This window comes from Heteronotia binoei, chromosome 9, assembly GCF_032191835.1.
Source record: "Heteronotia binoei isolate CCM8104 ecotype False Entrance Well chromosome 9, APGP_CSIRO_Hbin_v1, whole genome shotgun sequence".
NCBI classification, from domain to species: domain Eukaryota; kingdom Metazoa; phylum Chordata; class Lepidosauria; order Squamata; family Gekkonidae; genus Heteronotia; species Heteronotia binoei.
This window is the reverse complement of record NC_083231.1, coordinates 8,024,383-8,268,175: the sequence shown is the minus strand read 5'-3', so window position 1 is coordinate 8,268,175 and position 243,793 is coordinate 8,024,383. Positions and strand designations below refer to the sequence as shown.

The 243,793-nt window shown below is 45.8% G+C and overlaps 1 protein-coding gene and 1 non-coding gene across 2 annotated transcripts; one reads left to right on the top strand and one right to left on the bottom strand.

Moving 5' to 3' along the window:
* The first annotated feature begins 4,225 nt into the window (after positions 1–4,225).
* On the top strand, positions 4,226–129,409 carry STIM2 (stromal interaction molecule 2). Its single transcript, XM_060247279.1, has 12 exons — positions 4,226–4,742; positions 60,960–61,090; positions 88,837–88,951; positions 106,122–106,233; positions 110,964–111,079; positions 112,321–112,498; positions 113,870–114,047; positions 114,968–115,135; positions 117,293–117,393; positions 119,060–119,298; positions 124,346–124,580; positions 127,936–129,409. The coding sequence occupies exons 1-12, from the start codon at positions 4,226–4,228 to the stop codon at positions 128,414–128,416; spliced, it is 2,571 nt and encodes an 856-aa protein (XP_060103262.1). The 3' UTR covers positions 128,417–129,409.
* On the bottom strand, positions 5,229–5,303 carry TRNAI-GAU (transfer RNA isoleucine (anticodon GAU)). The gene has a single exon. It is a non-coding gene; the product is annotated as a tRNA-Ile (tRNA).
* Positions 129,410–243,793: the final 114,384 nt, after the last annotated feature.

Below are 243,793 nucleotides of genomic sequence, written 5' to 3'. Positions count from 1 at the left end.
CATATGAAGCAGCGCTGAGATCAACGTACCAAGTGGTCCTTTTTCTGCTTTATTGGGATATCAAGCTTTTCTTTGTTGGCAGGACATTAGCTTTAAGTGGAGGCTTTCTGCTTACCTCTTGCTTTGGGGAAGTTTTTCTCTGAGGGGCAATTTCTTTTCATAAGAACATAAGAGAAGCCATGTTGGATCAGGCCAACGGCCCATCCAGTCCAACACTCTGTGTCACATAAGAACATAAGAGAAGCCATGTTGGATCAGGCCAATGGTCCATCCAGTCCAACGCTCTGTGTCACATAAGAACATAAGAGAAGCCATCTTGGATCAAGCCAATGGCCCATCCAGTCCAACACTCTGTGTCACATAAGAACATAAGAGAAGCCCTGTTGGATCAGGCCAATGGCCCATCCAGTCCAACACTCTGTATCACATAAGAACATAAGAGAAGCCCTGTTGGATCAGGCCAATGGTCCATCCAGTCCAACGCTCTATGTCACATAAGAACATAAGAGAAGCCATGTTGGATCAGGCCAATGGCCCATCCAGTCCAACACTCTGTGTCACATAGTGCCCCCCCCAAAAAAAAACCTCAAGTGCCATCAGGAGGTTCACAAGTGGGGCTAGAAGCCCTTCCACTTCCCCCCACCCCCGCCAAGCACCAAGAATACAGAGCATCACTGCCACACACAGTTCCAATAATATGCTGTCGCTAATAGCCACTGGTGGACCTCTGCTCCATATATTTATCCAATCCCCTCTTGAAGCTGGCTATGCTTGTAGCCGCCGCCACCTCCTGTGGCAGTGAATTCCACATGTTAATCACCCTTTGGGTGAAGAAGGACTTCCTTTTATCCGCTCTAACCCGACTGCTCAGCAATTTCATTGAATGCCCACAAGTTCTTGTATTGTGAGATAGGGAGCAAAGAACTTCTTTCTCTACTTTCTCCATCCCTTGCATAATCTTGTAAACCTCTTATCATGTCATCCCGCAGTCGACGTTTCTCCAAACTAAAGAGCCCCAAGCGTTTTAACCTTTCTTCATAGGGAAAGTGTTCCAAACTTTTAATCATTCCAGTTGCCCGTTTCTGCACTTTCTCCAATGCTATAATATCCTTTTTGAGGTGTGGTGACCAGAATTGTACACATTATTCCAAATGAGGCCGCACCATCGATTTATACAGGGGCATTATGATACTGGCTGCTTTGTTTTCAATTCCCTTCCTATATTCTGATTTGCCACAAGAAGAGCAAAATAACTTTCCTCTGTTATTTATATTCTGAATTAAAATCTATGGCAACAGAAAATAGATATTACACCATCCAGCCCAAAGAAATAGACATCATCTGGTCCACCTCGAATACTCCACATTGTGACCTGGGATTTTCAGCTTAATATGCTAAGTTACATCGACTGAATTGGCATTATTACCCGCCATTATTAATACAATCTACTGAAAGATCAAATAGCATCTACCATTGTTGTATGATACTGCTTTATATGTTTTTACCTATGATGTATTTTATAGTTTTATGTTACGGTTTATGAATACTGGTTTTTTATGACCTTTCAATGTGAGCTGCCCTGAGCCTGTTTTGGCGGGGAGGGTGGGATAGAAGTTGAATCAATCAGTATTCAGCGCCATTTGACCAGACTCTGATCTCTTTTTTTTTCCCACAAACAATTTTTATTTATATTTATACAAGAAATATCCAAAGATATACTTAAGGAACAGTGCGATAGTCACAATAACCAATACATGAAATTCACTACACTCGCCCACACACATTATTTGTAATCAATAAATAATGATTAGGGAGGAGACAAGTCAAGAGAGGATAATTTTCTTATGGATTACCCGCTGATTGAGGAAGAAAGAGTGCTGTCAACATCTATCTTATCCAAAATTGGGTACCACTTGGCATAAAAATTCTGAGCTGCCTTTACCGGATCTAAAATGTCAATATCAGCAGTGATTTTTTCCATCGTGATGAAATCCCAAATTTTAAGGATCCGACTGTCTACAGACAAATTAAGTGAAGATTTTCATTTCTGAGCAATTATAGTTTTGGCAGCTGTTATGAGCGAAATAATAACTTGGAACCCGATGCCTTAACAGATTACTGAGAATTTTGACATCAGATTGACGTGGAATAGTAATACCAGATATGATTTCCACTTGGGCTATAACTTTTTGCCAAAAAAGTTAACTATTGGGTATTCCCACCAACAATGGACTGGAGAGGCCGTCAGGCCACAGTTTCGCCAACAGAGAGGGGAGGTACACGAGTCTATGCGGGCAAAGTGAGCAGGAGTGCGATACTATCTTGACATTGTTTTGTAATTTGGTTGAAACGCGGCTATAGATTTAGTTCTACAAGCTTCGGATTCCCATACAGCCTCCCATTGTGCGACTGTGAGTGCGACCTTACATTCTCGGTGCCATTTGTCACAATAAGAGGGCAAAGAAATACAAAATTGCCGTAAGAGAATACGATAGATTTTAGAGATGAGACCCTTGGGTTTTAAAGAGGAATGGGAAATTAAGTATTCGAAATCAGCTTTAGGTCTCGAGGCTGTCTTGCGGAAAAGGGGGCTATTAAGAAAATGACATATTTATAGTTACTCAAACCATGAGATCTTGATGGATGCCGCATTTTCAAGCTGTACTTTAGTCTTAATTTTATTATTCCTGAATAGTTGGAAAAGAAAGACCAATGAAGCAGACTCCCACGTGTAAAAAGAAGATAAATGGAGAGCTGGAGGAAACCAAGGCTGTTTTAAGGAGGAGGATAAAATAGATAGATCTGGGGCCAAAACCATCCAGACCTGGCCCAGATATTACGGTAATTAGAGCCTGACTGAATGGGTTGATTATAATCCAGCAAGCCTTGTTCCGAGTAAAGGTGTTGTTTCATTTAGTGCATTTTTAACCTGCCTTTCGATCATTCATAGCGGTCAAACTGCTTTATTCACACCGGAAGCTGCCTTATACTGAGCGTGACGACTAGTCTGCCAAGGTCAGTATGGTCTACCTGTATTAGCAGAGGTTCTCCAGGGTAGCTTTCCCATCATCTCTTCCCTAATCTAGGGGTTCCCCAGCCTTTTTGAGACTGTGGACACATCTGGAAGCCTGACATGACATGGTAGGCACACAGCAACAGAATGGCTGCTGAAGGAGGTGGAGAGGGCCACAAAACAATTGCCACAGCTTAACTTCAGTTACACAGGGTTCCAGCCTCCAGGTAGGGCCTGGAGATTTCCCGCTTTTATGACTGATCTCCAGCTGTAGGGGGCATGGTGTTTTAATGTTCTAAGTCACCCTGAGACCCTTTAGGTGCAACGTTTCCTCTAAGCTGCAGAGTCTTGTGAGCAAAAATTCTACTTTGTGAGCTACTGGCATTAAAGTTGTGAGCTACTGCGGAAATTAGCTTGCTCTGGGACCATTTTTCCTGAGCTAAGACAAAAATGTGTGAGCCGGAGGCTAAAAAACCATGAGCTCACACTCAGCTTAGAGGGAACAGTGTTTGGATGAAGGTTGATCTTTTAAAAGAAAATATAAATACAAGTCCAGCCCTAAACTTACCTTCTGCTCCCCACCCCACCCCCACCACTGAGAATATCACAGTCACATGGGGGGGGCACCCAGTTTGGCATCTCCAAAAAAGGGTCCAGGCAAATAGGTGTGAAAAACCTCAACTTGAGACCCTGGAGAGCCGCTGCCAGTCTGAAAAGACAATAGTGACTTTGATGGACCGAGGAGCTGATTCAGCATAAGGCAGCTTCATATGTTCAAGGTCCCAGGTTCAATCCCTGGCATCTCCAAAAGAGGGTCCAGGCAAATAGGTGTGAAAAACCTCAGCCTGAGACCCTGGAGAGCCGCTGCCAGTCTGAGAAGACAATACTGACTTTGATGGACCAAAGGTCTGATTCAGTAGAAGGCAGCTTCATATGGTGCCCTCAGAAGACCAGCACCCTAGGCGATCACCTAGGTTGCCTATTGGCAGGACCAGCCCTGAATAAATAAGTAAATATAAACTATTGTCTCACCTTGATCGATGCAAACCTCCCTCCTCCCCAATAAAACTCGCTAACAATTTGCGCAGCAGAACTACGGGGAGCACTGCCGCCCCTCCAACCCTCTCGCCTTCCACGTGGCAAGAAAGGGCAAGAGAAGGAAGGCCGGCCGGCCCGCCCGCCAGTCCGCAGCTTCAGCGGCGCGCGCAGCGCATGCTCCCTAGAAGACACCTGACCCGCCCCCCCCACCCCCCGCTCTTCTCCCTTCGCCGAGCGAAGGCAACAGCGGCGTCGACCGCCCAGACGGCGCATGCTCCGCCCGCGGGCCGCGCAGGCGCCGTGGCGCCTAGCAGCATCCTCCGCATCCGCCGTCACGAGCGCGTGGGGGGCGGGGGGCGGGGCCGGAGCCGGCTGAGGCGACGCGCTGGAGCGGGAGACGCGGGGACGACGACGGGCCGCCTCGCACGGACCTCGCCCGCCTTCCCCATGAGCCCCGGCTGCGGGAGGACCACGGCGGCGGCGGCGCCCACGAGGGGGAGAGGGAGAGGGAGGCCGGCGGGGCTCCTCTTCCTGCTCCTGCTGCTCTTCCTGCCGCTGCCCGAGGCCGCCAAACCGCCGCCGCCTCCCTCCGCCCCGGCCGGCCGCTGCGAGCTGCAGGAGGGAGACGGGAGGGCGGCAGCAGCAGCAGCAGGCCCCTCGCCCGCCGAGAGCCCCCCGCCTCTGGGGACAGGTAAGGGGAGGGAGGGAGGGAGGGGTTCCGAGCACCGTTGGCCTCGCCGCGCCTGCCTTCCTGCCTGCATCGCACCGGCTGGATTAGGAACACATGAAGCTGCCTTCTACTGAATCAGACCCTCCTGGGTCCATCGAAGTCAGTATTGTCTGCTCAGACTGGCAGCGGCTCTCCAGGGTCTCAAGCGGAGGTTTTTCACGCCTATTTGCCTGGACCTTTTTGGAGATGCCGGGGATTGAACCTGGGACCTTCTGCTTCCCAAGCAGATGCTCTACCACTGAGCCACAGCCCCATTCATGGCTCTCCAGGGTCTCAAGCAGAGGTTTTTCACGCCTATTTGCCTGGACCTTTTTGGAGATGCCGGGGATTGAACCTGGGACCTTCTGCTTCCCAAGCAGATGCTCTACCACTGAGCCACAGCCCCATTCATGGCTCTCCAGGGTCTCAAGCGGAGGTTTTTCACGCCTATTTGCCTGGACCCTTTTTTGGAGATACCAGGGATTGAACCTGGGACCTTCTGCTTATCAAGCAGATGCTCTACCACTGAGCCACCGTTCCTCCCCTGCTCTCCAGGGTCTCCAGCTGAGGTTTTTCACGCCTACTTGCCTGGACCCTTCTTAGTTGGAGATGCCAGGGATTGAAGCTGGGACCTTCTGCTTACCAAGCAGATGCTCTACCACTGAGCCACCATCACTCCCCTTTCGCGGCTCTCCAGGGTCTCAGGGGAAGGTTTTTCACGCCTATTTGCCTGGACCCTTTTTAGTTGGAGATGCCGGGGATTGAACCTGGGAGCTTCTGCTTCCCAAGCAGATGCTCTACCACTGAGCCACCATCACTCCCCTTTAGCGGCTCTCCAGGGTCTCAGGCGAAGGTTTTTCACGCCTATTTGTCTGGACCCTTTTTAGTTGGAGATGCCGGGGATTGAACCTGGGACCTTCTGCTTCCCAAGCAGATGCTCTACCACTGAGCCACCATCACTCCCCTTTAGTGGCTCTCCAGGGTCTCAGGGGAACATTTTTCACGCCTATTTGCCTGGACCCTTTTTAGTTGGAGATGCCGGGGATTGAACCTGGGGCCTTCTGCTTCCCAAGCAGATGCTCTACCAATTTGCCTGGTCCCTTTTTAGTTGGAGATGCCGGGGATTGAACCTGGGACCTTTTGCTTCCCAAGCAGATGCTCTACCAATTTGCCTGGACCCTTTTTAGTTGGAGATGCCAGGGATTGAACCTGGGAACCTTCTGCTTCCCAAGCAGATGCTCTACCACTGAGCCACCGTCCCTCCCCTTAAAAGGGCAGCTGCTGTAAGAGCTCTCTCAGCCTCACCCACCTCACAGGGTGTCCGTTGAGGGGGAGGAAGATAAAGGAGAGGGATTTGCCTGGAGTCGTTCTGAGCAAGGGCTGAGAGAGAGAGAGAGACACGAGTCAGGCCCCTTCATCCCCACGTTCCTGCACACACGCAATAAAAAGAAACTGCCATGCATGACATGAGCGCGATCAGAGAGCTTCCATTTGCTTCCCTTCCTCCGCGCGTAGATCTCAGCAATGAGGGGGGGGGGGAAGCAACAACAACAAAAAGTCCTTTCAAGCTAATAAACTCTATTCCCACAACCAAATTCCTAACACCCAAACTGGAGAGAGTAGTGGTGAAGTGTGCGGACTCTTATCTGGGAGAACCAGGTTCGATTCCCCACTCCTCCACTTGCACCTGCTGGAATGGCCTTGGGTCAGCCAGAGCTCTCTTATCTGGGAGAATCGGGTTTGCTTCCCCACTCTTCCACTTGCACCTGCTGGAATGGCCTTGGGTCAGCCAGAGCTCTCTTATCTGGGAGAATCGGGTTTGCTTCCCCACTCTTCCACTTGCACCTGCTGGAATGGCCTTGGATCAGCCAGAGCTCTGGCAGGAGTTGTCCTTGAAAGGGCAGCTTCTGGGAGAGCCCTCTCAGCCCCACCCACCTCACAGGGTGTCTGTTGTGGGGGAGGAAGATGAAGAAGATTGTGAGCTGCTCTGAGACTCTTTGGAGTGGAGGGCGGGATATAAATCTAATATCTTCTTCTGCACCGCTCAGTCTTGCCATTCCTTGTCTCCGTAAGCTCCACCTTGTAGCCATTGACTTGATTTGCCTGGAGTCGTTCTGAGCAAGGGCTAAGAGAGAGAGAGAGACACGAGTCCAAACCCCTTCATCCCCACATTCCTCCACACACACCAGGAACTGCCCCCCCCTTTGCAGGAGGATCCCTTTTGTCGCCCACACCCACCAGCTCTTTGCACAGCAGCAACCCCCACAGGTGGTTCAGATGCGCGCCTGCTTCCCAGACACTCGTGGGCCGCATCCCGACGTTCTGTCTGCTCCAGAAGCGAGCCTGAGGGAGGGTTGCTGATGTGCAAAGAGCCAGCGGGTGTGAGCGACAAGGGGTCATCCTCAAAGGGGGGGGGCGTTCCTGGCAAACCTGCATGTGTGCAGAATGTGGGAAAGAAGGGGTTTGGATTTGTCTCTCTCTCTCTGGTGGCACAGCCCTGCTGAGAATGACTCCGGGCAAATCAAGCTGGTGGGTACAAGGTGGAGCTGACGGAGACAAGGGATGGCAAGACTAACCGGTGGAGGGTGTTAGGAATTAGCTTGTGGGAATGAAAGGAAAGGAACGTGTATTGGCTTGAAAGGACTTTTTTTTTTTTTGGCTTCCCCCCTCAGTGCTGAGATCTATGCGAGGCGGAAGGGATAACAGTAAATGGAAGCTTTTTGATCCCTTTTGATCATTGCGCTGAAGAATCAGTTTTTGCTGAAGCAGAAGATGGAAGTGAGGAGAGAGGCTGTGGTGTTTGCCGCTGAATGCTGCAAGCTGATGGGGATTTTGACATGGGTTAGTTTCTCCTTGTTCCCTCCGCTGAAAGGTAGGGTGGTACCTTGTTCGGCGCGTCTTTGCGTGAGACTGCCTGGAAGATTCTAGTCTACATTTAGGGACTGTTGGAGAATTTCGTACTAGAAGTCTTTTTTGGCATCTGGGCCCATGTCCTAAGTTAACAACAATTTAGGAGAGGGAAGGGGTGTCGAAGCAGTGGCTGTGTACCAGCTCTCCCTGCAGGAGAGCCAGAGAGGTCTGTAGGTGGTTGGGGCTGTGTGTGGTTTTTGAATTACTAGTCCAAAAGACCAGCAGCAATGCGGAATTGAGGCTGATGTGTGAAGTCTCCCTAGCGCTCGAAGGCTTCCAATTCATTTAACCCCCACAGGAAGTTCCTATAAAAGTGCTCGAGAGGAATTCTTGTTTTTCCTCTTAAAAGAATCCTAAGTAGGGGATAATACTGAACGTTTGTAGTGCTTTTGGCTGCGTGTGTGCGAGTTGTGTTAGGCCTGCTGGATTCTGAGCTTCCTTTGGGAATGTAACAACTGTCTTATCCATCCGTCTCGTCTCTGGGGTTTGTGCTGGGCAGAATACGGCAGTTAGCGCATCCCTGGAATCTTAAGCGGACTGAGGGAAGCTAGAATAAAATAAGCAATCCTATGAAGGGTGGATAATATATTATTAACCGGAAGACTCTCGGGGAAGCTGTTGAATTCATTCCCAGGAAACAGACTCACCGTTCTTGTGTGGCGGATGAGGAGATGAATTGTGGGTTGTTTTGGTGGAAGGTTCGTGAACGTGATTCTGCTGAAGCTGTAGAATCTCTTGAAGTGTATTGATCTTCCCTGTGCATTTTCAGTGAAAACACCAGTAATGAAACGATTCCTTGGGAGTGAATTAGGGGTCTGAGAGAGACACTTTTTTTAAATTTAGAAAGGGACTGAAGTTGAATTGAGTCCTTTTGTACTGTAAAGATGCCTACTGTAGCATATGCTTTGGTGTGTTTGAGCCGACTTTTTCAGATGCAGAGAAGTACGGTAAATTCCCTGTCAGCAAGAGAGGGGGAAGAAATCAGTCATTGCCCACAATTTGTTTAAAAAGCCTGCTGTGTGTGGTATGTCTATGCAAAACTATATCTGTGTAGATCTATATCTATGCACAGAGAGAGAGAGAGAGAAACATAGTGATCTTTTGCTTTGCCACACTTGTAGTGAGTGGCAACTTAGGTTATTTAATGTGACTAACTCTATTGTAGCTTAGAAAATGGTCACAGGTTGGCCAAGTCAACGTTATTAATCACATTGGTGAAAGCTACTCTTGCTAGTTCCCACTGGAGTCTCCCTTTGAAGTACTTTTGTTTGTTGTTGCATGCTGACTTTCAGGTTAGCAACTAAGTGCCCAGGAAAGCTACAATGTTCTTTATAGGTTTTTGCATGATGCTGCTGTTTATATAAAAACGCTCGTGTCCCTTTATTCTTTTTTGTAGTGATTGACACGTTTGACATGTGCCACCCTGTGTGGTGCAGTGCTAAGCAAGTGAAAACCTGCGTTCAAATAATTTTTCTGCTATAAAGTTCAACATGTAACCTTGGGCCAGTTATTCTGACAGGGTGGTTATCCCATCCTTCTGAGATCCTTAGCAGAGTCAGCTACAGATGGCTAAATAAACCATAGATTACTGTGAAAATCATATTGAGGGGCAGCTAATCCATCAAAATTTGCATCTTTGTTCAGTGTGCAAAGAATCTCATTGCTGCTGGGTTCTATGACGGATGTAAGCAAGGTGAAAAAATGGCAAATATGCTGCTACAAATGGGGGACCCACAAGACCCCCACTTGCTGAGCCTGGCACAGCTCCAAGCCCCACCACTAGGGGTGTGCACAAAAATTCGGTATTTTTGCAGTTTATATATCCTGATATTCCTGAACCACAATATCGGTATGATGTTGGGAAATGTTTGGGATTGCCAATTTTTTCCAGCTTTGTTATCCTCAATAGGGTCCATTATACTCAATGGTTCCCATAGGCTATAATGGAGAAATGAGCCAGAGGTATCTGGGGCTCTGTGTGGGATGATGGTGCCTCTGCTCAAACCCCCCCCCCCCCAAGTTTGTAAAGGATTGGACCAAGGGGTACAATTATATGGACCAAGAAGAAGATGCTCCCATCCTCCATTGTTTCCAGTGGAGGGAGGAAAGGCATTTAATCGGACATGGTCCCTTTAAATGCCACACTGCAGTGAGTTAACTCAGAAGGCACTTAAAGGGGCTGCAGTTTGAAATGCTTGAGATTTCACTCACCGCCGCATACAAACCTGGCTGTGGGGGCTTCTTCTGCCTGGCAACTTAAACTCTGGACTGGGAGAAGCTGCCCTCAGGATCTGTGTGCCGTGGGGAGTCCCTCAAGTTTGTAGGAAAAACTGTTTAGCTTCAGTGTGGCCCCCCTCTATGGATTTAGGTGTCTGTAGATGGGAGCTGCATCTTGCTGTTAGATGCATCGATGGAAAGGTTTGGTATCTGGGTTAGAAATCTAAGGAATGTGAATACAGTATGGAAGAAAAAAAAATTAATACACCACGAAAGAGTCATATTTAAAAAAGAAACTGAACTGTTATTAAAATTATAGTGAAAGTTTATTTTATTGCTGCCGCACCCTTCTTCTAAGGTGATCTATGTAGTGTAGAGTGGGAGGTGAAGGCAGCATATCGTATTCTTTCAACAAACCTATGAGGTAATTTAGGCTGGGAGTGTTACTTACCAAGAAAGTTTTATGACTGAAAAAACAATTTAAACTGACATATTCCTCACTAGTATACGTCAGTGACTCTGCATACAACATAAGTTAATATTCTGCATGTGTTCTCTCTTGTGGTACTGCAAGTAGCTAGGTGCATAAAATTTATTTGAAACTGTTTCTTTGGCTTGTTAAAGGTCAACCCAATTATTTTTGCATGTGGTTGTTCGAGGGTTACCCCATTCTGGCACTTCTGAATGCGGGGTGTGTGTGTGTGGATGTATAGATGAATGCCATTCATTAGTGCAGCTTTCTGAATTAGTAACTATCTAGCATCATGACGGGACCTTTGTGAACATCATTTGTTTATTTTTGACAGGTTGGAATTGCATGCAATTTCTTCTCTGGTTCTTTTTATTCTGGGGCGCAGGGAAGGAATTTCATGGGTAGTAACTATTGTTCTACGTCTCGGAAGGGGTCCCTGGATGAATGTCTAATACAAACTCCAGGAGGGTTGGGCTGTTTTTGTATGTGTGTGTGAGAGAGACAAGTATTAATAAATACATATATTTACTTTCCTAATCTGAGGCTAAACCTGACTTCTCACCTCTCTCAGCTGTGCATCTCAGAATACTGAGTTTGTTGATTTTTTTTGCAACAAGCACATATATGTGCTTTTCAGAATTGTATGACGGGACAATCTAGATTCTGGGGAAATAAGTTTATTCCATTTTTGGAGCTGTTAACTGACAGCATGGAGCACTGTTATTAGTTCCTATAGCGTTCATTCCCAACCTTTTAGGTATGAAGACCCAGAAGTTCAAATATACTTGGAAGAGCAGCCCATTGATTTATTGCCACATGAATTTTGGACCATAGGTTTTTGATAGCCACTGCGTTCATGTATTTTAACTACAAGTTTGCTTACTTTATAACATATGTCTATTTTATAACCATTGTTGTTGTTCAGTCGCACAGTCGAGTCTGATTCTTTGCGACCCCATGGACAAAGTCACCCCAGGCCCTCTTGTCTTCCACCATCCTCTGAAGTCTGCTCAAATTCATGTTTGTTACATCAGTAACTCTGTCCAGCCATCTCATCTTTTGCCGGCCCCTTCTTCTTTTTCCTTCTGTCTTTCCTAGCGTCAGAATCTTCTCCAGGGAGTGCTCCCTTCTCATTTGGTGGCCAAAGTGTTTGAGCTTCAGCTTCAACATCTGACCTTCCAGGGAACAGTCTGAGTTGATTTCCCTTAGGACTGACTGATTGGATCTTCTTGCAGTCCAAGGGACTCTCAAGAATCTTCTCCAGCACCACAGCTCAAAAGCATCTATTCTGCACTCATCTTTTGCCCTCCCCTTCTTCTTTTGCATTCTGTCTTTCTCAGCATCAGGGTCTTCTCCAGCAAGTGCTCCCTTCTCATTGGGTGGCCAAAGTATTTCAGCTTCAGCATCTGACCTTCCAGGGAACAGTCTGGGTTGATTTCCCTTAGGACTGACTGATTGGATCTTCTTGCAGTCCAAGGGACTCTCAAGGGCCTTCTCCAGCACCACAGCTCAAAAGTATCTATTCTTCTGAGCTTGGCCTTCCTTATGGTCAAGCTCTCACAGCCATACATGACTACTGGGAATACCATCGCTTTGACTATACGAACTTTTGTTTGCAGGGTGATATGTCTACTTTTTATTATACTGCCCAGGTTCGCCATAGCTGTCCTCCCAAGGAGCAAACGTCTTTTAATTTCATGGCTACGGTCACCATCTGCAGTGATCTTGGATCCCAGAAATGTGAAGTCTGTCACGACTTCCATGTCTTCCCCCTCTATTTGCCAAGGTGTGTTGGGGCCAGATGCCATGACCTTAGTTTTTATAACCATTACTTAAGCTTAAATTATCCAAGCAAAAATGTACTTAACACACCTATTAATGTGGAATTTGTTGAGATATTCATTGTGCTTACGTAAGTTATTCAGTTTTTTTAAATGCAGCTCTAAGAACACAGCTATCTGATTGCCTGTTATATTGCCCATGAGCTATAAAAATTATGGACACAGCAAATGGATCCTGTTGAACCTTTGAAGGCTACCGGGTCTTATTTATTTTCCGGCTAATTAAAATTTAATTTTTTAAAAAAGCACCAAGAATTAATATGTCTCTTCCATGCCCTTTTCAGAAGGCAACAATCTTATGCATATTTACTCAGAAGTAAGTGTCTGTATTCAAAAGGGTTTACTCCCAGGCAAATGGGCATATGATTGCTTTGTAAGAATGCCCCTTTGAATTAAGAAAACAGAGAATCAGGGTGGATGTCACCCTTCCTGGGCACACCATTTGCCTCTTCTCTAAAGTAGAGACTGAGAAAGCAAAAAACATGCAAAAGCAGTTGGTGTCTGTTTCGGTTGCTCCCCATTTAGTGGAAATCTTCCGATTTTAAACCTCAAGCTCCCTGTTATAATACTGTTTTGGAAGGAACTTTTCAGTGGAGCATTTCTACTTTCGGGAATTCCATCTGTTTCTGGACAATAAGCACCTTCTGTTTTCCTTTGGTCATCAGCTCAGACCAGTACATCCTATTTGGAGTCCTCACATTCTGTCTCTGTCAAAGTCTGGTGAGAGGGAGGGATCGAAGGTGGCATTTGAAACGTGTGACGTATAGACTTGGGGAGCACATCGATAACATCGACTCAAATGAGAAGAAGGTAGAAGAGGGTGATTCTGTTTCTCCATCAGTGCTGCCACGCTGATGATAAACTTCACCCAGCAAACTGGCACCTTTAAAAAGCTAGCATCACTTGTCAGCAGCTCATGACTCAGCAGAGCAACCATACTTAACTATCTTTAAAACTGAAATGGGGTGATAGCATCATGACTAATAGGCGCTGTGCTTCTCCTGTAGCCCCCAGTCTTCATTGGCTCTTCCTTTGCAGAAGATTGAAGCGATGGGGCCAACGGATGTATACGAACTGCGGCTTCCGCAGCAATCGATGACAGCTAGTTAAGGATAGCTTGGTTTCTCACCCGTGGGTATAATAATCTCCGCACTTCTGTCCACGAGGCCTGACCTGGGGAGCCCAGGCTCACTTGATCTTGCCAGACCTTGGGAGCTAAGCAGGGTTGGCCCTGTCTGGGATCTGGATGGGAGATCTCCTTGGAATACCAGGGCATGAAGTGAAGAAGATGATATTGGATTTATATCCCGCCCTCCACTCCGAAGAGTCTCAGAGTGGCTCACAATCTCCTTTCTCTTCCTCCCCCACAACAGACACCCTGTGAGGTAGATGAAGATATTGGATTTATATCCCGCCCTCCACTCCGAAGAGTCTCAGAGCAGCTCACAATTTCCTTTCCCTTCCTTCTCCACAACAGACACCCTGTGAGGTAGATGAAGATATTGGATTTATATCCCGCACTCCACTCCGAAGAGTCTCAGAGCGGCTCACAATCTCCTTTCCCTTCCTCCCCCACAACAGACACCCTGTGAGGTAGATGAAGATATTGGATTTATATCCCGCACTCCACTCCAAAGAGTCTCAGAGCGGCTCACAATCTCCTTTCCCTCCGTCCCCCACAACAGACACCCTGTGAGGTAGATGAAGATATTGGATTTATATCCTGCCCTCCACTCTGAAGAGTCTCAGAGCGGCTCACAATCTCCTTTCCCTTCCTCCCCCACAACAGACACCCTGTGAGGTAGATGAAGATATTGGATTTATATCCCGCCCTCCACTCTGAAGAGTCTCAGAGCGGCTCACAATCTCCTTTCCCTTCCTCCCCCACAACAGACACCCTGTGAGGTAGATGAAGATATTGGATTTATATCCCGCCCTCCACTCCGAAGAATCTCAGAGCGGCTCACAATCTCCTTTCCCTTCCTCCCCCACAACAGACACCCTGTGAGGTAGATGAAGATATTGGATTTCTATCCCGCCCTCCACTCCGAAGAGTCTCAGAGCGGCTCACAATCTCCTTTCCCTTCCTCCCCCACAACAGACACCCTGTGAGGTAGATGAAGATATTGGATTTCTATCCCGCCCTCCACTCCGAAGAGTCTCAGAGCGGCTCACAATCTCCTTTCCCTTCCTCCCCCACAACAGACAACCTGTGAGGTAGATGAAGATACTGGATTTATATCCCGCCCTCCACTCCGAAGAATCTCAGAGCGGCTTACAATCTCTTTTACCTTCCTCCCCCACAACAGACGCCCTGTGAGGTAGATGAAGATATTGGATTTATATCCCACCCTCCACTCCGAAGAGTCTCAGAGTGGCTCACAATCTCCTTTATCTTCCTCCCCCACAACAGACACCCTGTGAGGTAGATGAAGATATTGGATTTATATCCCGCCCTCCACTCCGAAGAGTCTCAGAGCGACTCACAATCTCTTTTACCTTCCTCCCCCACAACAGACACCCTGTGAGGTAGATGAAGATACTGGATTTATATCCCGCCCTCCACTCCGAAGAGTCTCAGAACGGCTCACAATCTCCTTTCCCTTCTTCCCCCACAACAGACACCCTGTGAGGTAGATGAAGATATTGGATTTATATCCCGCCCTCCACTCCGAAGAGTCTCAGAGCGGCTCACAATCTCCTTTCCCTTCCTCCCCCACAACAGACGCCCTGTGAGGTAGATGAAGATATTGGATTTATATCCCGCCCTCCACTCTGAAGAGTCTCAGAGCGGCTCACAATCTCCTTTCCCTTCCTCCCCCACAACAGACGCCCTGTGAGGTGGGTGGGGCTGGAGAGGGCTCTCACAGCAGCTGCCCTTTCAAGGACAACCTCTGCCAGAGCTATGGCTAACCCAAGGCCACTCCAGCAGATGCAAGTGGAGGAGTGGGGAATCAAACCCGGTTCTCCCAGATAAGAGTCCACACACTACACCAAACTGAAGGCAGGCAATGGCACACCACCTCTGCTTTGAAGGGGACTGTGACCAAAGGGGGAAATGAGTGGGATGAGGGAGCCGGCTGCTGTGCTGGGCTGCTGCTTTCCTGGGTGCATCTGGTGCTTCAGCTTTGCTCACCGTGGCTGGCTGGCTGGCTTGCTGTACCTCAGCTCCTCCAGCTCAGAGATTCAGTGTGAGTTTGGCCAGGCCAAAGACATGGAGGGGAAGGGAGGAGCAGCCATAAACCCACAAAAGCTTGTGACCCACTTCTGCGGACTTCGCATCCCACCTGTAGGTCTTGACCCACAGGTTGGGAAGTGCTTTCGTATAGTCTGTATCGTTCCCGCTACCTCAGACTCTCCAAAGTGGTGGAGCCCTGAGATTGCTGGGCCCTGCTCCTTTTTTTGTTACGTTTACACGGTTGTGGGCCTGGCTTTTTTGTAGCAGGAGCTCCTTTACATATTAGGCCACACACCTCTGATGTAGCCAATCCTCCAAGAGCTTACAGGGCTCTTAGTACAGGGCCTACCATAAGCTTTTGGAGGATTGGCTGTATTAGGGGTGTGTGGCCTAATATGCAAAGGAGTTCCTGCTACAAAGAAAGTCCTGGTTGTGGGTAAAAGGAGCAGCTTCAACAGTGTTTGGCTAGAGTGCCAGTTTGGTGTAGTGGTGAAGTGTGTGGACTCTTATCTGGGAGAACCGGGTTTGATTCCCCACTCCTTCACATGCAACTGCTGGAGTGCTCTTGGGTCACTCCTAACTCTCTCAGAGCTGTGCCTCTCAAGAGCAGTTTCTGTCAGAGCTCTCTCAGCCCCGCCTATGTCACAGGGTGTCTGTTGTGAGGAGGGGAAGGGAAAAGGAGATTGTAAACTGCTCTGAGGCTCCTTCAGGTAGTGAAGCGCAGGGTATAAATCCAATCTCTTCTAAGATTCATAAGCTGCTGACGTTCAAGAGATTGAGATGCTGTTAGCTCTTAGGCTTCCTGTTTATGATTAAGACAAGAATGGTGTTGCTGGTTGGAGTGTAGCCGCAGGACCTGATGGCACTTGGAGACCAGGGATAACTACTTTTGTGTGGGTGGGCGCTATAATGGGGACTAGATTGAGTGGCTTTGATTAATACATTTTACCTTTTATTATATGGGCCCATTTCTTTGTTTCCCGTAGAAAGTCCCCCCCCCCCAAAGTAGCTTACTCACTTGTAGTCTTCCTGGAATGAGACCATTTTAAAAGTTCCTTTAATGCAAGGAGCTCAATTTACTGGTTCTAGTTTTTCGGTGGGGTGGAGACCTCAGAGGTTTTGTTTGCCTTGTTTTATTCACGCTTCCTGCTCTTGTGCTAAAACTGTCTTTCAAGTCTCTTTTTCTCTTTGTGAGTTGGAAGTCTTTTTGGCTGATGGCTCTTCCCCCTCTTTGGGATTTTCTCTGATGCCAGTTAATTGTGTTTCCTCAGGATATGCTGAGTTTTGTTTAAACTGTTCTCTCTAGAAAAACACTGCCAGATTTTCCTGTCATGTGCTGGACAAATTAATTAATTGTGGTTTGAGCCTCCAGTTTTAATGACATATATGTTAATTTGTTCCCCTTTAATGAGGAAGTCTCTGATTTTACAGGTTCTTGTCATTTTGCTAATAACAGTATAGACATGCTTGTGATAGTTTACTTATATCAGAGGTTCCTAACCTTTAGCCCTTTACCATTTTTTAATCCAGAACCACTCCCTAAGTACACAACATTGTCATTAAATATCTCCCAGTTTATTTATTTATTGAAATACTTACGTATTTCCTCTCCCGCCAATCACAGTGGCTCAAAATGGCTTACAAAAAGCCTGATCTGAAGGTAACAGGCAATTAGATGTGCTATTATAGGGTTTTGTCTGGGGGGGGGATTTAAAGGGTTAAGATTTGGTGAATAATTGACTGCACTTGTATAGCATTGTTTTTTTAAAAGTTTAATTTACAAAAGAATTTTAAAAAATGGGGAATAGAAAAGACATAACGGTGCAACTTTCCCTCCAAACAATACCCTCCTAAAGAAATAGACTGCTAAATATCCACCTACAAAGAATGGCTTTGAACATATGAACATATGAAGCTGCCTTATACTGAATCAGACCTTTGGTCCATCGAAGTCAGTATTGTCTGCTCAGACTGGCAGCGGCTTTCCAGGGTCTCAAGCTGAGGTTTTTCACACCTATTTGCCTGGACCCTTTTTTTGAGATGCCAGGGATTGATCCTGGGACCTTCTGCTTCCCCAGCAGATGCTCTACCACTGAGCCACCGTCCCTCCCCGAATGTCTTCTGGAAGGCAGATAGCCCTACGTGGCTCTTCAGGAAAGGCATTCCATAACACTGGGGCTACTAGCAGGGAAAAATCAGTGCTGCACGGTGGCCAGAGAGAAAGCTTGAAAGAAGGGCTCATTCAAGAGGTGGCTCTGGGAGGATGTGAGGTGGTGAACAAGCTCATAACAAGTGAAAAAATTCAGATGTAAAAATGGTGCTCCATGCAGGGCACTTAGTTAGCTATACTTACAATCAGCGTTCCCTCTAAGATGAGTTAGCATGAGCCTTAGCTCACAGATTTTTAGCCTCCAGCTCACACATATTTGTCTTAGCTCAGGAAGGATGACCCCAGAGCACACTAATTCGTGCAGTAGCTCACAACTTTAATGCCAGCAGCTCACAAAGTAGAATATTTGTTCACAAGACTCTGCAGCTTAGAGGGAACATTGCTTCCAATCCCTGCATATCTCATTACGCATGCTAAACCCACTCTCGGTGAGTATAGCTGTACACCCGCAGCATTCCTATGTATTTCTCTTTAATAATAACGTTTTGTATTGACATTCAGAATAATGTTTTGTGTTGACATTCTCAAATAAGGGATATTGGCTGTTTATGTCATTAATCCATTTTCATTTTATGTATTCTTTTTTTTTCTAATGGCAAACTAGAAGGAGGTTTATAATGTATAGAATGATGTTGAGAAGTGCCGTAAATGAGGTGGACATGAACAAGGAAATACATGTCCTCTTGTTTTACCTAGACTTGCAGCAACTTTTTACCTAGACTGGCAGGTAACTTTTATTACCTTTTATGGCTCTCCAGACCAAATGGCCTTCTAATTTGTTGAAACTGTTTCACCATGTGATTCCAGCTTTGTATCAGTTTGTGCTCTTAACCCACCAACGACATGCATCTCAGCCCACTGTACCCTATCCCTAGTCTGAAGCAGTATGCTTTCATAAGAAAGCTTACATTCTGGATAAAACTTTGTTGGTCTTAAAGGTGCAACTTGACTCCTACTTTGATCCCTGCGTAGAATGCACAGATTTCAGGTATACAGTGAAGAGACCCTTGTACCCATATATGAACATATGAAGCTGCCTTATACTGAATCAGACCCTGGGTCCGTCAAAGTCAGTATTGTCTACTCAGACTGGCAGCGGCTCTCCAGGGTCTCAAGCTGAGGTTTTTCACACCTATTTGCCTGGACCCCTTTTTTGGAGATGCTGGGGATTGAACCTGGGACCTTCTGCTTCCCAAGCAGATGCTCTACCACTGAGCCACCGTCCCTCCCCATAGCTGTCAGGAGCTTCTTGTCCTCTGCTTCTCTGCCTTGGTGGAGGGTGGGGTAGGTGTTGCCTTTTTCTTGCTTGGGGTTCAGTAGGCTATGAGCTACTTACAGTGACTCTCCTAGATAGCGCGTGGCTGATGTTTTTGCAGTGCAGCACTGCGCCAGTTTGGGCATTGGTTGACTTGCCTGCTTTCCAGGTCTCTGCCTTCTAGTTGTTTCATGCCCTTCGCAAGCTAGGTGTGCATATAACAGAAGTGGAACGCGGTGGTCTCTGTCACCTACCTGTGTCAAAAAGGTATCCTGGCTGAGATCTCTTAATAACAAGCTTCCCCAAACTGGAAGTTGGAGGTCGTAATGTCTTGCGCAGCAGGTGACATGACTCCAACAGTTACATAACAACCTGTCTTTCTTTCTCTTTTGATGCAGTTATCATTCTGGAGTGACGGTTGCTGTGGGAACCAAGCTGTGTGACACCCACAATAGTTAAAGGAGACGTAACAGCTGTACTCTTCATTTTATATTGCAGTAGTCTACATTTGTGTTAACCCCAGGCTTAAATTTACCCCAGGTTTTGTAAATTAATATGTAGAGCGATGTGAAACTTTAAAAAGTTGCCAGTATCACAAATGAGTTTGTTTCATACTATTGCATAAGAGCCTTTTGTACCCGGCGGTGAGTGATACAAGTAGGCATTATTTCCATAGCAACTGGAGCCTCTGAAAGGTAGCTGTGCAGAGTAGGACTCAAACTTCCAGCTTTGTGGACACATTTCTGTATTAGCAGTTTGCCAAAAACTCCTCCGGTTTTAATGAGCCCCCCCCACTCCCGTTTGTATCGTGCAGAGCACATCTGCAGCGTGTTGACCGTTTCTTTTATGCATCATGTGTATACGAAAGCATGCTGTAACTACTGCTGGAAGCCATAAAGTGGAAAAGAGTACTGTAAGACGACAGATGGGCACTTCGGCAAAAGAGATGTCCAACCAGATGTGTGTCGGCCATTTCTCTTATGCATTATGAGTATATGAAAACATGCTGTAGCTGTATTGTTGGAAGCCGTGACTGAATGAGAAATGTGGAAGTACATTGACTTTCCAGTATTGTTATTGAGATGCTACAGAAGAGGCATGGTCAATGTAAGATTGATGTGTTTTTTTGTGTATTGTTGGAGAGATTGTTGACAGGTCCTCTTATCCACAGGGGTTAGGGGTTTAATGCTTCTTTTCCTTTTCACTCTGCTCTTTCTTTACTCTCTGTTGTCTGCCATACTTCAGCTTTTAAAGTAATGTTGATTCCATCTTCTGTTTGGTTTTCTTTGGTTGGCATGCTTTCTGCAGGATTGGCTATGTATTTGGACTGTTAACAAGAATACCTGAGATGGAGTATAAATTCTGATATCCATAGCCCTCAGCCTTCATGTCCCTTTCTTTCAGAGGGTGAGCTTGAACAGGCAAATCAGTTGCTCGGAAGGACTTTATAGTTGGCCTGAGGAAGGGCTATATTGTTCCTCCAAACTGAGTTTCCCTAGATAAGCAAGGCAAACTTGTAATCCTCAGTAAAAGTCCTTTGTTTGCTTGAGTAAATTGCTTCCTGCTGCTGCAGATCTTCCCCTGTGCTAAGGCAGGGTTCCCTGGTGTCTCTCCGACCCCCAGTTGCTTTCTTCTGTGGTTATAATGAAGCTGCTGGATTGTGCTGACCGAAGCTATGGCTCTGTGAGGGGAGGACAGCTTAATGCATAAATGCATGGGCTACTTGTGGGTAAGTGGTGTGTGTGAAGTGCAGCCAAGAAGCAGCTTGCTCATGGCAACTCCGTGGGGGTTTTCTGGGGAAGAGACAAATAGAGGTCTCTTGTCTGCCTCTGCATAACGACCCTGGACTTTCTTGGTGGTCTCCAAATACTAACCAGGACTTAGTTTCTGAGATCAGATGAGATCAAGCTAGCCAGGGCTATCAGTGTCCGAATGGTAAATGGCAGAGCTGCCCAAAAGTCCTTCAAATCTATTGAATGCAGTCTAGCAGCCTGGCAGTCTAGCACCCAGAGATAGATAACTGTGATTGAAAGTTCAGATAGTCTATATCAGCGTTTCCTATTTGCAGGGTCGTGACCCGGTACCGGGCCACGGAAGCCTCAATACCGGGTCACCAGGGGCGGCCCAACAGCCCCTGCCCCCCATGCCGCCGCCTGTAGTGCTCAGAGAGCGCTACAGACACTGTATGCTAGCCAGAAGCCCTCCGGGGAAAGCTCCTGGCCAGCGCACAGTCTCAGTATCGCTCCCTGATCGTCCTCCGCCTGGAGGACGATCAGGGAGCGATACTGGGACTGTGCGCTGGCCAGAAGCCCTCCCCCATCCCTCTCTGATGTTCGGAAACATCAGAGAGGGCGGGGAAAGCTCCTGGCTGGTGTACAGTCTCTGTATAGCCCCTTGAGCATCCTCCGTCCAGGCCACGGGGAAACAATATGGCCACTGGAAGGGGGGCAGGAGTTTGGGAAACCCTGGTCTATATAAAGGATGTTTATGCTGCTATTTATTTTTGTTTTTTGCCGAAGTCAACTGACTCCTCGGTTGGGATGGATGTTACTTGCAATTCCAACCATGTTGTCCCCTCCCCCCCTCTCTCTCTCCCCCCCCCACTCTCTCCATGTATCCAATCTGCATATTGCTGTTGTTGCAGCTGCCTTTTGGTGACCCCTTGGGGTTCACAAGGCAAGAGGCATTCAGAGGTAGTTTGCCATTGCCCGCCTCTGCGTAGCGACCCAGGTTTTCCTTGGCAATCTCCCATCCAGAGACTAACCAGGGCTGACCCTGCTTAACTTCTGAGATCTGACGAGAGTCTGGAATAAGTGATCTTGCTGCGTTTCTTTGGACGTTTAATTCCGGCTGTCCACCTGTTCAGCACCTCTGTCTCAGGAAACAAAGTAAAGATTAAACTTTCCTTCATGTGTTTCTCTTTCCCGCAGCCTCTCGGAATGTACGGCCCAACTAGATGAGACATTTTGCGTAAGTTCCCAATGGGGACTTGCATCTGAGTCCCCATTGGCAACTCTATGTCAGAATCCTGCAGGGACCTGGTTTGGATTGGAACTCTGGCTCTCACCCCTCTGTGCCGTTTTCCGCAGTTGCAATGGCCGGGGGTGGGTCGGTGGGATTATTTGCCTCACTGACCAGCTGCGTGTACACTGAATGCTTGCATGCGCAGCTCTCCCACAGTGCAAAGAATCCCTTCCGGTGCCATTTTGGGTTGGAGAAATGGTGTGGGGGAAGGCAAGAGCCCCTCCTTCCTCCACGCTGTGATCCTGACCAGAATGAGGTCCCCGTAGCGCTCGTAAGCAAGAGTTCCCGTATCTTTGAATTTCCATGGTAACCGTATGACAAACATCAGGTCTTGTTTGGCCCTAAAGGAAGACCTGTTATTGAAGTCAGAGTGGAACATAAGTGAGTGGGCAGTTGCACTTGTCCTGAATTTCAGTGAGTGGTGGCCTCCAAAATCTGTGCCCACTTATATTGGGAGAGAGTTTTCTAAGCTCTTTCCCCTGCAGTTGATCCAGTTAGTCATTGTGCGTCATTTTTGATCACTTAGCTCTTTCAGAGAATCTAAATACTGTTTTTGGAGTGATGTGAGGAAGAAAAACTTGTAGTATGTCTTTCTTCATTTGCTGATCCCTCTACAAGTTGTTCTTTGAAGGTCACAGAAAGCTAAATCCTTGCTCTGTTTAAACTGTAACTTTTTATTTTTTGCTGAGCAGTTGTTGGGAACAGTTCTTGTAATAAAATCTTCCTTCATCCCCTGGTTTTCATAGGAACTCCATCTCCTGGGTGCTCATTTTTGCCTAGATGCATAGATAAGGCAGCATTTGAAGCTAACAGCATACCAGAAAAGGCCAAATTCTTCACCAAAAACATTTCTTTAAATTCCGTTATATGTGTTAACGTGGAAGCATGCAAACTTCATACAAATGCTTCTAATTACATATGTTTTTAATAACCTTGGCACTTCAGAGCCAGCCAAATGCAAAGGGATGTGTTCAGCACTGAGAGGACATGGCTAAATCTAGCCAAAGGCCTATCTAGTCTAACTGACTTAGCAGCCGCTGTAGACCTATCCTGTATAAATCTTCATTTTGTTGTTGTTCAGTTGCACAGTCGATTCCGACTCTTTGCGACCCCATGGACAAATTCACATTTGTTAAAGCCCTCTCAGTGAGTGTCCAGTACCATGTTTTGTGACAGCAAATTCTGTAATTAACTGGAAACCGGCAGCCAAATAATTGCCCAGTTAGTTTAAATAAAGACTTCATTTATTCAAAATGAAGACAACCCTTAATATAAGTCGTTCTCTTTAATAAATGTTGAATGCAAAAAAGGGTTTTTGTTGTTGGACCTAATTGCATCTTGTTTGTGAATCTGAGACAGCACCCTCTTCCTTCTTGTTGGCTTACCTAGAAAAACTAGCTTTGCATTTGAGTAAATACAGTATGTGAAATGTAGCACCCCACCACTTCACGACATATGCTGTTTCCTTAGGACTGTCAAAATACAATTCTGCTGTGATTATTGAATCATCCAGCTAGCGCCATTCTCCCTAAGATGCAGTTTTTAAATGCATATAAACATCTCAGGTTCTCTTTCAACCACACTAACCTTGAATTTTTAACCCACAGTCCTCAGGCTTTAGCCTTGTGTCTGCCTCTTGCTCCACCTTTCCTCATATTCCTCTATTGCACTGCATTGCCCCTTTCCCTGATTCTGGGCCTTCTTTTGAGTCAGCTTGCCAGTCCATAGTACACGGCATCTCTTTCCATGTGGATGCCTGGGTGAGGTTTTAATCCAAGCCAAACGGACTTCTCCCCTTTCTTCCAGAACATGGAAGGTAAACACGCTGCTGCTGACAGCTTAGCTCCTGAGGTAGCTGGAATGTTTGTTGACGTTCTGTAACATCACGTCAGCTCAGCTAATCAGTATTGTGGGTTTAACTTTCCCAAGCACAGTATGATATAGTTGAAGAATGTTCAGATGAAGGTATCTGAATAAATTACGCAGCTCAATATAAAATAGGTAAATCTGCCTGTGTTCTAATTTCATAGGTACTTCTGAGGTTTTTTAAAATTAATATGGACTGGAAAGACAAGTATCAAGTAAGGTGATACAGATAACAATGTGAATAAAACCCAAGGAGGTACATATGGAACATATGTGCACTGGATTATTTTACAAACCCTACTTGTATGTTTTTTCAAAGTGTGTTTGATAGCCATAAGGACTAGAAACTTGAACAGCCGTAGTACTTTTTGAATGACAGCTCTGGTTCTCAGGGTTCTGCTCTGAACTGTTATGCCGAATCCCATGCATTGGTAGAAAATTGAAGGTCTGATAATAACTCACAGGAAAAAGCACTCCCATTAGTGTATAAGTGAAATGGAAACAGCAAAGTGAAACGAGGAAATGAAGAACAAAAACAGTCACCAGTGAGTTGAGGAAGGAGCACGGAAAGGCTAGAATGCTATGGATGACGTGGAGCTATTCTAAAAATAATGTGCAGCAGTATGAGAGAGTCATTGTGATGTAAACAAAAAGCAATGATAGCTAGAAAAGTGAAACAAAGAGAAATGACAAGTTTGAATGTATTCTAGAATACCGCTTCCAATCAAAAATATACGAAACAGCAAAGAATGGAAGACAAGAAAGACACTAAAAATGGGATAACGTTTCTAAATAAGTAGTAAAAATGCTCGAACTCTTACCTGTGTTTCTGGCTCTGTTCTTGTTTAAACCTGTAAAGCTGCTGGAAGAAACATGCTGAGAATCATTGCTCTTTGAAATGTATTTCCCCTTCATACATCGATTGTGCCTGCTGTTCTTTTTAGAGTTTGTGTTTGCAATATCTGATGGTAACCTGTTGTATTTTGGAGTTATGGTAGGTGCTGCCCCCGATTCCCCCCCCTCCCCCGATCCAACGTAGGGTCTCTATGGACAGAAGCATGGGAGTAGATTTTTGCTGATTCCCCCCTCCATGCTGTTTGAGGAGGCCTTACGAATTGGCAGGGCAAATTGGGGTAGTTATGCTTTGCAGACAGAAGGGATTTACCTGTGGATATTAGCACTGAAGAAGCCACTGCAGAGTGAACACATGCATAAAGCTGCCTCATCCTGCATCACGCCGTTGATCTGTCAAGTTCAATATTGTGTATTTTTCATTAAAAGCAAAAATGGGCCTTCTCTTTGGAACTGGAGCTTTTCTCCTTTGACTCACATGCAGTCACAGAACGTGAAGATGCCTCACGTCTGCCTTTTGCTTCTGTCAAGTGAAAAACAGTGAAATGCTACACATGACGGGGGCTTGCCTAGAAATGAATGTTTCAGTCTTGTGGCAGAGTTTGATTTGGAAGTGAGTCCAGCGTGTAGATTATTCTGAGTTTCTGGTTAGTGTTTTTTTCTCGGATAGTTTGTAGGACAGCTGCACGGGAGAACAAAGATGGGTTCTCGGGGCTTGGTCCCTGCAAGCTTCACAGGCTCGTGCCCTGCAGGCATCTCCGCTGCCCGCGGCACAGTAGAGAAGAGGTGAGTTCTGCTTGTAGGCTACTGGGACTGGTGAGTAGCGGCTGCCAGTTGGAAGTTCGTGGTCTTGGCACCGTAGAGGCAAAGGGCTGGAGAATGGAGGTGTTTGGATCGAACTGGCTTTGTGGGAGTGAAGTGGAGAACTCTTTACCGGTAACCAGTTCTGATCAAATTGTGGATTGGGCTGTGCGGTTTAAGGATGAGCATGAGGTGAAGGGCCTTGACTGGGTGGCCTGAACTAGTCTGCTCTCATTAGGTCTGGGAAGCCCTGGTTAGTATTTGGATGGGAGGCCACCAGGGAAGCCCCGTGTTGCTATGCAGAGGCAGTCAATAGCCTCTTGCCTTGAAAACCCTGCACCTTTGCCATTAATCTGATGCAGCTTGGTGGCATATTCCACCTACATGGAGTGGAGCAGGCAGAGGAAAAATAGGCATTTTTCCAGCAACTGCAGGTCCATCTTCACTGCCGTTAGGGCTAGATAGACAGAGTCTTCAGCACCCATTTTTGGAAGGGGGAGAGAAGTATCAGATTGTCTCCAGTCTTTTCCCTACAAACGCCACTGTCTTGAACATGAACATATGACCACATGAAGCTGCCTTATACTGAATCAGACCCTGGGTCCATCAAAGTCATTATTGTCTTCTCTGACGGGCAGCGGCTCTCCAGGGACTCAAGCTGAGGTTTTTCACACCTGTTTGCCTGGACCCTTTTTTGGAGATGCCAGGGATTGAACCTGGGATCTTCTGCTTCCCAAGCAGATGCTCTGCCACTGAGCCACCGTCCCTCCCCACCGTCTTATCCCTTTCATAAATAAAGTCTCAAGAGTTATGAAAGAAAACTGAAATATGAATGCTTCCGCGATAAAGAAAATGAGATTTTAAAAAAAAAGATTGAAAGGGTGCTAACGTTTGATGTGCTGATTATCAGTAGCATACAAGGTCGGGTGGATTCTTCCAGGATTCCAGGGAGGGGAAGGGATGCTCTCTCAGCAGCCCCTCCTACTCTTACTTTGCCCAACTGGCACACCCTGGTACTGCCAGCGGTTCAGTCAACTGCCAGTTGGAGCAGGGTAAAATTGGAACCCCTTTTTTTAAGGCTGTTCCACTGCTTGTGCTAGTCCAACACCCATTAGCCTTCTGTCCTCCCTCCACTTTCCAGTTCATGCCTGAGATAATCGAGGAGATACTCAAAAGGATGGGTCCTGTTAAATTCAGATTTACATTTTGGCTCATTGGACTTCCATGATGTAGATCATGGGATTGACCTATCTGGCTCTCAGGAAGTCTCTAGTACACTCCATTTGCTACTCAGTGATGAGTAGTAGAGCAGGCTTCTAGCCTAAGCTGTTTCAGAAGAGAGATTTGAAGTAAACCTTTGGTTCAGGATCTTCCTGAAGAACCCATCGATTGCTGACACATCTAGATGAAGGGGCTGCTTCTGCCTCGGAGGCCATGTAACATGTAAGTTAGCACCCCCCCCCCCCCCCGAGGTGTTCTATTTATCAGTATTTGTGTGGCACCTTTTCAGGCAAACTCTGCTATCCAGGAATCTGCCTCAATTCCACTTGCCTTTACAAGAACATTGTAAAGGCAAGTGGAATTGCCTTTACAATGGGCCTGCTCTCTGGGTCCCTGACATGGACAATAAAATCTCAGACATGGCCAGATCTTTGCTTATTATCTCCCAATGGAATATTCCCCATGGGCTCACTAGGACGTTCAGTATAATCAGAATGGTTTTATTTGGTTAGCAAGGAAATGTCAAGTTCCAGTTAATTTTTTTGTTACTTCAGCATGTTACTTCAGGGCCAGGAAGCTCCTTCTTCCCATATTATATGCACTGCTGATGAAGGGGATGGGCTCAGTGGTAAAACACCTGGGCATAAGGCTCTGCCAGTCACCTGTGTCATGATCATCAAGATGTAAGTTGTTTTGAAGCTCACCTGGAGTTCCTGAAACTCTGACAGCAGCTTCCTTTCCCAGGGAAGATGATCACCATCTTCAAGTGCTTGAAGAGCTGTCATACGGATGATGGTGTGGACTGTGGAGTTGTGTTCTGTGGATGAGAACCAGCAGGTTGAAATTTAATCCAAAGAGTTTCTGGCTCAACATTAGGAAGAACTTCTTGACAGTTTGAGCAGTTCCTCAGTGGAAGAGGCTTCCTCGGGAGGTGGTGGGCTCTCCTTCTTTGGAGGTTTTTCAACAGAGGCTAGATGGCCATCTGACAGCAATGAGGATCCTGTGAATTTAGGGGGAGGTATTTGTGAGTTTCCTCAGTGGAAGAGGCTTCCTCGGGAAGTGGTGGGCTCTCCTTCTTTGGAGGTTTTTCTACAGAGGCTAGATGGCCATCTGACAGCAATGAGGATCCTGTGAATTTAGGGGGAGGTATTTGTGAGTTTCCTCAGTGGAAGAGGCTTCCTCGGAAGGTGGTGGACTCTCCTTCCTTGGGGGTTTTTCAACAGAGGCTAGATGGCCATCTGACAGCAATGAGGATCCTGTGAATTTAGGGGGAGGTATTTGTGAGTTTCCTCAGTGGAAGAGGCTTCCTCGGGAGGTGGTGGGCTCTCCTTCCTTGGAGGTTTTTCAACAGAGGCTAGATGGCCATCTGACAGCAATGAGGATCCTGTGAATTTAGGGGGAGGTATTTGTGAGTTTCCTCAGTGGAAGAGGCTTCCTCGGGAGGTGGTGGGCTCTCCTTCCGTGGAAGTTTTTCAACAGAGGCTAGATGGCCATCAGACAGCGATGAAGATCCTGTGAACACAGGCAGATCATGAGAAGAAGTGTGGGAAGAGTTGCCTCAGTATTTAGTTTGCATGTCCCTTCTTACATGCCCAGGGAAATGCTGACTGACACTTTGGGGGCAGGCAGCCATTTTTCTCCATGTCACTTTTGCCAGGGATCCTGGAAAACAGCTGCTGCTACTTCCTCCTTCTCTTCTTCCTTCTTTTGGTCTTGGAGCAGGGGTCACTGGGGGTAGGTGTAGGGGGGGAGGTACTTGTGAATTTCCTGCATTGTGCAGGGGGTTAGACTAGATGGCCCTGGAGATCCCTTCCAATTCAATGATTCTATGAATCATAAAATGCACAAATTGTCAGCAAGAGTGAAGCTGCATTCACATGAAAATATAGCAGTTTTCTCTGCCAGGAAGTCATTGTTAAAATATGAGCTAGGTATTGAGGTCCCTGGGATGTGAGCTCTTTAACGTTTAGGAGACAGGGTTTTCTCCCTAACTCTGGACCAGGTAAGGAACTTCCAGCCAGCTTAGGGCAGGAAGGGTTAAAAGATTGAACTGTCCAGTTAATTGGGGGTGGGTGGGTTCAAACACTAGGTATTGGTGACGCCTGCACGGAGCAAGTAGGTTGGGTTTATGACAGTCTCCTGTTAAGTTTAGGTAAGGAAGAATACTAGTATTTCAGTTCATTATGAGGTATCTTTATAATAAGTTTTATATAAACCAGCTCGCTGAGCAAACGTCTCATAGGTCATAGTGAAAGAATCTATTGAGGTGAGGACTTCAAGAGCACTTATTTGGGAAGCTTGGCCATATTCTCTGGTTTGATGTTCTGATAGCTGAAAAGAATCTTATCACCACACAAGAAAATAACATCTTGTACATTTGAGTTTGTTACAAGTTGCAGTTAATGGTGACTGATGCCCGCAGTTGCAATTAGGGTTAGATTTAATCACACATGATGATTGTATTCTGCACACATGCTCGACAGATTTGTGTAGATTTTACACCTTCATCGTCTCCAGTTCCTTTGGCATCATTAAAGATGTGGTCGAATAAAACAGAAGCATTTAAGTTTTTGCCAAAAGTATGATTTTATGTACTAGTTACAGTATAATGCATTTTACTTTGTTAAAAATGGCAAATGCAGAATAGGTTCCAAGAGGTTCTCCCCCACTTCTAAGACATGGCTTCAAGGAACTATGATTAAATGCTCTGGAGAGCTACAACCCCTACTGGTAATCTGGAGAACATCTGTAGCTACACAGGAAGATGTCGGAGGGGTAGAAAAATACCCCCGACCAACAAGAAAATGAACTATTGTTAAATGTTTTTATTAATGCACTTATTTCTCACCATATGCACAAGTGTGTTTTCAGGCTCTGGGTGTTTGGGGTATTAAAAAACACTTGTGGCTTGGATTGTTTGAACAAGTTCTGTATACGCTAGATGGTTTCTTGCTGCAGAAAACACTTCCTCTTACACTAAACCTAGCCTGATGCAAATTGAAGTGTTTGTGCATTCTGCAGCAAGGGACTAATGTATGCACACGGAACTTGTCTGTAGGATCCAAGCCAGTGTCTTCCGCTGACAGGGACACCTTTTATCATGGGACTTTTTTTTCTACCACAAGGTAGAGTGGGATTTGGGCTGGAAGAAACATACTGTATGATACAGTTCGTGTCAGTTTTTTCAGCATGTTGCCAGTGTTGAAGTCCTGGAGTTGGCTGCTTGAAAAGATACTATTGGTCCCTGGATGAAAATGTTAAGACTCTGTGAGCTAAAAGGCTGCTTTGATAAGAACTCTTCCCATATTCTCTGGCTTGATGTTCTGATAGCTGAAAAGAATTCTTATCACCACACAAGAAAATAACATCTTGTACATTTGAGTTCGTTACAAGTTGCAGCTAATGGTGACTGATGCCCGCAGTTGCAATTAGGGTTAGATTTAATCACACATGATGATTGTGTTCTGCACACATGCTCGACAGATTTGTGCAGTGTTGTAAAATCAACAGTGTCCGGGAGGTTGTAGTGACTCCCAGGTTCTTGATGCAAACTGGAGTAATGTAGATCAGGAGCAGAACTGATTTCTGTAGCAGCTGTTTGTGAAAAATTAAACACCTTCCCCCAGTTCCGTGCCTTTCTCAAAGTATAGCTTTTACCTAACCTCCTTAAAGAAGCAACAAGAGACCTTTTACTTCCTTCTGCTTGTTTATTAGTATTTCATATTCCGTCAACTCTAGATGTAATTGCTGCTTTGCAGCTGGACAAGATCAATGATGAACGGAGGAAGGCATTGAAACTTGAGGTTCAGTAGTCAGCTGCAACCCCACCCATCTTGAATCTGATTGCATGGTGTCAGAGCGGAGTAGATGTCATATTTACCATAAAGCAGGGGTGGCCAAACTTGCTTAATGTAAGAGCCACGTAGAATAAACGTCATATGTTTGAGAGCCACAAGACACAAGCGTTGGAAGGAAGGAAGGAAAATCGATAGGAGAGGGAGGTGGAGGTGAAAAGAAAGCAACTCTGACTTCAAATGCATTCTCCAGGCCACTGACTGGCTTGACTTGGAGAAGTGATTTAAAGAGACAAGCGCCTTCTCCAAGCTGGCCAATGGGGCAGTGGGCGGCTTCAGGAGCCACACAATATGTATGAAAGAGTCACGTGTGTCTCCTGTACCACAGTTTGGTCATCCCTACCATAAAGGAAGACAGCCCTAAATGTAACACCTTTCTCTCCCCCTTCCTCAAAGGCAGTGCACAGGGTTTTTAAAAATTTTATCATACTTTACAAATTTAAGTTAAGGTATTATTTTTCCTGGCAGCGTCCTGGAGAGGAAAAAGTAACGACGCTTCTCAGGGAAATACGGTATAAGGTTATAGTTGTTTGCAGAACAAAGTGGGAGCGAGTCCTACTCTTTCAGCAGTATGTAGTCAGTCGGCCAACAGGATGTGTGATGCAAAGCAGCCTAATGGTGTTTGCACTGCTAAAATCAAAAGACTGTGACTTGGAACTTTCTATAGGAGGATTTAGGCAAGAGGCTTAAACCTAATTCTTCAAAGCTGTCAGGTTAGCAAGTATTGTGATCTGCAGTATAGTTAATAACTGTCACTGGCTGCCAGTTACATACCGGGTTCGCTACAAAGTGCTGGTTATTACCTTTAAAGCCCTATATGGTCGAGGACCTGCCTACCTGAGGGACCGTCTTTCCCCATACGAGCCCCAGAGAGCACTGAGGTCAGCGGGGAAGAACAAGCTGACTATCCCTGGGCCAAAGGAGGCGAAATTACAGAACACTCGTGCACGGGCCTTCTCCGTTGCAGCTCCGTGCCTGTGGAACCAGCTCCCGGAAGAGGTGCGGGCCCTGCGGAGTCTTGACCAATCCCGCAGGGCCTGCAAGACCATCCTTTTTAGGTTGGCCTTTGCAGACTGCTGATTAAGGATCGCTGAACCGATGGATCCGCCTAAGTGACTTCTGCCTCAGTGACCTTCGCCATTATACTGACAGAATAGCACCAGGAATACCACTGTCACTGTTAAATTATGTTAAACGTGAATTAGAATGGTTTTAAGATAATGTTGGTTTAAAAAGTTTTTGTGTAACTATTGTATGGATATGTTGTTAGCCGCCCTGAGCCTGCCTAGGCAGGGAGGGCGGGATATAAATAAAATTTTATTATTATTATTAATGGCGGTGGAGAATCGCCATTCAACTGTACACGTGGGCAAGTACTTTTAGTTCTCTGGTGATCTGCAGATTTCTCTTCCCAGCCTGAATCTGACTTTGGAAGCTGCAACTGGTTCTCTTTTGAATTCGGTATACAGTGTGCCTCTTCTGTATGCTAAGGTAGCCATCACAAGTGCTTGAAGAATTCTGGACCTGTGTGCTCTCTTCATTCAGACTAATGACGTTTTTTCTGTAGTAACAATGAGGGATCTCTGGCCCTGTCTAGGTTTCATATATCTTTTGCACTGTTCTCAAGTGTGTGTTACCTTTTTATCAGCATGCTAGTAATCCAAAAGAGAAGATACAGCTGGTACAGTGAGTTTCTTAAAATATTTCTTTCTAAGGTCTGATTACGACAGATTCCGCCTCATTTTTTTAAACTGCAGTATAGTTAATAAAAGCAACATTAGCTTGCATTTCTAAATATGTCAGTACTTGTAATTTAGAAATCTGCAAGAGTTCAGAGACTCCCCCTCCCCTAGATTTAAGGTACAACTTACTCTATCAACGCTGCCTGAGCTTTTTTGGGTTTCATAATTCGAAATTTCTTGGATAGGGCTGCCCTCTGTGTTTCATGAGGCATTGCAGGTTTGATATTCTGTCCTTAGGCAATATGAGAAGCTTGTTGGCAGAGTAATTAACACAGCAACAGTGCACAGCCTGATTGAAGAGTGGATAAAGGCTTCTTTAGGAATTAACATACTTGATAGGAAAGAGAAAAGACATAGATAGGTTCCTAACTACATTTCTGGCTGAGAGAGGGGATACAACAGAGTGTGGCGCTTCCAAGAAAGAAGGGGGGGATTGCAATCTGGAACCAGACAAGGAATAACCCTTAACAGGAGAGAAGTTGGTGACCTCACTTTCGTGAGGTCTTCCTGCTGCCCCTTGCAGGGTCGTCTTCTTTGTACACGAGACATTGCGTTTTCCAACAAAACGTAGGTTGCTTTTGATTGATTTTTTTGTTTCTTCAGCGTATGTGTCTCTGTCTGACCGTCTGTTCTAAATAAAAAAAAACAGCCTGGAGAAATATTTTCTGCGAGGAACTATTTCTCTGAGAATTTCTTACTGGAATTTAGTCGTCTTTAAATCCTAAAGCTTATCTTGCCTTTTTGTACATCCAGTTGTATGGAACAGCATCAGAAGCGATCGTAGCGCGGGCCGTTCGGTTCCTTCTTAGGTCATCTCTGGTAGCACTTCAGCATCGCCGTTTGGAATGAAAATACAGCGGTCATGATAAAATACTCAAATGGGAAGATACTGACCAGGGCTGACCCTTCTTAGCTTCTGAGGTCTAATAAGGTTGGGCTATCCTCGTCAGGGTTGTCCACCCATTCAGGGAATGGCATTATTTGTACATAGGGTGTACACAGTGATACGACGTCACCCCAGAGTTGGAAACGACTGGTGCTTGCCCAGGGGACTACCTTTACCTTTTTATAAACTCTCAAAACAGGAAGCACAGAAATTCCTCTGCAAAGGAAAATTACAAGTAGACAGGATGTCATTGGGCAAGCCGGGTCTCTGGGGTAGCTGCTGCTGTCAGGTTTTTCTTCACCGGAAAGTCTGGTTCATGTCACGTACCAGTGCTTTGCTCGACTAAGCCAGGGAGGAAGTTTATCAATTGAATCTGCCATATTACTTTTGAAGCTGACTTGCTACAAGCCTGTGCTCCTTTTTCCATGTGACCACATTTCCAGAGGGCTTTGGAAGTTTAGAATATTCTGGTGATTTCGTGGAAAAAGTAATATCCTTTGTGGTGTTCTCCTTCAGGGGGATAGCTTGGAGAAGGAGAAATGTGTTTTAAAGTGTATAAATGGGTAGTATAGTGAGTATAAATGGGCAGTCTTCGCAGTGGAGGACGGTAAGCAGTGGGGTGCCGCAGGGCTCAGTACTGGGTCCCATGCTCTTTAACTTGTTCATAAATAATTTGGAGTTGGGAGTGAGCAATGAAGTGGCCAAGTTTGCAGATGACACTAAATTGTTCAGGGTTGTGAGAACCAGAGAGGATTGGGAGGCACTCCAAAGGGATCTGTTGAAGCTGGGTGAGTGGGCGTCAACATGGCAGATGCGGTTCAATAATAATAATAAGTTTTTATTTATACCCCGGCCTCCCCACCAAGGCAGGCTCAGGGCAGCTTACAAAGCATGATATAATATCACGATATAACAGTAAACAGATATCTGTGGCCAAGTGCAAAGTAATGCACAGTGGGGCCAAGAATCCCAGCTACAAATACAAGTTGATGGGTTGTGAACTGGCAGAGACTGACCAAGAGAGAGATCTTGGGGTTATGGTAGATAACTCACTGAAAATGTCAAGACAGTGTGCGATTGCAATAAAAAAGGCCAACGCTATGCTGGGAATTATTAGGAAGGGAACTGAAAACAAATCAGCCAGTATCATAATGCCCCTGTATAAATCGATGGTGCAGTCTCATTTGGAGTACTGTGTGCAATTCTGGTCACCGCACCTCAAAAAAGATATTATAGCATTGGAAAAAGTCCAGAAAAGGGCAACTAGAATGATTAAAAGTATGGAACATTTTTCCTATGAAGAAAGGTTAAAACGCTTGGGGCTCTTTAGCTTGGAGAAATGTCGACTGTGGGGTGACATGATAGAGGTTTACAGGATAATGCATGGGATGGAGAAAGTAGAGAAAGAAGTTTTTTTCTCCCTTTCTCACAATACAAGAACTTGTGGGCATTCGATGAAATTGCTGAACAGTCAGGTTAAAACGGATAAAAGGAAGTACTTCTTCACCCAAAGGGTGATTAACATGTGAAATTCACTGCCACAGGAGGTGGTGGCAGCTACAAGCATAGACAGCTTCAAGAGGGGGTTAGGTAAAAATATGGAGCAGAGGTCCATCAGTGGCTATTAGCCACAGTGTGTGTGTGTGTGTGTATATATATTTTTTGGGGGGCCACTGTGTGACACAGTGTGTTGGACTGGATGGGCCATTGGCCTGATCCAACATGGCTTCTCTTATGTTCTTATGTATGTTCAAAGCATCTAGAGAATAGTTTAAGGAATTTGTGTTTGGGAAAAAAAAAATCCCCAAATTTACACCTGTTTATATAGACAGATAGATAGTTGTCAATTCGAATGATAGAATCACAGAGTTGGAAGGGGCCATCTAATCCAACTCCCTGCTCACTGCAGGATCAGCCTAGACCAGTGGCCACCAACCTTTATGGCCCCGGGGCCGGCAGGGTGGGGGCACCCAATTCGTCCTTCCCCCGCACCCTATGCCACCTCCTCCCCATTTTCCTCCCCCCTGTTTCCTCCTCCCTCCTCCTGTGCAGCCTCGCCGCCCCCCCCCCGCCCCTGTTTAAGGCCTGGGAAGGGGCCATTAAGTGCCTTCAAGGCCAACACACACACCCCGCCCCCCCCCCCGGCTGATCAGGGGATCAGAAGGGAAAACGCAGCCGTGGCAAGTGACCCGCTGAAAAAGCGATGCTCCCAGCGCCGCTCTTTCGCTGCTGCTGCCATGTTTTCCCCACCGATCACCTGATCGGCTGGGGCGGGGGTCTGCCTGGGAGGCGCTTCACGGCCTCTTCCCTGGCCTTAAAATGGTGATGAGGCAGATGAGGCACGGGGCGGGGGGGCAGCGAGACTGCATGGGGGGGAGCGGCAAGGCTGCACGGCCCTTTGGAAACAGGCCGCAGCCCGGTACCAGTCCCAGGGATTGGGGACCCCTGGCTAGAGCGTCCCTGACAAGTCTTTGTCCAGCCGCTGTTTAAAGAATGCCACTGAGGGGGAACTCGACACCTCCCTAGGCAGCCTATTCCACTGTTGAACAACTCATACTGTACAAAAAGTTTTTCCTAATTTCCATCCAATACCTTCCCACCCTTAATCTAAACCCATTATTGTGAGTCCCGTCCTCTGCTGCCAACCGGAACAGTTCCCTGCCCTCCTCTGAGTGACAGCCCTTCAAATACTTCAAGAGAGCGTGTCTCCCTCGCAACCTCCTCTTCTCCAGACTGAACATCCCCAAGTCCCTCAGCCTTTCCTTACAGGGCTTGGTCTCCAGGCCCCCCATCATCCTCGTCACTCTTCTCTGCACCTGCTGCATGAAATCCTTGTATTGTGATATCCAGGGCTTTTTTTGAGCAGGAATGCACAGGAGCGGAGTTCTGGCTGGCTTTGTGTCAGGGGGTGTGGCCGAATATGCAGATGAGTTCCTGCTGGGCTTTTTTTTTTTACAAGAAAAGCCCTGATGATATCAAACTGTGTTCTGCATTTCTGATTTATGAATTGCTACTGAATTATGAATTGATGGTGCTGTTGATTATAGTTAATGGCTGTTATCCAGAAATGTCCTTCAGAATTTTGAGTCATCTGCATGTTGTAGAAGTGTCACTCGCAGGGTGTGGGTGTTTGGTCAGCACAGAAGGCAAAGTTGTTGAATTTGGGGGTTTTTACAAGTACAGTGGCACAAAAACATCACTCAATAGGAAGAGGCCTTAAATTATTACCACGAGCATTTTCAGGCTTTCCACTTTGTTATTGGACACATTTCAGTTTATGTTATAGATTAATGATTTCTTTTATTTAGTTACAAAACGTGTATCCTGCCTTTCTGCCCATACAAGAATCACCATGGTAGCTAACAAATTAAAGCATGCATAATAAAATCACATTTTAAAACTAGTCCCCGAGCAAAAAGCACACATAATTATAAAACAAAAAGTGCTAAAATGCATACAAAGACACAAAAACAAAACATTGGCGAGGAAGGAGGGATCACTGAGGGAATTCCAAATTCCTTTATCTACTGGCAGGAGAGCGCAGCCAGAGTGGTACTGCAGTCCAAGCTCTCTGCTCATGAACTGAGTTTGATCCTGGTGGAAGCTGGGTTCAGGTAGCTGGCTCAAGGTTAACTCAGCCTTCCATCCTTCCGAGGTCAGTAAAATGAGTACCTAGCTTGCTGTGGCTAAAGTGTAGATGACTGGGGAAGGCAATAGCAAACCACCCCGTAAAAAGTCTGCCGTGAAAACGTCATGATGCGACGTCACCCCAGAGTTGGAAACGATTGGTGTTTGCCCAGGGGACTACTTTTACCTTTACTGGCAGAAGACAGCAGCAGGTGGGGACTGGGGAGAGAGTTCCAGAGTTCTGATGCCACTACCGAGAAGGCCGTCTCCCAGGTTGCTGTCCACCTGAACTCAGTCTGTCTCACTCTTTGCCAGTCTTTTCAAAAAGCTGAAAGCCTTGATCTTACATGGCTTGTAAGTGGCAGTCTGTAGCAGCTTTTGACAGTCTCAGAAGGAATGCCTTCATGTTAATCTTGATGACTGTTAAGCATCAGCACATTAACCAATCTGCTAAGTTACCGCATGATTTAAATGTTGCTAGAGGGAGGTGGTAATTGCATGTGATATCCTGGGTGTCTTGTTTATATGTCGTCACTGCTGTGTACTCTACTGTGTTTTGGTAACGGGTTTGGCTTATTTGAAAGCCTAATGAATTAACGATATGAATATGAAAAATCTGATGCTGTAGGCTTGTGAGTGTCTAATTCCAGCACAGTGGCTGCTACTCATTCAGTGGGATGTTTTGTTTCTTTATGTTTTCCTGGAAAGGAGCACAGATGGCTACAAAGGCAGTAGTGGTATTTGTTTAGGATGGGGAACATACTGGTGCCTGCTGCCCCATTAACCAACTTCCCATTCAGCTACAGATGTTAACTGACTTTGAGATCTGATGTTTCAATAAATGCCACCCTGAATTTCATGGCTGCTTGATCTTGTTGTCCCCTCTCCCCTCATGCTTGTACGAAAGTGAGGACTGTGTATTGAGAAGTGGGTTTCCAAACCTTAAAACAGGGGTGTCAAACATGTGGCCTGGGGGCCGAATCAGGCCCCTGAAGGGCTCCTATCAGGCCTCCGAGCGACTGGCTTCCTTCTCCCTCTCTCTTGCTTCCTTCTGCATCTCAGCCTGCTTTGCAAGGCTTGCTCAATTCACAGGAGCTACAGAGCAAAACCTCGATTTTCTCCATTGGTTGAGGCTCCTCCCTTGGGGAGGCAGAGCTTCCTTTGCCCAGTTCCCTGGATCCCATGGGAGAAATACAAAGAAAGCACCTTGAAGACCAACGAGTGCTAATGTTTTAAATTTTTTTTTTTTAATCTTTAATTGCATTTGTCTGTGTCCTTTATATATCTCTGCTGTCTAATCTTATTTAGGTACACACATGGCCTGGCCCGACAAGGTCTCATTTACGTCAGATCCGGCCCTCATAACAAATGAGTTTGACACCCCTGCCTTAGAAGTTAATGCTGGGATGGAAACGTTCATTTTTAAGGTGTGGCGAGACTCTTGTTTTTTCCTGCAACGGACTAAAAGAGAACACGCCTGCTAATTTGCGTTTGTTCTTGGCGTACCCTCCTGAGCAGTTGCGAAGGATTCTCTCTTGCTGTGTCAAAACACTATTCCGTTTTGTGCGGCAGTGCTTTGAAAACACTTTAAAAAAAAAAAGAAATCATACTTTTTGTTTCAAGCTCTGTTATCTTTATAAGGAAGACGGAAAACTGTTTATGCTAGTGGGGAGTGTGTATTTGTGAACTATCAATAGTTGCATTTTAAAACAAGAAATAAAAACAGATCCAGAATAAATATATTTTGTATTGCAGCAGTTAAACTAGCTTGCTGCGCATGTAAACAAGCCAAGGCTGCTTGCATGGTAGAAAGGGTGAAGTGTTTTGCATTTTAACAAAAATAAATTGAAGCATGTTCCTGCAAAGGGACAGAAGTGATTAAAAGAACCTCTAGGCAAGGGGTGTCAACACGGCCCAGGGGCCGAATCAGGCCCTCAGAGGGCTCCAGCAGGCCCCCGAGCAACTGGCTGTCATCTGCTTCCTTCTCCCTCTCTCTTGCTTCCTTCTACATAGCAGCTTCCTCAATCGCACAGGAGCTACAGAGCAAAGCCTCTGTTTTCTCCATTGGCTGAGGCTCCTCCTTTGGGGAGGAAGGGGGGGGGGAGGAAGAGCTGGCTTTGCCAGGCTCCCTCAATCTCACAGCAAAGCTATCGAGCCGAGTCTCTCTTCCTTCTGTTGGCTGAGGCTCCTCCCCCTCCTGGTTCCCTGGGGAAGGAAGGAACTTCCTTTGCCCAGTTCCCTGGATCCCATGGGAGAAATACAAAGAAAGCACCTAAAAGACCAACAAGTGCTAATGTTTTAAGCATGTTTTATTTTATTTTTTAAATAAAAATTTTAAAAATGTGTTTGTGTCCTTTATAAAGTTTATATCTCTGCTACCTAATCTTAAATAGGTACATACATGGCCCAGCCCAACAAGGTCTCATTTATGTCAGATCTGGCCCTCATAACAAATGAGTTCGATGCCCCTGCTCTAGGCTTCCTTAACTGAGAACATAAGAACATAAGAGAAGCCATGTTGGATCAGGCCAATGGCCCATCCAGTCCAACACTCTGTGTCACACTGTGGCTAATAGCCACTGATGGACCTCTGCTCCATATTTTTATCTAAACCCCTCTTGAAGGTGGCTTTGCTTGTGGCCGCCACCACCTCCTGTGGCAGTGAATTCCACATGTTAATCACCCTTTGGGTGAAGAAGTACTTCCTTTTATCTGTTTTAACCTGGCTGCTCAGCAATTTCACTGAATGCTCACGAGTTCTTGTATTGTGAGAAAGGGAGAAAAGGACTTCTTTCTCTACTTTCTCCATCCCATGCATTATCTTGTAAACCTCTATCATGTCAAACCTTCATGTTAAGAGTGTTGCCCTTCCCTTTCATAACTTCCATAATAATAATTTGAGTGCTTGTATTGACAGAGACTGTGATATCAAAACCGTTCTTGCGTTTTGGTCCAGCTTTGCTTGATATCTGCGGGAATACAGATTCTGTCTGTTTGCTCAGTAAACGAACGTTGGCTCTTATGCCTCCCATAACAAAACAAAGCCATGGCATGCTTAGACTTTTCAGTGGTGATGAAATCCTGTGCTGGGGAACAGCAGTAATCATAGTTTTAAGGAGCTGTTGTACATTGCTGACCTTGCTGAATGTGAATAGGCAACTGATGATTGGTAAGTAAGGGTATGCACTGCTTCTGTGTGCATTTGCAGAAAGGGTAAACCAGGTTGATGGTTTGGAAGCTGAATTCTGATTCATGAAAATATCTTGGAAGCAGTGTTCCCTCTCAGCTGAGTTAGCATGAGCCAGCTCACACATTTTTGTCTTCGGTCCAGAAGGATGACCCCAGAACATACTAATTTATGCAGTAGCTCACAACTTTAATGCCAGTAGCTCACAACTTTAGTATCGGTAGCTCACAAAGTAGAATTTTTGCTCAGAAGACTGCAGCTTAGAGAGAACATTGCTTGTTTCTGAAAAGTTAGCTTCTGGTTCTTGGGCTGCAGTGACAAACTTACAAGGATGTGGACAATGTTATCTGAAGTCTCGGTAGCTGGAGAAATTTGTGAATTTGGTGGTTGGGAGCAGGATTTAAATGCCTCCACAGCTAGTTAGCAATCCTTCCAGTTTGCTCATTGTCCCTAATACATGCAGATTTGTTACCTTAGTTTTTCTTGGCATTCATTTGGACCTCATGAACACTAGATATTCCTGTCTGGTTTTCTGGATGTAGGGTATTACTCTCTGTTCTGAATGCTCAACTTCTTGAGGCAGCTTTTTGCTCAGTCTTGTAAAAAAATAAACTTCTGAGACCTGGCTGACACTTCGTAGCGAGGTTTCTGTTACTTTTTTGCGATGGTCCCCGATTATTTTTATGCCGATTGTTCTCTTAATTCTGTCATCATAGTTCCATTGTATTTTTCATTGGTTGTCTTTTGCTGTCTGATTGCATTGTTTATATCCAATAATGTGCTTTGCGCTTCAGTGAGAAAAGAGGACTGTAAAGTAAATAATTTTTTTCTTTTTCATCTTGTAAGTTACACATAATATCAGTAAGAGAAGCTGCAGAATGGTAGCAAGTGGTGCTGAATAACTTTCTTCCTCCTCACTAAACTACATGGTTTAAATCAAAAGTCCCCAGGTTTCTTTTTCTCCTCCCAAACCTCATCCTTCAACTCCCCCCTAGATTTGTAGACGGTATATTTAAGAGAAGGTAGAGGAAGAAGTATGTTTCTCTCCCTTTCTCATAATACAAGGGCACTCAGTGAAATCAGTCGGGTAAGAATGGATAAAAGCAGGGGTCATTTTGTAGAAAAATAGATGGCAGAGCTCATTAGCATAACTCATTAGCATGTACCGCCCCCTCCAGCCAAAAGCAGCCCAGTCAAGCAAGCCTCACTCACCTGGGGCTCTTTGGGGCTGCCCTCCCCCTTCCCCCCAGTCAAAAGGCCAGCAAGCTACCTACCAGCCAGAATCACATAAGAAGAGGAGGAAGGGTGGCGTGGGCTTCTCCAGGAGTTAATGAGGGCTGCTGGGGGTGTGGCAAAGCTCCTGGTGGCTGGCTGGCTGCCCGCTCTCCCAATCCAGGGATTGTTGTGCAGCTGCACCTACTATTCAAGGGACAAGATAGAGGAGGAGGAGGAGAGGGAACTGTCAGAAAGGTTCAGGAGCTGTGCTCCTGTGAGCTCCTTCTGAATCTGAGGCCTGGATAAAAGGAAGTACTTCTTCACTCAAAGGGGGGTTTGCACATGGAATTCACTGCCCTAGGAGGTGGTGGCAGCTGCAAGCATAGACAGCTTCAAGAGGGGATTGGATCAACATCTGGAGCAGAGGTCCATCAGTGGCTATTAGCCACAGGGTATTGATGGAACTCTCTGTCTGGGACAGTGATGCTCTGTATTCTTGGTGTTGGGGGGGGGCAACTGGGAGGGCTTCTAGTGTCCTGGCCCCACTGAGGGACCTCCTGATGGGCCATTGGCCTGACCCAACATGGCTTCTCTTATGTTCTTATGTGGCGGTGAGCTGTGTGGGATGTGAGAGTGGCAGTTCCCTTTTATTTTTTCAGGCGCATATTTTATATGTAAACTCCCAGGCACTTGCTTTTAAGTGTTATGTAGACGCCTTTAAAACTAAGATAAGGAGTAGAGGAATGTATACCTTGTGATGAATTCCCTTTTTGAACCAATAACTCTTAACTCTGGTTATACTCAATACCATGTCCAGTCGGATTGTGCCTTTAGAATACCATATATTCTTGACTTCTGGCCGCAATATTGTACCTCAGAGGCTTTCAAATTGAAATTTGATACTTTCTGCACTGCCCTATAGCTGAACCGTTAAAACTGAAAGAATAAATATGAAAGAGAGCTAATACTTCCGCTTCCAAGTTGTCAGGTAGGTGAAATCAGGTTGGAATGCCCTGGCACTGCTACTATTTATTTAATTAGTTATATTACAAGTATACAGGGCTCTTTTGATTATTTTACTCTTCGTGCTGTTAAAATTCTTCAAATTGATGAGTCGCTGCAAAGAATTTACACTGGTTTTAGTACGCTTTCGAGTGCAATGAGCCTATAATATTGCTTGCCTTCTCATCACATCATAGTCATCTTATTTTCATAAAAACTTGTAGATTTCTCTGGAAGTAAACCAGGAATTTCCATTTCAGATCCACTGCTGTAGACTTCAGTGTTTACAGAGTTTGGGACCGGCTGTTATTCTGGAGACCCAGCTACACACATGTAAAAAACCCTCCAAAACATGTGACAGTGCTATGTGGAGGTTAACTCACCTGTTTCAGCAATTCAGATGTTTTTCCAGTTATCTATATAAGCTATTAGTCATGGTGATTTGTTCATTTATATGCAACGCAGTTTGCTTTTTATATTGAAAAATATTGCCATGTTTCCAGGCCTCAGATTCAGCAGGAGCTCACGGGAGCAGGTGCAGCTGCATAACAATCCCTGGATTAGGCAAGCGGGCAGCCAGCCAGCCACCAGGGGCTTTGCCACACCCCCAGCAGCCCTCATTAACCCCAGGAGAAGCCCACACCACCCTTTCTCCACTTATTATGTGATTTTGGGTGGCAAGTGGCTTGCTGGCCTTTTGACTGGGGAGGGGGAACCCCAGGCGAGTGAGGCCTGCTTGGGCTGGCTGGATCTCTAGCCAGCCCAAGAATGCCTCGCTTACCTGGGGCTCTCCTTTCTTGCATCGGGCTGCTTTTGGCTGGCGGGGCGGCATATGCTAGTAAGTTATGCTTATGAGCTCCGCCACCTATTTTTCTACAAAACGACCCCTGCATGTTTCCATTCTGCCTGATTAAGTGGGTTTTGAGACTGAATAGCTTGTATATTCCCTCTTAGCTGCTTCAGTAATTGATTCCATTTTGCCTATTTTATTTCTGCATTTTTGGTTGGAATTTCGGAAAGGGGTCTTAGAAGGGAAATATGTTCTGGTCCACCTTCAACTTACGAGTTGAAAGGGAATCAAAAGATCAGGGCATGTGTTCTGGATTACACAAAGGAATTCAGAAGCCAGGGCTTTAAGTTTGATTTTTGAAGGGGCTTTTTTTTTCAGTTAGAAAGCATCTAGAGCATTTGAAATAAAACAAAGGCTTTTTGTACTTGAGAAATTTTGCCGGTAACATTGGATGGCTGCTGATTAAGTCCTGTGATTTACTGCAAGAAAGACATTTAAGGCTTATATTTGTTTTTGCATAACCATAGGAAAGTAGTAACCGATACAGTAAATATTATTTACCATATTTGCTCAAAAAAGAAAGACGATAAAGCTCTATTAGCTCAGAAATGGGAAAAGAACAGTGTTCCTACTATAGAGGAGTGGTGTGCGAAAGTTAGAGAGCTATTGGTGCAAGATAAACTTATCTGCACAACTTTTAATGATGGAATCACCAAATTACAAAAATAACTCCATAGAGAAATGGTTTCCTTATCTTGAATATGTAAACTCAATCGCCTCTGCAGAAGAAGTACTACCCCCAGAATTGTGAAACTTTATTGTTTTGTAGCTGATGGTTGGTTTGTTTCTGACCTTTCTTGAATAGCTACACCTCAGAAAGGCTTCTGTATAGGATTTGTTTAAGCTCTTGTTTGTTTTTATTTTTGTTGTAATGAAATTGCTAAAATTGAAAAAAAAAAAGAGTAAGATGATCCTTTATGGGTAATCCCCATAAAAGTTTTATATGCAAAAACCCCCCACCCTCATTACTGGACATAGCCATAACATGCACGTCTCTCCTACCTCTTTTTTATGGCATATCTTGGGAGGTGGGGGGCTCGTCTTGCCTTTGAATAAAGACTTTAAATAAAAGCATAATTGTAAATGTGATTAATCTTAACAATATCTTCTTAAGCAGGATTTAAGTGATTGTATTGTTTTATTCCTGTCAAATTAAGTTTCATTAGCAGCTCTGATGGTCTGATGCAGTAGAACAGAGTTTGAGTCCACTGGCACCTTTAAGACCAACAAAGTTTTAATCACGGTACAAACTTCCCTGCGTGTGCACGCTTCCTCAGATACATAGAAATGGAAGTTACCAGTCCATACATAGAGGTTGAACAGCAAATTAGCATGCAACATCATGAAGGTGTTTTAACAGGTGCAAACAGGAGTAACGAGCTACATTTATATGTTCACCATTTGTTTGAATTTAATTCCGGGAGAGGGGAGGGGGGGGATGAAGCAAATAACTATGTCAAAATTGGAGATAGATGTGCAAATGTATCTCTCTTAATTTTGGAGTGATAAGAGTAATTAACGGAGAGCCTGTCGCTGCGCTCCATCTGTCTCCTCTCAAAACCTTCATGCGTGAGAGGAGATGGATGGAGCATAAAGGTAGGCGAGGGAAGACCATATTCTCAAGTACTGCTGAGCTTATGATTCATAGGTGTTCCCTCTCTGCATTTTTGCTTATGCGCACACGCACATTCATTCTCTCTTTCTCTCATGCACACGCACATGCACGCACGCACACTGCTTTCTAGAGAGTCACCTGAAAAAGTTAATTTCTCCTTTGCTCTCTCACTTCCTTGGGATTGTTGTATCCCAGAAGTCTCATACTGTAAGCCGTTGAGTGTGCTTTTATGTTTGCTAGATTGAATTCTATATACCATCTCAAGTAACAAATGGTGGTTATAAGAAGGCACCCTATTCAGAGAGGCTGTGCTTATGTGCTACTGGGAAAATAGATAACATTTGAACATTGTTTACTGGAATGTCCGTTTTTATCACGCGTGAGACGTTTGTGGACTATTCCATTCCTAGGTGGAACTGTAGGTGCATCAGTTGAAGAAAAATTGGAGAGACTTTTGGCTGGGGTGGATTTAGAGGTAGCTTTGGCTCTTGTGATTTTTTAAAATATGTTACAGCAGGTAGAAATTGATTGTAAGATCCTTTAAACAGGGTCATTCAGCTGAGGTCTAGCCTGGTTTTTATGCATTCTAGTGTGGCACGACTCAAAAGCTGTCAGTTAAATGAGTAGTATCATTTAAATAACTCCCCGGTTTTACTAGTTTTTCATCCATTTGTTAGCCTACTAGTTAATGTTATGAAACTGTTTTTATAGAAATAAAAGACTTCCCACAGAAAAATATGCTAGTGCTACTGTTAGCACTGCTGTCTGTGTGGTGTTGGAATGGATGCATTGTTTGGTGAGCCAACCTTATCTGATAGACTCTCAGAGTCTGGCATAGATGTATTGCAAATTTCATAACATTATAATTTGGTAAAGCTAGTATTTAATTGATAAGAGCCCCGTGGTGCAGAGTGGTAAGCTGCACTACAAGCTTTGCTCACGACTTGAGTTCGATCCTGGTGGAAGGTTGACTCTGCCTTCCATCCTTCCGAGGGGTAAAATGAGTCCCCAGCTTGCTGGGGGGGAAGTGTAGATGACTGGGGAAGGCAATGGCAAACCACCCCGTAAAAAGTCTGCTGTGAAAATGTCATGGTGTGACGTCACCCCAGAGTCGGAAACAACTGATGCTTGCACAGGGGACTGCCTTTACCTTTTTCGTATTTGATCATAGAAGTTTGTACTACTGTGAAGCGGTTAAACTTTAGGGGTAGCATCTGTTTCTAGAATGCGAAAGCCATCTCTGAGCTTGTAAGCTTGTTTTAATGTGTGCAGCGCTGGCTGTTGTTGGTGACTGAAAGAACTCTCTGGTCTTCCTCTTCAGGAACCTGAGAATGAGAACTTAGCATAGGTTGGCAACAGGCCAGGTATAAACACGATCTGATACTTGTGGCGGAGTGAGGAAGGTATGTTGCTGGCTGCCCTTTTGTGGAAGAGGCTCTTAACCCAAATCTCCTAGGACTCGTCATTCATGGAAACAGATATTCAGAAGCATCAGGGATTCTATGACAGGTGCCTGCAGTCTCAGGTGCACTGTTCAGAAGAATGAAGGTGCTGAGTATTGTGAAGGCATCAGAAATCCATATTACGATTCCCAAAATGATCACATTTATACTTTAGCACCAGGTTTTCCCCTAACTATAAGTACAATTATATATATATATATATTTTAAATGCAGCATGTGTGAGAAAGAGATATGACTTCATAAATGTCCCTGCTCAGCAAATATACATGGCCGTCCTCCCTTGCCTAGCAGTGTGCATTACAGAGAACGGTCCACCCCAGGGCTCATTTTACACATTCCTGTGTCTTGATCATGACACAGCAGCACGGCTTGTATGTAACAACATGAGCCTCAGGAATCTTTTGTGTCGGTGTGCCCCCCTACCTCTCCCTCCTCCCCGTGCATTTGTTTATAAATTGAGTTCATTCACACCCCTCCTTTATCATCAATGGGGACCCAGAGCAGCTTACATCATTCTCCTCCCCTGTGTTTTCCCCTCACAACAGCTCTGAGAGGTAGGTTAGGTTGAGAATCTGTGAATGGTCCAGGATTGGCCAGCAAACTTCTATATTGCAGAGTGGAGATTTGAATTTGAGCATGGGGGTATGCATTCAGATCTGCCTGAGCCAAAAATATACCTGAAAAATAACTTATCAATATTTTCAGGTATATTTTGGTCTCCCAAATGTATCTGGGTTTTCTGGAGCACCCCTCCCCCCCACAAAAAAGAAGAATTCCTAGAAAACACCAGATATATCCTGGAATTACCAGTACATGTGAAAACAGTAGAGCTCTTTTTTGGGCTTCTACTACAGTCCCTTTAAAGGGTTTGTAGAAGACAGCCTGAGGATCATCTGCGCTGAGGGGAGCTGGCTTGGCTTGGGGCTGGCTTCTCTTGCAGCCCAGTTTAAGCCACACTGCAGGAGAAACCATTCCAGCAAGATCTGCATGCAACAAGGAGAGACCTGCTCATGGTACACAGAACCTAGGGGTTTTTTTTTACAGATATTTGTCTTCTCAAGTCTGTTGGAATACCATATCAGTACTTGGGATCCAGGTATTGGTATTTTTTGAAATACCAAAAAAAATTCAGGTCCAATAGACCTGAACTGAAAAATACCAATAATAAAAAAAATTCACACCTCTACTTGGGTGTCCTGAATCCTACTCAGACTCTACTCACTGGCAGGGGCTCAGAAATTAATCACTGCAGCTCTCATGGGAAATTGTTTGATTCTCAACCTATGGCGTATTCTCTTCCTTCCAAACTAGCATTCCAAAGGAGAGTAAAACAGAGTCCATTCCTTCACAATTGTAGTTCCAGGGAAACAAGCAGTTGGATTTGTTTTGGTGGTGTCGGTTCTGGTAATGTTGGTGTTGGAGGGGAACCAAACTCCCTGCAGCTGTTTGTTTTCTGAGCAGTGGTTGTGGAAGAGCTTGGCTTCCTCTAGTTAATAGTGAGTTCAGCTTCCCAGTGGCTTTTGGACTTCTTTGAGAGCAGAGGTCAGTGTCCTTCCCCTCACTTCCATAGTGAGTTAGGCTTCGTTTGGGCCTTTGTTTTTCGGAGATGTCAATTTTAGGAAAGGAAAGGTCCCCTGTGCAAGCACCAGTCGTTTCCAACTCTGGGGTGACTTTTTACAGGGTGGTTTGCCATTGCCTTCCCCAATCATCTACACTTCCCCCCCCTCCCCCAGCAAGCTGGGTACTCATTTGACCAACCTCGGAAGGATGGACGGCTGAGTCAACCTCAAGCTGGCTTGAGTCATATTTAACATATCCCTAAATTCTGTTTTTTGAATGAAAAGAATACGTTTGCTGCATTAAATCTCTATGCTTTATTTCTGCTAAACGGAGCATAATATGGAGTTCGTTGCTGATGGTGGATTTCTTATAACATAGTAGTCAGCAAGGGTGGTTTTTTTGTAATGATTTTAAAGTTGCAAAGGAATTTGGAAATTTCATGTTTGGGCATTATAATGTATGGATCTTCTTCTCAACTGTATATGGCTTTGTTCTTATAACAGTGAAGCTTCTGAGTCTGGCAAAACGCTGTTGTAATGGCTCTGAGATATTATATTCAGTTTGCAGTTCCGTTTTTGTGAGGCAGGCTGAATTAACCGGGGTGAAAATTTTTGCATTGTGGATGGCCGAGTACTGAGAAGAGATCCAGGGAGACGGATGCTTTCGGAAGGGTGCAGTGGGATGAGAGAAACCTGGAGAGTGAAGAACAAGGTTTAGAAAGGGGTAGGCAGAGCAGCAGGAAAATTGGGGAGAGAACAATTTGCTTATGGGTGGAGGGATTTGGAGGAAATCCATAGTGGCTTCAGGTAAGGTGTGGTTGTAGGCTGTGACTGGTCAGAAGAAAGACCACCTGGGAAATGGGTTGGAGTAAGCAGTGCTCTGACATGCAGCAAGTTGAGGTGGTGGAGGTGAAGAACAGAGGAACTGAGGAAGGAGTGGGACAAAAGCTGGACCAACTAGAAGCCTGGGCCACTTTTGATTCATCGATTGTACTGCCGTGTTTGGTTCAGCAGTCGTACTGATATGCTTTGATTTGCCAGTTGCTTTGATTTGCCAGTTGATTTGCTGTCCTGCTTTCAGTTTCAAGCAGGCAACAATAGCAGGAGAACTCTTGTCGTGTCTGCCTGGCTTTGCTGTGTTTGGCCCGGTGGGTTAGAAGTGGTGGAATCGTGGCTTAGCACATTTTGAAAGACTCAATAGCTTGTTCTTGGGTTATTGGTCTTTGAGAAAGGTCGAGTTGGGCCAGAATCCTTTAGTTCGTTGAGCAGCTTGAAGGGGGAAAGAGGCAGCGTTTTCATCCCGTTTGGCAGAAAAGGTTTCGCCAATGACAGTATTCAAACTCTAATGCAGGATTGTGTGATGACGCTCTCGGCCTCCACCCAGAATTTGACCAGGTCTTCCATTCATCACAGGAAGGGTAACCCTGTCGCAAAGGACTTGCTCAGGTGTCTTTGAAAGACCGGGTTTGGTTTCTTCAGCCCAGTAGTCCAGACAGCAATCAGCCTAGGTCTCCAAAGTGAGCGACCTTCATGTGGCTGGGCTGCTTTTTAAGAGTTGCCGTGCGGCTATTGGAGGAGACTACGCTGGCCAAGATAGCATTGATGGCCACACCAGTATACCAGGATAGCTTTGATCGCCCAGCAACCTCCCAACAGCACACCGTTTCTGGTGCATCTCTTGTGGGGAATGCATGAGTATTACATCTGCTTTAATTGCCTTTGCTTCCACTTGCCTTCGCTTGTTGTTTGCTTTTCACTTTCCTCTTGAAGGAGGACACGGCTGTGCAGCATGGGCCAGTTTGGGCCCATGTTTCCCTCAGGGTCATGCAGTTCCTTCTTCCTGTTGGTCCCACTGCCCCCCTCTCTCTCTCCTTGCTAGTGGGAGTGATTGCTGCCCTGTTGTCAACAGCTGCTGAGCTGGGTTATTGGTCTAACTTCTGAGTTGCTTGTGGCATTGTTCGGGAAAGCTATTTAACCCACTCCAACAGCTGTCTTCCTTTGGCTAGCCAATTTGAATTCCAGTGGAATGAGCATCATCCGTCCAGAGATCTAGCGTTTCTTTGCCAAAATGGCTTACGTCCTAAAACCATGTCAGAATGACCAAGTGGGATACAAGGATGCATTCTTGTATTTGTGACATTTGCAGTCCTGGAGCCTTTGCATGCACTTGCATTTTGCTGCAACCTTGTCTCCCCCTATTAGCTTCATCCCATTGACTTCACAGATCTTTTATGGGGTGGATTTTTAAAACGTTGCTTTGTATGCCAGTCCAAGACGCTGCCGTATTCTTCTCCCTGTCACCAGTATAAAGGAAGTGCTGTGAAGCTAAGAATGGGTTGGCTCCCGGTGTGCGTTTCCTGTGCTTGGCGACACAGCCATTTCCAGTTACTGTGATGAACGGTTACAGGGGAAGCTTTTCTGGCCCCTTCAGTTTCCCCCCTCCTGCTCAGGAGTCCCCTGAATGCTGATGGAAACTTTAGAACAATGTAGCCAAACTTCAATGAAGACTTATTGAATCATGTTGTCTTGCAGAATTTCAGTTTAGAAATATCTTCTTGAAGTCTTTGAGGGTTCAGATCAAACTTGCCAATGCGTCTAGTTATAATTTTTTTAGATTGTGTGTTTGATGACTTTTCACTTAGACCCCTGAGCTGGTTTGAACCACTTCAAGTGTATGGACCTGACAGAATTTCAGATTGTTCAAACAAGGTTTCCATGTAGGGCAGAGGTGTCAAACAAGCGGCCCAGGGGCTGAATTGGGCCCCCAGAGGGCTCCCATCAGGCCCCCGAGCAACTGGCTGTTGTCTGTTCCTTCTCCCTCTCTCTTGCTTCCTTCTGCTTAACAGCTTGCTTTGCCAGGCTTGCTCAATCGCACAGGAGTTACAAAGCAAAACCTCTATTTCCTCCACTGGCTGAGGCTCCTCCCTTGGGGAGGAAAGGAGGAGACAAAGCTTCCTTTGCCAGGCTCTCTCAATCACACAGGAGACCTACCTAGCCAAGCCTCTCTTCCTTAACCATGTTTTCCCTTGAATCTTACCACAATATATCCAATGGCTTGCTTTTCAAAGAAAGGAGGTTTTAGAAGCTGGTATAGGGAAAAGCTACTATAAGGAGCCCCGTGGCACAGAGTGGTAAAGCTGCAGTACTGCACTCCAAACTCTGCTCACGACCTGAGTTCAATCTGGAAGCTGGGTTCAAGTAGCCCTGTAAAAAGTCTGCCAAGAAAATGTTGTGAAGGCAGCGTCACCCCAGAGTTCGAAACGAGTCCTTGCACCTTGACCTTTTTATCTAATACGATGGGTGCTGTCTGCCATGATAATTCAGTAGTAATGATATTGTGTATAAGCTCAGTATAATGGATTAATTTCAGAAGTCTACAACTTCATCATGATCTGGTCAATTCTTGGTCTTCCCTAGTGATGAAATTCAGTGTCGTCTTTGTTGACTACCACTTTGAGCATCCAAAAAGCGGATACCCGTATTTGCCGGCGTATAAGACGACTGGGCGTATAAGACGACCCCCCAACATTTCCACTCAAAATATAGAGTTTGTTATATACTTCCCGTATAAGACTACCCCCTCTTCCGCACACCTTCCACACACCAAATAAAAGGTAAAAGAACATTACAGTACCTGTCATTGTCACCATTGTGCGGCTGCAGCGCCTCCGGCCCGCCCCTGCATCTCCCTGTGACCGGCACTAGTGCGCATGTGCGAGACAAGGGGCGGGCTGGAGCGCCACTGCTTCCCGCCGAGCAGAACGGGCCGGTCACGCCGAAAAGGCTGGCACCCCTGTCTCGCTGCTGATGCTCACCGCAGCCACGCTGATGACCCTCTGCGGCCGCGCTGGATGCCGCGCGATACTGGACGGTATGTAGAATGAGGTGGGCGGGCATCGGGAGGCCACTATGGGCACCGGGCGAGCATCGGAAGGCCACTATGGGCAGCTATGTCTATCCCAACTGAAGTGCACCCGGCGTATAAGACGACACCCCCCCCCCCCACTTGGAGGCATGTTTTTCAGGGCAAAAAAGTCGTCTTATACGCCAGCAAATACGGTATATTACTTTCCCATTCACTTTCTTTTTCTCTTCTGCTCCCTCCTCCTCAACGTCCTTCCCCTTTTTACCCTGTTCAGAGCCAGTTTGGTGTAGTGGTTAAGTGTGCGGACTCTTATCTGGGAGAACCGGGTTTGATTCCCCACTCCTCCACTTGCACTTGCTGGAATGGCCTTGGGTCAGCCATAGCTCTTGCAGGAGTTGTCCTTGAAAGAGCCAGTGTGGTGTAGTGGTTAAGTGTGCGGACTCTTATCTGGGAGAACCGGGTTTGATTCCCCACTCCTCCACTTGCACCTGCTGGCATGGCCTTGGGTCAGCCATAGCTCTGGCAGAAGTTGTCCTTGAAAGGGCAGCTGCTGTGAGAGCCCTCTCCAGCCCCACCCACCCCACAGGGTGTCTGTTGTGGGGGAGGAAGGGAAAGGAGATTGTGAGCCGCTCTGAGACTCTTCGGAGTGGAGGGCGGGATATAAATCCAATATCTTCTTCTTCTTCTTCAGGCAAATCTTTTGAAGAACACCAGCTTGTGCATGTTTACTCTGAAGATTTTATTGCACAGAAATTGAACAGAATTGCAGAATTTTATTGCATGGAGCCCATCTCCCCCCCCCCCCCCCCCAGCAGTTCATGAGAAGTTCGTACAGTTCCTCATTCAGAGATCACAATTAGGGTGAGAAGAGAGAAGCCACTTCCCTCACAATGCTGCCGTTCAACTCCGGCTGCACAAAACATGTTACTGCGCTGATTTACTAGCTTCCTTGTTGAATACCAAGGCAAATCCAAGGTATAAGTCATCTTGAAAGCCCTTAGTGTAACTGGCTTAGGTTACATGTAAGGACACACTCTCCTGTGTGAGCTTGACCTCCTTAAACAGCTGTGGTAAGCTAAAACAATGGAATGAGTGGCCGGGCGTGGAGTTTTATTTCAAAAAGCACTTTCTGAGCTGACAGTTTTAGAGGGAGAGAAGGCTTTGTGAAGCTTGACATCTTCAGTTTGACCTAACCTCCCCCCACTTTCTGGAGTCTTGATCCGTTTCCCCTGCTCACGGAGATAATAATATTAGTGTTCTGGCTCGCATGCAAGAAGGCAGACACTCCGCTTCCTTGGTTGTAACCTTAAAAGCTTTTTAAAATCCCATCCTCAATTTAATTATGGCATTCAGCATAGTGATGTACTGTTGTTTATGGGGGTGTTCTGGAACAGCGTCTTAAGATTTATAAGATGATCCTGACGCTTTTCTGTCTTGGACGGTAGCCAGTGTATTATGTGTATGGTGTTAACATTCATTCTTTTAGTGTGTCTTGTCTTTCTGCTACTTCACTGAAAGTGGCTATTTCATTGTGTTTTATTTTTTTACCCTTGTGCACTTGTGATTGTTTGACTTTTCGAAAGAAGTGTGCATTTAGGCCTAGATCCCCCTTGTGCTGTTGCATCCTTAAACGGCAGGTAAACCTTAAGTGCGTTAAGGACTTTGCGTGATCCAAAAGAGGATAGCTCCTGATGGAGCGAGTTTTTTGTGCACTCTGTTTGCAAATGGACAGTCACACAGGGTTGGAGCTGAAGCATTTTGCCTAATTTCATAATTCCATACTCCTTTCTACACCTGTCCAAAAATCTTCTTGCCTTTGTTGTAAGTGCATTCATGTTTTGATGCCATTCATGCTTTTCTGTAGAGAGCCGGTTTGGTGTAGTGGTTAAGTGTGCGGGCTCTTATCTGGGAGAGCCGGGTTTGATTCCCCACTCCGCCACTTGCAGCTGCTGGAATGGCCTTGGGTCAGCCATAGCTATTGCAGGAGCTGTCCTTGAAAAGGCAGCTTCTTGGGAGAGCTCTCTCAGCCCCACCCACCTCACAGGGTGTCTGTTGTGGGGGGAGAAGATATAGGAGATTGTAAGCCGCTCTGAGTCTCGGATTCAGAGAGAAGGGCGGGGTATAAATCTGCAGCCTCCTCCTCCTCCATCTTCATCTTCTTCTCCAAGCTGCTGCTGTTTAATGTTTTCCTTCCCATTTGCCCTCACTGCCATATATATATATATATATATATATATATATATATATATATATATATATATATATATATATATATATATATATATATATATATATATATATATATATATATATATATATATATATATATATATATATATATATATACTCCAGGGTCTCAAGCGGAGGTTTTTCACACCTATTTGCCTGGACCCTTTTTTGGAGAAGCCAGGGATTGAACCTGGGACCTTCTGCTTCCCAAGCAGATGCTCTACCACTGAGCCACCGTCCCATCCCCATGTGACCAGACTATGGTGGCCCATATGATGTAGTCACCGATGCAGTGCTTCATCCTTTACGATGGCTTTGTGGATACCTATAACTGAAATTGCTTGGGTTGATCAGCTTGTCAGAGCAGTGCAGGGGAAGAAGTAGTAATATTGCTATGAAGAAACATCTGCAAGCCAGGAAAACAAGAAGAAAATGTTTCAATAGGCAAATGCTGAAACTGGAAAATAGCTTGGGACTTGGGAAATGGCCACGCTGAAGATGCGCAATGCACTCTCGCTATTTTAATGTTTAAGATATTGTGTGGCATGGGCAGGTTCATGCTTTGGAGTTCCATAGACCAGCGTTTCTCAATCTGTGGGCTGGGAATTGGGACTCAAAAAGTGGGTCGCAGAGCCTTTGGAAGTAAGTTGCAGGCCAGCCCACCCTAATTGCAGTTTCTGCCCATTGCAACCTTACTTTTTTTTCTTCCTCATTAATTCACATTCTAATCTCTTTCCCCCCCTCCCCCTAGTAAGTTTACGGTAGTAGCTGAAAGGGGGGAGCAGAAGGTCGGAGTGTCAGGCGTGGGTTCATTGAAGTTCTCAAGAACGCAGACTTAGTAGTTTAAAACAAAGTTGCATGCATTGGATACTTCAGAATTACTCCAAGCAAGCAGGTAAATTGGAACTGATAGAGACTGTTTCAACCTATAGCTATTTATCCTCTACTTCAAAAGCATTTACATCTAACCCACAATTCCCAAAACAAAAGGTTACTTTTGCATGTGAAACATTCCCAGCATTTCCCCCCTTATCTCTTCCGTTGGTGGTTACATTGCCCAGAGGCGCTGGCCTTGGAGCCTCCGGAGAGGAGGCGAGAAGCTGGCACCTACTGGTGGCTTCAAAGACTTTTGGCAACCTTTGATGGTCCTGGGAACGGCTCTCTACTCTTCCCCCCTCCCTCCTAGTCGGCCCCGTTTCTGGTTAGTAAGGATTCCCCCCAGCATATTTGATTATGGTTAGTAGCAGTGATTAATAATGCAGTGAATGAACAGAGCCTGACACGGAGAGTAAGTGGAAGCTGTTTAGCATACCATGGCAAAACCAGAGAAGAATAGAAAGAGGTGTGTGTGGAGGGTCGCTGTTTTGGTATGCTCCTTCAGCAGCCCTCCCTCTTGTCCAGCCCCCTGCAGTGTCTTGCAGATCTCTGCACTGAGCTCCTTGCCACCAACCTCTTCGCCGCTGCTGTCTTCAAGTATCTCTTCAACCTAGCCCCCCCCCCCCCCAGCTCAATGGCAGCTCTGCCCCGGGTGGCAAAGGAGGAGGAGAAGAGGATGAACTCCCACTCCCATGGGTTCATACTGGGGGCAGTTGCAACCTTTGTATGATGCATCTTGGTTTCTCAAAAGCATCTGGTAGGTCACGATAGAAGACAGGATGCTGAAATCGACGGGTGCCAAGGTCATAGTTTGCCTAGGCCATTAAAAACAACCACCTTTGGGCCAGTCCTGGATGGATCGCTGTACAAATTACATTTGGACTTGTGAGTCGCCGTACCAAAAAGGTTGGGAACCACTGCTGCGACAACTGTTTTTCATTACTATAAGACAACCGATGATATGCCTTCATTTGCAAATTGTTCCGCATTTTACTAATTTATCTGTTGCGTTCAGGTAGTCAGCTCAAGGTTGACTCAGCCTTCCATCCTTCCGAGGTCGGTGCATTGAGTCCCCAGCTTGCTTTGGGGGGGGGGGGTGGAAGTGGAGATGACTGGGGAAGGCAATGGCAAACCACTCTGTAAAAAGTCTGCTGTGAAGACACCCGTGATGTGATGTCACCCCAGAGTCGGAAACGACTGGTGCTTGCACAGGGGACTGCCTTTACCTTTTTAATTTTTTTTTTAAAAAAAATTAAATGCCAAATCCAGCCCCCCGATGGAGTGGCCGTCCATGGTTGACAACTTCTGCGTTTATTGGCTTCTGAGGTAAAAAGCAAATGCTACTTTGAGCATGTGATCATCATACGGAGTCCAATATCAGTGCTCTTGATAACTATCACTTTCTTTAAATACCTGATCTCTAGTCACCTGCCTCTAAAAGAAGTCTGTAGTATATAGGCAGAATCCTGTTTCTGAGTTTACAAAAAGGAATAAGATTCGGAACTGATTTTTTTCCCCTCTTAATAAAACTGCTTATCTCCATTTCAGGCAGGTCAGTGTCTTTCTGATATGTCCCTCACTCTCAAAAGCCTCTGGGAACTTGATCTGTACTTCTCTGGGGCAGGTATCAAATGTTCTCTTGACTAGTCCTCAGGGGAACTGACTCGGTCTCCCCCGCCTGATTCATTTGCAGTTCGGATAATTAAAAGGGCTGTTTTAATTCAATATCGTGTATTCCTCAGATTATGAGCCCTCGTCAAAAGAAAACAGAGTGACTAGCAGTAATGCTTCTTAGCAGAGGGAATTATAATTTATAATGCGTCTCCAAGTCTTTGTGGCATGACATAGCTCTGCATTTGGCTTTCTTTTACGGATCATCTGAGCCAGCACAAGAGAATTTGCCTCCCAAACATGCTAAATTTCCTGAGCTCCAAAGATTTCTTAATTAGAGAAGAGAGGGGAAATTCAATTAGACTCGATTGTACTGATTTATCGACTAGTCCGCATCTTGTCTTTCTGCCTTATCTGTCACTTTTAGAAACATGAAATAATGCAAACATTTTGAAGGGGGTCTTTTTTTGGGCGGGGGGAGAGTAACTGATTTGGGAGTGAGAGTAGAAATTTTGAAAAGAATTAACACGCAGTGGCTGTATTCTTATCAAGTCAAACTCATTTTACCTCTTTAGCAACGTAACATGTATAATTCTGCTTATAGCATTGTGCTGTTTCACGTATTTATGAAATCTTGATAGATCAGTGCTGTGGTTTTCTGCAAGCAAAACTTGCAAGTATCCCACTGAGTCCTTTGCTTCTTTCACATATTTATGCTACTTTTGCCTCTCTCCCCAAGGCATGCCTGTAGCTAGGGAATTTTAAGTGGGTGTGGGGTAGTCCCCTGTGCAAGCACCGAGTCATTGCCAACCCATGGGGTACTGCGTGGGGGATACGCTTACGAGTATCAGTGTGTGAACAAGATCTTAAGGTACAGGGTACTCATTTTACCGACCTCGGAAGGACGTAAGGTTGAGTCAACCTTGAGCTGGCTACCTGAGCCTGCCTTCCGCTGGGATCGAACATCCAAATCGCGATTTGTCATTATTTATTTATTTATATTAAGATTTATACCCCGCCCTTCTCACCTAAGTGTCTCAGGGCGGCTTACAACATAATAATTCAAACACTTCAGTTTAAAACATTTAAAATACAGTTAAACCATAAATTAATAAAAACAAGATAGAATAAAACCGGCGGTCTATAGCTACATTTTGTTCCATCCAAGATATTTTTCATAGTCTGCAGAGTCAGTTAATGTCATAGGCCTGCCGGAAGAGGGCTGTCTTACAGGCCCTGCGGAATTGCCCTAGATCCCGCAGGGCCCGCACCTCTTCCGGCAGCTGGTTCCACCAATAAGGTGCCGTTATTGAGAAGGCCCGATCCCTGGTGGATTTTAGACGGGCCTAGTCGCACTGTACACTGTATTGATCCAGGCTGCACCTGGAGTCTTGTGTGCAGTTCTGGAGGTCTCTCTTCAAAAAGGATGTGGAGAGAATGGAGCAGGTGCAGAGGGAAGTGACGAGGATGACCGGGAGCCTGGAGACCGAGCCCTAGGAGGAAAGGCTGAGGGCCTTGGGGATGTTCAGTCTGGAGCAGAGGAGGTTGAGGGGGGTCATAATTGTTCTCCTGAAGTATTTGAAGGGCTGTCACTTAGAGGAGGGCAGGGAGCTGTTCCTGTTGGCAGCGGAGGAGAGGATTCACAATAATGGGTCTAAATGAAGCGTGGGAAGGTACTGGTTGGATATTAGGGAAGATATTTTTACAGTAAGAGCTGTTCATGGAGAGAGCCAGTTTGGTGTAGTGGTTAAGTGTGCAAACTCTTATCTGGGAGAACTGGGTTTGATGCCCCACTCCTCCACCTGCACCTGCTGGAATGGCCTTGGGTCAGCCATAGCTCTCACTAGAGTTGTCCTTGAAAGGGCAGCTGGTGTAAAAAGCTCTCTCAGCCCCACCCATTTCACAGGATGTCTGTTGGGGGAGAAGATATAAGACATTGTAAGCCTGTCTGAGTCTCTGATTCAGAGAGAAGGGCGGGGTATAAATCTGCAGTCTTCTCTCAGCTCTGTGATTCTTTGAATTACCTATGAGATGTCCAACACAAAAGGTAGGATCCAGTTTGGTGTAGCAGTTAAGAGTGGAGAACTGGGTTTGATTCCCACTTCTCATGCAGCCAGCTAGGTGATCTTGGGTCAGTCAGAGTTCTCTCAGAGCCCTTTCAGCCCCACCTACGTCACAGGGTGTCTGTTGTGGAGAGAGGAAGGGAAGGAGATTGTAAGCCGCTTGGAGATTCCAAGTGAAGGACAAGGTATAAACCTTCCTCTTCTTCTTAAAAGTTTGTAAAGAGATTAAATAATATTTGTTGCTTCGTGGGGCAGAACACATCGTATTGTCCTTTCTTTTTTTTATTGTTTACGTCATGGAGGATGGAAGGCTTCCTTAGATTTTTCTAACAGTGTGTTTGAAAGTGGATAGCGATTTGTGGAAACAAGTGGTGGGAACATCAACACTATTCTCCGTCTTTAAAAGATTTGGTGCTTTGTGGGTAAATTGCCCTCGTTATGTAATTGTTATTCACTGTTAGTTCATACAGTATGGTTTCTTTGCTGTTATACTTTAGTGCAGTGGTCCCCAACCTTTTTGGCACCAGGGACCGGTTTGGTGGAAGGTAATTTTTCCACAGACTGGGGTGGGGTGGGGTGATGGTTGCGGGATGATACAATTGTGCACTTTATTGTGGTTTGGCGGTTAAGTGGACGGACTCTTATCTGGGAGAACCAGTTTTGATTCCCCACTCCTCCACTTGCAGCTGCTGGGATGGCCTTGGGTCAGCCATAGCTTTCGTAGGAGTTTTCCTCGAAAGGGCAGCTTCTGGGAGAACTCTCTCAGTCCCAGCTACCTCACAGAGTGTCTGTTGTGCGGGAAGAAGATAAAGGAGATTGTGAGCTGCTCTGAGATTCAGAGTGGAAGGCAGGATATAAATCCAATGTCGCCGTCGTCTTCTTATTACTACATTGTGGTATATAATTAAATAATTATACCATTCCCGGCCTGGTTGCTAACAGGCCACGGACTGGGACCGGTCCACAGCCTGGGGGTTGGAGGCCCCTGCTTTAGGGCATACAGCGATGTATTATGGTAGGTGTAGATGAAATGCGTACTGCCTTCAAACCTCTGTTCTGATTCTGTATGGTGGATCTGAGAATCTTTCCTACGTGAGCTACTATTTAAAAAACGTTTCTAGCTGGTATTTTGGTCTGATTATCAGCGTTCTTCTGCAAAGATCACTGTTGACACATAAACAGGCATCTGCAAAACCTGAACTTTAGTGTTCTCTCATTAGCAGATTATACATGTGAACTATTTGCAAGCAAATCTCAAATGGCACAGTTAGTTCTCTGTTTAATGAAATGCCTCCTGACTTGCAAATAAATATGTTCAAGATGATAACGGTAAAGGTAGTCCCCTGTGCAAGCACCAGTCGTTTCCAACTCTGGGGTGATGTTGCTTTCACAGCGCTTTCACGGCAGACTTTTTATGGGACGGTTTGCCATTGCCTTCCCCAGTCATCTATACTTCCCCCCCAGCAAGCTGGGTACTTGCTTTACCAACCTCAGAAGGACGGAAGGCTGAGTCAACCTCAAGCCGTCTACCTGAACCCAGCTTCTGCCGGGATTGAACTCAGGTCGTGAGCAGAGAGTTCCGACTGCAGTACTGCAGCTTTACCACTCTGCGCCACGGGGCTCTTGTTTAAGATGATAAAACCCATCTAAAGAAGGTACTTCACATGTTATGCAGAGCCAAGCCTAAAACTGCCCTAGTATACCCAGCAGGGTTTTGTAACCAATCCAGTGTATACAATCCACATATTTACAAGCTCATTTTTCATGTATGTCGATCTCTATAATCTTCCGTGCCCACATACCTGCATATCTAGGCACACACATCTGCATGTACCTAAACAAGCATGTGAACCTCTGAGCCCCCCAACTCATCCATACACACCTAAATTTTGTGCCTGTAGTGTTTCTACATAAACAGCAGCATGGGGTTGTAACGCAGAGGAGCAGTTCTCATGCTTCATGAGGGTGTGGGAACTTCTTTCTCATGGTGTCTTATGCACAGAAGAATGGTGCAGCCTTTTTGAAGAAATTCTCCCAGCACAATGTCATGGCTTCTAGCAATTCCTGTTTCACCTGGATTGCAAAAATGTACAATTTTAAAGCCCCCCCCTCCCCCAACAAGGGCTCTTCAGTCAGTGTAGTTGAATGGTTTTTTTGGGGGGGGGGGATGGTTGAGAAGTTATTAACACTCCTCCCCCCACAGAGCGCCTTTTGCACATGCAGCATTTCAGCTTTTCCTCTCCTTTGCTCATAGATAAATCATGTATGTTGAAGTTCATTTAAGGCTCTTGGAAAGCTTAGTGTTTGAGGTCTTGGAAGCAGCTTGGAAACTACTTCTCCATGGGATGTTTCCTAAGTGGAGCCACCAATCACAAGGGTCTTTGCTACCTAATCAACATGTGGTTAGAAGAAAGAGCGTGGATTTGCAGTTCTTTCTTACACGTGACTCTAGTAAGTTTCCACATATACAGCACCATGGGACTGTCCCATGAACAAGCAATTCTCTTGTGTCCTGGGCAATGTTCCCTCTAAGCTGGAGGCTAAAAATGTGTGAGTTGGCTCATGCTAACTCAGCTTAGAGGGAAGAATGGTCCTGGGGCGTGTGAACTCTGTGATGCTGCGTGTTCCCTGTTCCTGGGTTGACATAAACGATGCTTTCAGGTCTGAAGTGGGTGGCTTTTGCTTGTTCCTTCATTTTCTGCTGAAAAGTCAAAAACTGAAATGTTTTGTTTCTGGTTTTGTTCCTAGATCCTTGTCATTTACTGACCCCACCGTGTTTTACTGAGGAGGACAGATACAGTCTTGAAGCGCTCCGCACAATTCACAAACAAGTGGATGACGACAAAGATGGTGGTATCGAAGTAGAGGAAAGTGATGAGGTAGGTGTAGAAAATACTTTTCTCACTATTGCTTGGAGCCTTATTCCAGTTCAGATCAGTGATTCCGAAGACCTGCCATCTCCTGTATAAACCTACTGCTAGTTGAGATGATTTCGGAGGTCCGGTTCTGTGTACCCTCATTGGCAGACATACGTTGGGTGTGCTTCAGAAATGGGCCTCTAATGCTTTGGCACCAAGACTTGGGAGTTTCTTCCTCACAAAGGCTTATCTGGTACTATGTTAAAATGTTGTTGCTTAGCAGAGCCCTGAAGACTTCAGTGGAATGCTTTTATTCCTGGACTGTTTTGTCTGCAGGAACTTTTTATTAACATTTTTAACAATCCGTTCTGATCTCTGTGTGTTACCTTGCTGTGTCTTTTATTTGCGGTACTTAATTATTATAACTGGTAATACTTATAGGCAATGTTCCCTCTAAGCTGCAGAGTCTTGTGAGCAAAAATTCTACTTTGTGAGCTACCGATATTAAAGTTCTGAGCTGCTGGCATTAAAGTTGTGAGCTGCTGCATACAATATTGTGCTCTGGGGTCATCCTTCCTGAGCTGTGTGAGCTGGAGACTCAAAATCTGTGCACTAGCTCACGCTAACTCAGCTTAGAGGGAACACTGCTTATAGGGAACACTGCTTATAGATCTTTGGGCTGATTTGTTGGGACCCAACATTTGTGTTGAAGTGATTTTTTTTCATCACCTTCTCTTTCCCCCCAACATCCTTCTGCACTTCTGAAATGCTGAGAATTGCTGGATCTTCCATGAGAGGATGTCACATGTATTGTACAATTTAAGTGATATCTGTTCTTGTATAAATATGAGAGACATGTGGACATAGGTTTCATCTGAGCATTGCTTTGTTTGGTTTTTGGGATGCCTTTGGAGTTTTTGTTCCATCTGGCTTTGAATATAGACCGTGTAGAAAGGACAACAGCAGGTGTTTCCTGTTTACTTTGAGGATGGGTGCAGGAAAGAGGTAATTTTAAAACTAATAATAATTTTATCAGATTTCTGATCTTGTAGATTTTTGACACGTCGTCATTAGCAGCCGTTAATGCTAATCCTGGATTAATTCAGAACCTGGATTTAAACCCTAGTTCTTTAAGGGAGGCCCCAATTAATTCTCAGCACTTGTTTTTGAATAAAACACTTTTGAACTGGAACCAGGGTGGTGGTGGTGCTTCTGGGTTTGAAGTTCTACTTTGGCTGTGTGGAAGGGTGAGATAATGTTACCTGAGACGCAGGAAGGCAGCTTGTGTTTAGCCTTCAGACATACACTCTTGTGGGTGAGAGATCTTTGAATTCGGTTTCACATGAGCAGTCTGCCAGAAGAAACTGGGTGGAAGGGGGCACTCAGAGACAGAAATGGGGTTCTCAGTCTTTCTTTGTCAGTTTTTTACGTTAAATGAAGGTGACGAAGGGGTCGGCAGATTGAAAAAACAATGCAAATACTGTGTTTGGAAAATCACCATGATATGTAACTGGATGGCATATAAAATCACACGGGCGTTTGGAGAATAATAAGCAACAGAAAGTAAATCACTATAAATGGGACTATCTGGACATAGCATCCCTCAGGCTAGTTGAAAGATGGAACCCAACTTTGCTGGTATTAGCATAGAGAATCATAGAGTTGGAAGGGACCTCCAGGGTCAAGAAACGTACAGATACCTCCCCCTAAATTCACAGGGTCTTCATTGCTGTCAGATGGCCATCTAGTCTCTGTTTAAAAACCTCCAAGGAAGGAGAGCCCACCACCTCCCAAGGAAGCCTGTTCCACTGAGGAACCGCTCTAACGGTCAGGAAGTTCTTCCTAATGTTGAGCTGGAAACTCTTTTGATTTAATTTCAACCCATTGGTTCTGGTCCTACCTTCTGGGGCCATAGAAAACAATTCCACACCATCCTCTATATGACAGCCCTTCAAGTACTTGAAGATGGTGATCATACCCCCTCTCAGCCGCCTCCTCTCCAGGCTAAACATGCCCAGCTCCTTCAACCTTTCTTCATAAGACTTGGTCTCCAGACCCCTCACCATCTTTGTCGCCCTCCTCTGGACCCGTTCCAGCTTGTGTATATCCTTCTTAAAATGTGGTGCCCAAAACAGAATGCAATACTCCAGGTGAGGTCTTACCAGAGCAGAATAAAGCGATACCATCACTTCACGTGGTCTGGACACTATTCTTCTGTTGACATTCTTAACACAGTTTTTATTTGTGCCTTTATCATTGAGGCCAAAAGTCATTGCTTGCATTTTTTTACTCCTCTTTAATATTTAGGATTCTTGTTGCTGTTGGTAAACTTTGGGCTGCCCTGGGGTTGGAGCAGTGTTAGAAACCAGCTTCCCATTGGCAGGAATATTCGCATCGGAGCTGTCATAGGAACAGCTGAGATGCTAATAGGGGATCTAGGTGAGGTAACTGGATCATCTGAGAGCCTTGTAGGTGCTCATGGGCCCAGAGACTAGCAGATAATCTTAATAAGGTGCTTCTTTTTGGAAAGAATGAGCCTGGGCATGGGTACAGGATGGGTGTATTTTTTGTGTGAAATCTGCATTGTAAGGTAGAGAGGTCAATGTTAATGATTTAGAAGACGGATTTCTGGAGGAAGCTGCATTGTTTGGTGAATCCCTGAATAGTTCGAAAAGATACATTGGTTGTTGTTTTTTTAAAAGTGTGTGTGTGTGTGTTTGCATCTGGAAGTCATGTAGACTTCTGGTGACAGACACCTACTGGAAGCCTGGAGGATATTCAGAGAGGTGGCTGAACAGAGCCTGCCCCTGTCCTCTCGACTGGGTATTTCAAGGAAGTCTCCCATCTACTGACCACAGTCGACCCTGCTTAGCTTTGACAAGATCAGGCTTGCCTGAGCTATCCTGGTCAGGGCCAAAAGGATACATTGTTGTTTGCAAACCCGACTGATTATCTGTAGCCAAAAGTTGTCAGACGTCTTGTTGCCCCCCCCCCCCTTCGCACCAAGTGAGCCTCTCTCAGCCTCTCAGAGCCATGGCAACTAAGAGCGGAGACAGCAACAGCTTCTTATCTGCAGAGGAGCTTGAAGTCCTCCTCGCTGGCATTCAGCGTGACATCAGAGGCAGCATGACCCTCAGTGGGCACGCTATGGCATGCCCAGTGGAACTGCATAAGAGTGTCAAAGACAAAAAAGGCACCCAAAAGAACCATTTATTGCAGTCAACCCCAAAGGCTGGAGTTCCTGCAGTTCCTCATATCACCAAACTATGCACCCAGTTGGGAATCGCAGTGAACCTTCTCCTGCCTAGAGATGTAACATTTCCGGAAATTTTGAATTCATAGCAACAGCTGAGATGCTAATAAGGGATTTAGGTGAGGTAACTGGATCATCTGAGAGTCTGGTAGGTGCTAATGGGCCCAGTGACTACCAGATAATGACTTTCAGATGCAAACACATACACACAATTTCAGGTTTTTCCCCGAAAAAAAGCAGAAATTTTCGGAAAAATTGAAAAAAAAATGTTACATTAGCACTTCTTTTTTCTTTTCCAGATTGAAAGTCATTCTGTTACTTTAGGCACATAAAATATGACTATAGACAAGTTTACTTGGCGTGAAATTATCACAACTAAGCATATTAAAAATATAGTGTATCCAAACAATTTTTACAAACAGAATTTACTTTTTAAAATAATATTTATTTGTAATTGTAACAAATGGAGCAACAATCTCCTGAACTGTTTACTAGTTTATGTGGAACAGACAAAAAACCCTCCACAAAACAATTTTTAAAAATCCTGAAGTAACAATTATTAATATTTCCTCTCCACAATATTAAATAAAATTTAAAAAAAAACCATTCATTGTGTAAAAATAAAACGTTCCATAATCATTTTTTTCCCTTTCCTTTCCTTTTTTCAATTTTTCCAATTTTTGGGGGGGAGGGGGTGGGGAAGACTTGGAGGAAAAAATGGCTTTCTCCCCAGATTTTTCCGGGGGTTTTTTCTGGGCCTTTACATCTCTACTCCTGCCTCTGTGGGGCTCTGGGAGGGCGTGGAACTTAGCAGAGCCAGGCAGTAACTTCCATTTGAGTAGGAGTCAGCCTTAGATCAGGAGTCCACAGCAAGTGGCTTCAGATACTTCCCCCTCCCCCCAGATTTTCTTCCCCTCATCAGAAAACAATGAGAGAGATTTATAATTTTTGCCAAATGGGAGGTTTTGATACAAGTAGAGCCCATCCCACTTCTTCCTCCTCACCCTCTCCACACAGACGGAGAGAAAGGGGGAAAAAACCCCATCGGCTCACCAAAGCAGCTCAGAAAGAGGGAAAGATCACATCAGTCGAGGGAAGAACTTCCTCAGATAGTCATCTAACTGAGAGGGAGGAGGGTGAATTCCTTTCTGATGAAGAAGAAGGGGAGATAGGTATCCCAGAGCCATCTACTAGTTTTTCAGTATTTATTGTCAAAAACTATGGCTGCATTGGCGCTCCAGGAGTCTTCCATAGCAGAAGAACAAACCCTCTGCGGCCCCTAGTTATGAAAATAGAGCCAAACGAAATTGAGTTCTTTCCCAAATCCGACACATCAGAAAAGGGTTTTCTCCTTTCTGGAATTTTTTGAGAAACAGATGAGGGCTGAATGGACAAAACCTGTGGCTACTAAGTAATATGTGGGGTTCATAAAGAAATTATATCACAGATGAATTCTTACAGGTCCCCCTGGTGGACACACCAGCCATGGCACTTCAGTCCTTTGGTTTATTCTCCAAAGGTAAGTATGGGTAGCATTAGAGACAGCCTAGGTCAGGGGTGGGGAACAGTGGCTCTCCAGATGTTTTTTGCCTACAACTCCCATCAGCCCCAGCCATTGGCCATGCTGGCTGGGGCTGATGGGAGTTGTAGGCAAAAAACATCTGGAGAGCCACTGTTCCCCACCCTGGCCTAGGTAAAAGAGCCAAGTTTGCCTTGAGGAAAGCCCATGAAGCTACCTCCATAGTAATTAGGGCAGCAGCAACAGCCTTAGTGATATCCAGGGCCAGCATAGTTTGGACAAGAAAAGTCATTCAACTTCTTCTGGGTAACAACCACCATTTAATAGAAGGAGCCAATGGAATTTTAAAAGTATCTTCATTCGCAGCAGATGCCACTCCAAATAATCCTGGTGGTCCCATTCTGGCCATGTCGCTCATGGTTTTCCAACTTAAGAGAAATGTCTACAGCTCCACCTCTGAACCTGCTTCTGTCTCCAGCATGCTACAGCAGGGACCCATTTGGCATCCCAATCCTGGTGGTTGAAACTAATCACATGGAGATTGAGAGGAACAAATTTCTTCAAGTAGGATATTCTGCAGAGGCCATTGACATGCTATTAGCCTCTAGGGGCCAATCAGAAGTCAGGATTTTTTAACACCACCTGGAAAGCCTTCATCAGATGGAGCAGAAGGAAAGGAGTGAACCCATTAAAACTGCACATTACTTCTATCTTATCCTTCCTTCAAGATAGATGAAAGGCACCCACATTGAGAAGGCAAATCACAGCATTACCTACAATATTACCCCATTTTCAAGGTCCAAGCACCCTCTCATCGGACGCTTCCTCAGAGGTGCGGTCTTAAAAGACCTCCCCACCAAGCCATGGATTTCCCACATGGAAACCGAATGGCATCCTTTCTGCCCTTGCCAAACCTTCCATTGAACCCCACCAAGGATATACCTTTAAAATGGTTGAGGCTGAAGGCTCTATTTCGCACAGCTATAACTTCAGTTAGAAGAGTATCAGAACTTGGAGCGCTGTCCATCAAGCCAGAATTATGTGTTTTTCATCAGGATAGGGTGGTTCTGAGAACTTACCCAAAAATCTGCTTAGCCTTTCATAGATCTCAAGAGATCAGTTTTCTCTCTTTCTGTCCCAATTCTGTCCACCCCAACGAAGAGGTGTGGCACACTTTGGACATCCAGAGTGCTCTCATGGCCTGTTTCTCCAGAACCAAACATTTTTTTAAAAATTGTTCACAAACATTTCCCCACCAAGTACTAGGAAGAAAATGTCCAGGTCTGTTATAAGCAGCAAAGTTAAAATGTGCATTGTAGAGGCATACAAGGCCAGCAAGCTAACCATCCCAAGTGGTATTACAGCACCCTGCATCAGGAGTAACATGGCATCAGCCAACTACACCTCTGTAGAAGAGGTATGTGGAGCTGCTACCTGATCTTCTATCACTACCTTCCCAAGGCACTACACAATAAATCTCTAGAACTCAGAAGAGGCATCCTTCGGCCAAAGGCTGCTCCAGCACGTTCTAGATGCAGGACAACTTCCCACCCCAAAACTAGGTCACTGCTCTGGGAGGTCCCAGCAAGATGTCCTCTGCCTCAGAGGGAGAATGCCATTGGACACTTCCTGTGAAGGGTCCTTCTCCTCTGAGGACAGGAGGACATCTTGGCCCTCCCAAAGTCATCATCCCATTAGAGTTATTGTTAGTTATTTCCTGTCTTTATTTCCTCTTTTTACTTGCCCGTTAATAGTTTATCTTCTTGGCACTGTTGGGTAGCATGTTGTTTAATAGAGGTAAAATTTCAGACCCCTGCTTTTGGAGTTACTAGGACTGGGACGGAAGGTGACTTCTACCTCAGAGACAAGAAGTTAGATGAATTTGATCCTGCCTCCCTGTTTGGATGATGGGAATCGCCCAGCAAGATGTTCTCCTGTTCTCAGAGGAGAAGAACTCTGCATGATAAGTGTCCAGTGGCCTTTCTGTTCTCTGTCAAAACTCAGCAAACTGGAAACAGCCTGGCTGGTTTTGCCCATTTCCTATCTTCAAATGAGGAGAACAATTACAGTTGGAGAAATTAATGTGATAAGGATTATAGCCCATGTAATCCACAATTTAGATCAATCTAACTTCCCTGTTGACCCTTTTGTTTCTTTCTTTCCCCCAGCTATTATGCTTTCCCTCTCCTTAACACTTAGCTTTCATTTTCAGCATCATCATACTGTATCTAGTTTAGTAGCTCTTAACAAGAGATGTGAAGGCCCAAAAAAACCTGGAAAAATTCAGGGGGGAAACGTGGGGTGTGTGTGTGTGTGTGTGTTTTTTTCCCCTGAAGCCTTTTTTGTTTTTTTCCGAAAAAATTGGAAAAATTGAAAAAAAGAAAAGAAAAAAATGATTATGGAACGGTTTATTTTAACATGATGAATAAAATATTTTAAGATAAGGTGTTCAAATATTTTCCAAACCATTTCTAAAAATTATGTATGGTATCAGATTATTCTAATTTCTGTGCACTGAGGACAAGCAAGTCCTAGCTCATGCCCATTCATTGAAACCTAGTCCTACACTCCCTTCTATACACTTCCTCCTCTTCAGTTCTTTTTATGAGAATGAGTTTTTTATTTTTAATACTGTGGAGAGGAAATATGAATAATTGTTACTTCTGGATTTTTAAAAATTGTTTTGTGGAGGTTTTTCTTGTCTGTTCCACATAAACTAGTAAACAGTTCAGGAGATTGTTGCTCCATTTGTTGAAATTACAAATACATATTATTTAAAAAGTAAATTATGTTTGTAATAATTGTTTGGATACACAATATTTTTAATATGCTAGTTGTGATAATTTCATGCCAAGTAAAATTGTCCAGTCATATTTTATGTTCTCAAAGTAACAGAATGACTTTCAATCTGGAAAAGAAAAAAGTGCTAATGTAGCATTTTTTTTTCAATTTTTCCGAAAATTTCCATTTTTTCTGGGGGAAAAAACGGGTTTTTTTTTTCTAAGCTTCAAAATTTCCAGAAATTTTACATCTCTACTCTTAACCCTTTATCTGCTGTGCCTGCTATTGAATATGCTGCATTATCAATATCTTCCCAGCTGCAAGTAGAACATTAGGACATTAAAAACAGCACTATAGATAAGGCCACTTTTTAAAGGTAGTATTTATATCTGTTTATAGTATGAATGTATCTTAGTGAGACTCTGGCCTGCAATGACCATCAGCCTGCCTCCTTAATATTAGGTGTGATTCCTGTTACGTCACTTTCCAAAAGGACCTTGGAAAGGAACACAGGATACCTTGAGTTAAACTGCTATTCATCTGCTGCTTATCAGAAGCCATAGTAGTGTAGATAGATCCAAATAGGCAGCCGTGTTGGTCTGAAGTAGTAGAACAATGCTAATGCAACCCAGATCAAAGGTTTTCTGAATTTGTTGATTTACTGTTCTGCTATTGGATTTTAACTCTGTACCACTTGGCATTCCAAACCCCACCAGCTATGTGTGGCTCTGCTTACTGTACCTCATTCCCCGTCTGAAGAAGTGTGCATGCACACGAAAGCTTACGTTCTGAATAAAAATAGTAGTGCAGAGTAAGAACTGCCTAAAATATTGGATCTCCCCCTCTTCTGGTTGTGAATGTTTCCTAGTATTTGAGATTCTGTTCCATAAGGCCAAATGGTAGGTGTTTGGAATTTCTTGTGTAGCTTTTGTGGAGAGAGCCCTTCAGGAGTGACCTTTATTCAGACTCATCTACTGTCCATCCTCAGTCTTTCATTTCCTCTCCCTGGCTCTGCCTGAAAGGTTTTATTGCCCTAGGTGAATTTACCTTCCCTGCCCGCAATTTGATTTTAAGTTGAACAGCAGAATATTAGTGCATTGAAAGGTCAAGAACTGACCATTTAATGTTTTCATTTTCATTGTGCCACTGTACTTTCTTCCAGGTACAGCTGTCTGTTCTGTGAGTGGTTGACAGAGAGTTCACCCAGTTGTCACCCAGCTAGCAGGCTGCTAAGCCGCCTCTCTGATTCCTCCCCCCCCCCCCCCCCCCACAATACAGGCAGCAAAGCATTCTCTTAGATACTTTACATGGATGAGACAAGTGCCTTGAATTTTCGCACAGCTTCATGGTTGGGGCAGCACTCCTGTATTCTTGCCTTCTGCCTCTGTGTCCAAATGAACCACTACACAGTACTTACACACACACAGAGGTTTTAAGTGGCATTATAGAGCTGTCATTGTCTCTAGGTCATTCATTTTTAGTCATATAGTAGTCTCTAGTCAACTAGTTCTGCTACGGCAGTGGTCCCCAACCTTTTTAGCACCAGGGACCAGTTTTGTGGAAGACAATTTTTCCATGGACCGGGGGGCAGGGCGCACAATGGTTTTGGGATGATACAATGGTGCACTTTGTTTCTAAAGTGTATGGTGTGGTGGTTAAGTGTGCGGACTCGTATCTGGGAGAACAGGGTTCGATTCTCCACTCCTCCACTTGCAGCTGCTGGAATGGCCTTGGGTCAGCCATAGCTCTGGTAGGAGTTCTCCTTGAAAGAGCAGCTTCTGGGAGATCTCTCTGAGCCCCACCCACCTCACAGGATGTCTGTTGTGGGGGAGGAAGGGAAAGGAGATTGTGAGCCACCCTGAGATTCAGAGTGGAGGGTGGGATATAAATCCAATGTCATCTTATTATTATTATTGCTACATTAATATATAATGAAATAATTATACAACTCACGGCCCTGTTGCTAACTGGGACCGCTCCACGGCCTGGGGGTTGGGGACCCCTGTGCTAGGGGATAGAATTAATTATCATATGGCATTGTGTGTGGTATAGCCTTAAGTGCTAGCTTTTGTTTTTTTTAGTGTTATGCATGACAAGCTAGACTTATTCTGAGGTGGCTGAGAGAGCTCTGAAAGAACTGGGACTGACCCAAGGTCACCCAGCTGGCTTCATGTGGAGAAGTGGGGATCGAACTCAGTTCTTCAGATTAGAGTCTGCCACGCTTAACCACTATACCATCCTCGCTCTCATAGGGGGTGAAGCAGAGCAACACGCTTGAATATCAGGCAACTCCCATTCACCGTGAATGCCAGATAACTAAGCTTTTATTGTACAGTCATTTATCTTCATATAAGATTATTTACTAAACTATATGCCACAGTTCCACTTACCAGGTGTCCAAGATGGCTTGCAGTTAATAAAACCTGTTACTAGTAAAAATTAAAGTCTCCCATTACCAATGAAAAATTAAAGTTGGCACCAAGGAATTATCCATTAAGTGAAATGAGTTTGATTTGATGTTTTAAAGACGACATCTTGGTTAGAAAGTGTTTTACAGAAAAAAAATTTTTTTGCTATGTAGAGGTTACTAGTGAAGCAGAAAAGGTGAAAATGGAGGGAATCTTCTCAGTATTTTTGCACCACCTTTGCCCTAGAGTCTAGCAGGGGTCCCCAACCCCCAGTCTGGGGACTTGTACTGGTCGTGGCCTGTTAGCAACCAGGCTGTGAGTTGTATAATTGTTTTATTATATATTACAATAATGTAGTAGTAGTAGTAGTAGTAAGGAGGAGGAGGAGAAGACAATGGCATTGGATTTATATCCTGCCCTTCACTCCGAATCTCAGAGTGGTTCACAATCTCCTTTATCTTCCTCCCCCACAACAGACACCCTGTGAGGTGGGTGGGGGTGAGAGAGCTCTCCCCAGTAGCTGCCCTTTCAAGGGCAACTCCTGCGAGAGCTATGCTAACCCAAGGCCATTCCAGCAGCTGCAAGTGGAGGAGTGGGAAATCAAACCCGGTTCTCCCAGAGAAGAGTCTGCACTTAACCACCACACCATAATAAAGTGCACAATTGTATCATCCCGGAACCATCTCCCCCTCCCCCCAAGTCCGTGGAAAACTTCCCTTCCACAAAACCACTGCCCTAGAGTATTCCCCCCCCCCTTTTTATTTGACTTTTTCAGACATATTACATCTAGCCATACCTTGAGAACAATCGATAGGGAATAATCAACAATCGTCAGGGAAGGAGTACAAGATAAGAGAACAAGAGTCCAGTGGCACCTTTAAGATCTATAACGTTTTATTCAAGGTATGATCTTTTATACACACGAAAGCTCATGTTTTGGATAAAACCTTGTTGGTCCTAAAGATGCCATTGGACTCTGACTTTGTTCTATTGCTTCAGACCAGCATGGCCACCCACCAAGTTAAGCAGCAGTCAGTGAGACAACTATACTACATGCGATCCAACAGTAAGTGTGAAAGTGATTGTCATACTGTTTTTCAGGTTTTGCGATAACTGCAGTTTAGAGGGAAGATATGCTATCCATTACGAATTGTATCGCAGGGAATCATGGAGCTTCAAATGCGTTTTTGTTGGAAATCAGTCCTGAAATGGCTGACTGACTCCATCTTAGTAATAGTAATGTTGTTTCTGCAATGTCATGCTGAGTCATGCTGCATCATGGCCCAGCTGTTTCTTGTTACTGAGGTAAGGTGGAATGACCTCACCTGTAATTAGGCTTTGTGCTGACTCACAGAGCTGATGCAACCTCTGGTGAGCTTGCATGATTGGTGTGTGTATTTAGGGAAGCTCAGTGAGCTTGCTCTGCCTGCCTGTAAGGATTGTGGGTACTGTGAGACTCACCGTCTGGGTGGCAGCGAACGCTGCTGGTGTTGATCCTGTGCTATTGTGCTTGGATCGTGCTGTGTATACTTACTGGTGTATACTGTTATCTACTGAAGTGTGTACTGATTACTGTGCATGACCTTGGCCTGGCAACGACTCTGAATATTGGATACTGTCCTGGTAAATATATTCCACTGTTGAATACAGTTGTCTCTCTTGTCTATTAATTCCTGTGTTTGCCTGTCCCTCTTCTTCAGTGTTTTCTGCTGCGTGCAAATTCTCTAACATTGGTTATGGGCCCAGAGTTCCCAGTGCTCCCAGTGATAGTTTCCTGATAGTTCCCACTGATAGTTTCCAGAGCCTAAATGCATCAAACCATCTTTCCCATAACAAATCGAGTTCATAAGTTTTCATATCGTATGTTCAGCGTTGGGCCTAACTTGGATTTCCATGTAGTGGCTATGCTCAGTCTTGCTCCAGCAAGTAAGATGGAAATCATTTCCTTTTTTTCTGTTTCAGTGGCGTCAAATCAGGCCACAGCTCCAACAAAACAAAGCTAGGTGTGAAAGGAATCTTTTTATTCTGTAATCTTGCTAATGATAATGCCCCAGCATAATTTTAATATAAGTTTTCAGAGTGATCCTGAATGGAGTTGCATTCTTCTGAGCCAGTTGACTTTAGCACACTCTTGAGGTTTTACCTAGACTTGCAGCAAAAGCAATTAACAGGCAACCTTCATTACCTTTTATTGCTTTGCAGACCAAATAGTCTTCCAATTTATTACACCATTATGCCATTTGATCCTAACTTTGTATCATTTTACACTCTTAACTCACCAGTTACATGTATTTCAGCCCACTGTACCCCATCCCCTCCTCTGAAGAAGTATGCATACATTTATTTATTACTTTAAATTCCTATTCCGCCCTCTCCGCAAGCAGACTCAGGGCAGCTAACAACATTCATTTTTACAGATTAAAACCAATAAAAATTACAATTTAAAATTATTTAAAACATTTCATTACATGGTGCTGTATCTCTACAATATAATATAATATAAGCGGTGATCAGATAGTGCTCTATAATTATGTAGGGTGGCAGCTCTCTCCCAGTTAGATCTCAAAGGCCTGTCGAAACAGTTCAGTCTTACAGGCCCTGCGGAAAGTATACAGATCCCACAGGGCCCTTATGGCCTCCGGGAGAGCATTCCACAACAGATTTCTCTGTATTCTTGAGATGTTTTAAGGATCAGTTCTACAAAGTATTTCTAGGAAACCTAGGATATTTTAAAAATGTTAGCACCATCTTTTAGTAACTATAATATTGCACATTAAAAAAAGGTAAAGGACGATGTTTTCACGGCAGACTTTTTACGGGGTAGTTTGCCATTGCCTTCCTCGGTCATTACACTTTCCCCCCAGCAAGCTGGGTGCTCATTTTACTGATCTCGGAAGGATGGAAGGCTGAGTCAAGCTGGAGCCAGCTACCTGAACCCAACTTCCACTGGGATCGAACTCAGGTCATGAGCAGAGAGCTCAGACTGCAGTACTGCAGCTTTACCACTCTGCGCCACAGGGCTCCTAATATTGCACATTAGAAGTTTAGCCATGCATTGGTAGATGGGTACCAATTTAGCACTTAAAGTGGTGAAATATTTGGCAGTTCTCTTTGTTAATAACTTAACGGCATTGTTGACAGGAACTTTTTCAGCTGGGAATACTGTTTTAAAAATTAGAGACTTTTAAGTAGTAGGATACATGCCTTGTTAAAAATAAAGTTAAGGAGCCATAACTTTTCTTTGAGGCGCAGAGGGGTAAAGCTGCAGTACTGCAGTCCAAGCACTGCTCATGACCTGAGTTCGATCCTGGCAGAAGCTGAGTTCAGGTAGCCGGCTCCAGGTTGGCTCAGTCTTCCATTCTTCCAAGGTCGGTCAAATGAGTCCCCAGCTTGCTGGGGGGAAAGTGTAGATGACTGGGGAAGGCAATGGCAAGCCACCCCGTAAAAAGTCTGCCGTGAAAACGTTGTGAAAGCAACGCCACCTCAGAGTCAGAAATGACTGGTGCTTACACAGGGGACTACCTTCACCTTTTTCACCATTCTTTAGGTGAAAAATTTATTATGATGTGGAAAACACAGCGCAGTGATTGTTGTCTGGCTCTATGGCACATGGTTAAATACATTTCAGCAGGGCTTTTTTTGAGCAGGAACACAGTTCTGGCTGGCTTGGCATCAGGGGGTGTGGCCTGATATGCAAATGAGCTCTTGCTGGGCTTTTTCTACAAAAAATGCCCTGCATTTCAGTAAAGTCAGATATGAAGTTGTAGATTTCAGAATACAGGAAAGCTGCAGAAGGCACAGACTCTCTCCCTTCAGTCTTTGAGTTAGTGAGCCTTGGACTCTCAATGCCGCAAGTCCCTGCGAAGCACCAGGAGGTGTGAATTGCTCAGCTGCTTCTCCTCCTCTTGATTTAAGGCTGCTTGAATAACAAGGTGGGAGCGGAGGGATCCTGGCGCCCCCCTCCCCGCCCAGGGAAAAGGCTTGGTGCTAAATCAGACAAAGCACTTGGGGAAGGGGGAGTTGGTTTCTGTCTGGTTTTGTCCCTTCATTAGGGACAGTAGAAGAGCCCTTTTGAGATACATGTTAATATTTTTTTTTGTAATTAGATTGGATTATAAATTATGCTTCCGTGAATGTTTAAGTAGTAGAAGAACAAAATAGGAGTCAATTGCACCTTTAAGACCAACTTAGTTTTATTCAGAACGTAAGCTTCCGTGTGCATGCACACTTCTTTAGACGAGGAATGAGGTACAATAAGCAGAGCCACACATAGCTGGTGGGGTTTGGAATAGCGGTACAAAGTTAAAATCCAATAGCAGAATAGTAAAATTAACAAATTCAAAAAACCTTTGATCTGGGTTGCATTAGCATGGAAAACCGTAAAACAGTAACATGTCAGAATGTGAGAATGCCTGTTGAACATATATATATGAACATATGATGCTGCCTTATACTGAATCAGACCCTTGGTCCATCAAAGTCAGTATTGTCTTCTCAGACTGGCAGCGGCTCTCCAGGGTCTCAAGCTGAGGTTTTTCACACCTATTTGCCTGGACCCTTTTTTGGAGATGCCAGGGATTGATCCTGGGACCTTCTGCTTCCCAAGCAGATGCTCTACCACTGAGCCACTGTCCCTCCCCTAATTATTATTATTCTATTAATTCTGTTAATTATTCTATTGCTAATAAACCTAGGTCAAAAAGAGGGCATTTCTTTCCCAGAGGTTTTTCCTGTCCAACTAATTTACCTTTTAACATGTAACATAAATATATACATCATTCTAGATTGCCATTAGGAAAAAATGCATTAAAATATAATGGAAGATGTATATGTAATGAGATAAACAGCCAATGTCCCTTGTTTGAGTATGTCAATACAAAAGCATTATTCTGATACACTATCCTAAAAGAGAAATACGTTGGAATATTGTGGATATATCGCCATACTTGGTGAAAGTAGGTTTAGCATATGTAATGACTTGTTACAAACTATTACAATAGTTACTATCCTCCCAGATAAGAGTCCGCACACTTAACCAGTGCACCAAACTGGGTCTCAAAATGTTTTTGGGGGCCAAACATCTGTCTCTGTCTGAGCCCCGGAAGAGCCTTGTTGACCCAAATGAAGAGCCAGACACCCAATACAGGAGACCCATGGGGAGTAATTGAGATAATAGCAAATGGTTCAGGAGGGAAGGATTTAATGCTTCTCTGGTGCTACTGGGACAGTCAGATTGATTTTATTTTTATTTATGGTTGCCTTTGTGCCTGGAACTCAAGGCACATTAGAAGTACGCTAAAGCTATTCCATTAATCAGTAAGCCAGTTACAAAATGGCAACATTTGAATCTAACATGGAGTGGAATGTGTCTGTGCAGCAAAACCACAGGCTTCACAGTGCTGTCGACGTAGCGCTTTGCCTGGTAACACCACCAAAAACATTTTTTTTTAATGAATCTGAAACAGGTTGGATGAATGCTGCAGACCATACGGATAGGTTTCAATGAAACATCTGCTCTGCCTCTGGAGCAGAGGATACCTTGGTGGGTGAGTTCCCTCAGCAGGGTGTGATGCCGCAGAGGTCACTCCCCAAAGCTCCAGGGGAACTGATCTTTGTCATCTGTCAGGGCTGGATCTAGGGGGGACAGAGGGGGGGGGTGCTTGCCCCCCGGGCACCGAAGGAGGGGGGGTGCCAAATTGGGTATGGAGTCCATTGTATTCTTTGGGACCATAAGATAGAATGGCCCATAAGGGGGCATCATTTTTTTATTCCCCCCTCCCCCTCAAAAAACATGTAGATCCGGTCCTGTCTTCTGGAGGTCAACTGCAATAGCGGGAAATCTCTAGGTGCCACCTAGAGATTGAGCAACCACAAAATAAACAACACTGTATCGTACTTAAATTAGGATGTTATGATTTGAAGAAGGGGGAGCCTCTTGAAACATGTCCAGTTTAAACTCGGGAGACATGTCATCTCTTATCCAAAGCCAACAGCTCAGAGGCACACTACTGGAAATTGACCAGAGTTTTGGAAACTGACTAGAGAATTCTACATGGACTTCTTTTTTTGCGTTCTAGACATGAATTATGGCTCTGGAAATGTAATTTCGTATTGTTGAGTGCATGAGCGTGTGAATAACAATTATAACACTGTAGTTTCGTGTTTTGCTAAGAAACCACCTGGAGATTGCCAGCCCTAGATAACTTGGTGATTTTTTTTATTAAAAGCCTCTTGTCTTAGTGACCTACAGAGAAAGACGTGAGAGCCTTTCAGTAAAAAAGAGGAAAGTAGTGGATCTTACATGTGTTTGGGCCCTTGCAACCACATTTTAATATTGCAATTTGATGCCTTTTTAAAAAAAAAAAGACAAATTAATGCACTTTGAAATCATACTTCATTTTTGACACTGAATGCAGAAACGGCTGTTGACCTTACTGATGGCGGTCCAGGAATGAAAAGACTCTTGGGGTCACGGCACATGTGGTGATGATGATGATATTGGATTTATAGCCTGCCCTTCTCTCTGAATCAGAGACTCAGAGTGGCTTACAATCTCCTATATCTTCTCCCCCCACAACAGACACCCTGCGAGGTGGGTGGGGCTGAGACAGCTCTCTGAGAACTGCTCTTGAGCAGAACAACTCTGAGAGGGAATTGAAAACAAATCAGCCAGTATCATAATGCCCCTGTATAAATCGATGGTGCGGTCTCATTTGGAGTACTGTGTGCAGCTCTGGTCTCCGCACCTCAAAAAGGATATTATAGCATTGGAGAAAGTCCAGAAAAGGGCAACTAGAATGATTAAAGGGCTGGAACACTTTCCCTATGAAGAAAGGTTGAAACGCCTAGGGCTCTTTAGCTTGGAGAAACGTCGACTGAGGGGTGACATGATAGAGGTTTACAAGATAATGCATGGGATGGAGAAAGTAGTACTTTTCTCCCTTTCTCACAATACAAGAACTCGTGGGCATTCGATGAAATTGCTGAGCGGACAGGTTAAAATGGATAAAAGGAAGTACTTCTTCACCCAAAGGGTGATTAACGTGTGGAATTCACTGCCACAGGAGGTGGTGGCGGCCACAAGTATAGCCACCTTCAAGAGGGGTTTAGATAAAAATATGGAGCACAGGTCCATCATTGGTATTAGCCACAGTGTGTGTGTATATATAAAATTTTTGTCACTATGTGACACAGAGTGTTGGACTGGATGGGCCATTGGGCTGATCCAACATGACTTCTCTTATGTTCTTATGACTGACCCAAGGTCACTCCAGCAGCTGCAAGTGAAGGAGTGGAGAATCAAACCCGGTTCTCCCAGATAAGAGCCCCACACACTTAACCACTACACCAAACTGTCTGTGATGTGTATGTGTATGCAAGCTTAGGCGTGCACGCTTAACAGAGAATAGTAACTTGTCACAGCTCTCTGAGAAATACAGTTGAAAAATGAATGATTGCAGATGCATTTTTTTCTATTCACACTACTTTCTTTAGCAACAGAGTCCTAAGTGTGTGAAGGAATAGACTTCAGCAAGATGCATAATTAGCAACAAACATTCTTTCGTTGCAAGAATCATCCAATATGCCAAAGCCATAAATTAAAATGCAGCATATGTGTTTCTTCTAAAATACAGACCTGGAGCAGTACAGGTTGCAGCAGCGATACTTCTTCAATAACTCAGAAGTCACAGACAGCACTTCTGAACACTGTTTCCCGATATGGCACCTGCCCCAAATTTCAGGAAAGCAGGCAAGTCCCTTTCCTAGGGGGCTTGTGGTTGACAGGTGATTCCTCACTTGAAAAACCTGCTGCTGGTGGAAAGGGTTGGCTGTGAGCCTCCCTGAGGTTCTGGCATGCGAGGAATGGAAATAAATGTGGCTTTTTTGGTTGACGGCCATTGTGAATGCGATGCTCTGGGAGCCACAGGGCGAGTACCACTGCGCTAAGGCATATCAGGATGGTGATTATAATGCAATGCATAATGTGTGAAGAAGATTCCATGAAAATAACTAAACTATCATGAATTAATTTACGTAGCTTTACACAGATCAGAGAGTCGCCATTTTCCCAGAGTTAAGCTGAAAGTGACGGTTCTCTGATCTGTGTCAAGCTGTTCTTTTTGCTGAAATGAATTCTGCCTCTAAGGAAGCAGGTGCTTAACAAATGGTGAAGCCGGCAAGTTCATGAAGGCTTAAAGCTGCGAGGCTGTGTCTAAAAGCTGTGTGGGCTGAAAGCTGAAAATTAAGACAGTGAAGCTGCAGTTTTGGAGACGGAAGGCTGCATAGGCTGAAGCCTGAGCATTAAGACACAGTAGGAATGAAGCTAGCATTCAGTATTCACAAATTAAAGGAACCTCAGGCTGGCGTCTTGTACAAATATTGTGTGCTTGAAATTTAAGAACAGGGACCTTTATGTTCCATTGTAAAGTGATCAAATGTTAAATTTTGTAATATGTTACATTGTTAAGTGACTTAATATGTTTTGTAATATGTTACATTGTTAAGTGACTTAATGTAAAAGTTTCTAAGGTGTATAGTATGGATAGAGTTCTCTATTAAGCACTTCAGCATTCTTTGTGGTAGCATTTTAGTGCTTTGTATAAGGCAGGGTTTCCCAAACTCCCCCCCCCCCATGGCCCAGTTATTTTTACACTTCTCCTTCGTGGCCCACTAAAATTTGGGGGTGGAGTCAGGAAATGATGTACAAACAAGCCTAAAACTCTTGCAATATTTTGTTTAGGAAAGGTAGGAGAATAGTGGGATTTCCAATGCAGTTGTAAAAATAAAACATTAAGAAAAAGTACAAGGGCCACACAGCAGTAAACTAAAAATATAAAATGCTCTCAGCCTGAGAAAACATGAAATGGCAGGGTGTTTAAAGCTTATCCCCCCCCCAGGTCTACTCAGATTAGCAATGGCAAGGAAGGAAGGAGGGAAAGAAGACCGGGAAAGAAAGAAAGAAAGAAAGAAAGAAAGAAAGAAAGAAAGAAAGAAAGAAAGAAAGAAAGAAAGAAAGAGGAAGGGAGGGGGGGAGTGTTGGAAACAAATATAGAAAAAATGAAAAAAAAGGAAAAGGGTGAAAGAAAAGAAAGAGTGAAAGAAAGGACACTCTTGCTGGGAAATCCAGCCTCAGAGCCCTCAATGCCGGTCCGTGGGGCTTCCAGTCCCCTGGCTGCCCCTCCCCCACCTTCCTCTGCATCGCGCCTCCCCCCCCCCCCCGGTCGTGTGCCTTTACGCCTCCTTCTCCCTCCCTTCCCCACCTCTGGCAGGTCAGTTTCATGCTGCACAAAGCCCTTCCTCCCCCCCCCCCCGCCCGACGGCCCGATTGCTCGGAAATCGGCACAAAGCTCATTCCACACTGGGCCAAGTCGGAAGCAGCTCAACAGACTGCAGCCTAAAAGGACGCGTGGCTCCTTCCTCCCTGGCATTTCCTGGATGGGAAGGAAGTGCCGGGGAGGGAGGAGCCAAGCACCCTTTTCGGCCGCGGTCTGTTTGAACTGCCACCAGCTTGGCCCGGTGTGGAATGAGCTCTGCTCCGATTTCCGAGCGATCGGGCAAGGTGCGCGATCCGGGGGAGAGAGGCACAATGCGGAGGAAGGCGGGGGGAGAGGCAGCCAGGAGACTGGAGGCCCCATGGACCGACATTGAGGGCTCTGCGGCCCGGTGCCGGGTCGCAACCCTGGCTTTGGGAAACACCGAAAGACATCGGTTTTAACAATAACATCATAAATTGATTCATAATAGTTGGTTTAGTTATTTTCTCGGGATTTTCTTTACACGTTTGCTTTATTATATGTGCTTCTCTGTTGCTTTTTGTAATCCACTTGTAGAGGCAGCGGACTTTGTTATTGCTGTTGTGGTTTGTTGATTGCTTCTTATGTCTTAAGCTTATTCCCAGCGGCTAGGAACCAAAAGTATGTTTTTGTTTTTGTGTTTTTCAAATTGGAAGCTTTTGAGGTCACCATTTCTTGCCCCTACCCTTTCCAGAAGAGAACTTGGCAAATGAGATGGAGCTTGACAAATTAGAAGTGAGAAAGTTTTAACTAAAAAAGAAATGCCCTTGATAGTTATGCTAAAAGTAGAGAGGTTTTCATTTCCGCTTGGGTCAAATACTTGGGGGGGGGGACTTGCAGTGGAACAATGAGGCATGTGTCCGTCGTGAAAGTCCGGCTACTTCTGCTGCGTGCAAATTAGGGCGAAGAAGGCACTTGGACTTCCTGATGAGAGCAGCTCTTTATGCCTGGAGAGTGCCCTCTTCGTAGCCCTGTAATAACAGCACAGTCCCTGCACCTTAAACATTTTGCAGCTTCGTTTGCTGTTGCAGATCTCTAGTCTCCTGACACCTTTTTTGCCCACTTAGACACTGGAAGATTGGCACAGGGTGTGCTGCAGGTGGCAGAAAGCTTCAGTGTTCCCTTTAAGCTGAGTTAGTGTGAGCTAGCTCACAATTTTTTAGCCTCCAGCTCACACATTTTTGTCTCAGCTCAGGAAAAAGGGCCCTAGAGCAAACTACCGTATTTTTCGGACCATAAGATGCACTTTTCCCCCTCCAAAAAAGTGGGGGGGAAAGTGCGGGTGTCTTATGGTCCGAATACTAAAAGATGAGGGGGGGAGGGGCCTGCAGCCCCCGGGAGAGAAGCGGCAAGATCGCTCCCTCCGCCCTCATCACCAACCCAGCACTTCGCAGGGAGCGATCTCGCCACTTCTCTCCCAGCCAGGCATGCTTTCCCCGTCCTTGCGTGCCTGGCTGGGAGAGAAGGGGCAGGATCTCTCCCTTCAGCGTGCTGGGGTGGGGGTGGAGGGAGCGATCTCGCTGCTTCTCTCCCAGCCAAGCACCCAAGCACGGGGAAAGAATGCCTGGCTGGGAGAGAAGGGGCAGGATCGCTCCCTTCAGCGTGCTGGGGTGGGGGTGGAGGGAGCAATCTCGCTGCTTCTCTCCCAGCCAAGCACCCAAGCATGGGGAAAGAATGCCTGGCTGGGAGAGAAGGGGCAGGATCGCTCCCAGGAGCTCACAAAGTAGAAGTTTTGCTCACAAGACTCCACAGTTTAGAGGGAACATTGGAAAAAGCTTACAGATGCGGGGGGTGGGGGGGAGGAGGCTGTATTAACTTCTGGGATTGCATAAAGGGACTAGGAAATTCTCTCAAATACTGGGATGTTTTCATGAAATTGTGATACCAGAATAAAGAGGAACAATGTCAAGCCAAGAAATAATTGTTCAAGCATAAGTCACCTTTTCTGGACAAAACTATTAAGGAGTGATGAAAGTAACACACGTACAGTAAATGGGATTTGTTGGCAGGATCAGTAATTAATGTATTTTCCTTTATTTAAGCACTGCAGTGCTGCTTTAAAATGCATACTCCATTGCACAGAGGTATGCTTATACAGAGGCTTAGCACATGCATTTAAGCCCTTAGGTGTAGATTTATAATACAAGTGAAAAGACTGGACTTCATTCTGTCTCTCTGAGAGTCAGTTTGGTGTAGTGGTTAAGTGCGCAGACTCTTATCTGGGAGAACTGGATTTGATTCCTCACTCCTCCACTTGCAGCTGCTGGAATGGAATGGTCAGCCATAGCTCTTGTAGGAGTTGTCCTTAAGAACATAAGAGAAGCCATGTTAGATCAGGCCAATGGCCCATCCAGTCCAACACTCTGTGTCACACAGTGGCAAAACTTCTTTATACACACACACACACACACACACTGTGGCTAAAAGCCACTGATGGACCTCTGCTCCATATTTTTATCTAAACCCCTCTTGAAGGTGGCTATGCTTGTGGCTGCCACCACCTCCTGTGGCAGTGAATTCCACATGTTAATCACCCTTTGTTCCAGCCCTTTAATCATTCTAGTTGCCCTTTTCTGGACTTTCTCCAATGCTATAATATCCTTTTTGAGGTGCGGCGACCAGAACTGCACACAGTACTCCAAATGAGACCGCACCATCGATTTATACAGGGGCATTATGATACTGGCTGATTTGTTTTCAATTCCCTTCCTAATAATTCCCAGCATGGCGTTGGCCTTTTTTATTGCAAACCCACACTGCCTTGACATTTTCAGTGAGTTATCTACCACGACCCCAAGATCTCTCTCTTGGTCAGTCTCTGCCAGTTCACACCCCATCAACTTGTATTTGTAGCTGGGATTCTTGGCCCCAATGTGCATTACTTTGCACTTGGCCACATTGAACCGCATCTGCCACGTTGACGCCCACTCACCCAGCCTCGACAGATCCCTTTGGAGTTCCTTGAAAGGGAAACTGCTGTGCTCTCAGCCCCACCCACCTCACAGGGTGTCTGTTGTGGGGGCGGGAAGGTAAAAGGAGATTGTGACTGCTCTGAGACTATTTCGGAGTATAGAGTAGGATCTAAATCCAATATCACCATCATCATCACCTTCTCTTCATACTGTTACTTTAAAACCAGGTCACGCAGTCTTGCGGGGGTGGGGGGGGGGCACAGCCTACAATTGGGACACAGCCGCTGACTGGGATGCTTGAGTGACTGCTGAACTCACACACAGAACTTGTTGGTTCTGCCACATACTTGGTTCTAGCACTGCTGGCAGCCACTCAAAGGCAGTGTGGTACGGTGTGATGTGTGCACATAAGTTGGCCATCACAGAAACATCTGGGCCTCTAGGAACGCGCTGTAATCTGAGTAGAACTCCTTGCAAAGAGCGACTGCTGCAGTGTGTGAGTGGGAAACGGCCCAGCAGACGTGTTTCTTGAAAAGGGCAGGTGCTGGAAACCTTTAAGATAATAAATAATAATCGAGAGAACATTTCTCCAAAAAAAAGAAACTTGATTCAAAACTGGAAAGGGTTAGGGCCAATTCCTTTCAAGAACCTTCGACATTATCCAAGGCCACTCTAAGAGTTGCTTGAATCAAATGTATCCCCCAAATTGATGAAGGGTGAAAACCCACCTGAAAGTATACCAGCCTATGGGGCCGAGGAAACTATAGACCAGAGCAGTGGCTCCCCCAGGGACCACTTTTTGGCACCAGGGACCAGTTTCATGTGTGTGTGTGGTGCTGGGGTTTTTGCTGCCCCCTGCTGCCCCACGCCCAGTCCCTGCCCTCCATGGGGGTCTTTGAATGGAGGGGGAGACTGGGGCTGCTTCTGCCACCTCCCCACTAGGCAGCTAGGCGGCAGAAGTGGCCAGTCTGCCTCCCCCTCCTATTTAGAGACCCCTGCCAATCAGCTGGTCCCGGGCAGGCGGAAGGAGGCAACGGGCCTGCTGTGCCTCGCTCCGAGGCTGTGCTGCTTCTTTTGCCTGCCCTGGTCCAGGTGGGCATAAGGGGTAGTGTGGCACCTCTGCCTTGTTCCGCGGCCCGGTTGCCAACAGGCCATGGACCAGTATCAGTCATTGGCTCCAGTTTGCATGTGGGGGGGCGGGACCTGATGGTTGGAGGCCTTCTGAAATTTCCTTTTGCCCGGATACTGGTCCATGCTGCCCAAGAAGAACATTGGCAAGGAGTGTGCACTCTGTACATGTTCACACTTTTCATTTTGCTGTTACCTGAAATTGTGTGAACATAAGAACATCAGAGAAGCCATGTTAGATCAGGCCAATGGCCCATCCAGTCCAACACTCTGTGTCACATAAGAACATAAGAGAAGCCATGTTGGATCAGGCCAGTGTCCCCTCCAGTCCAACACTCTGTGTCACATAAGAACATAAGAGAAGCCATGTTGGATCAGGCCAATGGCCCATCCAGTCCAACACTCTGTGTCACACAGTGGCAAATTTTTTGTGTGGCTAATAGCCACTGATGGACCTCTGCTCCATATTTTTATCTAAACCCCTCTTGAAGGTGGCTATGCTTGAGGCCACCACCATCTCCTGTGGCAGTGAATTCCACATGTTAATCACCCTTTAAGTACCATACTTCCTTTTATCCGTTTTAACCTGTCTGCTCAGCAATTTCATCAAATGCCCACGAGTTCTTGTATTGTGAGAAAGGGAGAAAAGTACTTCTTTCTCTACTTTCTCCATCCCATGCATTAACTTGTAAACCTCTATCATGTCACCCCGCAGTCGACGTTTCTCCAAGCTAAAGAGTCCCAAGCGTTTCAACCTTTCTTCATAGGGGACGTGTTCCAGCCCTTTAATCATTCTAGTTGCCCTTTTCTGGACTTTCTCCAATGCTATAATATCCTTTTTGAGGTGCGGCGACCAGAACTGCACACAGTACTCCAAATGATTTATACCATCGATTTATACAGGGGCATTATGATACTGGCTGATGTGTTTTCAATTCCCTTCCTAATAATTCCCAGCATGGCATTGGCCTTTTTTATTGCAATCGCACACTGTCTTGACATTTTCAGTGAGTTATCTACCACGACCCCAAGATCTCTCTCTTGGTCAGTCTCTGCCAGTTCACACCCCATCAACTTGTATTTGTGATACAATTTCAGTGGAGCAACTGACTAAATAATGCTTAGAAATAAAATTGAAAAAGACAGCCGAGTAGCACTTTCAGAACTACAGCAAATGTATTGCTATAGGATTTGAGGACTCTTTTGAGGGATGTACTAAAAGGAATGACAGGATTGCTCATTAGAAACAATGGGAGAGGCTGGAAGGCCCATTAGAGATAATAGGAGCCTGGAATGTCAATTAATTTGCATGGGCCCAATTGAAATACTTTAAAACACAAGAAAAGTTACAAATAAAATGTGGAATGGGTGTTCCATTAAGGTGTCGGGGCCCAGATAGATTACTCTGGAACTGGAATGACAGCACCCAGAGTAGAATGACGGCCTGTGGGGGTAGCAGGTGTGTTCTGGGACTGGGATGACAGGTTGGAGAGCGGAATGACAGCTTCTGCTATTCCCACAGGTTGTCATTCCACTCTGGGGCCTGTCATTCCGCTCTCCAAGGCATTCGCTACCCTCTGCCGTTCCATTCTGGAGGTTGTTATTCCATTCCCAGAACACGTCTGCTGCTCCCATCGACGTGTCATTTCACTTTGGGGCCTGTCATTCCTGTTCCAGATCACTTCTGCTATTCCAAGGGACTGTCATTCCAGTCCCAGAGCACTGAGCCTATTGCCAGGGCTGTCTGAATATCACTTGTTGAAGCCAAATGTGTTTTGCAGGTTGAACCTAAAGAGCATAAATCAGCCATGCATAGGAATGCAGTCCTTTCCCATAATTATGTGGTTTTTATTAATAATTTGTTCTGAATGTCTGGACTTTTAAGGTGGAGTTTCTAAGCCATGTTGTACGAAGGGCAAGGCCTATAAAATCTTAGGTGGCATCACTGTGTGTTTGAGGTCATGGCTACGGTCACTGTTCTGAATTGCCTCAAAATGTTCTTGTACTCACTTAGAATCATAGAATCACAGAGTTGGAAGAGGCCGTACAGGCCATCTAGTCCAACTCCATGCTCAATGCAGGATCAACCTAGAGCAGGGGTCCTCAAACTTTTTAAATAGGGGGCCAGTTCACTGTCCCGCAGACTGTTGGAGGGCCGGACTGCCGTTACTGTACAAGGCCGCGGGCCGTCAGTTCTCCGTCTTCTGCATCTCTCTCCCTTCCCCACACCACACACCCCGGCCTGGGAACTCACCTCACACTCTGTCTCCGCCGCCTCAGCCCAGTGCCGGAAGTGTGCGTTGCTAACGCGAGTTTAGGTCGAACGTCACTTCCGGTCTGATTTTGCCATACCCCGTCGGGCCGCATAAACGTCCTCAGTGGGCCGCATCTGGCCCGTGGGCCGTAGTTTGAGGACCCCTGACCTAGAGCATCCCTGCCTGACAAGTGCTTGTCCAGCCGCTGCCTAAAGGCTGCCGGTGAGTCCAACCCAATGGGACAGAGCCATTCATAAATGCCAGGCTTGCAAAAGTTGTAATGGTACTTAGCACAACAGCAGGGGGTTACAGCTTAACTCTTCTCAATGCTTGTTTTACTTTTCTTCTTGTAGAAAGGTATGTATATGTGGGGCGGGGGACAGAAAAATGGTAGTTCCTCTTTGCTGTTTGAGGGGATGCGTGCAGTTCCCTCTGCTTTCCCAGCATGTTCCCCATCGGCAGTCTTTGTTTTAGATTCAACACATGATTCTCACTGAACAGAGTACGACTGCAGGGTTATGCAACTTGGGCTCCAGTCAGAATGCTGGTGTCGTAGCCGGTTTTGTGACTCCTTGTGTACTTGAGTCTTTTAAAAACATGACTAGGGAAATAAGAGACGGGAACAAGGTGTGAAACCTGTTTATCTGTTAGGGGGCATGAGCGTTAACTGATAAGGCACAACAGTACCAAAACCTCGCTATATCTTTTCAAGTCCATTGTTGTTTTCATAAGATTTATTTGCAATATGGGATTTTATGCTAATTTCATTGCAAAGATTGACTTCTTCATAGATGCAAATAAATAATCCAGTTTTCCTTCTGAACCAAGAGCAGTATAATACCTCCAGCGTTCTTTTCTGATTTGAGGACACATCCAGCTGCTGCCTTTTTGCTTTGGGCAACCAGAGCACCATGTCGCTGCTTTGGTGTAAAATGCTATTAGACTTCCTTTAATGAACATAAGAACATAAGAGAAGCCATGTTAGATCAGGCCAATGGCCCTATCCAGTCCAACATTCTGTGTCACACAGTGGCCAAATACACACACACACACACACACACACTGTGGCTAATAGCCACTGATGGGCCTCTGCTCCATATTTTTATCTAAACCCCTCTTGAAGGTGGCCATGCTTGTGGCCGCCACCACCTCCCGTGGCAGTGAATTCCACATGTTGATCACCCTTTGGGTGAAGAAGTACTTCCTTTTATCCGTTTTAACCTGGCTGCTCAGCAATTTCATCGAATGCCCACGAGTTCTTGTATTGTGAGAAAGGGAGAAAAGTACTTCTTTCTCTACTTTCTCCATCCCATGCATTATCTTGTAAACCTCTATCATGTCACCCCGCAGTCGACGTTTCTCCAAGCTAAAGAGTCCCAAGCGTTTCAACCTTTCTTCATAGGGAAAGTGTTCCAGCCCTTTAATCATTCTAGTTGCCCTTTTCTGGACTTTCTCCAATGCTATAATATCCTTTTTGAGGTGCGGCGACCAGAACTGCACACAGTACTCCAAATGAATGCTCACCCAAGAATGAGGTGTGCATGTGCTGATTCATGAAATAGTGCACCCTGGACACATTTTAAAACTGTGGGGAAAATTGGGGTGCCTTTCTGGTACTTTTTGTCACCGTGCAGAAGTGTAATTTTGTTTGGTGTTTTTCCACTGAGAAAGATTAGTAAGCAGAATTTTGGGTTGGACTGACCAATTTCTCTTCAGAAAACTGTCAGAAGTGTCTCTCTTCATCCCTGGGTTGGGGGACTGGAAGTTTGCAACCGTTATGGACCAGGTGAAGCCCACTTTCTGGTCTTCTTCCCTGCCCTATTCTATCTCAATTCTGTTTTGGATCTTCCATCTCCCTTTTTTGTCTCTACGTGTTTATGTGGTCAAAGATGTTTATGTGTACATGTATTCATTTGCATGAGTCAGTCAGTTTCTTTTAAAATAAACGATGGGGACAGACTTGGACATAGAAATTTGGATGAAAGGATTACATGTCCACACATCTGAAGTCAGGGTTTAGTGCTGTTTTTTTTTTTTTTTTTTTAATGGCGATAAATTCCTTATGGCAGCTGAAGATCTGAAAATGGATATAAGAGATGGGTTAGTTGGGCAATTCTGAAGATGAGTCTTTTGAGCTCATCATTCCAGGGTTAGAAGGCATAACAGTAGGCCCTTTGTTTGCGAGAATCCTCTGACAGAACTGTCTTTACGTCCCTAGTTTATTAGAGAAGATATGAAGTACAAAGATGCTTCCAATAAACACAGCCACTTGCACAGAGAAGACAAACACATCACCATTGAAGATCTGTGGAAACGCTGGAAAACATCAGAAGGTAAGGCAGTTCTTCTCTCTTCCCATTCCAGAAGTTATGCTAGTGAGCATTAGGGGGGTGCGCTCAGTTTATACCAAGCTGAATAACTACCTGAAAAATAACTTATTGGTATTTTCCAGGTATTTATTCATCCAAACCAGATTCTCTAATCTGATGTTGCTACCAATATTTATGGAAAATGAAGAGTTAATAAAAAGAAAATGCAGAAAGAAAAAAAAGGATTACATATATCAAAAGATGATTGTATATAAAAATATATGAAATATAAAGTATTTCTCTCCAGCGGTTCAAATTTTAACTGATCTGTTTTTCAATTGGATTATTAATTTTGCCATTGCTGTCGCCTTGTATTTGAATACCTCTTCCAATTTTTTTGGCAAATTATTAAGCGATATACCCTTGTAGCATATTCCTGGCTTTCATGGGGAATCTAAACTTTAATTTATTTTGCATTTCTCCATGTATTCCTTTTCAGTATCTTTTTTGCTTTTTTACACGTACACCACATATGGAAGAAAGTTTCATCTGTTTTATTTGAGAAAGCAAGTAACACTACAAAAGACAATATTGGAAATGTCAAATCCAGAAGCACCTTAGAGACCAGCAAAATGTAATGACTGGAAACTGAATAATAGCACTTCAAATACCAACAGGGTTTATAATTTCTTTTTAATGTACCTGATTTTATTGATTTTAATGTATGTATTTTATTCGTATGTTGTACATCACCCAGAGCCTGGCATGGTCAGGATGGGGGATTTATTAAGTTAAAAATAATAATAATAATAATAATAATAATAATAATAATAATAATAATAATAATAATAATAATAATAGTATAAGCAGAGTCAAATCTCTCTTTGTCAGATTTATTAGGATCAGACAAAATGTCACCCCCCCCCCAAAAAAAAAAACAGTGTCTGGGCACTCAAATTCACCAGAACTCTTTAGGCTAGATATTTTAAAAAGGAGGTGGAGAGAGAAAGATGCTTCAGGCTGTAATCCTAAGGAGTCTTACCCCTGATCTAGAAAAGGAGGAGGTAATTCTTGTGCCGAATTTCAAAGTGATAGGAAAATCAAAGGTGCTAACAATTGGTAATTAATTTTTGTATACTCCAAATGGTATGTTTCTCACGTAGTGGGGATGTAACCATGAATGTGGACTCAGTACTGTATAAACATCTAATAAGAATTTGGTTATCTATAAAAATAACAGCAAGGAATGCCTATTAGAAACAGCAAATGTAATGTCAATGGCAGTTTAGAAAAATTTATTTAAGAAAACAAGGCATAGCTGCAAGAAACTAGAGTTGTAACCAAGGATAAAATGTCAGACTGTACTACTCACAGAGCCAGTTTGGTGTAGTGTTTAAGTGTGCGGACTCTTATCTGGGAGAACCAGGTTTGATTCCCCACTCCTCCACTTGCACCTGCTGGCATGGCCTTGGGTCAGCCATAGCTCTGGCAGAGGTTGTCCTTGAAAGGGCAGCTGCTGTGAGAGCCCTTTCCAGCCCCACCCACCTCACAGGGTGTCTGTTGTGGGGGAGGAAGGGAAAGGAGATTGTGAGCCGCTCTGAGACTCTTCGGAGTGGAGGGCGGGATATAAATCCAATATCTTCATCTACCTCACAGGGTGTCTGTTGTGGGGGAGGAAGGGAAAGCAGATTGTGAGCCGCTCTGAGACTCTTTGGAGTGGAGGGCAGGATATAAATCCAATATCTTCATCTACCTCACAGGGGGTCTGTTGTGGGGGAGGAAGGGAAAGGAGATTGTGAGCTGCTCTGAGACTCTTCGGAGTGGAGGGCGGGATATAAATCCAATATCTTCTTCTTCTTCACATGGTGCTGAAGCTGAGGTGGCATCTGTTTCCAGCAATTTTTAGAATTTGAATGAAATTATAATAGCCCTAACTATTCTAGTGATTTTGTGTTAGGCTATGAAAAAAAGACACAATTTCCACATCTTTTTGCATGTGCTATGTCTCTTGGTCCCGATGATGCTATTGTGGAACTGAACGACAACAAAAATGGATCCGTGCCTAGTTCTTGATTTATCATTGGAAAAAAACACCACAATGTAAATGCAAACATTTTTTTTGTATGTCTTAATGAATATTGCACTGATTGCATTTCATAATGGAATGCTTTTTATTACTAAGAACTTTGTTTTATTTGCTTTTATTCCATACATGGGATGTTGTTGGAACAAATTTCATGAGCATTCCAAAGTCATTAGCGACCAGATGAACTTAATCAACCTGTAGTTTAACTTTCAGTAGTGTTCCCAGACCCCCATGGGTGGGGGATCACTCCAGGGCCCTTCTCATTGGCACCAATCAGCTGGCTATCCAGGGGACTTACTTGCAGCAAACTGAGTCCTAGGCTTCTGTCGCTGGAAACTTGCCAATGTCACTTCCAGTGTGCACCGGAAGTGATGTCATCGTGTTGCCGCACTGATATTTGGGCAAAAACTCCATGGTAAAAATGGCTTCTATACCTTAGGTTTTTTACACAATATCAGAGCATCCCCACATTGCCAGGATGTGATGACATCACTTCCAGTGCATGCCAAAAGTGACATGGCCAATGACAGAGGCTTGGGGACTTAGTTTGCTGCCAGTAAGTCCCACCCTCCACCCCGGTTGGCAGGGGTTAACTCTCTGGGACTAATCTGCAAACTGGGTCTGTAAACAAGGTTGCCTGAAGTGCTAAAAGTATTGTCAGTCTTCTGTTATATCATTGGACAGCTATATTTATATCAGTTCACTATTACCTTTACCATATAAGTCTACATTTTGCTTCAGGCTGTGGGAAAAAAGGATGGTGGTACAGAATGCACAATTTTCAAGTGCCACTTGGTATTGCAATGTGCATCTGTAATGCTATATTAATCTGGTTTAGAATCCCCCCCCCCCCCCCCCCAGCTATTTAATTAGTTGCAGTTTGTAAACCAGTTATTGGTGTGGAATTAAATGGATTTAAGACTCTGGTGTAAAGGATGGTATCAGTAACACCGACTTCCTTGAGCTTGCTTGAAAGGAATTTGCGTGCGAGGGTCACGAGCCATAAATAGTACTGATCGTGTCTGATTAAGAACCGAGTAAGCCGTACCCAGAAATACTGCTTCACGATGAGTCTGTTCTTTGATTAGCTTCTGTCAAGGCAGCAACTTGTGCTCTTTTTACTAATAAAGCTTAGAGAAGATTCTTGGAGTATTAATAACTGTCTGTGACAACATAGCAATATCTCAAACCCCTGGTATGGTGGGAATCTCACAAAGTGAATCATGCCTTGATCTCAGGTAGGTCACACTAGTGATGCCATTTTCATTTTTAAAAAAAGAACTGGGTAAGAGGGAATAGAGAGAGAGTCGACAGAAATGGTGGTGGGTGGTGGTGGGGAAGCATATGGAAGCTATGGAAAAGGAGGAAGTCCAGCAGGTGCATCCTCATCTCTGCACCTTCCAAAATTCCCTCTTCCTACAGCTATTAAACTATTAAAGGAGCTGCCCCGTGGTGCAGAGTGGTAAAGCTGCAGTGCAGTCCAAGCTCTGCTCACGACCTGAGTTTGATCCCGGCGGAAGCTGGGTTCAGGTAGTCGGCTCAAGGTTGACTCAGCCTTCCATCCTTCCGAGGTCGGTAAAATAAGTACCCTGCTTGCTGGGGGTAAAGTGTAAATGTCTGGGGAAGGCAATGGCAAACTACCCCGAAAAAAGTCTGCCATGAAAATATTGTGAAAGCAACGTCGCCCCAGAGTCAGAAATGACTGGTGCTTGCACAGGGGACTACCTTTACCTTTTTGCAACTATTAAGGGACAGAATCCCTGTGAGTTTGAAAAGTCTTGAAAATTACTGTCCTATGCAGTTTGAGTCCAGTGGCACCTTTAAGACGAACAGAGTTTTATTCAAGTTATAAGCTTTTACGCGCACGCACACCTAAGCCTGTCCTGTACAGCGTAAGAGACCTGACCTGGACAGCCCAGCCTCATAAGATCTTGGAAGCTAAGTCGGGTTGGCCCTGGCTAGTAAACGGATGGGAGACTTCCAAATAATACCAGGGTTATGACTCAGGAGCAGGCAATGGCAAGCCACCTCTATTAGTGGCTTGCCTTGAAAACTCTATTTCAGACTCTTTTGTTACGAGGGCTGGATCTGATGACATCATCATCGTCATCTAAACTTGATGAATCGCCTCATCTCAGCCAGTGCCAGGCTCTGTGCGATGTACAACTGTAAAATAAAATACATATATTAATATCAATAAAATCAGTGACATTAAAAAGACATCACAAACCCTGACGACGTCTCATTTAAAGTGCTATTATTAAGTCATTACATCAGGGTTGGGGGGGAGGAGGTGGGGAGAAGAAGGGGCCAGCATGGCAACCATCGCTGTCCTTTTGCAAAGGCTTGGCGGAACATCTCTGTCTTATAGTCCCTGCGGAACTGTAGAAGATCCCGCAGTGCCCCGATGTCTTCTGGCATAAATGTCAGGACGGGCCATGTGTCCCCTAAAATGTAATGCCTGGTAGTGGCGATACAAGCTTTATAAAGGACACAAAACACAATTCAAGATTTTTTTAAAAATTTAAAATATGCTTTAAAAATTAGAACTCTTGCAACATTTCATTTAACAGTTTCAGATAACTGAAACTTCTTGCTCTGAATTATTGCCTCAAACTCTGGAGACAATTTCTATGCTGTAGCAATCTTGAGTATGTTGTTCAGGTGTCTGTCTGTAAGTGGCAAGCCTACTTTTGATTTATTGACATTCATTTATTGAAATCAGTGCTTTGAGCCTAAGACCCAGGGGGAAACATGAAATGGCTGAGCGTTGTGAGCTTTTATACGTAGTTGCTTCATGTGCTGGTCAGCCAATGGAGAAAGTAGAGTATTTGCTCTGTATCTGCTGTGCGATTGAGCAAGCCTGGCAAAGCAAGCTGTGACACAGAAGGAAGCAAGAGAGAGGGGGGGGGAAGCAAATGACAGAGAGTTGCTCACAGACCTGATAGGAGCCCTCTGGGGGCCCGATCTGGCCCTCAGGCCACACATTTGACACCCCTGCTCTGTGGGGTAGCTGTGTGTTGACAACACTTTTCATCACCACAGAGTAAGAAGAGATTAGTAGGAGGCTGTTAGCAGGCTTCCCCTTTCTGGTTATCAGTTCATATTCACAATGTAATCATCCTGCTTTTGTAGTCTGCCCTTCATCCAGAAACACAGAACGGCACTGTAACTGTGCATGTTAAGTTAGAAAGAGAAATGTGCAGAAGATCATCCGCTAAGCTTCATACCTAAACGAAGGTTGCTGCTTTCTTTGCAGAAATTATTGGGCAAACTGGGTTATATGTTGAAGAGAAGCAAAGCTTGAGTAAAGTTTCGGCAGCTGGACCTCGCCATAGGTAGCAATAGATTAATCTCTCCCCCCCCCCGCCCCCTTCCAATAAAAATGTAAATTGCGTTCCAGTCTTGGAAATAAACCCAGTGTTACGCTTCCATTAGGAACGAATGGGCATCTTTTTGATAAAAGATTCACTGCTCTCCAATCTCACATGTCTTGATGCAAAGGCCCACTGTTTGTTTTTCTCCTTTTTTCTCTTACAGAATGAATTATTCTGTCTCTTGGCCATCATGTTATTTTAATGCTGGCTGATTTTCTGTGTTTAGAGAGTGCTGAAGCATGCACATAAGCAGGGCTGTCTTTGTAGAAAAAGCCCAGAAGGAATTATTTGCACATTAAGCCACAGCCCCTGACACCAAGCCAGCCAGAACTGCATTCCTGTGTGTTCCTGCTCAAAAAAGAGCCCCGCACATCACTACGGTTAATACCTGCGCAATGTTTGTAGTTCACATCTCTTTAAGTGAAACATGTCCTAAAGCCTTGGTCAAGAGGCGAGTGAAAGGTACCTCAGACACTCACCGTGTCCTTGTAACAGACAGGGTATCTTCCATTTTCCTTGAAAGAAAGAAGTGGGGCTGAACGAGTGAAATTAAATCCTGGCCAGTTGAAAAAGGGTGGCGAGATCAGGGAAAGCTTTGCACCTACCTTCCCACGTGACCCTAGCTGGGATGCTTAATTTCTTCAAAATGCAAGGAGAATCGAAGGGAAAAAAATAATTCAGAGACATCCTGAAATTTTGAACCAGGCACTGCTGGTGAATTCCGCTGCAAAAGATTTTAATATACATCCTGCGCTGTCCCAGTTGGCATTCGGTGTTGAGGCCTTTTCGTATAAAACAAGTCGCTTGGATCCAGCAGTGCACAAGTGGAAACGTAGATGGATTTAGCACAGTTCTACTTGTGCAAGATCTTCTGAAACACTCGCTTGTGTTTCTGTTTGTATAAGAGCTCTAGGATGTGGGAATTTTGTGCTGAGTCCAGCCCAACAAAACTAGTAATAACCTACAGACAATATCCTTTTGTTATTATTATTTGGGCAGACATCTCAGAAATCTTTCTAGTTTTGCTTTTCTTTGGCAGTGTAGGTTCATTCACACAGCGCTCCCTATCCACACAACCTTAGTCAGCCCTTAGTCATTCCGAACAAGTAGCGCTGTAATCCCATCCTGTACAAAATTATTCCAGTCATCGATTTTAATGGGTTTAGACTGAACTAACTCTTCATAGGATAGAACTGCATTGTAAAACTGCTTCATAGTCCTGCCGCACTACTTAACATCCTCTTTCCTGTTTGCGCTCCAGTGTACCTATTTTTGCACAGCCCGATGAAGTTTTGTATATACAAAAAAGACTGATCTGTCTTGCAGGGAATGAGTCAGGCCCTCCATCAGACTGGTCTGTTGTTGCGTACCCTAATTCACAACCAGCTTTCCAAGTTTTCTAGAAAAGAACATTGAGCTTTGGCACCAAAGAGCTTTGAAACTGGATATTCTCGTGACTCTGCCCAGAGCTTTCTGTATGCAAAGCATGCCCTCCGTCACAGAGTTCCGGTTTTCTGCCGGTGAGCTTGATATTCAGAATTTAAGAAAAAATGAACCTGATCGCAAACCTACAGAGAAGAAACCACATAAGTATGGGAAATGTGCAGAGGACAGCAACACTGGGTTTGGGGGTGGGGCAACACAGGCTGAAACACAAATGCAGCCCGTGGAGTGATGTTGGTGTTTTCAAAGGATAAATGTTTTCTGGTGGCTTGACCAGCTCAGCTCTGGCATTGCACAACAGCATCACATGCAAATTGGGAACAAACGGATCTAATTGCATTGCGTATTCTTCATGATTGGGAAGCTAGTTCAGGCTTTGCCTTTTCAGACAGTGGAAACAAACGCAGGCTGAGGGTGGATTCCGTAGCGTCCAGTTCTGTTTCAAATCAGAAAGCACAAGTTCCTTTTACTGAGTCAAAGAGCTCCTCCCTAGTACAGTTAAAATGCCGATTTTAAGAAACCATGGTAAAATAACGCTTCATAACTATGATCTTGTCACGTAGCAACTTGTCATCCACGTAAGGAGCTAACTGTAAATAGCATGCAAAGGTGCCCGTTTCTCTTTGCACAGCCGTTGAGTTCAGGTAGCGATGATAAACTTAACCGAGGTGGAGATGAAGGACTGCGTTTCCTCTGATCGTGTGCTGCTTGCTCTGTTTTGGATTCCACGGAAGAAGGGGTTTCAGCGTTAATGCAAGCAAACAAATACTGCTACAAACAGCACTGCTGAAAACAGCAATAATAATGTACACTCAATGCACAGCAGCCAAGAAGGTCAGAGCGCCTGCTCTGGCTGCAACGCCACTGAGGATGTTCTCCGCAGCTGAGAACGAAACGTCTGGAAGAAAAACTTTCTCCAGTAGAACGCGGCACTTGAGCCCGAAAGATTCTACAAACCCTAATGATGTTACCAGCCGTGAAAACCTGAAATCTTTGATAATAATGTATATGTTTAAAATCCTTATATAATTTAAACCAGTGTATGCAATGATCATCAGACCTTCCCTCCAAAGAAATTACAATTACAATTGCTTCCACAGTTTCCAGTAGAGGGATTAGTAGTCTTCAACGGTTCCTTCCTTCAATAAATAAAGTTCATAATACATTCCGTGAAAAGTTCTGAAATTCTTTCACGTGGGAAGGACCAGGTTCCCCTGTTGATTCTACTGTAAGCTATGAACCTTGAGTCTGTGTTAGAAGTCATTGAAATCAAGTTCCAGTTTGACAGCCTGATAACTAAAGAAGGCCAGTATTGAAACGTTTCGAAATCTAGAGGGGGACGGCTTTTGGAGGCTGTAAGGATTTCCTGGTCCTTCCCACTTGAAAGAATTTCAGAACGTTTTCATGGACTGTATTGTGAACTTGTATACACTGGTTTAAATTATACAAGGATTTAAGGCTGTTTTGGATTCCAGCTTCAGGAAAAGACTCTTTGAACTGTGATGCCCTACTACAGCTTACAGGCTGAGGGATAGTGCGGCTGTTGAAACAGATGTTTAAAAAGGCCAGTTGACTGGGATTTCATTCGCAGAAAGATGTAATTTAAATAAAGCATCAGCTCTCAGAAACTCCTTTTGTCGTGGCATGAAAGCATTGGGAAAGCCAGCCTTTTTGTCTACCTTGTCTGGATGCAGTCTCTTTTTGTCCCCTTTCTGAAGATCCCCTCTTCCCCTTAAGTCCGTCAGAGCCAAGAATTCCATAGATTTTCATCCTGGACTCACCTGGAATCCTTGAAGCCAAAACTGTGTAGACTCACCCTCTCCACTTGCACAGAGGTGGCCAGCTCTGCTTTTCTGTCTCTGGGAATTTGAACATTTGCTTGCTACACGGGAGCACCCCTGTGAGGGAGCCGGTCAGAGCCTGCTTGGGAGAGCGGCCATTTTAAATTTCTCCTCAGTTACACTCACAGAAATCCCGTCAGACTCCCAAAATAATAGGCAGCAGATGGTTTTAAAATTCAAAACTTCAAAAATATTTATTAGGTAACAAAAGGCAACAGAGAGGGATCAAAAATAATATTGATTATAACTAATCAATAACAAAGAATCAGTTGGCAGCAGGTGGGTGGCAGAATTATCAAATACTAAATACAGAGACTTGTCAGGCTGAGGTAAAATATAAAAAAATTATATCACTGGCAGAAGATCTATAAAACACTAACAAACAGGCAGGCTTCAGAATTCAACTGAATTCTACTTCAGGCAGGCTGTGCCTTCTGGGCACTCAGAGTGCTGTTACTTCAGTTGTTTAGCCCAAGGCTTCGGCTATGCCAAATCATAAAAATAACAAACCACAATCACTCCTCACACACACATAGAACTCCTGACTGGTGTCAGTATATTCTCCCTCACAGACCCTCTCACACTTGCTCCCAGTACTCGCACCTTGTGCGTCTCAGCCCTAACTAGTTTCCTGGTCTGAGTCTTGGGTAACCCTGCTGGCCACCAGAATCCAGTTCCCCCTTTACTGTGTCTTTTAGTGATCTTAGTTTGTACACAGAAGACTGCCTGATGTGCTGGCAGATCTCCCTCAGAGAGTTTCAAACTGCCTTAAAAGTCTCTCTTTCAGACAGAGACTACACAGCTGTGTCTCCCACAAGGAGCCCAGCCTCACTGGCTAATCTCAGCCTTTACAACTGACTGGCCTAAGCCCACAGTCTTCCCTTCAGACTCAAAGACTCCTCAATTTAGACTCAAATCCTGAGGTGTTTTACTGCTAGGCAAACCTCATGTTGTTACTTTTTCATTGCTAGGGCAACGTTCCAGCCAATAGCTGCAAGCCTGTTTCCCAGCTCTCAGGCTGAGTTCCTGAGTCCTTCACAACCACTCTACCATCTTACCTTGTTTGGGGGGTCTTTGGAAACTCTGTTTAAAGTCCCTTCTCCCAAACTGGATCATCGAAATAGGCAAGATACTGGAAGTTAAGGTGATTTTGGTATCCTGACACTTGCAGCTTTAGAGGGGAAAAAAATGGACGGTATGGAAATAGCCATTTTTTTTTGTCTCCTTGGGGAGGGACGGTGGCTCAGTGGTAGAGCATCTGCTTGGTAAGCAGAAGGTCCCAGGTTCAATCCCTGGCATTTCCAAAAAAGGGTCCAGGCAAATAGGTGTGAAAAACCTCAACTTGAGACCCTGGAGAGCCGCTGCCAGTCTGAGTAGACAATACTGACTTTGATGGACCAAGGGTCTGATTCAGTATAAGGCAGCTTCATATGTCCATATGTCCGTAGATGGGAGGAAAGGAGAGAAAGCTGGTTCACCAAATATATAGAAAGTGAGTCAGTTCTGTTCTCCGGGACCCCATTTCATCCAAACATATGCTCCCATGTTTTCAGGCCAGGATATCTGTGAAGCCAGAACTCACTCAGGATTCTGAGATGCATTTGGAAATTCATACTGAGTCTTCAGTATGCGAGTGGTGTATTTGCTCTAAAATTGGGGAGTGAAAAAGGTAAAGGTAGTCCCCGTGCCAGCATCAGTTGTTTCTGACTCTGGGGTGACGTCGCATCACGACGTTTTCACGGCAGACTTTTTACGGTATGCTTTGCCTTCCCCAGTCATCTACACTCCCCCGCCCCCCCCCCCCAGCAAGCTGGGTACTCATTTTACCAACCTCGGAAGGATGGAAGGCTGAGTCAACCTTGAGCTGGGGAGACCAGCGTTCAGATCCCCACTTAGCCATGAGGCACACTTATGTGACCTTATATGGCCGGTTACACGCTTTCAGCCTAAGTTGTGAGGAAAAGAGAGAGGAGGAGGAGATGCATCCTTTCATACACAAATGAAATATTTACTCAGATTGTGCGAGTGAGGGAGTGCATGACATCTTTCCTCTCCTCTTGCAAAGGCCTCTTTCTTTGACTGTGGTTTAGACTATTAAAGGTAAAGGTAGTCCCCTGTGCAAGTTTCCGACTCTGGGGTGACGTTGTTTTCACAACATTTTCACGGCAGCCTGCTTTACGGGGTGGTTCGCCATTGCCTTCCCCAGTCATTTACTATTAGGAGTGGGGAAAAATCATATTTTAAAACCAGAGAGAGAGAATCCCCAAAACTGAGAAGGCTCCTCATCTGATTTCTGGAGGATTTTTACAGTTTGCTGTCACTAGGACGTACTGTAGAATCCAGCCATACTTCAGTAGATGGAAGCCATGTGTCTAGTCTTACGCAATAAATGTGTGTGAAGGCCAAACACGATCAATAGTAGAGACTTTTGCTCTCAATTGCTTGGTCCCCTTTGAACTTTAAAGACTAGTCTGGAAAGGTTAAAAAGTAATACAAGCAAGTTATGTGTCAAGCGCCAATATTCCCCAATAACAGAGTCCTTTTGTTTTGAATCAAAAGATAGGTTTATTGTAAGAAACTCAGGAGCTTTTCGAAGGACATAAGCCGTGGGAGGGAGTAATGGGGTACCAACAGTTACACAGTTGCTATATAGGATATCATCAAAGGTTACATTACAGATGCATACTTGAGTCACGGGTTCAAAGGTTACTAAGCAACTATCTATCCATACTAAGACATCTTAGGCTATTGAAAACAGCAGAAACCTTCCCACACTTCTTTGTGAACAGATAAGGGCTGTCTGTGTGAAACCGGGGGAAGCCGCTTTGAGGCACCAACTGCCAGCCTATAACATAAACATCCCAGGGCCAGATGTTTTCGCTACGTGCCCGCTGGGTTGTAAATAATGGGGGGAGAGCTGGTGAAGTGCTCTCTACATAGTAAAATGTGGTCCAGAAACGAGCCCGCTTGACATTATGATTTGATTATCTACATAACCTGCAAAACACTCACCTCCCATCTTCGAAGTGGGGGGGCGGTTACCCGCAACATGGAGATTGTGACCATTCTGTACTGTAGGTTGGGTAGCTTCAGGAAATGCAGGCGGTAGGATTAAGTGTATGAACAGCATCAACATGTTAATCCTTGCAAAGTCTCCCAACGGATTCCACAGTAAATTAATTTTCTAATGAATAGAGCTTTCACTGTTTTAAGAAAATAATAACCTCTTGTATCACCACTTATTTGGTGACTTTTGCAAGGTTGCCTGCTATGGTTTTATTATTTTTTAAATTCTTTCTGGATTTTCATTAAACTCTGTGCACTTTTACTTGTCCCAGAAGTTTAATTGGAAATAATAAGATCGGGGAGGGGGGGAGAGAGAGAGAGAGTTGCAGGTTATCGAGATAATCAAATCATAACCTGCTTGTATCACTTTTTTAATTTTTGCAGAATAGTCTTTAAGTTCAAAAAGGCCGGTAGCGCAATTTGGAGTCCACACGTTTGAGGGGCACAGTGGCCGATGTGCATAATATCTATGAACGTGCAACTAACAGGAAGTTCTTTAGGAGCCTCCTTTCAAAATTTGAGTGGGAGGGGGCTAGGAAAATGGGCTTCCCCATTAGCTTGGGGGTTTCCCTCCTGTGCAGGCAGCTTCTTTACTGGCTGCGCTTGCAAGCGTTGAATATGTGCTAACAGCTTGTCTGCTGGGCCTCAACAGAATATTTGATTGTCTGACATGCGAGTTCACTGACCTTATTTGCTTGCACTATAATTATGAAAGAATTTTTAAAATAAAATACTGAATACTGGGGTACGTGTCACTCCCTTTTTGAGTTTTTCTTTTTAAATGTTTGCCTGTTGGTAGAACTGGCTACACGCAAAGGTGTGTAGCACAGCCCTGCTGGCCTCTTTTTTAAAAAATTGTGTTGGGGAAGTGGAGATCTGAAGAGTAATGAAGTTGGGGGACTGATTTAACCCACTCTCCATGTTCTGCTTTGCCCCTACAACTCATTCCAACACGGTCCTGCTCCTCCCCCTCTCCGAGGTTGGCCTGTGACGTTTATTTCAGCCTCTGTTGACAGACTTCACAACCTAGGCAGGCACAACATGGCCTCTGGCTGTATGAACCTTTGAGCATCTTTATTTAGTAGGATAAAATTCTGAAAATTCCAAATGTTTCAATACAGAGAAAAATACTCTCTTTTTTTTTGGCTTTTTTTGGCCGGTTTGGTGTAGTGGTTAAGTGTGCGGACTCTTATCTGGGAGAACCGGGTTTGATTCCCCACTCCTCCACTTGCACCTGCTGGAATGGCCTTGGGTCAGCCATAGCTCTCGCAGGAGTTGTCCTTGAAAGGGCAGCTGCAGTGAGAGCCCTCTCAGCCCCACCCACCTCACAGGGTGTCTTGTTGTGGGGGAGGAAGGGAAAGGAGATTGTGAGCCGCTCTGAGACTCTTCAGAGTGGAGGGTGGGGTATAAATCCAATATCTTCATCTACCTCACAGGGTGTCTGTTGCGGGGGAGGAAGGGAAAGGAGATTGTGAGCCGCTCTGAGACTCTTCAGAGTGGAGGGCGGGATATAAATCCAATATCTTCTATCTTCTTCTTCTAATTTCATAGAATCATAGAGTTTGAAGGGACCTCCAGGGTTATCTAGTCCAACCCCCTTCACAATGCAGGAAACTCACAAATACCTCCCCTAAATTCACAGGATCTTCATCGCCGTCAGATGGCCATCTAGCCTCTGTTTAAAAACCGCCAAGGAAAGAGAGCCCACCACCTCCCGAAGAAGCCTGTTCCACTGAGGAAACTCACAAATACCTCCCCCTAAATTCACAGGATCTTCATTGCCGTCAGATGGCCATCTAGCCTCTGTTTAAAAACCGCCAAGGAAAGAGAGCCCACCACCTCCCGAAGAAGCCTGTTCCACTGAGGAAACTCACAAATACCTCCCCCTAAATTCACAGGATCTTCATTGCTGTCAGATGGCCATCTAGCCTCTGTTTAAAAATCTCCAAGGAAGGAGAACCCACCACCTACCAAGGGAGTCTGTTCCACTGAGGAACCGCTCTAACGGTCAGGAAGTTCTTCCTAATGTTGAGACGGAAACTCTTTTGATTTAATTTCAACCCACTGGTTCTGGTCCTACCTTCCGGGGCCGCAGAAAACAATTCCACACCCTCTTCTATATGACAGCCCTTCAAGTACTTGAAGATGGTGATCATATCACCTCTCAGCCGCCTCCTCTCCAGGCTAAACATCCCCAACTCTCCTTCAGCCTTTCCTCATAGGACTTGGTCTCCAGACCCCTCACCATCTTCATTGCCCTCCTCTGGACCTGTTCCAGCTTGTCTATATCCTTCTTAAAATGTGGTGCCCAAAACTGAACACAATATTCCAGTTGAGGTCTCACCAGAGCAGAATAAAGTGACACCATCACTTCACGTGATCTGGACAGTATACTTCTGTTGATACAGCCCAAAATTGCATTTGCCTTTTTAGCCACTGCATCACACTGTTGACTCATGTTCATATATTTTTGCTATCCCTGAAACTGATCTAGTGCTGGGATATATTCATATGCTTTCAGCTCTGTGTAAAGGGAACAGATGGTTTCACACTAGTGGCAAAGAGAGCTGTATGGAAGAATTGGAACTCAGAACTATCGTCAAGTAAAGCAGTATGATCCAAAACCTCTTATTGCCTTTTCTTGTCAATGGTTTTTTTTTCCCCTCCATTGTTTTCGTTCTTTGTACAAGGAAGAATGAGGGGGTGGGGAAATGAGGGGGTGGGGAAATGCTGCTTTTATTAAAATGCACAGTTTTATTCTTTTTTCTTTGCAGACAGGCACCCTCATTGATGAAGGCATCACTTATTTAAATGCCCCCCAAAAGCCTCTGCATCTCAGTTACTGAAATTAATTATATGAGAGCAAGTTACCCTCCAGAAAATTTTCCCTTATAGAGTGAAGCTTAACAACTCCAGTGCAGTATAGCCTTTGCAGACGGGCAGGCCGAGGCCAACTAACTGAGATGCCTCAGGTGTAGCAGCTCAACCGCCCGAGAGACACAGTATTTGAAATGTACGAAAGGACGCATCAGCGAGAGCAAGCTTTTAGCTATACCTGTACAAACAGAATTTTTTTCAAAAAAAATGTTTTGGTCCTGTATTTTCTAAAATAAACCTTCCCACTATTGTTTATTCTTTAATAAAGTTGCTGTTGATCAGTAGTGCTGTAGATTTATGACTACTAAGCATGAAAAATCTAAACATGTTCAGGGTTACTGGTTGTGAGAGGCCCAGTTGTTAGACTGGAGAAGGGCCCGGAATTACTTTGTAAATAGGTCCAGAGAACCAGGGATCTGTAAAAGCCTGAGAGCCACATATCTTACTTTAAAGCTGTTCTATAAGTGCAGGCAGGAGTGGAATTCTAGCAGAAGCTCCTTTGCATATTAGGCCACACACCCCTGATGTAGCCAATCCTCCAAGAGCTTACAAAAAGGAGTCCTGTAAGCTCTTGGAGGATTGGCTCTCATAAGTATGAGAGCCAGTTTGGTGTAGTGGTTACGTGTGCGGACTCTTTTCTTGGAGAGCCGGGTTTGATTCCCCACTCCTCCACTTGCACCTGCTGGAATGGCCTTGGGTCAGCCATAGCTCTCGTAGGAGTTGTCCTTAAAAGGGCAGCTTCTGGGAGAGCCCTCTCAGCCCTACCCACCTCACAGGGTGTCTGTTGTGGGGAAGGAAGATAAAGGAGATTGTGAGCCGCTCTGAGATTCGGAGTGGAGGGTGGGATATAAATCCAATATCATCATCTTCTCCTTCTAGAATTTCACCCCTGGGTGCAGGGTGAACTTTGTTCTTCAACACATCTTGATTTTACGCCTTGTGCAACTAACCCATCTTTAGTAGTGATCATAGTGTGTTTAGATGATGAAAAACAATATTGTATGGGCATAACAGCAGACGCATGAATCTGCCTTCTACAGAATCAGCCAGTTGGTCCATCAAGGTCTGTGTAGTCTGCTCACACTGGTAGGGGCTCTCCAGGGGCTCCGGCTGAGGTCTTTCACATCACCTGCTACCTGATCCTTTTACCTGGGGATATCAGGGATTGAACCTGTGATTTTCTGCATGCCAAGCAAGTGCTCTGTCACTGAGACATGGATTACAGGTGGACCATAAGTTAAATATGAGCAGCCGCCGGTGTGATACAACAGCAAAAAAGGCAAATGCCATCTTGGGGTGTAGCAACAGAGGCATAACCTCCAGATCGCAAAAACTCTTTTTACAATAAGACTTGTTCAGTAGTGGAATCAGCTCCCTAGGTAGGTGGTGAGCTGCCCTTCACTGGCAGGCTTTAAGCAGTGGCTGGACCAATGTCAGGGATGCTCTTAGACTGATCCTGCATGGAACAGGGGGTTGGACTAGATGGCCTGTAGGGTCCCTTCCAACTCTGGGAATCTACGAATTACCCATGAGATGTCCAACAGAAAAGGTAGGATCCAGTTTGGTGTAGCGTTGTGGAGAAAGGATAGGAAAAGAGATTGTAAACCACTCTGAGACTCCTTCAGATAGTGAAGGGCGGGGTATAAATCCAGTCTCTTCTTCTTCTTTTGTCCATCCTGAATCCATTGCCCAAGGATACAACACCTGCTTGATTACGCACTGATTTCACCTTGTACATCTCTGCTTTTATAGAATGGTAGGAGGAAACCATCTAAGTTTATGAACAGTTCTAGTTTATAACAATATATAAATCTCTTAACATACTAATGTCTTTCCGGTAGGTAGGAATGATCCTTTTGTTATGCCATGACTAGCTCTTTTTATCCCAGTGAGAATGTTGCTGGTTTATAGCAGTAGTTTCATTTCACTCCTAAAACTGAGGTCAAAGGTGTATGATTTCTTCTGTATTTAAGATCTCTGGGCAGTGTGCTTCCTTGTTATCTGCGGGATATTCAGCGTAAAAAACTTTGTCCCATCAGAGCTGCCGATTTTCAGATTAATAGCCATTGCACATGCGTTTGAAATTAAACTTAACAGTTTGCTTGCGCACACACATGCGCACCCCCCCCACCCCCCGCCTAACCCTTGCTAGGGTTCCAAAGTAAACACATGGATTCTGTTAAATGTGAAACCAGCTCGATCATTACCTTAAATGGATAAAATACCTGCTTGCTTAGTTCTAGTACAGGGATAACAAGATCAAGAACTCAGAGTACAGTTTATTGGTCACAAGACCTTATTTTGCAATCATGCGGTGGAATTTTTAATAAAGGAATATTTTAAAGACTTATTTGTTTATAATCTCTGTAATCTTGACTCTGAGCACATGATGAAGACTGCAGACTTGCCAATAACTAGCTTTTGCTTTTTATTTGTTCTGTTGACTTTATTCTTGATAATCCGGTCAGTTGTAAGATAGTACTTTTTGTGTGTTGTTTTTGTAGTTCACAATTGGACGCAAGAAGAGACACTTCAGTGGCTCGTGGACTTCGTTGAACTTCCTCAGTACGAGAAAAACTTCAGAGAAAGTAATGTCAAAGGAACCACGTTGCCTAGGTAACTTTTCTAGCCCGATAGGTTCTGTACGTGCAGGACCTGTTTTATGGGAGGATGCGAAGCCCTGCTTTCCATGTTTCACACTTTCTCTTGACTGGCAAACGGTGACCTTTTACTGCTAGCAGTTAGTGCAGAAGGTGCTGCAAATTCAACATAAAAAGTAAGGGACATGTGTTTAACTATTTCTAACGCTCAGTCCTTCCAGAAAAAACATTGGCCCCTGTGCAAGCAGTGAAGATGTGTTTTCCTCCAGGTAAAGACGGTCCCGTCAATCATGGTACTAGTGCAGGAGCGGCCAACGGTAGCTCTCCAGATGTTTTTTTGCCTACAGCTCCTATCAGCCCCAGCCATTGGCCGTGCTGGCTGGGGCTGATGGGAGTTGTAGGCAAAAATCATCTGGAGAGCTACCGTTGGCCACCCCTGTACTAGTGTGGCAGTGAGTCAAAACCAATGTTCTCTCTAAGCTGTGGAATCTTGTGAGCAAAAATTCTACTTTGTGAGCTACTGGCATAAAGTTGTGAGCTGCGGCATCAATGATTGTGCTCTGGGGTCATCCTTCCTGAACTAAGACAAAAATGTGTGAGCTGGAGGCTAAAAATCCATGAGCTAGCTCACACTACCTCAGCTTAGAGGGAACACTGGTCAAAACTCCTCTTTGGGGCAAAAATAAAATTAAAAAATTGGAGAATTATTTTCTTTTCAGAACAATTAGAATAAGGTCACCTTATTCTGAGAATTATATGCTAAAACAGTGCTCCCTTTGGCAGCACATATACTAAATATGCTAAAACATTGTTGATCTCCATATCCTTCATTGTGACCGATTCCCCCCTAGCCTTGTCCCAGTCTCACTCTTCTCTTCTCCACTGGGCTTCCTTCCAATTTCGCACAAACTGCCCTGAAGCTGTGACTCACTCTGCCTCTTTCATGCGGCAAGCAAGATCCTCTAAAAACCGGTTTCTGCTTGCCACATAAAAGAGGCGGAGCGAGGGGCAGCTTGTGCAAAATCAGAAGGAAGCCCCTAGAACAGGGGTGTCAAACTCATGAGGGCCGGATCTGACATAAATGAGGCCTTGCCAGGGCAGGCTGTGTTGGGCCAGGCCACGTGTGTACCTATTTAAGATCAGGTAGCAGAGATATAAACTTTTTAAAGGACACAGACAAACACAACTAAAGATATTTTTTTTAAAAAACCCTTAAAGTAAAACACGCTTAAAACATTAGCACTTGGTCTTAAAGGTACTTTCTTTGTATTTCTCCCATGAGATCTGGGGAACTGGGCAAAGGAAGCTCTGACTCTTTCCCTCCCTCCCCAGGGGACCAGGAGGGGGAGGAGTCTCAACCAATGGAGAAGATCGAGGTTTTGCTCTGTAGCTCCTTTGCAATTGAGCCAGCCTTGTAAAGCAAGTTGAGATGCAGAAGGAAGCAAGAGAGGGAGAAGGAAGCAGACAAGAGACAGTTGCTTGGGGGTCTGATAGGAGCCCTCTGGGGGTCTGATTCGGTCTCTGGGCCACATGTTTGACACCCCTGCCCTAGGAGAAGAGGAGTGTGAGACCGGGACAAGGCTAGTGGGGAATCTATCTGTATGTTCCTGAGCTTACTTCTCCATGTAATGTGCCAGTCTGGCGTGGGATGTTGGGGCGGGGTTGGCGATTTGGCTGGTGTACCGACTGCCTAACACACCAGCTAGCGCCTTACCATCCCTGGTGGATGCCGCAACAGGCTGGGCATTGGAGTACCCGAGGCTTTTGATCCTGGGTGACTTCAATGTCCATGCTGATGACGCGACCTCCAGTCAGGCGATGGACCTAGTGTCATCCATGGCGACGCTAGGACTCTCCCAAATTGTTACAACGCCCACTCACCAGGCGGAGCACATGTTAGACTTCGTCTTCATGGCGGGAGTTTCAGTGGACAATATTACTGCTGAAGCAGTGCCATGGTCGGACCACTACGCCCTCAAGGTTCGTGTGGATGTCCCACCCCAAGCCCGTTTAGGCGGCGAGCGTATTTTAGCTCGCCCGTGGAGCCAGATGGATCCGGAACGGTTCCAGATGGCTCTACAGGATCCCTGGCCTCCTGGCGATTCCTTGGATGACCTGATGGAGTCTTGGAATGACAGACTCTCCAGAGCCATCAATGAGATCACACCTCGGCGCCCTCGCTCGAAGCTGGCACTTTGGTATAACCAGGAGTTGCGGCAGTTGAAGCGAGGACTCAGACAACTAGAGAGGCAATGGCGGCGTACTTGAGACGAAGCAACTAGAACATCTTATAGAGAGTTTATGAGGTCCTATGAGATGGCAGTCAAAGCCACAAAGAAAACATACTTTGCGGCCAAGATTGCGTCTGCAACTTCGCGTCCGGCACAATTGTTCAATACAATTCGGACTCTTACAATGCTGCCAAAAGGCAGACCAAATTCTAAGGAATTGGAGATTGGCTGTGAGACCTTTGCGAATTTCTTTGCAGATAAGATTGTGTCACTCCGCCACGACCTTTCCGCCACATTGGAGACAGTATGTGAAGTCGAGGCCCCGTACCTGTCTTCTGGTTTTGTTCTGGATTGCTTCAATACTCTCAGCCTAGAGGAAGTTGACAAGATCCTCTCTTCTGCATGCCCTACAACTTGTGATCTGGACCCTTGCCCCTCCTGGCTTATTAACGCTTGCCAGAGGGAGCTTAGATATCCTGTATGGGATATCATGAATAGATCCCTTATGGAAGGGCGCTTTCCAGCACCTCTTAAAGAGGCAGTGGTCCGCCCTCTCCTGAAAAAATTGACACTAGATCCAGCCGAATTGGCACATTACTGGCCGGTCTCGAATTTACCCTTTCTGGGTAAAATTATTGAGAGGGCAGTGGCGTTGCAGTTACAGAGCTTTCTGGAGGACGCTTCCGTTCTTGATCCCCATCAGTCTGGTTTTCTCCTGGGCCATGGGACGGAGACAGTGCTGGTCGCCCTAGTGGATGACCTCCAGTGGCACCTGGATCGAGGCGGCTCGGCGGTACTGATGCTGTTAGACCTATCGGCAGCGTTCGATACGGTCGACCATTGGTTGCTGACTTGCCGTCTCGCCGACGTGGAGATTCAGGGGTTGGCCCTACAATGGCTTTCCTCTTTCCTTGATGGTTGGGGACAAAGGGTGGCGATTTGGGGTGAACTGTCCCGGAGATACACGCTTGATTGCGGGGTGCCTCAGGGGGCGGTGCTTTCCCCGATGTTGTTCAACATCTATATGCGCCCCCTTGCCCAGATTGCCCGGAGGTATGGGTTGGGTTGTCACCAGTATGTTGATGACACCCAGCTCTATCTATTGATGGATGGCCGGCCTGACTGTGTCCCAGAAAATCTGGACCTGGCGCTGCAAGCCGTGGCTGGATGGCTCAGGCTGAGTAGATTGAAGCTAAATCCAGCGAAGACAAAGGTCCTTTGCTTGGGTCGGTGTGGTCCGGGAAGGGAAATTCCCCTACCGGACTTTGACGGTGCACCACTGACAATGGCGCACAGGGTCAGGAGCCTGGGGGTACTACTGGAGCCTTCCCTGACAATGGAGGCCCAGATAGCAGCCACTGCTAAGTCCGCATTTTTTCATCCTAGGCGGGCGAGGCAGTTGGCCCCTTTCCTGGAGCACGGCGACCTGGCAACAGTGATCCATGCAACGGTCACCTTGAGGTTGGACTTCATGTACTGCCCTCTACATGGGGCTGCCCCTGTGCTGAACCCGGAAGTTGCAGCTAGTGCAGAATGCCGCTGCCCGGCTGTTACTAAGGCTTCCTAGGTGGGAGCACATTCAGCCGGGGCTCCGGGGACTTCACTGACTGCCAATAATATACCGGGTTCGTTACAAGGTGCTGGTTATTACCTTTAAAGCCCTATATGGCCTAGGACCTACTTACCTTAGGGACCGTATCTCCCCACATGTTCCCCAGAGAGTACTCAGATCTGGTTCCCAAAATCTGCTAGTAATCCCCGGGCCGAAGGAGGCCCATCTGAAGTCAACTAGGGATAGGGCCTTTTCAATCACAGCCCCCTGCTGGTGGAACCAGCTACTGGAGGAGGTGAGGGCCTTGCGGAACCTTGGGCAGTTCCGCAAGGCCTGTAAGACGGTCCTCTTCCGGTTGGCATATAACTGACTGGTATTTAAAAACTGCGGAGGAAGGCTGTGAGAATAGCACTGAACTGTTAGACCGTTTCTTCTTGTTTTACTGTTTTAATTATTGTAAATTATTGAATATCTATTTTAATATTTATTAATCTTAATTGTTCTGGATTTTATGTTGTAAGCCGCCTTGAGCCCGCCTTGGCGGGGAGGGCGGGATATAAATCGAGTAAATAAATAAATAAAATGTACATGCTGAAGCGTTTTGCTGTATGTTATTGTTTTGATGTAAGTTCCACTGAGTTTCCCTCGCTACGTTTGCTTAGGATAGCAGCTGTGGATTTATAGTTACGTCGTTCAGTGTGGTGGTGTCACTGTGTATTAATTCTGCTTGCTCGTTTGTACTTCAAGGCCACGCACAACTACTCATCCAGTAGTAACACAATTCCTGCCGTTGAATAGATGTGCTTAGCTCATGTCCTTGCACAGGTGTGGCCACTCAAGTGGAAAGAACAGTGTGCTGATAACTTCTCTCTAGAGGAAGACCCAGATAAATAGTCTAAATTGTGTGAAATATGTGGTACTTTTGGGACGAGGAACCTAAAACCTTCACTTTGTTGCATGCAGGATAGCGGTTAATGAACCTGCATTTATGATCTCTCAGCTGAAAATCATCGATCGGAGCCACAGGCAAAAACTCCAACTGAAGGCCCTGGATGTTGTTTTGTTTGGACCTCTTACACGTCAGTATCATTTTTATTTATTCTCTTCTCCCCACCCACCCCCACCCCCCAGCCAGCCTTTTAGCTGACGGTAGAATGCATTCTGTATGGTGTTGCTTGTATTGGCCTTATATTCACTACCTATACTTGCCTGGTTCTTTTTTCATACAAGGGAGCTGGCTGGGCAGGAAAACTGCATCTTGGATCTTCCTTCTAGAACGGACATGTTGACTCGGCAGCCATGAAATGCTGATTTTTCTTTTTTCTCCTGGTCTTTTGCTATGAAATTATGCAGATGCACGTTCCTTCTGAAATCATTTAAGTGGATTTTTGAGGGGAGAAATTCCCTTCCCCTCCCAATACTCCCTCTGAGCTGTGGGGTCTTGGGAGCAAAAATTTTACTTCGTGAGCTCCTGGCATTAAAGTTGTGAGCTACTGCACACATTTGTTTGCTCTGGGGCCGTTTCTCCTAAGTTAGGACAAAAATATGTAAGCTGGAGGCTAAAAAACTGTGAGCTAGCTCACGCTAACTCAGCTTAGAGGAAACATGGTCCCCTCCCCAATAGCATAATTTTATCGAAGCTGAAGGAAATTGAAAGTAGACGATGAAATTCTGAAATGACGCTATGTAATGACAACCCCCGAGAGCAAACATGGCTTCCGCCGGGATTGAACGCAGGTTGTAAGCAGAGAGCTTCTGACTGCAGTACTGCAGCTTTACCACTCTGCGCCACAGGGCTCTTATGAATATTTTAGATGGTATCATATATTTTGTAAGGCTGCCCTAAGTGAGTCCTGCATTCGCCCAGTCAGAAGTTTGGCCTTGACTGGCAGTCCTCTGTGCCTTGTGACAAGCTCCTTCCCTTCTGCGTTTTTAAAAAAAATAGCTTCCCGTACTCTACAAGGAAACTCCTGCTTCCACAGTGCAAGCCCTCTTGGGTGCATATTTGGATCCTGGCCATAACGTGAAGCGATATTTCTTTGGCTAAGTCAGGAAATGCATGTTTGGAACTGTTCCGGTTCAGTGCTGAAGTGTGTTAACAGGAAGTGTGTGTTTTTGTATGCATACTGTAAAATTGAACTTCATAGCTTCATATTTATACCCTGCCTTTTGCTTATGGCTGGAAGTATCTTGCAGTTCCAGGAATGAAGTCCCAGTCCCTTGAACACCCCTCTTCTGGAGAAAAATTCCTGCAGCCGAAGTGCTAAGGGGAGGGGGTCTGATGGCTACACCTTTATCCTTTCGGGCATGCATTTTTCAGGGCCACCTCATAACTGGATGAAAGACTTCATACTCACCATTTCTATTGTGATTGGTGTGGGAGGCTGCTGGTTTGCATACACCCAGAACAAGACTTCGAAGGAGCACATCACAAAAATGATGAAAGATTTGGAAAGCCTTCAGACAGCCGAGCTGAGCCTGTGTGAATTGCAAGAGAGGTGGGTGAAAAAGGCTTAGCGTTCGCCTTGTGCTTCAGTGTGGGTATAGAGACATCTCAGTAAATAATCTCGCATCACAAGGTTGTCATTGGTTTGTTTATTATTATAGAAGTCCTTAGGACCAGTCATGCGAAAGGAAAGTACAAACACCGTTTCCAAGAATTTTGTCTAATATCTAGTAACTTGAGTACCACCGTCAAGGGTGGAATTCTAGCGGCAGCTCCTTTGCATATTAGGCCACACCCTCTTGATGTAGCCAATCTTCCAAGAGTTTATAAAAAGGAACCTTGTAAGCCCTTGGAGGATTGGCTACATCAGGGATGCGTGGCCTAATATGTAAAGGAGCTCCTGCTAGAATTCCCCCCCCGATCACCATACAAAAACTGCCTACTTGATAAGTAATCTTGGGGTATCTTTCCAATAGAAGGAACTCAAGTTTAGCTTTTTCTGGAAAGCCCAATTTTTTTTTTCAATCAATGGGGTAATAATCTCCTTATGTGCCACCTTATAATACAGGCATATGAGAAACATGTGCTCTGTAGTCTCAGCCTCCCTTAACGGGCAGGAACAGAGCCTTTCTATGAAAGGAATGTTCTTATATTTCTCTTCAAGTACTGCAGAAGGGAAGGCAGAACACCTTGCCAGGGCGAAACCCTTTTATTATTATTATTAATTATTAAAATTATTAAATACAAAATTATTAAATAGTTCGCCAGTTCAGCTGGGTTTTTGATGCTTGCCCTCATCGTAGTATTTTGTAAACTAGAGAGATTGGTATCCTCAATTCTCTGCTTAACTAATTGGGGGTCGGGGCTGGTCTTTTCCACAGGATAAGAGCACCGGGGAGGGTAGAACCAATTCTTAGCAGATAACTTTGAACAGATTTACCCCAGTTTGATTGGAAAATTGTCACAATATATCAGAGGGAGTAAACCTTGTGGGTTAAACATGTCCCTTTAGCCACCTTTAAATAGAACAGAAGCCCAGCCTTCAACTTTTAGACATCGTAGGTTGTCATTGTTGTACCCTCATTGCAGAGGTTGACGCTCAGCTTTTGTTGCTTATGCCACCTAGTGAAGTCCAGTCAAGATGGGATTTGAGCTAGGATATTGTAATCCATTCTCTCATGTAAAATCAGATTGCACAGGTCAGTTCTTCCCAGATCGAAGTTCTCTCCGTCCCCCTCCATTTATAACGAGGGGATACAGCTACACACACCACCTAATTTAGTGGTTATCAAGAGGTGGGCAACATAAAGTGTCACCAGGTGGTGATAACCCAGAGTACTGTAAATGCTTTCGGTCTGCTGAACTGAGAACAGACTGAGCTGGCTCTGTTAACTTGGGGACGGGGGGAATGTCTGTCTTGAAGGCTTGAGAAAGCCCAGGAGGAGAACCGGACTGTCGCTGTCGAAAAGCAAAATCTGGAGCGCAAGATGATGGATGAAATTAATGATGCAAAACGGGAAGCCTGTCGCCTGAAAGAGCTGAGAGAAGGAGCCGAATGCGAGCTCAGCAGGCTGAAGTATGCAGAAGAGGAGCTGGTTCAGGTATTTCTGACTTGCTCTTCACTTCTCCTGTTTGTGCTGCTGAATAACAGCCCTGGTGTGCGAACACCCCAAAGCAGCCCCGTCTTCCACTTAAAGTTATTCAGGTCCACGATATACAAGTTTTTTTTATTAAACCCGCATAAATGCGTACATGAATAAAAACAACAGTTTTGAATGGAAAGGTGTTTCTTTTGTTTGCTTTGGGTGATGGCCGTCATCTCGTCAGGCAGCCCGTGAGATTCGTGTCCTCTTCTGCACAAGTCGAGGAATTGCTGCTCTTCAAAGAGGGTGCAATTTTTAGATCTACTAATCAGAATAATCTTTGAGAAAGGTGTACAGCTCCCCTTTCCAGTTAATTGGTCACCTTTCAGAAATGATTTCAGTTGTTTAATATATCCGACTTGTCAACTAATTCCAGAAGCGAGCACAGAAGTGCCATGTTTCTGGAGAAGATTGTCTCCGACCAGGGGGGCCAGTTCCTTGTGAGATTCTGGAAGGAGTTCTATAACCTCACAGGCACCGAACAAGGGTTAAGTTCAGACGATTATCCCCAAACGGATGGGCAATCAGAAAGGGTTAATCAACACCTTGAACAATTCCTGAGATGTTTCATTAACTTCCAGCAGGACAACTGGGTCGATCTGCTGCTACCCTATACTGAGCATGGCTATAACAATTCAGTGCGCAGTTCTACTCAATCCAGCCCTGCAGTAACGTGGCAGGAGACAGTTCTCGACACAAAGAGCTTTCAAGGAAAATGAGAAGGGGAGTCTTCCTTGGAGGTCCCCCTTCCGAGTTCCATCTCTGCCTAGGTTATGAGATCTGAAGTGTTAGCAGACAAAAAAAAAAAAGGTTTCTAAAACGTCGATCTGACATTCAGTCTTCCTGACCCTGCGTTGTGTTCCTTGACTCTCCTTTAGGTCCGGATGGCTTTAAAAAAGGCCGAGAAAGAGTTTGAACTGAGAAGTAATTGGTCTGTCCCTGACGCACTGCAGAAGTGGCTCCAGTTGACGCACGAAGTGGAAGTCCAGTACTACAACATTAAGCGCCAGAATGCAGAAATGCAGCTGGCAATTGCCAAGGAGGAGGTATTGTGAATTCTTGAGCCAGGGCAGCCTAAAATAGCAAAAGCCTGTTGGTTTTGTTTCTCTGATGATCGAGTCCTAGGCTGTCTTGGCTGCAGAGGTGTAACTACTGAAGATCCCTGGTTTTGAACCGACTTCCATGGGTGTGTTAGCAAAAAGGATAATTCAGATCCTTGGGCTGTGTGCTTTAGTCTTCCTTGGCTCCTTCTGCAGAGGCCGTCCTTGTTGCCTTAGCTGGGTTTCCGCTGCGTTCAGCCTGCTTTCTAAGTAAAGGCAGATTTAGATTCTTTCCTATCCTGAAAGTTCACAAATGGGCAGCACCTATAGACTGCAGATACAAAAGCTGCGTTTAGACAGCAAATTTAACCACGAGCAAATTAAAAGGTGCACAAAGCCAGCTCGGTGCAACAGTTATTTCTCTCCCATTCCCATGGGGAAACTGACCAGTGAGCCTGTATTTGTACATTATATGTGGCCAGAGTTAGCATCTAACTCAGGGGTGGCCAAAGTTGCTTAACAAGAGCCACATAGAATAAATGTCAGATGTTTGAGAGCCACAAGACATGAACAAATATTGTACACATGACTTTATTAAAACTCTTAGTACTTACCCTGAGCCTGCTTCAGTGGGGAGCGCAGGATATAAATGCGAAAAATAAATAAATTACTTTGCAGAGATCGATAAAATATGTATGTGCACACTTTACAACATGGCCATGCTAGGAGGAGACTTTAAAAAACAAATGCTGGGAATAACAGTCTCCATAAAACCAGCATAGGGAAAGGTTAGGAAATTATTTTTGGCACCAAGGGAGAAGGAAAGTCACATGTACTTATATACATTATTGACCACTATTATGCATCATTATGCATCTCTCTTTGCCCTGACACCAAGGTTAGTAAATGCAGCTCCTATAAGAGCTGTGCCGCCTTCTGTCCCTCCTTCCAGTGGCTCCCTCGGCTCTTTCCCTGCTCTAGGTCTCCAGGCGACCTCTGTGGTGGAGGAGGAGAGCTTGCAAGCCTGCACATTTCTCCCTCTTTCCCTGCTTCACACACAGTGGAAATAGTTGCCCACCTATGGGTCAGTGCTCAGAGGCTAACTGAGATCCCAATGCTAAGCGTGCTTACTTGAGAGTAAGCATGCATTAAATTCCTCCTCGACCTCTGGGAGCCACACGATATGCATGAAAGAGTTGCACGTGGCTCCCGAGCCGCAGTTTGGCCACCCCCGTTCTAACTGGTCTTCCTTCACCGTGCTCCATGAAAGACGAGAGGGATAGGAGCGTGAGTCCCAGCTGTTGGTGCTCATTGTACCTTAGCCGTGGTGTTATGCTTGCTGTCAGGCCTCAGATTCAGCAGGAGCTCACAGGAGCACAGCTCCTGAACCTTTCTGAGGGTTCCCCCTCTTCCTCCCCACCTACCTTGTAGGTGCAGCTGCAGAACAATCCCTGGATTAGGAGAGGGGGCAGCCAGCCAGCCACGAGGAGCTTTTGCCACGCCCCCAGCAGCCCTCATTAACCCCTGGAGACACCCACCCCACCCTTTCTCCACTTTTTATGTGATTTTGGGCAGCGGGTGGCTTGCTGGTCTTTTGACTGTGGGGTGGGGGGTTGCCTAGAAGAGCCTCAGGCGAGCGAGGCCTGCTTGGGCTGGCTGAATCTGTAGCCAGCCCAATCAGGCCTCACTCGCCCGGGGCTCTCCTTTCTTGCATCGGGTTGCTTTTGGCTGAGGTGCTGGTGGCATATGCTAATGAGTTATGCTAATGAACTCCACCACCTATTTTTCTACAAAACGAACCCTGCTTGCTGTCGTAGTGCAGCCAAAATGTCTACTTATATCTTTATTAAACTGCTGGTTTGCCAAAGCAAAGTGTTTTTTTAAAGTCTCCAGCGGGAGGGAATTTCAGCACTGTGGAGTCGCTTTGTGGGTCAGGTACCTTCACAGCACACAGGGGAGGGGAGAACGTTTGGAGGGGAGCACGATGGGACTCTGCGTGGTGTATTTCAGAAGCTGTAGTGGAGCAGGTTAATCTCTTGAGTATGCTGTGACCAAGCCATTACGGTTTTTTAAATGTGCATATAACCGGCTGTCAAACAGGTTCTCTGTGCATTTACCAGCTGCGTGGTTTATATAAGCTGTGGCGCTTTTTTTGTCCCTCAGGCAGAAAAGATCAAAAAGAAGAGAAGTACCGTCTTTGGGACATTACACGTCGCGCACAGCTCTTCCCTTGACGAAGTGGACCACAAGATCCTGGAAGCAAAGTAAGCAAGTGCGGCCTGCATTTCTTGTGTGGATTGTGCTTCCCTTGAAGGAGCCAGTTCAAGGCTTGGCTGGCGCCTGCTAAACCAAACTTACCTTTTCACCCAGACTATTAAGTGGGGGTTTTACCTTATCAGCTTTATAGTGAGCTGCTTCTGTTTTATGCATAGCTTTTATGCTGTTCATGTCTAGCGGGCTGTTCTTAATGCCTTGTTCTTCTATTTGAAGAAGATGACTGCAGATTTATACCCCGCCCTTCTCTCTGAATTAGAGACTCAGAGCGGCTTACAATCTCCTATGTCTTCTCCCCCCACAACAGACACCCTGTGAGGCGGGTAGGGCTGAGAGAGCTCTCATAGCAGCTGCCCTTTCAAGGACAACTCCTACGAGAGCTATGGCTTACCCAAGGCCATTCCAGCAGGTGCAAGTGGAGGAGTGGGGAATCAAACCCAGTTCTCCCAGATAAGAGTCCATACACTTAACCACTACACCAAACTGGCTCTCTTGGGACATTATTTTAATTTGTTGTTGAAGGCTTTCAAGGCTGGAGTCCATTGGCTGTTGTAGATTATCTGGGCTATGTGACTGTGGTCCTGGCATTGTGAGACCTGATGTTTTGCCAGCAACTGTGACTGGTGTTCTCACTGGTGTAACCCAGAAAACTGGAGTTCTCTCTGAGTCAAAGCAAGAAGAAATTGGTAGGCGGGTCATTTATATCTACTCAAGGCAGGTGGGGTAGGGCTGAGTCATTATCTTGTAGGAGCTTCCTGGGCTGTGACATCCTAATGCAGGAACTTACCTAAGGGAGTTCTTTTGTATATGGATTGGCTATTGAAATTCTAATCTTATCTGTAGTGCTGTTGTAAGCTGTAGTGCATTTTGTGTTTTTCAATAGCCAATCCATATACAAAAGAACTCCCTTAGCTAAGCTCCTCTGTGTCACAGCCCAGGAAGCTCCCACAAGATAATGACTCACCCCTACCCCACCTGCCTGAGTAGATATAAATTACCTGCCTACCAACTTCTTCTCAATTTGACCCAGCGAGAACTCTAGTTTTCTGGGTTACACCTCTGAGGATGCCAGTCACAGTTGCTGGCGAAATGTCAGGTCTCACAATGCCTAGATCATGGCCACACAGCCCGGAAAAGATACAACAGCCAATTGTTTTAATTGTAAGCCACCTTGAGCAGGACTCTGAAGAGCTGGCATAAAAATAGCCTACCAGAGCAAGTGTGCTGTAGTGGTTGAGATGGGCAGATTCTAATCTAGAAAACCAGGTCTGGTTCCCCACTCCTCCTCCACATGAAGCCTGCTGGGTGACCTCGGGCCAGTCACAGTTCTCTCAGAGCTCTCTCAGCCTCCATCTGCCTCACAAGGTTCCTGTTGTAGGGAGGGGAATGGGATTCTAAGCCGCTTTGAGACTCTTTACGGTAGAGAAAACCGGGGTATAAAAATCTTCTCTTCTTCATCTAAACAAATGAACCAAGTTAGTCAGTCAGTTGTTCAGTACTATCCGCGCTGCATTTTTAAAATTAAAAATTATCAAGATTGAGTATGTGAATTTTAATTTGCTCCGGAAGATAAATGAGGTTCCTGAAATTTGCAGCTGTTAATATTGCAGATTTAGACTGCACGGCGAATGACATCTTAATTGCGTTCCTTCCCAGGAAAGCACTTTCTGAGTTGACCACCTGTTTGAGAGAGCGTCTCTACCGATGGCAGCAGATTGAGAAGATCTGTGGCTTCCAGATAGCCCACAACTCAGGATTACCAAGTCTGACTTCCTCCCTTTACTCCGATCACAGCTGGGTGGTCATGCCGCGAGTCTCCATTCCGCCGTATCCAATTGCAGGTGGCGTGGATGACCTGGATGAAGATACGCCTCCAATCGTCTCTCAGTTTCATGGTATGTGGGGGCTTACCGGAGCAAAGGCCAAACGGGGATACGCCAGAGACGGGCAAATGACGCGCCTGGGTTGGAGATGGGATACAAACACAAAGGGCAGGTTGAGCATCGTTTCCAAGAGAGCAGCTGCTTAAAGATGCTAACAGCACAGACATCAGAGAGCACACTGGCAGGCCGGGTGGTGGAAAGTGAAGGGGCTTTGAACTCTTAAAAAGCATTTATGGAAATGTAATCCGTCTGGAAGAAAAGTTCTTTCAGCTCTTTTGGAGAGCCAGTTTGGTGTAGTGGTTAAGTGTGCGGACTCTTATCTGGGAGAACCGGGTTTGATTCCCCACTCCTCCACTTGCACCTGCTAGCATGGCCTTGGGTCAGCCATAGCTCTGGCAGAGGTTGTCCTTGAAAGGGCAGCTGCTGTGAGAGCCCTCTCCAGCCCCACCCACCTCACAGGGTGTCTGTTGTGGGGGAGGAAGGTAAAGGAGATTGTGAGCCGCTCTGAGACTCTTTGGAGTGGAGGGCGGGATATAAATCCAATATCATCATCTTCTTCTCTTTTGGGGAATTGCGCTCTCTGCCTTCCTCTGCTCTTCTGTGTACTTGCTTGACTGTTTTCTCAACTTGAAACTGGGGGGTGTGTTTCAGCAGAATGGGTTAGGATAGTGACATTGGAGCGTTTGCGTTTTTTAACATAAAACATCGATGGCCAGCTACCGATCGCTGGCTTGACCAGAGTTGTAAATACCCTCTCACCTGATTACCATTATGAGAAATATTACATAAGTCAGAAAAACGTTCAGGTGAGCATTCTATCCGGAAACAGAGAAAGGAATGATCCCCTTCGTGGTGGGGTGGGGGCTATGTCCAGGAAGGGACCAGTGGAAGGCGTTGGTGTCTTTTTTCCTTCCTCTCTCCCTATCCAGGAAACAATCTGGAAGCAGAGGCCAGTTTCTTCCTTTCCAATAGGGAAAGGCAGCAGGCTTGGCTTGGAGGCAGCGCCTGAGAGAGGAAGAATACACTTCTGGGTCATCGGCTTCGTTTAAAAGGATGTGTACACTGTGGCATCCTCTGCCCTCTTCCCACCCGGCTTTGGTGCTGTGCTCTTTTTGCACGGTCCGGAGTTCTTCCTGTTATGTCCCAGGCAGCCTCCGAGAGGTATCCCTGGGCGGGTGGTGAAGAGGAGGTGCTCCGCTTTCGTCGCTTCATCGGATGAAAGACTCCCTTGGAGCCTTAACAAGAGCAGCATTCCGAAGGCTCCTTATGTGACTCTTGTCTCCAGTCACCCAGGGATGGCAGCTCTGAGAGAGAAAGAGGAAAGCCTTCTGTTGTGTTGTGTTGTGTGTGTTTGCTGCCCCTTCGTGGGGAGGGGAGGGGAGGGAGGGAAGGAAGGAAGGAAGGAAGGAAGGAAGGAAGGAAGGAAGGAAGGAAGGAAGGAAGGAAGGAAGGAAAGGAAGGAAAGGAAGGAAGGAAGGAAGGAAGGATCACACAGGCAAGCGAGACGAGAGGTGGGCAGTCACACACACATGCCCCCATTACATCTTGTTTACAAAGGAAACCTGGCCTCAGCAGATACACTTCTGTTCTTTGGGGCATCACATTTTCCCCAGTCCCTAAACAGTAATAAATGTGTAGCTGGAAAAACATTTATTTCCATCAGCTGTGCCCCTGCATGCGTTCCTGTTGTGATTGCAGCTGCTGTGTGGAGTCGTGTTTGTGAAACTGCTGCTGAGAAGCAACTGGATTCCTCTTTCCCGGCTTATGCTGTCATGCAAAGCTGTTGTTTTTGTGGCTGCGTATGCTGCCTCCACGCTCTGACGTAGCCTTATTCCCCAACCCTGGGTGCTATACTCAGCGCCTTTTTTGTTTGGTTGGTTTCTTCATTTGCCGTGGCATCTTCAGTCATTGCTGATGGAGTCGGGTTACCGTTTTCTGTAAAGAAATGTTATCCCAGCTGGCCCTGCCCCATTTAGTTTTAGAGATAAGTTCCAAACTTTGCATGACACATGCAGCGTGACTTCGTTCAGATACATCTGGGCTGGACTGGCATTTGGAAGTGCAGTGCTTCCTCGTGAGAAAGTCTGCCTTTTTTCCTAACGGCAGACTAGAATGATGTTTATAATGTATAGATTGAGGTTGAGAAGTAACTGAGGTGGACAAGGACAAGGAAATCCATGTCCTTTTGTAATTTATGAACTGGGGTGTGAACTGGCAGAGACTGACCAAGAGAGAGATCTTGGGGTCGTGGTAGACAACTCGCTGAAAATGTCAAGACAGTGTGCGTTTGCAATAAAAAAGGCCAACACCATGCTGGGAATTATTAGGAAGGGAACTGAAAACAAATCAGCCAGTATCATAATGCCCCTGTATAAATCGATGGTGCGGTCTCATTTGGAGTACTGTGTGCAGTTCTGGTCACCGCACCTCAAAAAGGATATTATAGCATTGGAGAAAGTGCAGAAAAGGGCAACTAGAATGATTAAAGGGCTGGAGCACTTTCCCTATGAAGAAAGGTTGAAATGCTTGGGACTCTTTAGCTTGGAGAAACGTCGACTGCGGGGTGACATGATAGAGGTTTACAAGATAATGCACGGGATGGAGAAAGTAGAGAAAGAAGTACTTTTCTCCCTTTCTCACAATACAAGAACTCGTGGGCATTCGTGGGCATGAAATTGCTGAGCAGACAGGTTAAAATGGATAAAAGGAAGTACTTCCTCACCCAAAGGGTGGTTAACATGTGGAATTCACTGCCACAGGAGGTGGTGGCGGCCACAAGCATGGCCACCTTCAAGAGGGGTTTGGATAAAGATATGGAGCAGAGGTCCATCAGTGGCTATTAGCCACAGTGTGTGTGTATATATAACATTTTTTGCCACTGTGTGACACAGAGTGTTGGACTGGATGGGCCGTTGGCCTGATCCAACATGGCTTCTCTTATGTTCTTATCTAGACTTGCAGCAACACCAATTGGCAGGCAACTTCTATTACCTTTTGCAGGGGTGGCCAACGGTAGCTCTCCAGATGTTTTTTGCCTACAACTCCCGGCAGCCCCGTTTTATGGCTATCCAGACCAAATGGCCTTCTAAATTGCCACACTGTTCCACCCTGTGATCCCAGCTCTGTATCAGTTTGCCCTCTTAACCCACCAATTGCATGTATCTCAGCCCATCGTGCCTGATCCCATCGTCTGAAGAAGTGTGCTTTTAGCACACGAAAGCTTACGTACTGAATAAAACTTTGTTGGTCTTAAAGGTGCAACTTGACTCCTGGCTTGCTTGAAGACTTATCACTGGTCAGGTCCAAGTCTTTCATTTTCTTGATGTTTTGATCCCCATGTCATGCAGAGAGTCCCACTGGTGGGATATCATTTCAGTCATCCAAGGTTACATTGAGGCAATTCCTTCCCATCTATATTCCCTGTTCCAGTTTTTGACTGCTCTTTAGGTTATTAGATACCAGCATACCCTTTAATAAGGTCCTGCATTTTTTAAATGAGGGTTTTAACTCTTGAATTTGTAGCAGCTGTTTTATAGGGTCAGTGTGCACAGAATGGCTCTTTTCTGATGGACTGCGATTATAAATTGAAACCCTGTTATTGGCAGATACGGATGCTGAAACAACCCACTCGGTGGCAAAATACCTGTCGATAGTGCTTTCCTTAAAATGTTCCCGAGACTGCCCTCATCAATATTATGCACTGTAAATTTATTTTAAAAATTAAATTCCAGGGGTGTTTACGAATTTAATAACATTGCTATGTTATTTTGATTTTAATTTGATTTTTAAACTGTTGTGGAATTTTGTTTCTGTAAATTTGTTTGCAGTTTTATTCAATGTTCCGTTTGTTATGCTGAGCTTAAGACCATTGGTCAAAGAAGCTAACAAGTGAAGGAAAGGATAATAAATGGAAAGCGCCGGAATGGACTCCTGTTAAATATTTGAGTCAGGTGTCGCTGCTAGCATCAGAAGTCTGGGATTTTCTCCTGAGACCTTAAAAATGGCAGCAAGCCCTGCTGTGAAATTCCACCATGTAGAGGTCACTTGTACACCTGCTTTGCCTCTCTCCATTTGGTGATTTGTTTGCAGGTTTTACACCAAACTAGTAATCAGAGAAGAAGCGTACACTTTTGTTTAAGGTTAACTGGAGTTCTCAAAGATTTCAGGTTTTCACGGCTGGTAACATCATTAGGGTTTGTAGAATCTTTCGGGCTCAAGTGCCGTGTTCTACTGGAGAAAGTTTTCCTTCCAGACGTTTCGTTCTCAGCTGCGGAGAACCTCCTCAGTGGCGTTGCAGCCGGAGCAGGCGCTCTGACCTTCATGACTGCTGTGCGTTGAGTGGGGCCAGGGCTGCTGGAGAGCTGCTATTTCTAGGCTGGAGGGGGTGTGATGAAAGGGCAATTGGTTTGCGGATATGCCCATTGTTTGGTGGGGCTTCCTGGAAGGATAGTGATAAGGAAACTGGCTGTTGAATGCGACCATTGTTCTGTGTTAATTGCTGGGAGGGTTGGAAGGGGCAATCAGCACAGTCAACAACCTTCTTCCTTATCTTCAAACCCCTTCCAACCCTCCCAGCAATTAACACAGAACAATGGTCGCATTCAACAGCCAGTTTCCTTATCACTACCCTTCCAGGAAGCCCCACCAAACAATGGGCATATCCACAAACCAATTGCCCTTTCATCACACCCCCTCCAGCCTAGAAATAGCAGCTCTCCAGCAGCCCTGGCCCCACTCAACGCACAGCAGCCAAGAAGGTCAGAGCGCCTGCTCCAGCTGCAACGCTACTGAGGAGGTTCTCCGCAGCTGAGAACAAAACGTCTGGAAGGAAAACTTTCTCCAGTAGAACACGGCATTTGAGCCCGAAAGATTCTACAAACCCTAATAACTGGAGTTCTGTCTGCGTCTTACCTTATAACTAAAACTCCGGGGCTATAGAGGTCTGCTTAGGTACAGTTTTCAAAACTATATTGTAAAAGGTACACTTATTCTTTGACCTGCATCCCTCAAGCAAATATTTCATGTCCTAATGTGAGCTGTGTTGTTTCATTGTTCTCAGGGGCCATTGTGAAACCCACCACCTTAGCAAGGAGCAGCAGCATGTGTCGCTCCAGGCGGAACGTCATGCCGTCCTCCCCGCAGGCGCAGCACCTGACGCAGACACCGCACACCCCTCTCACGCAAGCAACGTTGCCCTCTCCAGACCCCGACATCCTCTCCGTGTCAAGCTGCCCCGCTGCGTACCGCATAGAAGACGAGGAGGACGCCATTTATTTCATGGCTGACAAACAATGGTACGAGAACAGCACGTTGCGTCACGGCTCGTTTCGAAGGCCTCAGCTCTGCAGCTGCATGGAGTTCCCAGAGTGCGGAAGAGAAGAACAGGCGGATAGGAATAACTTGTGAGCTGGGACTGCCTCAGCCATCGGAGGGGAGGGGATAGGTGATCAGGAGCGGCCTGCTCTTGGGGCCTTTGCCCAGGAAACAGCCCACAAACTGGTCCTCTGTTCTTCTGGGAGGGGGTGTAGACCAGCGGTCCCCAACCTTTTTGGCAACAGGGACCGGTTTTGTGGAAGACAATTTTTCCATGGACCATGGGGAGGGGGGGAGGAATGGTTTCAGGATGATACAATTGTGCACTTTATTTCTGTTAGTTTGGTGTGGTCTGTTAAATAGTTGAATAGTTTGTCCGTGGCCTGTTAGCGACCGGGCTGTGAGCTGTATAGTTATTTCATTATATTTTACAATGTTGTAATAAAAATAATAAGATAACATTGGATTTATATCCTGCCTTCCAATCTGAATTTCAGAATCTCAGAGTGGCTCAGAGAGCCAGTTTGGTGTAGTGGTAAAGTGTGCAGACTCTTACCTGGGAGAACCGGGTTTGATTCCCCACTCTTCCACTTGCACCTGCTAGCATGGCCTTGGGTCAACCATAGCTCTCGCAGTGTTGTCCTTGAAAGGGCAGCTGCTGTGAGAGCCCTCTCAGCCCCACCCACCTCAAAGGGTGTCTGTTGTGGAGAGAAGGGAAGGAGACTGTAAGCTGCTCTGAGACTCCAAGCGAAGGGTGGGTATAAATCTAATTTCTTCTTCTGGAGAGCCAGTTTGGTGTAGTGGTTAAGTGCGCGGACTCTTATCTGGGAGAACCGGGTTTGATTCCCCACTCCTCCACTTGCAGCTGCTGGAATGGCCTTGGGTCAGCCATAGCTCTCGCAGGAGTTGTCATTGAAAGGGCAGCTGCTGTAAAAGCTCTCTCAGCCCCACCCACCTCACAGGGTGTCTGTTGTGGGGGGGGGGGGAAGATACAGGAGATTGTGAGAAGAAGATGATATTGGATTTATATCCCGCCCTCCACTCCGAAGAGTCTCAGAGCGGCTCACAATCTCCTTTACCTTCCTCCCCCACAACAGACACCCTGTGAGGTGGGTGGGGCTGGAGAGGGCTCTCACAGCAGCTGCCCTTTCAAGGACAACCTCTGCCAGAGCTATGGCTGACTCAAGGCCATGCTAGCAGGTGCAAGCAGAGGAGTGGGGAATCAAACCCGGTTCTCCCAGGTAAGAGTCTGCACACTTAACCACTACACCAAACTGGCTCTCTGAGCCACTCTGAGATTCTGAAATTCAGATTGGAAGGCAGGATATAAATCCAATGTTATCTTATTATTTTTATTACAACATTGTAAAATACAATATAATCCAATACAATATAATCCAATACAATATAATCCAATACAATATAATCCAATACAATATAAATCCAATGTTATCTTATTATTATTATTACTACATTGTAATATATAATGAAATGATTATACAGCTCACAGCCCGGTTGCTAACAGGCCACGGACCGGTCCCGGTTCATGGCCAGGGGGTTGAGGACCCCTGGTGTAGACAAAGCAGAAACACAATTCATGCCTGAAATCGGCTCTCTGGGCATAATCAATCTTAAGACGTCTGTGCCAAACCAATGCGTAGCTGAGAATGATGCTGAGAGTTGCATTCTGTGAAAGCTGTAGCGACTTCTCTCCGGTGTACTTCATGAGCATCTCGTGCTAGATATTTTAACAGTGGGAGGGGCAGAGGAGCCATCCCTGGATAAAGTCAAGATTTTGCCCAAGTTCAATCACGAGGCTCTTTAGTTCAAAAGAAGCTTTAATGATGAGGCTCGGAGCAAACATTACTGGCAGGCATTCGCAAGACCTGGTCTTGCCAGACGGAAGCGGACTGGCAGAGCCTTGGCACTTCTAGGTTACAACATAATGGCTCTCCTTTTTCCATACCCACCAAAAGTCTTTTGAATTAATATAGAGCTTTCTCAGCCCTCAGTGTTACCTCCAGTCAAGGTCACATTCCGCGTACTTTCCCCTATCAAGCGTTGCCCACGGAGACCAGATTAGAGTTGTCTCCCGGGGCTCCTCTTCCACCTGCAGGCCTGGACCACCCCACAGCACACAAAATACAAAATAGCTGAAGAAGTTAATGGGGGTTAGTATTCATGGATACTATCACAGTATGGGGTTAATACCGGCCTGTAGCTACGGGGAGGGGTGGGGGGGAAGCCATTCTATGTAAACCCCCCTTCCCTCTGTAGGGCCCCTCCATTCCCAGGCTATTCCCCCCCCCTCATGTGAGAGAGTACGGGGGAGAGAGAGAGAGAGAGTATCGGAGAGCAAGAGGAGGCAGCGACAAAAAGTGACAGAGAGAACGAGAGAGAGTGACAGCAAGTGAGAGAGCAAAAGTGACAGAGAGAACGAGAGAGAGTGACAGCAAGTGAGAGAGCAAAAGTGACAGAGAGAACGAGAGAGAGTGACAGCAAGTAAGAGAGCAAAAGTGACAGAGAGAACGAGAGAGAGTGACAGCAAGTGACAGAGCAACAGTGACAGAGAGAGACGGCGGCTCAGTTAGCGCCAGGCCCCTCTGTGTTGCTTCCCTGAACTTCCCTGGTGGCGGGAAGAGAGAGAGCATGCAAGAGAGAGAGCCGGGCGGCTGGCCGCTGGAAGGAACAGCCAAGCCCTCACGCCCCCGCCCCCCAATTTTATCCCCTGGGCCCCCCCCCACCCAAAAATTTCTAGCTACAGGACCGGGTTAATACATCATATAGATGCAAAGGCAACAACATGATACCAATGGATCATTAATCAGCAAGGATAATAAGACCAGCAAAACTAAGAGCAGGGTCATCTTAAGCTATAACTGTCAGGGACTTGTTCCTGAAAAATCCCGCCGTAACCATGCACATTTCGCTTATTAAGTAATAAGTTAAATCATTTGTTCACAAAGCAGCTTCAAAATCTACCTTTTAGCTGAGGAGCAGTATAAAAGTCCGTTAAAATAAATAGCCTTAGCTGCCTCGAGCAGGTCTCTGGAGCAACACTCCCTCTAAGCTGTGGAGTCTTTTGAGCAAAAATCCTACTTTGTGAGCTCCTGGCATTCAAATTGTGAGCTCCTGCATAAATGAGTTTGCTCTGGGCCATTTTTCTTGAGCAACGACAAAAATGTGTGAGCTGGAGGCCAAAAAAAACCTGTGAGCTAGCTCACACTACCTTAGAGGGAACACTGCTTTGGAGAGGTGGCATATTAGTCTTCAAATAAATAAACACATTATTTTTCTGCTTTCTTACAATGATCCCCCCCTTCATTTTGTTTTTAGGGAAGTGCAAGATACAGGCTCCGAATGTGACTCCATCACTTCCTCCGTGGGGAGGAAGCAGTCTCCTCCTTCGAGCCTTGAAATCTACCAACCCCTGTCGCCTCAAAAAATGTCACGGGAAGAACTCTCGCTGGAGGAGTCCTCCACTGGAGACTCCTCCTCCTTAACTGCTGACATTTCCAGGGGTTCTCCCGACTGTGTCGGCATGACGGAGACTAAAAGTATGATCTTCAGCCCCGCTAGCAAAGTCTACAACGGCATCCTGGAGAAGTCCTGCAGCATGAACCAGCTCTCCAGCAGCGCCCCTGTCCCCAAGCCTCGCCACACCTCGTGTTCCTCCACCAGCAGCGAAAGTAAAGCCGGCCACGAGGCCGCCGCCTCCCCCCGGATAAGCAGCCCCTCCCAGGACCTCTGCCAGAACGGCGAGCGAAACAAAAAGGCCTCTAAAATCAAAAGCCTTTTTAAGAAGAAGTCCAAGTGAGGCCACGACCGCAGAAAGCGCTCCAGCGAGCGGCACTGGGAGACTGTCGAGGACTTAACTTTTTTTTAAAAATTAAGAATGTAGTCCATCTAATGTTTTTCCAGGCCCGGATGCCCTGGCGGTAAAACCTCTTAGGTCAAAATCCTCTTCTGTTTCTAAACGACTATAAAAGTCAAAATGTGCCAGCTTATCAATGAGAGAGAGAGAGAAAAATTTCAAGACGGTTTACAGTCATTTGTCTATTTATTTCTGCTTTTTTTTTTTTTTTTAGTTTATATATAAAAACTTTTTTAAAAAACAAAAAACCACTTTAACATGAGCTTTAACGGACTAGGAAGCCCACAGGGGCTGGCCAAAGTTTCTTTGTTTCTTCTTGTTTACTGAAGCGTCTTCATATCTTTCCACAGAGCTATGGCATTTGCATACTTGGACTTAAAAAGAAACTCAATGAAGTAAAAACTTACTTAAATTGCACTACCGTTTTTCTCGACCGGAAAGTATCTCGTGCAAGTGGATACTTCTGACTTGTAAGATGACAAGAAAAGATGGGTTGGTTCAATATTTTTAGGTCATTTTTGTGTAAAACAAACAAACCACCTAGCATTTCTAACTGTCAGTTTCTGGAATGGGAGCCTCGTTTCTTCGACAGAATGCTTCTCCGACTGCATTGATTAATGTAAGTGATTTGGGTCCTGCTGTAAAGATCGTAATTGTCCAGGGTTTTCACTGTGATTCTACTGCATTGCACAGGCTATACGGTTAAAAAAGAGAGAGAGAGAGAGAGACTCTTGGTAAGAGGAAATGCTCCTGATTCCATATGCAAGCGATAAAAGGTTACACTTGATTTGAAGGACTTTTTAAAGACATTCGCATCCTTAAAAACTGGGAGAGGGACGACCGTGGGCACTTGTTTACATACTTTGACAGACAAAGGATGTTTGATTTGTGAATATTTGTACTGTGGCAAAGACAATAAATTGGAGATATTGTGCACTGGGTTGTTTTGATTTTAGCCACTCCTCTTTTCAGCCAAGCCTCCTGAAGTCTTGGTTTGCTGGATGTTACATGTTACCAGCACTTGCTCCATTTGTGGCTATTCTTGTAAGTACTCCTTTTGGAGTAGATCAGTAGCTCTTTTGCTGCTCGACCCGCAGCCCTGTTAACTGGACGCGCTATTATTTATGCACACTTACAGCAAAGCGTAAGCAGGCTTGCTTAGTAGCAGATCCCACTGCACGGGACAGAGCTGTATTCCAGGTGACCATGCAGGATTGCAGCCGCTAATGGTGTCAGTCATGAGAGCTTATAAATCCTGGTTAGATGTGCACTCATTAGTTCATAAGAACATAAGAGAAGCCATGTTGGATCAGGCCAGTGGCCCATCCAGTCCAACACTCTATGTCACATAAGAACATAAGAGAAGCCATGTTGGATCAGGCCAGTGGCCCATCCAGTCCAACACTCTGTGTCACATAAGAACATAAGAGAAGCCATGTTGGATCAGGCCAGTGGCCCCTCCAGTCCAACACTCTGTGTCACATAAGAACATAAGAGAAGCCATGTTGGATCAGGCCAGTGGCCCATCCAATCCAACACTCTATGTCACATAAGAACATTAGAGAAGCCGTGTTGGATCAGGCCAATGGCCCATCCAGTCCAACACTCTGTGTCACACAGTGGTCAAAAAATCCAGGTGCCGTCAGGAGATCCATCAGTGGAGCCAGGACACTAGAAGCCCTCCCACTGTTGCCCCTCCCAAGCACCAAGAATAAGAGCATCACATGCCCCAGACAGAGAGTTCCACCTACAGCTAATGGCCATTCATGGATCTTTTGCTCCATATGTTTATCCAATCCCCTCTTGAAGCCGTCTGTGCATGTAGCTTCCACCACCTCCTGTGGCAGTAAACTCCATGTGTCAATCACCCTTTGGGTGAAGAAGTATTACCTTTTATCCATTCTAACCCGACTGCTCAGCAATTTCATTGAGTGCCCGCAAGTTCTTGTATTGTGAGAAAGGGAGAAAAGGACTTCTTTCTCTTTCTTCTCTGTCCCATGCATGATCTTGTAAACCTCTGTCATGTCACCCCACAGTCGACATTTCTCCAAGCTAAAGAGCCCCAAGCGTTTTAACCTTTCTTCATAGGGAAAGTGTTCCAACCCTTTAATCGTTCTAGTTGCCCTTTTCTGGACTTTTTCCAATGCTATAGTATCTTCACACATACAAGTTTTCAATTGATACTGTACTCACATGATGAACATGCATCTGTAAATCAGACTTGTTACGTGTGACATTTTTCATGCCTTATTCACATATATACCACTTTTCCAATAAACCATCCAAAATGGCTAGCCAGTGATTCACTTAAAAATGCCAGGGAATCCGTTTCTTTTGACAGCAGAGCGATCATATTGTTGAAACACTTTGGACCCAGACTAATTTTTCAGTGTTTGGAATAGCATATTTTAATGACAATATTTAACATAAGAGAAGCCATGTTGGATCAGGCCAACGGTCCATCCAGTCCAACACTCTATGTCACACAGTGGCAAAAAATTTTATATATACACACACACTGTGGCTAATAGCCACTGATGGACCTGTGCTCCATATTTTTATCTAAACCCTTCTTGAAGGTGGCTATACTTGTGGCCGCCGCCACCTCCTGTGGCAGTGAATTCCACATGTTAATCACCCTTTGGGTGAAGAAGTACTTCCTTTTATCCGTTTTAACCTTTTATCCGTTTCTTACTGTTGATGCCAGAAACTTAATCATAACCTTATTTTTAGTTTTTATATCCTTTTGGCCCCAGTTAGGGAGAAAAGCAGCTTGCCACATTATTCTCCCCTCTGCCCTCTTAACCTCAGTACAACAACCACCTTGCGAGGTAGGTTAGGCCGAGAGATTGTAATGTGCCCAAGGTCATCAGGTCAGCTTTGAACCTGCTTGTCCCAGCTCCCAGGTTTTTGCAGCGTCTTGTAACTTCATTAAAGCTATGCCAGAAGGGTATGTCTAAATATAACAGCTCTGGTGGTCACAACAAGAAGATAACTTCTGATATTAGCCTAGGAAAAGGAAAGGTCCCCTGTGCACGAACCAGTCGTTTTCCACTCTGGGATGACGTTGCTTTCACAACGTTTTCATGGCAGACTTTTTACGGGGTGGTTTGCCATTGCCTTCCCCAGTCATCTACGCTTTCCCCCCAGTAAGCTGGGTACTCATTTTACCGACCTTGGAAGGACGTAAGGCTGAGTCAACTTCGAGCCAGCTACCTGAAAACCCAGCTTCCGCTGGGGATCGAACCCAGGTCATGAGCAGAGCTTAGGACTGCAGTACTGCAGCTTTAACACTCTTTGTCACGGGGCTCTTACCTCTCTTATTAGCCTAACTTCCACCCAATTTCTTATCATTCCATTGTTGCTTTAAATATCTGGGGGGAGGTGTTTGTGTTTGTGAGTTTCCTGCATTGTGCAGGGTGTTGGACTAGATGACCCTGGAGGTCCCTTCCAACTCATCTGGTTAAATATCAGAGCCAGTATAGAAAACAGTTGGTTAAGAAATTAGTTTATTGCCACCACTGAGTGGTGCAAAGTTAAAATTTATATTTGCACTGAGTGGTGCAAATTTTAAAATTTATAAACAAGCATTTATTTTTATGCACATTTATATACAAACAAGCATTTATTTAATGCACATTTATTTTTATGTCATGCAACAAAACATTCTGATGCAAAATGATAAATAAGATTTGATTGGAATCCAGCTGTCAAGTCGGCAGATTCAATAACGAGTCGTTGTTGATACAAAGAAACTACTTTATTGATACTGATACTTGAGGCTAAGCCAGCATTGAAAGACTAAAGAATAACCTGTAGATACATTGCATATATGGGACACTTCAAAGGGATTCCTAAGGGGGGAGGATTATGCAGGGCACATTCACACATTGATGTTACCAATTCGTTCTCAGGCTTGCATGGCCTTGATCGTAGCAGGCTCCTGACTCCCTTCTGAGAGCCAGGCCTGAGAAGGCACAGATAAGACTTTCACATCTTTCCATTTCAAAGCAAGGACACTCACTACAGGAAGGGAGGGGTAGGGAAGGTACGAGCTAGCAGCAATTGAATATAATTTGGTTCTACCCAGAATGCTCTCTGACTGAGCCAGAGTTACAGACAGACTTGACACCAGCCAGCTCACCTGCAACATGGCTTTTGTCCATGATCCCTGTGATCCCAAACATAGCCTTTTTTTCACTGGTGGTTGTAATCCCATACTTTGAGGATTGTTGAAAAATGCTACAAAAGAAAATACCCACATACACCTCACCTCTGGCAATAAAATATCTAGGCCCCATTGCAACCTGGCACCTGGGGGTTTTGAAGCCCTCTGTTAGAAGGACACAGTAGGCCCACTGTAGGGAAGGAAACTGAAATTGTAACAGGTGATGAAGAGTGGTAAGAACTGCTCAATTCCTATTTTCCTCAGTCTTCTCTTGTGAAGGAAAGGGTGCTCAACCTGGCAAAAATAGAACACATGATGAGGGAAGGGACTAGCAGCCTAGGATCGGCACAGAGGTAGTACATAAACACCTAGTTTCTTTAAATGAAACTAAGGTGTCTTTAAATGAAACGACATCCTTGGCGCCATATGCACTGCATCCAAGGGTACTAAAAGAACTCGCGGATTAATTAGGGAGCCTCTGGCCATTATTTTTGAGAATTCTTGGAGAATGGGTCAGGTGCCGAAAGATTGGAAGTGAGCAAATGTTCTCCCCACCTTCAAGAAGGGGAAAAGGAAGATCCGAGTAATTACTGACCTGTCAACGTCTATACCTAGAAATGTTTTATAAAAACTCAACAGTCAGTCCTTGAGCATTTAGAAAAGATGTCTGTGATTACTAAGAGGCAGCATGGGTTTCTCAAGAACAAGTCATGTCAGATTAAATTTATCTCTTTTTTGAGAAAGTTACTACCTTGCTGGATCAGTGGAATGGTGTAGGCATAGTTTATCTTGATTTCACTAAGACTCTTGATAAGGTTCCACATAATATTCTTGTTGACAAGTTGGTAAAATGTGGTTTGGATCCTATTACAGTTTTATGGATCTGTAACTGGCTGACAGATCGCACCCAAAGAGTGCTTGTTAAAGGTTCCTCATCTTCTTGGAGAGGAGTGACAAGTGGAGTGCCTCAGCTGGAACCTGTTTTGTTTAATATCTTTATAAATGATTTAAATGAAGGAATAGAGGGAATGATTAAATTTGCAGATGACACTACAGTTGGAGGGGTTGCAAAGACAGAGACAAGATACAGGATGATCTTGACAGGCTGCAAAACTGGTCTAAAACAGAATTAATTTTAATGGGGATAAATGTAAAGTTCTGCATTTAGGTAGGAAAAATCCAATGCATAATTATAGGTTGGAAGAGACTTGTCTTGGCAGAAGTATGTGCGAAAAGGATCTAGAGGTCTTGGTGGACCATACACTGAACATGAGTTAGCAGGTGTGATACAGTAACTAAAAAAGGCAAATGTGATTTTGGCCTGTATCAACAGAAGTATAGTGTCCAGATCATGTGGTGTGATGGAATCACTTTACTCTACTCTGGTTAGACCTCACCTAGTGTATTGTGTTCAGTTTGGGGCATCACAATTTAAGAAGGATGTAGAGGAGCTGGAACATGTCCAGAGGAGGACAACGAAGATGGTGAGGGGTCTGAAGACCAAGTCCTATGAGAAATGGTTGAAGGAGCTGGGTAGCCTGGAGAGGAGACGACTGAAAGGTGATATGATCACCATCTTCAAGTACTTGATGGGCTGTCATAAAGAGGATGGTACAGAGTTAAGAACATAAGAGAAGCCATGTTGGATCAGGCCAATGGCCCATCCAGTCCAACACTCTGTGTCACACAGTGGCCAAAAAACCCAGGTGTCATCAGGAGGTCCATCAGTGGGACCAGGAAACTCAAAGTTCTCACACTGTTGTCCCCAGAGCACCACTTGCCCCCGACAGAGAGTTCCAACAATATGCTGTGGCTAATAGCCATGGATGGACCTCTGCTCCATACGTTTATCCATAGCTGTTTTCTATGGCCCCAAAAGGTCGGACCAGAACCAGTGGATTGAAATTAAATAAAGAGTTTTCAACCAAACATTAGGAAGAATGTTTGTTTTTCAACCAAACATTAGTGGTTCCTCAGTAGGCTTCCTTGGGAGGTGGTGGGCTCTCTTTAGAGGTTTTAAAACAGACTAGATGGTCATCTAACACCAATGCTGATTCTGTGAACTTAGGCAGATAACAAGGAGGAGAGTAGGAAGGGTTGCATCAGTGCTTAGTTCTCGTGGCCCTTTCTTACACATCCAGGGAAATGCTGTTCACGCTTTGGGGTCAGTCAGCAATTTTTCTCCAGGCCAGTTTAGCAAGGGATCTTGGAGGGTGGGTTTCCCCCCCTCATCTTCTAGGCATGGAGCAGGTGCTATTGGGGAGTGGGGGGTTGGAGGTATTTGTGAGTTTGCTGCATTGTGCAGAGGATTGGACTAGATGACCCTGGAGGCCCCTTCCAACTCTTATGATTCTAAATCTCCACTCTGCCATGGACGTTTACTAGGTGACTGGGCTGCCAACCTCCAGGGGGTGGCTGGAGATCTCTCAATCACAGTTGATTTCCAGATTACAGAGATCAGTTTTCTGGAGCAAATGGCTGCTTTGGAAGGCAGGCTGTGCGGCACTATACCCTGCAGAGGCCCCTCCCTTTCCAACCCTGCCTTCTGGCTCCACCCCCAAATTTCCAGGAATTTCTCCAACCAGACCTGGCAATTCTCTGGGCCAACCTTGGGCCAGTCACACACTCTCTGATTAACCTACCTCCCAGGGGGGTTGTGAGGTGAGGAAGACAATGTCAGCCAGGGGTGTCAAACCAGTTTGATGTAGTAGAGAGCCAGTTTGGTGTGGTTAAGTGCGCGGACTCTTACCTGAGAGAACCGAGTTTGATTCCCCACTCCTCCACTTGCACCTGCTGGATTGGCCTTGGGTCAGCCATAGCTCTCACAAGAGTTGTCCTTGAAAGGGCAGCTGCTGTGAGAGCCCTCTCAGCCCCACCCACCTCACAAGGTGTCTGTTGTGGGGGAGGGAGATAAAGGAGATTGTGAGCCGCTCTGAGACTCTGAGACTCAGAGTGGAGGGCGGGATATAAATCCAATATCATCATCATCAGACTCATTTGTTATGAGGGCCAAATCTGACATAAATGAGACCTTGTTGGGCCAGGCCAAGCTGTGTCGGGCCAGCCCATGTGTGTACCTATTTAAGATTAGGTAGCAAAAATATAAACTTTTTAAAGGACACAGAAAAACACGATTAAAGATTTTTTAAAAAAAACCCTTAAAACATTAGTACTCATTGGTCTTAAAGTTGCTTTCTTTGTATTTCTCCCATGGGATCCAGGAAACTGGGCAAAGGAAGCCCTGGCTCTTTCCCTCCCTCCCCAGGGGTCTGGGAGGGGAAGGAGCCTCAGCCAATGGAGAAAATAGAGGCTTTGCTCTGTAGCTCCTGTGCGATTGAGCAAGCCTTGCAAAGCAAGCTGAGATGCAGAAGGAAGCAAGAGAGAGGGAGAAGGAAGCAGACAGAGCCAGTTGTTCAGGGGCCTGATAGGAGACCTCCGGGGGCCTGATTCGGCCCACAGGCTGCATGTTTGACACCCCTGATGTAAGCCATTTGAGGCCATTGTTGGTGAGACAGGTGAGGTACAGATGAAGTAAAGGAGTGCATACCTGGAGGGGAGTGAGAGAGGAATGAGGCAGCAGAATGCTGAAGAGGCAAAATGGACTGTACCACTTCACACTGCAGGGGAAGATTCTGGAGCATCACAAATGACAATTCTTTCCCCTACTTTACAAACTCCCAACATACAGAAAACCCCAATAGAGACCAGAGAACCTTTCTCCTAGTAGCCCTCATATTCTCTTTGCAGGTCTCCAAGCAAAGAAACATTCAAACCTGGAGCCCACCATTCTGAGTGGCTCCGTCCATTCTTCCACCTCAGGGCTCTGTTACCTCATTGTCCCTTCATTCTCCTGTCATGTGTGAACCTGGGCTGCCTCTCTTCCTTCAGACATCACCCTCAAAAACCAAAAACACCCTTTCTAAAACGCCATGCTTAACATCCACCCACAAACTTCATCCTCAATTATAAGGAAGTCTTGGTTGGCGTTGTCCGTGGTTACTCCCATTCACCATACCATTCTGTGAGTTTTAAGTGGTCCTGACATCTTAAGGTATTACTTGGGTGTTTTTTAAGATGATGATATTGGATTTATAGCCCGTCCTATACTCTGAATCTCAGAGTCTCCGAGCAGTCACAATCTCCTTCCTTCCCCACAACAAACACCCTGTGAGGTAGGTGGGGCTGAGAGAGCTCTCCCAGAAGCTGCCCGTTCAAGGACAACTCTGTGAGAGCTATGGCTGACCCAAGGCCATTCCAGCAGGTGCAAGTGGAGGAGTGGGGAATCAAACCCGGTTCTTCCAGATAAGAGTCCGCGCACTTAACAGCGTCACCAACCTGGCTCTCTTTTCATATCTTTTGCTCCTGTCCCTCCCAGCCACCAGCCATGATCTTTCCATATCCTCATCGTTAAACTGTAAGCTCCTTGAGGCAGAGACGTCATTTCCTTCTGCTACTGTGAGGGACGTGGTGGTGGAAAGGAAAGTGCCATCAAAACGCAGCTGACTTGAGGTGACCTTGGATGGCTTTGAAGGCAAGAGACATTCAGAAGAAGTTCGCCATTCCCTGCTTCTGCCAGGACATCCTTGGAGGTCTCCCATCCAAAGAACAGCCAGGGCCGACCCTGCTTAGCTGCTGAGATTGGCCAAGATTGGGCTAGCCTGGACTATCCAGTCAGGGACTGGGAACTTAGCATCTGGTAACTGTGGCTCAGTCTATCCTGCATCTTCAAAGAAATGGTAAGGTGTCATAAATGAGTGTACAACTTCCCACTACCCTTGCCTCGCTCTCGCTCTCCTCAGCGGGGCTCCCGTCGGATTCCGCACAAGCAGCCCTGAGGCTGCAACTCGCTCGGCCTCTTTCACGCAGCAAACAAGATCCTCTAAAAACCAAGTTTCTGTTTGCTGCCCCCAAAAGGTGAAGCTTGTTGCAGCCCCAGGTCAGATAGTGTGAAATCTGACAGAAGCCCCGCGGAGAAGAGGAGTGTGAGAGCGGCTTAAGGCTCCTGGGAAATTGGTCAGTGTCAATATCTCTTTGATGGATCTTTATTTTTGGAAGCTGGAGAGCCAGTTTGGTGTAGTGGTTAAGTGTGCGGACTCTTATCTGGGAGAACCGGGTTCGATTCCCCACTCCTCCACTTGCACCTGCTGGAATGGCCTTGGGTCAGCCAGAGCTCTGGCAGAGGTTGTCCTTGAAAGGGCAGCTGCTGTGAGAGCCCTCTCAGCCCCACCCACCTCACAGGGTGTCTGTTGTGAGGGAGGAAGGGAAAGGAGATTGTGAGCCGCTCTGAGACTCTTCGGAGTGGAGGGCGGGATATAAATCCAATATCTTCATCTACCTTACAGGGTGTCTGTTGTGCGGGGGCGGGGAAGGTAAAGGAGATTGTGAGCCGCTCTGAGACTCCAGAGTGGAGGGCGGGATATAAATCCAATATCTTCATCTACCTCACAGGGTGTTTGTTGTGGGGGAGGAAGGTAAAGGAGATTGTGAGCCGCTTTGAGATTCTTCGGAGTGGAGGGCGGGATATAAATCCAATATCTTCATCTACCTCACAGGGTGTCTGTTGTTGGGGGGGAGGAAGGTAAAGGAGTTTGTGAGCCGCTCTGAGACTCTTCGGAGTGGAGGGCGGGATATAAATCCAATATCTTCATCTACCTCACAGGGTTTCTGTTGTGGGGTGGGAAGGTAAAGGAGATTGTGAGCCGCTCTGAGACTCTTCGGAATATCTTCTTCTTCTTCTTCTTCTTCTTCTTCTTCTTCTTCTTCTTCTTCTTCTTCTTCTTCTTCTTCTTCTTCTTCTTCTTCTTCTTCTTCTTCTTCTTCTTCTTCTTCTTCTTCTTCTTCTTCTTCTTCTTCTTCTTCTTCAGGGCTTCTCATTGAAATGAAAGGGTGAGGAGGAGGTAAGTGTGTTTCTTTGCAAAACCAAAGTATAGCTTTGATGCTGGATGGGACTTTTCCAAATGAAACTTCCCCAGCCATATAGTATATTAACACGTTCAGGCTGCTTTCTTTCTGAAAAGACTGTAGTAAAGCAGGTTTGAGAAAGAGCTGGAGGGAAGTGGATTATTAGGGGATGGCATTGCATGGCTGCTCCTAGCTGTTCTACTTCTGTTCAAAAACGAAGCTGGAGAAACATTTTCTGGGCCTGCAGCCTTTTCAATGGTCCAAATATCAAATATCAAATTTATTAATCTTACAGCCCATAGTCAAAGAAGCACGATCTATATGTAATGCAAACAATTACATAAGATGCTAGACTAATTTAAAAAGAACTAACGTCAAGCCAACGTCAAAAGGATACAGAAGTCCTTTGCAACTCAAGAGCACTCTTTTAGATAATCTTTGAGGATTCTAGAAGCTGCGAGCAGAAATCTAGAACATGCAAGAGTGACTTGTGGATTGGAATCTGCTAGGAGTATATTCCTACTTTTGGATTTCGAGAGGCCCTTAATTTTTGCCAGTACGAATTGTAGGTATTTGAGGTGTATTTTGTTACAAAGGCTGTACACAAACAGATTATGTTTAATCGTTCCCACCTTACCCATGGGCAGACACACTCAGCCAGAGGCAGCTTTTTATATTGACCCTCAGTTACCTCAGATGGAAAGATGCTACATTGGGCCATAGAAAAGGCCCTTCCGTAGGACGGAATTGTCAACTCATCTGATAAGAGTACGGGGGCCACTATGTATCCCTATGTATTGGTGGAAGGGTATAAAATTTCGAAGCCTTCGTGATATCATTCTGTCTCTCTATGTCAAGCATTCTCTGCTTAACTATGGCCCTCGCTGTAGCTTTATAATGCTGTAGAGCAAGTAACTGGTTTTTTGTAAAGCCCTCACAAAGTTATCAAAGATTTCAGGTTTTCACAGCTGGTAACATCATTAGGGTTTGTAGAATCTTTCGGGCTCAAGTGCCGCGTTCTACTGGAGAAAAGTTTTTCTTCCAGCCGAGAACAAAACGTCTGGAAGAAAAACTTTCTCCAGTAGAACACGGCACCTGAGCCCGAAAGATTCTACAAACCCTCACAAAGTTGTCTAGTAGCACAACGAGGGGGAAAAATGCAAAGAGAAAGCTGGCAAATAGGGGGGAAATTCACAGAAAACAGCCATGAAAACCAGGGCCCCCCAATATGGCCATAATGCCAGGGCTTTTTGTTTTTAGCAAGAACGCACTGGAACGCCATTCCAGCTGGCTTGGCACCAGGGGGTGTGGCCTAATATGCAAATAGGTCCCTGCTGGGCTTTTTCTACCCCAAAAGCCCTGGTGCCCACCAAATGTTTTTTGAAAGTAAGGAGGGCCAGTTGAGGGTTTTGCCAAGCAAGGCTGCTGACTGACCACTGGAGATTTGACTGGGTGCACACAGGGCAGGGTAGAAATCCACAGTCGTCATCGTCTTCTTCCCAAAGCAGCAAAGTGAAGGGGGTTTGGGAAAGATCGCAGAAGAGGAAAGCCCAGGTGGTGCACAGAAGCAGCACAAGACCCTGAGGAAGTAGGAGAATAAAGCCCTCCTGCCCAGCACTATCGACCCTGGGGCAAACAGCCAAAAATAAATATTAGAAGAATGATAGTACTTTATCACAAACGATACAGCATTCACGGTAAGAAAGCTGGGGAAGCTTAAGTCAAATGAAAATCCCATTCAGTGGGTTTTATCCGGCAGGTCCAGAGCTGTTCCACCAGGCGTTCAACTGAGGCGGTGGACATTTTGTTATTCTGCGGCCTCCCTGCTGCAGAGACCCCGATGAAATAGCTCTGCTCTTTATCTTACACCAGCTGGGGGATGGATGGATGGAAGGAGTGGAGGCAACTGATATTACCAACTGCAGAACTGGAGTTTGTTTTTAGACTGTTCTATTGCTTTTCGATTGCAGCGTGTATATCCTCACACCATCTAATCGGCCTCCCTGCGCTGACTGCATCCTGTGTCTCAATCTGTGGATGATGTTTAAACCACTGACGCCGTCTTATTTCATTTGTAGTTAATGGTTTTAACTGTTTAATTTTTGTTTGATTGTGTGTGATTTTAACTGTTTATTGTGTTGTAATCCGCCCTGAGCCCATCTTGGGTAAAGGCGGACTATAAATTCGCTAAACAAATAAATTGTTTTGTTATAGCTATCTGATTTTAATCTTGTATTATTGACAGTTGTTACCCACCCACAGCCCATTTGGGAAAGGGCGGGCTGTAAATCGAAAATAATAAATAAAAAAATACACACACAGGGTTTCTGAGTCCAATTTAAGAAATATCTGGGGACTTTGGGGGTGGAGCCAGGAGACTTTAGGGGTGGAGCCAGAAGACATTAGGGGTGGAGCCAAGATCAAGGCTGTGACAAGCATAATTCAACTCCAAAGGGAGTTCTGGCCATCACATTTAAAGGGACGGCACACCTTTTCAATGCCTTCCTTTCATAGGAAATAATGAAGGATAGGGGCACCTTCTTTGGGGGCTCATAGAATTGGACCCCCTGGTCAAATCGTTTTGAAACTTGGGAGATATTTTGGGGAGAGGCACTAGATGCTGTACTGAAAATTTGGTGCCTCAACCTCAAAAAACAGCCCCCCCAGAGCCCCAGATACTCGCAGATCAATTCTCCATGATGTTCTATGGGAATAAATCTCCATAGGGAATAATAGAGTTCCCAGCAGACATTTCCCTCCCCTCCCCCCGCTTTCTGATGACCCTGAAGCCGGGGGAGGGTCTCCAAACCGGGTAGGCTTCCCAATCCCCAGGTCCCGGCGGGGGATCCCCTGGTTTTACAGGCTTCCCCCCTCCCCCAGCCAGCTGGCTGGCAGGAGAAGCCCCACCCCCACAGCCATTATGCACCTCCAGGAACGATTCCCATAGGGAATGATAGGGAATTGATCCGCGGGTGTCAGGGGCTCTGGGGGGGCTGTTTTTTGAGGTAGAGGTGCCAAATTTTCCATATAACATCTAGTGCCTCTCCCCAAAATACCTCATAAGTTTCAAAAGGATTGGACCAGGGGGTCCAATTCTATGAGCCCTGAAAGAAGGTGCCCCTATCCTTCATTATTTCCTATGGAAGAAAGGCATTCTAAAAGGTGCGCTGTCCCTTTAAATGTGATGGCCAGAACTCCCTTGGAGTTCAATTATGCTTGTCACACCCTTGCTCCTGGCTCCGCCCCCAAAGTCTCCTGGCTCCACCCCCAAAGTCCCCAGATATTTCTTGAATTGGACTTGGCAACCCTAAAACCGGGGGATTCCCTGCCCCCACCTGGGGATTGGCAGCCCTACACACACACTCCATCAAGTCCCAGCCAACTTATGACAAACCTGTACAGTTCTCAAGGTGAGGGCCATTCAGAGGTGGTCTGCCACGGCTCTGTGTAGGAACCCTGGACTTCCATGCTGGTCGCCCGTTCAAACATTGACCGGGGCCAAACCTGCTTCGCTTCACAAAATCTGACAAGATCAAGTTAGCCTGGTCAGATCTTATGCAGAGTTACCCATTAGAGCCAATGGGTTGGACCCAGCCAGGTTTTCTGCTGGATAACAAGGGAGCAGTATTCTCTTGGCTCACCCAAAACACTATACTGTGGAGATCCTGGGACCTTCCTGGACAACAGATTAGCTGCTGAACAACGAGACTGCAGAATGCAGATCACAAGCAGACTGGTCGGTACAGATAACATTTATTACAGGGGAAAAAAATATGTGATAGGAAAAACCTTGTGGCCTCTACTTCTGAGTAGACTCTACTTCTAAGTAATCTGAGATGAACAATATAAATGTGCACAAAAGGCACTTTAATATTCCAAAGCTTCTGCCTTTAGACTCTGAAATATGAAACAGCATGGTGCACGCAGGCACTCAGACATAGCCTCTTTTCCCAAACAGTCTGCACTAAAACGAATCCAAACAGTCTGCATAAAAATAAACCAGAGTGCACACAGGCACTTTTAAGAGTCCGCATGTGACTCATAAATCAAAATCATGAGAAAACGGTCTGTAATTAATTCTTTCATCCAGATTGCACCCAGGCACTTTAACACACAAATTATCCCGCTTCACAGTCTTGCACATGCAGTCTACTATTTTGGGGGAAAGAGGTTATGTTTAAAGGTAGAAGCACTCAGCTCTCCACAGTAAAGTTCGTGGCATTCTAGATAACTCAACAACTAAACTTCACTCAGTTTTTAACAAATCGAGAGCATAGGCAACAAGAAGTTTGTAATTCCATATATTAGCTCATTTCACAGCGAAAAGCACAGCAGTCTGAAGGAACGTTCTGACTAGATGAGGACTGCTCTTTCTACAGATGGAATCATGACTGCAGATTTTCGGTCCAACCCAATCCAAACAGTTTATGATGTGTCTTTAACGACATAATGTTTAATAGAAGCAACACTAAACCTTTACTATAGTTGATATATATATATATAAATATTTATAATGCGAGGGAGCTCAGTCACTCTCTTCCTCTTCCTCTTCCTCTTCCTCATCCCCCTCTCCCCCTTCTAGCCCTTCGCTTGAAGCCTCAGTTGTCGGAGGGTTCTCTGATTTCTCAGCAGCGCTCTCTTTGCCTTCCTCTTCATCCCCCACTGAAGATGCTGCTTTTGATTCGCCACCCTCAGAAGTTACCTCTGCTGCCTCTGAACTCTTTCTCTCACTGGGCGGTTCAGGAGGAGTAGGTGGTGATGGTTCTGGCGGAGGTTCTGGCGGAGGTTCCGGTGGTGGTTCTGGTGGAGGTTCTGGTGGTGGCTCTGGAGGAGGTTCCGGTGGTGGTTCTGGTGGTGGCTCTGGAGGAGGTTCTGGCAGTGGTTCTGGTGGTGGCTCTGGTGGTGGTTCTGGTGTTTCTGGCGTTGGTGGTGGAGAAGGAGGAGTGAGAGGACTCACTAATTCCAGCACTGGTGCAGGTAACTTTTTTTCAACCGTGGGTTCCTGTGAGGATGATCTTGGACTGCCCCAGCTGGCCATATCCATTGCCTCCAAGAATTCTTCATCGTGCAGTTTGTCCCTCATGTGGGCCCTCTGTATTTCATCCTGAATATAAAACATGTCTTTGAGCTGAAGAGGCTGATTATCCATCAACAGAGAGGAGGATGTTCCGGAAAGTTCTTCATCTGGCTCCTTCCCTCTGCCTGCAGCTTTAGCTGCTGAACGCCGAGACTGCAGAATGCAGATCACAAGCAGGCTGATGGCAGCAATGATAATCACGACGATGGCGGTCACTGAAATAGCCAAGAACTCTCTGTTTCCATACCCATACACTAGAACCCCCTGGCTTGCTATCCTGCCCGAAGACCCCTCCTGTGTGCTTGGGCTTGGTTCGGTCATAGCGGGTACCTCCACAGGGGGCAAGAAGTACGACGTCCATAGGGAGGCGGCCTCATCGTTGTCACTGAAGAGTTTCATGAGGAGGCCCGTTCTGGAGATGAGTTTCTCGCAAGCCATCTGGTGTGCGGGTGTCGTGCAGTCCGTTTTCAGGACGCGGATCATGTGAGCCATGAGTTTCCTCAGCGATGCATTTGGGATGACGGAAGCCAACTTCTTGTCCACCTCAGTTTCAAAGAGCTCGCCCTGAACCAAGTCGTCGTTTTGAAGCGCCGAGAGGTCCAGCGGGGGAGAAACAGGGGTCGTTTGATGTCCCCAGGAAGCCCCCCGGGACACCGTCATAGCGGGTGAGAGCTCGTTTGAAGGGGGTTCTGTGACACCTGCTGAGGTTTCAGGTGTGCCGCCTCCTGCAAGGTTGTCGCTGCTGTGTAGCCGTGGGTTCAGCAGCTCTTCTTTAGTCAATATCTGTGACCCAAGTACCTTCCTCAGTATCAACACAGAGTTTTCACGGCCGCTAGAAGAGCTACTCAAATCATTGTCGCCGTTGTCAACCGCAACGGAGGCTGTTGGTGCGAAAGCATTCCTCAGAGCGTCTGCAATGGAGCGTTTTCCAGAAGACTGACGTGCTTCTTGGTGAGACCTGAGAAAAGAAAGGGCATGCTGAGAGTCTAGGCCTTCCACTAGTTTCCTCAGGTGTTCATCATCGTTGCGCGACTCAGAGTTACTGGGCTGGGCTGCAGACTGCACAGCAGCTTTTGCAAAGTCTTGCCCATCCCTGTCAACCCTCAAAAGTGTGGCCTTTTGAAGACAGCTTTTTCTCATTACATCCCCCCCACACCCTTCCTTCTTGAGGGAAGTATCCACAGACTTTTTTGTGGCCTCATCTCTGGACTCCTCTAAACCTTGGGCAGGCAGCTCATTTTGGACAGCTGTCTCCGGGATGTGCTTGACAAGCTCCATGAGTTTTTCTTTGAGTGCCGCTTGCAGCAGACTGGCGAGAAGGTAAAGCTTTTTCAGCTCCCCTTTGTCAGCCCAGCTCATGTCCAAGGGCTCATCTGCCTTGACCGACTTTAAGAGGTTCAAATCGGCAGCTAAGCTGGAGTAGTTTTTGACCCAGTCCACCGTGTCATTGTCTAGTTTGGCTCTTTCCAGCGTGTCATTCTTGGGTCCAGATCTCTCTGGCAGGATGGTCAGCAGGCTGCTGCCGTTCCATTTCCTAATTTCTAATATTTTCATGACTTCTTCTTGCAACCTGTTCAGAGGCTCTTCTTTTTCACACCAAGTTGCGTTTATCTCACAAGACCCTGTGCACTCCAACCGGAGGGTCTCCTGTAGGACTTCAAGGTCCTCCTTCAGGTGGCAAAGGCAGCAGGACATCTTCTTGGGCAAGATGAGGGTTCGCAGCTTCAGGGAGGTCAGCAGCAGTTCTTCCAGTATCGCGGGCGTCACTTCGGTGGCCCCGAGGTCCAGGAGCTTCAGCGAGGGCAGCCTGAAGAAATAAGAGTCCTGGATGACCGCCAGGGGGTTGCGGCTGAGGTCCACCTGGAGCAAGAACTGCATGCCATGCCACGCCCGGAACGTCCCCTCCGTGATGTGTTCAATTAAATTGCCACTAAGGTTGATAATCTGGAGGAACGGGACGGCCTCGAAGGCCTCCGTTTCGATGGTTTGGATTTTATTGCAGGACACGTCCAGGTAGGTAAGAGACAGCAAGCCTTCCAGAGAAGAGTTCTGAAGCCTGGTCAGGTGGTTGTCCTTGAGGAACAAGTATTCCGTCCAAGGATAGGCATTCCACACTTCCTTCCCAATAGAGGAAATGGCGTTGCCAGTAAAGTCCAAGTACGTGAAAGGATGAGGGTGAGCTGCTGGCTGGGGAAGGGGCACTCGGTGGAATCCGGGAGGGTCGGTGATCCTGCTGCAGTTGAGGATTTCCAAGCTGCAGCGGCAGGAGGTGGGGCAAGGCTCCTGAGCTCCCCCCAGCCCCAGAAGAGGCACCAGTAGGATCCCAAAGAAGAGAGAAGAACAAGCCATGTCAGCAAGGTCCACCCCGCAGAGCAGACCTGTGCAGACTGCAGAGCAAGCCCTGTGGCCAAGCCTGAGGGGTTGTGACATCATTTAGCAGGACATCCAGCATTATAGCATGGCCATCCCCACGGCAACAAGGAAGGCCTTGGTTCAGAGGCCAGGACAGATGGCCTGGAGACACTGGAAGCAGCTGGGTCTCAGTTACACCAGTTTGGTCTAGTGGTTAAGTGTGCGGATGCTTGTCTGGGAGAACCGGGTTGGATTCCCCACTCCTCCACTTGCAGCTGCTGGAATGGCCTTGGGTCAGCCAGAGCTCTCTTATCTGGGAGAACTGGGTTTGTTTCCCCACTCCTCCACTTGCACCTGCTGGAATGGCCTTGGGTCAGCCAGAGCTCTCTTATCTGGGAGAACCGGGTTGGATTCCCCACTCCTCTACTTGCAGCTGCTGGAATGGTCTTGGGTCAGCCAGAGCTCTCTTATCTGGGAGAACTGGGTTTGATTCCCCACTCCTCCACTTGCAGCTGCTGGAATGGCCTTGGGTCAGCCATAGCTCTTGCAGAGGTTGTCTTTGAATGGGCAGCTGCTGTGAGAGCCCTCTCAGCCCCACCCACCTCACAGGGTGTCAGTTGTGGGGGGAGAAGATATAGGAGATTGTAAGGCACTCTGAATCTCTGATTCAGAGAGAAGGGCAGGGTATAAATCTGCAGTCTTCTTCTTCTGAAATGTCATAACAGTATCACACAAATATTGTTATAAATGTAATAATCTTACATTGTACATTGTACTATTGCACAAAATTTCTTCCTTCCTTACACATCTATGTTATGTGTACAATAAAAAAGATACCATTTCTGAACTAGTTATCCCGTGCAAGACATTTAACATCACAAGTTTGTCTATAAACTGTTTTCTCCATGTACATAATATGCTGTATCCAGGGGTCGTTTTGTAGAAAAATAGGTGGTGGAGCTCATCCAGGGATTGTTACGCAGCTGCGCCTACTAGTCAATGGAGAAGGGGGTGGAACTCTCAGAAGGAGGAGGTGGAACTCTCCGAAAGGTTCAGGAGCTGAGGTCCTGTGAGCTCCCACTGAATCTGAGGCCTGGCCATATTCCACAGAGCCATTCGTCCATACTTGGTAGCACCGCCTGTTTCCAATGCTGTGCTCCTCAAACTGTCGCCGCTCTTAGCAAATTTCTCATAGGCTCCTTATTGTTTCTAACATTTACAAGATATCCTAATAGAATTGTAACAGCGTTACGTGACAACTGAGGATGAATAATTTCTGTTAGAGTCTGACATATTTCTTGCCCAATATTTGGCCAAAACCACCGGAAAATGCCAACATGTTTTTTTACTTCTCCAGCACATGAAAGAGAATGTCACTATAACACTACCTATGCATCATCTGAGTGATATTTCATGAAGACTTTTTGAACATCTGTGTGTAACTTTAGCCAAATGTGTGTTTTTTTCTTATTGTCGTCTTTAAGCCAATTTAATCATTCTTTTCTTCTTTCTCTGTATCCACTAAAAGCACCGATATTGTGGTGGCCAGGCCTTTATGACACGATGGTCTGTAGGCAAAACAGTCCCATTTAAATGATGGATTTAAATATATTTCTTTGACATTGAAGAGAGAAAAGAATACTTTGACTGTATTGAAACATTATATCTGGTGGTCGTCCTGTTTGACCTGTGACCTGGAAGGGTTAAGAGGACAGAATGTTTAAAGTCTATATTTTAGCTGTTTTATATGGCGATTTAATTTTGTTTTTAATTGTTTAACCGTCCGATGGAACCCACCCTGAGCTTGCTTCGTGGAAAGGGCGGGATAGAAGTTGAACAAAATAAATACATAAATAAACCCTCATGTTTAAAATGGCATAATTATCCAGCCAAGTCTTAAAATGGGCCATATCAATCATCAGTAACACTAGTGTACATTCCGATTGGTCCATTTTCAATTTGTGGCTTGTATTTATCCCATACCTCTGTCGAGGCTTCTGGAACAAGATTGTCTTTTGCCTCGGAGCGGTGCTTTTTGTTTACACATCACCAAAACATTTTGACGATAGATGATGTTGAGATTTGAAAGGTTTATTTTAACTATAAGTAGGGTCTTTTTTGAGGAGGAGGAACGCACAGGAACGCAGTTCCATGTGGCTTGGTGTCAGGGTGTGTGGCCTAAAATGCAAATGAGTTCCTGCTGGGCTTTTTCTACAAAGAAGCCCTGTGTGAAACAATGGTGGCATCAGGGGGTGTGGCCTAATATGCAGATGAGTTCCTGCTGGGCTTCTTCTACCAAAAAAGCCCTGACTATAAGTCCAGGACTTTTTTTGTAGAAAAAGTTCAGCAGAAACTCATTTGCATATTAGGCCATGCTCCCTGATGTCCCCATTGTTTCACACAGGGCTTCTTTGTCGAAAAAGCCCAGCAGGAACTCATTTGCATATTAGGCTACGCCCCTGACCCCAAGCCACCTGGAACTGTGTTCCTGTGCATTCCTGTTCAGTAAAAGCCCTAACTATAACAGTTTAAAGATTAACAGCACGAAGCTTCTTTCAAATCTAAATATTAAAATACAAAATCCAGGTTCAGTGTTGAACAATGTCTGGGTCCAGGGGCACGCTGAAGACCGACAAAGTTTAATTCTGGGTAGGAGCTTTCGTGTGCAGGCACACTTCTTCAGACACATGGTTGTTGTTGTTGAGGCTATTTTCAGTTACTGTCTGTCTTATACCAGTACAATACTTTTAAAAATACCAACCCCAAATCAGACTTTTCCCTGCAGCCACTGTGGCCGGACCTGCCTGTCCCGCATTGGTCTTGTCAGCCACCAGCGAGCCTGCAGCAGACGTGGACTACTGCACCCTTCTTAAATCTTCGTTCGCGAAGCTAAGCCGAGAGAAACTTTTAAAAATATTTAAAAACTTATTTATATGACCTGTTTGCCTGCTTCCAAGGGGTCAAGATATGCAGGAACAGTTTCAAAATGTCGATAAGACCAACGAAATAAAAATAAAACCAATGCAATAAAATCAATGTCGATAAGACCAATGAAATAAAATACTTCATGGCAGCTCTGAAAGAGTATCCTTGTCAGTATAGAAATGATTTTACTGTTTATCAAAATTGTAGCCCTCTTTTCTGCCCTTACAAGGGTCACCAAGGCAACCAATCATTTAGAACATACATGATAAAATCCCCCTTTCAGACCATTAAAATCACCCCCACACATCCTTTAGACAATTAAAAGCAGAGTTAAAATACATACATAATATAAAAACAATTAAAACAAAAATATCACAGAAATCTGTATGTTGCCCAGACATCTATACGTCTGAAGACATCTTGAATGTTTTTCCAGAGGTTTCACCTCAGTAGCTGGGTCCAACGAAACAAAATTAGCATTGCTCTTTCTGGGTTGGGAAATTCCTGGAAGTTTGGGGCGGAGTCTAGGGAGGGGAGGGATCTTAGAGGTCACGTGATGCCCTAGAGCAGGGGTGGCCAAACTGTGGCTCAGGAGCCACATGTGGCTCTTTCACACATATCGCGTGACTGTCAAAGGCCTCGCCACCAATGTTCCCTCCAAGCTGTGGAGTCTTATGAGCAGAAATTCTACTTTGTGAGCTACTAGTATTAAAGTTGTGAACTACGAGCATTAAAGTTGTGAGCTCCTGCATAAATTAGTTTGCTCTGGGGTCATTTTTTGTAAGCTAAGCCAAAAATGTGTGAGCTGGAGGCTAAAAAAACTGTGAGCTAGCTCACACTGACTCAGCTTAGAGGGAACACTGCTCACCACCCTGTCGGCCAGTTTGGAGAAGGCATTTGTCTCTTTATATCCCTTCTCCAAGCCAAGCCAGTCAGCAGCATGGAGAATGCATTTAAAGTTGCTTTCTTTCCAACTCTCCCTCCCCATCTATTTGTGTTCCTGCCTGCCTGCCTTGCAGCTCTCAAACATCTGACATTCATTCTATGTGGCTCTTACGTTAAGCAAGTTTGGCCACCCCTGGTCTATAGAGTCTTCCAATGAGTCATTTCCTCCAGAGGAACTGATCTCTGTACTCCTGAGATAGCTTGCAATTCTGAGAGATCTGCGGAATATCTGTCCCCCAGTGGTCTGATTTTACTTTTTCTCCACTAGAGGGTACTGTTGCATTACGTATGGAAAGTATTTTTAGTACTTGTTCTTCAACTTTAACCACTTCATCAGCCAGTTAATCACTTTGAAGAGCAGGAAGAGAGAGGAAAAGCTATTGTTTTGTGCAACGTTTGCATTTATATTAGCTAATGAACAGCGGAAATAAATGAATTCAAAGATACGAAGAAACAAAATCCCCGTTCAGCATGTTCATAATGTTATGGATTTGAGCTCTGATCCCTGCGGATCAGTCGGTCTCACAAGGCAAAAAGAATGGTAGAGAATGTATCGTAATTTTATTTATTTATTTATTTATCTAAGATTTATATCCCGCCCTTCCCACTAGGTGGCTCAGGGCGGCTTACAACATATAAAACTAACATAAAATCTAAGATTAAGCATTAAAATTAACATTTCATAATTTACAGTTAAAAATCTAAACATTTGTTATATACATACACATTAAAATCAGACGGCGGTCCTACAGCTACACTCATCGGTTACAAGTTCAGTATTTGGTGTTCACTATTCGATGTTCAATACTCAGTACTCAGTGCTCAGTGCTGATTAGTTGTCCGCCAGCCGGAAGAGGGATGTCTTACAGGCCCTGCGGAATTGAGTAAGGTCCCACAGGGCCCTTACCTCTTCCGGCAGCTGGTTCCACCAAGATGGAGCCATTACGGAGAAGGCCCGGTCTCTTGTAACTTTCAAACGGGCTTCCTTTGGCCCAGGGACAACCAGGAGGTTTTGGGTTCCTGATCTTAGTGCTCGCTGGGGAACATGTGGGAAGAGACGGTCCCTCAGGTAGGCAGGTCCTAGGCCATATAGGGCTTTAAAGGTAATGACCAGCACCTTGTATCGAACTCGGTAAGATAAGGTAATTGTAGATATCCTGTTGTCAATGGGCCTTAAGTATCAGCAGATGGCTGGGCCCAAGTGCCCATCACTTGCTGAGAATAATTCCTAATAAACAAAGGAGAAGGAATCTCAGAGCAGGGAGGAGATGTGTTGGAAGCAGCTATTCTAGCATGTTTAGCCTGGAGAGGAGGCAGCTGAGAGGTGATAGGATCACCATCTTCAAGTCCTTGAAGGGCTCTCATCTAGAGGATGGGGTGGAATTGTTTTCTGTGGCCCCAGAAGGTAGGACCAGAACCAATGGGTTGAAATTGAATCAAAAGAGTTTCTGGCTCAACATTAGGAAGAACTTCCTAACCGTTAGAGCGGTTCCTCAGTGGAACAGGCTTCCTCGAGAGGTGGTGGGCTCTCCTTCCTTGGAGGTTTTTAAACAGAGGCTAGATGGCCATCTGACAGCAATGAAGATCCTGTGAATTTAGGGGGAGGTATTTATGAATTTCCTTCATTGTATAGGGGGTTGGACTAGATGACCCTGGAGGTCCCTTAGAACTCTATGATTCTATGATTATATGTCAGGGGGTGGAATGTAAGCCAAAGACTCTAATTTGTGTCATGGGTTCTTTGGTGTAGCCAGCTATAGTGGTTAAGAACAGTGGACTCTAATCTAGGAGAGCTGGGTTAGATTCCCCCCTCCTTCATATGCAGTCAGCTGCCTGACCTTGGGTCAATCACAGTTCTCTCAGAGTTGTTCCCTCAAGAGTAGGTCTCTCAGAACCCTCTCAACCCCACAAGGTGTCTGCTGTGGGGAGAGGAAGGGAAGGAGACTGCAAGCCACTTTGAGTGAAGGGCAGGATATAAATCCAATCTCCATCCCAAGCAGCCACCCCCACCCCCAACTGAGAGAGAGAGAGATTTGCTGGATGTAGGCTTCCCAATCCCCAGGTCCCAGCGGGGGATCCCCGGGTTTTACAGACTTCCCCGCCACCGTCCCCAGCCAGCTGGCTGGCAGGGGGAAGCCACGCCCCCACAGCCACCAGTACCTCTAGATCTCCTGCAGGTTAAGAAACCTGCAAACAGGTCCCGTTTTAAAATGTCTCTTTGCATGTGTGCCCCTTTAAAGTTGAGCAGGAAGCAGGAAGTACTTCATGGGGAAGGGTCAGAAGCAGAGCCTCCATTTGTTTTGCTTTCGTTTCACAGTAAGTAAGAGTGTGTGCCTGTGAGAGAGAGCCAGCAGCGTAGCCGCTGTAATTGTCAGATGTCGTTGTGGAGGAACCAGACCCAGTGAGAGAGAGAGAGAGAGAGAGTACTTTTCAGAAGCCTTTGTAGGGGAGGCTGTAATAGTGTGTGTGTGTGTGCTTGTTTTGCATTGTTTTCAGAGTCTTTGTATAGGAGCCTGTTTATGGGATAGAGGAAAACTCCACCTCTCTCTCTTTTGTTTGCCTGTGTTAGGCTGAAGAACAGCAGTTCCTGTGAGTAAAGCCCCAGTGAGATCACAAAAATGTGAGCATTTTGGCTGCTTTTTTTTGTGTTTACACTTTCATTTACTAGAATTGCAGCTGTTGGGGGATGAGGAAATGATTACTATTCAGGTGGATTGCACTGCTGTATTTTTATGCATTTATTTTGGAACTGGGAAAATCTGGCTCCGCCCCAACGTCTCCTGGCTCCACCCCCAAAGTCTCCTGGCTCCACCCCCAAAGTCCCCGGATATTTTCTGAATTACACTTGGCATCCCTAGCTGGATGTCACCAATGTGAAAAGCTTAGTTCAGATTACAGAGCAGAGGTTTTGTTGTGATTATATTTCGCTTCCCCCCCCTCCCCCAAATATAAAACAGAGCAGGAGAGACCACTTTTATTAGGACAGGAACGATATGAAAGAGTGCTGGAGTGTTCGTGAAGTTATGTGGACAGGAGAAAAAAACACATTTACATTGGGTGACGCAAGCAGATTTTTAAGGTAATGTAAAAGGATAAGGCAGGAGCCCCGTGGCATATGGTGGTAAAGCTGCAGTACTGCAGTCCTAAGCTCTGCTCACGACCTGAGTTCGATCTCAGCGGAAGCTGGTTTCAGGTAGCCGGCTCAGGTTGACTCAGCCTTCCATCCTTCCGAGGTCGGTAAAATGAATACCCTGCTTGCTGGGGGGAAAGTGTAAATGACTGGGGAAGGCAATGGCAAACCACCCCATAAAAAGTCTGCCGTGAAAACATTGTGAAAGCAACGTCAACCCAGAGTCGGAAACAACTGGTGCTTGCACAGGGGACCTTTCATTTCCTTGCCATTGCCTTCCCCAGTCATCTACACTTTCCCCCCCAGCAAGCTGGGTACTCATTTTCCAACCTCAGAAGAATGGAAGGCTGAATCAACCCTGAGCCGGCTACCTGAAACCAGCTTCCGCTGAGATCGAACTCAGGTCGTGAGCAGAGCTTGAGCTGGCTACCTGAACCCAGCTTCCGCCAGGATCGAACTCAGGTCGTGAGCAGAGAGCTCGGACTGCAGTACTGCAGCTTTACCACTCTGCAAAAGACCCCCTGGTGGAATAGTTGTTAGAATAGTTCACTGTGGCCTGATTTGAATGGGAAGAGAAAGGAATAACTGCAGGTGGGAAAGGAGGCCGAAACATTGTGTGATACTTTATCTCCTGACTCCTGTTATTGCTATTGCTGGCCCCTCCCTGCTGTGAATGAACAATCTTTTCTGTCAGTTGGAGAAGTAACTGCTGCCTTTTACCACACAGAATATGTTTTCTCTCTCAGATTAATATTTCCTTCACTGTAAATAGTCGATAAACAATGTTCGTTATTGCTAAAGCAAATAAGCGTGCCAAATGATATGATTTTACACTGGACTCATCTGTCATCTCTGCGCCTGGCAAGTGAAGGATTAATTGGCACATTTAAAGATTATATATATATACACACATCCCAAACAAATATAGCAGAGTCCGCCCAGTCAAGGAAGTGTGATACTGAGTACACTAAATGCATCTCCCAAGAAAGTATATTGCTAAGATAAAACTTACATTTATTCAAGTAAATCCAAGTTCATATTCAGCCTAATTTAAGGAGAGTTTTCTTTGTCACAAGTAGCCAGGCATCCCATATGTGAAGGGGTCATTTTGTAGAAAAAGAGGTGCTGCAGCTCATTAGCACAACTCATTTGCATAACTCGTTAGCATGTGACCACGCACCCCTGAAATCACCAGAAGGTGGATTAAATTATATCAGCTCAGCATCTACCTTAAAATGCTTCTGGAATTATAATGGTCATCATAAAACCTTACTCCCATCCAATGTTCCCTCTAAGCTGCAGAGTCTTGTGAGCAAAATTTTTACTTTGTGAGCTCCTGGCATTAAAGTTGTGAGCTCTTGCATGAATTATTGTGCCTCTGGGACCATTTTTCCTGAGCTAAGACAAAAATGTGTGAGCTGGAGGCTAAAAATCTGTGAGCTAGCTAACGCTAACTCAGTTTGCTCTGGGGCCATTTTTCCTGAGCTGAGACAAAAATGTGTGAGCCAGAGGCTAAAAAACTGTGAGCTTGCTCACACTAACTCAGCTTAGAGGGAATACTGCTCCCGTCATACTTTTAAAATGACTTCCTCCTATGTGGTCACGGTGGCATGAGGAAGATTTCCATCTGTCCACTTGATATGTTTTGGTTATTTTCCTAATTTTTTGGGGAGGTGGGGATGAGAAAGTTAGTCAAATCTTTAAGAGTTCAGCAAAATTCTCCCAGGGGGTTTGAACAGTGGAGCCCAGAAGCAAGCATTTGTGTGTGTGTGTGTGGGGGGGGGAGGTTTAAGGAAAAAAAGAGCACAATAAACTTTAGAGGTTCTGTGGCTCCGCTCCTGTGAGCTCCTGCCCAAAATGAGGCCGAGATATGTGGGCATATGAGGACACTGTTCCTACAGGACAGACCCGTAGAGATGTGTGTCCCAATGAAAAGCCATGCCGGTAACAGAGGAGAACAACAGACACACAGAGAGAGGAGGGGACAGAGGGCAGTCCAGGTTAAGACAAGGAAATAACACCCGTGCACACTTAGGGTGATGTATAGGGTTGCCGATCCCCCGGTTTGGAGGCCCTCCCCCCACTTCAGGTTCATCAGAAAGCGAGAGGGAGGGGGGAGGGAAATGTCTGCTGGGCACTCCATTATTCCCTATGGAGACCCATTTCCATAGGGTATAATGAAGAATTGATCAGCGGGTATCTGGGGCTCTGGGGGGGGGCTGTTTTTTGAGGTAGAGGACCACATTTTCAGCATAACATCCAGTGCCTCTCCTCAAAAGACCCTCCAAGTTTCAAAACGACTGGACCAGGGGGTCCAATTCTATGAGCCCCCAAAGAAGGTGCCCCTGTCCTTCATTATTTCCAACGGAGGGAAGGCATTTAAAAAGTGTGCAGTCCCTTTAAATGTGGTGGCCAGAACTCCCTTTGGAGTTCAATCATGCTTGTCGCAGCCTTGCTCCTGGCTCCACCCCCAAAGTCTCCTGGCTCCACCCCCCCAAAGTCTCCTGTCTCCACCCCCAAAGTCCCCAGATATTTCTTGAATTGGACTTGGCAACTCTTGTGATGTAGCACACTCTAATGTCCGGGCACGCTGAGTCACTCATTCCAACAAGCAGCATGTGTGGAAAACCCACTTCTAGCAACAACCCCCCACCCCTCTCTCGGGCAAAAGCTCAAGACCCCTTTCTTTCTGGTTCTTCTAGGAACCCCTCCAAGGCAGCCTCCCCGATCTCTCTCGTTTGTTTGTCCTTCCTCCACAGATGCCCTCGTTTTATCCCCACATCAGCCCCGGGTTGTAGGTTAAGGCCAGAAAATAAGACAGTCCCCAAAGGGTAACACACAGTGACCTTCCTAGTAGGAACTGAAATCATTCTACGGCTTTGTGTCTGGAATAGCCAGGCGAGATCCTTTGGCTGCCGAAGCCGTAGCTCTTTCTTGGCACCCATTAGGGGGTGAGCGATGCTTGTTTTTTTAAAGCTGAGAGCACTGTGACTTGCCTAGGCTTCCCAATCCCCAGGTCCCAGAGGGGGATCCCCCGGTTTTACAGGCTTCCCCCCTCCCCCAGCCAGCTGGCCGGCGGGGGAAGCCCCGCCCCCAGAGCCATCATGCACCTCCATGAACGATTCCCATAGAGAATGATGGGGAATTGATCCGCGGGTATCGGGGGCTCTAGGGGGGCTGTTTTTTGAGGTAGAGGCACCAAATTTTCAGTATAGCATCTAGTGCCTCTCCCCAAAATACCTCCCAAGTTTCAAAAAGTTTGGACCAGGGGGTCCAATTCTATGAGCCCCAAAAGAAGGTGCCCCTATCCTTCATTATTTCCTATGGAAGGAAGGCATTGAAAAGGTGTTCAGTCCCTTGAAATGGGATGGCAAGAACTCCCTTTGGAGTTCAATTGTGCTTGTCCCAACCTTGCTCCTGGCTCCACCCCCAAAGTCTTCTGGCTCCACCCCCAAAGTCCCCAGATATTTCTTGAATTGGATTTGGCAGCCCTAGGCTTGCCTACGGTCGCCCAGCTGGCTTCAAGAAGGGAAGCGGGGAACCGAACCTGGTTCTCCAGATTAGTGTCCTGCCGCTCTTAACCGCTGCACCACACTGGCTCCCCTTCCTCGTAGAGTGGGGATGTGGACCCAGGTGCCCGCTATATCACCACTAGTCGCTAACTGCTGACAAATGAACAGCTTTGCCTGGCCGCAATGAAACGGAAGCAAAAGATTCTGTACGATGTCTCATTTGACTCTTCGCTGCGGTGCAAGCAGGGGAAACTCACAAGAACTTAGGCCCAGAATAACGTATGTATTGGGCCCAGGACCTTTTTATTTGGTAGCTGGAGCTTCTTTGCATATTAGGCCACACACCCCTGATGCAGCCAATCCTCCTGGAGCTTCCAGCAGGCCCTGTACAAAGAGCCCTGTAAGGAATTCTAGCAGGACCTCCTTTGCATATCAGGCCACACACCCCTGATGTAGCTAATCCTCCTGGAGCTTACAGTAGGCCCTGTACGAAGAGCCCTGTAAGGAATTCTAGCAGGACCTCCTTTGCATATTAGGCCACACACCCCTGATGCAGCCAATCCTCCTGGAGCTTCCAGTAGGCCCTGTACTAAGAGCCCTGTAAGGAATTCTAGCAGGACCTCCTTTGCCTATTAGGCCACACCCCCCTGATGCAGCCAATCCTCCTGGAGCTTCCAGCAGGCCCTGTACGAAGAGCCCTGTAAGGAATTCTAGCAGGACCTCCTTTGCCTATTAGGCCACACACCCCTGATGCAGCCAATCCTCCTGGAGCTTCCAGCAGGCCCTGTACAAAGAGCCCTGTAAGGAATTCTAGCAGGACCTCCTTTGCATATTAGGCCACACACCCCTGATGTAGCCAATCCTGGAGCTTCCAGAAGGCCCTGTATGAAGAGCCCTGTACGGAATTCTAGCAGGACCTCCTTTGCATATTAGGCCACACCCCCTGATGTAGCCAATCCTGGAGCTTCCAGAAGGCCCTGTATGAAGAGCCCTGTAAGGAATTCTAGCAGGACCTCCTTTGCCTATTAGGCCACACCCCCTCATGCAGCCAATCCTCCTGGAGCTTCCAATAGGCCCTGTACTAAGAGCCCTGTAAGGAATTCTAGCAGGACCTCCTTTGCCTAATAGGCCACACACCCCTCATGAAGCCAATCCTCCTGGAGCTTACAGCAGGCCCTGTACGAAGAGCCCTGTAAGGAATTCTAGCAGGACCTCCTTTGCATATTAGGCCACACACCCCTGATGCAGCCAATCCTCCTGGAGCTTCCAGCAGGCCCTGGAAGAAGAGCCCTGTAAACTTTGGAAGATTGGCTACATCTGGGGGGGGGGGGAAGGGAGAAATTAGCCTAATATGCAAAGGAGTTCCTGCTACCAAAAAAAAGAAAAGAAAGAAAAAGCCCTGAGCCCAATACTCACGTTATTCTGGGCAGGACTTTTGTTGTGGGAAATGCCCAGCAGGAGCTCATTTGCATATTAGGCCACACCCCCTGATGCCAAGCCAACCGGAACTGTGTTCCTGTGCATTCCTGCTAAAAAAAAAACCTGATTCTGGTGATGTGATGTAGTATCATGCCTTCCTGTACCACTAGGTAAAGGAGAAAGGCCCCAAATTGATGCTCTGCTCCTGGATCCTATGTTGTGTGGGGCGTCTTGTATTCTTCCCCAGCTCTCACCCTGTATGTGTGTTGTGTGTGGGTGGGTGGGTGGGGGGAGTAATATGAATACATGACCTTTGTCTCACACTAAAGACTCTTTGCTGTGTGCAGTTAATTATCTGCCTGAAGATGCCTGACTGGAACCTTGAATTCTAATTTTTCACCTTTCCGCCGCACAATCGAGAACGTTGCCACCGTGTCCTATGACTTCCTTCCACTTCACTGTCTCTCTAAGTGTGTTTTTTTTAAATCTTCCCATCACACATTTCTATCTTCTTTCAAGATGCCTGAGTTGGTAAGATCTCCTGCGTTAACCTTACGAAGCACGAAACGTCCCTGAATGCATAATGAATCCTTTTACCTGTCAAACCGGCAATTTCAATGACAGGGACCCGGCGTTCCTCCCCCCTCCCTGCGCCGCACATTCCATTCTTCTGCAGTCCAGAAAGCAAAGACAACCGTGAAGTGTTTACCTGAAAGTAAAGAGGAAGACTTGTTTAAAAAGGCCTTGCGCAGCAATAGCAGAGTGGAGAGAATAGCTGGTTTCCATTCCTGCTTCTGGGCCGATGGAATTGTGGGTGCAGTTCTTCAGTCCCAATGAAGAAAGAAAGTGGGAGGCATTGTCTGGGCTGCTGGGAGGTCTGGGGGGTATAACCTATTGTCATCCCGAGGCCTGAGAGAACTGGGCCAGGTACCCAGGGCTTTTTTTGAGCAGAAACGTACCGAAACACAATTCCAGCTGGCTTGGTGTCAGAGGGTGTGGCCTAGTATGCAAATGAGTTCCTGATGGGCTTTTTCTACAAAAAAACCCCTGGTGTGACACAATGGTGATGTCAAGGGGTGTGGCCTTCTACGCAAATGAGTTCCTGCTGGGCTTTCCTACCAAAAAAACGCCCTGCAGACACCAATGGGAGTAATAGCTGTTGGAGTGAGCGATTCGGCATGCCTGTACACTGGGGGGGGGGGGGGGCGCTATAGCAAGCTAAGTGTGTATCAGTGTTATCTCCATGAATGAGGTGCTTCTCTTTGGCTTAACCTGGGTGCTGCCCTCTGACGCCTCTCTGCCTGTCTTTGCCTTCTCACTCTCTTCACACTCTCTTCACGTGGCCTTTCATGGAGACACAGATCGCTGCAGGTCTCTCCTGTAGAGACAAGGCCCTCATACGTCCCCACACGTGATGTTGGACAAGCTGGCTGCCATTTGCGATAGGGAAAGGACTCTTTTGATGAGGCTTCTTTCTCTTCCTTTTGACTGACTGTAATAATAATAATAATAATAATGATAAATTTTATTTATATGCTGCCCTCCCCGCCGAAGCAGGCTCAGGGTGGCTAACAACATGTCCATACCATTATACAAGGCTTTAAAATCACATTAATCTTAAAACATTCCAATTTAAAACAAAAGCATTTTAGGTGCTAATTCTGTTCATAAAAATAATGGTGGTAGAAGTCACCTAGCATCAGTCGCTCAGCCGGCAAAGGCCATCCTGAAAAGAGTGGTCTTGAAGGCCCTGTGGGACTGGTCAATGCTGTGAAACGGATCTACCTGAACAAATGTAATGTGACCTTTTTTGCAATGTACTTCTGGGTTTGTTTGTTTTTTACTGCACTCCGTATCACATCTCCTGTGTGTGTTTCTGAACATCGAGCGTCCAGAGGGAGGGGTCACAGGCTCTTGACATTTCTCATTATTGCCAGGGCTAATTTTTTAAAGAAAAAGCCCAGCAGGAACTCATTTGCATATTAGGCCACACCCCGATGCCACCATTGTTTCACACAGGGCTTTTTGTAGAAACCTCATCTGCATATTAGGCCACACACCCCTGATGTCACCATCGTTTCACACAGGGCTTTTTGTAGAAAAAGCCTGGCAGGAACTTATCTGCATGTTAGGCCAGACACCCCTGATGTCACCATCGTTTCATGCAGCAGGAACTCATCTGCATATTAGGCCACACCTCCTCATGCCACCATTGTTTCAGATAGGGCTTTTGTGGGAAAAGCCCAGCAGGAACTCATTTGCATATTAGGCCACACCCCCCTGGTGCCAAGCTAGCCAGAGTTCCTGTGCGTTCCTGCTAAAACAAAAAAACAAAAAAACACCTGGTTATTGTGATGTTAATAGTTCATTATTGGTTGATGTCTTTCTCAGTACCACAAAAACCAAAATAGAAAGGAGAAGAAAAAACATATTTTGTGATGCATTCTGCCATGTATGGCTTCCGGAATATGCACCACAGAACTATGATTCACTCTGACCTTGCTTACTGAGGTATTGTGAGAGATACTTCTTGTGTGAGCATTTTAAGGCTTAGGTTAGAAAGACCGTCGTATTTTGAATAATTTTCCTTTCCGGTGTGTCTTTTAAAAATTTGTACCGCTGAGGAAGGCCTTGTGGCCGAAACACATTTGATTTAATTAATTTTTTAAACTATGTTTTTAACATTAAAGATTTTTTGTTACTTTGATATACCATTAGTACTTATTCTGTTATTAGGCTTTTTGTCAACCTTCATGGTTACCTGGTTTCTCAGGGTGCTTCAGTTTGGGCATAATTTCTCCACAGTAACCACTACCATGTTGGAAATGTCACATCTGTCAGGGATTTGGCTCCCAACTTTTGTATTAGCAGAGCTTTTCTGTCGCAGGAGCTCCTTTGCCTATTAGGCCACACACCCCTGATGTAGCCAATCCTCCAAGAGCTTTCAGGGCTCTTCTTACAGGGCCCACTGTAAGCTCCGGGAGGATTGGCTACATCGGGGGCGGGGGGGGGTGCAGCCTAATAGGCAAAGGAGGTCCTGCTACAAAAAAATCCCTGTGTATTTCAATGGGTCTTTCATACAGCTGAGAGCTGGCTTGGTGTAGTGGTTAAGAGCAGCAGACTGTAATCTGGAAAACCAGGTTTGATTCCCCACTTCCCTACATGCAGCCTGCTGGGTGATCTTGGGTCAGTCACAGTTCTCTCAGAGCTCTCTCAGCCCCACCTACCTCACAAGCTGTCTGTTGTAGGGAGAGGAAGGGAAAGCGACTATAAGCCACTCCAAGACTCCTTTGGGTAGTGGGTGGGGTATAAAAATAAAACCAATTCTTCTTCTTCATTTGTGGGAGGGAAGGCAGCAGGGTGTAGCCCGGTCTCATCACATCCCAGAAGCTAATCAGGATCAGCACTTGGAAGGGAGACCACCAAGGAAGACCCTGCAGAGGTAGGACAGGGCAGACCATTGCCTCTGCTTCTCGCTCGCCTTGGAAGCCCCTGGCTGGAGTCACCATAAACCAGCTGCAAATTGACAGCAAAACACATGGGCTTGTCATATGAAAATAAGAACCTATGAAGAGATTTGCTGGGTTGGACCCAAGTCGGTTTCCAATAGATATTTCTATGAAGGCTATGAATCGAACTCACATCCCAGGCCAAAGGCCACTTTGCCAGCTTGAGATATCCCATTTAAAAGCAAGAGGGAGATTTCTCTCAGGAAACCATGAGCCTACCAGGAAAGGTCGGGTGATCGGGGAGAGTACACACACGCACGCACAAACCTCTCAGCTGCTGCCTGGAAGCTGCTGGATTTCCAGATCTGAAATGATTTGACAGATGAATAAGGAACTCCAAGGACCATTAAGCCGGAATGACTTCTTTCCCACTCCCATCTTTAACAATTACAATAAATGGGTGGCTAAGGCGGCTTGCTGTGACTAATAACGATGGCGACGGTTTAGTAACATCCGTCTATGTGACTGGAAAATAAGTCATTAATGTTTAAGAATCCCTATAATATCTCATTGATTTATGGAGCAATTTCAGCTTCAGACCACCGATGACAGATAATAATGCAACATCTTATATTTTTGCACAACATTGTATAAATGGTAGGGCCATTTCAAAGTGGCATTTCCTTGTTGGGTTTTGCCATCACTTGATCACTTCTTTCATGAACATGTGTTGCCTCCCTTTTATACTTTTAAACAAAGTTTTCTTTTTCATTTCTTTGATTCAGCTGTGGCAGGAGTGTCAAACATCTGGCCTGGGGGCAGAATCAGGTCCCCGGAGGGCTCCTATCAGGCTCCTGAGCAACTGCTTGCCATCTGCTTCCTTCTCCCTCTCTCTTGCTTTCTTCTGTGTAACAGCTTGCTTTGCAAGGCTTGCTCAATCACACAGGAGCTGCAGAGCAGAACCGCTGGTTCTGAGGCACCTCCCTTAGGAAGGAGGGGGGGGGAGGAAAAGCTTGCTTTGCCAGGCTATCACAATCACACAGCAGAGCTACTGAGCCAAGCCTTTCTTCCTTCTATTGACTGAGGCTCCTCCCCTTCGTGGTCCCTTGGGGAAGGCAGGAAAGAGTCAGAGTTTCCTTTTCCCAGTTTCCTGGATCCCATGGGAGAAATACAAAGAAAGCACCTTTTCAGATCAGTGAGTGCTAATGGGTTTAAAAAAAAAAAATCTTTAATTTTGTTTGTCTGTGTCCTTTATAAAGTTTATATCTCTGCTATCTAATGTTAAATAGGTACACATATGGCCCGGCCCAACACGGCCGGGCCCGACAAGGTCTCATTTATGTCTGATCCGGCACTCATAACAAATGAGTTCGACACCCCTGGGCTATAAAGTTATACATTTGTAGAAATAATTTCCCTTACTGTATGTCCCCAGTAGGGATGTGCATGAACTGGCTCGTGAACTAAAGTTCATGCTGAATTTTGGGTGATTTGTGGTTTGTGAAGACAGGTTCATGGCAGGTCAACTGGCATGAACTTTCCACAAACTTTCAAGCTATTCCTGGAGGTTTGTGAATGGATACATTTTCTAGACAGACTGTCTCTGCTCAATATAAATGCTTACCAAACATCAAAGCAATTGAGGGGGGGACAGAACTTAGAGGACCTGCAGAGGAGCGGGGGGGGGGGAGGTCCCTTGTGACTTTGATGTCTCTAGCTTGCACAGGGTCCATTCCCCTGAACCTCATGAACCTGTGCCTGTAAAAATGACCACCGTTATTTCCTGAGAAGCACTTTCCTGGGTGCACCTTATTTGGGGAACTATAACAGGGACCCCTGAAAATCCAATCCTCACCAAACTTGGAGGGCTGGGAGAGGAGAGTCAGCTGAGATCCCCTGCAAGTTTGGTGTCTCTAGCATGCTACTGCATTATGAACCTCAGAAACTTAACCAGTTTGGCAGCTAAAAGTCTGTGACAGTTGATAGTTTGCAAACTGGGCACACCATAAATTAAGCTGCATTTTCCCAGTTCATGCCCATTCCTAGTCCTCAGCCAAATAGGGAATTAGTCACACAAATGAATGCCATAGGCAGCTTCAAGAGGGGATTGGATCAACATCTGGAGCAGAGGTCCATCAGTGGCTCTTAGCCACAGTGTATTGTTGGAACTCTCTGTCTGGGGCAGTGATGCTCTGTATTCTTGGTGCTTGGGGGCAACAGTGGGGGGGCTTCTAGTGTCCTGGCCCCACTGGTGGATCTCTTGATGGCACCGGGTTTTTTTTGGCCACTGTGTGACAGAGTGTTGGACTGGAGGGGCCATTGGCCTGATCCAACATGGCTTCTCTTATGTTCTTATGTGACACAGAGTGTTGGACTGGATGGACCATTGGCCTGATCCAACATGGCTTCTCTTATGTGACAGAGTGTTGGACTGGATGGGCCATGGGCCTGATCCAACATGGCTTCTCTTATGTTCTTATGTGACACAGAGTGTTGGACTGGATGGGCCATTGGCCTGATCCAACATGGCTTCTCTTATTCTCTTATGTGACACAGAGTGTTGGACTGGATGGGCCATTGGCCTGATCCAACATGGCTTCTCTTATGTTCTTATGTGACACAGAGTGTTGGACTGGATGGGCCACTGGCCTGATCCAACATGGCTTCTCTTATGTGACACAGAGTGTTGGACTGGAGCGGCCATTGGCCTGATCCAACATGGCTTCTCTTATGTGACACAGAGTGTTGGACTGGATGGGCCATTGGCCTGATCCAACATGGCTTCTCTTATTCTCTTATGTGACACAGAGTGTTGGACTGGATGGGCCATTGGCCTGATCCAACATGGCTTCTCTTATGTTCTTATGCTGTGCTTGTGATTGCCTGAATTCCCAGTCTGATCTAGCAGCTGAGGCTTTGTGCGTGTCCAGCAATCCTAAAGACAATCCTAAAGACAATTTACACACTGTAAAGCCAATTGACTTCAGTGGCGCTAGAAAGGTATAACTCTGTTGAGGACCGCCCAGGTGGCCTGTTCGATCAGCTGGAATCTCATCGGGCAGAAACAGGGGAGAGGCTGGATCCGTTCCTTCCTCGGCACTCTTGTCATTCCACCAAACAGCAGCCCCCAGCCTCTTTTGCCAAGCCAACATGCAACCTGGGCTCCTGCCCACATCCTGTCGGATCAGAATCCACTGCTGAGCTATAGAAATAGGAACTATTCATAAAAATTACAATTAAGTGTCAGCCATACGCTGCTGTGATGCTTAACATCTGCTTCCCCAAACACGACTCACTGACTCTCAAGTTGAAAACTAATATCTTTCAGGTAAACCAGTGAGGTTTTAACCTTTTCCTCCCCTGCCAGTTCCCTGTTTCTGGGAAATCCAGAATCCCCTCTCAGGAGGTTTTACAGCTGCTGTGGGAGATGTGCAGGTGTCTGCTTTCCACACACACCCCAGCAGGGGCCAAAGAACTTCAGGGATGACTTTTTATAGCCAGGGATAGGCGGAGGAAGAATGAATTAAAGCTTCTGTCTCAGTCCCTCTCTCTCCACCCATGTCATTCTCCAGTCTGATGTAGTGGTTAAGTGCACGGACAGCTCCTTCGTTCTGTATGTACCATGACAACCGCCACCTTCACGCCCCTCCGTTCAGAATTTAAAACTCCCCGTTTCCATCAGCCAAAGTTGCTAAACGCCAACTTTACTGTTGATTATTATTTTATTTATTTATCAGATTTCTATCCCGCCCTCCCCCGACAGGCTCAGGGCAGCTGGCAACAGTTTAAAAACGTTAGCAATTTACAAACATATTAAAATTAAATATATATAAAAAACATTTCCATACATATGAAAAATCCAAGATGGCAAGCTTCCGATTTCCATTATATCAGTTCAGTGTGATTGTCGATGCTGAAGGTAATTTCCATTAGTAACTATTAAATTAATAATTAAAATAACCACATAATTAAAATAATGTTACTCATCAATATGCATTTTTTAGATTATCGTTCGGAGGGTATTAGTAGAGGAAACAAGTGGGGAACCACAATACTCATGGGGGGCGGGATCCTTACCTACATTGCTGCTGGTTCCCCACATAGCTCAGGAAGGGGAGACACACAGGGAGGTGTTGAAACAGAGGCTGGATGGCCATCTGACAGCAATGAAGATCCTGTGAACTTAGGGGGAGGGGTTTGTGAGTTTACAGCGGTTCCTCAGTGGAACAGACTTCCTCGGGAGGTGGTGGGCTCTCCTTCCTTGGAGGTTTTTCAACAGAGGCTAGACGGCCATCTGACAGCAGTGAGGATCCTGTGAATTTAGGGGGAGGGGTTTGTGCGTTTAGAGCGGTTCCTCAGTGGAACAGGCTTCCTCCTCAGGAGGTGGTGGGCTCTCCTTCCTTGGAGGTTTTTAAACAGAGGCTAGATGGCCATCTGACAGCAGTGAAGATCCTGTGAATTTAGGAGGAGGTGTTTGTGAGTTTAGAGCGGTTCCTCAGTGGAACAGGCTTCCTCAGGAGGTGGTGGGCTCTCCTTCCTTGGAGGTTTTTCAACAGAGGCCAGATGGCCATCTGACAGCAATGAAGATCCTGTGAATTTAGGGGGAGGGGTTTGTGAGTTTCCTGCATTGTGCAGGGGGTTGGACTAAATGACCCTGGAGGTCCCTTCCAACTCTAGGATTCTAGTCTAGCTGGAACTAAGTTTCTGTGCATTACTGCTTTTTTTTAAAGCCTTTTGTGTGTATGTGCACATATATAGAGTTTTTCTGCAAATTTGGGAAGTCCCCCAAGTATGCTGAAGAATCTGTTTAGCATCCATGTGGCCCCATCTGCATATTTAGCTATCCACAGATGGGAACTACATGTTGCTAATAGTATAAAAGGTAAAGGTGGTCCCCTGTGCAAGCACCAGTCATTTCTGACTCTGGGGTGATGTCACATGACAACGCTTTCATGGCAGACTTTTTACGAGGCGGTTTGCCACTGCCTTCCCCAGTCCATCTACACTCCCCCCCCCACTCCCCCACAGCAAGCTGGGTACTCATTTTATCGACCTCGGAAGGATGGAAGGCTGAGTCAATCTCGAGCAGATGAGTAAAACTTGGACTGTGACAAAAAAACCCACAAACAACCCTGCACAGTGACCCAACGAAGATTAGAATTCAAGACCAGTAAATAAAACCAGCGCAATACGAGATATTAATCACACAGGATGATAACAATGTAAGAACATAAGAACATAAGAGAAGCCATGTTAGATCAGGCCAATGGCCCATCCAGTCCAACACTCTGTGTCACATAAGAACATAAGAGAAGCCATGTTGGATCAAGCCAATGGCCCATCCAGTCCAACACTCTGTGTCACATAAGAACATAAGAGAAGCCATGTTGGATCAGGCCAATGGCCCATCCAGTCCAACACTCTGTGTCACATAAGAACAGAAGAGAAGCCATGTTGGATCAGGCCAATGGCCCCTCCAGTCCAACACTCTGTGTCACATAAGAACATAAGAGAAGCCATGTTGGATCAGGCCAATGGCCCCTCCAGTCCAACACTCTGTGTCACATAAGAACATAAGAGAAGCCATGTTGGATCAGGCCAATGGCCCATCCAGTCCAACACTCTGTGTCACACAGTGGCCCCAAAAAATTATATAATGGACCGTTGAAGAAATATGTCACCAATAAAATTAGGAAGTTAATTGAGCTTTGGACTTTATTAGATTATTATGCATTTATTAGATTATCGTTTGGAGGGTATTAGTAGAGGAAACAAATGGGGAACCGCAATACCCATGGGGGGCGGGATCCCTACCTACATTGCTGCTGGTTCCCCACATAGCTAAGGAAGGGGAGATACACAGGGAGGTTTTGAAACAGAGGCTGGATGGCCATCTGACAGCCATGAAGATCCTGTGAATTTAGGGGGAGGGGTTTGTGAGTTTCCTGCATTGTGCAGGGGGTTGGACTAGATGACCCTGGAGATCCCTTCCAACTCTAGGATTCTATTAGGAAGAACTTTCCTGACAGAGCAGTTCCTCAGTGGAACAGGCTTCCTCGGGAGGTGGTGGGTTTCCTGCATTGTCAGGGGGTTGGACCTTATCTAAGAGGAAACAGTTTCATTGATTGCATTTCTGTTCCACCCTCCCTCCAAAAGGCTGAGGGGATCGTAACGGATTCCATAGAAACCCTATTGCGTCCTCCCAACAACCCTGCAAGGTAGTTTGGGCGGAGAGATTGTGATTGGTCTATGGGAGTGATCCCCATTGTGATGTCCACTGATGCTTTCCTGTAGGTTGCCAATCCCCAGGTGGGCAAACAGGAAACCACAGTATAACGATTGGTATGGCAAAAACAGGAAAGCACTGTGTCATTTACAACGCAAGAATAAATGCAGCCACTCTTATTATGTTTTCAGTTCATTGAAACATCACAAACACAACTTTCAACCAAAAGACAGTGGTTCTTCATCTTGGAGAACCAAGCGTGCAGATGAGGCATGTAAGCTATACGAGAGCTGTTGCCTAAGCACGGGTTCCAGAAGAAATACAGGCGGCCAGTGGAAGTGACGTAGGAAACATGGAAGGGACCTTGGCCCCGTGTCGCCGTACCGGTGGGATTGAGGACTGCTCCCCTCACTGCACTTGAATAAATGGTGCACTTGCGTCTACCAAGAAACAGGACATTTGTAGACAGCAAGATACTGTACCTGTACAGCACAGCATATTGATCTGGAACGACTATGTATGTTGAGCTCAGTGAAGAGCCACTGCCTTTTGGTTGAAATTTGTGTTCGTGATGTTCCAATGAACTGAAAGCATAATAAGAGTGGGTGCATTCATTCTTGCGTTGTAAATGACACAGTGTTTTCCTATTTTTGCCATACATCCGCAGGCCCTCCCCCCACTTCAGGGTCATCAGAAAGCGGGGGGGGGGGGAAGGTAAATGTCTGCTGGGCACTCCATTATTCTCTGTGGAGACTGATTTCCATAGGTGATAATGGAGAATTGATGCGAGGGTATCTGGGGCTCGGGGGGGCCTGTTTTTTGAGGTAGAGACACCAAATTTTCGGCATAGCATCCAACACCTCTCCTTAAAAGACCCCCCAAATTTCAAAAGGTTTGGACCGAGGGATCCAATTCTATGAGCCCCAAAAGAAAGTGCCCCTATCCTTCATTATTTCCAACGTAGGGAAGGCATTTAAAAAGTGTGCAGTCCCTTGAAATGTGATGGCCAGAACTCCCTTTGGAGTTCAATGATGCTTGTCACACCCTTGTTCCTGGTTCCACCCCCCCCCCCAAAGTCCCCTGGCTCCACCCCCAAAGTCCCCAGATATTTCTTGAATTGGACTTGGCAACTCTACTTTCCTGGCACTCATTTGCTTCTTCCCCGAAGCAAGAATCTAGTCGGGCCTTCCTTCAAAATATTCTCCCTCACAGAAGCTGGGCTTTTGTTGTTTTTGTTTGTAACAGGAACTCCTTTGCATATTAGGCCACCCCCCCCCCGATGTAGCCAATCCTCCTGGAGCTTGCAGGAGGCCCTGTACTAAGAGCCCTTGTAAGTTCTTGGAGGATTAGCTACATCAGGGGGTGTGGCCTAATATGCAAAAGAGTTCCTGCTACAAAAAAAAACTTGCACAGAAGGATGTTTGGCTTTCAAACTGCCCAAAAATGCGTGACAGGACACAGGGCTTTGTGCTGCCCTCGCTCCTACAGCCGCCATTTTGTGGTGGCACCTACTCTCCATTCTCAGAATTCCAGAAATGCCCACAGCCTCAAGGAGATTGGGGACTTTTGTTCTACGACGCCCAGCAAATTCAGCTGAACTGGGCATCTTTTCTCCTCAACCCCAGGTGGTCACTCTAATTCCTACACCAGCCTGTCTCTCAATATTAGTGAGGAGCTACCGCAGGTATTTCTTACAGCCGAACGGGACCCGGAATCCTCACCTTGCCTCAGGGCCCAAGGGGGGCAAGGCAAAAGCACTAATTCCTCTCTCTGCCATCTGTTCAGAGGGCCGAAATCCTCTTAAATAGCATCAGCACAACTCCATGTAACACAAAAGTGTCCTGTCAAATTAGTAAGCCTAGATGTTCTAACAAATAATGAATGGTGAATGATTAGTCTAATAGAGGTTGCCGAGTCCAACTCAAGAAATATCTGGGGACTTTGGGGGAGGAGCCAGGAGCAAGGGTGTGACAAGCACAACTGAATGCCAAAAGGAGTTCTGGCCATCACATTTAAAGGGACCGCATGCCTTTTAAATGCCTTCCCTCCATTTGGAAATAATGAAGGATAGTTGCACCTTCTTCTGGGGCTCATAGAATTGGACCCCGTGGTCCAGTCTTTTTGAAACTTGGGATGTGTTTTGGGCACTGGATACTATGCTGAAATTTTGGCACTTCTACCTCAAAAAACAGCCCCTCTAGAGCTCCAGATAACCACGGATCAAATCTTCACTATACCCAATGGGAATCGGTCTCCATAGGGAATAATGGAGTGCCCAGAAAACATTCCCCCCCTCGCTTTCTGATGACCCTGAAGCGGGGGGGGGAGGGCCTCCAAACCAGGGCATCCCCCGACCCCCAACTGGGGATTGGCAACCCTAGGGATACTAGCCTCCAGGTGGGACTTGGGGATCCCTTGGAAGGACAGCTCTTCTCCAGACTACAGAGATCAGTTCCTCTGGGGAACATGGAGGCTTTGGGGGGTGAACTCTATGGTATCATACCCCACTGAGGTCTAGGGTTACCAGTTCCCAAGTGGGGCAGGGAATAAAGGTTACCACGAACCTCCACACAAACCAGCCTCGAAATTAATACCCCTTAAATATCACTCATAGTAATTATGTAAATCATCAAAATTTCATTGAATCAATCAAAAAGTTATAGAAGATATTAAGGAACAAGAGTCCACATCCACAGTCTCCTAAAAACAAATTGATGTCCGAGTAGTATAAATCATGGGGTGGAGACAGGAATTCAAATGGTAAAGTCTTCAGACCTGGAGTGCGGCTCCTTATGCATTCCAATCGTACTTCAAAAAGTCTTCCGCGGAGAACCACACTCTCCGTAAATTTTGTCCTCTGTACAGCCAGGCACAGGTGATGAACGCGACAGCAGTACTCAGTCCGCGTTTCGCTGATGCTTCTACGAGCTTTCTAGAAGAAATATTAGTACAGTCTCAATGCTATCACTTACAACAATGTCCATTTGGTAGCAGGCCACCCGCCACCCAGAATCACATAAGAAGTGGAGAAAGGGTGGTGTGGGCTTCTCCAGGAGTTAATGAGGGCTGCTGGGGGCATGGCAAAGCCGCTGGTGGCTTACTGGCTGCCCACTCTCCTAATCCAGGGATTGTTATGCAGCTGCACCTCTTATTCAATGGACAAGGTAGGTGGGGAGGAAGAGGGGGAACCTTCAGAAAGGTTCAGGAGCTGTGCTCTTGCAAGCTCCTGCTGAATTTGAGGCCTGGTTACAAATATCAGGAAATAAAGCTAGGTTTTATAGGTTATTCACAAGAGAATGGAAATAAAACAAGGAAGTCACGCCAAGACCCCAAATTTCTTTTAAAAATCATGTGCTCAGGTAACAAAAGAAAAGGGAGGGAGTAGAGATTCTCCTTCCTTATCTCCACACATGTTCTTCATCCTTATCTCCACACGGGAATGAAACCTTTCTTATTGTTATTTTTCTTCATGCGTTCACAAATATAAAATATAGGAATTATGCTATTAGTTTTGCATAACTGTGAGGTTTTCACCTAGGAGGTTAAGATCTTCTGGTGTGTGGGGGGGAAGCAGTTAGGATTCTGGGAGTGATCCCCCACAGCTCCTAGAATGTGTCATCAGGATGTCAGGTTTTGGGCCCGATCCTTGTAAACATCTTTGGTATCGTCTGCAAAGCATTTGCATTCAGTCAGTGTCACCCAGACCTCTTCAAGTGAAAGGAAGGAACATCGTAACTTAACTGAGAAATTGTGGGAAGACACAGCTGAGAAGTATTGATTTGTTACTTGATAAATGTCACAAAGACGACTCACTAATGAGTGGGTGCATATTTCTCCCTCCCCCTCTCCGTCCCTAACATGGCAGATTTAAACATTTCTTTTATTTGTTTCAAAAATTTACATGACGCCTCCTCAGAGAAACTGCAGTTTATGACATTGGGGGGGGGGGGGAATCACATTCACATTAAAAGAACCAACCCAAATAAAATTAACGCAGCCTCTATAAAAAAACCAACAGCACTTGGGCACAGGAGCAACAAAAAACAGCACGATATAGGGTTGCCAAGTCCAATTCAAGAAATATCTGGGGACTTTGGGGGTGGAGCCAGGAGACTTTGGGGGAGGAGCCAGGAGACATTAGGGGTGGAGCCAAGATCAAGGCTGTGACAAGCATAATTGAACTCCAAAGGGAGTTCTGATCCTCACATTGAAAGGGACGGCACACCTTTTCAATGCCTTCCTTCCACAGGAAATAATGGATAGGGGCACCTTCTTTTGGGGCTCATAGAATTGGACTCCCTGGTCCAATCGTTTTGAAACTTGGGGGGTATTTTGGGGAGAGGCACTAGAAGCTATACTGAAAATTTGGTGCCTCTACCCCAAAAACCAGCTCCCCCAGAGCCACAGTTACCCGCTGATCAATTCTCCATGATTTTCTATGGGAATAAATCTCCATAGGGAATAATAGAGTTTCCAGCAGACATTTCCCTCCCCTCTCCCCGCTTTCTGACGACCCTGAAGCGGGGGGAGGGCCTCCAAACCGGGGGATTCCCTGCCCCCACCTGGGGATTGGCAACCCTAGCACGATAGCAGATCAAAATCAGCCTAAAAGGTCAAAAAGGAGGCCATGAAATCCATAAAAGAGGCTAAAATAACCAACTACATGTGGGTTAAGACAATTACTAGCTTGGGAGAGTACCCAGAAGTAGCAGATTCTAATCTGGAGAGCCGGGTTTGATTCCTCCTCCTTCACATGAAGCCTGCTGTGGGACCTTGGGCCAGTCACAGAACTCTCTCAGCCCCACCTGCCTCACAAGGTGCCTGTGGTGGGGAGAAGAAAGAAGAGCCCTGTAAGCTCTTGAAGGATTGGCTACATAAGGGGTATGCGGCCTAATGTGCAAAGGAGGTCCTGCAAGAATCCCACTCCTGTTTATAGCCATTTCTGACCCCCAGAAAGACCCATCTGACCCATCTGGACCCATTTGGAGGAGAAGCTGTGGGAGAGATGAAGAGAGGAAGGACAAGGGAGTGACTTCCCTCCTCCTCCCCTATCCATTTGCACAACTCTGTTGAGGGAGTCAAAGCAATTTTATGCCCTAATCCATCTTCACTAGATCTAGGGTTGCCAACTCCAGCTTGTGAAATTCCTGAAGCTTTTGAGGTGGAGTCTGGGGAGGGCAGGGAGTTCAATGGATTATGCTTAGGGCTGAAGGAGCCACTGGAATGAGAAACAGGATTAGAGAGCTGCGCAGGGCTCCCCCTTAGTTTCACAGCTCTTGTAGGAGCTGTATTTACTAACTTTGGTGTCAAGGCAAAGAGAGATGCATAATGATGCAAACAGTGGTCAAGTGATTTATATGGTACATGTGTGTTTCCTCCTCCCACTGGTGCAAAAAAAAAAAAAATCCCTAACCTTTCCCTTTGCTGGTCTTATGGAGACTGTTATTCCCAGGTGATTTTTTTTAAAAGTCTCCTTCTAGCACAGTTGTGTTGTAAAGTGCATACATAAGTATTTTATCTTTCTGTGCAAATAAAGTATTAAGAGTTTTTTTAAAAAAAGAGTTTGAATAAAGATGTAAGTGTAATATTTGTCTTGAAGCTCCACATCTGATGTTTATTCTGCACGGCTCTTACATTAAACAAGTCTGGCGATCCCTGGGCTAGACAGCCATTTTTCCAGGAGAAGTGATTTCTGCAGACTGGAGATCAGTTTGATACTGGGAGAACTATGGACCCACCTGAAGGTTAGTAGTAATCCTAACTCAGGGGTGGCAAGTCTAATAGGCACTGAATAGGCAGCTTCCGGCAAGCAACTGGAAACTAACTTTTGAGAAAGTCAGGTGCTCCCCCATCCACCCACTGTGTCCTCTTCGCCTGACAGCAGCTGAGTTTGTAGCTGCAGCACCATCTAGTGGCCAGCTGCATGGGTGAACTGAAAACTCCCACTTATTGTGGTCTGTCGCAGTGGCACATCAGACAAAGCTTTGGGTGTGCCTTATTAGGTTGCAGAAGAACTCTATGAGAAAGCAGCTGACAATAAACAAAGCCATCAAAGCCAGCCAAGGCGCAGGGTTGCCAGTCTCCAGGTGGGGCCTTCAGATCTCCCAGAATCTCCAGACTACAAAGATACCTTGCCCTGGACAAAATGGCTCCTTTGGAGGGAGGTCCCATGGCCTTATATCCTACTGAGGTTTCCTGCAACATCCCTCCCCGGCTTCCATTCCCCCAAATGTCCAGGAATTTCCCAAGGTGTGGCCGGCAACATGAACAAGGGATGTTAACTGTCCTTAAAAGTGACTTCAAGCCAGTGCAGACATCTAAAAGCTAGAAAGAAAACATCTCTCTTTAAAGGCCTGGGGAGAGGGAGAGAGAGAGAGAGAGAGAGATGAGAGTTGGAAGGGACCTCCAGGGTCATCTAGTCCAACCCCCTGCACAATGCAGGAAATTCACAAATACCTCCCCCTAAATGCACAGGATCCTCATTGCTGTCAGATGGCCTCTGTTTAAAAACCTCCAAGAAAGGAGAGCTCACCACCTCCTGAGGAGCCTGTTCCACTGAGGAACTGCTCTAACAGTTAGGAAGTTTTTCCTAATGTTGAGACGGAAGCTCTTTTGATTTAATTTCAACCCGTTGGTTCTGGTCCTACATTTTGGGGCCACAGAAAACAATTCCGCACCATCCTCTACATCAAAAGCCTTACTGAAATCAAGATAAACTATGTCTACAGCATTCCCCTGATCCAGCAAGGTAGTAACTTTTTTTTTTAAAGAGAGATCAGGTTAGTCTGACATGACTTGTTCTTGAGAAACCCATGCTGGGTCTTAGTAATCACAGTCATCCTTCCTAAATGCTCCAGGACTGACTACTTGATGATTTGTTCTAAAACTTTACCAGGTATAGGTGTCAAGCTTGTCTTTCCTCCTGGTAGTTACCTGGATCCTCTTTTTTCCCCTTCTTGAAGATGGGAACAGTATTTGCCCACCTCCAGACTTCCAGCACCTCTCTTGTTGATTGATAGATAGATAGATAGATAGATAGATAGATAGATAGATAGATAGATAGATAGATAGATGATAGATAGATAGATAGATAGATAGATAGATAGATAGATAGATAGATAGATAGATAGATAGATAGGTGGGTGGGTGGGTGGGTGGATGGGTGGACGGACAGACAGACAGACAGACAGACAACTAAAATTCCATAAAGTTGACCCTGGGAAAGCCTTGAGAGATTATTTATTTGTATTTACTTTATAGCCCGCCTTTCACTTCACTGGGGGCCCAAAATGGCTTCCATCATTCTCCTGTCCTCCATTTTATTTTCACAACAACCCTGTGAGGTAGGTTAGGCTGAGAGTGTGTGACTGGCCCAAGGTCACCCAGTGAGCTTCCACAGCACAAATGGGGATTTGAACCTGGATTTCTCAGATCCTAGTCCAACACTTAGGAACTTTTTACACGTTGTGTGGGTGGGTGGGGGAGGGAGGCACATGCATGCGGTTGCACCAAGACAATGGTGGGGAAAAGAGAGCTTGGCTGGACTTTAGAGCCCTTCCGTTGTGTGTAGTGCTGTGTCCGTGCAAGGGATTGATTTTATTTACAAAGTTCTGAGGGGAAGGGATCTGGTCTTTACTCCAGGAAGACCCTAGACTTTCCGGCACGGCTAGGCAAGGCACCCTGCCTGAACTGATAATGCCACCAAGTCACATGGGGGCACCCAATTTGGTACCCCCAGAAGGCTGGCGCCCTAGGTGTTTGCCTAGCTTGCTTAGTGGCAGGGCCGGCCCTGGGAAGACCCTCTTTTTTTTTTAAACAGAGGTTGAAATGTGATAGATGAGACAGAATTGAAAGCAATATGTAGCAGGCTGCTGACTGCTGGAAATACCAGACTGCCAAGAGCATTCAGCGTGAAATAAGATCCTAACTAGTCAAGTCATTCAAAAACAAAATGAAAAATGCCACTGTGAACTTTACATCCATCATTAATGGGGAATAAATCTGTGACATTTCTGGGAAGGCTGAGCAAGGCCCTCTCCCAGCACTCTACCCACGTGATGCCAGCCTAGCATAGTGGTTAATAGTGCTGGCTTCTAATCTGGAGAACTGTGTTTTATTCCCTCCTCCTCCACATGAAGCCTGCTGGGTGACCTTCGGCCAGTCACAGTTCTCCTCTGAGAGCTGTTCTCTCAGCCCCACCTGCCTCACAGGTGTCTGTTGAGGCGAGAGGAAGGGAAGGAGATTGTAAGCTGCTCAGAGACGCCTCGTGGCAGAGAAAAGCAGGGTATGAAAACCTTCTTGCTTCCTGGTACATACGAATGCGTGACTTTGTATGTGAGGTTTTTGCATGTTTGGTGGGCAATCATTTGAGCTGCCAAGCATTGGGCCAGCGGGTGGAACCGCCCCCTACATCGCAGGTGCAATGACATCACCCGGAAGTGACCCGGCAATGTCGTGCCGTGGCCACTCTAGGTGTTTCCAGGAAAACTCTATGTTTTTCCTGGATGCTCTAACCATTTGAGAGGGGAAACTCTATGGTACAATAGGCACCATAGAGTTTTTTCTCCCAAATGGTTAGAACATCCTAGAGCAGCCGCACACGATGTCGCCGGCGCGATGATGTCACTTCTGGGTGACTTCCTTGCGTCACACACGTGCGAAAGTCTCCCGCTCCAGAACGCAGGGGACTTGCCAACCCTAGCAACCATGTTAACAAAACGTTGCGCAATTTTAAAAAGTGTGAATAAAATGTAGGATACAAAGAATTTATAGAAAACAGAACACAACAGTTTTAATTGACGGAGTTTTAGCAGATGAATTTAAAATTGAGAAAAGGACATGACAAGGGTGTCCCCTGTCATCACTTATTTATTCTCGCAGTGGAAATTTTTACCACCAAAATAAAACAAGATTCAAAAACCGAAGGCTTGAGAGGAGACAGACAGGAATTTAAACTGAAAAGCTATGGCAATTATGTCGTCCTGACAATTTCAGACCCACACAAGACGTCGCAGTATGTCATGGAACAAACGGAGAGATTTGCATCCTTCTCTGGCTTTAAAATTAATAGAAGGAAAACAAAAATAACCAGCTATTTTTTTTAACAAAGTATAAAGAGGAAACTGTTAAGAAAACAACAGGGTGTGAACTAGCGATAAATTCAGTTTAAGTATCTGTCTAGATAAAATGATACATTATTTAAAGATAACTATAATGTAGTTTGGAGGAAAATACTAAAGAACTGAGAACGATGGTCTAAGTTAAATTTGTCATGGTTGGGAAGAATTTCTGTGATAAAGATATAGCCAAAAATAAATATTCTGTTTTAGATGCTACTAATTAATATACAAGCGAAGACTCTGAAGGATTGGCAAGAACAAACCAAAGTATTTATATGGAATGGCAAAAAACCAAGAGTTAGATTTAAAGTTTTACAAGATTTTTTTTTAAAAAAAGAGTAGGCTTAGTGGTACCTAATATTAAGTTATATTATGAAGCAGCCGGCCTTGTTTGGATTATCATAGAATTGGAAGGGACCTCCAGGGTCATCTAGTCCACCCCTGCACAAACACCTCCCCCTAAATTCACAGGATCTTCATTGCTGTCCGATGGCCATCTAGCCTCTGTTTAAGAACCTCCAAGGAAGGAGAGCCCACCACCTCCCGAGGAAGCCTCTTCCACTGAGGAAACTCACAAATACCTCCCCCTAAATTCACAGGATCCTCATTGCTGTCCGATGGCCATCTAGCCTCTGTTTAAGAACCTCCAAGGAAGGAGAGCCCACCACCTCCCGAGGAAGCCTCTTCCACTGAGGAAACTCACAAATACCTCCCCCTAAATTCACAGGATCTTCATTGCTGTCCGATGGCCATCTAGCCTCTGTTTAAGAACCTCCAAGGAAGGAGAGCCCACCACCTCCCGAGGAAGCCTCTTCCACTGAGGAAACTCACAAATACCTCCCCCTAAATTCACAGGATCCTCATTGCTGTCAGATGGCCATCTAGCCTCTGTTGAAAAACCTCCAAAGAAGGAGAGCCCACCACCTCCCGAGGAAGCCTCTTCCACTGAGGAAACTCACAAATACCTCCCCCTAAATTCACAGGATGTTCATCGCTGTCAGATGGTCATCTAGCCTCTGTTTAAGAACCTCCAAGGAAGGAGAGCCCACCACCTCCCGAGGAAGCCTCTTCCACCGAGGAATTGCTCTAACGGTCAGGAAGTTCTTCCTAATGTTGAGCCGGAAACTCTTTTGATTTAATTTCAATTTTAAAAAGTTTTTATTAGTTTCTGGAAATTGGGGATGGGGGTAAGAAGGGATAAGAAATTAAAGTTACACGTCAATCTTGATCTGCATAGAAAATACTTTCATAAAATACAAGTCTGTATCTACTATACTTTCTTAAAATACATAAATTGTCACATGCTATTATCTCTTAGCCTTACATCATCAGCATTTTAATATTTTGTATTGTAGATCTTCTTGTTAAAATACCTGTTTAACTTGACATTTCCAATAAAAGCAATCTTATAGTACAAAGTACAGGAAAAAAGAGACATAAGTTCACACCAGAGAATCTTAAGAGTCTTGAGTATCTAACCAAGCATAAAATTTCAACCAATGTTTTCTTGCTTCTCCCTTAGATTTCCCAGCCAGCAGCTGGGATAAGTAGTCCAACTCTGCTGTTTCCAGAATTTTTCCCACCAAGTCCATTCTCGTGGGAATTTCCTGAAGTTTCCATCTCTGTGCCAGAAGAATCTCAGCTGCTGTGTTAATATGCACCAACAAATGTCTCATCTCTTTACAGTAGTCCTCAGGAAATATATTCAATAAAAATAGTTCTGGTTTGAATTGAATCTGTGTCTTCATAATCTTCTGTAGTAATTCATGAACCATTTTCCAATAGTCCTTCACAATCTCACATGTCCACCACATATGATAAAAAGAACCCACCTGTTTAGCACATTTCCAACATTTGTTAGACATATTAGTATTCATCTTACACAACTTCTGTAGAGACATGTACCATCTGTAAAACATCTTATACAAATTTTCTTTAAAGGTTACTGACCTAGTTAATTTAATATTGAATTTCCACAATATCTCCCATTTTCCTAACATAATATTATGACCCAAATTTTTTGCCCATTGGACCATACAATTTTTTACAACTTCATCTTGCATCTTCATCTGTAGTAGGTATGCATATAACTTGGAAATTAGCTTTTCTTGAGGGCCTAGAAAGATTTTATCAAATATATATTGCTCTGTGTTAAAGCCTATCATCTTGTCTTTGGCATACCTAGATTCAACTTGAATTCTCTACCACCAACTCATTTTAATGTCCATGCTTTCTAACTCTTCTCTGGTTTTCAGATGATTATCTTTTCCCAACAGTTCATCATATCTATAACTCTGGTTAGGTTTTAGAAGATTTGGATGAGTGAATGCTTCCACTGGAGAAACCCATCTTGGAGTTTTCTGGTATATTCTCTTTTTTAGCCATAACCACGTGTGATACAAAGGTTTTTGAAACCAATGATTCTTAAAATAGGAATGTCCTTCAGGTCTTTGATACCATAAGTATGCATGCCAGCCCAAATTAAGATCATGTCCCTCTAAGAGCAATTGTCTCTTATCATTCAATAATATCCAGTCTGTTACCCACAAGAGCACAGAAGCATTATAATACAATTGCCAATCTGGAAGGCCCATACCTGCTCTCAATTTGTAATCTTGCAGTATCTTCAGTTTAATTCTTGGTTTTTTTGCCTTGCCAAATATATTTAGAAACTATCTTATTCAATTCTTGAAAAAACCCACTATTTAAGAGTACTTGGATAGTTTGAAATAGAAACAATAGTCTTGGCAGGATATTCATCTTTATTGAGGCTATTCTTCCCATTAAAGATAAATTCAAATCGTGCCATTTTTCCAAGTCTTTTTTAATTTCTTTGAGTAGTTTATCATAATTGTCCATTTTTAAACTACTACATTTGTTTGAGATAAGTACACCTAAATATTTGATTCTTTTCTCCATAATTTCCACTAAGAGGATTCTTCCATCTTCAGAAGCGTACTGTAGTTGTGGGTTACATTTATCCTTAATATATATTGCCACTCCCCTTTTCTTTTTATTCATATCTGTTGCTGTAAATAAACTGCCAAGTTTCTTATTTTTTCCAAAGGTGTTGGTCTTTAGCTAAAATATGGGTTTCTTATAAACAAATTATATCCATTTCCAATTTTGTCAGTTATCTAAAGGTCTTCCTCCTTTTAACAGGAGAATTGAGTCCATTCACATTAATAGAAATTATTGATGCCATTATGGATTTTTCTTATCACTATCTTTTTTAGTCTGCAGTCTTGTCAGGTATTTCCGTGGTTCATTTGGATCCTCTTCACCAGAGCTTTCTTCTTCATCATCATCATCCTTTTCCTTCCCCTCTTTTTCCTTCACTCTGTCCAAAAAATTCTGAGCTTTAAAAATGGAGTTTATCCTACACCTATTATCTTCGTAAGTAAAAAGGCCTTCTGGCATTCGCCATGTATAGGGCATTTCTCTTTCTCTCAGGAAGCTTGTTATCTGTTCACTATACTTCTGTTGAGACACTATACTTCTGTTGCCGACTGGATTAAAAATCCAAATGAAAGATGAATGAAATTGGAAACTGCATACTTGGTTGAAGGTCTACATAGACCAACTTTGATATCTAAGCAATATTCCTGAAGAGTTCAAAGACCATGTAAATGCCAGATTCAGATTACTAAATTCACATGAACTTGAACCAGAAAAACCATAAATTGAAACCAGAGATGTTATCAAGGAACAACGTGCAAAGACTATTCCCGTGGCCAAAATAAATTAAAAGCCTTGATGGATGAAACTCTTTAAATGGCTAAAAACAGAAGAGAAGGTAAAGTAAAACATGACTGAAGTAGAATCAAAAGTCTAAATGGAGCATTCCAGAGACTTGAACATAAAGATGAAGACAATTATTATAGTGATCAGTGCAAAGATATAGAAGATAACAACAAACAAGGAAAAACAAGCAATCTATTCCATAACATTAAAAAAGCAGCACAGTTGGACATGCTAAAAGATTAACATGAAATACATTAACTGAACAGGACAAAATAAAGGAAAGATGGGAGCAATACACAGAAGAGATGGAAAGATGAAAGAAGATATAATGGTTAACAGATGTCTTCAAAGAAGAACCTTTTGAAGATGACCCTGCAGTTTTAGAAAATGAAATGGAAGCTGCTCTCAAAGCAATTGGGAGAAACAAATCACCAGGAGAATCCACAGAGATTTTTCAAGCCATAGGAAACAGAGTTTCTCAAAATCTTAATGAGAATATGACAACGAATATGGAAAACAAAACAATGACTGGAAATGCTCAATCTGCGCTTCAATTAAAAAAAGGAGACATCAAGGACTGCAGCAACTATCAGACCATTGCATTAAGTTCTCACATGAGTAAAGTGGTACTCAAAATCTTATGACAAAGACTCTCATATATATGGAACAATGTTAAAGGATGTATTTTACCTCCCTATACATCAGGCATGTCCAACTTCGAACAGGTCGTAATCTATTTTTTCAGGACAAAAGTGCTGGTGATCCACCACCATAAAAATTAAGTTTCAAATTAGTTTCGAATTAGATATTAACCCACCAAAGTTGGGTTCCACCACCCTCTCCCCCCAATTTACAATGCACCTTCTGTCATTTACTGGTAAGCAAATAAGCAAAAACAAAACAGAGAGACAAAGATCCAGAAAGAACTGCAAACAGTTTTTCTTAAATTTTTGTTATAACTTTCTTTAACTGTCTTAATAACTTTCCTTAACTTTTATTGAGTAATTTGTGTTAAATGTAGGTCAAGTATTGATCCAGGCTGATCTTGCACAATCTTTAAAACTTCACTCTTGCTAATTAGTGAGATGTCTGAGCCTGCATTTCATCCACCAGATTTTTGAAGTTCGGTGAATATTGCATGAGGGCCAGTCTCAGGGAATCCTGGAGATGTTCATCTGTCATGTTGGAACGCTGTGTACTCTTGGTCATTTTCAGATGGGAAAATGCAGATTCACACAAATAAGTTGAACCGAAACAGGAGTGTACAGCTTCACTGCATCTTCTCAAGCTGGGAAATTTGTCTCTAGGCACGAGCTTCCAAAACAATTCTTGCTCAGCACGGGTCTTGAGAAAAGTGTCATTTTTAAGGGTTACTATTTCGTTTTCAAGAGATGCCTTGTTCAATGAGTAATTTTTACTGATAGCAGCTGCAGTTTCCTTCATGTCCATATCTGCTTTGAATGGGTATGACAAGTACTCCACAACTTTTTCAATTCTTTGGAAGTCACAGAAGCTTTTTTCAAATTCCTGGATAGAGCAGATTTCTGTCACTTCTCGTTCTGAAAAACAAAATTTGGATATTGTCCCAGATGGTCCTGCGTATTAGGAAAATGATCAAAAGTGTTGTTTGCAAGGTCAGTCATCATTAGCTCAAATTTGCTCTTGTAGGATGAAACTGTACTCATCATCTCACCAATGCATTTGTTTTTACCTTGTAGTTCAATGTCATGTCACTTAGTTCGTCTGTAAAGTCAGCGAGAAATGCCAGATCACATAACCACTCCTGATCTTCCAGCTCTGCTTTGTCATCTCCCCTCTTCTTCAAAAACCTTCTTATTTCATTCAGCAAATCATGAAATCTTTGCAGAAATTTGTGTCTACTTAGCCACCTTACATCTGTGTGCAAAATTATTTCCGCTGCCCCTTCATCAAGAGTAAGATTAAAAAGCCGTCTTTGAAATGATCTTCCATGAACTGAATTTACAATTTTGAAAGTGATGTCCATGACAGTCTTTGTATTGAGTCTCTCGCTCGCCAAAACTTGCTGGTGAATGATGCAGTGGTAAGAAAGGAAATCTGGAAAGTTGTCACGCTGTCTACAGAGGCCTATGAAATCGTTAACCTCATCTGTCATCAGTAGTGATGGAAACAAGTTTATGCAATGGAAGATTACACTTTGTCACAAAAGAATGGAAAGAGCTGAATATTTCCTGACCGGTAGTTCTCCCTTTTAAAGAAATCATTCCAAGTAGTTCTTCTTTAACACTGAAGTCTTCATAAAACCATCCGGATAAAGACTAGTAACTGGGCTATGTCTCTTATGTCTGTAGATTCATCCAGTTGGAGTGAGAAAGCAACACAAACTGAAACATCCTCCAACAATTGTTCAGTTGTGTCACCACACATCTTTTCTATTCACCGCACAACGGTGTTTCTTGACAATTGTACATCTTGAACAGCAGCTATGATCTCTTTCTTATTCTTAAGTCCTTCGAAAGATTGTCTGCTGCTTCAAGAAAACAATCTTTTACAAATTCTCCTTCATTGAAAAGTTTGCATTTCTTTGCGATCAGGTCGCTGACCTTGAAGGATGCCACAGTTGCATTGACCGAATGTGACCTTGCCTTCGCCATCAACTGTTGCTGTGCAGCCAATTTAGATTTAAGTTCTTTGAGCTTCAGTTTACGAATTTCACTTTTGGGTGGAAAATCAGCATCAAACTCATTGCTATGCAGAGCCTTATAATGATGCTCCAGATTACCCTTTTTGGGAAAGGATACAGCAGCGTTACAAAGTAGACAACAACACTCGTCTTTCACCACGATGAAGAAGTAGTCCATTTCCCATTCATCATGAGAAGTGGTAGGTTTTGCTCTTCTTTGGAACACTCATCTTCGTTGTGCTGGGTAGCTGGGGTACTAAGTTAACACTGGCTGAATCTGGTCCAAAACTGTCACTGTCCCAAAGTATTAAAGATCAACAGGAACTGAAGACCTCTGGATGATGCCAAAACCACACATGCAGTTCTAAAAGTAAAAATAAGAATTCATCATACTGGCACCAATAATCAAATACCACCACACCAAACAATCATCAAAAAACCCCAAACACCTGTGCAACAAACCATGAGACCAAGTGGGGCTGGTGATCTACCTCTGACCCCTCCACAAGCTACTGGTAGATCGCGATCTACCTGTTGGACATACCTGCTATACATCATTAAAGAAACTTGGGTTAGATTTAGATGAAGGTGGAGTGAGTGAAGGCACATAAACAATCTGCAATATGCCGATGACTCCACATTAGTGACAGAAAGGAGTGAAGACTAGGGTTGGGCACGAGCTGAGGAAATGTTGGCTCATTTCATTTCGTGATTCATATGGTTGCATGAACCAGTCTGTGGATTTTTAGAAGGCATTTGTCTCTTTAAATCCCTTTTCCAAGCCAAGACAGCCAGCGGTTTGGAGAATGCATTTAAAGTTACAGTTGCTTTCTTTCCACCTCTCCCTCCTTTCTCCATCTATTTTCCTTCCTTCCTTCCTTCCTCCCTCCCTTCCATTTTGTGGCTCTCAAACATCTGATGTTCATGTCTTGGGGCTCTCAAGCACCTGACATTTATTCTATGTGGCTCTTACATTAAGCAAGTTTGGCCATCCCTGGTCTGTACCGTATGAGCTGAAGACTTGAAAACCATTCTACAAATGTGTGACACCTTTCGTTGGGTCACTTCGAGAATCCAGCTATTGTCAGAGGCCCAGAACTCCTCCAACCCTGTCTCTCCACGATGACAAGCTTTGGGGAACCTGTATTTGCTCCTTTAAAAATACTGAGTAGAGAAAAATGTGTTTTTAAGTAGTTGTAATATTCAATGATACATCGATCTGCTTCCCCCCCCCCCTTTCCCTCCAATCCTATCAACCTATGCTTGAAGGGATAGGAAATAATACAAGTAAAGCAGATAACTATATAGTGAGGCGGCGGAGTGGGGAGGTGTTGTGACCGCATAATTAAATGTTGCTTTTCACTTGTGCATTGAACGAGGAAAGTAGAGAGGCTACAGTGGCTCTGCTTTTAATTGTGGGGCTTTCTGACTTTTGGAGGCGGGCTGCACGGACGGCTCGCGTCAGGAAGAGTGAGGGCAGGGGGCCCTTCATCAACCCGAGTATTTATAGTTTGTGTCAGCAGAAGCAGCCTCTCCCTAATTGCCTTACTGTGACTTGTCATCAGGTGTTAAAGTAAAGACAGACTGATGAGGAGTAGAACCGCATCGCTGGCAATCCGAGGAGGCTGAAATCCTCCTTTCCTTTATCTCGATAATTCAGGAGCCAAAAAAGACTGTCTTTGCCAGACTGGTTGCTTTGGGCTTCACTGTGGAAACCTTGAAATGCTAAAAAAGGTAAAGCACCAGTCATTTATATGAACTTATGAAGCTGCCTTATACTGAATCAGACCCTGGGTCCATCAAAGTCTACTCAGATTGGCAGTGGTTCTCCAGGGTCTCAAGCTGAGGTTTTTTACGCCTACTTGCCTGGACCCTTTTTCGTTGGAGATGCTGGGGATTGAACCTGGGACCTTCTGCTCACCAAGCAGATGCTCTACCACTGAGCCGCCGTCCCTCCCTCTGGGGTGATGTGGCATCACGACATTTTCATGGCAGACTTTTTAACGGGGTGGTTTGCCATCGCCTTCCCCAGTCATCTACACTTTCCCCCCCAGCAAGCTGGGTACTCATTTTACCGACCTCGGAAGGATGGAAGGCTGAGTCAACCTGGAGCCGGCTACCTGAACCCAGCTTCCACCGGAATGGAATTCAAGTCATGAGCAGAGAATTCAGATTGCAGGACTGCAGCTTGACCACTCCGCGCCACGGGGCTTTTCTTGCAATGCTACCCAGATCCTTATCCTCTTTCCCCCTAAATGCCTGCCTTGTATTCGGTGGGGAGACTCTCTGGGTGGGTTACCAGTCCCCAGGTAGGCAAGAAACCAGTGGCGGAACAGTGAGGGCAGGACAGAAAAAACAGCTGCACCTGAAAACCAAAACTATTAAATCACTTACAATAATATTTCTATTAAATTTACACTCCAAATGCAAAAGACATATTACAAAATCCAAACAGATACTTCCAAAGCAACCTGAAGTTCTTTCTGTAGGACTCCTCAACATTTTCCTTCTTTAGTAAAAGTCACAAAAGGTCCAAAGTCCAATCCATAGAGAAGAGTCAATATCCTGAATTTGGCTCCGAAGGGTAATTTTCCTTCACACGGTTGCCGGCTAGAAGATCCCCGTTCCGCTATACAAAACTTTTTCACAAGCCGAATAACATTCTTGCTGTTTGCTCTCCAAGCATCACTTTTACACGCCCATTTCTTTAGAGAGCTTCTGTCAGAGCCCTCTCAGCCCCAACTCCCTCACAGGGTGTCTGTTGTGGGGGGAGAAGATATAGGCGATTGTAAGCTGCTCTGAGTCTCTGATTCAGGGAGAAGAGTGGGCTATAAATCTGCCCTCACCTCACAGGGTGTCTGTTGTGGGGGGAGAAGTTATAGGAGATTGTAAGCCGCTCTGAGTCTCTGATTCAGGGAGAAGGGCGGGCTATAAATCTGCCCCCACCTCACAGGGTGTCTATTGCGTGGGGAGAAGATATAGGCGATTGTAAGCCGCTCTGAGTCTCTGATTCAGGGAGAAGGGTGGGCTATAAATCTACCCCCACCTCACAGGGTGTCTGTTGTGGGGGGAGAAGATATAGGCGATTGTAAGCCGCTCTGAGTCTCTGATTCAGGGAGAAGGGCGGGCTATAAATCTGCCCCCACCTCACAGGGTGTCTGTTGTGGGGGGAGAAGATATAGGCGATTGTAAGCCGCTCTGAGTCTCTGATTCAGGGAGAAGGGCGGGCTATAAATCTACCCCCACCTCACAGGGTGTCTGTTGTGGGGGGAGAAGTTATAGGAGATTGTAAGCCGCTCTGAGTCTCTGATTCAGGGAGAAGGGCGGGCTATAAATCTGCCCCCAGCTCACACGGTGTCTGTTGTGGGGGGAGAAGATATAGGCGATTGTAAGCCGCTCTGAGTCTCTGATTCAGGGAGAAGGGCGGACTATAAATCTGCCCCCACCTCACAGGGTGTCTATTGCGTGGGGAGAAGATATAGGCGATTGTAAGCCACTCTGAGTCTCTGATTCAGGGAGAAGGGCAGGCTATAAATCTGCCCCCACCTCACAGGGTGTCTATTGCGTGGGGAGAAGATATAGGAGATTGTAAGCCGCTCTGAGTCTCTGATTCAGGGAGAAGGGCAGGCTATAAATCTGCCCCCACCTCACAGGGTGTCTGTTGTGGGGGGAGAAGATATAGGCGATTGTAAGCCGCTCTGAGTCTCTGATTCAGGGAGAAGGGCGGGCTATAAATCTGCCCCCACCTCACAGGGTGTCTATTGCGTGGGGAGAAGATATAGGCGATTGTAAGCCGCTCTGAGTCTCTGATTCAGGGAGAAGGGCGGGCTATAAATCTGCCCCCACCTCACAGGGTGTCTGTTGTGGGGGGAGAAGATATAGGCGATTGTAAGCCGCTCTGAGTCTCTGATTCAGGGAGAAGGGCGGGCTATAAATCTGCCCCCACCTCACAGGGTGTCTATTGCGTGGGGAGAAGATATAGGCGATTGTAAGCCGCTCTGAGTCTCTGATTCAGGGAGAAGGGCGGGCTATAAATCTACCCCCATCTCACAGGGTGTCTGTTGTGGGGGGAGAAGATATAGGCGATTGTAAGCCGCTCTGAGTCTCTGATTCAGGGAGAAGGGCGGGCTATAAATCTACCCCCACCTCACAGGGTGTCTGTTGTGGGGGGAGAAGATATAGGCGATTGTAAGCCGCTCTGAGTCTCTGATTCAGGGAGAAGGGCGGGCTATAAATCTGCCCCCAGCTCACAGGGTGTCTGTTGTGGGGGGAGAAGATATAGGGGGAGAATTTATAAGTCGCTCTAAGTCTCTGATTCAGAGAGAAAGGCGGGGTATAAATCTGCAGTCGTCTTCTTCTTCTGGCGCCCCCCACACACTGGTGCCCCCCCTGACAATAGGTTACCATACATCTCATGGCAAGAGTACTCTTGACCCTTGCGCTGATGATGTCACTGAGTCACATGGAGGCACCCAAATTGAAGGCTGGCGCCCTAGGCAATCGCCTAGTTTGCTTAGTGTCAGGGCCAGTCCTGTAAGGAGTAAAGCTAATCATACCAGCAAATAAGAAATAGTGCCAACCCAACTATACTTGTCAGGGACCTGTTCCTTACAGGAGCAAGCTGCATAAATAACTGAAGGGGTGGTGGCTTTAGAAGCTGTGACGGCTGGCATCTTCTGGTACCCATGAGTCAGGGTTTGATGTTCCAAGGACAGAAGCAGAAAACCGGGCCAAGCTGATCCTTCACTCTGGCATCATAATGGATGGGCACAAAGAAGAAGAACACTGCACATTTATACCCCGCCCTTCTCTCTGAATCAGAGACTCAGAGCGGCTTACAATCTCCTATATCTCCTTCCCACACAACAGACATCCTGTGAAGTCAGTGGGGTTGAGAGAGCTCTTACAGAAGCTGCCCTTTCAAGGACAACTCCTGGGAAAGCTATGGCTGACCCAAGGCCATTCCAGCAACCGCAAGTGGAGGAGTGGGGAAATCAAACCCAGTTCTCCCAGATAAGAGTCCGCGCACTTAACCACTACAGCAAACTGGCTCTCCCACCCTCCCTCCACTCTGAATCTCAGAGCAGCTCACAATCTTCTTTATCTTCCTCCCCCACAACAGACACCTTGTGAGGTGGGTAGGGCTGAGAGAGCTCTCCCAGAAGCTGCCCTTTCAAGGACAACTCCTGCGAGAGCTATGGCTGACCCAAGGCCATTCCAGCAGGTGCAAGTGGAGGAGTGGGGAATCAAACCCGGTTCTCCCAGATAAGAGTCTGCACACTTCACCACTACACCAAACTGGCTTGTATAGTTTAATGTGTCAGGTTAACACTTCTGCTTTGCTTCATTTCTGTTTTTTAGACTTTTGATTGGCTCTACCACCCAAATCCTATTTGTTTATTGACTGTCCCATCTTCTGACTGCATAGACTCCCTCTGGGTAGTCCACCTTTTGTCCCAGTGAGAAGGCAGACGATAAATAAATAAATATTATCAGAGAGCAAGGGTTGGCAACACCAAGAAGGAGAGGGCAGAGGGGGTTTAGAAGAAGAAGAATTGCAGATTTATACTCTGCCCTTCTCTCTGAATCAGAGACCCAGAGTGGCTTTCAATGTCCTATATCTTCTCCCCCCACAACAGACACCCTGTGAGGTGGATGGGGCTAAGAGAGCTCTTACAGCAGCTGCCCTTTCAAGGACAACTCCTAGGAGAGCTATGGCTGACCCAAGGCCATTCCAGCAGTTGCAAGTGGAGGAGTGGATAATCAAACCTGGTTCTCCAAGATAAGAGTCTGTGCACTTAACCACTACACCAGACTGGCTTTCCTCACTTAATGCAGTCCACTCTTCATCGAGGCGGGCTTCTGATTCCCCGCATTTCTATTGACTCATGTTAAGTGAGCAGAAATTAAATCATCCAGTGATTTTAATCCGGACGATTTATGACAAGCCTCAGCAGAGACTGGGAACGTCGAACGGGAGGAGATTCTCGCTGCAATGCGAAAGGCTGAAATTAATAGTGGAGCCAAATACCTTTTTGTGATCCAATTAAATAAGCAAATGTTCCTGCTAATTTAATCAGCTATTCAGGTTTTTTTTAAAAAAAATCTATATTTTATTTTAGAAACAGCTCCTGACGTTTAGCATCCTATAATTAATTCTTCTGATCTCTCTCTCTCTCTCTCTCTCTCAGCTTGACTTCGCGAACAAAGATTTAAGAAAGGTGCAGTAGTCCACGTCTGCTGCAGGCTCGCTGGTGGCTGACAAGACCAATGCGGGACAGGCAGGTCCGGCCACAGTGGCTGCAGGGAAAAGTCTGATTTGGGGCTGGTGCTGTAGCAGTACGATGCTAAATGCTGTTTAAATCACAAGGGGAGTCAGACACGAGTAAGGGTCACTCCCTTTCCCTCTCTGACTTTTACCCTACCCACTACGATTTGGGTAGGGATGAGTGGGGGGGAGGTGAGGAAGATCATGCCGGAAGAAAGCTAGCAGCAGCTGACTTCCAACTGGGTGAAGTTTCCCTTCTTCTTCCTGCGTGTATCTACAGCTTGGGTGGAGCCTGGGGCGCAAACCAAAAGTGACTCAGGGGGAGTCGACTGAAATTGAATCCAACGAAGACAGAGGTCCTGTATCTAAGTCGCGGCAGTCCAGAAATGGAGGTCCCTTTACTGACCTTCGATGGAGCGCCACTTATGTTGGTGCCTCAGGTTAAAAGCCTAGGGGTATTCCTGGACGCCTCTTTAACAATGGAGGCCCAGGTGGCAGCCACTGCCAAATCAGCCTTCCATCACCTTTGGCTGATAAGGCAGTTGGCCCCCTACCTTGAACTTGGCGACAGAGATCCATGCCACGGTCACCTCGAGACTCGATTCCTTTAATGCCCTCTACATGAGCCTGCTTTCGCGGGGAGGGCGGGATAGAAATTGAATAAAATAAATTGAAATAAACAAAAAATGGGGCTGCCCTTGTCTCAAACCCGGAAGCTTCAGCTAGTGCAGAATGCCGCAGGCAGACTGTTAATGGGTCTTCCCTTGTGGGAGCACATTCAGCCTGTGCTGCGAGCCCTGCAATCAGAAGGGAGGCGGGGCAAAACTAGCCGGCTGGCTGGGTTGCACGCCTTCACCTCCCCTTCCAGTTGCCCTCCCTGCCCTACTTCGCCATGCAAGCGGTGGGGCATGGCGCTGCAGGGTGGCACCGTGGAGAAGGGCAGCAGGGGGGCAGTGGGTCAAGAGTTATGTATTAAATACTGTGTAGGGTATTCCTTTTGCCATGGATTCTGTATTGTAACTATGGCTTTGCATATTTGCTTGGCTTGGCTCCCCCCCCCACACTTATCTGTGGAACTCATTACTCAAGCCGTTTCTGCCGGCCTTCAAGGTCAGACGGAAAAGTAAAGATTAGGCACCTGGACTCTAAGACTTTGGGGTAGGAGGGGGACCCATCAAAATAGTTTCCCGCTTTGCTTCCCCGCACTTATTTGCTTGAAATGTTACGGTTGGGGCGAGGGGTTAAAAGGAGAGACACCGGGCTAAGACGTGAGTCTTAGCAAAGATGGAGTCTTGCCTTAAGTTGCTTATGGAATAAACTGCTGAAATATCGGACTCGAGGTCTTGACACTGTATGGAAACTTGACCACTCCAGTTGGTTGAATGATTTTTAGTATGCCAGTTAGGTTCCTTGGTAATTCCTGTCTTCCTAGTGTACCAGGCTATAGGGAAGTACCTCTAGATTCTAACATACCTTTCCCAACAATACTCTCTGCATATCATAAAGCATGATATCTGCTAACAATAACAAGAGTCTCTGAAGTGCAAAGGAAGAACAAGATCAAAAGCTCTTCATTCTCCGGGAAGATTGCATTAACGGCGTAATGTTCTGCAAATACATTCGAACAGCAGAGTAGAAAAGAAGTGTCATTTAAGCAGCTGCGGAGGGGCAGGCATTATCCAGCTGACCTGGCTACCAGGACTCCCATTACTTAACTTTATTAAAAGCTCTGCTGTGTTGAAGGACAACTGAATCACCAGCTGAGAGGCAAAAGATTAATGCATCCTTTCAACACAACACGGGCTGCATTTGTGCAAACACTGCTCTCTGTACAAGGATGCCTTCCATTAGTTTAGGAAGGGCCAATTCGCACATCCCCTGTTTGCCCTGTCAACAGACATGTTCTAGGAGCTCTTTGCTCAGAAATTAGTTCTAGGCTTCCCAATCCCCAGGTCCCAGCGGGGGATCCCCCGGTTTTACAGGCTTCCCCCCTCCCCCAGCCAGCTGGCCGGCGGGGGAAGCCCCTCCCCCACAGCCATTATGCACCTCCATGAACAATTCCCATAGGGAATGATGGGGAATTGATCTGCGGGTATCAGGGGCTCTGGGGGGGGGCTGTTTTTTGAGGTAGAGGAGCCAAATTTTCAGTATAGCATCTAGTGCCTCTCCCCAAAATACCCCCCAAGTTTCAAAAGGATTGGACCAGGGGGTCCAATTCTACGAGCCCCAAAAGAAGGTGCCCCTATCCTTCATTATTTTCTATGGAAGGAAGGCATTTTAAAAAGTGTGCTGTCCCTTTAAATGTGATGGCCAGAACTCCCTTGGAGTTCAATTCTGCTTATCACATCCTTGCTCCTAGCTCCGCCTCAATGTCTCCTGGCTCCACCCCCAAAGTCTCCTGGCTCCACCCCCAAAGTCCCCAGATATTTCTTGAATTGGACTTGGCAACCCTAATTAGTTCCCAGAAGCCATGTGGATCCAATCTGGACTGGGCCATGGAGAAAGGGGTTTCACCCTTCCCCTGTGCTATTTCCCCAGCCTCAAACCGCCCCAGGAGCAATTGGCCCCATATCTGAGGACTGTCTCCTGCTATGTGTTCCTGAGTGCTTCCTACTGATTATCGCCCCCAGGGCTTTTATGCAGCAGGCACTCCTTGGCATATTAGGCTACACCCCCATGATATAGCCAATCCCCCAAGAGCTTACAGGGCTCTTAGTGCAGGGCCTACTGTAAGCTCCAGGAGGACTGGCTACACCAGGGGGGGGGGCATGGCCTAATATGCAAATGAGTTCCTGCTACAAAAAGGGCCTGATTGCCCCACTCTAGTGCTGCCAAGCCCCTGGTCCAGGCAGGGCTTCCCCTGCCTGGGAGGTTCCCAACTTGCAGGGAATCTCCCCCTACATCGCTGGCACAATGACATCACCCGGAAATGACATCATCACGCCAATGACGTCCCTGCATGGCTGCTCTAGGCGTTTCTGGGAAAACTCTATGGTTTTTCCAGACGCTATAGCCATTTGGGAGGGAGAACTCTGTGGTACAATAGGTACCATAGAGCTTTTCCCTCCCAAATGCCTAGAGCGGCCGTGGGGGGGGGGATTGCCGGTGCAATGACATCACTTCCGGGTGACGTCATTGCGCCAGCAACGTAGGGGAAGGTTCCCCCCTCCGGCCCAATGTCCCCCGCTACAGGAAGCAGCAGACGTGGCAACCCTATCCCATTCAGGGGCCCTTCCCTGTACCAACAAAAGCCTGAGCCATTCCTCTGTGGTTCCTACAGAGCCAGTTTGGTGTAATGGTTAAGTGTGCGGACTCTTATCTGGGAGAACCGGGTTTGATTCCCCACTCCTCCACTTGCACCTGCTAGCATGGCCTTGGGTCCGCCATAGCTCTGGCAGAGGTTGTCCTTGAAAGGGCAGCTGCTGTGAGAGCCTTCTCCAGCCCCACCCACCTCACAGGGTGTGTGTTGTGGGGGAGGAAAGGAAAGAAGATTGTAGGCCCCCCTCCCTGTCCCCTCCCTCTCTCTCTCTCTCTCTCACACACACACAAATACTTACCGTACTTGGTCTTCTTCCAGCAGAATTTGCTTGCTGTGAAAACGAAAGCAAGCTGCACAGGAAAAGAAAGGGAGGGGCCGTTCCTGTTTCCTGTGCAGCCTTAAAGGGACACATTTTAAAAATGGATCCCAAGCTGTAAAACAACATGATGCCTACAGGTATGTTCTCTCTCCCCCCGCCCCCAGATTTTTTAAGAGCGGGGGAGGAGGCTGAAAATTCGGGGGTCCCCCGGCAGGGCGGGAGGGTTGGGAAGCCTAGTGTCAGAACCCCCAAGGTACCCACAGAGTGTCTATGGCACAGACCCCCAAAGGTTGGAGACCCCTCCCCTTTCACCCCGGCATCACACGAGCTGCCGAATGTTTTGAGTTTGGACTGAGAGAGACTCATTTGCCTGAGGCCATCTTGTGTGAGTGTGGTGAATAGTGAGATGAAACCAGGCCGGGAGATTTTTTTTTTTTCAACTCAAGCATGACCGAGACGGCAGGAATCATTATTTCTCATGTTTAAGTTTGACGCAGAAATAGCGGCAGACTGCACTGGTTGCATTTTATAGCATTTTAATTCCACTCTTTACTTTTTTTTTCTTTATAATTGTCTGAAGGTGGGCTGCAGGGATCCATATGATCCTCCCCTTCTCCATGGCTGCATTTAAGACCACATATCATTTTGGAGTTCCATTCAGAGAACTCTAGCTTTATGCATACCTTAAACTTTATCACAATTTAGGCTTCCCGGTCCCAGCACAGGAACCCCCGTTTTCCAGGCTCCAGCCAGCCGGCCTGTGGGGCAAGCCCCGCCCCCACAGCCACCATGTGCCTTTAGATTTCCTGCAGGTTTAGAAACCTGCAAACACGTCACATTTTAAAATGTGTGTGTCAGAACTGGAACGAACTTCAGACGATTCCAATACTTGTTACAAAGTTAGGATCTTTATTGAAGAACTACAGTGCTAGAGCAACGAGATAACAGTAATGCCGAGTCCCGGCAGTTGGTTACATTTTATGCCATCAGTAAAGTACAATAAAGCTATCATTCACACGGGTTACAGACAAGTGTCTCTCTTCCAGGCTTCGTTATCAGAAGGGAGGATGCTTCCCTGTGGTGAAGGCCAAACGGCCTGTCTTCAAAAGGGCACCTGTGGATGTTGAACAGAGACTATCTGTCGCCCGTCCTGCAGCCCTAAATATTTGGAATAGCTATGAGGGCAGGGTTAATTGCTCGGGCTATGGACTCTGTGTTAGTGTTAAGTTACAGCATGGAGTCAGTTTGGCCAAGGCAGATAGAGGGAAAGTTACAAGTTCTGACAGTGTGTGTGTGTGCCTTTAAATTTGAGCAGGAAGTGAAAGCTGAATTGGGAGGGGCCAGCAGCAGAGCCACGTATGTGTGTGAGAGAGTGAAAGCCAAGTCCCTCTGCTTGCTTTCATATCAGATGTCTTTGTATAGAAACCAGAGCCAGTAAGTGTGTGTGAGAGAGAGCGAGAGAAAGCAAGAGAGAGAGAGGGAGGGGGGGAGAGAGAGAGCACACTCTCTGTGCTTGTTTTAGATTTCTTTCAGACATCGTTGGATAGAAACCTATTTATAGGATGGAGGAAAACTCCGCCTCTCTCTCTTTTCATTTGCCTGTGTTAGTCTGAAGAAGTTGGTTGGAAATACAACAGCTCCTGTGCATAACGCCCCAGTGAGATCACAAAGTGTGTGCTTGCAAACTCTGTTTATTTTTGCTGCTTTGTTAGTGTGTGTTCACTTTCATTTACTGGAATTGCTTGTGGGGGGGACAAGGAAATGAAGACTATCCAGGGGAATTGCACTGCTGTATTTTTATTTATTTTAGGGAATGGGAAAGTCTCCTGACTCCATCCCCAAAGTCCCCAGGTATTTTATGAGCCCCCCCCCCCAGGCTTTGAGATCATCCACATATCTTCTCATGACTCCTAGTCCTAAGAACGCCCGGTTAGCATCAATGAGGGCCGGGGCCTTTTCAATCTGAGCCCTACCTGGTGGAATGAGCTCCTGTTGGAGATCCAGTCCCTGTGGGACTTACCTAAGTTCCGCAGAGCCTGTAAGACGGAGCTCTTCCACCAGGCTTTTAATCTACCGGGTATCCTCTGAAACCTTCCCCCAGCACTTTACTATCTGTGTGCTTGAGCTGTGTCAAGGGATTGAGTTACAATCTTAAGTGGTGCCAATGTCCTGAAGCTGTGCTAAAGCGGTGTTAATTAGCTGAAGTTGTACCAACTGTTGTACTATGGCCTCAGGCTGTGCCATCGTTGGAGTTAGGATCTTCTTATTTTAATCTGTATGTATTATATTTATGAGATAGCTTAAATTCGATGTGCTTGATTTGGTATACTTTATTTATTGTTATTGTAATATTTTAATGTTGGAAGCCTACCTGGCCGCTCTAGGTGTTTCCTGGAAAACTCTATGGTTTTCCCAGATGCTCTAGCATTTGGGGAGGGGGAAACTCTATGGTGCCTATTGTACCATAGAGTTTTCCCTCCCAAAATGCTAGAGTGTCCAGAAAAACCATAGAGTTTTCCCAGAAACACCTAGAGCAGCCAGCTTGCAATGTCGCCGGTGCAATGACGTCACTTGTGGGTGACATCATTGTGACATCGGGGGAGGTTCCCCCCGCAGCCCAATGTGGGCCAGTGGGTTGGGAACCTCCCGGGCAGAAGAACCCCTTCCCGGCCCAGGGGCTTGCTGACGCTAAGGGTGGCCAAAGACCTAAGATTTGAAGAACAGCTTCCTGTTAAAGTAGACATCTCCCAGATATTACTGGGAACACTGTGCGTCCTTGTTGAGAGCCAATGTGGTCTGACAGGGCGTAACTTAGGGAGCTCATTCACAAAAGCAGAGCAGTGGCCAATCGGAAATGTTGTGTTTGAGCCTTCATTTATGATCGCTTTTGGGAGACCTGGGTTCTCTTCTTCCAAGGGCAGCTAGAAAATGGAAGGGGGCACTCTATCATACCAACCTGCTTGCTTCCGTCCCTTTCACCCCTTTCCACTGATACAATAAATATGCAAATTATATTGCCTGTAAACACTGTTAAATCATGTCAAGTGCAGGGGGACTCTGCCAAGTATACCGATAATTTAAAAACCCTCCACGCTAGCTTAAAAAGAAATCTAATTAACTTGTGGGCAACATATGGAACACTCCAGCGTGCACTGTAAGGATGCAACTCTCTCTCTCTCTCTCTCTCTCTTTCTCTCTCTCTTCATTTATAAAAGCTCTGGAAAGCGCTCTAGCCTACACAATCCCGTACAAAACCCTCCATTCATTCCGGCAACTTAACTTTCCGTGAAAGGCATCCTACTACGCAAGTTATGCCATTGTTTCAAGAGGGCAATTTAACTGAGTGGAGGGCTGCTCGAGGGAAGAAGAATGGCAGGAACAAGCTATCGGTATTTGTCACTCGGTCCTGACTTGAAACAAAGCAAAGAATGGTATTCCCGAAGAGCGCTGCAGCCAGAGGAAAGCTGTCGCCTCATTTCCTGGTTTCTTTGGGAATTGAGGCAAGCTTGGATTGCCACATCCTCGGTCCACCAGGCAGGGGAGGGCTGGTGGGGCTGCCAGCTCCGGTTTGGAAAGCTCCTGGAGATTTGGAGATGGACCCTGGGAAGGACTAGGACTGGAGTTGAGTACATTGCCATAGAGCAGGGGTGTCGAACTTGTTTGTTATGAGAGCTGGATCTGACATAAATGCAGCCTTGTCGGGCCAGGCCATGTGTGTCATGAAATGTAATGCCAGGTAGCAGAGATAGAAACTTTATAAAGCAAACAGACAAACACAGTTAAACAGACAACACACAGTTAAAGATCTTTTTTTTAAAAAAATCTTAAAATAAAACATACTTGAAAGATTAGCACTTCTGCAATATTTTGTTTAACAGTTTCTTATAACTGACACCTCTGATTCTTAATTATAGCCTCAAAAGCCAGAGACAATGTCCGTGCGGTAGCAATCTTAAGTATGCTGTTCAGGTGTATACCTGTAAGTTACAAACCTACTTTTGATTTATTGACATGACTTACAGAACTCTCATGGTCAATCCTTTGAGCCTAAGGGGAAAACATGAAATGGCTGGGCATGGTGAATTTTTGTACATCAGTTGCTTCATGTGCTGGTCAGCCAATGGAGAAAACTGAGGCTTTGCTCTGTAGCTCCTGTGCCATTGAGCAAGCCCAGCAAAGCAAGCTGTGATGCAGAAGGAAGCAAGAGAGAGAGAGAAGGAAGCAGATGACAGTGAGTTGATCGCGGGCCTGATAGGAGCCCTCTGGGGGCCTGATCCATCCCTTGGGCTGCACATTTGACACCCCTGCCATAGAGTCCACCCTCCACACAGCATCCATTTTCTCCAGGGGAACTGATCTCTGTAGTCCGGAGATGGCCTGTAGCTCATTTGGCCTGTAAACTGGCCTGGAGAAAAGTGGGGGAGCAGCTGATCTTTTTAGTGCTCTGCTGCTTTTTAGGATAATCTTGGAGCTTTTGCAGTCATTATTTTAGAACAAAGCTAACAACCTTTCAGGTCTAAGCCCATGGACTTCATAAATTGAGAAGAGTAGTTCTGTGTAGGGCTGATCTTTAAGGTATCTGAATTTTTTAATCTCTTTGCCATAGAAAAGGCTTGGCAGGGTGGCCAGACAGAATCCCCGAGGGCTGCCAAACTTCCACCGGCATGGAGCAGGCCACCCAACTAGCCAGCACAGAGCAGGCTGCCAGGGGAATCCCCACCCCAAAGGACCCTGTCATCACACAACATTCCCTGCATGATGATGTCACCTGGAAGTTATGTCACAGGCAGTCAGGGCCGACCCTAGGGCAAACAGCGCCCTAGGCAGGCGGGCCCCTCCTGGCACGGCTTCCCACCTGCTCCCCCCCGGTGCTCCGCTCGCCTGCCCGCCGCCATTAAAAGCAGCGGTGCTCCACTCGATCCCTTCCCCCTGCTCACCGCAGCTAAAAGGAAGCTCTGCTGGCTTTGCAGTCCGCGCGTTTTGAGGCGGGGGGCGGTGGCAGCAGCCCAGAGGGGGCTAGCAGTGGCCGCGGCAGTGGCAGGGGGAAGGGAGGCAAGCTAAGCGCTGGCCTGGGGCACCGGGGGGGGGGGGCGTGAGCCCAATTTGCCACCCCCTGCCTCTCAGCACCCTAGGCAACCGCCTAGTTTGCCTTGTGGGCGAGCCGGCCCTGCAGGCAGTGTTCCCTCTAAGCTGAGTCAGTGTGAGCTAGCTCGCAGTCTTTTAGCCTTGGGCTCCCACATTTTTGTCTTAGCTCAGGAAAAAAAATAATAATAATAATAATAATAACAATAACAATAACAATAACAATAATAATAATAATAATAATAATAATAATAATAATAATAATAATAATAATAATAATAAATTTATTCTTGTATCCCGCCCTCCCCCGCCAAAGGCGGGCTCAGGGCGGCTCACAGACATGGAATTCCATGATTCAAGTAAAACAATGTAAACAGTTTTAAATATAATCAATTACATAATAAATTATTTAAAATAGATAAAATAGGTGCTAAAATACTGTAATAATATCCACAGATGGCTAAATGGCTACACGTCAAATTAGTCAGGTTCTGTCTCAAAGGCAAGCTGAAAAAGAAATGTTTTGCAAGCCCTGCGGAATTGGTTCAGGTCCCGCAGGACTCGTACCATCTCTGGAAGATGATTCCACCATCGAGGGGCCATTACTGAGAAGGCTTGCTCCCTAGTAGCCTTCAATCTAGCCTCTCTTGGCCCAGGGATTGTTAGAAGGTTTTGAGAGCTAGATCTCAGTGCTCTCTGGGGAACATATAGGGAGAGGCGGTCCCTTAGGTAGGCCCCAGAGCAAACTAATGTATGCTGTAGCTCACAACTTTAATGCCAGGAGCTCCTAAAATGAAATTGTTGCTCCTAAGAGTTCACAGCTTAGAGGGAGCATTGTTCACAGGGTGTCTGCTGTGGGAAGGGGAAGGGGAAGGAGACTGTGGGTGTTTTTACACTGACAGTTTGTGACTCTCTACCTCTGCTTTGGGAATTCACCTTTTACACTATATAACGTTCTCACAATTGTTTTGCATTGTTGCTGCCCGAAGCATCGACATTTGTTTTGGTGAGATGGGATCCGAAGTTGCTGTTGTAACCTTTTCCTCAAAACTAGTTTTGCTCTGGACATTTCTCTACAGGCATTTCAAACTTGTATTGTAAAAGTTTTCAGGCATTTCAAAAGACTCCTCCAAAAGCCACAAGGTGCAGTAATTTGCCTGAGAACTGACAGCACTTGAAATTTTTACATATCATTGCTTGCCTCATTTTGTAATTTAAATTTGCATTGTTTTTGCAATGTTGACACGATTTCCAAGCAATCGTATACATTTAACTAAGCACTGATATTCCGTCTGCCCTCTGATCAGAGACCCCCCCCCCCACGAAATATAGAAATTTGGCTACGCAAAATGAGCACAGCAAATCCACCAATGTAAAAGGAAAATAATTAAAGCGGAATGGTGCCAGGCGATTTGAAGACTCTAAATGTGCAGATATTTAGCCAATGAACTTCTTTCGTCTTTTTTAATATCTACAGGAGGAGTTTAATTTTGGACCGGTATTTAGGCTTCTGTGGCCTGGTACCGGGTTGTGACCCCGCAAATGGGAAACGCTGGTATCGGGCTGTGCTCTAAGATTGACTACTGGGCCAACTATATACACACTCCAGTTTCCTTTACTAGCATGCTATTGGACCATTTAAACCAGCAGGGGGCTGATCGGAGCAGGGTAACAGGGATTTGGATCCTAATGCCCATTGTTCCCGAGTCCCCAAGCTCAGTCCTACAGGCTCCAGTGAGCCAGGCAAGAACACCATACATTTCACACATTTCAGGTCACATATTCAGCATCACATTTATTCAAGTAGATCCAGTTCACATTTAGGCTGCAGCCAAAGAAGAAGAAGAAGATATTGGATTTATATCCTGCCCTCCACTCCGAAGAGTCTCAGAGCGGTCACAGAAGGAAGAGAAAGAAGCCTAATCTAAAGAGTAGTTTCCCTATCGCAAATGGCCAGCTTGTCTGGGGTTGTGTGTGGGAGTATGAGAGCACTGCGTCTACAGGAAAGACCTGCAGTGACCTGTTGCTATGGAAGGCCATGTGCAGAATGTTAGAGGAGAGAGAGAGAAGATGTCAGAGGGCGGCTCCCAGGTTAAGCCAAAGAGGAGGAGGAGGAGAAGAAGAAGTTGATGATATTGGATTTGTATCCCGCCCTATACTCTGAATCTCAGAGTCTCAGAGCGGTCACAATCTCCTTTTCCTTCCTCCCCCACAACAGACACACTGTGAGGTAGATGAAGATATTGGATTTATATCCCGCCCTCCACTCCGAAGAGTCTCAGAGCGGCTCACAATCAACTTTCCCTTCCTCCCCCCAACAGACACCCTGTGAGGTAGATGAAGATATTGGATTTATATCCCGCCCTCCACTCGGAAGAGTCTCAGAGCGGCTCACAATCTCCTTTACCTTCCTCCCCCACAACAGACACCCTGTGACGTAGATGAAGATATTGGATTTATATCCCGCCCTCCACTCCGAAGAGTCTCAGAGTGGCTCACAATCTCCTTTCCCTTCCCCCCCGCCCACAACAAACACCCTGTGAGGATTGATGAAGATATTGGATTTATATGCCGCCCTCCACTCCGAAGAGTCTCAGAGTGGCTCACCATCTCCTTTCCCTTCCTCCCCCACAACAGACACCCTGTGAGGTAGGTGAAGATATTGGATTTATATCCCGCCCTCCACTCCAAAGAGTCTCAGAGTGGCTCACCATCTCCTTTACCTTCCTCCCCCACAACAGACACCCTGTGAGGTAGCTGAAGATATTGGATTTATATCCCGCCCTCCACTCCGAAGAGTCTCAGAGCGGTCACAATCTCCTATACCTTCCCCTCCCACGCACACACACAACAGACACCCTGTGAGGTAGGTGGGGCTGAGAGAGTTCTTGCAGCAGCTGCCCTTTCAAGGAAGCTCTGGCTAACCCAAGGCCATTCCAGCAGTTGCAAGTGGAGGAGTGGGGGATCAAACCCAGTTCTCCCAGATAAGAGTCCGCACACTTAACCACTACACCAAACTGGCATCTCATTCAAGGAGATAACACCCATACACAGAGTGATGTAGCACCCCCCAGTGTCCAGACATGCTGAATCGCTCGCTCCAATGGCTGTTACCCCTGTTGGCACCTGGCCCAGTTCCCTGAGCACTCAGGCCTTGGGATGACAACAGGTTATACCCCCCAGATCTCCCAGCAGCCCAGACAATGACTCCCACTTTCTTTCTTCATTGGGACTGAAGAACTGCACCCACAATTCCATTGGCCCAGAAGCAGGAATGAAGGACCCTCCAGAAGCAAGGAATGGAAACCAGCTATTCTCTCCACTCTGCTATTGCTGTGCAAGGCCTTTTTAAACAAGTCTTCCTCTTTACTTTCAGGTAAACACTTCATGGCTGTCTTTGCTTTCTGGACTGCAGAAGAATGGAATGTGCGGCGCAGGGAGGGGGGAGGAACGCCGGGTCCCTGTCATTGAAATTGCCGGTTTGACAGGTAAAAGGATTCATTATGCATTCAGGGACGTTTCGTGCTTCATAAGGTTAACGCAGGAGATCTTACCAATTCAGGTATCTTGAAAGAAGATAGAAGAAATGTGTGACGGGGGGGTAAAAAGGTAAACTTAACATTTATTCGAGTGGATTCAGTTCACATTCAGGTTGCAGTCAAAAGGAGAGAGGGAAGTCTCATCACAAATGATCAGCTTGTCTGGGAGTGTGTGTGCGTGAGCGTCCGAGGCCGTTACAGGAGAGACCTGCAGAGACACGTGTCTCCATTGAAGGCCATGTACAGTGAGGGAGAGGACAAAGAGGGAGAGAAGGGGGTTGGAGGGCAGCTCTCAGGTTAAGACAAAGAGATGAGAGCCCCGGGCGAGCGAGGCCTGCTTGGGCTGGCTAGAGATCCAGCCAGCTCAAGCAGGCCTCGATCACCTGGGGTTCTCCTGGGCCACCACCACCCCTGTCCAAAAGCCAGCAAGCTACCCACCGCCCAAAATCACATACAAAGTGGAGAAAGGCTGGTATGGGCTTCTCCAGGTTAATGGGGGCATGGCAGAGCCCCTGGTGGCTGACTGGCTGCCTGCTCTCCTAAGGCAGGGATTGTTCTGCAGCTGCCCCTACTACTCAATGGACAAGGTAGGTGGGGAGGAAGAGGGGGAGCCCCCAGAAAGGTTCAGGAGCTATGCTCCTGGGGGCTGCTGCTGAATCTGAGGCCTGCCTGTTCAGACGGAAACATCAGTATCCTGACACTCCCCCTACCCCCACCCCCGATTGCTGCCACTCCATTCTCACCCCTCTCTGAAGCAGATTTTTTTTTTGACACAAAGGAAAGTCCAGTCTTTACGGATGTCATTGCTTTCACCCTGCATTACTGCATGTCGGAACTCTGCTGTTGGAATCCCAAGCCAGGTGGGAAGTCTGAACCTTCCTTTCCGTTTTCACTTTTTCTTTTCTTTTTTGAAAACCCATTAGCATTGTATGCATAAGTGGATCTCTGCCTCCAGGTTGTGAGGCACCGCATGTGTGTTTATGCACCCCGATGTTTTGTTGGGATTGGCAGCCCACAGAGGGACAGTGGCTCAGTGGTAGAGCATCTGCTTGGTAAGCAGAAGGTCCCAGGTTCAATCCCCGGCATATCCAACTAAAAAGGGTCCAGGCAAATAGGCATGAAAAACCTTCCCCTGAGACCCTGGAGAGCCGCTAAAGGGGAGCGATGGTGGCTCAGTGGTAGAGCATCTGCTTGGTAAGCAGAAGGTCCCAGGTTCAATCCCCGGCATCTCCAACTAAAAAGGGTCCAGGCAAGTAGGCTTGAAAAACCTCCGCTTGAGACCCTGGAGAGCAGGGGAGGGATGGTGGCTCAGTAGTAGAGCATCTGCTTGGTAAGCAGAAGGTCCCAGGTTCAATCCCCGGCATCTCCAACAAAAAAGGGTCCAGGCAAGTAGGTGTGAAAAACCTCCGCTTGAGACCCTGGAGAGCAGGGGAGGGATGGTGGCTCAGTGGTAGAGCATCTGCTTGGTAAGCAGAAGGTCCCAGGTTCAATCCCCGGCATCTCCAACTAAAAAGGGTCCAGGCAAGTAGGTGTGAAAAACCTCAGTCTGAGACCCTGGAGAGCCGCTGCCAGTTCGACAATATTGACTTTGATGGACCCAGGGTCTGATTCAGTATAAGGCAGCTTCATATGTTCACACGTTCACGGAGGGGGGGAGTGTTTTTGAGCAACAAATTCAGCATAAAAAACCCCTTTCTGCAGTTTCTTGGGGCAGGACAGCAGTGGAAATAGTCTCCAGTTGGGCTTGCAGATCTGCAGCCAGAATTCCATCTCCCTTCCCCCAAATGCCCTACAGAACATATGAACATATGAAGCTGCCTTATACTGAATCAGACCCTTGGTCCATCAAAGTCAGTATTGTCTTCTCAGACTGGCAGCGGCTCTCCAGGGTCTCAGCTGAGGTTTTTCACACTTACTTGCCTGGACCCTTTTTTGGAGATGCCGGGGATTGAACCTGGGACCTTCTGCTTCCCAAGCAGATGCTCTACCACTGAGCCACTGTCCCTCCCCTGGAGAAAATGGCTGCTTTGGGAGGGGGGACTCTCTGGCCTTGACCCCACTGAGGTCCCTGTTCTCCCCACCCTCCATCCCCAAGTCTCCAACCTGGGTCTGACTACTCTCTCCCCAACTCTCACAAATTGGAACTTCCCCCGCGCAAACAGTGTTAGCCACAAAGGGGACTTCTGCCTCAGAGTTGCAGTTTGACAGCCTCCTGTGGCTGACACAGGGGTAAAGGTGCTGAAGCCAATGGGGCTACTCTCATGTCAATCTGCATGCCACGCTGCTCTACAGTTTCAGTGCTGAATCCAGACATCCACTTTAGAATGGCAATGTGAAAAGGGCCCTAAACATGAGAAGTCCAAAGGAATTCTCCTGAGGATGCATTTTTCGGATGCTGACCAATCTGGCAGGGGGAAAAAAAGGAGAGGTCCCCTGTGCATGCACCAGTCGTTTCCGACTGTGGGGTGATGTCACATCGGTTTTCACGGCAGACTTTTTATGAGGTGGTTTGCCATTGCCTTCCCCAGTCATCTACACTTTCCCCCCAGCAAGCTGGGTCCCCATTTTACCGACCTCGGAAGGATAGAAGGCTGAGTCAACCTCGAGCCGGCTACCTGAAAACCCAGCTTCCACCGGGGATTGAACTCTGGTCGTGAGCAGAGCTTAGGACTGCAATACTGAAGCTTTAACACTCTGCGCCATGGACAAAAGTCAAAAATCATCGGGAATGACAAATCGGGTGGGGAAGGAAGTGATTTCTGGCAGAGAAATAAAGTTTTATAGGAACCAATGAGCTCGCAGTACTTGGTGGAGGGATCGCTAAGCTGTCCAGAAGGAACAGTGGTTCAAGTAGGTGCCTATACATATGTGAGATCAAGAAGTTTTAGGAAGAAAAGGCATCTGGCCAACTGTTTTGGTCTGGACGGCCAACCACGAGGTGGTATTTTGTGGTGCATTAGGTAAACTACTTTGGCCACCCAATGAGAAGGGAGCACTCCCTGGAGAAGACCCTGATGCTGGGAAAGACAGAAGGCAAAAGAAGAAGGGGATGGCAAAAGATGAGATGGCTGGACAGCCTTACTGATGTAACAAACACGAATTTGAGCAGACTTCGGAGGATGGTGGAAGACAGGAGGGCCTGGCGTGACTTTAGAATCATAGAATCATAGAGTTGGAAGGGACCTCTAGGGTCATCTAGTCCAACCCCCTGCACAATGCAGGAAACTCACAAACACCTCCCCCTAAATTCACAGGATCTTCATTGCTGTCAGATGGCCATCTAGCCTCTGTTTAAAAACCTCCAAGGAAGGAGAGCCCACCACCTCTCGAGGAAGCTGTTCCACTAAGGAATCGCTCTAATGCAGGGGTGACCAACGGTAGCTCTCGAGATGTTTTTTGCCTACAACTCCAATCAGCCCCAGCCAGCATGGCCAACAGCTGGGGCTGATGGAAGTTGTAGGCAAAAAACCCCCTGCGAGTCTAATGGTTAGGAAGTTCTTCCTAATGTTGAGCCAGAAACTCTTTTGATTTAATTTCAACCTGTTGTTTCTGGTCCTACTTTCTGGGGCCAGAGAAAACAATTCTGCACCCTCCTCTAGATGACAGCCCTTCAAGTACTTGAAGATGGTGATCATATCACCATCAATCGCTCCTGTGCGATTGAGCGAGCCTTGCAAAGCAAGCTGTTACACAGAAGGAAGCAAGAGAGAAGGAGAAGGAAGCAGAAGACAGCCAGTTGCTCAGGAGCCTGGTAGGAGCCCTCCAAGGGCCTGATTTGGCCCCTGGGCCAGATGGGTAGCCCTGTTGATCTGCAGAAGAAGAGCTAGAACTGAGTCCACGAGCACCTCAGAGACCAGGAAGATTGGGGGGGAGGGGTGTGTGTGTGTGAAAGCTTTTGAGAGTCAAAGGTCTAAGAATCTTGGATTCTTGAAAACTTATACCATTCTCCCGCCCCTCCCCCCCCCAAAATATTTTGTTGGTCTCTAAGGTGGTCCTCAACTCAAAGCTAGCTGTCTTCAAGGTTCTTCATAGAAGTTGAACATCTATATATATTATTAAAGGTAAATGTAAAGGTAGTCCCCTGTGCAAGCACCAGATCATTACCGACCCATGGGGTGACATCGCATCATGACATTTTCACAGCAGACTTTTTATGCGGTGGCTTGCCCTTGCCTTCCCCGGTCATCTACACTTTACCCTCAGCAAGCTGGGGACTCATTTTACCAGAAGGATGGAAGGCTGAGTCAACCTGGAGCTGGCTACCTGAACCCAGCTTCCTTACGACAGATTAAATACTTGAGGAATTTTGATTGATGCATAATGCCACGGTTTGATAAACAGTTTCTAATTTTCATTAATCAAATTACTCCTTCATCCTGAGTTAGTTTGGCAAGACTTCTGTACCTCGTTTTCCCATTTGGCATTTGTAGAACTATTTCTTTATCTAGTAAGCGCATTTTAATCTCACCCTACATGCAAGAGGTGGAGCGGGGATGTTCTACCTTCTTGGTGCTTGGAGGGCAACAGTGTGTGTGTGTGTGGAGGGGTGGTTTTGGAGTTCTGTCCCCTCTGGTGGACCTCCTGATGGCACATAGGTTTTGGCTCCTGCGTGATACAGGGTGTTAGACTGAATGGGCAATGTTTTGTTTCATTGGTGGCTTATATAAAATCTGCTGCAAAGTACCAAAGGGCTGGCTGAAATCTTGTTTGACATCCTTGGAGGTAATTCCATTGAATCCATCTGCACCTAGAATGATTAAATTTGCCATAATTTTATATATGCTTGCAGTTGTTACGTACCAAGCTGTTTTCTGTTGAGTTTACATCTTCTGTTTTGTATATCCCTGATTCAATGTGAAATCTGTTTAAATTATTTAGTTGTGCTGTTGTTCTGTATACATTTAAATCATTAAGACAACGACCTCTTCCTTTTCCACATCTGTTTACCTCTGGCCCCAATCCTTATTGTGCCCTTTCCCCCCCTTCCCCAAGGGACCTGTTCTTCCTCAGTGATCCTGGATATTTTGTTTGCATGTTTTCCTTTTTCGGGAATAAGAGCGCGCTCAGTCTAAGTTACCATAGTTTCTTGTTTCCTTAGTAACTCTTTTGAGAGCACTTGTGTTTATGACTACAGGAAAATACGTACGCTGTTCTGAAATATGAATGAAGACCTTTCGAGCCTCATACGTACCTTCGACAATCGGAAGAGTCAGAAAGGGAAACGATAGCAAAAGTCATTTCAATATCTGCCCAAAATGGCTGAGGTTCGGGAAATGTAGTGTTTGACAATAAACATGCAAGAGAATGTGATGAATGTCTCGTCTGGTTTGGCTCTACATCCCCTGGGTTCATGCTCTGCAAATGGCACCTCAAGATCTACCACCACCTTCTTCTCTCTGGCCTTCCTTTATCACGTGGTGGTCCTCACACATCTACCCAGAACTGTACTGTCCAAACAATGCAAGTCTCTTGGGAGTCAGTTCCTAGTTCATGTGTTTTCATATCTATACGATGACTCCCCCTCCCCTCCCAGGTGGGGCGGGGATCCCCCAGTTCCATGGTCTCTGGCTGGCCACTGGCCAGCTGTATGGTTACCAATCCCCAGGTGGGGGCAGCATATTCCCTGGTTTGGAGGCCCTCCCCCCTCTTCAGGGTCATCTGAAAGCGAGGGGGAGGAAATGTCTGCTGGGCACTTCATTATTCCCTATGGAGACAGATTCCCATGGGGTATAATAGAAAATTGATCCTTGGGTATCTGAGGCTCTGGGGGGGATCCTGCTTTTTGAGGTAGAGGCACCAAATTTTCAGCATAGCATCCAGTGCCTCTCCTCAAATCACCCTCCAGGTTTCCAAAAGATTGAACCAGGGGGTCCAGTTCTAGGAGACCCAGAAGAAGGTGCTCCTATCCTTCATTATTTCCAGTGGAGGGAAGGCATTTAAAAGGTGTGCGGTCCCTTTAAATATGATGGCCAGAGCTCCCTTTAGAGTTCAGTCATGCTGGTCACAACCTCACTCCTGGCTCCACCCCCAAAGTCTCCTGGCTCCACCCCCAAAGTCCCCAGATATTTGGTGAATTGAACTTGGCAACCCTAGCCAGCTGGCTGGCAGGAGAAGCCCCACCCAGGGCTTTTTTTTGGAGCTCCTTTGCATATTAGGCCACACCCCCTGATGTAGCCAATCCTCCTGGAGCTTACAGTAGGCCCTGTGGGAAGAGCCCTGTAAGGAATTCTAGCAGGACCTCCTTTGCATATTAGGCCACACCCTCCTGAAGTAGCCAATCCTCCTGGAGCTTCCAGCAGGCCCTGTACGAAGAGCCCTGTAAGGAATTCTAGCAGGACCTCTTTTGCATATTAGGCCACACCCTCCTGATGTAGCCAATCCTCCTGGAGCTTACAGCAGGCCCTGCGGGAAGAGCCCTGTAAGGAATTCTAGCAGGACCTCTTTTGCATATTAGGCCACACCCTCCTGATGTAGCCAATCCTCCTGGAGCTTACAGTAGGCCCTGTGGGAAGAGCCCTGTAAGCTCTTGGAGGATTGGCTACATCAGGGGGTGTGGCCTAATATGCAAAGGAGTTCCTGATACAAAAAAAGCCCTCACCCCGCAAACAGCCATCCCTGCGCAACATCGGCGATGCACTGACATCACATCAGCAATGCTCTATTTTGGGGGCAAAATTCTACGGTTTGTAGCTGTTTTTACCATAGATTCGGAGCCCTCTGCTCACGACCTGAGTTCGATCCCGGCAGAAGCTGGTTCAGGTAGCCGGCTCATGTTGACTCGGCCTCCCATTCTTCCGAGGTCGGTAAAATGACTCTCCAGCTTGCTGGAGGAAAAGGGTAGATGACTGGGGAAGGCAATGGCAAACCACCCCGTAAGAAGTCTGTCGTGAAAACGTTGTGAAAGCAACGTCACTCCAGAGTCATAAACGACTGGTGCTTGCACAGGGGACCTTTCCCTTGTCCAAAAAGTAGAGTATCACCCCAGTGTCACCAACACGATGATGTCATGCCCAGAAGTGACATCAGCCCCTCGCGGACATCCCTATCCACCCCTAGATCACACACCCCGTAGAAGACACCTGGCAACTCTACCCGCCCCCCCCCCCCGGATGACTCTGCCAGCCAGCCAAGTGATTTGTTTCTTCACAATATATGATTAGGAAATAAAATATCGTGAAGAAACAAACCACTTGGCTGGCTGTTCCCCGTACATCTCTACTAATAAGGCAATCCATATGTCCGTCCATCTGTCCACTTGCGGCAAGCCTAGCTCCCCAGAAAATGAAACCGGGAATCTCATAACTAGCCGCCAACTTCGAGATGATAGTGGGAGTTCCAGGGTCCAAAATGAAAGGAATCAGAACTTCATGGCTTAGGCTATCTGTACCCCTTACCCCCCCCCCCCAGCTATTTGTAGTGGAAGCTAAATTCTAATTTCTGTTCCTTGTTTATTACCACTAAAACAGATTAACGTTCTGCTATCGTGCATGTAATGGGTGGAGGGGGGAGGGAGTATCCTTTTACTATTTCGTTAGATTACAGCGGAATATCAACTCCTCCTTCTGTTCGTGGTATCCATCAAGTCTTGGCAGCTCTGTCCCTTTCTTTGTCGTCATGCACAAACTCCGAGAAGCTCCCAGCTGGCATGCCTCAATCCATCATTCTACCATTCTCTCCTGATGAATCCCAGCCCAAAAGGGCTATTCCTGCAGTTTCACCTTCCTCCGTCATCTAAAGCAGTGGCTTCCAACCTTTTTGGCACCAGGGACCGGTTCCGTGGAGGACAATTTTTCCAAGGACCAGGGGGGTGGGGCAATGCTGGGGTTTTTGCTGCCCCAGGCTGCCCCCCACCAATGCCCCATTCGTGCCCCCCATGGGGGGTCTTTAAATGGGAGGGGAAAATGAGCTGTTTCTGCTGCCTCCCCGCTAGGTGGCCAGGTGGCTGAAGGCGAATCTGACTCCCCCTCCCATTTAAAGCAGTGCTGCCCCTTTCGCCGGCCTGGGACCCAAGCGGAGCAAGGCTGCGCTGCCTCTTCATCTGCTTGGGCCCCAGGCAGGCAGAAGGGGCAGCAGCCTGCTCTGCTTCGCTCCGCGTCCCGGTTGTTAGCAGGCCATGGCCTGGGACCGGTCCATGGCCCGGTGGTTGGGGACCCCTGATCTAAAGGTCTCTTGCTTCTGTAAAGGATTCTGTGCGTTCTCTCACATCGCCTATTACGCCTAGAACTCCCTCTGTTGAGGTTTGGGTAACCCAGATGCTGATTTAGCTGACGATGCAATAAAACAACAAGTGTGTCAGGTCCGGTTATAGATGATTGGTAGCCTGGCTTGAAAAACGGAGTACAACTGTAGAAGAAAACATAAGAACATAGAACATAAGAGAAGCTAAGTTGGATCAGGTCAATGGCCCATCCAGTTCAACACTCTGTGTCACACAGTGGCCAGAAAACCCACTGTTTTTTGGGTCTTGACAGGTGCCATCAGGAGGTCCATCAGTGGGGCCAGGACACTAGAAGCCCTCCCACTGTTGCCCCTCTCCAAGCACCAAGAATACAGAGCATCACTTGCCTCAGACAGATAGTTCCAACAATACACTGTGGCTAATAGCCACTGATGGATCTCTGCTCCATAAGAACATAAGAGAAGCCATGTTGAATCAGACCAGTGGCCCATCCAGTCCAACACTCTGTGTCACACAGTGGCCAAAAAACCCAGGTGCCATCAGGAGGTCCATCAGTGGGGCCAGGACACTAGAAGCCCTCCCACTGTTGCCCCTCCCAAGCACCAAGAATACAGAGCATCACTTGCCTCAGACAGATAGTTCCAACAATACACTGTGGCTAATAGCCACTGATGGACCTCTGCTTCATAAGAACATAAGAGAAGCCATGTTGAATCAGGCCAGTGGCCCATCCAGTCCAACACTCTGTGTCACACAGTGGCCAAAAAACCCAGGTGCCATCAGGAGGTCCACCAGTGGGGCCAGGACACTAGAAGTCCTCCCACTGTTGCCCCTCCCAAGCACCAAGAATACAGAGAATCACTGCCCCAGACAGAGAGTTCCAACAATACGCTGTGGCTAATAGTCACTGATGGACCTCTGCTCCATATGTTAAAGAGGCTATAGAAGATCCCGCAGCCTTGTTCAAGAAGTGGTTGCACCTTCCTCAGCGCTGTGTGCTTGACGCTTCTGCTTCCATCAGAAAAAGGCACCACTACTGGTGAGCCAGATACAGGGGCTCCCACCCATTATGTCATCGCGGATTAACAGGAGTGTCCAACCCACCCACCCCCTCCCAACAATGGTATTTTTGCAGTTCTGGTATATTGAACCCCCAAAATATAGGTATTCCCCAAAATTCTCAAATCCTAATCCTGGTATGGTATTTGGATCCAGTAAATATTCAGGATTCCTTACATTTTCCGGCTCCATTATACCCTATAATGGAATGGTCCCCATAGGGTATAATGGAGAATTAATCTGGAGGCAACAGGGGCTCTGTGGAAGCTGTTTTTGAGATAGAGGCATTAGATTTTCAGCATAGCATCCAGTGCCTCTTCTCAAACTCTGCCCACACCCCCCTCAGCTTCAAAAAGATTGGACCAGGGGGTCCAATTTTATAAGCCCCAATAGAAGGTGCCCCATCCTTTATTATTTCCAATGGAGGGCGGAAAGGCATTTAAAGGGAATGTGATCTCTTTAAACGCCTTTTGCAAGCCATGCTGCAAGTGAATGCCACAGTGGTGAGCTCATCCAGAAGGAGTTTAAAGGGAAGGCAATCCCTTTGAACACCGGTTATCCTGCAGCCTTGAAAATTCCCAAATATTTTTGGGATTTAGGAGACAGCCATTTTGGATCACTTTAGAAGATGAAGATGAAGAAGATATTGGATTTATACCCCACCCTTTACTCTGAATCTCGGAGTCTCAGAGCGGTCACAACCTCCTTTACGCCCCCCCCCACCCCAACAGACACCCTGTGAGGTGGATGGGGCTAAGAGAGCTCTCCCAGAAGCTGCCCTTTCAAGGACAACCTCTGCCAGAGCTACAGCTGACCCAAGGCCATTCCAGCAGGTGCAAGTGGAGGAGTGGGGAATCAAACCCGGTTCTCCCAGATAAGAGTCCGCACACTTAACCACTACACCAGGTCCTGCTGGCTTGGCATCAGGGGGTGTGGCCTAATATGCAAATGAGTCGCTGCTGAGCTTTTTCTACAAAAAAGCCCTGTGCAGAACAATGGTGACATCAGGGGGTGTGGTCTAATATGCAAATGATTTGGCTTTTATTCTAGAAAAAGCCCTGTGCAGAACAATAGCCTCAGCTTCATACCTGGCCCTTCATCTAAGTTCTGCCCTCCTCTTCTCTATTCCCTGCCCTGCCTCAGAAAACCTAAGTCATTGCTCTCCCACCCAGGCTGGCTCACTGCAGGGCTTTTTTTTATCAGGAATGCACAAGAACACAGATCCAGCTGGCTTGGCATCAGGAGGTGTGGCCTAATATGCAAATGAGTGCCTACTGAACTTTTTCTACATGAAAGCCCTGTGCAGAACAATGATGACTTCAGGGGGTGTGGCCTAATATGCAAGTGAGTTCCTGCCGGGGGTTTTCTACTAAAAAGGCCCTGAGCAGAACAATGGTGACATCAGGGGTGTGGCCTAATATGCAAATGAGTCGCTGCTGGGCTTTTCCTACAAAAAAAGCCCTGTGCAGAACAACGGTGATGGCAGGGGGTGCAGCCTAATATGCAAATGAGTCCCTGCTGGGCTTTTCCTACAAAAAAGCCCTGTGCAGAACAATGGTGATGGCAGGGGGTGCGGCCTAATATGCAAATGAGTCCCTGCTGGGCTTTTCCTACAAAAAAAAGTCGTGTGCTGAACAATGGTGATGGCAGGGGGTGTGACCTAATATTCAAATGAGTCTCTGCTGGGCTTTTTCTACCCCAAAGCCCTGTGTGAAACAATGGTGACATCAAGAGGCGCGGCCAAATATGCAAATGAGTTCATGCTGGGCTTTTTCTACAAAAGAAGCCCTGGCTCACTGTGTTTCTAACACACCCTTTGAGCTTTCCTGAGCCAGACTGCCAAAGGTGCCCCGTTTCTGTCCCTGGTCCAGGCAGTTTGTTTCTGGCTAGCCTGCCGCAGCAGCATCTGTCAGAGAGCAAGTTTTGGCTGTGCTGTGTGCGTTCATTACTGTGTCGTGTGTGAAACAGGCCGCTTTCTCTTCAGAGTCAGAGCTCTGTCAACGTGGCACAATGGGGATCGCAAAAAACAGCTAGTGGGGCTTGAGCTACAAGGCCAAGCACAGAACATCCAGGCATTTTCCAATGGGTTATAAAACCACAGTTACAAAACTGGAGTCCTTGTTCAAAGACTGTCACACAGTTCTGATAGAGACTGCTCTGCAGGAGAAGCTGAGGAAGAAAACACCATTCGGTGGTTTCATAACAGCTTGTTCAAGGAAGTGGAGTTTCTTTTCCCTGATCTGATTTTCCTGAACGTCTTCCTCCTTCTAACCATCTATCCACCTGTTAAGTCCTGGCTTCTCTCCTTTTTTAAAACCCCGGCTTTCCTCTCTCTGAAGCTTCCTGCCTTCTCTGTCTCTCTTTTTTTTAAACCTACCATTCCAGTCTCCCTCCAGTCCAGTTCCCCCCAGCATCCAACTTTCAACTCTTATTTAAAGGGGAATTTTCCGGATAGCATTTTCATGATGCTCAATTTTCAGTGTGACAACTGTCAATTTCAAAGAATGCAAATCCCCCACTACCTTCTATTGGTTTGTGCCTGACTGCAGCCATTGTGCCCTTGATTTGTTGCTTTCTATGTCACTGTCTGTATAGTCAAAGCAATGGTATTCCCAGTAGCAATGTATGGTTGTGAGAACTGGACCATAAGGAAAGCCGAGCGCAGAAGAATAGATGCTTTTGAGCTGTGGTGCTGGAGAAGACTCTTGAGAGTCCCTTGGACTGCAAGAAGATCAAATCAGTCAGTCCTAAGGGAAATCAACCCTGACTGTTCCCTGGAAGGTCAGATGCTGAAGCTGAATCTCAAATACTTTGGCCACCCAATGAGAAGGGAGCACTCCCTGGAGAAGACCCTGATGCTGGGAAAGACAGAGGGCAAATGAAGAAGGGGATGGCAAAAGATGAGCGCAGAAGAATAGATGCTTTTGAGCTGTGGTGCTGGAGAAGACTCTTGAGAGTCCCTTGGACTGCAAGAAGATCAAATCAGTCAGTCCTAAGGGAAATCAACCCTGACTGTTCCCTGGAAGGTCAGATGCTGAAGCTGAAGCTCAAATACTCTGATCACCCAATGAGAAGGGAGCACTCCCTGGAGAAGACCCTGATGCTGGGAAAGACAGAAGGCAAAAGAAGAAGGGGAGGCAAAAGATGAGCGCAGAGGAATAGATGCTTTTGAGCTGTGGTGCTGGAGAAGACTCTTGAGAGTCCCTTGGACTGCAAGGAGATCCAATCAGTCAGTCCTAAGGGAAATCAACCCAGACTGTTCCCTGGAAGGTCAGATGCTGAAGCTGAAGCTCAAATACTTTGGCCACTCAATGAGAAGGGAGCACTCCCTGGAGAAGACCCTGATGCTGGGAAAGACAGAAGGAAAAAGAAGAAGCAGCCGGCAAAAGATGAGATGGCTGGACAGCATTACTGACAGGGGTGGAATTCTAGCAGGAGCTCCTTTGCATAATAGGCCACACACCCCTGATGTAGCCAATCTTCCTGGAGCTTACAGAAAGTGCCTTGTAAGCTCTTGGAGGATTGGCTACATCAGGGGTGTGTGGCCTAATAAGCAAAGGAGCTCCTGCTAGACTTCAGCCCCTGGTTACTGATATAACCAACATGAATTTGAGCGGACTTCAGAGGATGGTGGAAGACAGGAGGGCCTGGTGTGGCTTGGTCCATGAGGTTGCAAAAAGTTGGACTCGACTGTGCAACTGAACAACAAATGTCACTGGGTTTTTTTTTTTCTTGTGGGTTACCAGTCAGCATCTTCCCTCCAGTGGGAGCAAAAACAAGGGGGCAGAACAACATCACAGCATCACTTCCAGTTGTAACTGGAAGTGACATCATGACATGCTCTAGGAAGTCCTGAGTCTCTATGGAAGAACCATAGAAATTTGGGGGAATTCCTAGAGAGTCATGAAGTCACTTCTGGGTACAACTGGCAGTGATGTTGCAATGTCATGCAGTGTTTCTTTCCACCCTCATTTTTTGCTCACAGTAGACTAATGACTGGCAAAGGAGATGGGGTGGAAGCCCACCCACCAAGGCAGGCAGCTTGTAAGGTTAGTGAGGACACTGCATCTACTCTTTTTTCATTTTTCCAGTTTCACTGTGGTGGTTTAATGTGCATGCTAAATGCACATCGAACAAGTTAGGTCTCCATGGCGCAAAAACACCTTGCTTAAAAAACAACTACAGAATTAAAAGACTTCTTTACAAATCGATTTCTATACGCTACTTACTACACTTTAGTGGTAGAGCCTCTGCTTTGCCTGCAGAAGGTTCCAGTTTCAATCCCTGGGATCTCCACAGTTAAAGACTCTATCAGTAGGTGACGTGAAAGATCTCTCCTTAAGAACCTGAAGAGCCACTGCAAATCTGAGTATACAGTACTGATCTTGATAGACCAAAGGTCTGATTCAGTATAAGGCAGCTTCATGTATTTATATGTTCATGTGTTCACTGATACCACAAATGCCTGGATTTTTAAAAATCTGGACACCTTCTCTGTGAGCATCATCTTGTAGCTTTCAAATGTCCCTCAATAATTGGGACGCATGGGCAGTGCCTTTAAAGGAGTGCACACATCATAATGCATCTCAATACACATGTCGCAAAACGCTCTGCCTTCTCAGCATCACATAGGATTAGTCTTCCATGCGGTTATGCTGGTAATAGAATTATAATAGCATGAAAGCCAACCGCTTGTGGTTCACCAAAACCACAATTATAGATCAACTTGGATGCTTTTGGTAAAAAAAAGAGCCTGATAAATTGAGCCTTTTTGATTAGTCAGATCCGCATTGGCATCTGATATTCTGAACAATGCTCTGTATGCATAGTGAATTTTAAATCTAGTTGGTTTCCCTCCCCCCCCCCCGCACCCAAGCAGAGAAAATATCAATTCAATCAGGTTGTTGCCATAATTCCTAGGCACTCAGTCAAATCACAGTTCTTATATTGTGACTGAAGTAATATTGGACTTGTTGCACTTATAAAGCAGACTGCCTACGAATTTTCACATATGGAAAACAAAATTTCAGGCAGTTTTGAAAACATGTCCACAAAGAGCCTCTTCTAAAGATACGTGTTTGTGCCTCTTGTGTTTGGACTAAATATAGATGCACTGGTTAGCGCTCTCTTCTGCCACCATATGTGTGCCTGTTCTAGACTGTGGTAAGAGTGATTTTCTGTAACGGTTTCTTTCATTTTTCAGAAATTCTTCGGTAATCTGAGGAGCTCACAAGCTGTTGCTTTAACGGCAGGGAAGGAACACTGTTTGGGGTAAATGTTTTAGGTAACTTTTTCTGTATCCAGCATCCTACTTCAGGAATGTACCATCCCTGAAAACTGAATTTAATGCCGATGTTATGCTTTCAAATGTCTCCTGGAAAGAGCAAGGTACAGTGTGAAGAAACGAATTTTGGGGTGGAGGTCTGAACTGAGTGAAATCTTCACCAGGAGTTTTTGAAAAGTGTTTCTCTCCAGGCAGAGATAGCGTTGCCAGGTCTGGCTCAAGAAATATCTGGGGACTTTGGGGGTGGAGCCAAGAGCAAGCTTGTGACAAGCACAATCAAACGCCAAAGCACAATCAAACGCCAATCAAAATGGCCAACACATTTAAAGGGACCGCATGCCTTTTAAATGCCATCCCTTTGTTGGAAATAATGGAGGATGGGGACACCTTATTTTGGAGCTCCTAAAATTGGACCCCTGGACCAATCGTTTTGAATCTTCAGTGGTGTTTTGAGGAGAGGCACCATACGCTATGCTGAAAATTTGGTGCCTCTACCTCAAAACACAGCTCCGCCCTCCAGAGCCTCAGATACCCACAGTCTGATTCTTCATTATACTCTATATCAGTCTCCATAGGGAATAATGGAATGCCCAGCAGACATTCCCCTCCCTCCACTTTCTGATAACCCTGAAATGGGGGGCTTTCAAACCAGGGGATCCCCTGCCCCCAACTTCAAATTAATAACGTGGACCCAAAGGTTTCCTATGACCTAAATTACTATAATAAGAAACATAACAATAACAACCTTTATTGGCATAACAGCCCAATCAGCAAGGGAGAAAACATATATTACCCCAACATTTGAAACATTCCTCTCCTCTTAGAAGCACAGCACAGATATTTTGCCACAGTCTCAATAATCTCAGGGTTACGAGAGGACAATAGGAAGAGAGTCTTACCACCATTAGATTGTCCCTTATGATTTCGAAGAAGAGGATCTAGTAAGTAAATGGCACAAATATCACAGTAAAATGGACAATGCAGGAGAACATGTTCAGTACTTTCTATATCCCTCGAGCCACAACCGCAAAACCTGTCGGAATATGGAATTTTCTTGAACCTCTCATACAGCACAGCAGAAGGAAGGACACCAAAGTGAGCTAACATGAAGGCTCTACGAAGGTTAGGGGAAGTCAAGCAAGAAAGATAGACAGACACAACCTTTATTGGCATAACAGAAAAGAAATACAAGCTCTAAAGGAACTTCAAAATGGGACATACAAACCACAGTGATTTGCAAGCCCAACCAGCATGGGAATACAAGGTTACAAGCAAAACTTAACTAAGAAAAGTGGAGCAAGGCATTCCCCTACCTGACTCCATTTTTAATCTCTTTCTCATTCACTGCTGGGGCCGGAAATTCTGCAACCTGCTCAGTAATTGAGGAACATTTGTCAGCCAACAAAAACTCTATCCTTTTGCTTCTCACTATGTCGGGGGTTAAGAGGAGAGGTTTGATCAGGTGCCGTCGGTGCTGGGAAAGTAACGGGCAGTCGAATAGAATGTGCCGCATAGAGTCAGGTTCTCTACCACATCTGCACTGTCAAGGTTCCACTAGAGGCTCTGTGGGTGTATGGGTCACTAAGGGAGAAAGGGTACATAGCTATCGCCCCTACAGGAGGAATCCCTAATCTCAGAGGAGAACATCTACCAGAAGCACGGCTACGCAGTTCTTGCAACTCAATATCCAGGAATAATAAACATATATTTATTACAAGAAAGACAGGCAAATACTACAATCCTCAATATACAGCCATTGAAACTCAGTCTAATAATAAAACACTCCGTTCATATGAATCATGTCGATTCCAGTAGATTCAATGTATGTAGTCATGTTCCAATGTCATCACTTCCTGTTTCATAAATTTCCTCAGGCACGGGATTATAATTTTATTTCATAACATCAATGAAGATGTAATTTCAATATACGTTTATGAAAAACAAGCTGTCTCCTGGCTTCCTTTCTTACAGGCAAATTACTCAGATGACTCAAAGCCTGGAAGTTTCTGGAAAAGTTTCTTTGGCCTGGCCTCGCCTGACCTGACCTGGTCAGTAGGAGGGGGAAGAGAGAAAATTAAAACCCTTGAGGACAAGGAGGAAGGGGTCTTTCAGTGCTGATTCCATCAAAGCAGACAGAACTCTTAACTGAGATCTGGAGAAGGTGGCTGTTGCCAACTGTTGGCCTGCACACCTGAAGGCTTAAAGGTAAGCAATCATACAATCAATTTTTTATTACAGACAAGCCAGTTTGAAGCAAGTAGAAAGCAGGTTTGCAAATGTACATAAAAATAAGCTCTAAGTCAATTACATTCCCTTAATCACACAGTTCCTTTTCCTAAGAGCTAATACACAGAATTTTGCTACCACACAGAAGGCTTAAAGATAATGGCAGTTTTGTAAAAACCTGTAACTTTCTTAGCTAGGGAGATGCCTTATTTTTAACAACTGATAGAACATGGATAGAGGGAGAGACGGAGGAATTTCATTTCACCTTTTCTTTTTAATCCCTTGCAACATTTGGCGCTGTGCTAAAGTTACGCTTGTGAACACTTTCTTTTTAATAAATGCAGAGACACCAAATTTTTGGCATAGCATCCGGTTCCTCTCCTCAAACCACCCTCCAAGTTTCAAAAAGATTGGACCAGGGGGTCCAATTCTATGAGCCCCAAAAGAAGGTGCCCCTATCCTTCGTTATTTCCAACAGAGGGAAGGCATTTAAAAGGTGTGCGGTCCCTTTAAATGTGAGGGCCAGAACTCCCTTTGGAGTTTGACTGTGCTTGTCACACCCTTGCTCCTGGCTCCACCCCCAAAGTCCCCAGATATTTTCTGAGCTGGACCTGGCAGCCCTGCTGTTGACGGTAGGATGCTTTAGAGGACACAGATTTATAGAGTCACCGTGACTCAAAGGTCACTTGACAGCGCTTATCACAGAGAGAGTTTACATAAGTGGGACTGATGCTTAGGGAAATAACGTTATATATAAAGCAGAGGCCCAGATACAGATTGCAATGCTGTTAGAGTTGCCAATCCCCAGGTGGGGGCAGGGGATCCTGTGGTTTGGAGGCCCCATCCCTGCTTCAGGGTCATCAGAAAGCGGAGCGGGGGGGGGGGGAGGGAAATAAAGGGAATAATGGAAAATTAATCCACTGGTATCTGAGGCTCTGTGGGGAGGGGCTGTTTTTTGAGTTAGAGTTACCAAACCTTCAGCATAGTATCCCGTGTCTCTCCCCAGAATACCCTCCAAGTTTCAAAAGGATTGGATCAGAGGGTCCAATTCTATGAGCTCCAAAATAAGTTGCCGTTATCCTTCATTATTTCCGGTTGAAGGCATTTAAAAGGAATGCAGTCCCTTGAAATGTGATGGCCAGAACTCCCTTTGGAGTTCAATTATGCTTGTCGCAACCTTGCTCCTGGCTCCACCCCCAAAGTCCCCAGATACTTCTTGAATCGGACTTGGCAACCCTAAATGCTGTAGGTCCTTACCTGAACACCATGGGGCTTACATCTAAGTAGAAGTGCACAGGATTGCACTGACAATTCCTCCTAATAGCCTGGCCGTCAGCTTGTTTCTATGGCTACAATCAAGGGCATTATCAATTTGCACGCTAAAGGGATCAGGCTCTTCTGCGGAGAAACAAATTCTTCTTTGAAGGTTTGGACTGGACAAAACCTTCACCCTTGAGTTTCAGAAAGTTTTTCTCTCTCTTAGCTGAGGCAGGAGGGGAGGAAGTCCATTTTTCTGCAGCCTCACGCTGCAAGCCTTTAGAGATGCAAACGGCAGGCCGGGCCAGGTACAATGGCATAGTCAAGCTTTTCCCCCACTCCAGCTTCGAAAGGTGACATCTAGCAAAGTGCAGTGTTCGAGAGGCTGAAATCCCTACAGCAGGGGTGTCAAACTCATTCGCTATGTGGGCCGGATCCAACATAAATGAGACTTTGTCATGCCCGGCCATGTGTGTCATAAACTGTAATGCCAGGTAGCAGAGATTAAAACTTTATGAAGGACGCAGACAAGCACAAAAAGTTTTTTTAAAAACCAAATAAAACACGATTAAGACATTAGCAGTTGTTGGTCTTAAAGGTGCTTTCTTTGTAGCCGCTTTTGCAATCCCCGTTGTGCAGCGTTGACAGAGCTTCAACGATCCTGGGCAAAGGAAGCTTTGGCTCTTTCCTTCCTTCCCAGGGGACCACGAGGGGGAGGAGCCACAGCCAGGAGAAAGAAGAGAGGCTTGACTCAGTAGCTCCGCTGTGCGATTGAGAGAGCCTGGCAAAGCAAGCTCTGCCTCCCTCCCTCCCCAAGGGAGGAGCCTCAGCCAATGGAGAAAATAGAGGCTTTCCTCTAGCTCCTGCACTATTGGGCAAGCCTGACAAAGCCCTTGCTCAGTTTGGTGCTGTGCTAAAGGTATGCTTGTGAACGCTTTCTTTTTAATAAATGCAGAGACACCAATTTTTTGGCACAGCATCTGGTGCCTTTCCTCAAAAGACCTCCCAAGTTTCAAAAAGCTCCACCGGCCCCTCGGAGCTGAGAAAAAATGAGCCGGAGGATCAGGGATGGCGTGGCGTGAGCGCCCTCACCCCTGCTGGAAGCTGGCACCCTAGGCAATCACCTAGTTCGCCAACTCCCACGCTCCGACCCTGATCTAGTCCCCAAGAGTTGGCAGAGGTGTTATTGGACATGGTGCTGGAGATTCCCAGGCTGCTTGTTCTGGGAGACTTCAACGTTCATGCTGACAATACCAGTTTGGTGTAGTGGTTAAGTGTGCGGACTCTTATCTGGGAGAACCGGGTTTGATTCCCCACTCCTCCTTTTGCTCCTGCTAGCATGGCCTTGGGTCAGCCATAGCTCTCGTAGGAGTTGTCCTTGAAAGGGCAGCTTCTGGGAGAGCTCTCTCGGCCCCACCCACTTCACAGGGTGTCTGTTGTGGGGGAGGAAGGGAAAGGAGATTGTAGGTCGCTCTGAGCCACTGTCCTTGAAAGGGCAGCTGCTGTGAGAGCCCTCTCCAGCCCCACCCACCTCACAGGGTGTCTGTTGTGGGGGAGGAAGGGAAAGGAGATTGTAGGTTGCTCTGAGCCTCTGTCCTTGAAAGGGCAGCTGCTGTGAGAGCCCTCTCAGCCCCACCCACCTCACAGGGTGTCTGTTGTGGGGGAGGAAGGTAAAGGAGATTGTGAGCCGCTCTGAGACTCTTCAGAGTGGAGGGCGAGATATAAATCCAATATCATCTTCTTCTTCTTCTACTTCATTGGGACTGACTCGAGATTTTTGTAGCCTCTTTGACTGCCTTGAGTCCTGTGACTGCCCAACAAGAAGTCACACCCTAGAGTAGAATTTATGTTGAGCGGTGGACTGGCCAGGGCGTCAGCTTGCCCAATGGCAAGTGGGCCCCTGATGAGCACTTGTTGGTCTTAAAGGTGCTTTGTATTTATCCCATGGGATCCAGGGAACTGAGCAAAGGAAGCTCTGGCTCTTTCCCTCCCTCCCCAGGGGACCAGGAGGGGGAGGAGCCTCAACCAATGGAGAAAATAAAGGTTTTGCTCTGTAGCTCCAGTGTGATTGAGCAAGCCTTGCAAAGCAAGCTGAGATGCAGAAAGAAGCAAGGGAGAAGGTCGCAGATAAGAGCCAGTTGCTTGGGGGCCTGATAGGAGCCCTCTCGGGGCCTCATTTGGCCCCTGGGCCGCATGCTTGACACCCCTGGCTTAGAGAAAGTAGTATTTTTAGATTTATCCATAGCCTTATGGACTGCTGTTATATTTTAAATGGTATGCCAAAGTCACCAGCTTTGAATAAAAAGACAGCACAACCTTTCGCGCCATATAAGTCTATAATATTACCACCTCTGCGCAACCTGCAATCACTACAGAGTGGGTTAGATCCTGCGGATCTGGTCTGCTACTGGAGGTACATTCCTCTGGCCTTCTACTGGAAGCAAGTTCCTCTGCCGGCAGAACAGATCCACAAGATCCAAACCAGGATCCAGCAAAGAAACAGAAAAGGTGACATTTTCACACCCCTTAGCTCCACTCCATTGGCTGCTGCTTGCACAAGGAGAAGAGGAAACGTTAGGTGCAACGATCAAAGTGACATCATGAGTCATTCAATCATTAAGCGTTTCCAAGGCGATGCAAGTGGGAGACATTAGCTGGCAGCTACTCGACACGCCCATAATAACGCCGCGTTTGAGTGAATGCCATTTGTTAAATCTACACATACTGAATGCCAGCATAGACAGCATCCCGCCCCTTGTGTTTTATCGAGCTCGTGCACCGAACTTTGCACCTCATCTATGCTTATCGGGATGTGTCTTTAATAGTCTTGATCTATGATCCGCTATAAACGCCCATCTCTGCCTTCATTTACACAGGGCAATTGTGTAAGTAAGCGCTAGAAGGCCATGTTCACTTCCTGCTTCTTATCGCTTGACAGCGAGCCCATTCAGACCACCAGTTTACCAGATACTTTTATTGCACCCACATTATCACTTACCTGTAATGGATGCATAAAAATATCTCCTAAGCTTTTGGTATCAACCGTGAAAATAACCTGGGAAAAGAAAGCTCATCCTACAGTTTCCCGGTCAGCGGCTTTCCCATTCTGTTGAAATTTGATTACCTGCGCATGGAAATAAGGTGCGGCGCGATCCTCAACAAGTTATACCCTTTCCAGTCCATTGAGATCAATGGCACTGAAAGGTGTAGCTGTGTTATGGATTATGAGAGTTGCCAGGTACAATTCGAGATATATCCGGGACCTTTGAGGGTGGAGCCAGGAGATATTGGGGTGGAGCCAGGAGCAAGGGTGTGACAAGCATAATTGAACTCCAAAGGGAAAGAAGTCTTCCAATTTGAACAGGAATTGTGGAGGAGGTATAAAGTGTTTTGTAATACTGCAAGAATATTTTTAATATATCTGCGCTTTTGGACTGTAATTTGCCCTGTTTGTCTTTAGCCAAATTTATTGTTCTGTTAAAACACTTTTGTTTAACCCGTCTTGCCAATATTTTTAGTACTTTAGATGAATTATCCCAAATTTCACTTTTTAAAAATAGGACCTTTTTATGTATGTTTGTAGTGTCTAAGGACTCCAATTGTTGCCTTTTTGCTAAAAGCTGTTTATATGGGGGGGTTTTGCACAAGTACGTTTATGTTCTTCTTCCAATAACGGAATGTCATGTATTAAATTATGTCTATGTAAAGCTTTTTGTTTTTTAACATAGGAAGCCTTAGAAATAAGTATGCCCCGTAATGGGTTTTATAGCATCCCATATTTTAGAGTCCACTTCAGCTGAGTCATTATCCTGTATGTAATTTTGAATATGAGTTTCTATAGCTTTCTTAAAAGTTTTCATCAAAAAATAAAGTATTATCTATTATCTAACTCCAAAGGAAGTTCTGACCATCACATTTCAAGGAACTGCACTCCTTTTAAATGCCTTCCCGCCATTGGAAATAATGAAGGATAGGGGCACCTTCTTTTGGGGTCCTTAGAATTGGACCCCCTGGTCCAATTTTTTGGAAACTTGGAGGGTATTTTGAGGAGAGGCACCAGATGCTATGCCAAACATTTAATGTATCTTCTTCTTTTCTCATCCTGAGCTGCAACTAGCTGTAAAAACACTGAAGCAGCTCCCCACCCATCCTGAAAAAGGGGAGGAATTTCCTAACTGCCTATTCCAGGGGCTCAGTTCCCATTAAACGTACTACTGATACTTCACAAAGTTAAATTATGTTGGTCTTAAAGTTGCCACTGGACTCAAACTTTGCCTGTTGCTTCAGACCAACACGACTGCCCGCCTGCTGTATTCTGATACTCTAGGGGTGCGGTCACACGTCACATTAAAAGCGGGTGTGTAGCGCTCAAATTTGAACCGCTGAATATTGATTTGATGCAGGGTTGTTCAAACGAGCATCTAAGAACGCGACTCATTCTGTTGTTGAGCGTTCAGGCATCCAACACTATCACGCTCTTTTCTTGGAGCATGCGTGATCAGATGGTGATTTCTGGGAGGGGGGAGGCATTGAACATGCACCCAACTGTTTGGAGGTGGGAAATCAAACGTTGCTTCAGAGGCAGGGGGGAAGGGGGAAAGTTTCCGGAATTAATGTTGCCGATTCAAACCAAGGAAGAAGAAGAAGAAGATATTGGATTTATATCCCGCCCGAAGAGTCTCAGAGCAGCTCACAATCTCCTTTACCTTCCTCCCCCACAACAGACACCCTGTGAGGTGGGTGGGGCTGGAGAGGGCTCTCACAGCAGCTGCCCTTTCAAGGACAACCTCTGCCAGAGCTATGGCTGACCCCAGGCCCTTCCAGCAGCTGCAAGTGGAGGAGTGGGGAATCAAACACGGTTCTCCCAGATAAGAGTCCGCACACTTAACCACGACACCAAACTGGCTCTGCTTCCTAGAAATTGGCAGTGACAATGATATCTGAAAATCCTCCACATTGAAAAAAAAGATTTTTTTCCTGTTCTGAATAGTGGGATAACATTTCCCCCCCCTCCGATCCTGTGTTGATTGGAGAAGTAGAAGCGTCACCTCGGATTCCCGGATAATCTGGCAATGTGCATGTCTGCTGGGGCTTTTTTAAAAAAAAAAAAGGTGGGAGGGGCGGTAAACATTCCAAGGGGCGGTATCGCGCGTGAGCTGTCCAAACAGGAAAAAGCCGATCTTTTGCTGCTTTTTTGAAAAAGGGCCGGACTTTCTGCGCTGTCAAATTATTGCGGCACTGATCCGCAGCAAGTCGGAATGACCCTGGATGACGCTCGATTGCCAGATGTGGATGTCTGGACGAACGTATTTAATCCGTCAGCGAAACGGAGCTGTGTCGCCACTAATGGTACGTGTGACCGCACCCTAGAACTCTGATGATCTTTTACAATGTGTGGTCTTTGGGTTGCTTGACTGGGTATAATGGAGAATTGACTCCCGGGTCTCTGGGGGGGGGCTGTTTTTTGAGGTAGAGGCACCACATTTTCGGCATAGCATCTGGTGCCTCTCCCCAAAGTACCCTCCAAGTTTCAAAAGGATTGGACCAGGGGGTCCAATTCTATGAACTCCGGAAAAAGGTGCCCCTATCCTTCATGATTTCTAATAGAGGGAAGGCATTTAAAAGGTGTGAGGTCCCTTTAAATGTGATGGGCAGAACTCTCTTTGGAGTTCAATTATGCTTGTCACATCCATGCTTCTGGGTCCACCCCCAATGTCTCCTGGCTCCACCCCCAAAGCCTCCTGGCTCCACCCCCAAAGTCCCCAGATATTTCTTGAATTGAACTTGGCAGCCCTAGGCCACACAGCCCTAATTTAGCCAATCCTCCTGGATCTTACAGTAAGCCCTGTAAGAAGAACCCTGTAAGCTTCTGAAGGATTGGCTACATCAGGGGTGTTATAGAACAGAATATACAAGTGGAAGGAACAACAGTTTGAAAATCCTACCTCTCAAAGCCTCCCCTTCCAAGATCAAGAACATAAGAGAAGCCACGTTGGATCAGCCACCCAGTCCAACACTCTGTGTCACACAGTGGCCCAAAAAAACCCAAGTGCCATCAGGAGGTCCAACAGTGGGGCCAGGACACTAGAAGCCCTCCCACTGTGACCCCCCGGGCACCAAGAATACAGAGCATCCCTGCCCCAGACAGAGAGTTCCGTCAATACACTGTGGCTACTAGCCACTGATGGACCTCTGCTCCATATGCATATCCAATCTCCTCTTGAAGCTGTGAGGAAGTAGAACAGGATAATTTTCTTCTTTCCTCTCTCCCCACCCAAGGGTTGCTGTTCCTCCAACTACAATACCAGCTCAATGTTTGCAGTGCAAAAATATTGGGAGATCTGGTTAATATTGTAGAGTTTTGGCCAGCCATAGAAGTGTGATACTAAGTGCAGTAAATAAATCTCCCAAGAATAATATTGCAAAAAAAGAAAAGAAAAAAAGAAACTTGCATTTATTCAAGTAGATTCAGATCACAATTGAAAGGAGAGAGAGGAGCCTCATCTATAGAGTGGTTTTCCTATCACAAATGGCCAGCTTGTCCAGCACCATGTGTGTGCAAGTGTGAGGGCATTGTTTCTAAAGGAGAGACCAGAGAATGAGAAGAAGAAGATATTGGATTTCTATCCTGCCCTCCACTCTGAGTCTCAGAGACTCAGAGCGGCTCACAATCTCCTTTACCTTCCTCCCCCACAACATAACCCTGTGAGGTGGGTGGGTGGGGCTGAGAGAACTCTCACAGAAGCTGCCCTTTCAAGGACAACTCCTACAAAAGCTATGCCTGACCCATGGCCATTCCAGAAGCTGCAAGTGGAGGAGTGCGGAATCAAACCTGGTTCTCCCAGATAGGAGTCTGTGCACTTAACCACTACACCAAACTGGCTCTTTTGAGACACCTTTTCTCCATGGAAGGCCATGTGAGAGAGGGCAGCTCCCAGGTAAAGACAAAGAGAGGTAAGGAGATAACATCTGTCCACCTTTAGAGTGATGTAGGGCCACACACATGCACACACACCCAGTGTCCAGACATGCTTCGTTCACTCCAATGGGAAATGCCCCTGAGACCTTGGAAATGGGACTAGTAAAATGCATGCTCTGTCGATCCAGCATTAAATTGTGATCTACAGCGCAGTGATAATCCCTGGAACCAATGCAGCCTAAGTAAGTGAAACTGAAGGTCTTTTTCAAAGTTGCACTGGAATTAAATTTGTATGATGCTCCCAACCAAAGAATGAGCCCCACATAATAGACTTTTTTCCAGACTAAAATCCAAATATATAAGGGATCAAATTGTTGTTGTACTGTTATGTTGTTAGCCTCTCTGCAGGCCCCATTCTGAGGCAAGGGAGGGATATAAATATAAATAAATAAATAGTCAATGCAGCTATTTTTGCATTCAATTTTGGGGGGAAAACATAGTGGTAAGAAAATGTTTCGTAAAGGCTCTTGCATTTAAACTGGTTGATCACAGCACACAGAGATATGTTATTATCACTATTAATATAAAAATTTGCCTTTCTTCAACCTCCAAGCCCTGCTAAAACGTTTAGTGCAACAATCCTGTAGTTCTTTGTGGGAAGGAATTATGAATCTTGAAAGGTCATCTATAAATATCTCCCTCTACTACCGCGGTGGCTCAGAGCAGCTTCATAATGAGTGCTCTCCTGGTCTGTCAAGATTTCTCTTTCGGCAGGTCTTGCAAATTGGTGATTGCTTAACCTATTAATTTGATTTCTCTACACACTTCTGTGCAAACCTTGAAGGAGGATGCACAAGAAGTCACATCTCCGCCTCTGCACAAGACACGGGGGAACGGAGAAGAGTTTGGTGATTAGTATCCTCTGCAGAAAGTGCTGAAGTTAGACATATGTATCCAGTACATAGAGTACTGTTTCACTGCCCCCCCCCAGGTGGGGGCAGGGGATCCTGCGGTTTGGAGGCCCTCCCCCTGCTTCAGGGTCATCAGAAAGCAGGGGGAGGGGAGAAAAATGTCTGCTGGGAACTCTATTATTCCCTAAAGAGACTTATTCCCATAGGAAATAATGGAGAATTGATCTGTGGGTATCTGGGGCTCTGCAGGGAGGGCTGTTTTTTGAGGCAGAGGCACCAAATTTTCAGTATAGCATCCAGTGTCTCTCCGCAAAATACCCCCCAAGTTTCAAAAAGATTGGACCAGGGGGTCCAATTCTATGAGCCCCAAAAGAAGATACCCCTATCCTTCATTATTTTCTATGGAAGGAAAACGTTAAAAAGGTGTGCGGTTCCTTTAAATGTGATGGCCAGAACTCCCTTTGGAGTTCAATTATGCTTGTCACACCCTTACTCCTGGTTCCACCCCCACGGTCTCCTGGCTCCATCCCCAAAGTCCCCAGATATTTCTTGAATTGGACTTGGCAACCCTATTTGAAACGGAGGTTTGTAACACTGAAATAAATGAACTCCTTAATATATTACCATTATCGCATATCAACTCAAGCCAATTTTTTTTTAATTTAGAATAAAAGAGTAGTACAGAAACAAAATTATTCAGTTCCAAACAGTAAATTATGTCCACATGTCTACAATTTACATTGGAGTGTCATAATCTATAGCATGGGGATTGCTTTACATTAAAATTCATGATGAACATTGTGAGTAAAACTTTGTCTTAAATGGCATGCAACTAATTTCAGATGGGAAAATATTTCATATGAAGCTTTTTGTTTCTGTGTATCCAAATTTCCATTTTTTTTTCCATTTTGAAAAATTTCTGGGGGAGGGTTAGTCCACTTTTTTTTAATCCTAGGCTTTCATGTCTTTATATAAAAAGTTATTCAACTTTTATTAAATTAACAAAAATCTGGCAAGACAACTTCTTCATATAAACTAATATCATAGTACATTTATAATGGTGCTCTTTAGGGAATTTCCCCAGTCACTATGGTAAAGGCCACAGAGACTGGAGAAAGTCCTAGAGCATCACAGTGGATGTGACCTCACTTCCTGGAAGAGGTTTGGATTTGGAGGATATGTTGTCACTTTTAAGCACCACTCTAGGAATCCTTCCGATATCTATGGTTCTAGAGACTGTGGAAATTCCTAGAGCATCACCATGTTATTTCCTCCCCCATTTTCCCCTCTTGCTCTTCAAATGATTGAGGTTGGGTCTGGTAGAGATGGGGGGAGGGGCTTGTCCACTGTCGATGAGCAAATGGCATGCCTAATGCAAGGTAAGAATCTGACTACACCATCTGAGACCAGTCCATCACATCAGAATCTTACATGATGAGAATACTGGATGTTCCTCCAGAAATAAGCAACAAAAGGGCACAAAGAAGAAGGAACCGCCGCTTGTTTTTCTCTTTCCTAATAGCTGATTTTTCATAAGAATTGGTAGGGAAAGATCAGGAAAAATGAATTGTCAATCTGATTTCCTTGATGTCCAGCTTCATCTCTCTCAACAAGCAAAGGTTACCTAAGTTCTGAAGGCCGAATGAGGTAACGTGAGGCAAAACATAGCCTTGGGAATCTCCTTCTGCATCCCCTCTCCAGCCTCCTTTTATTTCATTTTATCCTCACGACATTTTATCCTTGTAAGGTAAGGTGATTTAGGCTGAGAGTGTGTGGCTGGCCCAAAGTCGCCCAGCAGGCTTCTGTGGCAGAGTGGGGATTCGAACCTGGGTCTCCCAGATCCTAGTCTGACACCTCAACAACTACCAGGCTGGCTTCAGGTGCCCTGGAGCTCTTTTGCCTTCTTTGGCCCACCTGGAACTCCGGCCTAGCAGCTATACCAGAAGTGAGAATGGTTGGAAGAAAACGGCCCCAACCGGTGGAGCACAGTGAAGTCGGGGGTTAGCAATTTCCTCTTTAAAAAGACACACCCATCCTCACTTTGCAACTGAACAAATATACAAATATGGGAGGGGCTGTCGGTAGGGTTGCCATCCTCCATGTTGGGCCTGGAGTAGGGTTCCCAAGTCCCCTGCGGACTCCAGCGGGGGACTTCTTGCGTACGCGGAGCGCAATGATGTCACCTGGCCGCTCTAGGCATTTCTGGGAAAACTCTATGGTTTTCTCAGACACTCTAGCAATTTGGGAGGGAAAAACTCTGCGGTACCTATTGTATCATAGAGTTCTCCCTCCCAAATCATTAGAGCATCTGGGAAAACCATAGAGTTTTCCCGGAAACGCCTAGCGCAACTGGTGCATGGCATCACACCGCGATGACGGCACTTCTGGGTGATGTCATCGCTCCAGTGATGTTGGGAGAGGTTCCCCCCATTGGCCCAATGTGGGTCGGCAGGTTGGGAACCTCCAGGGTGCAAGAACCCTGCCCGGCCCAGGAGCTCGGCAGCCGTAGCCTGGGCTCTCTTGGAATTACAGGTGATTTCCAGATTACAGAGATTAGTTCCCCTGGAGAGAACGGCTGCTCTGGAGGGTGGACTCTATGCCATTATACCTTGCTTAGGTCCCTCCCTTCCACAGACTCCATGCCTCAAATCTCCAGGAATTTCCCAACCTAGACTTGGCAACCGTAGCTGGCTCAATGGTAGAGCCAACAGAAGGCTTGGCAGAAGGCCCCAAGTTCTATCCCCAGCATCTCCAGTTCAGAGGATCAGGTAGCAGGTGAAAGACTCTGCCTGAGACTTTGAAGAGCCCCTGCCGATGGACTGAGACTTCGGAGAGCCCCTTGAAGACTGAGGGACTGGAGAAGTCAGCTTCATATTGTCGCATGCTTGTCCTTGTCACAGCTAGCTTGTTTGTGAGACTCACTCACTGGAGAGAATAAAACACTGTCAGTTCTTGAGATGGATAGAAATTCAGTCTTCAAGGACAAATCACTCACCGTTACTCTGAAGTGTGGTAGGGGACAGAAAGCCAAAAGAGGGGAGGGAGGATAAGGTTAGCTTTAGAGCTTCCTGTGTTTTATTGCACAGGAGGCCAAGGGGTTAGACCTGTTTTGTATGTGCAACTGATGCAAAAACCATCACGTGGAAACCGAGTGCTCCTTCAGCCTCCTAGAAGAGAGAGGCAAATAGTCTGGAGTTTGCAAATGCGTAGTAAATTCCGCTGTCTGAGGTAAAAAGTGAGGCAGAGATATTTGGGCGGCACGTAGGGTTGTCAACTCTGGGTTGGGAAATTCCTGGAAATATTGGGGGGGGGGCGGAGCCTTGTGAGGGAGAGTTTTGGAAGGAATGGGACCTCAGTACCGTGTGATGGCAGAGTCTGCCTTCTGAGGCTGCCAAAAAGACAAATCGGCGGGCTCTAGGCCAAATCCAGCTTGAACTCTCCCTAGAAGCTAAAATGATTGAGCTGAGGCTATTGTATTTTGGTCATGTTATGAGAGGACAAGAGGCATAATGCTAGGAGAAGTTGATGGCAGGAGGAGGAGGAGGAAGAAAAAGACAAAGACAACAAAGATGATGATATTGGATTTATACCCCAACCTTCACTCTGAATCTCAGTCTCAGAGCAGCTCACAATCCCCTTTACCTTCCTCTCCCACAACAGACATCCTGTGAGGTAGGTGGGGCTCAGAGAGCTCTCTCAGAAGCCTTCCTTTCAAGGACAGCTCCTACTAGAGCTACCCAAGGCCATTCCAGCAGCTGCAAGTGGAGGAGTGGGGAATCAAACCCGGTTCTCCCAGATAAGAGAGCTGTGGCTGACCCAAGGCCATTCCAGCAGCTGAAAGCGGAGGAGTGGGGAATCAAACCCGGTTCTCCCAGATAAGAGAGCTGTGGCTGACCCAAGGCCATTCCAGCAGCTGCAAGCGGAGGAGTGGGGAAGCAAACCCAGTTCTCCCAGATAAGAGTCCACACCTTTAACCACGACACCAAACTGGAAGAGAGAAAGACCCAGTATGAGATGGATGGATTTAGTTTAATTTAGTTTATTTGTAATTTGTATCCTGCCCTTCCCACCAGGTGGCTCAGGGCGGCTTACAGCATATAAAATCTAACATAAGAATATAAAAATTTAAACATTTCACACAGTTTACATAGTAAAAATTAAACATTTCACACAGTTTACTTAGTTAAAACATTAAAAACATATAGCAATAAAAACTACACTCAGTTTCAAGTTTCAAGTGCCGGTTAGTTGTAAGCCAGCCGGAAGAGGACTGTCTTACAGGCCCTGCGGAATTGAGCGAGATCCCGCAGGGCCCTTACCTCTTCAGGCAGCTGGTTCCACCAGGAAGGGGCCATTACGGAGAAGGCCCTATCCCTAGTAGATTTCAAACGGGCTTCCTTTGGCCCAGGGACAACAAGGAGATTTTGAGTTCCCGATCTCAGTACTCTCTGGGGAACATGTGGGGAGAGACGGTCCCTCAGGTAGGCAGGTCCTAGGCCATATAGGGCTTTAAAGGTAATGACCAGCACCTTGTACCGAACTCGATAAAGTATTCAATCAAGAAAGTCATAGCGGTTCATTTACAAAACCCGAGCAAAGCTGTTAACAGCAGGATGTTTTGGAGAGCGTGATTCATCGGATCGCCATAAGTTGGAAGCGGCTTGACAGCAGCTGAAGGACACACAATTTGATTTAAACCATTTTATTTTATAATTATTCTATAATGCAGGGTTATAGAATACCTTGTCCAGGGCCGTTTGCCAAGTATGACCTTTATTATGTTTTAGGTGCCATGCTACTGTTTATTTTGCTGTCAAGATGCAGCTGATCTACAGGAACCCCGTGGGGTTTTTAAGGCAACAGATGTTCAGGGGTGGTTTGCCATTGTCTGCCTCGGCATCACAACTCTGGCATTCATTGGTGGCAGGGCTTTTTGTGTAGCAGGAACTCCTTTGCATGTTAGGCCCCACCCCATCCGATGAAGTCAATCCTCCAAGAGCTTACATGGCTCTTCTTACAGGGCCTACTGGAAGCTCCAGGAGGACTGGCTACATCAGGGGTGTGTGACCTGATATGCAAAGGAGTTCCTCCTACAAAAAACCCCCCCTGATTGGCAGTCTCCCATCCACATACTCATCGGGGCTGATCCCGCTTAGCTTCTGAGATCTGAGAAGATCAGGTTAGCCTGGGCTATCTGAGTCAAGGGAGACATTAGAGGCTCAAGCTTTTAATTAGATCGCAGCTTCTTTTTAGCATCCTTGCTGCTTTTAATGATCTGCTATGCTTGACTGAGATATGTTGTTGTTGTTTAATTGTTCTTCATCTTCTTTTGTCAGCCACTTGGATGAATGGCAGGGTACATGGAATTTTTAACTTAATGTTTCCATTATTTATTATCTACTTTTTCCACAGGGACCCAGGGCGGATTGCACCAAGTGAGCCTGTACAATCACAAAAATTGGACAGTCACGGGGCTTTTTTGGGTAGAAAATCCCAGCAGGAACTCATTTACATATTAGGCCACATTCCCTGACATCACCATGGTTTTGCACGTGCCTCTTTTGCAGAAAAAAACCCAGCATGGACTCATTTGCACACTAGGCCACACCCCCTGACACCAAGCCAGCTGGAACTGCGTTCCGGTGTGTTCCTGCTCAAAAAAAGCCCTGGACATTCAGCAACCAATGCATTAGGAAGAAAGAAGGATTGCATGTGTGATTGCAAGTTACTGAATGGATGTATTCTGTACAGATTTCCTGACATGAATTTCCCTTCTGCCATTAAGGGAGAAAGAGAAAATTCCTGAGCTCGGATTAGGGATGGGTCAAACCATGAACCAAACCACAAACTGATATGAACCAGGAGCTTGGTTTGTGAACAGGGAGCAGAAAGCAGGGGTTTCCTCAGGAAAAGTGGCAGGGAGCAGAAAGCAGGGGTTTAAATGGCTCTAAGCAAAAAGCAGCTGAGCGGTGAGGAGCAGAAAGCTTTCTGTTTCCCGCCGCTCAGCTGTTCTTTAGAATATATGTTTTTGTTTTCAAGAAATTAATAGGGGTACAGAAAAAAGGAGGAGTATAAAAAAGTTATATACAAATATTTGTATTTATCAAAGACATTTAATTATGTATAGTGCATATAAGAAAAATAGGATATTTATTCTCTGAAATACTTCACTTTATAATTTTTAACATAACAGTTATACTTCCAGCTACATCAGAGAAGTAGAAAGAAAATCAATTAAATGAAAATAAAATAATATACACCCTATGGAGAACCAGTTTGGTGTAGTGGTTAAGTGTGCGGACTCTTATCTGGAAGAACTGGGTTTGATTCTCCAGTCCTCCACTTGCAGCTGCTGGAATGGCCTTGGGTCAGCCATAGCTCTTGCAGGAGTTGTCCTTGAAAGGGCAGCTGCTGCGAGAGTTCTCTCAGCCTACCTACCTCACAGGGTGTCTGTTGTAGGCGGGGAGGTAAAGGAGATTGTGACCGCTCTGAGACTCTGAGATTCAGAGTATAGGGCGGGATATAAATCCAATATCATCATTACTATATATAAAGAGGTTGTGATAGATTGAAACAAATAATATAACAATCCTGATAAATATTAAGTAGTGCTTTTCAGGTAATTAATGTTTAATTTAAATATAACAATGGGCATACTTTGTTCTATATCATGTCAGAAAAGGAATAAGTCAAAATCACACAGAATGTATTAATACAATAGCATTCCTTTATATAATAAATATCAAATATATACTAGGTACTGAGCGTATCCCCTCACACTTCCCCTTTATTTAACTATACATAGTGAATCAGGCTTAATAAAATCAGTTGTTGTTGTTGAAGCAATGGTGATGTCAGGGGATGTGCCCTAATATGCAAATGAGTTTCTGCTAGGCTTTTTCCACAAAAGAAGCCCTTTGTGAAACAATGGTGATTTCAGGGGTGTGGTCTAATATGCAAATGAGTTCCTGCTGGGATTTTTCTAGGGGGAAAGTGCTGGGTAAAGGAAAAGGACTGGAGAGTATACTACTTGTACAGTGCTGTCGGTAGCTGTATGATCCTATGATATGATTTCTTCATTGTTTATAAAATGTCATGTTAATACCCAAGAGCTGTCTCAGCTCCATTCTCAGATTTCTGCTTCTTTTCAGATTTCTGAAATCCAAACAATGCATTGTTGATTGGATGTCCCATTCTATTAATTTCATTTTACTTACACTGTATAATCTCCTTTGAGTCTCAGAGAGCTGATAAATAATGTAAACTTACTAATGAATGAGTCAATTAAAAAATAAATGATGTCACCACATCAGAGGGGTGCTGTAGACTTTGCCGCAAACTCCATGGTAAAGCCATAGGTGAATTCTAGAATGTTGTGTCCGCATGGTGACATCTCTCTCGAAAAATCCAATGCATGGTTATAGGATGGTTATAGGCCTCTGCTCCATATGCTTATCCAATCCCCTCTTGAAAGTGTCTATGCTTGTAGCCGCCACCTCCTGTGGCAGTGAATTCCGCGTGTTAATCACCCTTTGGGTGAAGAAGTAATTCCTTTTATCCATTCTAACCCAACTGCTCAGCAATTTCATCGAGTGCCCACGAGTTCTCGTATTGTGAGAAAGGGAGAAAAGGACTTCTTTCTCTACTTTCTCCATCCCATGCATAATCTTGTAAACCTCTATCGTGGCTCATGATCGACATACCAGGGCTTGCTGGTGCATCAAAGAAAACAAGTAGCCCCCTGAGGACACACTGTTAAAAATATAATTTGGAGATCCAGTTTTGGATCTGCTACATAGCACGTGATCTGGCTCAGTGCCTCGGCAGTTCATTCTATATGTGCCTCATTGCTGTAATTAACCCTAATCAATAGATACAGGCCACTGTGTCTGTTGATATCAAATATTTTCTAGCCCTCTAGGCTCACATAACTATTTGCCTTGTTTTCCTTGGGACTCCATAAAACCTGTTTAATTGTAATGTATATTTTTATATTACCATTAATTACAAGGTGTATTGGAATCTGTGGTTATCATTTGTATTTTCTGCTTTCTAGGTGTCAGTCACTCATTAGTTTTCTAAATAACAAGGAACCCTCTTAGTCAGTTGGCATTTTCTAGTGTTTTATTGCCTGCTGTGATATAATTATTGTGACATTTGAGGATGTTTTTAACATCCTGAATTAAATATTCTGACATCCCACAGAGCACTTCATGAAAACAGTCAAATTATATTTGAGTCATTAGGGATCTACAGCTGTTCCTAAGTAAGAAAATTATTTTTTGATGCAAAAAAACACATACCCAAAGTAAAGCATTTCACACATTTTGTTGTAGGTCAGATTTTAGCTTTTCAAATATGTGATGTTAACAGAAGTAGATTCTAATTGGCCTATAAAACTCTTCTTAATTTATACTGTTATATTTATTAGGATTCCTTCCAAGACTGAGTTCCTATGGATATACAGGCATGTAGGTCAGAATGTTTCTCATTGTTAATCAGTTGATAGAATCATAGAGTTCGAAGGGACCTCCAGGGTTATCTAGTCCAACCCCCTGCACAATGCAGGAAACTCACAAATACCTCCCCCTAAATTCACAGGATCTGCATTGCTGCCAGATGGCCAGCTAGGCTCTGTTTAAAAACCTCTAAGGAAGGAGAGCCCACCACCTCCCAAGGAAGCCTGTTCCACTGAGGAACCGCTCTAACAGTCAGGAAGTTCTTCCTAATGTTGAGCTGGAAACTCTTTTGATTTAATTTCAACCCATTGGTACTGGCCCTACCTTCTGGGGCCACAGAAAACAATTCCACACCATCCTCTAGATGACAGCCCTTCAAGTACTTGAAGATGGTGATCATATCACCTCTCAGCCGTCTCCTCTCCAGGCTAAACATCCCCAACTCCTTCAACCTTTCCTCATAGGACTTGGTCTCCAGACCCCTCACCATCTTCATCACCCTCCTCTGGACCCGTTCCAGCTTGTCTACATCCTTCTTAAAATGTGGTGCCCAAAACTGAACACAATACTCCAGGTGAGGTCTTACCAGAGCAGAGTAAAGCTATACCTTCACGTGATCTGGACACTATGCTTCTGTTGATACAGCCCAAAATTGCATTTGCCTTTTTAGCCACTGCATCACACTGTTGATGCGTATGTTCAGCGTATGGTCCACTAAGACCCCTAGATCCTTTTCGCACATACTACTGCTAAGACAAGTCTCTCCCATCCTATAACCATGCATTGGATTTTTCCTACCTAAACGCCAAACTTTACATTTATCCCTGTTAAAATTCATTTTATTGATTTTAGCCCAGTGACTAAAATATAACCTGTGACTCCGCCGTATTTCCATGACTCCTTGTGTAGGATGACACTTTTTACTAGGACAACTCTGTTTCACTTCTTAGATCTGATAAGATTGGGCTAGCCTGGGCCATCTAAGTCAAGGCTCTTTCAATACAGGACTTCTAAAACTCAATTTTTGAAGACGCTTAGAGCAGTTTGCCTTATGAGGACAGCCTCGAGACATCTTTCTTAACGATTTCCTGATGTGCTTTCTTCAGAAGGCTGGTTTGAGAGCAAAACACAGGCCATCGCTTGGAAGTTAAAATTAACTTTCTTCGTGTCACAATGTGCATTTGTTTGCTAAATCAACAAGCACCTCCTTGATTTGTGCCTGGAAAGTTTACATCTGTAGCACGGAGAAACATGAATGAGCCAAAGGAATGTTTAATAATTTGTCTTGATATTGACTTTTTTCATTTTAAAAGAGTCAGCTTTCCTTGGATCGCGCTCATTTGTCCCCCATTTACATGGACATAGAAGGCTTTGTTTATAAGAATTAATAATCTGAATTCAGTGCTTGGGTAAATTGTTTATCTTACAGTCCACTACAGCAAAGGTGCTTTTCCAGCGTGTTGTATAAACTGGTGTTTTAAAGATTGTGTGTGTGCGCAGGCGTGCATGTTAGATAATATGTGCCAAAGACAACCGATGGGCTCTGCTTCATTTTTCACGTCTGGTGCCCTGGAATAAACCACTTACACATGGGCTCCCCCCAGTCTGTCTCTTAGCGTGGTTTTTTCCTGAGGCTTCTTGGTGAACTCATTGTTCTTTTTGTTTCGTGAGAGTGCTTCTGGAGTCCATAAATTTGCAACTTGCATTGGCAAGCTGGGAAGGGGTGTGTGTGTGTTGCAGAAACTGTGGGAGGGGACTTGTGAAATCTCAAGTTCCCCAAAAATCACGGGTGACCAAATATGTTCAGAAAATGAATTTTAAGTGCCTCGATGGCCTTTTCAAGGCTAGACTGATTTTCTTGAGCATATGTGAATGGCAAATCCCCTTCTAAATCTGCATTGCTGAATATGTTTTTTTCTTTGAGATGGGATAAATTTATTTCCAAAAAAACAAAGCAGCCCATTGTAATAACCCACATAGTCTGATTATAAATGCAATGAAAGTCACTTGTGTCAAATCCAGGCCTCAGATTCAGCAGGAGCTCACCGGAGTGCAGCTCCTGAACCTTTCTGAGGTTTCCCCCTCTTATTCCCCACCTACCTTCTCTATTGAATAGTAAATGCAGCCGCATAACAATCCCTGGATTAGGAGAGTGGGCAGCCAATCACCAGGGGCTTTGCTACACCCCCAGCAGCCCTCATTAACCCCTGCAGAAGCCTGCACCACCCTTTTCCCACTTCTTATGTGATTTTGGGTGGTGGATGGCTTGCTGGTCTTTTGACTGGGTGGGGGGTGGCCCAGGAGAGCCCCGGGGAGTGAGGCCTGTTTGGGCTGGTTGGATCTCTAGCCAGCCCAATCGGGCCTCGCTGCCCCGGGGCTCTCCTTTCTTGCGTCAGGTTGTTTTTGTCTGGGGGGGCATATGCTAATGAGTCATGCTAATGAGCTCCACCACCTATCTTTCTACAAAACGACCCCTGGTCAAATCTGAACCTTTTAATATATTTATTAGTGCATTTAGTCTTAGACTTGGGTTGTTATTGCACATGCAGAAAAAAAGAGCTGTGAACAAGACATGCATATTTGAAGAAGAGAGGCAAGTTGTGTTTCTATCATGAGAACAAGAGCTGGAACCATACACGAACTGGAATGGCCGGAGGAACTTAGGTATACTGAGTCAGACCATTGGTCCACCTAGCTCAATGTGGTCTTCTCAGAGGTCTACCATAGCTCAGTATGGGCCCGTTATGCATGCATATTTTATTGCAGAATTTCAGCACACTAAGCCTTTAAGTTTGACTTCAGATGCTGTACCCAGCTTACACACTATTCTTTTCCCTCTGGTGTATTGATTCTTCAGCTAGAATTTTTAAAAAGTGCTTTTCTAAATAGAGGTGGAACATCCCTTGTGACCTTGTGTGTGTGTGGGGGTGTTGTCCAAAGTTTTTTTTTTTTTTTAATTCATGCAATTGCCTTATCACAGCTGCACAGTAGCATCCAGCAAGCATCTTCCATTTAAATCCTTGTGGTTCAGGTTTTGCACATCCTTTTTAGGTTAGTTCCCTGAATGAAAGAGAACAGAAAGCAAGGCAGGCAAAGGGGGAAAATAACTGGCACTGTTGAAACTGACCAAACTTTTTCTGAAATTGACAAGCTGCTGCAAAGCCCCATTTTCCATACCGTCAAGCGCTAGAGGATTCTCTGCTGCATTATTCCACTGTGAAAAATGAGAAAGAGTCACATGATCTCATAATATGGGGGAACATGTTGAGTGTACATCATGCATGGTAGAACCCACTGGCACTGCAAGCTGTGATTGTTGGCAACGTGTGTGCATGTATGTGGGCGCTCCTGTGCCCAACCCCACCCAGAACTGATGGGTGCGTGTCTTGCCAATCGTCAAGGATGGAATTCTAGCAGGAGCTCCTTTGCACATTAGGCCATATCCCCCTGATGTAGCCAATCTTCCAAGAGCTTACAAGGCTCTTTTTTGTAAGCTCTTGGAGGATTGGCTACATCAGGGGCGTGTGGCCTAATATGCAAAGGAGCTCCTGCTAGAATTCCACCCCTGCCAATCATGATCCCAATTCCACCACGCTTTGCACAGTGCTGCAATTTGTATGGGAGTCTTCTGGCAGAAGCTCTGGAGAGCTTTTTTAGTCTTGTGCCAGAAGCGACTGGTGCCTTGCAAGTGGCAAGGAAAGGAGATCTGTCCCATGTGATCTCAGACAATCCTTTTGCCCAAAGAGATCCATGTCATAAATTGTCTCTGATTATTAAAGTGCAAATAGATGAATTCCATCATGACTGATGTAAAGCAGAGACTTCTAGAGCTGACATGGACAAGTTCTACATTTAAAAATATTTTAGAATTCCTACCTTGATATACATGCGGCAGAGTCTCTCAGTAATCCGCTTTCAGGGATGCTGGCAGCCAGTGGCGGACTAGGTTTAAAAATATTGGTTGCCAGAAGCCATAGCGGGCCCATCCACAACTATAAGGCTATAAGACATAAATAAAATTTTCAAAAATACATAAGTGGAAACAAGTACAATTAAAAGTGTGTGAAATAAATTTATATATTCTAGTAATTACAGTGTACATATATTGTACATATTATTGGCAGTATACAGTAGATACTTGAAGCTGGGAACCCTAAATACAAATATAAATTTTAGTTGCATTACAGTAATAATATTGGAACATCCAGGGCTCTTTTTGTAGACAAAGCCCAGCAGGAACTCATGTGCATATTAGGCCACACCCCCTGACATCACCATGGTTTCACACAGGGATTTCTATGTAGGAAAAGCCCAGCAGGAACTAATTTGCATATTAGGCCACACCCCCTGACATCGCCATTGTTTCACGCAGGGATTTCTTTGATGAAAAGCCCAGTAGGAACTCATTTGCATATTAGGCCACACCCCTGACATCACCATTGTTTCGCGCGGGGATTTCTTTGTTGAGAGAGCCCAGCAGGAACTCATTTACATATTAGGCCACACACCCTGACATCACCATTGTTACACACAGGGATTTCTTTGTAGACAAAGCCCAGCAGGAACTCATTTGCATATTAGGCCACACACTGGGCAGCAAGCCAGCTGGAACTGTGTTCCTGTGTGTTTCTGTTAAAAAAAAATTATTATATTTTCAAGCTACTAAAAGGTAATAAACATTTCTAACATATTGTCTAATGTTTAAGGGGGGCCCACTTCATCAGGGGCCCTCTTGCCATTGGGCAAGCTGAAACCCTGGCCAGTCTGCCACGGCTGGCAGCAGGGATGAGTACCTTACTCTCCGTGCCAGGGCTGCAAGCTTCTCGAAGACCTCCTCTCCTCCGTGCCAGAGTACCACCCCTGTTTGAGGGCAGTGTTTATTTATTTATTTATAATATTTTTTAAACGGACTCTCTTCCTCAGGAGCCCAAGGCAGCTTCAGTATGAATAAAATACCTAAAAATAAAGCACATTGTACATGGAAATCAAAATTTAAAATCACAGTTTAGGGCTGCTTTAATCAAATGCAGTCCAAAATAAAACTGTCTTCAGCTGTCTCCTGGAGATCAACAATAAGGAGGCCAGGCACACCTCCCTGGAGAGCCAGCTTGGTGTAGTGGTGAAGTGTGCAGACTCTTATCTGGGAGAACCGGGTTTGATTCCCCACTCCTCTACTTGCACCTGCTGGAATGGCCTTGGGTTAGCTGTAGCTCTCGTAGAAGTTGTCCTTGAAAGGGCAGCTGCTGTGAGAGCCCTCTCAGCCCCATCCACCTCACGGGGTTTGTTTCTCCACTCCTCCACTTGCACCTGCTGGAATGGCCTTGGGTCAGCCGTAGCTCTCGCAGAGTTGTCCTTGAAAGGGCAACTGCTGTGAGAGCCCTCTCAGCCCCACCCACCTCACAGGGTGTCTGTTGTGGGGGGATAGGAGATTGTCAGCCACTCTGAGTCTCTGATTCAGAGAGAAGGGTGGGGTATAAACCTGCTGTCTTCTTCTTCTTCTTCCTGGGGAGGCTCTTCCACAATCATGGGGCTACCACTGAAAAGGCCCCCTCAGGAGAGATCAAATGACACAACGGATCCCAAGTGTAATTTTTTTTGTAATTTTTTTTCTTTCAGCTGACTTGCTCTTATATACTTATGAATAGTCAATAAAACATGGGATAGAAAAAAATGACACAATGTATCAATCGGGCCACAGCTGGTTGCATAATGCTGCTGACTAGGGTTGCCAATCCCCAGGTAGGGGCAGGGGATCCCCCTGTTTGGAGGCCCTCCTCCTGCTTCAGGGTTGTCAGAAAGCGGGGGTGGGGAGGGGAGGTGAATGTCTGCTGGGAACTCTGTTATTCCCTAGGGAGATTTATTCCCATAGAAAATAATGGAGAATTGATCTGCGGATATCTGGGGCTCTGGGGGGGGGCTGTTTTTTGAGGTAGAGGCACCAAATTTTCTGTATAGCATCTAATGCCTCTCCCCAAAATATCCCCCAAGTTTCAAAACGATTGGACCAGGGGGTCCAATTTTATGAGCCCCAAAAGAAGGTGCCCCTATCCTTCATGATTTCCTATGGAAGGAAGGCATTGAAAAGGTGTGCCGTCCCTTTAAATGTGATGGCCGGAACTCCCTTTGGAGTTCAATTATGCTTGTCCCAGCCTTGATCTTGGCTCCACCCCTAATGTCTCCTGGCTCCACCCCCAAAGTCCCCAGATATTTCTTGAATTGGACTTGGCAACCCTACTGCTGACTATGGCCCAGCTCCATAATCTAACTAGTATGGATGGGCACAGACAGAAAATTTTGGTTCAGTCCAGCACTGCCCGGTGCGCCAGTCCTGGATCGAACCCCAGACCGAACATTCAAGTCCCAAACCCTGCCCGAACAGAATCGGTTCAGGGGTGTAAGCCCCTGCCCCTACAGCATGTCCACATTACCCGGAAGCAATACGTGCCTACTAGTTTTGGGTAGTGTTGGGCGCTGCCCCCAGCATGCTTGTGTTTTCTAGAAGTGATGCAAGCACATCAGTGACACGCTTGCATCACTTCCGGAAAATTCAAGCATGCCAAGGTGGGGCCCAAGCCCACCCAGAACTGGTGTATGTGTGTCATGCTGATTGTGATCCCAAGCCCACCTGAAAAGCTCGGGGTGTTTGGGGAAGGCACCTCCCCTGGACCTCAGCTCATGAACTGGGGCCGGACTTAGTGAGTTATCTACCACGACCCCAAGATCTCTCTCTTGGTCTGTCTCTGCCAGTTCACACTCCATCAACTTGTATTTGTAGCTGGGATTCTTGGCCCCAATGTGCATTACTTTGCACTTGGCCACACTGAACCTCATCCGCCACGTCGATGCCCACTCACCCAGCCTCAACAGATCCCTTTGGAGTTCTTCACAATCCTCTCTGGTTCTCACCACCCTGAACAATTGTAGCCACTTCACTGCTTACTCTCAATTTCAAATCATTTATGAACACGTTAAAGAGCATGGGACCCAGTACTGAGCCCTGTGGCACCCCACTGCTTACCATCTTCCACTGCAAAGATTGCCCATTTATACTCACTCTCGGCTTCCTATTAATTAGCCAGTTTTTGATCCACAAGAGGACCTTTCCTTTTACTCCATGACTCTTGAGCTTATTAAGGCGCCTTTGATGAGGAACTTTATCAAAAGCTTTCTGGAAGTCAAGGTAAACAACATCTATTGGGTCCCCTTTGTCCACATGTTTGTTTACCCCCTCAAAGAACTGTAACAGGTTAGTGAGGTGTTTGGGTCTGTGCCCATCCCTACTAACTAGTTCCTCAGGCACAGAGTTGAGCTGCTTTGAATCTTCTGCCCGGGCTTGCCCCAGGCATCGCCGGAGGGGGAGCGCCAAATTGGGTATGGAGTCCATTCTGTTCTATGGGCCCATAAGATAGAATAGGCCTATAAGGAGGTGTCATTTTTTAATTTTGCCCCCCCCCGCTCAAAAAACATGTAGATCTGGTCCTGATCCCTCTTGTCCAAAGTCCTATGCGCACGCTGATGTGCCCACTTATCTCTTGCATGTGCAGAGAGACAATATTCATTTAAAGGACCACATGCACATTCCGTTACATGCGCAGGTCAGGTCTGGCCATCGAAATGGAAACAGGAAAGTGCTCTGGTTGAGGAAGCGCGAAAAAAAAAAATACAGAACTTCTGTGGTTGCGCTGCATTGAACTTAGGTGAGCACATGGGGGGGGGGGGGACGCTGTGATTTTGGGTGATCAGAGAATCCGCAGAACATTGCTAACGAAACGTTGTCTGTAACACAGGAGCAGGAATCCCAAATAATGCAGGAAATCAGAGCTGTTTTTGTAGAAGAAACCCAGCAGGGGCTCATTTAACTATTAGGCCACACCCCCTGGCATCACCATTGTTTCACGCAGAGTTTTTGCGGAGGAAAAGCCCAGCAGGA

Coding starts and splice junctions, on each gene's coding strand:
- STIM2 (XM_060247279.1), top strand. CDS start 4,226: ATGCTCCCTAGAAGACACCTGACCCGCCCCCCCCACCCCCCGCTCTTC. Junction 112,499..113,869: donor CTGTGTGAATTGCAAGAGAG/GTGGGTGAAAAA, acceptor TCTGTCTTGAAG/GCTTGAGAAAGCCCAGGAGG. Junction 114,048..114,967: donor CAGAAGAGGAGCTGGTTCAG/GTATTTCTGACT, acceptor ACTCTCCTTTAG/GTCCGGATGGCTTTAAAAAA.